This window comes from Typopeltis vanoorti, chromosome 2, assembly GCF_054136105.1.
Source record: "Typopeltis vanoorti isolate ZY-2024b chromosome 2, IOZ_Tvanoo_1.0, whole genome shotgun sequence".
Lineage (NCBI taxonomy): Eukaryota > Metazoa > Arthropoda > Arachnida > Uropygi > Thelyphonidae > Typopeltis > Typopeltis vanoorti.
Window position 1 is genome coordinate 174,157,501 of NC_143550.1, and position 218,054 is coordinate 174,375,554.

Here is a 218,054-nt window from a genome sequence, read left to right on the forward strand (position 1 = left end):
AATGGCTATATGAACAAAGAATTAACCAATATCTAGATAAAATAAAACAAAATGAAGAAATAGAAATAGAATGGCTTAATATAAAAACGATACTAAATGCAGCAGCAAATGAAAGCTTAGGAAAGACCAAAAAATTCAATGAAAGAAAAAAGCTGAAGATCTGGGATGATACAATCAAAGAAATAATCAAAAAGAAAAAAGAAGCCTATCACAAATGGTTAAGCAGTAAAAGATTAGAAGATGAAATAGAATATAAAAGAATAAGAGCCATAGCTAAAAGAGAAGTCAGAAAAAGACATAGAGAATCATGGAATAAATTTGTTTCTAATTTAGAACATGATTTATATAAAATAAGACCCAATGTATATAAGATTTTGAAACACCTAAATGCAGATACCAACGAAAACATAAAATTAAACACTGAATTGAAATTAGAAGAATTTCTAAATTACTACACAGAACTGTGGACAGACAAATATTTTAAAAAAGACAACTGGCAAACGATTAACGAAAATGAAAAGGAAATAACTGAAGAAGAATTAGAAATCAGCCTGAAAGAAACAAGAAACAGAAAATCACCTGGAGAAGATAAGCTAGGTTCAGAACTATATAAATACGCAGGAACAAGATTCAAAAAAAAAGACTCTTATTATTCTTAAATAAAATTTACTCAACTGGTATCTCCCCAATAGAATGGAAAAAAGCTATTGTGATTCCTATCTTTAAGAAAGGTAATAGAGATGACCCTAAAAACTAAAGAGGTATCAGTATACTAAATTCCAGTTACAAAATATATAGCAGAATCTTAAATAACAAACTAATGACATATTCCGAAAACTTTATTCTAGAGGTATAGAATGGATTTAGAAAAGGACGATCATATATAGACCCAGCCTTTTGCCTAAAATTAATAATAGAGAAAAGAAGATAATATAATTTAGAAACACATATTGCATTTATTGACTTTGAAAAAGCATTTGACAAAGTTAAAAGAAACATATTATTTAACATATTAAAAGAAAAACAAATACCAAATAATATCCTAAAAGCTATCACAAGTATATATGAAAATAATCAAATACAAATAAGATTAAATCACACGAGCTATCATATACAAGAGAGATAAACCGAGGGGTCCGACAGGGATGTCCCCTCTCAGCAACTCTTTTTAATATCTACTTAAATGAAATAATAATAAAATGGAGTAAAAATTTACATCAAGGAATTAAACTTTCACCTACAGTTAACTTAAACACTCTCCTCTTTGCAGACGACCAAATAATAATTACAAATTCCGAAGATAACTTACAGAAAGCTGTTTTAAATCTAAATGAGATATCCAAAGATTATGGTATGATAATATCAACGGAAAAATCAAAAACTATGGCCTTTAAAGGACAAGATCCAGCAAGAACTAAAATAGTAATAGATAACAAGATCTTAGAACAGGTGAATTCATTTAACTACCTAGGATGTATGATCACATATGAAAATGAAAAAGATATAAGCATAAAAATTGCAAAATATTTAAAAATGACAGGTGTAATTAACTCTATATTTAAACCAAACCTAGTTCAAAAACAAACCAGGCTAAAAGTACAATACTTTAGCCCTACCGGTCTTAATGTATGGAAGTGAAATGTGGACAATAAAACAAAAAGACAAACAAAGATTAACAACAGCAGAAATGAAGTTTATGAGAAAAACTGCAAAGTATACCCTATTTGATCACAATAGAAACGAAGATATTATGAAAGAATTAAACCAAGAACCAGTAATAGAAAAAATTAAAAAATATAAATATAAATGGATGGAGCACGTTCAAAGAATGAAAACAGAAAGATTACCAAAACAAGCCTTAAAGTACAAGCCATTAAGAAAAAGAAAACCCGGACGTCCTCTTAAATGATTCAACGATGACTTCTAAAGCCGGAACAGGTCATGCTAGGCCTAAATCCTTGATACGTATGATGATATATATACACAGGGCCGACGGAAGCGGGCATGCAGAGCATGCGGGCGCAGCTACGAAGGGGGCGCTGCGCCGGGGAACGGTTCATAAGTTCATTTTTAAGAGACAATATTTTTATCATAAAAAGAAAAAATTCTTAGAATGATTACAAATGAGGCTGGATACACCGAATAAAAATTTTTAAAAAATAGTGTATTGATCAGCTCTTTGTTCAGCTGGCTGTTTACAATTTTGCAACGAGAGCAGGCTAAATGCTTGCCTGCAGTATGTTGTGTCTACTGCAGTCTATTTAAAGTGAAAAGGTGAACGGTTTTTATGCACAGAAACGAATTTTCGTAGAAAACATTTGTTGCTAGTTAACCAGCCATATGGTGTGCATCGCAGTGGGCTGCTGACAGTAGCACAGTGCGGACTATTGTTTCGTCTCTGTGTCGTGTTGTGTAATAATTTCTTGTGGATACGTATAAAATAGAAATGGAATCAAAACTTTTAAACACTTTATCAGGTGCACAAAAGCGTAAGCGTCATGCTGCGAAAGAAGCAGATATTAAGAAACAAACTGGGACTCTTAATAAATTTGTTAAAATATTGAAATATTCTGATGCAGATTGTAACCAACTCGATACATCAGAAATCGGAGTTGAAGAACTGTGCACATCATCCAGTTTGCATGAAGTACTATTTCAACTATTGAACAAGATAACAAGACGCATGATTTAAGTGAAAAACAGTTAGGAAAACATTTAGTTGTAGTTGACCACGAAACTAACACATTGTTAGTCTCTGTAAATTTAGATCCAGGTGAATGGGGAAATATTGATGAAAAATTGCGAGTTGTTTTAATTGAAATGGGACCTGTTCAAAAGAAAAATATAATATATCTCAGAGATACATATAGTCGTAAATTTGGCGACATGTATTATAATTGAAAAATGGAAAATAGGGAGCTGGTGCCAAGAACATGGCTCATTTATTCCGAAACTTTAAATTCTTAAATTCTGTATTTTGCTTTTGTTGCAAACTTTTCGCACCTACCGGATCAAGTAGTCTTGTACAAGGTTATAATGATTGGAGAAATGTAAGTACAATTTGCATAGACATGAGACTAGTTTAACTCACGTGAAAAATTTCTTGGAATGGAAGGAACTTGATAAAAATTTAAAAAACAAAACTGCTATTGATTGCCAGACTCAAAGCATGTATGAAATGGAAAAGAAACATTGGAAGAGTGTTTTAGAATGCTTGATTGAAATTATAAAATTCCTTGGTAGCCAACATTTACTTTTCGCAGATCATCTGGTAAATTATATGAAAGGTATAACTGCAATTTTTTAAAATTAGTCGAACTGTTTGCGAAGTTTGATCCCGTTATACAATCATGTTGAAAGGGCCCTACAACGAAACAACAGAGTACACTATTTGAGTCAAGACAGTCAAAATGAAATATTGGAAACTTTGAGTAACAATATCAGGGATACAATTTTATTATCAATTCGAAAATCTAAATATTATTACATAATTTTAGACTGCACCTGATGCAAGTAAAACAGAACAAATGACCATTTTTATTCACTTTGATTCCTGTGACAATGAAATTGTCAAAATCAGGGAAAACTTTTCAGCTTTCCAGATATATCAGATTCCACAGGACGTGGTTTATGTGTAACAATAATAAAACATTCCCATTGAAGACATGCGAGGTCAAGGGTATGTCAATGGGGCAAATATGAAAGGGAAAAAATATGGGCTCTAAAATTTGCTTTTGAACAAAAATCCGCGAGCTTTTTACGTGCCATGTGCTGCTCATATTCTAAATTTAATCATTAACGATGCAGTCAAAGTAAATGCAGATACAATTAGTTTCTTTGCAAGTATTCAAGAAATATACAATTTCTTTTCATTCTCTTACAAACGTTGGGCAATCCTTTTAAAGTTCGTAAAAAAATTAACATTCAAACAGCCACCAGAAACGCGATGGGAAAGTAAACTTAATGCAATCCGCCCTCTACGATATCAGTTAGGATTAATTTACGATGCACTTTTTGAAATTTTAAATAATGAAAATTTTAATAAAGAAACTCAGCATGAAGCACAAACATTATGTGCTAAAATAAAGGACTACAAATTTATTTGCTCTCTTGTAACTTGGCGTGATTTACTTAACAGAATACACCCTGTGAGTAAAATATTTCAATATAAAAATATGAACATTACACTTGCTTTAGAATCTATCGAAAACTTAAAAAAATATTCTTACAAGAGTATCGATCAGATACAAATTTTAAAGAAGTTCTAAGAACGGCAAAAGAAGTGAGTGAAGTTCTTTCGCCGACGTAAGAAGACACGACAATTTAACTAGGAGCATCATGACGAACGCCACAATCGCCAGAAGATAAATTTAGAGTGAATGTATTTTATTCATTTCTAGACGTTGAATATGTTCGTTAATAGAACGTTTTGAACAACTAAAAGCAAATTATGATAATTTCAATTTCTTGTACAGATTACAACAAATTAATAACGAAGATTTACGAAAAATTGGAAGATTTAGAGATTCTCTTGAAGGACGGCGACAATAAAGACATAAATGCAATAGAAGTATATGACGAGTTATGTGCTTTCCGGGATATTTTCCGGAAGGATAATTTAAATATTCAAAACCCTTTCGATATTCTTAATTTTATTGTGTCCAATAATTTCTTTCCCTAAGTTAGATGGGGTAAACGGCCCTGCCTACTCCCTATACGGGAACAACATAGGCGTTAGCTGATTTAGCTGAAAACTTTTCAATTGCTTTAAGAATACTATTAACCTTAACTATTAGTGTTATTATTTATTAATGTAGCGAGCGGTGAACGTTCCTTTTCCAAGTTGAAATTGAGTTGTTAATTCCAAGTTGTTAGTTTTGCGTTAATAGCTATTGAAAATGATATATGTGCGGAATTAGACGTTAAGACCATTATTTCTAATTTTGTGAATATGAAATCCCAAACCCTAAAATTTTAATTAAAAAATGTTCAAGTATATTTATGTAATTTAATTTATTTTCTGTTATTATGTAAAGATTGTAGTTTTTGAATACTTATATTAAATGTTCTCATTATTTTTGAATTCTTTTCTTATTTTCTCATCTATCTTGAGTTTCTCTTATTTTCCTAAAAGATAGTTCCACTTATAAAAATTAATAAAATTTTTTTACAAGTTACTAAGATTTAGTAACTTGTAAAATGCAAGAATTTTTTAAACTTTAGTTCAAATAAATTTTAACTTTAATTAAAATTCATTTTAATTTTGTTAGCGATTCGGGTCGGTGAGAAGGCTATAATCCCTGTATCATTATATTCAACGATTAAAGTGAAGTGGCTTTATCAAAATTTGCTTTACCTTTTGAAAATTTTTTGAATATTCGGGTTTTTAACGATTATCCTGCCTAGTCAATACCCCAGGTTAGTTACATTTAGCGAACCAACGTGTGGCTGTTCTGTCAAAAAATTTATTTAAGAAATTTCAAATAATTTAAATTTTTATTATCGTAAAAGAACCACGCACGCCCGGATCGTTACAGGGGCGCTAAGATAGAAATTGCATACGGGCGGCAAAGACCTTAGCGCCGGTTCTGTATATACATACATATACAGAAAGTTTTTTACCTTGGGTACCCAAGGTGAAAAACTTTCTACATCTATCTCTCATCCTGAGATTTTTATTTAATAAGGTCAAAGCACCATATGGTAACTTGTTTTGGTAAAATACTTATAAACTCTAAATTACTTAACCTTGGTATTTCTAAGCTTGGCTCCCACTGATGAGGCCTCAATAAAGGTCGAAACCGGTCTAGGTAGTGGCTCCTTGCCTTTAATGCATAGCATCATACATCTCCTCAAGGAGATGGGCTTTGCATTAAGGGTAAATATTAAGAATAGTGATCAGAGCTAATTCCACCCTTTACCACGAGTTGCCTAGACTTGTACTACTTTATGGGTCACCTAGACTTGCAATACATGCGGGCGCAAACTTCACTTATTTGATCTGTTTGCTTACTTGGGAAATGGAGTAAAACCAGGTTTAAAATAGCCTGGCATCTTTAATATATATTATGTATATATTATATTACATATATTATTGTATATATTACATATATTATGATATTACATATATATATATATTCATTTTTCTAAATTAACTGACTTAAAACCCGAGAATTATAACACAATGACATTTATTTGAAAAAAACGCAACATGTTTCGTCAAGAATGACTTCATCAGGCAATAAGGACATAGAAAGATATTAAAAGACACGAAATTAACATTGACACACTCTAAAGCTATACAATTATAAAGCCATAATATTCGACTGTAAATTACAGTTATTATGAACTTGAACTACAGTCTGAGTTAAAGTTCTATTGTTGTACACCTGTGCGTGTGTGGAATCACGCGATCTCCAGTATCTAATAGTAGAGTTGAAAGAGTCAGCCAAATTATAGCTAAGATTGTTATTCATGTGAAAAGGGTCCAAGGTGATTTCTTTTGACTCGACAATGCGGCGCTCTACTTCATCATGGGAGATGTGTAGGTTTGAAGTTGATGGCCAGTTTATTTCATGTTGGTGGCTTTCGTTGTTCGTGTTTATTGAAAACAGGACATGGCTTGACAGAGCAGTTGCTCTGGTTCTCTTATAAGCAATGTCACGCTGGTGCTCTTCGAGACGTAGTAAGATAGATTTCTCTGTCTGCCCATAGTAAGGCTTTCCGCATTCACAAGTGACCTTGTATACACCTGGGAATTGTAGAAGGTTGTGAGGTTGTTTATAGTTGTTGAAGCGTCATCTTATTTTTGGCATAGTCGAGAAGCACGTTTTTATGTTAAACTTTAGAATTCTACTCAGCTTTTTTGATAGTGTGCTGATATATGGCAAGACGATATGACCTTTGGAGTCGTCCTGTGTCTCTACGTTGCTACGTTGACGGTGGGATAATTGGTTGTTAATATTTTTTAGAGAGTAGCCATTGTTTTTAAAGGTGTTTTTAGAAAGCCAACTCATACAGACAGATATTTGCATGCGTCATCCCATCACCATCCAGCGCAAAAGTTGGGTATTATATCAACTCTAGCGAATCGTGCAAGATCTGTACTCTCAGATGAAGAAGAACTGAAAAAGGAACTACAACATCTTAAATGGACCTTTAAAAACAATGGCTACTCTCTAAACAATACAACAATACAACAAACGAAAGAACAGCCTTTAAATACAACTACAACGTTTTAATGTCAATTATGTATAGAGACTCTCTATGATGTTCATAGTTTATTTAAGCTTCAGTGTTTTAGTGTTTTTTCTTCTTTTTTTCTTTCTTTTATAATGTCACTTGATGAAGGCTGTTACAAGCCGAAACTAGTCGTGTTTTAATATTAAAAACCTTTTTACTTAAATCTCGGTTCTAGTCATTCAATTCTTTTTAAAAAAATATGTATGTTTACCGAGTTAATGATCATTCTTTCACACACACACACACACACACACACACACACACACACACACACACACACACACACACACACACACACACACACACACACACACACACACACACACACACACACACACACACACACACATATATATATTATGGGAATTCATTTTTACTCGGTTGGAATATTATGGGAGAACTTCAATGACTGAAAAAAAAAACGAGAGATAAAAAGATGACAAGATATATTTTAAAAGATACTACTAGTTTACTAGTTTCGTTGAATAGATCAACATCTTCAGGTATCACAATCAAAAAAGTATATAAAAAATTACAGAGACTTAAAATTGTAATAACAGAACAAGTATAAAAAGATAGTAGCGTGTTTGAAAAACAAATGCGAGTATGAGTTCCAAACAAACGTATACTACGCGCTGTCGAGAGTGCGCCAGTACTGAACAGAAGCAACGTGTGAGTCAGAGAGATTGTAACTCAGGCTGTTGTTGATATGAGAGGAATCTAGAGAAATTTCCCCAGATTCAACAATCTTTCTTTCGAGTTCATCGTAGCACACATGGATGTTAGAAGTTTGAGTCCTGTTTACAATGTGTTGGCGGCCTTCGTCTGAGTTAGCTGAAAAGAGAACGTGGCTAGAGAGAGCGCTATCTCTAGTCCTGTTATAGGAGATATCTCTACGGTGTTCATCCAAACGTAAAAGGATGGATTTAGCAGTCTGGTCATAGTATCCTTTCCACAATCACACAAAATTTTGTACACTCCTGGAAACTGAGTAGGAAGATGTTTCTGTTTATGTTTGCTAAGCAATGAACGAAGTTTTGGAAGCGTAGTGAAGCAAGTTTCTTGAGAATCTTGGCCAGTTTTGGTGAAAGAGAGCTGATGTAAGGCAAAGAGATGAAGGTTCTTGGGGAAGAGGGATCTTCAGAAGTAGTTGAGTGACTGGGGAAAAGAAATTTGTCAATTTTCTTAGGAGAGAAACGATTATTAATAAAAGTTTTTTTAAGAAAAAGGAGTTCATTTTCAATTTCTGTTTCTTCTGTAAGTAATGATTTGGCTCGGTGAGCAAAGGTGGAAATAATACCACATTTTTGTGGGGGATAGTGATGGGAGGAAGCATGAAGGTATCTATCAGTATGAGTAGGCTTTCTAAAAATTGAAATTTTAATGCTCTCAGCACATCTGGTAAGTTTGAGGTCTAAAAAGGGAAGGCAGTCATCTGATTCCAGTTCGAAGGTGAAAGAGATTTTTTCATATATATATATATATATATATATATCCTTTTCGAACAAACTTCGAGCAGTATCGCTTCTTACATTGCTAAAGGTACCAAGACGATTTCTGCACAATTGGACTACTTAGAATGCGGAGTTTTGTAAAAGAGGTCGAAAGAAGCAGATAAATCCTTTACATCAGAAACAGATGTAGAGGATTTATTCCTCTACTGTCTTATATACTTCAGCTACAAAAAATAATTCCTATCTCAATAACACATACATACATGCACAGGACGTTTTTATGTAAAAGAACAGGTATCGGTACTCATTCTTTGCTAGCTGGAGAAATGGAAAATTAAAACGATATGAAACGGGGGGGGGGGGGAATGCTGATATAATAATAACAAATTAAGTAAAACCTGATCAGCACAGTTGATTAAGCATAAATTTTATACAGCAAACTTTTATATTTTGTAATTTAATTTGCGATTAGTGTTTTAACTCCAAGGTGTAATAATAATTTTATAATTTTATATAAGCAACAATTTTATTAAAGCAAATATCTTAACAGCTTTAGAAAAATGCAAATTTCATTAAATAAGTTGTTGCATGCTAGGTAAATATGTAAAAGATTACTGAATATTATCACAAATGCCTAAACGTACCGCATCCGTGTGTCATTGTTAATAAAGGTACCGGTATGCCGTATTGTATTCCCCTCCTCAACCCCCCCTCCCCCAAAGCCCTGCAAATACATATAAAATGAGCGAAGTACCTAAACTTGCTGTATTTTAGGTCTCTTGGCTGACGTTACTGCTCCCCCCCCCCCTTCATTGCAAGCGACCAAAAGTACAAGCAAATAGCATTAATAGTATCATTAATTATTAAAAATCAATGTCAGTAAAGTAACTGCCTTCTAAAATGTAGCCACCCTCCTGCTTCCTGGTTCAGTTTTTTCCCATATGAGATTTGTTTTTAATTAAATAGTGATAACCAATTAAATTAAATGAGGTTAATCCCCTTTTCTTTATTTATTTACATATTTATTATTATTATTTATTTATTTCGGCTAAGTGGTCATTTTTCTACTCCACCCGTCGGCAATGCGAGTACATAATTATAATTTTTAGAGGTCCACCAGTTAAGAAATTTTAGCTAATCTTAATTATTATTGCTTGGTGGATATGCAGATATTTAATTACATGCAATATATTTCTTAATTAAATTCGATGCTCAGAGTTTTTGCATTAGTTTTCATCCCCTCACGCCAGCTCCGTAGTCAGAGTATTGTTTTTATATTAAATGCCATATTTACAATTTAAAGCGTTATAAGAATCAGGAAAAAAAACTTGAGCTAGTTTTCATACTAGCCAGCTAAAGATTTTTCCTGATTCACTGTATTAGGTTTAATATTTTAATTTCCGACTGCATTCTGTATAATAATTTCATAGAACTATTATTATGTTTAGAAAAAAGTATATATAAATTCTATTGTGAATGATTTAATTATTTGTAGTATTTTTTTTTTTTCACCAAAGAAATGTGAAAACTGTTTTTTCTCGACACTAGTTTTCTTTTGAATATCTTCTTTAGCAGTATTTTTTTTTGACAGTTATTTTAGTTTTCTTATCAAGATCACGGATATTTTAGTAAGCTATATTAAGAAAACAGTTATACTGTCCATTGATTAAAAGTGAAGTGACAAAAAAAAAAGTCTCAAGTAAGAGCTTATCCCTTCTATAACAGCTTTAGCGCTCTAGGCTGACTAGCAGCAGGTTGTCATTGCAACGCCATCTGTTCCTAATAAACACACGCAGTCCTGCCTGTGAGTTCATTTAACTTTATGTGATATACATATATATGGTGTGGTTTTGATCTGTTTAATATTGTTTTGTGTTGGTGAGTATTTATAATTGACTAGTATAAGTATAATTTAGATTATTTGGTCTTAGAATTGTTATTTATGACATTTAATTTAGAGCTGAGCAGATACCGAAATTTCGTGAAATATTAGAATACCGGTAAAGTTTTGCGATGTCCCATTTTTCAATCAAGACATGTAGTTTCTGCATCTGCGGTGGGTTCAAATCTGGTTATTCTCATTCTCTACTATGGTTGTGTGACCGTGCATGGACACACACACACACTCATAATTCGTTCTTTCCTGCCTAGCTGTTCGACAGCTATCATTCTATATGTTTAATAACTAACGTATGCTATTTTGAAGATCTGTTTTTATAGATTATTTGTACCACAAAGCTAATCTTAAATCAGGAACTGCTTTATCCAGTATTTGTCAAAGATAGCAATGCCATCATTCCACACGTACGGTGCATATTATTGTTATCTAAATTTCAGTATAGTCGCAAGACATATCCCAGAAGACTGCTGCGAATAAATTATTTGTGAAACTTTGAGAGATGAAAGCGATTGTGAATTACTTATCAAAAGAAGCTTTTTTAAGAACTAATTTGTAAAGGTGAAATATTTTCTATTTCAGCATTGCAACATTACCACCATTTATATATTTTATTTATATAAGCGATTCTTAACAGCAGCCTTAGTGAAACATGCAAATTTCATTAAATAACTTGTTGCATGTTAGGTAAATATGTAAATGTAAAAGATTATTGAATATTATTAAGAATTTCTAAACGTACCACATTCTTATGGCATTGTTAATAAAGGCACTGGTATGCTGTATCATACCCCCCCCCAACCCTCAACATAGAATATTTGAAGAACATTGAAAAAAATGAGTTGCAGTTTTTTGTTCGTGCATCTCATTGGGGTTTGCCTTGTAATGGTTTTTTTTTTTTTTTTTTTTTTGAAGAGTTTGTGAAAGGATGTTGGGTAATAAGGGATTGAAGGAAGGTGGTTTTCAGAGGCTGATATATAAGAGGAAGATGAAATTTGACTAAACACAGTTGAGGGTGTTGACAAGTTGTTGTGTAAAGCACTAGGTGATGAAAGAAACCCTGTTACTTCAGAAGCTGTTGTAAGGAGATACAGAATATTTGTATAGGGAGTGGAATGCATTATTGGAATGCATCATAAGTGAGTAGCGAGTGTGCCATGATGAAGAATTCAAGGATGGTGGGTACTGTTGTGTGTAAAATGGAAGAAATTGAAGTATGGTAGGTAATGTTGCATGTATTAACATGGAAGAACATTTTTGTAACGAAATGCGATTCCACAAAGGCTGTGACAAATAAAATAATAGTTCAAAATTAATTCTGCAATTCCACTTTAGATCACTATCATGCACTTCAGAAATCTTAGACAGGCTACTTTTGGTCATTTAAAAGAGTGAACCTGCCACCGTGACATAAATAAATTGATAGTCTTAATTTATAGTATTATTACTTCCAGAAATAATATAAATTTAAATGTTGGCATTTTTCAGATGGACTGCATGTTAGAATGAATGCTTGTTTTATATTTGCTGTTTTATATATTATTAATCTTATGTTTAAGATTAATAACAGCTAATAGAAAAAAAAAAAACCATGAGTTCAGTATCCCAGTATCTCTGTTTTGTGGAATATACCAAGCCATTTGACTGTGTCAGTTGGGAGGTACTCTGGAAATGTCTGAACAAAATGGGAATTCCAAAATACCTAATCAACTTAATAAAACAATTATTATTATTATTTCGGGCAACTCCAAGGAGTCGACAGACTCATCGAGGGAGGCCCTAACATCCTGTCAAGAACAACTATTCGACATTCACACAGTATCTATCATACCTTGCCTTGAACTCATTCACGGTCATAGCACCTACAACAGACTCTGGCAGTTCATTCACCACTCTCCAAGTAAAAAATCTAGCTCTAACATCCCTGCTAACCATATTCTTGCCCAGCTTCCACGTATGGCCCCTAGTCTTCCCACCACCAGTCCTATTCTCAAAAATATCTTCTGGATTAATCTTATAGAAACTTCAGTAATTTGAATGTCTCAATCATATCACCCCTTTTCTGCCTATCAACCAATTTTTGCAACCCACAAATCTTCAACCTGTTCTCATAAGGTTCATTCCACAGACCTGCTATCATCTTGGTCACTCGTCTCTGGATCCTCTCCACCTCCTCCCCATCAAGAAGAAACCCTGGTGCCCATATCTGGGCACAGTAGTCTAGATGGGGTCTTATCAAGGCTCGATATAGAGGAACAATAACTTGTTTGTCTCTGCTTGTTAAAGTATTTTTCAGCAACCAAGTGATTTGATGAGCTAATTTAGCCACTTTTGCAATATGCCCCCTAAATTTCAACTCCCTATCCAAAATTATGACAGGAACGCAGCAACGGTGAAAATAGTGCAAAATATCTCAGAATGGTTTAAGATAGATAATGAAAAAGCTGTTGATGGATGGAAAGGTGGAATCCCAATTGCAGGTAAGAAGATAAACGACCTCAGGTATGCAGATGATACTGTGCTTATAGCCAGCAATGAAAGAGAACTAATGTCACTTATTGGGAAAATATAATGGGAGAGCATTAAATATGGACTTAAAATTAACAGATATAAGACCAAGTACTGTATGCCACAGATGCGAGACCCTTAGACACTTCTGCGTATGTCACAAGAAGGAGAATCAATCCGTCTTCTGGGATGAGTTTGTTTATTATTACAGGTCAGAAAATTTATCTTTTCTTTTATGAACATTGTAGTTTTTAAAGTGGTAACTATTTTGCTTGTATAACAGTTGGAAAAACATGTATGTATAGTATTAACAAAATTAAAGAAGGTATAAAATAAAAATTCATTCCTTCATTTCTTTCTCCCTTCATCATGAATTGAATATTCTTGGCAGTTTGCCAAACTAGGTTCTCAGAAGTCTGGGCATACAGTATATAGGAGGAAGAGGAGGAGATATGATAGAGACTTACAAGTTAGTAAGGGGTTGTTACAGGATCAATGTTGGAGAGGTTCTGCAGAAAACAGTGGGAGATCAGGGAAGAATCGGAGATTTTCCCTGATCTCCCACTGGAAACTGTATAAAGAGGGTGTGAGAAGCAGGTTTTTTGCATGCAGAGTTGTGAATGTAATTCTTGTTGAAAGGCTTATATGCTGGTTAAACATGATAACTAATAATTAAGGAATTGACAGCGTACACTAGAAATATAAATTAAAACAACTTTAATAAATACTTTCCGATGTTTCGGCAGTGTCACGTTGCCATCTTCTTGGGAACTTAAAATAAAGAACAGGTGCACGCAAGTACTACATAACAGCAAATGAGAAACGAAGTGAGGAAGTTACTGTTTTCCTAAAGTCCTGATGGTGTCCCCTGGCGGGCTATATTGGTAGTTATTGGCCTTTGGGCTGAAGTTCTTCTGATATATGTTTCTCAAATTTGGGGCAGTCTTATGTACCCAAATTTGTTGAGGTTTGGTATGTTCCTAAGGGCTGAGGCTGATTCCATGAATAGTCTTTCATATTTGAACTTTCTGCGGTGTATTACTGTAGCTTTCTTCCACCTTATTCTGTGGCAGGTATCCAGAGCATGGTCTACAAGCCCAGAGTGGCTGTACTGGGGAAATCGGATGTAGTCCTTGTGTTCTGAAATTCTGATATTTGCTGTCCTGCCTATTTGGCCAAAGTAGGACAATTTACAGCTGCAAGGGACCTGGTATACACCAGGTAGGTCTAGGGGAAATGGTTGGTCTTTAGTGGAGCGGATAAGGGATGCCAACTTTCTATATGGTCTGTAACAGGCTGTTAAGTCGTATTTTTTTAGGATTTAGTTGATATTTTTTCCGAGGTGCCTCAGATGTAGGGGATGGGTGGGTTGTGGATAACTGGTTTAAGTATTTTTTGGATTTTTTTCGGGGGGGGGGGGGGTAGCCATTGGCTGAGAAAGTGTTAAGGATGCGATTTAGTTTAGTGGTTAGGGCTTGATCATTTGAACAGATAAGTTTTGCCTTGTTGAATAGTGTCTTAATAACTCCTTATTGTTGTGAGGGGGGGGGGATTGTTGGTGAATGTATCTGCCTGTATGGGTGGGTTTTCTATAAACTGAGAAAACCAAGGTTCCATCAGGTTGGCTGGTGTCTAGGAAGGGGAGGCTATTGTTTTTCTCTTTTTCCAGGGTGAACTTGATTCTAGGGTGTTGGTTGTTTAAGTGTGTTAAGAAGGAGAGGAGTGTATCCAGGCCATGTGGCCAAATAGCGAACACATCATCAATGTACCGAAGCCATATGGTAGGTTTTTTGTGGGGCTGAGTTTAAGGCTTTCTCTTCAAAAGTCTCCATAAAGAAGTTGGCCAAGGGTGAGGAAAGTGGTGAACCCATGGCTGTCCCCTCTATCTGTTTGTAGAATTTTTTCTGCCAAACGAAATAGCCTGAGTTCATTGTGAACTGAAATAGGGCTGAGATATCAGGAGGAAATTTAGCTTGGATTAGCTATAAGGTTTCTTTAAGGGAGACATTTGTGAATAAGGAGGAGACGTCAAAACTGACCATTATGTCATTATGTTGGAGTATAAGGTTTTCTATACTGGCTTTGAAGTGGGCTGAGTTTTTTATGTGTGATGGTGTATTGCCAGTATAGTGTGAGAGCGCTTTGGCTAAATACTTAGCTAGTTTGTAAGTGGGGCAATCAATGCCATCCACTATGGGGCGTAATGGCACATTTTCTTTGTGTATTTTTGGGAGTCCATATATACGGGGCGGTCTAGAGTTATATGGTTTTAGTCTGTTAGTAATCTCCACAGGCCAAGAAGTAACCTTCTTAAGGAGCCTATGGAGTTTTCTAATTTTTTAGTTGGTGGGATTGTATTCAGTGGGGAGGTAAGTAGCTCGATCTAATAGTAAAGCCTTAAGCTTACCTGTGTAGTCATTATGATTGAGTACCACAGTGGCGTTCCCCTTATCCGCTTTGGTGATAACTATTTCTTTGTTTTTCTTCAATTCTTATAGTGACTTGTATTAACTAATGGATATGTTGGATTTTTGGTGGATTTGCTTTTGTGAGAATACAGGCATCGGAAGGTATTTATTCAAGTTGTTTTAATTTATATTTCTAGTGTACGCTGTCAATTCCTTAATTATTAGTTATCAGAGTTGTGAATGATTGGATGCCTTGCCTGAGAGTGGTATCTGCAGAGAATTTGAGTCTTTGACTTCTTGGGGTAATAATAATATATGAAGATAGGAAAAGAAGAAACATCTATTCATAGCATCAACTTAGAAAAAGTAGAACATCATGTTGGAGGCTTAATGGATTTTTTACAACACTCAAAAAGGATTAAAATAGAATTTAATACTTCCTATATTTCGTTGTAGTCACTAGGACATCTACGGGGATTACAAAAACTAATGTAACATGCACACAAATATCATACAATACTAAGCCCAACCACATGGGTGACACTGAAGTCCTATCTAGGTGGAGCGCCTTTTAGGGGCGGTAGTAGGTGGCCTGGAATATAAGGTGGGACTTCTGGTGATGAGTGTTTCCCAAATCTTCGGAAGCTTAATGCAACCGTATTTATTAAAATTTGGTTGGTTTCTGAGAGCTGCTGCTGCTTCTAAGAAAAGTCTCTCTTTCTTGAATTTGCTGTGGTGGAGCATGGTGGTTTTCTTCCATGATACCCTGTGGGTAGTGTCCAAAACATTGCCAGCCAAGCCTGAATGACCAGAGTTGTGTTTACAGATGTAAGACGCGTTCCTCCAGGCGGATGGATGCTGATCTCTGTCTGTCCAAAGTACGCCAGCTTACAGGAACAAGGTACTTTGTAAACTCCAGGCAGAGAGAGAGGAGGGAGCTGATCTTTCGTAGAACAGATAAGGGTAGCAAGTTTGCAGTGAGGCTTATATGCTGTGTGTAGGTTGTACTTTTTTAGAATCTTGGCTATTTTTTTTGGATGTGCCACGGATGTAAGGTATGGTGATGGCATTTTTAAAATCTTGTTGACGAGAAGGATGGGGAATAGGGGAGGAACTGATTATATGAACTTCATCTTTGATGGACAGCATGGATTTGCTAAAGGGAGGTCATGTTTTAGTAATCTACTTACTAATGTCTGTCCAAGGAAGCAGAGGAGAAGGACGCACAGTAATATACTTGGATTTTGCAAAGGCTTTTGATAGAGTACCTCATAATAAGTTGACAGTCAAACTAGAGCAGATGGGGTTGGATATTAGATTAGTGCATTGGATTGGAGACTGGCTATCTGATAGGTATCAACAAGTTGTGTATGAGGGTGTGATATCCAGGAAAAGGAAAGTCACTAATGGAGTGCCTCAGGGGTCTGTTTTAGGGCCATTACTATTTAACTTGTATATTAATGATATTGGCAAAGATTTGGATGGAGATATTCAGTTGTTTACAGATGATGCAAAGTTGAGACGAACCATAAAGAGTAGTGAAGATGTTGTGGCCTTGCAAGAAGACTTGAATAAATTGAATGATTGGGCAAGCAAATGGGGATGCGAGTTCAATGGTGCAAAATGTAAAGTTTTAAAATTTGGAAAACAAAGATTGGGATGCAGAATTTATGCTTGGTGAGAATATATTGTTGAAGGTAGAGGAAATAAGAGATCTTGGGATGATATGGATCTAAAATTTAGGGGACACATAGCCAAAATTGTGAAGACAACACAAAGACTTCTGGGAATGATGCGGAGGACACTGATGTGTAGAAGTAGGGAGATTCTTGTTCCATTGTATAAGGCTTTGATTAGGCCACACATGGACTATTGTGCCCAGATTTGGTCACTGGGTTTTCAGAAGGATGAAGAGATGTTGGAAAGGGTCCAAATGCAACTGCCTAAGGTAGTTTCTGACCTCTGGAATGTTGAGTATGAGAAAAGATTGATAAGATGTAATTTGCAGAGTATGGTGGAGAGAAGGAAGAGGGGAGATATGATAGAGACCTACAAGTTGGTAAGGGGTTTTTATAAGATCAATGGTGGAGAAGTTCTACAGAGAATAGTGGGAGATCAGGGGAGAACCAGGGCTCATCCCTGGAAACTGTATGAAGAGGGTGTGAGTAGGGGAGTGAGAGGCAGGTTTTTTCATGCAGAGTTGTGAATGATTGGAATGCCTTGCCTGAGAGTGTGGTGACTGCAAGGAGTTTGAGTGTGTTTAAGACACGGTATGATGAGATGTGTGTGTCATAAAAGAACCTCTCAGATGAGTCTTTGACTCCATGAGGTCTTGGGAAATAATAAAAAAAAAATCAAAATCAACCTAATAATAATAATAATATTTTGGACATATATCACAATGAGATATACAAGCAGTGGTAAAAAACACTGACCAGGCATGCAGTCAGGAATACATATCCATACTTGAAGTAGAAAAAGCCATCAAAGGCTTGAAATGTGGAAAGGCAGCAGGAGTAGATGATATTCGACCAGAAATGCTGAAGTATGGTGGTATAAGAGTCTTACAGTGGCTGCACTGCATAGTTCAGAAAGCCTGGACAGAGGGACAAATTCCCGATGATTGGAGTAAAGCTCTCATAGTACCCATATATAAAAAGGGAAATAAGACTGAATGTGAGAATTACAGAGGTATTTCCCTACTGAGTGTTCCCGGCAAGATCTATGCAAGTATACTTGAGAAACGGTTGAGAAGAATTGTGGAAGAAAAGCTTGGTGAAGAACAAGCTGGATTCAGGCCAAATAGAGGCTGTCAAGATCAGATCTTCACTTTACGACAAATAGTCGAGAAAGCATGGGAATATAACAAAGATCTGTATTTAAGTTTTGTCGATTTGGAAAAGGCATATGACAAGGTGCCAAGAGAGAAGCTATTCAATACGCTGCAGTTATATGGTGTCAATGGGGCATTATATCAAGCAATACTTAGTCTTTATTTGAGTTGTGAGTCAGCAGTTAGAATTGAAGGAAGTTCAGGAAGATGGTTTAATGTTAAATCTGGTGTGAGACAAGGATGTACATTATCCCCTCTGTTATTCATTATCTATATGGATCACATTATGAAGGAATGTGGTATTAAACCTGATATCAAAATTGGAGATGTTAATGTCAGCTCTTTGCTTTATGCGGATGATGTTATACTTCTAAATAAATCCGCTACAAGTCTGCAAGATTCTCTGACTAAATTGAATAGCTGTTGTAATAGATATGGTATGAAGGTCAGCAATAAAAAGACAAAGACGATGAAAATAGGCAGAATCATTGAAAATGTCAACTGTGTTGTGAATGGAGAACCTGTGGAACAAGTAAAACATTTCAGCTACTTAGGCACAATTTTTACTGAAGATGGTAAACTAAATATAGAAATAGACAACAGAATCAGCAAAGCTGGTATCGTGGGAAGTCAATTGAATAAATTCATATGGAATAAGAGAGAAATTAGTTGGAACACTAAATTAGCTGTATACAAGACTGTGTTGAAACCAATTTTAACTTATGGATCTGAGAGCTGGGTCAGAAGTAAAACACTTGACCAAAGACTAGAGACTGCAGATATGAGAGTCCTGAGAAAGATTAGAGGCGTGAACAGATGGCATCAATGGCAATATCATATTAAAAATGAGGATATTAGGAAAGAACTTGACATTGTCAGCATCCAGGAATGCATTAGCAGAGCTAATCTCAGATGGTATGGTCACTTAAATAGAATGGGAGAGGAAAGATTAGCAAAACAAGTGTTCTCTGCTAGGTTGGCAGGAAAACGACCCAGAGGAAGACCAAGATATAGGTGGATTGATACGGTACAAAGTGCCTTAAACGATAGAAATATAAGAGCTGATAATGTTGGAGTCTTGACAAGTAACAGACTGATTTGGAGGAAAATTGTAGATAGGAAGTTAGTAATGATGTAATTTTTTCATGTAGTACTGTCATATCCTGTACACCCCTTGAGGGTACATGGCAGGAATTTGATGATGATGATGATGATGATCACAATGAGATGGTGATTAATATTGAAAAGGAAATCATGCAAGGAAAAGTAGAAGAAAATCTCAGGAAAGGAAGAGCAAGATGGATAGATCAAATCCAAAGGATATCAAAAGACTTTCCTTGGAAGAATCAACTGCTATGTCAAGAGATAGAAGTAGGTGGAGAAACATTGTTGCCAAGGTCATGAGTCCTCAGGCATGATGAGATTGATGAAGAATATTATTAATCAAAAATATTTTTTTTTTTTGTATGCATTTTCTTTCCTTGTACATGGAAGTACAGGTTCTGTGCCCATTAAAGATGCTTTCCCAAGTGAAAAATTATTAGAGAAATATTATAATTTGTCATTAAAATATTTATTTTTTATATACTGTTTCCACACATGACAGCTTTTAGGATCTACATCAAATTGATGTGAGGAGAAGTTGAGAGTCTGGCAGTAAGGTTTATATGTTGGCTATTCATAACTGTATTTTTTAAAGGAAATTACAACACAGACTAATATTAACTACAATAAATGACTCACCTGCATAGTATCATTGGTAGAATGATCGAACATTGCCCTTCGATTGGAAAAGAACTAGATTTGATTTTCATCATTATGAGAGGAATCTTTATATGGGCTTTGTATTTTCAAATTGAAAATATAAAGTGAGGTAGCCAATCTCATACGGAGGTAACTATTTTTTTTTTTTACCCCAGAAACCCAGTTTCATTCCACGTACAGCCAAATTGGCCATAAGGACATGTGTAATTTACAGACAAAAAATACTGTTATTGTTGGTGGTGATGGTAGGCAGTAGCGCACTCAGGATTTAATCTTGGGGAGGGACCCGAGTTGAGTAGATGATTTGAGAATATACACTGTGCATCGCATACGACCTATGTCTGAACATCTGCAACGATCACTAATTCATAAGTAGTATAGAAATAGAAGACACGACCCAAAGATTTTTGGAAAATTTTCTAGTGTTTTTTTCCCTTTTTCTTTGGGGGATGGGCAGGGTACCTTTGCCCCCCCCCTCTGAATGTGTCACCGAGTGTAGATAGAGTTGATGGTAGTAGTATTGTTGTGTGTAGGTGAATTAAGTAATAAGGGAGACAAAGATGTGTGTAGCAGAGTGGAGTGCCCTCCTGTGATAATAATGAATTTAATTAATACTTACAGTATTTTGGGCAAAGTCAAATTACCATGACCAGGGAAAAAAATATAATAAGATACGTGCACTCATGAGGCATGTCATCTGAGAGGAGGCCTAAAGTCCTAAATAATCCCCCTTAATTGCTGAATTGGACATCCTTGGCTGTTTGGCTAAAGTATGGAGGATGAGAGCTTCCGAAATTTTGGGCATGCAATCAAATTTGTTGAGGTTAGGATAGTTTCTTAAGACAGAGCAGATTCAAGAAAAAAAATCTTTCATATTTATATTTGCTGCAATGTGGCTTGAAATGGCAATTCTGATGTTGGCCGTCTGATTCTGATGTTGGCAGGACAGCCAATTCATGTGTAGAATTTATGAACATAAGGAGGATATCGGTTTCCATCACTACAACAGTCACTCAGGACTTGCTGACTATTCTTTGGACACCTACCATAGAATACACTGGAAGAAAGCCACTTTACTCCATTGCAGCAAATATAAATACGAAATACTTCTCCTTGAATCTGCTTCTGCTCTAACCTCAACAAAATTGGTTGCTTGAAATTGTCCTAAATTTGGGAAGCTCTCATCCTTTGTACTTCACCCTGGCATCCAATTTAGCCCACTAGAGGCACTATTTAGAACTTTATGCCTATTCTCAGTTGACATGCTTCATCTTCATTACTTAGTGTAATGCTTGCGTATACATGTATCTTAGTATATTTTGTTCCCCAACAATGGCAATTTAACTCTGCCAAAATATTGGAAATATTAATTAAATTTATTTTAGTTGGTATTAGTCTGTTTTTAATTTCTTTAAAAAATTTATAGTTAGCAGTTGAGAGAATGATTTCATTGATATTCTTTTTGAACATCTGAAGATTGTGGTCTTTGAAAATACTTTGTGGAGAAGGCTCTTGAAGAGAAAACAGAAATAGATGGAATGAAAGATGAGTGGTAGTAACAGGCTTGGTGGATTAACAGTAAAATTTAAGTGAATGTTCTGCATCTGCCACTTGTTATTGCAGGTTTAGCAGAAATGGGGGTAGGGAAATAATGGATGCCAGTTCTACTGAACAGTGGCTATTGTTATTATTATTTTTTTGGACATCTCTGTGGAGTTACTCATCACAAATCCACTCTAACCATTGTTCATACAATATTTATCATAACTCTCCTTGAACTCATTCACAAACAAAGTGCTCATTACCAGCTCTGGTGATCCATTCCACCCATCTACTGTCCTCAAGCGAAAAGTCTAGTCCTAAACACTATCCTCACAAAATTTTGAAGGATGACCCCTTGTTCTTTGCCTTCGTGTATTATAAAACGTTTTCAGTATTATTCCTATAAAACCCCCTTTCCTAACTTATGTTTCTATCATGTCTCCTCTTTTTCACCTTGCTTCTTTCACTGTAACTCCACCAAGTGAGTACGAAGTATTCCCACTGGGCATCCCAAATTTCAAGACCTTACATTTAGTTGCATGAAACTGATATCCCAATTCATTTTCTCACATATCCAGCTTATTCAGATCCTCCTGAAGAGCCATAATATCAGCACTATTACTAATAATCCTCCCAAGCTTTGCATCATCTGCAAACAACTAAATATTTCCCTGTAGTCCCATGACAATATCATTGACATAAAGATTGAATAATAATGGTCCCGGTACTGAGCTCTGTGGAACTCTGCTCGTAACCTTCCTACTCCTTCTCCCATATACAAATATCTAATATCTATCAGAGCCAGATACCAGTCCAATCTACTACCTTAACATTCAGACTCTATGGTGCAGCTTAAAAACTAACTTGTCATGTGTTGGCTTTTTTTTTTTGATTTTGCAAAAAATCAAAAACAAAAATGTCTTTCCAAAAAAAATGCAATCCAAAAAATTTTTTTTGGATTGCAAAATTCCCAAAAAATGACAGTATGGACCTTACCCTCATTCACTGCTCTTTTTACCCTGTTTCAAAAGGTTACCAGCTTACTAAAACAAGAGCACCCTTTAACAAATCCTTGCTGACCCTCATAATACTGCTCTCACCTGTCAAATTTTTATACTAGTTCTTACCAGTTTCCCCAAAATCTTAACAACTACAAACAGATCTATAGTTAGAATTTCACCATGTGCTGTTTAATGGACCATGCCATTAGCTTGGCATTATCTTACCCCTCCTTTGGTTCTCCAGGAACATTTTGCTTTGCAAGACTTTCATTAAACAGCCAAGTTAATGATGTAGTCAGTTAAACAGCACATGGTGAAATTCCATCTAATTCCCCCTGCCTTATTGGCATTTAGCATACTCAGTATTCAGAATACATCCATTTCATTCACTTCTGACATTTCGCCTCCTTATCATTTTGGGAATAAAGTCTGCTAAACCAGGATGGAACAGTCTAATGAAGGGATCATTAAACAGCTGAATTGTCATCTGCATTCACTCAAGTCTAATCTCCATAGTCTGTCCACAATGGTTGTTACTCGTACTCACCATATACCAAAAAAAAAAAAAAAAAACTACTCCTTGTATTGCAGCTCTCTGCTCATATTCTGATTTTTCTTCTCCTTATAGTACTAGTCTCTTTCCTAGCCTCAGCCTTATATTCCCTCATGCAACTGTTCCCATCTCTCTTTATACAACTTCCATAATCTCTTTTTCATCTGCAATTCCTCTTCATTTTCTCTTGTCATCCATTTGACTCCAAATTGCTTATCTTCTTCACTAGAGGTATATAATCTGTCATTGCTGTCAACAATTTTTTCTTAACTGTCTCCCCGTGCATTACTAACTTTTATTCCTTCAAATCCTTTCATCCATTGTACTATTGCAACTGGTTTGTAAGTCTATGATAGTTGCCTGCCTTATAATTCCACATAAATCCTTCTGCCTTGATACTTCTACATTCCCATTTATCTTCCAAGTCAGGACTGCATGGTTACTCTAACCATCTGGGAGCAAGTATGACATCTCATTCATAATCACTCTGATGCTATGACCAAATCCAAAACCCTTGATTCTCATGTTCTCCAGCACATGATGCCTAAGACAGTTGACCCTCAAGAAATCCAAAAATTTAGTTCTCTTAGCAGTGCATGCTTCCTCCTCTGTCCAGTTTATATTGCTACAGTTGAAGTCCTCCATAATGATCACTCACTTGCACTTGCCAAACTAATTTGTGCTAAACATTTCCTGCTCATCACCATCTATATTCACTGGTCTATAGCAACATCCCACTAAATATATTGTTTTATAAATGCAATACTCCACCACGTTTACCTTCCTGCTGAAATATGCTATACTTTTTGATTTCTATCCCTGTTAGAACATCTTACTCAGTTAATCAAGTTTCACTGATACCAGCAATCTTTGGTGAGACTGAGTCAATCGATGCCAGAAACTCATTTCCTTTGCTTCTAATGCTCCTAGCATTTTGTATACAGAAAAACCATTGCCAGTAGTCTTATAGCCATTATTACTTCCCTCATACTCCATCTGGCTCTACAACATAGTGTACATGCTCTCGGTGCTCAAGCTGCTATCCCCACATGATTCCATCCCTGCTATGTTCTACCCTTGCAATTCTAGTTTCTGCCAGAAAATAGTCTCTCTGAATACCTGCATCTTTGTGCATTCAAATGTAATCCATCTTTTACATATCTTTTCTATCCTCAAATGTACTCCAAGCATCTGCATGTTCCAGACCTTTCTTCTTGCATGTTCTTATTATCATTTTGTTTGTTATCACTGCTCTTCTCCACTCTGTATTTTCTTACCAGTGCAACATGCTCACTATCTTTCCTCAGATACATTTCTGCTACACTATCCTTAACATCAACCTGAAATCTTGTGCTAAACAATTTATTCTACCCCTCAGGTCATTTGTATCAACCATTACTCTCATCACCTTGTCCCCTTTCATTGCCATACACTCTACTATCTGCCTGACAAGCACTCCTCTGGTGCTCTGTTGTACTCTGCACACCGTGAATCATCAAATCTCCAAACAGATTCATTCATTCTTCTCTCACTGGTATACCTAACTCCTCTTTTATTTCTCTCTCCCCCCCACTATATATAATAGTTTATATAGCAAATCACTGCCTCTTTGGTTGTAGACACATGTAATGGTGTTTCATATTTATAAGCAGTCATGTACGCCCAATTCTCCATTTACATGGTAGATTGATTCCAGAAAAAACCGTGTAAATGAAAACTTAAAAATAATACAATACATATGAAAAAATAGAAGAATGGTTCCAGATGTGAAAACCCAATATGAACAATATGTTATTTACAAACAAAACATATGAAAATCATTGAATAAAACAATTTAATTTTTATTATTATTATTTCACACCTTCCTCGATGAGTCTTTGGACTCATCTACAACTGTCTCCACCACTCAATCCACCAACTGACCTCAACTACACCAACACCATCTACCGCTGACCACCATCACTAGTATTTCCACAGACAATTACAAACATCCATGCCCATGCGGGATTCGAACCCGCAGCCTTTTGGCTGGAGAGTGGACACGCTAACCACTCGGCCAGCCATTTTAATGGAATATTTTTTTTTTACTTACTTTTATACTTAAGTAAAGTATATACATATGTATCTTTCTTAAAGAAAATAGTGTGTCACTAATAAAACAGAAATTTGAAAATGTCCAAATAACCCACTCATATGGTTATTAGTTAAATTTTATTCGTCATCACTTTCTGACAGTAGCTGCATTCTTTTGTGTGAGACTGGAATTAAATCACCTCCATCACTTGAAACTCTTTGGCTGTTCTATTCATACTGCAATGGCAAAACGTTTTCTTTAGTAAATAATAAATTTAGTTTAATCCTTTATCCAAGTGTGTGCAAACAAAGTTTGCACCTGAAAGTATCTTCAGGACTGGGGTAAAGTGGTACAACACCGGGCAACTCCTTGCAAAGGTGGAGCAAGCTACCAATACTCCTATCTCAGTATCTCCCATAATGCAAAACGCATCTCCTTGCGGATATGTATAATGTTATGCATTAAGGGAAGGGCCACTACCCAGACTAGTTTCGACCTTTATTGAGGTCTCTTCAGTGGGAGCTAGGCCCAAGTGGAGATACCAAGGCAGAAGCATTAGCAAGGTCCTCTCCTCCTATAGGAGCTGCCAAACAGTGTGCCACCTTTTTATTAAATTACTCTGGATTTAGAGAAAGATGTTGAAAGTTTATTTTTCACTTGGTCAGACTATAATAAATTTAGTTTAATCCTTTATCCAAGTGTGTGCAAACAAAGTTTGTGCCTGAAAGTATCTTCAGGACTGGGGTAAAGGAACTAAATTAGCATTAATTTTTTATTATTATTTTTACCACGAACTCTGTAATTAATCGTTGAAATCCTGTTTTGACTAGATCTTTATATAATTCTTCATATTGCACCATACATGACTTAAGTTCACGTTTAAACTGTTCAGTTCATTCAGTATTTGGATCACATGTAAGAAAATAAGTTTGCAATTTACTAGGCCATTTGAAGCTCCTCTTTAATCAATCCTGCAGTGAGTGGAATCTCTTTATCATCATCACTTTTTTTCTTTTTCATCGAGATTCTCAAGGACAGCTTCTATTATTTTGTCATCACTAACAGCCTTGTCAACCACCAATTCTTCAATATCTGTAGATGAAAAATCATCAAATCCTTCTACAACTGCATGTGCTAATCTGATGATATTGAAATATTCAGTTGTATGCAAAAGTATAGGATTTTTCTTTTTCACACATTCTGGCCAAGTAGCTTTCCAGCATGCATTTAAAGTTGGTGGTTTCAATTCTTATAACACTAACTTAGCAAGTTTGATGCAATCCAAAATGGAAAATTTCTTCCACACATTAAACTGTCAGTAAATTATCCTTATCTAGTTTATCTAAAATGTATTATAATGTTCTTATGTAGCAAGTTTTGAAGGTAGTGATCACACTCTGGTCTAGTGTCGTATTAAGGATATTGTATTAGGTGGCAGAAAACAAAATTCCACATTCGGATGTTCTAATACAGGATGGCCAGGCATGTTGTCTATAATCAATAAAACTAAAGTCCAGATTTTTTTCCATCAAATAGCATTTAACTTGTGGAACAAAATATTGATGGAGCCATTCATTAAAAATTTCTTTTGAAACCAAACCTTTTTTTGTTTGCCTTCTACTGCACTGGTAACATGTTAAAATTCACACCTTTCATTTGCTCTCAGTCTTAGGGATCAATGAATGAGTAATGGTTTTAATATGCGATCTGAAGCATTACTGCAAAATGAAAGTCACACGATCCTTAGTTGCTTTAAAGCCATCAACACTGTTTTGCGATTTTGTTATATAAGTTCTACGTGGCCTTTTTTTTCCAAAAAAGGCTGGTCTCATCTGTGTTCCAAACTTGATCAGGAGTGTAGCCACCATTTTCAATAATTTTGGACAGTTTTGAAAGAAATTGTCTAGCTGCCAGCTCATCTCCAGATGCAGCTTCTCCTTTTATTTTTACATTGTGAAGCATGTATCTTTTGAGAAATTTTATAAGCCAACCTGTGGTTGCAGAAAAAATCACAATATTGTTTGATGTTGTTGGCTCCTTTTCTTGAATCTGTTTGTGCAACCTTAATGATTTCTGTTTGATGACATTTCCATCTAAAGGTATTCCTTTTTGTGAGTAATCTTCTATCCACATCACTAGGGCCTTTCCATCTTAACTTTTATAATGTCTCTTGTATACGATGATGATTTGGCACCTAATTTTGTTCCATAAAGAACAAATTTTCTAATGACGTCTTCATTTTTCTTAATTGTTCTCATGGTAGCTTTGTTGAATCCAAAATATTTCCCTAAGATGTTGAACTTTCTCCAGCTGCTAAACTATCTAAAATTTGGATCTTAGTTTCTAAAGAATAGCTTTTTTTTTCTTCTTCTGTGTAACTGAATTATCTGATATTAATATTATGCGTACAAAACTTCAAAATTTCATACATACCTGTATAACTTTATTGCATGAACAAAACACAAAACGTGTAAACATTTCGAATTGTAAACAAAAAATGATATGTATATATGATTTTTTACATATAATTTTTTACATGTACATATGTAAAAAGTGCATATGTAATAATATGTCCCTTTCTAGGAAATGATAATTATAATGCAAATATCCTTTTTAACAGAACTGAATTCAAATAGAAATTTTAAAAATAAGCACCATTTGAGTCTTGTTAAATCAGAATATACCATGTAGAAATTATTATTATTATTATCCCCAAGACCTTATGCAGGGGCGTGCCAGTAGTGTCCCATGCCTGTGTGCAAAACTTTAGTTGGCTCCCGTATCCTCCCCATCCAATACAAAAATCGTACACCCTCACTTTAAGAAAAAGTTTTTTTTTAAATTATTTCCTCCTCTTTGGTGCCTGTGTGCATCGCACACATTGCACATGTGGCTGGGGTGCCCCTGACCTCATGGAGTCAAAAACTCATCTGGGAGGTACCATGAGGAATATATCATGTAGAAATTATTATTATTTCTACATGATATCAAATAGAATTGCTTTTGCTAAAATAAAGAGAAAAAAGGAAACGATGCTGGATCTGATATCCACTTAATTTTTATAAAAGAATTGTTTTTGTTTTCTAAACCACGTTATTTTGATTTTGTGTAAAAAAAAAAAAAAAGAGAGAGAGAGAATCAGCTATATATTATTACATGTTAATAATGTTATTAACAATAACATTATAGCAAATACCCATTGGATTTCTGCTCAGGACACGGACTGGTTATTACTAATACAATGTTCTAACATAAAAATGTGCACAAATTCACATGGAGAGAAGAGGCAAGGAATAAGAAAAGTCTCATTGACTATGTTATTGTTGATAGTGATGTTTTTTCCTGGTGCAGAACACCAGAGTGATCACTATTTAGTCTTGAACAGGATAAAATTGAATTTCATATTGAAAAGAAGAACATGTAAGAACGTTTTAAAGCGAATAAAAGTTGAGCAGCTCTCGGATGTGAACTGTAGACTAAGATATACAAATATTATTCAAGAAAAAATGAAAGAGTTTGAGAACAGGAACCAAACTTTGGAGATTCAGTGTTCTTATTTCCACACATAAGAAAACATTGATTGATTCAGCCAGAGAAGCATGTGGTGAGATTATCTTCAAGAATAGAAAAATCAGAACTCCATGGTGGACACAGGAAGTTAAGGAGGCAGTGAAGGAAAAGAAGAAAGCATTTCAAAAGTTCCTGGCAAATAAGTCAGCTTGTGCTAACTTATTTGTACTGTTTTTACATAAGTCAGCTTGTGCTCTTAGAAAATACAGAGACAAATATAAGAAAGCTAAACAAACTGTAAAACTAGCTAATCAAAAAGTCATGGGAAGACTTTGGCAACGACATAGAAAATAAATATTAGGAAGGTGGCAAGATTTCTGGAGGCTGTTGAAAAAGCTCAGAAATAGAGGAAAGAGTGCTGTAAAAGGAATTAGAGATGACGAAGGTGACATGAAAGCTGGAGAAAAAGATATTCTTGAAGTGGGGAGTAATTACTTCGGAAAATTGCTAAACGAAACAATTTAGTGACAGCAGAGCGGTAAAAAGCACTCAACAGGCATGCAATCAGGAATACATATCCATACTTGAGGTAGAAAAAGCCATCAAAAGATTGAAATGTGGAAAGGTAGCAGGAGTAGATGTTATTCTACCAGAAATGCCTGAATATGAGGTATAAAAATCTTATAGTGGCCGCACTGCATAGTTCAGAAGGCTTGGACAGAGGGGTACGAATTCCAGATGATTAGAGTAGAGGACTCATAGTACCCATATATATTTATTTTTATTTCCAGTTTTTATTTTTAGTTTTATTTCCCTTTTTAAAGGGAAATAAAACAATGTGAGAATTAGAGAAGTATTTCTCTACTGATTGTTCCTGGTAAGATAAATGCAAGTATTATTATTATTATTATTATTACGGGCAACTCCAAGGAGTCCTTAGGCTCATCGAGGGAGGCCCTAACATGTCAAGAACAACTATTCAACATTCATACAGTATCTATCATACTTCACCTTGAACTCATTCACAGTCATGGCACCCACAACAGACTCTGGCAGCTTATTCCACTCATTCACTACTCTCTAAGTAAAAAACCTAACTCAACACCCTTGCTAACCACACTCTTGCCCAATTTCCACACATGGCCCCTAGTCCTCCCACCACCAGTCCTGTTCTCAAAAATATCCTCTGAATTAATCTTATAGAAACCCTTCAGTAATTTGAATGTCTCAATCATATCACCCCTTTTCTGCCTATCAACCAATTTCTGCAACCCACAAATCTTCAACCTGTTCTCATAAGGTTTATTCCATAGATCTGCTATCATCTTGGTCACTCGCTGCCTGGATCCTCTCCACCTCCTCCCCATCAAGAAGAAACCCTGGCGCCCAAATCTGGACACAGTAGTCAAGATGAGGTCTTATCAAGGCTCGATACAGAGGAACAATAACTTGCATGTCTCTGCTTATCAAAGTATTCTTCAGTAACCAAATGATTTGATGAGCTGATTTAGCTACTTTTGCAATATTCCCCCTAAACTTCAACTCCCTATCCACAACACTCCCAAATCCCTGACCTCGTCAATTTCCTGGAGTACAGTTCCACCAATGTGGTATACTGCTGCTAATCTTTTCACCCCAAAATGCTTAACCTTACACTTTGCCACATTAAATTGACATCCATTCTCCTTAGCCCAGTCCTCTAAACTATCCAAATCATCCTGCAAAATTTTGACATCATGTGCATTCACTATTGCTCTACCCAACTTTGCATCATCAGCAAACAAATGAACAATTCCTCTCAGATCCTTTCCTATATCGTTAATGAACAAATTAAACAGTAGTGGTCCAAGAACAGAACCCTGCCGCGCACCAGTAGTCACAGGCCGTCTGTGACTACTGGTGCGCGGCAGTAGTCACAGGCCGTCTTTTGGACTCTACTCCTGAATAAACTACTCTCTGATATCTCTCCATCAACCACCTTCCTATCCATCTCACCAACCCTATATCCATCCCCATATGCTGCAGTTTAACTGATTAGAATTCTATGTGGTATCCTGTCAAAGGCCTTAGGAAGGTCCAGCCAAATCACTGTAAACCTGTTACCCTTATCCAGTTCAGCCGTCACTGTGTTATAAAACGTGAGCAAATTACTGAGGCATGATCTACCCTTCACAAAACCATGCTGTCCCCCATACAGTATCCCATTTTCATCTATCCAATCCTGTATTTTTCTCTTGACTATTTTCTCCAAGACCTTGACAACGACTTCTGATATGCTGATCGGTCAGTAATTTGCAACAGCAGTCTTGGAACCTCCTTTATGCAGTGAAACTATTTACCCTAGTGGAACTGTTTCTCACGTATACTTGAGAAATGGTTGTGAAGGATTGTGGAAGGGAAGTTTGAAGAACAAGCTGGATTCAGACCAAGTAGATGCTGTCATGATCAGATTTTAACTTCTCAACAAATTGTTGAGAAATCAATGGAATATAACAAAGATCTGTGTTGAATTTTTATAGATCTGGAAAAGGCATATGAAAAGGTGCCAAGAGAAAAACTATTCAAAATGCTACAGTTATATGTTGTCGTTGGAGTTATATCAAGCAATACTTAGTCATTATTAAAAGAAGTATGGTAAGATAGTTTAATGTTAAATCTGATGTCAGACAACGATGTACATGATCTATATGGATCACATTATGAAGGAAAGTGGTATTAAACCTGATATCAAAATTGGAGATGTTAATCTTGGTTCTTTACTTTATGCAGATGATGTTATATTTCTAAATAAATCCAGTACAAGTCTGCAAGATACCCTGAATAAATTGAATAACTATTTTTTACTGCCAATTGTTGTGAAATTTGGTATGAAGGTCAGCTATAACAAGACTAAGACAATGAAAATAGGCAGAAGAATTGAGAATATCAACTGTATAGTAAATGGAGACCTTATAGATCAAGTAAAACATTTCAGCTACCTAGGCACAATTTTTTGTGAAGATGGTAAATTAAATAGGGAATTAGACAACAGAATCAATAAAGCTGGTATGGTAGGAAGTCAACTAAATAAATTTATATAGAATAAGAGAGCAATTGGTCACTCCACTGGATTCATCATTGCCTGATGCATTCCTCCTTCTCCCAAGCACCTTTTCCACATATTCACACAAGAGGCCACCCCTGCTACCATCCATCCTGATAATTCTAGTTTTTCTGCATTGATATACTGACTTGTTCAGAGAACAGCATTCTCTGCAGATACCTATGCCCTTCCTCATTCAAATGCAAGCCGTCTCTTGCATACAGTTCCTTTCTGTCTTCAAATGCCCTCCAAGCATCGATATATTCCAAGCCTCTCTTTAAACACATTTTAGCTGTTATAGTATTCATTATTGATACTCTCCTCCACACATTATCATACCTGGGCAACACACACACATGCATGCGCGCATGCACACACACACACACACTTCCCTCTCTGTCTTCTTTCATACAGCCTCACGCATGAGCTTCAGATCTCTTGCTGCCCAATTCACTCTGTCTCTTAAGTCATACATGAAATAAAGCTTTTTTTTCTTTGTAAGTAAATATCCAGTTTATTAGTTATTTTTGTCTTGTAATAACTAATTTCGGTTGAACTGTCATTAACTTATTTACCTTAGTTTGGGTGTTTGATATTATTAGTCTGTTGTGTGCCCACACATTTCCATCAGTTTGATTGTGGCTGTCTACTTGCAGTGTAATCAGGCAATACACATGCCCACTTAACTATTGTCTAACTTATTTCTTTAATGCTTCATGAATGGGTATGGGTTCAGATCTTTACTCTTGATTGTTCTTTAAATTGCCTGCACCTGTGTTTGCAGATCATTCATATATATATATATATATATATATATATATCATTCTGTTGTGCTGCCATATATATATATATATGTTGGCTAAGAAGGCTTAATTTTTTTAAAATTGAATTGTCATAGACCATATTGGAAGATGGTGTGTGTTTTGCATGTCATCAGCCTATTTAAGTGCAACAATATATATATTTATTCCTCTTGGACTTGCACTAATAAAAAAAATTTTATTTATAGTTTCTGGTCATGGGGGCAGTATCCTCACGTAAGAAAGAATACAAGGTATCCGGTAAGTAAATAACCATTTCAAAGATTTTTTTTTTACTTTATAATGTATGGTAAAAAGTGGATCAGCTAGATTTTTTATGGATAATTTCAGTATTATTTTCATTATTTTATTGTAATATCTTCTAAATTTTACTCAGCAAAGGTTGTAAACCTTATAGGTGCTTGCTTCTTAAAGTTTAAGATGCAAGCACCTGCATTTGAGGGTACAGTAGTAAAGCAGTTTCTTCATGCTGTCCATTAAAAACAGTAGTATAGCATTCAGGAAAGAACCTTGTGGTAATACATTCATCTAGAGGCTTCCTGATTAGCTGGCAAATAATCTTGCAGCTGCTTACACTTCAAAGTTGTGCAGAGAATGAGCATAATATCATGCAGGGACACTGTTGAGGCCATCTATGCTGAAGCTTGGCATTTCTTGTGAGAGAGAGTTATGTATGCAAGTTCCTCACATCTGTTGCATCTGCACTGACTCAACATGAAAGATAACAAATACTAGTGTCACTGCAGATATAAAAAAAACTCCTATAAAAAGCACCAAAAATGACAAAAAATATCAAAAATACAATAAAAAAAATTGTAAAAATAACAAAATGCACCCCTTCACCTTTGAAAAAAAATCTTTTATGCAGTTAGTCAATGGCCACCATAGTGTGAGGAACAAACAGCCACGATGCCTGCCTTAAGATGTAGGACCTCTTTTTACTGCGATGACTGACTGCAGCAGTCCTGTAGGGCATACTTTCCACAAGCATATGATAACAATCAGTGGAATTTTGGACCATTACTGTAGGCATGTAAGGAGGTCCTGGACTGTTGTGGGGGATGTCCATGGACTTCTTTCCGAGCTGTGTGTGTGTGTGTGTGTGTGTGTGTGTGTGTGTGTGTGTGTGTGTGTGTGTGTTAATCTCCAAACATTGTTGGTATCAGTCAGTTACATTTTGGTTAAATGAAGAGGGTGTTCTAGCAGGATAGAAATAAAAAGGTATCGCATATTTTGGCACTATAGGGAAAATAAACATGATGGTGAAGTGTTACTCATAAAAGATGATTTTTGCCTTCTGAGGATACAGAATCATAGTAGAAATGATATTAATGACTTTGAGAATTTATGGTGTGAGGTAGAAGTTTTATAGGGCAAGATATTTATGGGTTTTTGAGCAGGAAATGTTTAGGCAAATTAGTTTGTCAGCTTCAGTCCACGTGGTTAGCCTAGTGGCTTTGCGCTTCGCAACCATATGACTGGGGAAGGAGTTTCCCAGGCTCGATTCCCGTCGAAGACGTGAGAAATTTGAGGATCTTCCTCAGCCTTAGCCAAGTTAGCCGGTCTTGGGCGCAGGCATTAGGGTTTTTCCCACCAGTTTATCTGGCGTTTTTCATCCCGTAAGCAGGCAAACCGGCCTCGTGAACATACGCTACTACAGCCAAAAATATATATCCCCCCACCAGGGGCAGGCTAGGCGACAGGTCAGTTGGGAGTGGTACTAACAAGAGGTCACATCTAAGTAATACGTGGACCCTGCATAGGAAGTGGGAATAACGCATAGTGAAAGAAGAAGTTTGTCAACTTCAAAAGGATTGTAGCAAAAACTAGGTAGAAGAAGTAGGCTGGCCTGGTTGGCTGAGTGGTTAGTGTATCTGCTCTCCAGCCAAGAGGCTGCAGATTCAAATCCTGCCACAGGCATGATGGATGTTTGTGATTGTCTTATTTACTCAGTGTGGAAAAGGGCATCTGCGAACCTTACCACTTCTTCTAGCAGAAGGCATCACTCCTAAAGCCTGGTAAGGTACTGGAGTAACCATACGTTGTCTACGGAAGTCAAATGTGAAAATTTAGAGGAAGCAGCATGTAGATAAGGAAATAAATTTGTTGACTTTTTGAGATGGCTATCCCAGGAAGCATGTGGTAGAGAGAACACAGGAATCAAGAATTTTGGATTGGTCATAACATCAAAAGATCTGATTGTGATTTCATACTCCAGTTGGTGAGAGTGATTGTGTAGTCCTGACTGGGATGATGAATAGACATGCAGAAATATTAAGGTAGAAGAAATTTATGTAGAATTATGAGGCAGGCAACTATCAAGGACTTAAAAACCAGCTTGGAGCATTATAGTGGATAAAAGAATTTGAATGAAGAGAGATCAGTAATGCATGTGAGGTAGTTAGAAAAAAAAAAGTTAAGAATGGCAGATTCTGTACCTTGTGTGAAGAAGATAAATCGATTTTGGAGTAGAGTGAATGAGTCGAGAAATTGGAAGTGCAGATGACAAAAACATTATGGAAGGTTTGTAACATGACAGCAACTGAACATTTAAAAAAATATTTAGGTTACATTTTAGAATCGATATAATGAAATTATGTTTTGATTAAATATAAAACAATCCCTAACTTTCTCATCTTCCCAGATTTTGATATCTGTTAATTATTATTAAGGTATCAATGGAGTCAAAAGACTCATCATGGGAGGTCCCTCTTAGGAAACACAAAGTCTATCATAACACTCATTGACCATTCTCGCTCTCACCACTCTATCAGTCAATGCATTCCATGGTTCAACCACCCTCCATGCAAAGAAACCACTCCACACCCTCTTGCTCACCGTTTCCTTTCGTAACTTCCAGGGATGGCCCTTGTCATACTCCTTCCTGCTATTCAACCAAGCGAAAGAACTCCCCAGTGTCAACCCTGTAACCACCTCTCAACAGTTTAAAAGTATCAATCATATCACCTCTCCTTCTTCTATCCACCAAATTCTACAGTCCACATTCCCTCAGCCGATCCTCATAACTAACATTGTACAGTCCTGAAACCATCTTTATCTGCCTTTGTACCCTTTCCACAGTTAATTTATCTCCTTCAAATCCTGGGGACCAAATCTGAGAACAATAGTCTAAATGTGGTCTGATCAGAGTCTTATACAATGGAATGATAACTCTTTTATCTCTGCTGGTCAGTGTCCTTCTCATTATTGCAGCAATCCTCTGTGGTGAAGGCATACCACCTTTGCAATATGTCCCCTAAATTTCAGGTTTCTATCAATCATCAACCCCAGATCTCTTGTCTCCCCTACTTTTTCCAGTATAGCTCCTCCAATAGAGTATGCAGCATCCCATTGATGTGTCCCAAACCTCAAAACTGTACATTTTGCTGCATTAAACCGACACCCCCATTCATTTGCCAATCTGTCTAGCTTATTCAAATCCTCTTGCAGCGCTACCACATCTGCACTATTACTAATAATCCTTCCCAGCTTCGCATCATCTGCAAACAACTGAATATCCCCTTGCAATCCACTGACAATGTCATTGATATAAAGGTTAAACAGTATAGATCCCAGTACTGGTCCCTGTGGGACCCCACATGTAACCCTCTGCCTCCTTGAAACTGCCCCACCATACACAACTCTCTGATACCTATTGGACAGCTAATACTGAATCCAGTTGACCAACCTGACATCCAGACCCACATGCTGCAACTTGAATATCTGCTTATCATGTGGCACCTTGTCAAATGCCTTTGCTAAATCCAAGAAAATGGCAGTATATGCCTTTCGCTCATCTACTGCTCTTGTAACTTCATGATAAAAGGCTAGCATGTTACTAAAACAAGAGCGCCCCTTCACAAATCCATGTTGACTCTCACAGATAACATCACCCTCATCTGCCCAGTGCTGTATATGGTCCCTCAATAATTTCTTCAAGATCTTAATAAACTGATGACACACAAACTGGTCAATAATTAGACACTTCCAGTCTGCTACCACCCTTATGCAATGGCACTATCTTACCTTCCTTCCATTCCTGGGCACCTTTCCTGTAGCCAGACTTTCATTGAATATGGAAGGTCAAAGGAGCTGTCAGTTCTTTAGCGCATTCTCTCAAAACTCGTGGTGAAATACCATCCAGTTCCATAGCTTTACTGACATCCAGAGTACTCAGCATCTTGAACTCGCTCTCCTCCTGCACCTCTAAACCTCGAACCTGCCCTATCCCTCTAGTATTAAAATTTACTCCTCCAGGATGAAATACTCCAATAAAGTGTTCATTGAACAATTCCACAATGTCCTCTGCATCAGTCACTCTATTCCCATTTTTATCCCACAATCATTTCTCCTCCTACTGGCCACATAGCTAAAAAATTGCCTAGGATTTTCTTTGGATCTTAGGGCCAATCTCTTCTCATATTCCAGTTTCAACTTCCTTACCATACTAGTCGCTCTCCTGGCCTGTGTCTTTATATTCTTCATGCATCTGCTCTTCACCTGTCTCCTTATATCTCTTCCATTGCCTCTTTTTCTCATGCAATTCCTGTTTAATATTGTTTGTCATCCACTTTACTCCAAATTGTGTCCTCTTCTTCACTCGTGGAATACAGCTTACTATTACTGCTAACAAATATTCCTTCACAATTTCCCAAGCACTAATGATATCCCTTCCCTCCAATTCCTCCCTCCATGAAACTTCCCCAAGTTGACTTCTTAGACTATTATAATCACATGCCTTATAATTCCACATATGTTCCCATCTCTTTGATACTTCTGCATGTCTATTCATCTTCCAAATCAAAACCACATGGTCACTCTCTCTCTCTCTCTCTCTCTCTAACTTGGGGGAGAGAGAGAGAGAGATGTCATCTCAGTTATTATTAGCTCTTCTGATGCTGTGACCAATTCCAAAACTCTTGAACCTCTTGTTCGATGTATTGCATGTTACTTAAAACATTTGTCCCTCAAGAATTCTAGAAATTCCATTCCCCTATTGTTACATGCATCTTCCTCTCCGCAATTTATACTGCTGTAGTTAAAATCTCCCATAACAATCATTCTTCTTGCACTTGCCAAGCTTAACTGTCTAAACATCTCCTGGTCCTCACCCTCTGTGTGCTTCTTGGGCTGTAGCAACACCCCACTAAATATCCTGTTCTGCCCACCTCAATTATGTTAATGTTCATATTCCATCATTGGGTATAAAATAAACCAATTATTACTATTATTAGGTAATTAGTTTATTTCTATTTTACATCACCATAAATAAAATCAATAATAAAAATAAAATAAATCATGTTAATGTTTATTTTATTTGAATGGCTGGTTACTTTGCATTATGCCTAAATGCTTTTATGATACCTGCATATCCTGTCCTGTTATTGATCATATTCCATTATGACAAAATCAGTCATGAGCAACTAAAGTTTGTAATGACCAACATGTTCTGTTAGGCTCAGTAAATGGGTTAAAATAGAAAATATTTGTTCTTCACTTCTGATTTATTTATTCATTAACTAAAAATTTTTACTCATCACTGAGGAGCAGATAAACACATTTTCAAGCCCTGGTTATGAGGATAGACTGAAGACATACAAACTTCAGAGTTTAGTGAATAGAAGACAAAGAGATATGATAGAGACATTTTAAGCTGTTGAATGATTACTATGAGATTGACACTTGGGAGATTTTCACGATAGAATGAAGGGAAGTTTCTTTCGAAAAGGGACTGGTTGGGGGGGGGGGACTATCCCTGGAAGTAAGAAGTATTTTTTTTTTTGCATGGAGAGTAGTAGGAGCATGGAATGCATTTGCCTGAGAGGGTAGTAAAAGTGCAAATGGTGAATGAGTTTTGTGCGATAGACTTTTTGTTGTGTAGCATTGATCTCCCCTGATTGTCGGAATTCCATAGAGGTCAGGAAATAATAAAAAGCACATCCATTTCACCAATATATGATATATTAGTATAAACATTACTGATTTAAAGCATTACTCAAACCCAATATGCTATTTCTAACCAAACGTAGTGGAAATCTTCTGTGACTCTGGTTCGTCGCGTTTATCCCAATTACATCACATATAATGCCTATGTATGATGTAATTATTCCTGAAAGGTTCATATAGTCAAATTGCCCAAACGGTGAGATTTTCATGGAAGACTTTAATGTTCATAGTTCAAATTGGTTTGCTTTTTATAACTTTGCAGTTTAAGCCTGCTAAATAATTAATTTTTTTTTTTTTTTATGTAGCACCCGCCACTGACCTTTTGTAAACTTATAGTAAATTCCCCGGGGCAGAGCTGACTACTACCGGGTGCGTCCCCAGGTGGCGGATCGGGGAACAGCCTTCAGATATGGAGGCTAGCTGCGATATAAGCAGAGCAATCTGGCGAATAAGCAGCTGTGGACCAACAGCGACTGAGCTATCAGGGTGTGGGGGAGCAGAAGTGGCAACTCTGTTTCACTTAAAACCTCACAAAGCCCAATGACAACTCGGTGACATGGCGAGTAGTGCCACCATTAAATAAGCACCTGCTGGGGTCACTGCCCCTGACATTGGGAAGCAGCATTGTCAGTACTGACACAAGGTTGAAGCCAAATGATGATGGAAAAGCTTGTGATCAGAGATTTGCAGATGGCAATATGATTATATTGTGTACGTCTGTAATACTGCAGAGCAGAAAGCAAACGGAGAAACTACTGCTCTACCTTATCTCCAGAACAACCACCATGGTGAGCAAACCCTTACAATTGGCCCCAAGTTCCCGGCGTCCCTTAAATGGGACAGGGGTGCAAAGAATCTCCGGGCTCAAAATGGTGTCCACTTTTAAAATTGCAACTTGGAATGTCAGAACTCTGTATGAAGCTGGCAAATTAAGAAATGCCACAAGAGAAATGAAGAGGCTGGGCATCCGGATTTTGGGATTTGCGAGACAAGATGGCCAGGATCTGGAAAGTGTCAACAAGATAATACGACAACGTATTACTCTGGGAATGATGAGAACAAACATCGACATGGTGTAGCTGTAATAGTAGATGAAGAAATCAATAATAAATTGGATTCCATTTTCTGAAAGGATAATGCTGTTACAACTTAAGGGAAACCCCATTAACATAAATATCATCCAAGCTTATGCACCCACAGCTGACAAAAGTGAAGAAGATGTTGAAGAGTTTTATGAACACCTAAAAGAGATTAAAAACCTAACAAAGAAACATGATATAAACATAGTGATGGGTGACTTCAATGCAAAAGTGGGAAGAGGGGGTGATGGAGAAATTGTTGGCGAACATGGCTTAGGCACCAGAAACGACAGAGGAGATCGCCTAGTCCAGTTCTGTCAGGAAGAAGATCTAACAATAGCAAATACCTGGTTTAAACTTCCACCCAGAAGACTGTACACTTGGAAATCACCTCAAGATAACCAACATAACATTGTCAGAAATCAAATTGATTATATACTGATAAATAAAAGATTCCACAGTAGCATAAAGAGTGCAAAGACTTATCCTGGAGCAGATATCTCATCAGACCACAATCCCATAGTTGCAGAAGTACGTCTTAGATTAAAATCAGCTAAAAAATCACAAAAGAAGAAAAATAAAATTGATGTAGAAAAACTGAAAGACTCGAACATAAATAAAAGTGCCAAGACACAGCTTAACCTGTGATTACAACAGATTAACATAGAAGAAAATAAAAGTGTGGAATCTCTTTGGAATAGCTTAAAGAATGCCATCGTAACAACAAGTATTGAAGAAGTAGGTTATGTGAATAATATAAAACAACAGGAATGGATGACAGATGAGATTCTTTCTCTTATTGATACAAGAAGAATGTACAAAAACAAAGACCTTGCCAGGTATACAGAAACACATAACATCATCAAGAAAAAAATAAAAGAAGCCAAGGAAAATTGGATGAAAAATTTATGTACTGAAATTGAACTGCTTCAGAAGAAACATGATAATTTCAATCTGTATAAGAAAATCAACGAAATTTCTGGAAAACTGAGGAAAAGGCAAATAGTGTCTCTAAGAGACGAAAATGGAAAAATAGTTCTAGAAGAAGAGAATAAAGCACAGATTTGGATAAAATATGTCACAGAACTTTTCAATGATACTAGACAGAAGCCTATAAATATAAAAGATAACATTCAAGGACCAGCAATCATGAAATGCGAAATAGAGAATGCTATACGAACAAGTAAAACAGGAAAAGCCAGTGGACCAGATGGTGTGCAAACAGAATTTTTAAAATTAATAGAACCAGATAACATCAAACTTCTTGAAAAACTATTTAATAAAATATATGAAAGTGATGAATTTCCATCAGATTGGCTCAAATCTACATTTATCACTGTCCCAAAGAAACCCAAAGTGAATTCCGACTTATTAGTCTAATGAGCCAAACATTAAAAATATTTTTGAAAGTAATTCAGAATCGTATTTATAGAAAAAGTGAAGAAACTCTAAGTGAAACACAATTCGGCTTTCGGAATGGTTTTGGTACTAGAGAGGCCCTTTTCTGTACCCAAATATTGATACAAAAATGCATAGAAAAACAGAAATCTGTCTTTATGTGTTTCATAGATTTTGAAAAAGCATTCGACAAAGTCAGACACACTAACTTAATAGAAGTCCTTCAACAAATAAGGTTAGACGAACAAGACATAAGACTAATAACAAATCTGTATTGGAATCAGTCAGCTACCGTTCAATTAGACAACATTACCACCAGTGATATTAACATCAAAAGAGGAGTGAGACAAGGATGTGTGCTCTCACCACTCCTGTTCAACATATATGCAGAGGTAACCATCAAAAAAGCATTGGAAGAATGTTCAGAGGGAATCACAATAAATGGAAAGATTGTTAACAACCTTCGATATGCAGATGACACTGTGCTAATTGCAGATAATATTATGGATCTCCAAAAACTCATTGACAGAGTATACATAGAAAGCCAAAGAATGGGAATAAATATAAACATCAGCAAACATCCAGCCTCATCAATGAAACTGACACTCAATGGGAAAAATATTGATCAAGTGTCAAGATATAAATATCTTGGTTGCTGGCTTAATGAACGGTGGGATCCAGAAAAAAATATAAAGACAAGGATTGAAGTTGCACGGCAGTCCTTCATGAAAATGAGAACACTATTCTGCAATAAAGACCTAAACATGGAAGTCAGATGCCGAATGCTGAAATGCTACGTGTGGTCTATTCTGCTCTATGGAGTTGAAACATGGACATTGAAGGCGACAACCATCAAGAAAATCGAAGCCTTTGAGATGTGGCTATACAGAAGAATGCTAAAGATATCATGGACAGAAAAAATTACCAATGAAGATGTCTTAAAATCCATTGGCAAAGCTAAACATCTTATACAAATAATCAAGAAACGAAAAACATCATATCTTGGCCACATCATGAGAAATGGCAAATACCAACTTCTACAAACTATTTTGATAGGAAGAATTGGTGGCAAAGGAACTAGAGGAAGAAAAAGAATATCGTGGTTTGACAACATCAAGACGTGGACAGGAAAGAGCAGTGCACAACTGCTCAGATTAGCACAAGAGCGCAGTTTGTTCGCCAAGATGGTCGCTGACCTTCGATAGAAGATAGCACAATAAGAAGAAGAATAGTAAATTCATACTGCAGGTAGGGTAAGAATTTTTTTTCTAATTTTTCATTTTACATTTTTATTTATTGTTTATATTGTTTGCTTATTTGCTTAACCAATTTGGATTTTTTTAGTGCATGTGTCCCAGATCTATTCAGCTCAGCTCCTCTGTCATAACCACTTATGTTCATACTTTCATTGAACAGCACTTACTCTAAGCACTTATCACCAAATCTATTTAGGGTAATCCATCCTGCAAGTACATATCTTTTTTTTTCACCATCAAATACATTCCATACATCAACTAACTACACATCTTTATTCCTGCATAGGTTAAGCATTGAATCATTAGCAATCACTTCTGCCAGTTCACTCATGTCATAAGTTGAGCTTACTGTGGTAACAGGCTCAAAATCTTGACTTTTTTTTTTTTTGCTTCATTTAACAACTTTTATATATTCTTTTACCATACTTACATCCTTTCAAGTTTAGACTAATACAATCGTATCGTTCTCACTTGTTCTACCTGCTTGCCTGTGGCTTCATTCATATCATGTCATGAATGGCTACTCCTGGAAAATGTACTTTTGTTGTTACTGAATGCACTTCCATGAAGTCCAAGGATTCATTGAGGATGGGCTCCATTTAGACTCATACTTCAATGCCTGTTATTTCTCCTTGAACACATTTGCCGAAGATACACTTGCAACATCTAATGGTAACCCATTCCACACAAATTGCACATGACATGAGAAGCACCTAGACCTCACTTGCTTCCTAAAAACAACCTATATCAGCTTCCCTGGGTACTACCTCCACCATCTGTAAGTTGCAAAAATCTTACTTATAGTTTGGAACAAAATCATGTCCCAACAGCTCCTTATTAATTTGTATGTTTACCTCCTCTCCTTGGTCTGTTCCTGAAACTTTGAAGAATACATTAATCTGTCTTCATATGCACAATTCCACAACCCAATTATCATTTTGGTTACTTACTCACTGATGAATTTTCTGTCCCCCCCCCCCTCACCCTTTTCCTTGGAAAATCAAGCTGACCATATCTGCATACAGTAATCTGAATGTGGTCTTATCACAGCCTTCTAAAGTGGGAGAATAACTTCCTTATTCCTACAAGTTGGTATTCTCTTTAATGCTGTTATTTGATGTGATGAATTTAACCACCTTAGTAATATGACTCTTAAACTTTAACTCGTGGTCCATTATAAACACATCTAGCTTTGATTGCTTCCATCCAATTCCCATTAGTATAATACTTTGCCAGTAATGTCTTCTATCCAAAATGCATAATTTTATGCTTGTCAACATTGAAGTGATATCCATTGTCATTTATCCATATAAACAATCTGCTCAAATCAGGCTGTGGAGATTCTGTATCAGTTACGTTCCTTATCACTTTTCCCTCCCCTTCCTCCCAACTTAACGCCATCAGTAAATGATGGTGCTAAGTTGGGAATAAATAAGAGTGGTCCATGTAGAGAACCTTGTAGTGCATCATTAGTTGTCCCCCCCCTTCATCCATACCACAATACATCGCTCTAATACCTGTAGGTCAGCTACTCTTGGATCGACATCACAGGTTTGCAAAGTAAACTTGTTATATCTACTCCTTTTGTGTTTACTTGAATATAACTTGCACTTTTCCCCCCAAAATTAAAGTTAAAAAATCATGATGCAAGTATGTGAGGATTTTTAGAAACTAAAGTTTTTCAGGAAAATACTAAATTGATGTTTATAATTAAATCCTCAGTATTCATTATAATTTATACTTGCTCACACTATTTATCAAATGAATGCATTTAAATTTTAATTATCAATGTTATTTACACGATCAGCCACTCGCCTTCATCACACGATATATTTGAAGCATTTGCAAAATCATGTCCCAAGCTCTCAAAATCCAGTTGCACAACAATTCGCCATCTATTTCTTAAAGTCTTAAACTTTTTTCATGTGCGAACTATATGTGAAACGTTTAAATTTCCTTTTTTCGTAAAGTAAAATCAGCGGTGCGAGATATACATGAGGGCAAGTTATATTCGAGTAAATATGCTATTTAACAACTTCCAGTGTGGCATCTTGTCAAATGCCTTGGCAAAATCCAGAAGTACCACGGTATATCCATTCATTTTATCTAACTCTGCTTTCATGATGTACCCATTCTAAAACAAGACCTACCTTTTATGCCATTCACTACAAGTAGATTTGCATGAACAATAAATACCAGGTTTTAACTTGCATATATATTTTTTATTTATACTAAATGTAATTTCCTCTACATGTTTTACTGTCTATATGGCTAACAGCATCATTGGGAGGTTGCTTAACATAAGTAAAATCCGAAAAACATTTTTCAACAGCAGTTAATATCTATAAGTTGAAAAAACTGGAATGATAATTTAATTAAGAGTATCATTAGGCATGTTACCTGTGGTCTCTACATTGTTATGTAAACTCTGTATGTGATTGCTGGCATATTAGAGGTCTTCAATGTTACACATATAATGACTTCCAGATGTCTCGAAGGATTGTTCCTTAATTTCTATTTAGTGTGCCTTTTGAGCGAATGACCTCAGAAGACTCCTTCTTAGAAGAGAATTACTTTGACAACCTGTCAAAGTAATTCTCTTTTAAGTAGGGCATGGAGGATACTTGCCAATTTACTGTGTGATGTTCTTTGAGGATGTGCACCGAGTCTGCTTTTTTCTTCTCTTTTGTTTTCAATCTTGCCTATATGTTCTTTGTTACAGGTATTAACTGCTGTTGGAAAGCGTTTTTTGTCTTTTTTAATTATTTATTTATTTTTTTTGTCTGTTTTTACTTATGAAGTTAAACTGTTCATATTTGGTCTAATGTGTTAAAACTAAGAACTTTTATTGTTAAAAGATCATAAGATTACTTATGTTTTTACTTAAGTTAAGCAACCTCCCAATGATGCTGTTAGCTATATAGACAGTGAAACATGTAGAGGAAATATGTCTAATATAATTTAAAAGAAAAGCACACATGTTAAAACCTGGTATTTATCGTTCAAGACCTACCTTTTTAACAAAACTGTTATACTCTAGAAGATCTTGCTGTTATCTATCCACGTTTGGATGCGATTCCTAACCAGTATCTAGAATATCTTGATGACCACACTAGAGATACTAACTAGTGTATAATTTGCTGCATCAGTCTTAGCTCTGCCTTTCTATAAAAGAATCTTTCTTTCTTTCTATTCATAATCCTAGGAATCTTGCATGCATTGAGACTCAAGTTGAACAGCTAGGTCTGGGCATCGCAGTTTTGCACATTCTTTCAGCAACTGTGTTGATATCTTATCTAATTCAACCTGTTGTGATTGAGTTAAGCTCTTATAACAGCTTTAGTACTTCTAATTCATCTTCCTCTATTCTTTCATTCCATTCTTCCCTAGCATTCTGAGAAGTAATGGATCTGTCTAAAGTGATTGCTTAAAAATTTGGCTGTTTCTTGTACCTCGAACACTTTTCTGCCATTGGTTCTCTGCATTCCTTTAAAGGCTCCATTGGAAGTATCCTCTCAGTTATACAGCTTTGTCCTTTAAGCACCCCCCTCCCCTGTGTCCTTTAGTACTACCAAGGTACCAAATGGTCAACCTCTGGTTCATTGCTTCCACTCTTCTGATCCAAATACCGTCTCTGAGCAAGTCAGAGAAATTATCCTCACTGGCATGAAGGCCTTAATTCCCCATTACATCTAAAATTCCTGCCCACTTTCTAAGCCATGGTCTTACAAAAGATGTGCTAAAGCAGTTAAAGGGGGAAAAAAATTCAGCATACTGTGAGTGGATTGCAACAAGAACTGCAGCTTTGTGCTTGGCCTATGCTGAAGCATGCAGTAAATGCACAACAGTCAAAAAAATAAATCCAATTTACTAAAAGCCTCCAATTTAGCAGAAAACTTGCCTCCTGTCCAAATGGAAATCATATCTTCTGTTCCTTTGCAAAGGCCAATAGATGTAACCTCTGTTTACTTGTGCTTTCATCTCTCTCGCTCTCTCTCTCTCTCTCTCTCTCTCTCTCTCTCTCTCCTCCCTCTCTTGCATAGATGACCAAGGCAAGTTGCCTTCCACCATACCTTAAACAAGATACCACATGTCTCTTCTGGTTTTTAGCAAAAATACATCAGAAGAAAAATAAATAACTTTGACATTAAAGTCTTCCTTCCATTCCTGTTGGCATATCTCCAATTGTACTCAATCATTGTGTTCTAGAACCAGTTTTTATACTCAGCTGACACTTATTTGAGTGCACAGAATTAAGCATATATATCGAACCTATTCCAAAAAAGAGATTCTGCTGTCCAACTACTGAGTGATTGCCATCGCCTCAGTCTTCGCGAAAATAATGGAGAAACATCAACAGTCGGCATCTCCACTGCCTTTTAGAGGCCTACAAGTCAGTCAGTGACCATAAATTATGTATCCCATCATTCTAGATCCACAGCTGACCTCTTAGCCTGCATCACCCATCACTGGATATCTGCCATGAAGATGTTTGGAGAAATATGTGTTGGCACTCTTGACATTTCCAGAACATAAAAACTTTGCTTAATCTCTCTATATTTTCATAACATTTTGATTATGTTTGGCATTGAGGTCTACTCAGGATATTGCCATTCTTTTCACTGCATATTGCAATGGGTTGCTTCTGCTGTTTTCTGCCAATTGAGGAGTGCTTCAAGGCTCTGTTATATCACCTACTCTTTCTTCTATATATAATTACCTAATGTCACTTACCTCCTATTCATAGTTTTGTTGATAATAGCACACTTTGTTTAGCATACTCATTCAACAAATCATGCAATGTTCAAGAATCCCATGTTTTGCTTAGTGTTCTAAATACTGATCTCTGTACCATTTTTCAATAGGCATTGGGAGAGGGAAGAGGCTAACCTGGTAATATTCACTGTTAATAATATGCAGTCTTTTTTTTTTCTTTTCTTTTCTTCCCACCATTTGCCTATTCTTACTCTCAGTAATACACACCTAACAGAATCAATCTTTCTACTTGGACTAACATTTATCTCTAGTCTCTCCTTACACAAACTCATCACATCACCTTCCTGAGCTTCTAAATAAGAATGCATTCTTTTCTGCTCAAGAAGATGCTACTTTTGTCCATTCAGTTCTATATAAATCCTAAGTTTGCCCATTCTCAAGAAGAATATTGTTCCTGTTTGGAGTAGTGTATCCAAAACAGCCCTAAAAATTCTTGATTTTTCTCTCTCTCTCAGAAAGATTTGTTAAGAGATGATTCCTCCCTCACTGACTCACTTCATCCACTGTCTCAGAGATGCATTGTTTCAGTTCTGTCGTAAACACACTGAACCTACTTTTCTTCTTTCTCATTTATTCCATCTACCTCTATTCTCTGGAACAGCCTTTCCCATAAAGTGTTTCCCAACCACTATAACCTCCAACCCTTCAAGATAAGTCTTACAAGATGAGTCTTATATTAAAGAATGTGTTCTTACATATAATATAATATGTGAATTCTCTTATATATAAGAACATTTATATTATAAGAATATGTTGATGATACACTTAAATATTTATAGCTGGACTGAAAGAATCACCCAGTTCTTCAGCAAGTGCTCTAGATAATGATGTAATTGAAGCAGTTGTTTGTAAAGAAGAGGAACTGAGAAATGGCAGGTATGTTATTCTGACATTTCCTTTATAATTGAAATGTAAATTATTTGAAGATTTAAATGTGGGATGACTTTCATTTCTTAATTCCAGTAGTGATCTTAATATGATGAATGAATTTTAAGTGAATATGATGTACTTTTCTCTCTTGGAGATACTAATATTCCATTTTAATAAGTTTATATGAGCATTCAGACAGTCCACAGGCTCATTATGCTGACCCATTCTGAATGTTCATATCACTTCTCACCATCTGTTCATCACTGAAGCATAGATCTTATTTGGAAGCATGGTATATACATTTAGTTATGAAGACCCATATCTTTCTCACTGAAGATCAGTTAACTAGACTTAAGGAGGTGGTAGACTTTCTCTCTCACTCATGCAAACTTGTATGTGAAATTGAATGAGCAGGACCTTCAGTTGGAAAAGAACTGAATTCAGTACTCGTCATGAGAGGAATCTTTATATGAGCTTTTTCAATTGAAGGTTAGTTAGCCAATCTTATATGGAGGCAGCAGGGTTTTTCTCCCAGAAACTTGGGAGAAATTTACAGATATTTACAATTTACAATTCATAAACAAAAAAAGAAAATTAACTTTTCTTTTATGAATGTTGTAGTTTTTAAAGTGGTAACTATTTTGCTCGTATAACCATTGGAAAATTTTGCATATGAAGCACCTGATTTCGCTTGTTGGTGACTAGTTTGTACATCCTTTATTTCTTTCTCCCCTTCAGCATGAATGACTATTCTTGACAATCTGCCAAACTGGGTTCTGTGAACTGTGGGCATACAATATCTGTGTGTGTGTGGGGGGGGGGTATTGCAAAACTGTAACTAAAGTATCCAAGAATGCAAGAGTGCCTTCTTTTTCTTCTTCCACAGTTAAGTAATAAGAGGATGGATATTATTGAGGAAATCTAAAAAGTTAGACTTGGCTTATGGGCCATGTGGCCAAATGGCAAAGACAGTCAACCATACATTGGGCTTGAGAGGGCCAAATTAAATACCAAATATTGAAATTATTCCATGTATAAGTTCACATTGGGGGGGGGGGGAGTGATGAGCCCAAAAAATACATCTGGAATGGAGAGCCAAAAAAGCAGACTATCTCAGCATGCCTTAGAGAAAGACTGCTTCATAAGATGGAAGAAAGCTAGGCTACTTTGCAAATCCTGGTTTAAATCAGAGAGACTGTTCCTGGTAGCTGCATACGTTCTACAGAATACAGTTAACTGCAACAGAATGGATGTATGATTTAAATAGATTTTGGCATACTGCCCTATCTACCCATCAGCATCAACAACAGAAATCGCCATGTAGAGTGCTGCTGTCACCCTACATGCATGCGACTGCCCTTGTTGTCCAGTTCATTTTAGTTTGTGTCTTCACTGAGTGTGTATTGTGAAATTGCCTCTGATAATGTTAAGCTAGCAAAATGGCAGCTGTGAATAATTAATTTTATTAAAAAAATTAATTGTCATTTATGTACAAATTAAACAGTAGTGATCCCAGTACTGAACCTAGCGGCATGCTACTAGTCTTGTTTTCAACCATCTCCATTTCTTCTAATTTGTGTAACAGAGTTCCATGTGGTATTCTGTCTTAGCAAAGGTTGATCGATTGGTAGAGCCTATGCTACTAATGGCTCGCAAAAAGTTAAGCAAGTTTGAGCATGGTTAGTAGTTAGAAGGGATCAGTCGTTCGACGGTGTTGGCACACTCTCCTTCGATGAGCCTTTGGACTCCCTGGAGGTGTCACATAATAATAAATGCCTTGCCAAAATCCAGCTGAATCATTGTGTAGCCATTTTCTTTATTCAACTCATCTATTATTCTATTATAAAAACTTAGTAAATTACTAAGTCATAACCTACCCTTCACAAAGCTATGTTGCCCCTCACACAGTATGATAATTTTAACCACCCATTCTTGAATTCTCTTTGACCAATTTTTCCATTTCTTTTACCACCACGCCTGATATACTAATTGGTGTATAATTTGAATCTTTATGCAAGGGAATTATTTTGCCCTCCTTCCACTCCCTTGGAACTCTACCAAAGCTGAGACTTCAGCCTACTCAGAGGCATTACCAGTTCCCTTGCACGCTCTTTCAAAATCCGAGCTGATATACCATCTAACTACACAGCTGTATTTATGTTAAGATTCTGCAATATATTAAGAATCTCCAATTCATCCATCTCTGTTCTCACATTAGTGTCTGTTACATATGTGAAAGCAGTAACCTTACTTGGATCATATACCCTTGCAAAGTGGTCACTCAGTAACTCAACTATTTGATCTGCTTCTGTCACCTCATGACTATCATCACTCATTAAGGTTAATCTTCCATAGTCATTCTTCCTCTTACTTGCCATGCAACAAAATAACTCTTTGGGATTTCCTTTGGCCTGCTTGGCTATAATCTTTGGTTGCTCGTAAGCTGATTTTATCTTCCTTGCAATGCTGGTCACCTTTCTTTCCTGAGCCTTGTACTCTTCATGAGTTTGCAGGCCACTGTTCTCCTTATAAACTCTCAACAGCATTTTTCTCTTCTACAGCTCATGCTTAATGATATTACTCATCCATTGAACTCCTACTTGATTAACTCTCCTTACCTTAGGTATACAATTTAGTATTGCTTCCTCTAGATGACCCTTAACTATATCTAATGTACTACTAACATCCTTATCCTTCAGTGTTTTATGCCATGGCACAGATGTAAACTTCCTCCTAAGCTTGTCATAGTCACCTGCCTTGTAGTTCCACATATACCCCTTCTTGACAGAATATTCCTCATATTTTACAATCTCCCAAGTCAAGACTGCATGGTCACTTTTGCCAATTGGAGGCAATGTTGTCATCTTGGATAGCTCTCCTGATCCTATGACAAGGTCCAATACTCTCACATCCTTATTCTCCTCCATCACATGCTGTTTCAAGTCCAGGAGTATAAATTCCATTTCCTTCCTGCCATGTGATCGTTCTTCCTTCTAGTTGAAGCCCCCAATAATAATCACTCGACATGTACTCATTGTACTGATTTGCCAATGCATGTCTTCCAGATCATTCATGGAACTCCCTAACCTACAGCAATAACTAACTGTATATTTTGTCTTGCTGGCCTTGATCTCACCAAACTGCTTCAAACAAACAGCCACCCTCCTGCTTGTCTCCTATTATTTTTGGTTGCAATTCATCTGCTTTCATCAGCAGTACTACTCTTAACCCATCATATCCTCTCCATGTTCCCTAAAAATATTAAACCCTGCACATTCTACTTTTGGCTAGGTTGCACTAACTAATGCCAAAAACTACTACTCTTTGTTCCTGATATGTCTGACAATTAGTATCTAGAAACTGCAGCATCCCTTTAGGGCCCCACCCACCTTTATTTCCTGAATTTGACTACCTTATTCAATATTTTTGTTTGAAAAACTAGATTCCACACTTAGTCATTCTCTTCTGCTTCCACCCTAATTGCTAGTTTCCATGAATTTGCACTTCAGCATGCTTGGGGAACAAAGCTCTCTCTCTCAACACAAAATCGATTTAGGTATAAAGCTCATCAGCATTATACAAATCCATCTTTCCGTCAAACACGGACCACAAATCCACAAAAATCCACAAATCCTACATCATTCCTTCTGCACAACCTGTGTATTGATTCATTAACTACTAACACTCTACTTAGTTCACCTCTATTATAGTGTGGCACAAGACTTAATCTTCTTCTCACTCTTCAGTTTTGCCTCTTATAACAACTCCTTTACATCCTCCCTCATAGAATACCTTTTGCCTCTCAAATCATTTGTGATAACCAAGACAATCAGTTCCTTTTGCCTTACCTTTTTGCATCCTGATGGGCATGACTAATATCATGAATTTTTGTACCAGTGAAATGCAATTTTGTCACTTTCATTAAGTATTTCCTGATCATTAAGTCTCTGTACATAATTTTCTCCTTGCCTTGTTTTTTTTGTTCACTTGGTCTTTATTATTACTTCAAACCACCTGCTTCTTTGTCTTCTCATCCCTGCTAATCTCTTGCCTCTTCAGCAGTTTTTCACTTTTGCTCTTTGTCCTGTGATGGAATTCAAGCATGTTATTTCTTTTTCATTTTGTTCTCCTCTATTTCCATCCTACCGTTGATACTGTACACTGTACTAACATTTGCTGCATTCTTGTCACCTAATAGGCAGTTGCTTTTGAAACATTTAATACACACTTTCTCCCTAGTTTCAATTTCCTTCCATATATCCTTTTTTAATTTTCACAACAAATAAATTTCTCTCTCTCTCTCTCACACACACACACACACACACACACACACACACACACACACACACACACACACACACACACATTGCACTGCATAAAATTGGCATTAGTGAGACATGGCTGACAAAGAATGATATAATTAGTGGGATAGAATGTAAAGGGTACAGGATGTTCAGGGAGAATAGAGAGAAAATAATGGGGTGGGGAGAAGTATAATTGATTATAACTGAACTGCAACAAAAGAAAGAAGTTCAACTGCAGGCCAATAAAAATAGCACATTTCAATTCATCTGGTGTCAGTTAGTGGCTAGCAGAACAAAATGTCCAGTTGAATGCATCCATAGACCAGGAAGAGGAAAGGATGATAGGGGTAATACACATCAGCAAATAAGCTCAATGAGTGGAGGGCAGGTAATTATTATGGAAGATTTCAACTATGGGAACATAGATTGGAAGGAGAAGAGGACACATGGGAGGAAGGAAATGGAATTTATGCAGTTACTAAGGAATAATTACCTCAGATAGCATGTGATGGAATATACTAGGAGTTTAAAGGGTGCTAGATATAGTAATTGCATCTGAGAATTTTGGAAGTTTATTTTTTGCTTGGTTAGACTATAATAAATTTAGTTTAATCCTTTATCTGAGAATATGTCTATGACCAATATGACCATGTTGCCACCAACTGGCAGGAGCAATCATATGATTTTGACCTGGGAGGTGGTTAAATGAGGAGAATTTTCAGTTAAGTGGAAGTATATGTGAAATTACAGGGCTGGTAAGTATGACATAGGAGATTGTGTGGATCAGTCCCATCACATGTGAAACTGTAAGAGCTGGATGTTGATAGTGCATGGGAAGTGGTAAAGAAGTGTTTCAGGTTGCATACCTAGAATCAGGAGAATAAATCAAGTAGGAGTTAAATGGATGAATACCATTATTAAGCTGGAGCTACAAAAAAGAGAAAAATTTGAGGAGGGAATTCAAGGAGAAAGGTGACCATCAGGCACACGAGCAGTACAAATAATAGGCTAGAAGGGTAACCAGTGTGGTAAGAAAGGCAAAAGCTGAGTATGAAAGGAAATGAGCAGAGAAAAAAATATTGAGGAAAAGGAGGCTCCAGGACTGCTGTAACAAATTATCCACTGTCAGCATATCTGGAGTTGTCAAGCTACTGGAGGAGTTGTTCAAGAGCAAAATACAGGAAATAGATAGACAGAAATGGGATACTCTATGGGGACAACATGGTTTTGTGAAGAATAGGTCATGCCCCAGTAACTTGCTTGCATTTTCTAATGATAAAATGTGAGCAAGTAATGTACTTTGCATAAGTACATTACTTGCTAATCCTGTAATTTGACAGGATACTGCATGCAATTCTAATCCATAATTTGCAGTATATGGGGATGGATGGAGAGAATAAAAGATGTTAACATTTTGCAGGCTAATTTGGATAGGCTGGCATTCTGGGCAGAAGAGAATGGATGTCAGTTAATGCGCCAAAGTGTAAGGTTATGCATTTTGGGTGAAATAATTACCAACTATATACCACATTGATGGAACTGTACTCCAGGAAATTGATGAAGCCCAAGATTTTGGGGTTTCAGTGGATAGGGAGTTAAAGTATACATGCACATTGTAAAATTGGCTGAAACAGCTCATCGAATTACTTGGTTACTGAAGAATACTCTGACAAGCAAGTTATTATACCTCTTTGAGCATCATCAAGATCCCACTGCTTGATCTGTTCACCAGTCTCTTGGTGATGAGGAGGTGGAGAAGATTCAGAGGTGAATGACCACAATGGTAGCAGGTCTATGGATTGAATCTTATGACAGGTTGAAGATTTGTAGGTTACAAAAGTTGGTTGAGAAGTGGAAAAGGGATGATATGATATGATCGAGACATGGAAATTACTAAAGGGTATTTACAAGATTAATACAGAGAAAATTTTTCAGAACAGGTCTGATGGTGGGAAAACTGGGAACGATCCTTTGGAAACTGAGAAAGAGTGTATTTAGCAAAGGTGTCAGAACTGGACTTTTTATCTTGGGGAGTGGTGAATAAGTGTAATAGGTTGCCAGTCTGTTGTGCGTGCCATGAGTGTGAATGAGTTCAAACCAAAATACGATAGATACTGCGTGAATGTTGGATAGTACTTGGTATGATGTTTGGGATCTTATTCTGAGTCTGACTCCATGGAGTAGCCCATAATAATAATGATAATAATACTAATAATATTGCATTGAATCTTAAAATCTTTAATAATCGCTAGATTTTGGTCCATCTCCCACAAGTCTCCATGTCAAATCACTCCTCTCATGCTTCTTTACCACAGCTTTACACCACTTCCAAGGATTGCCTCTTGTTCTCCCCCTCTTGCCTTCTACTCTTTATAATTTCCTCTGTATTATCTAATAAAATCCTCTTACTAACTTCACCGTCTCTATCATATCACCTCTTTTCCTCCTATCTACCAAACTGCAATTTTCATTCCTTTAACCCCTCTCTATAACCAATATTCCAGCATCTTGATATTACCTTAATCATTCGTTCTCTGGATCTTTAATGTTTCCACATCACAGTGAAAAACTTTATGCCTAAATATGAACACAGCTGTCAGTGTAGTCTGACCAGTACTTTATACAGTGACATAACATCACCTCTTTGACCTTACATGTTAGTGTACTCCTCATCATAGTAGCAGTGCAATGTGCATTCTTTGCAATACTTGCAGTGTGCCCTCTAAATTTCAGTCCACTCTCACTTCCAGATCTCAAAATCTCATCCATTTCCTGAAGTGCAGTTCTGTCAATACAATATAAAAACTATAACCCCATTCACTGGGTGGCTGCTACTGTACACATTTTGATGGATTTGGGAGAGTTGTTGAAATTAATTAAGACTGTATATACTCCCTTGACAATACTCCTTATACGGTATTATGTCAGGAACTGTTTTACCAGAGACCAAATATGACATTGGCCATCTTAGGATTCTAGTTGGCATGTTGGTTGACACTGAAAGTTTATCTACCACCTGATGGTCTAGTTGCATTTCATGCAACTAGGAAAGTATCTGCTTGCAACAGAAATGCTTGCTGATTTTGTCAGAACTCTTTTTTGTGGAAATAGACCACACTACAAGAAGGCAGGATTGACATTTGACTAGAAGAAGCTACATATTTATTCCATTTCACTTGTCAGTTAATGATCCCATATACTACTACTATTATTATTACTACTATTTTCTATTCCTGTTCCCTTTATGTTCCTAACTTAAATATCTAAATTATTTTTAGAAATTATGGACTTTACAACTGTGTTATAAATAACTATTTTAATTTCCTGATGTTTCGACCTTCATATTAAGGTCATCATCTGGCATATATACAAGGACAAGCTGAGTTACATTTCACACAGTAAGCTAAAGAAACAATGATTTGATTACTGGTTATTCTACAGGCATGACTTCTAGTGAAAAAAAAATTAATTAAAAAAACCATTTTTTAAAATGGTTACAGCCAAAACACTATTAACAAAATTCTCTACAAGACCTCAATAAAAATCAATATTGTCTTAAATACAACCTCAAAGCCACCTTTAAACCTCCTGCAAAATTAAAAAGTTGACTCAACTCATCCAAAGACACACTCCTTCCGCTGACCCACCTTGAAGTATACCGTATTTATTGCACCTGTAATCTACCATATATAGGGGAAACAGGATGCGCAATTTCTATCAGACAAAAGCAACATAAACGACACATTAAATATAATAACTATGGTGAAGCTGCCCTTTCTGATCATGCCCTGAAAACTTTACATAGAATTGACTGGAAAAGCACCAGTTGTTTAATCGCACCAAAACATGGTATGAATGCAAATTTAAGGAAGCCTGTGAGATTCTTATCAACCACCCCAATTTGAACAATAATGATGGTCTAAAAATCCCAAGCATATGGAAGGCACATACCCACGGAACCTTTCTCCCTAAGAGTTAACTATAAACAGGACTGGATTCTAGATAATCCAGAATCCTAAATCTAATATAACAATTGTAATGTTAAAAATAGGACTTCATTGTTACTGTAAGAAAACTATCTATAAGAAAGAATGTTTCTCTCATGTTATCTTAAATAGAATTTATCTTTGATGTAGTTTCTAAATAATTAATTTTATCTGTTTTTTTTTTTTTTCCCACTAGAAGTCATGCCAGTAGAATAACCGGTGATCAGATCATTGTTTCTTTAGCTTACTGTGTGAAATGTAACTCAGCTTGTCCTTATAAATATACTCCAGATGATGACCTTGATATAAAGTATGAAACGTCGGGAAATTAAAATAGTTATTTATAACACGGTTGTAAAGTCCATAATTTCTAAAATGAATGCTGATCACTGTGCAACACTAAAAGAAAGGATTAAAGATCTAAATTCTTAAGAGGGTGAACATTATCTGCTTTTAAAGCATATATTTTTAGAATTTCATTTACTAAAATCTATCATGGGTATATATGGATGCACCCTTGTAGAAAAATTTAGTTCTTGATGTTTCAGAGGCTTCATTGCCTGAAGAAAAAAAGTAGGCAGACTTCATATTAACACAACATAGGTACTATTTTTATTTCAAGCCATTAACTCCAAATTCACTCCATTAGCCAACAACTTCCATTCAGCACTTAAGCCTAAACATGGTCTGAAAAAAATCTATATTGCTGTATGTTTAATTAACTAAAATTAATAATTTTCTTTTTTTTTTGACCCAATTTATATTAGAAAAATTGATGTATGTATGTAATTTGTTATTTTTGTTATTTTTTCTTTACAGTATGCAGCTTGTTGATCTAGGAGATAATGGATCTGTTCTGTTGATAAAGGACAAAGGGCAGGTATCAGCCTTAGGAACAAAATGCACTCATTATGGTGCTCCTTTAATTAAAGGTTCGATCTTAATATAAATAATTAATAAATATTGTGATTTACCATGTATCATCATCATAGTCAGTTTCAAGCAAATAAAAAAAAAAAAAAGTTTAATTCATCTCATAATTTAGAAATCAAGATAATCCAAATAATGCAAATGTTTTCTTTAAAATAAAATTGTAAATAAACAAATAAAAAGTGGCATTGAAACAAACAGTTCAGTTCATTTGATAAATTTATTCATCATCATCATGTGGTACTGTTATTGTATCCTTGTACACCATTGAGGATACATAACAGGAAACTGATAGATCATTTGCCATAATGTAACCCAAGAAATAGTACCAATCCAAAATTTTATTATTATTATTATTAAACAAGACCTCATGGAGTCAAAGACTCATCTGGGAGGTCCTTTTATCACACACACATCTCATCATACCGTGTTTTAAACACACTCAAACTCCTTGCAGACACCACACTCTCAGGCAAGGCATTCCAATCATTCACAACTCTGCACAAAAAAAACCTGCCTCTCACTCCCCTACTCACACCCTCTTTATACAGTCTCCAGGGATGACCTCTGGTTCTCCCCTGATCTCCCACTATTCTCTGTAGAACTTCTCCACCATTGATCCTATTACAAAACCTCTTCCTTCTCTCCACTAGACTCTGCGAATTACATCTTCTCTGGGGATGACCTCTGGTTCTTCCCCTGATCTCCCACTATTCTCTGTAGAACTTCTCCACCATTGATCCTATAACAACCACCTTACCAATTTGTAGGTCTCTATCATATCTCCCCTTTTCCTTCTCTCCGCTAGACTCTGCAAATTACATCTTCTCAATCTTTCCTCATACTCAACATTCCAGACGTCAGAAACTACCTTAGTCAGTCGCCTTTGGACCCTTTCCAACATCTCTTCATCCTTCTGAAAACCAGGTGACCAAACCTGGGCACAATAGACCATGTGTGGCCTAATCAAAGCCTTATACAATGGAACAAGAATCTCCCTACTTCTACACGTCAGTGTCCTCCATCATTCCCAGAAGTCTTTGTGTTTTCTTCACAATTTTGGCTATATGTCCCCTAAATTTCGGATCCTTATCCACTATCACCCCCAGATCTCTTATTTCCTCCACCTCCAACAATATGTCCTCACCAAGCATAAATTCTGCATCCCATCTTTGGTTTCCAAATTTTTAAACCTTGCATTTTGCAACATTGAAATCACATCACCATTTCCATGCCCAATCACGCAATTTATTCAAGTCTTCTTGTAAGGCCACAACATCTTCTCTACTCTTCATGGTTCATCCCAACTTTGAATCATCCATAAATAACTGAATATCTCCATTCAAATCTTCACCAATATCATTTATATACAATTTAAACAGACCCCCTGAGGCACTCCACTAGTAACTTTCCTTTTCCTGGATATCGCTCCCCAATACACAACCTGTTGATACCTATTAGATAGCCAGTCTCAGTGCAATGCACTAATCTAATATCCAACCCCCATCTGCTCTAGTTCGACTGTCAACTCATCATGAGGTAATCCATCAATAGCCCCTGCAAAATCCAAGTATACCACTGTGTATCCTTCTCCTCTATTCAAGGAAGCAGTCACTTTATTGTAATAAGTAAGTAGATTACTATTGATAAGTACTTGATATTAAAAATTGGCATTGAAATACAATTCCTTGGCAACTTTAATTTATGGGATACAGAACTATAGTAATATTATTTCATGTATATGAAATAGAATACTTTAAAACTTTCCTGAAATATTAAGTTTTCCTGATTATTATGACTAAATCACATCACCACTTAACAAATTACATATTATTATTATTATTATTTGGATATCTTTATGGAGCGAGACCCTAACCTTTATACACATATACCTATCATACCTCTACTTAAACTCACTCACCGTCATGGAACTCGCAACTAATTCTGGCAATTCATTCTACTCACTAGCCATTCTCCAAGCATAAAATCTTGTTTGCGCACTCTTACATAACTTCCAAGGGTGATCTCTAGTTCCTTCTCTATTCGTCATGTATTGGAAAATTTCCTTTGTGTCAATCTTATGGAACCCCTTTAATAACTTTTCTTTCTTTTAAGTTTTTATCATGTACCTTATACTCCACCTATCAACTGAACTTTGCAACCAACACATCTTCAACCTGTCTTCATAGAGAGCATTCCACAGACCTGACACCTGCTTGGTCACTTATCTCTGAATCCTCTCTACTATCACCTCCTGATCCCCAAGAAACTCAGATGACCCAATCTGTATAGTAGCCAAGATGTCACTAAATCATAGCCTTATAAACATGTTCAGTAACTTCCTAATCTTTACATGTTAGCATGTTTTTCAACATACAAGTAATCATTTGAGCTGTTTTGCCAATTTTTTCAGTATGCCCTCTGAACTTCAAGTCTCTATTCACCATTACACCAAATCCCTAGCCTCATCAATTTCCTGCAATCCAGTACTATCAATGTAATACATAGTATTTAGTCTTTTCAGTCTGAAGGGCATAATCTTAGATTTTGTAATATTAAAGTAATAATTATTATCCTGTGCCCACAATGCCAATTTATTTAAATCATCCTGTAGGATATCTGCATCATCTTTATCAACCATTGCCCTCCTGAATTTTGCATCATTAGCAAACAATTGAATATCCTCCCCTTAAATCATTCTCTATATCTTTAATATACCTATTAAAATGTAGAGCCAATACATTTTAATAGGTATATTAATTCTACTTTCACTATCTTATAAAATGTAAGTAAATTACTAAGACAGAACCTAGTTTTTGAAAAACTATTCTGTCCACCATAGAGTATTGTATTCCTATCCACCCACTGGTGAATTTTACTTTTAACCACCACCACCATTCCTGATATATTAATTGGGCTATAATTTGCTACTTCTGTCTTGGAGCCACATTTATGCAATGGAACTATCTTGCCATCTTTCTACTCACTTAGAACCTTGTGAGCTGAGAAAACAATTTTGCCAAGGCACTGCTTGTTCACTTGCACATTTGCGTTGTGCATGAGCCGAGATGCCATCCATTCCCACTGCTCTATTCACACTGATATTTTTGAGTATGCTGAGTACCTCCTGTTCATTATCCCTCAATTCTGACATCAATCTCTGTTACATGAGCAACCAAAAGCTCATCTTCATCTGGATGATACTCCCTTGCAAATTGATCACTCAGCAACTCAGCCATTTCTTCTGCTTCTGTCACCTTCCTACCATCAGCATTGATTAAAGTCATCCTTCCATAATTATTCTTCCTCTTACTTGCTATGTAGCAAAAAACATTTTTGAAATTATTTTAGCCTGCTTAGCTAATTTTCTCTCATAATCTGATTTGGTCTTCATTATATAAGCTGTTGTTTTGTTTCTACTCATCCACTTAACCCCATCTAGAGAATCTACATAGATTCTCTAGATGGGGTTAAGTGGATGTATATCCCTTAATTTATCCTGCTCTCCTGGGTTTGCAGTCTGATATTGTTTCTTACAAACAGTTCCTGACCACTTTCCATGTACTACTGATATTCTTTCTTTGTTGCTTCTTATGCTATGCCACTGCTCCTATTTGTCATAATTATCAGTTGCTTTATAGTTCAACACAAACCCTTTCTTGACTGAGAATTCCACATTTAGCAACCACTCAGAACAAGACTGTGTGGCCACTTTCCTAGATTGGCGGCAGAGTGTCTGTCTTGGTTATGGATACATCTGATGTTATTACCAGATTTAGGACTCAAATTCCTGGTTTCTTCCTTAACATGCTGTTTCAGGTAATTATCTTTTAGAACATCTCTTCTCTCTTAGATTTATCCCTTAAATGGATTAGTCCAAATGGACAAACAAAGTAAAATAGATCATATTTTATCATATCATGTAAGAACATCATTCAAATATGCATAGGAAGTGATCGTGGAGGGAAAATAACAATAAAAGAAAAAATTTATAAGATGAAACGGAATCAAACAAAATAAGTAAATTTAAATAATGATACATTAATAGCCAATAAAAAAAATTATTGATATTTTTTTATTGTCTACTGGATATTATCCACAAATGGATAATATCCAGGAAAATCTTGATCTGATCATTATAGAAAATATGCAAAACCGCTCAGAGAAAACAAACAAAAAATCTGTTTGGTAAAAAGAAGACAACTAATTGGAAAAAGAGATATGGTAGAACTTACAGAAATAAATAAAACGGTAAGAAAAAATATTAAAGATAAAAAGAAAAGAGATGAAATGACAAGAAACAACAGATAACAAAATATGAAAGTACTATGAAATAATCTCACAATAGGAAAAAAGAAATCAAAAAGAAAATGATAAAAACAGCATAGTAGAAAGAACTTGATAGTATTTTTCAGTATTGTATAACACCACAAGCACTGTTGAAAATGCCATTACATGGAAGCCAGGAGAACAGGAAGAAGAAAGTATTCCAGAAATACAGAATTTTGAAATACAACAAGCATTGAAAGATATGAAAAATACTAGAAGATGGAACTACAATAGAAATTATGAAAGCAGCAGGAGAAATGTTAAGAGAACTAAAAAATCTATTCAATCAATATCTAAAAGATGTACAAAGATGAAATGGCACTATCACAATACTCATATTCAAAAAGGGTAATAAGGAATAAAATAGAAAATTACAGATCTAATAAGCTTGCTGTCATAACAAACAGAATCACCAGATTATGAAGCTCAGCTTAATTCAGAAAGGAGTTTAGCATAATCAACCATCTGCAAACATTGAATCAACTAAGAGAAAAATGCAGAGAATACAACTTACCAGTCATACTTAGGTTTTATAGACTATGAAAAAGTATTTGATTCAGTTGGACAACAAGCAATCCAAATAGCAATGAAGAAATATGGAATAAGCCAAAATTATATACAGCTAATAAGCAAAATATATGAAAAAGCAACTACTACTATCCTTATAAATGAACATGGCTTCTGGTTTCTTAAACAAATGAAAAAATATCTCATTACAATCTACTGATTTTATGGTGAGCTTCGATGTAGAATCTCTATTTATCAGTGTACCTCTCAAAGAGACCTTACATTTACTGGCTGACATCTTCCCACAAGAAATCGTAAAATTATTCGATTTTGTGATGCACTCTGGATATTTCTTGTGTCAAAACAAATTTTAAACCAACTGGAAGGAACGGCCATGGGAAGTCCACTTTCATCTGCTATAGCCAACTTTTATTTGGAACATCTAGAAGACATTCTTTTTTTCATCTATATACCCTCAACTATCCTTTTGGGTTAGATATATAGAAGACATTTTTTCAGTGTGGCCTCACAACAGAAATTCCTTGCCTTCCTTCAATCCTCTACACCTTCGTATTAAATTTACCGTGGAGATTGAAAAAGACAACAAGATATCCTTTTTGGACATCCTTCTCATCCACTCGCCTTCAGGTATTCTGACAACAACAACAGTTTACAGAAAAACCCACTTTTACTGAATGTTACATTCTCAAACAATCTGCCCATCATCCTTATCAAAAAAACAGGAATTATAAAATGTTTAATTCAATGAGCTAGAACTAATTGCGCAACTCCCCACGAATTACAGAAAGAACTTTCAACTATCAAACATCACATGAAATTAAATGGCTTCTCCAGAAAGACTACACAACATCTGTTAGATTCCTACAGTCCTCTCCAGAACAACAAAGAATCAATATATCGAGTTCTGATTCTATATATTTCCAAAATCTCAGAACCAATTTCAAGACTTCTGAAGATATGATTTAACAGCCACTTATATCCCTGTTAACAAAATATCCACCTATTTCCCCATTTCTAAAGATAACGCTCAACTATGGGTATCTACTTGGATACTGAACGGACGAGGATGGGCTGGCAATTTGGGATTTAGCCGACCAAATTGTATTCTTATTGGTTAAACCAAAATATAGAATGATGGTACAACATGACAAAATTTCATGCCGGCTGGGGCGTCGTCCAGTTAAACAAGGCCCCCGTTGTTTTCGCCAGGGAACCAGGGCGAACAGCGAAAAGTCAGCTACTGGAACAATTCTGAAAATAAACCCCAACTCACCATCACCAGAGTTAAAGATCGGTACTATCAACGTAAGAAGCCTGAATGGCAAAGAAATGGAGCTAGCTGAGGAATTAGATAAGTACCAGATCGACATAATAGGGGTGACTGAAACAAAAAAGACCAAAACTGGTGAGATATTTCTGAGCAATAAATACAAAATGTTATATTCAGGCAATGACAATCAAGGAAAAGAAGGAGTAGCCATAATATTCAACACAAAATACGAGGCTAATCTTCTTGAATGGCAGTCAGTCTCAAGTAGAGTAATGTAGGCAAATATGAGAATGGGGAACTGGACAATGAGACTTATTTGTGCCTATGGTCCCACAGAAGGTTCTACTAAGGTAGAAGTGGAGGAATTTTTTGAGGCTTTAGAAAAAGCAACTGACACAATGAAAAATGGAAAGTTGGTCCTTGTTAGGGATCTAAATAGCAGAGTAGGAAATGATTATGAGACATACAAAAATATTTGGGAAAATTTGGAGAAAAGAACAAAGCTAATAATAATGGCAATACCTGTTGGATTTCTGCTCAGGACATGGACAAGTTATTACTAACACCATGTTCCAACATAAAAATGTGCACAAATTCACATGGAGAGAAGAGGCTAGGAATGAGAAAAGTCTCATTGACTATGTTATTGTTGATAGTGATGTTTTCTCCCTGGTGCAGGACACCAGAGTGTACAGAGGATTTGAAATTGGAAGTGATCACTATTTAGTCTTGAGCAGGATAAAATTGAATTTCATATTGAAAAGAATAACATGTAAGAAAGTTTTAAAGCGAATAAAAGTTGAGCAGCTCTCAGATGTGAACTGTAGGCTAAAATACACAAAGATTATTGAAGAAAAAATGAAAGAGTTTGAGAACAGGAATGAAACCTTGGAGATTCAGTGGCAATCTCTGAAGGAAACATTGATTGATTCTGCCAGAGAGGCATGTGGTGGGGTTATCTGTAAGGATAAAAAAATCAGAACTCCCTGGTGGACACAGGAAGTTAAAGAGGCAGTGAAGGAAAAGAAGAAAGCATACCAAAAGTTCCTGTCAAATAAGTTGGCTTGTGCTCTTAGAGAATATAGAGACAAATGCAAGAATGCTAAACACTGTGTAAAACTAGCTAAACAAAAGTCATGGGAAGACTTTGGCAAGAATATAGAAAATAAATATCAAGAAGGTGGCAAAATATTCTGGAGGTTGTTGAAGAAGCTTAAGAATGGAGGAAAGAGTGCTGTAAAAGGAATTAGAGATGATAAAGGTGACATGAAAACAGGAGAAAAAGATATCCTTGAAGTATGGAGTAATTACTTTGAAAAACTGCTAAATGAAACAAGCAGTGATGACAGCACAGTGGTAAAAAACACTGACCAGGCATGCAGTCAGGAATACATATCCATACTAGAAGTAGAAAAAGCCATCAAAGGCTTGAAATGTGGAAAGGCAGCAGGAGTAGATGATATTTGACCAGAAATGCTGAAGTATGGTGGTATAAGAGTCTTACTGCATAGTTCAGAAAGCCTGGACAGAGGAACGAATTCCCGATGATTGGAGTAGAGCTCTCATAGTACCCATATATAAAAAGGGAAATAAAACTGAATGTGAGAATTACAGAGGTATTTCCCTACTGAGTGTTCCTGGCAAGATCTATGCAAGTATACTTGAGAAACGGTTGAGAAGAATTGTGGAAGAAAAGCTTGGTGAAGAACAAGCTGGATTCAGGCCAAATAGAGGCTGTCAGGATCAGATCTTCACTTTACGACAAATAGTCGAGAAAGCATTTAATATAACAAAGATCTGTATTTCAGTTTTGTCGATTTGGAAAAGGCATATGACAAGGTGCCAAGAGAGAAGATATTCAATACGCTGCAGTTATATGGTGTCAATGGGGCATTATATCAAGCAATACTTAGTCTTTATTTGAGTTGTGAGTCAGCAGTTAGAATTGAAGGAAGTACAGGAAGATGGTTTAATGTTAAATCTGGTGTGAGACAAGGATGTACATTATCCCCTCTGTTATTCATTATCTATATGGATCACATTATGAAGGAATGTGGTATTAAACCTGATATCAAAATTGGAGATGTTAATGTCAGCTTTTTGCTTTATGCAGATGATGTTATACTTCTAAATAAATCCGCTACAAGTCTGCAAGATTCTCTGACTAAATTGAATAGCTGTTGTAATAGATATGGTATGAAGGTCAGCAATAAAAAGACAAAGACAATGAAAATAGGCAGAATCATTGAAAATGTCAGCTGTGTTGTGAATGGAGAACCTGTGGAACAAGTAAAACAGTTCAGCTACTTAGGCACAATTTTTACTGAAGATGGTAAACTAAATATAGAAATAGACAACAGAATCAGCAAAGCTGGTATCATGGGAAGTCAATTGAATAAATTCATATGGAATAAGAAAGAAATTAGTTGGAACACTAAATTAGCTGTATACAAGACTGTGTTCAAACCAATTTTAACTTATGGATCTGAGAGCTGGGTCAGAAGTAAAACACTTGACCAAAGACTAGAGACCGCAGATATGAGAGTCCTGAGAAAGATTAGAGGCGTGAACAGATGGCATCAATGGCAATATCACATTAAAAATGAGGATATTAGGAAAGAACTTGACATTGTCAGCATCCAGGAATGCGTTAGCAGAGCTAATCTCAGATGGTATGGTCACTTAAATAGAATGGGAGAGGAAAGATTAGCAAAACAAGTGTTCTCTGCCAGGTTGGCAGGAAAACGACCCAGAGGAAGACCAAGATATAGGTGGATTGATACGGTACAAAGTGCCTTAGACGATAGAAATATAAGATCTGATAATGTTGGAGTCTTGACAAGTAACAGACTGATTTGGAGGAAAATTGTAGATAGGAAGTTAGTAATGATGTAATTTTTTCATGTAGTACTGTCATATCCTGTACACCCCTTAAGGGTACATGGCAGGAATTTGATGATGATGAATTCTTACATTAGTCTAATGTTATCTTTAATTGAATTTATAAATTAAGATTGTTAAATGAAATTGTGAATTAATACCTATAATTTATTCATCACTCTGATGAAATTTGTCCCTCTTTAGTGCTTAGCAGTGTAACATTATTAGACTCTTTCTACCTTTGAATGATCAGTTGTTTGTATTCCACCTTCTAAAAACTGTTTTCCTATCAAGCCACTGAGGATAGTCTGTTAATTTCAGACTGAAATATTTCATTTGGCAAATATTAAAATATTCTTATGCTAACGTGTTTTATATTTCTTAATTTAATGTCACAAGTATCTCCCAAGAGTAGAAAAGTGTTGGCAAACAAAGTTTGCGCCTGAAGTATCTTCAGGACTGGGGCAACTCGTGGCAAAAGTGGACTGAGTTCTCATCACTTTCCTTAGTATCCCATAATGCAAAGCACATCTTCTTGTGGACATGTATAATGCTATGCATTATGGGATACTAAGGAAAGTGATGAGAACTCAGTCCACTTTTCCCACGAGTTGCCTCAGTGGCAAAAGTGGACTTGGATAAAGGATTAAACTAAATATGTAATTTATAGTCTAACCAAGTGAGAAAAAAAAACTTCCAACCTGATTGACTCATCCTATCAACCTCCACCTCATAATATACTATTTCAAAACCACTGTCAATATTAACAACAAATTACATGATAACCACAGTAATTAACTTTAATGAAATGAAGGTACAGATATTTCTTACTAAAAATAACAGTAAGTATCAGTGCATAGAAACAAGCAAATCAAAGAAATGGGAATACAAGGTACATACAACAATCGGTTTACCAATTAAAAACTGTTGCCACTTGCTAAAAATTAATATATTAATAAATAACATTAAAACTGTTTTAAAACTATTTTCGATGGTTACGTAAAACGACAATCTCCCAAACTTTTGGGAGAGAGAGACAATCGTTCAATTCACATTTGTCCGATGTAAAAGGACTTTGCAACATTTTTTGAAAAGGCATTCATATTTAAAACTGCTTCTATGGAGAAGGCAAGCTTCATCCCACCAGATACTGTGTTTAGTTTCAGTACTATGTTGTGCTAGACCAGACTTTTGAGGTTTCACGTATTCAATATAATATTGATGTTCATTAATTCTTCTTTCCACAGAAACGGCCTGTCTGCCAAATTATCTGGTAAACGCTGCTAATGATAGAGGGGTGACAGTTTGTCTTTTATAGATGGCAACAGATAAGAAATTTTGGTGATAGGAAAATATGTGGGAATAAGATGATACTACTTCAAAATGAAATGAAAAATGAAATTCATCTTTCACCTAAAATGAGTTCCATACATTAACAAACTGTACCACCTTCTTTTCCTCGCACAGCCTTCATTCAGTATACCATTCATCTTGCCAGCTCAACATCATTGTCATACTTTGACAACCCACCAACTCCTTTTCCTACCATACTGTCATCTTTTGCTCTCCTTAGTAATCTCTCGATATTCATCCTTACATTCTCCCTTTGCCCAACCAAATCATTTGTTCCTTCCATCAATTACTCCCATACACACTTATTTCTCATATGCAGAAATCCAGTAACAGCTCTCCATTTTCATTTATATTTCCTATACCTTCTTTTCCCATTATCATTTCCCTACTGTACAATTATTTCCTATTTTAGCATTTAGGTCCTCCATTACTATAATTATATCTCTAGGATTTGTGTCAACTATTGGTTTTTGTAACATATCATAAAATTCATATTTTTCTTTTTCATCTGCATTATTAGTTGGTACATGTACATTTATAATTGTCACTTTATAGAATCTTAAATTAAATCTTGCTCTTATGCATCTGTCTGTAATTGGTTCCCATTCTTTCATTGCAGCTGTAGTTTTACTGGACATCATTATTGCCACTCCTTTTGTATGTGTACTATCCTCATCTTTGTTTCTAGCATATATTATTGTTTCTCCTGAACTCACTACTTTTGATATTTCTTATGTAGTCCTCACATTCCAACATCTAGTATGTATTGTTTTTTTGGCTCTAAATAGTTTCTCTTTTGGTTTTTGTGTCTAGTTCTAATTTTCTGTTGTATTCTTCAGTTACCTATTTTGTCCATAAGAGCTTTTGCTAGTGAATGTCATTCTCAATAGTTTGTCTTAATTTAGTATTATATTTTGGTTAGATATTTCTGGTCTGATTTCCATAGCAAAGAATTATTTTACAAGGATGGGTTGCTAGCCCTTTGCTCAACCCTCACCTTATTTACCCAGGCTTGGAACTGCATCATGTAACATAGCCACATCATGGCTGGCTTAAATTGTATTTTTTAAGAAATATTAATTTCTTAATTGTTGTATTTGGCTACCTTTTTTTAATTTTTTAAATCATAATTGAATAATGATCTCCTTCAACAGATTCCATATTAATTCAATGCCTTCTTCTCCTAATGCTTTCCAGACCTACACTGATATTTCATCAGGTTCAGCAGCCTCTCCACTCTTCATTTTGGCCATCATTCTCACCAGTTCCCCTCTGTCAATTCCTCTAGTCATTCCTTCATTTTCATTTGCCTCTGCCTTTTACTGCAGTGAATAAAATCTTTAACAGTATAGATATATTATATGCTTTGAGTATAAGTTATGTAATTGGCCAAATTATATTGGATGCGTCTGTGACCTGAGAATGTTAGCAGTATTACTAGAAAAATGATGAGTGTAAAAAAAAAAAACTAAAAATAATAAAAAAAAAAAAAATTCTATAGTTAGGTGTTAGAAAAAATCAGGTAACACTGAGTCCAGTGGGTTCTGGAAGAGATAATGATAGATATAGAAGCAGTGACATTTTTCTGCTTTATACTAATGCCAGGAGTATCTGGAATAAAAGAGATGAATTGGTGGCACTGATAACATCAGCCTGATCAAAGATTATTGGGATCTCTGAGACGTGGTTGAGGGAAGATGATATAACAGGAATAGAAGTAGCAGGGTACAGCGGGATAGGAAGGGAAAATGCATTGGTGGAGTACTGCTTATGATAAGTGATGACTTAAGTCCTCTAAGAGTAGAGACCTTGGAAGGCAGTGACACTAATGGTTTTGAAAGTATATGGTGTGAGGCAGAAGTGGGCAAGACAGGATGTTTAGTGGGGTGTTTTGCTATATTTGGTCATAACATCAGAAGAGCTGATAATAACTGAGATGACATCCCCCCCCATTTGGAGAGAGTGACCATGTGGTTTTGATTTGGAAGATGAATAGACATGCAGGATTATCAAAGAAAAAAAAGGGAATGTATCTGGAATTATAAAGCGGGTGATTATAATAGTGTTAGATATCAACTTGGGACAGTTCCATGGAGGGAGAGACTGGAAGGATGAGATATCATTAGTGCTTAGAAAATTGTGAAGGAATATTTGTTAGCAGCAATAGCTGTATTCCACGAGTGAAGAAAAGAACACAATTTGGTGTGAAGTGGATGACAAACAATATCAAACAGGAACTGCAGGTGAAAAAGAGATTATTATTATTATTATTATTATTATTTGACACCTCCAGGGAGTCCAAAGACTCATCGAGGGAGAGTGTGTGCCAACAGCATTGAACGATTGGTCCCCTTCCAACTATTAACCGCGCTCAAACTTACTTAACTGACCCATTAGTAGCAGAGGCTTTACCAATCGACCAACCTTTGCCGGCAAAGGTTGGTCGATTGGTAGAAGATTATGGAAGAGATATAAGGAGAGGGGTGGAAAGCAGATGCATGAGGAATATGACTCAGGCCAGGAGAGTGACTAGGATGGTGAGGAAGGCAAAACTGGAATATGAGAAGAGATTGGCATTAAGATCCAAAGAAAATCCTAGGGAATTTTTTCGCTATGTGGCCAGTAGGAGGAGAAATGATTGTGGAAGAATGGCATTGTGTGATAAAAATGGGAATAGAGTGACTGATGCAGAGGACATAGTGGAGTGTTTCAATGAACATTTTATTGGAATATTTCATCCTAGAGAAATAGGTTTTAATACTAGTGTTGTACCAATTTTTTATTATTATTACGTATTACATAATCTAACACATCAATACAAGTAAGACTCCTTTTCAGATATCATGTGGTACCTCTGGATAACAAAGGAATTGCCTCAAGGTCGAGCCAATACCAGTGTATCAGCATATCCAAGGTCAACCTCTTGAAAAGCTCTAAGAAATTTATATTAATATTGCTGCGCCACTTAGGGCCCTTAGATTAAACAAACTAAATTAATCAAGAAGTGATCCCAGAATGTACTCAAATGATACCTTATCTTTGCAGACGTGGCCAATATTCTTACTCCCTAATTTCCCGCTTAGGTTTTCGTGTTAATTTTATTTGCAAGCGGCGCATCGGATTCCAAATTACAGGAAATCTTGATTGGATTCAAAAGCAAAGGTTTATTGAACACACACACATACATACATACATACATACATACATACATACATATATATATATTTTTTTTTTTTATGAAAAAATTGAATAACTAGAACCGAGATTTAATTAAAAAGGTTTTAATATAAACACACTACTAGTTTCGGCCTGTAACAGCCTTCTTCAGGTGACATTATAAAAGAAAAAACACTAAGCATTGAGGGTTAAAAGACTATGAACAACATAGACAGTCTTTATACATAATTAGCATGAAAACGTTGTAGTTGTATTTGAAGCTGTTCTTTCATTTGTTGCATTGTTGGGAGAGTGCGTGCTTGCTGCATCACGTGAACGCCAGTACATGATTACAGCTGAATGACTATCTGGGAGGTTGTAGCTTAAGTTGTTATTTAGATGAACAGGGTTGAAGATGATTTCTCTCGATTCCACAATTTTTCTCTCTATTTCGTCACTGCAACGGAAGATGTTTGTAGATTTTTCCCAGCAGACTTTGTGACTTTGGTTATCATCATTAGGATTAGCCGAGAAAAGGATATGACTTGATAATGCACTTGCTCGCTGTCTCTTGTAAGTAATGTCTCTCATGTGTTCTTCCATACGCATTTCGACAGATTTGTCTGTCTGCCCGAAATAAGGAATATCGCAGTCACATAATATTTTATATACTCCAGGGTATTTGAGTTGATGATGACAAGGTTTTGGGTGGCTAATTAAGGAACGGATCTTTGGAAGTGGAGTGAACAAGGTTCTGATATTGTATTTTTTTAGAACTTTTGCTAATTTATGTGAAACAGTACTTATGTAAGGAATAGATATATTGCTTTTGAATCTATTTGTTTCTTCTGAGTGATGTCTAGGAGGATTAAGAAGGAATTTGTTAATGATTTTCTTGGAATATCCATTAACTTCGAAAGAAGTTTTCAGATGGTTTATTTCTGTAAGCAGTTCATTTGGATCATCAAGAAGAGAACGGGCTCTATGTCCCAAGGTGGAAATTATTCCAAGCTTATGAGGAGGGAAATGATGGGACTGACTGTGCAGATATCTGTTGGTATGTGTGGGTTTTCTATATATATCGATATTTTTAGTTTACCAGAAGAGCGAGTCAGTTTGATATCTGCAAAAAATATCTGATTTATCAAAAAATATTTGATATTTGAAAAATATCTGCACAGTCAGTCCCATCATTTCCCTCCTCATAAGCTTGGAATAATTTCCACCTTGGGACATAGAGCCCGTTCTCTTCTTGATGATCCAAATGAACTGCTTACAGAAATAAACCATCTGAAAACTTCTTTCGAAGTTAATGGATATTCCAAGAAAATCATTAACAAATTCCTTCTTAATCCTCCTAGACATCACTCAGAAGAAACAAATAGATTCAAAAGCAATATATCTATTCCTTACATAAGTATTGTTTCACATAAATTAGCAAAAGTTCTAAAAAAATACAATATCAGAACCTTGTTCACTCCACTTCCAAAGATCCGTTCCTTAATTAGCCACCCAAAACCTTGTCATCATCAACTCAAATACCCTGGAGTATATAAAATATTATGTGACTGCGATATTCCTTATTTCGGGCAGACAGACAAATCTGTCGAAATGCGTATGGAAGAACACATGAGAGACATTACTTACAAGAGACAGCGAGCAAGTGCATTATCAAGTCATATCCTTTTCTCGGCTAATCCTAATGATAACCAAAGTCACAAAGTCTGCTGGGAAAAATCTACAAACATCTTCCGTTGCAGTGACGAAATAGAAAGAAAAATTGTGGAATCGAGAGAAATCATCTTCAATCCTGTTCATCTAAATAACAACTTAAGCTACAACCTCCCAGTTAGTCATTCAGCTGTAATCATGTATTGGCGTTCACGTGATGCAGCAAGCACGCACTCTCCCAACAATGCAACAAATGAAAGAACAGCTTCAAATACAACTACAACGTTTTCATGCTAATTATGTATAAAGACTGTCTATGTTGTTCATAGTCTTTTAACCCTCAATGCTTAGTGTTTTTTCTTTTATAATGTCACCTGAAGAAGGCTGTTACAGGCCGAAACTAGTAGTGTGTTTATATTAAAACCTTTTTAATTAAATCTCTGTTCTAGTCATTCAATTTTTTCATAAAACTATGTATGTTAACCGAGTCAATGATCATTCTGTCATACACACACACACACACACAGAATATGATATTACAATTCTCACTCTAAGAAGGTTATTGACAATTAGGTTAAACATATGATACTCTAACTGAACACAATTACTCAAATTGATTATTCTATGTTATCAGTTCAATCAATCAATAAGTACTCTAGCTAGGTACAATACTTATAGCAATAATTACTCTAAATTAGTCACAAGCAGACCACTCCAGGTAGCAATAATGTCAATTATAATTCGTTACTAACATCAGTCTTCACTCTGAATTATCTTAACATTCTTTAAGCACATACAGTAACTCAGTACCGCAAAGCTATAATGTTATGATAATACAACTTCAGATCACTTCAGTTTAGTTTATGATACTACTATAGTTCTTTCTTCTGAATCACTACACAACACAAATTCCTTTCAACCATAGCTAGCAAAAATAGTAAATTCTACTTATCTATATTCGAGAGTCATCACACTTGCTGATCCATTTGAAATTTGCTCTCCTCATTCGAAATGTTCCTTTGATTCCCTCAACAGGCTTTAAGGCACATGGCTCTCTGAGCTATCGATGAGTCTTCACGATCTCCGCATGACGTGCGCATAACCCTTCCTTCTAGGGATGGCTGGGCCTATTCTAGCTACTCGCAACTATGGTTCTAGAATTTCTGTCGATGCATTGACCAAACGCTTTGGACTGGAGGCGCTGTCACCACTGTCACGAGGAGATCTGGAAAAGAAAAAGCCCTGTTGGGGGGGGGGTGTTCTTGACCCTTTTATTTTACTCTCCATCTTGGCGATTCCTGCACTCTACGATGTCCACCTAGTGCCTGGAACATTTTGTCACGTGGGTCAAAATCATAGCGACCACCTTCTCTGTTACACCTCTCATGCCCGAAGGTACATGAACGCCCGGGGCAAACTGCTCCGTGAACTTTGGATTTAAATTCCACTCAGAATTTTATGCAAGTCATGTAACAACTCCAAATATTTATAGCTCTAACAAATATTGAATATTTACACATCACAATGTTAATTACACAAAAAGTGAGTGATCTTTACTTGAATTATTTTATAAACTACTCCTTTCTCTAAGTTTGGAACATTTGATATAAATACAAGGTTGTATTATAATACACTTAGAGACAAACATATGTATTTATTCCCTTTTCATTGGGTCTTGTTTTTGTTAAACTATGATGAGATTGAATTCCTAAATTCTCAATCTATCACAATTTAACAAGAGGGATAGAGCAGGTTTGAGTTTAAGAGAGAGTGTGTTCCAAATACTGAGTACTCTTAGTGTCAGTAGAGCTGGGTGACTGGATGGTATTTCACCATGAAATTTGAGAGAATGTGCTAAATAACTGACAGCATCGTTGACCTGGCTTTTCAATGAAAGTCTGACTATGGGAAAGGTACCCAGGGAATGGAAGGAAGGGTAAGATAGTGCCATTTCATAAGGATGGTAGCAGACTGGAAGTGTCTAATTATAGGCCAGTTTGTGTGTCATCAGTAGTTGTTAAGGTCTTGGAGAAATTACTGAGGGATCATATACAGCGTTGGGCAGATGAGGGTAATGTTATCTGTGAGAATCGACATGGATTTGTTAATGGGCGCTCTTGCTTTAGTAATATCATTGCCTTTTATAATAAAGTGACAAGAGCAGTTGATGAGGGATATGCATGTACTGCTTTTTTTTGGATTTTGCAAAAGCACTTGATAGGGTACCACATGATAAGCTGATACTTAAGTCAGCACATGGGTTTAGATGTCGGGTTAGTCAACTGGATTCAGGATTGGCTGTTTGATAGGTATCAGAGAGTTGTGTGTGTGGTGGGGCAATATCCAGGAGGCAGAAGGTTAAAAGTGGGGTTCTACAGGGCTCAATAATGGTACCTGTATTGTTTAACCTTTATATCAATGACATTATCATTGGATCATAAGGGGATATTCAGTTGTTTGCAGATGATGTGAACCTGGGCAGGGTTATTAGTAATAGTGTAGATGTGGCATCCCATTAAGACAATTTGAATAAACTGGAAAAATGAATGGGGGTGTTGGTTTAATGTAGCAAAATGTAAGGTATTGGGGTTTGGGACACATCGATGGGACGCTGCATACTCTATTGGAGGAGCTAAACTGGAGGAAGTAGGGGAGACAAGAGATCTGGGGTTAATGATTGATAGAATCCTGAAATTTAGGGGACATATTGCAAAGGTGGTGAAGGTAACATAGAGGATTGCTGCAATTATGAGAAGGACACTGACCTGCAGAGATAAGAGTTATCGTTCTGTTGTATAAGACCCTGATCAGACAACACTTAGACTGTTGTTCACAGATTTGGTCCCAAGGATTTGAAGGGGATAAATTAACTGTGAAAGGGTACAAAGGTGGATAACAAAGATGGTTTCAGGACTGTACAATGATAATTACGAGGATTGGCTGAGGGAATGTGTACTGCATTGTTTGGTAGATAGAAGGAGAGGTGATATGGTTGAGACTTTTAAACTGTTGAGAGGCAGTAACAGCGTTGACACATGGGAGTTCTATTACTTGGTGAAACAGCAGGAAGGAGCGATGACAAGGGGCCATCCCTGGAAGTTACGAAAGGAAGCTGTGAGAAAGAGGGTGATGAGTGGTTTCTTTGCATCTTTTGACTCCATGGAGGCCTGAATAATAATAAAATCCCATGCTTATGATAGGGACTCAGGTGTAGTATAGTCAGCTTATGTTTGTTATGCTATTAGTAGATGAATTGTCCAATTCAGCTGTGTTGAGATGCTTGCCACTATTTTCAGAAGTTTTTTGTTTTTTTTTCCTTGAGTTCAGCTTATTCTACAAAGATACTCTCTGCTTTCAATTAAGGAGATAGCGATTTTTGTTTATCTTGTTTTATTTCAAAAAATATAAATAGTTTGTTAACTAGCTATGGATCTAGAATTATCTGTTATTATCTGTATATATATATATATCTATTATATATATCTGTAATTATATATATTATCTACGGATGTAGAATTATCTATTATTCCATGGAAACCTGTTCAGATTTCCATGGAATAATAAAATCGTCCTGATTAATCTTTTTAATATATATTTCTTTTATTGTAGTTGGTATAGATGAAACAAGAGGCTTTAATTAAAAACTTTGAAATAATATCAGTTACAAAACATCATTGAAAATGTTTTGTATAAAACATTACAAAATTTCAGTTATATCAGTTTTTCACTGAGGTTTTGTAACTGAATTTTTGAAAGCAGCATAGCGTCAGTATTGTTCTATATGCAGAAGTGCCTTACCTTAAAAAATATTAAAACAATATAATTTGTTTCTTGGAAGAATTGAAGTTGTTAATTTCTCAGTTGTTTCCATCCTTCTTTTATATGTATATTACAATATCTTCTAACTCATCTTTATAATGTCATAGGTCTTATTCAAAATAAATTAATCATCCAGGTGTCTTATGTGATGGCAGAATTCGTTGTCCCTGGCATGGAGCATGTTTCAATAGCATTTCTGGAGATATAGAGGATTTTCCTGGGCTTGATAGCCTTCCTGTTTATCAGGTAATCTCTCTTAACCTGCTTTGTGTGTGTGTGTGTGTGTGTGTGTGTGTGTGTGTGTGTGTGTGTGTGTGTGTGTGTGTGTGTGTGTGTGTGTGTGTGTGTGTGTGTGTGTGTGTGTGTGTGTCTTCTTGTTGATAAGCTTATATTTTGGTTATACATACTTGTTGGAGGCTTAATGGATTTTTTTCATCACTCAAAAAGAATTAAAATAGAATTTAATACTTCCTATATTTCGTCCTAGTCACTAGGACATCTACGGGGATTACAAAAACAATTAATGTAACATATACACAAATAACAAACGATACTAAGCCCAACCACGTGGGTGACACTAAAGTCCTATCTAGGTAGAGCGCCCTCTAAGGGCAGTAGTAGGTGGCCTGGAATGTAAGGTGGGAACTCTGGTGATGAGTGTTTCCCAAATCTTCGGAAGCTTAATGCAACCATATTTATTGAGATTTGGTTGGTTTTTGAGAGCTGCTGCTGCTTCCAAGAAAAGTCTCTCTTTCTTGAATTTGCTGTGGTGGAGCATGGTGGTTTTCTTCCATGATACCCTGTGGGTGGTGTCCAAAACATGGTCAGCCAAGCCTGAATGGCCATAGTTGTGTTTGAAGATGTAAGACTTGTGTTCCTCTAGATGGATGGATGCTGATCTGCCTGTCTGCCCAAAGTATGCCAGCTTACAGGAACAGGGTACTTTGTAAACTCCAGGCAGAGAGAGAGGAGGGAGCTGATCTTTCGTAGAACGGATAAGGGTAGCCAGTTTGCGGTGGGACTTATATGCTGTGTGTAGATTGTACTGTTTTAGTATCTTGGCTATTTTTTCGGATGTGCCACGGATGTAGGGGATGGTGATGGCATTTTTAAATTCTTGTTGACGAGAAGGACGGGGAATGGGGGAGGAGTTGATTATTTTTTTGATACTGTGATGATGTGTTCTCTATTTGGCCTCATGGCCAGACACGTTAGACTCCTTCCTCAGTCATCTCAATAGTCTACATCCAAGAATCCAATTCACTATGGAAAAGGAAAAGAACAATTGTTTACCCTTCCTAGACACCTTAGTCACACGCCTGCCTAATGATACACTTACCTTCACAGAAAACCCACACACACAGGCAGATACATTCACAAACTCTCTCACCACCACCCCTCTCAACAATATGGCATTATTAAAACTCTTACCAAGAGAGCCCACAATCTTTGTTCCAGTGGAACCGCCCTCACTACTGAGCTTAACCACATACACAACACTTTCCTCTCCAATGGCTACAGCGATCACAGTATCAAAAAAATAATCAACTCCTCCCCCATTCCCTGTCCTTCTCGTCAACAAGAATTTAAAAATGCCATCACCATCCCCTACATCCGTGGCACATCCGAAAAAATAGCCAAGATACTAAAACAGTACAATCTACACACAGCATATAAGCCCCACCGCAAACTGGCTACCCTTATCTGGTCTACGAAAGATCAGCTCCCTCCTCTCTCTCTGCCTGGAGTTTACAAAGTACCCGGTTCCTGTAAGCTGGCGTACTTTGGACAGACAGGCAGATCAGCATCCATCCATGTAGAGGAACAAAAGTCTTACATCTTCAAACACAACTATGGCCATTCAGGCTTGGCTGACCATGTTTTGGACACCACCCACAGGGTATCATGGAAGAAAACCACCATGCTCCACCACAGCAAATTCAAGAAAGAGAGATTTTTCTTGGAAGCAGCAGCAGCTCTCAAAAACCAACCAAATCTCAATAAATATGGTTGCATTAAGCTTCCGAAGATTTGGGAAACACTCATCACCAGAGTTCCCACTTTACATTCCAGGCCACCTACTACTGCCCTTAGAGGGCGCTCTACCTAGATAGGACTTTAGTGTCACCCACGTGGTTGGGCTTAGTATTGTTTGTTATTTGTGTATATGTTACATTAATTGTTTTTGTAATCCCCGTAGATGTCCTAGTGACTAGGACAAAATATAGGAAGTATTAAATTCTATTTTAATTCTTTTTGAGTGTTGAAAAAAATCCATTAAGCCTCCAACATGATGTCCTCACAGCACTTAAGCCTCTACACACGTATTGGTTATACATAGCTTTTAATTTTTGAAGAAATAACAATGTATATTAGAATATTAATTATAAAAACTTTAATACCTTTCTATATTTTGGCAGTGTCACATTGCCATCATCATCAGGGATCACAAACAATGATATGTGCACACAACGAAAACACAACAACGATATGTGCACACAGGCACTAACACTGAGCAAATAAGGCTGAATAAAAGCAACAGAAGTCTGGGCTAAATGGTGGGCTAAATTAGGTTGTCTTGGCCTGTTGGGCTGATCTTAAAATGTATGCTTCCAAAATGTGGGGCAGTCTCATGCACTCAAATTTGTTGAGGTTTGGAAAGTTTTTATCAGAGCTGAGGCAGACTCTAAGAATAGTTTTTCATACTTGTATTTGCTGTAGTATAAATGGCCTTCTTCCAGTGTATCCTGTGGTGGGTGAAACCAGATGTAGTCCTTGCGTTTGGATATTCTGATATTGGCTGTTCTGCCTGTTTGGCCATAGTAGGACAGTTTGCAACTGCAAGGAATCTTGTATAATCCTGGTAGATCTATGGGATGTGGCTGGTCTTTTGTGGAGCAGATAAAAGATGCCAATTTCTTATGTGGTCTGTAACTGGTTGTAAGGTCATATTTCCTTAGGATTTTTGTTAATTTTTCAGATGTGCACGCTGGATATATGGAATGGTAATAGATTTTGAGTAATCTCTGCTTTGAGGGGAGAGGGTAGGGTCCATTGTGGTTACATGGTTTTAATATTTTTTGGGAGTTGTAGCCATTGACTATGAAATTAATGATATAGTTAAGTTTCAGTAGTTAGGAAACTGTTATCTGAACTGATTAATTTTGCCCTGTTATATAGAGTTTTTATAATCCCATATTGTTGAGAGGGGGGGGGTGACTGCTGGTGAATATATCTATCTGTATGTGTAGGTTTTCTGTAAATAGAGAATGCCAGGGATCCATCAGGCAGTGTGTAATCAGAGTATCTAGGAATGAGAGACCTGTTGTTTTCCTTTTCCAAGGTAAACTGGATCCTTGGGTGTTGATTGTTTAGGTGTGTTAAGAAATTATGGAGTGTATCCAGGCCATGCGGCCAAATGGAAAACGCATCATCCACATAGTGTAGCCAGAGGGACAGAGTTTAAGGCTTTTTCTTCAGAGGTCTCTGTAAAGAAGTTGGCCAGGGGTGGAGAGACCAGAGAACCTATGACAGTCCCCTCTGTTTGTAGAATTTTTCTTGGCAAACAAATTAGCCTGAGTTCATGGTGAATTGAAATAGGGCTGAGATATCAGGAGGGAACATGGCTTGGATTAGGTCGAAGGTATCCTTCAGTGGGATATTGGTGAATAAGGAGGAGATATCAAAACTGACCATTATGGCAGTGTTGAAGTGTGAAGTTTTCTATACTGGCTTTAAAATGGGCCAAGTTTTTTTATGTGTGCAGGTGTGTTGCCAGCATATTGCAAGAGTACTTTGGCTGAATGTTTGGCTAATTTGTAAATCAATGCCATCCACAATGGGATGTAACAGCACATGCTGTTTATAGATTTTTGATAGTCCATATATCCGCGAAATCTATAGTTATAAGGTTTTAGTGTGTTTGTAACTTCCACAGGCCATGAGGTAACCCTTTTAAGGAGTCTGTGGAGTGTTCTGATTTATGTGTTGTGTGATCATAGTCTATGGGAAGGAGGCAAGCTTACCTGGGTAATCTGATTGGTTTAAAACCACAGTGGCATTTCCCTTTTCCACTTTTGATGGGTTACTTTTTTGGTGGTTTAACTTGGGTGAAAACACTGGTTACATTCAGTCTGATGTTGTTGGCAATATGGTTGTGAAGGCTGCAGATACTTTGTTCCACTTATGTCATTATTTCTCCTGTCAGAATTTTTTTAGGTGATATTGCAAAGTTACATTGCCGTAACTTTGCAATATCAATAACTGAAGCAACTAACACACCTGAGAGTGTGCTAGTTGCTTCAGGGTAATGGAAGATATGTTAATTACTGTTACGAGATAGTTGAGGTTTAGAAGTGGAGTTTTTTTTGTAGGCATTTAAATTTCTTAATCTGCCGACATTGCATCTTTGAAATTCTCTGTCTGCTGAAGGGATTGAGATGTCAGAAATTATTATCTAAAGGTAAATGTTCAGCATCGTGACAAGCTCTTCTTCTTCCAGCACACTGATAACTTTGTTGGTGTTGGCTAGAAGAACACAGGTGGCGCAATCTGTACCCATAGAGAGCAAAGCTAGTGCATCTATAAATGCACAGAGCCTTCAGTGACGTAAATTGGTGTTTTAATTTAACACAATTTGGGATCACATTGTAATCCCGGCAGCGTTTTAGAAAGGCTAATTAATTCAGTTCTCTAGAGATCTTCAGCTCCAACTTGCCATACTGATGGGCTCTGCGTGTGATGGAATCTCCATGGATGATCATAATTCTTGTAGATAGGCTTATATGTTGGTTACACATAGTTTTTAATTTTTCAGAAAATGACAGTGTATACTAGAATATTAATTATAAAATTTTTAATGCCTTCCTATATATTTCGGCAACGTTACATTTTTTTTGTTATCACAAAAAACAATGTTTCTTGTTACATTGTTTTTTTGTGATAACAAAAAACAATGTAACAATGTGAAGGCAATGATATGTGCAAGCAGGCACTAACACTGAGCAAATGAGGCTGAATAAAGACAACAGAAGTTGGGCCTAGTGGGCTAAATTAGTTTGTCTCAGCCATTTGTCTTGCTCAAAATCTATCACCATTCCATATATCCGGTGCACATCTGAAAAATTAACAAAAATCCTAAGGAAATATGACCTTACAACCAGTTGCAGACCACACAAGAAATTGGCATCTTTTATCTGCTACACCAGACCAGCCACATTCCGTAGACCTACCAGGAGTATATCAGGTCCCTTTCAGTTACAAACTGTCCTATGGCCAAACAGGCAGGACAGCCAATATAAGGATATATTGGCTCTCCTAAGGATATATATATAAGGATTGCTGACCATGCTTTGGACACCTACCACAGGATATCATACCCATATCATTGTCTTTTGTGATCACTGATGATGGCAATGTAACACTGCCAAAATATAGGAAGGTATTAAAGTTTTTATAATTAACACTCTAGTATGCATTGTCATTTCCTGAAAAATTAAAAGCTGCATCTGCCTGCCTGCCTGCGCACACTGTGTGTGTGTGTGTGTGTGTGTGTGTGTGTGTGTGTGTGTGTGTGTGTGTGTGTGTGTGTGTGTGTGTGTGTGTGTGTGTGTGTGAGAGAGAGAGAGAGAGATATTATTGGAAACTGGGAAACTACCATTTCAAAAAAGAGTTCTAAATGGAATATTTAGAAAACTATTTGAAATTAAAATAACTGAACAGTTCATTTTTTTTTTTTTTTTTGGAAAATTATGGAGACAGCTGCACTGCTTGAGTAAAACTTTTGTTTATTATAAGCCAAAATCAACACTCGATGTTTCGACCTTCATATCAAGGTCATCTTTTGGAGCATCTATATACAGAGAAACAAGCTGCACTACATTCTACATGGTTTGCTAAAGTTACTGACCAACCATTACAACAATTATTGGCCTGTTTTGGTCAGTAACTTTAGCAAACCATGTAGATTGTAGTGCAGCTTGTTTCTCTGTATATAGTGTATATGCTCCAGAAGATGACCTTGATATGAAGGTCTAAACGTCGAGTGTTGATTTTGGCTTATATTAAACTAAAGTTTTACTCAAGCAGTGCAGTATTCTGATCACTGTGTAAGCCTAAAAGAAAGGAAACTGAACAATTAAGTTATATGAACGCATTATGGAAAGTGTTCTGATTTTCAGCCTAAATTTTTTCACTTTGTAATGAATTTATTATTATTATTACATCAATCTCATCTAGTCAAAGACTTGTTGAGAGAGAGAGAGAAAAAAGTTTATACCATTTAACAGTTGTATACATCATAAAATAAGTATACATTACATTATATTACATTACAATGTGAAATAAGTATACATATTTTACAAAAGTCCTTGGACTTCAGGAAACTCTCTCTCTCTCCTGCCTGTAACATACAGTTTAATCTTCATACACTGAAGATTAAACTCATCATATTCTTAGTATTCACAGCATACTCAGGCAATTCATTCCACTCACCCACCACTACTTTAAAAAAAAAAAAAAAAAAATCTTCTTGTCCTTTTATTCATCATGTCCTTGCACAATTTCCAGGGATGTAATCTAGTTCTTGCTCCTTCCTTATATCTTATGATGTATCATGTAGAAACAACTTATTTAGTAATACTGTAGTATCCCTTTAGTTCAGTAATCTGAATAGGATATACAGTAATACCTTAGATTATTTTACAGTGCTTTGCTTTACAACGATCCACTCATACAACGCTTTTCAATTATAACCAGTGCCCATTTATATGATGCTGCATTTGCTCTTACATCAACTGATGTGCAGTTTTCGTGAACTGTTTGTTTACGATGACATTACTTGCCACATCTCTATGTTTTGCTGTGAATTATAAACTGTTGATAACTGTTTTATTTTATTGTTGTTAATAATCGCTGATAAAATTCAAAGTAATGGTGCTATTGCTTCCTTTGAAAAGAAGAAGAGTTGTAAACCTGTATTACATGAGATACTAATGTTAAAATGATTAAATTTAGTGACAGTGGTCTATATTTTGAGTAGGATAATCAATTTAGAAAGTAAAAGTGGGTGGGGGACGAAAAGAATGCTACAGTTTCTATATACTAATGCCAGAAATATCAGGAACAGGAGGAAGGAGTTTTTGGCATTGTTTAGTGCAACCTCGCCAAAAATTATAGGCACTAGTTAGACTTGGCTAACAGCAGATGATGTAGTTACAGGGATTGAATGTGAACAGTTATGTATTTTTAGGGACGATAATGAAGATAGGATGGGAGGAGGAATACTACTGATGATAGCAGATGAATTGCAACCAAAAAGAATAGGAGACAGGTGGGAAGGTGGCTGTTCATTTGAAGCAATTTGGTGTGAGATTAAGGACAGTCAGACAAAATATACAATTAGTTGTTCCTATAGGCTAGGGAGCTCCACAGATGATTTGGAAGACATGCATTTCCAAATTAGTACAATGAGTACAGGTCAAGTGATTATTACGGAGGACATTCCAACTATGGAGTTATAGACTGAAAGGAAGAAAGATCACATAGCAGGTAGGAAATATAATTTATACACCTGCTGCCAGGTGTATAAATTATATTTACTTATATAAATTACTTACAGCATGTGATGGAAGGGACTAGAAGTGGAAGAGTATTTGCCGTGATCTTAGAATCAGAAGAGCTGCCATAACCAAGGTGACATTGCCTCCAATTAGTGAAAGTGACCATATGGTCTCGACTTGGGAGATTGTAAAACATGAGGAATATTCTATCAAGAAGGGGTATTTGTGGATCTGCAAGACAGGTTATATGTAAATGCATAGGAAGCAGCTTAAATCTGTACCATGGCATAAAACACTGCAGGATAAGGATGTTAGTAGTGCATGGGATATAGTTAAGGGTCATGTAGAAGAAGCAGTATTAAATTGTATACTTAGGGCAAGGATAGTTAATTGGGTAGGAGTTAGATGGATGAGTAATATCATTAAGCACAAGCTGCAGAAGAAGAAAATGCTATGGAGGGTACATAAAGAGAAAGGTGACCAGCAAATAAATTTAGTTTAATCCTTTATCCAAGTATAAGCAAACAAAGTTTGCACCTAAAGTGTCTTCAGGACTGAGGCAACTTGTGGTAAAAGTGGACCAAGCTCTCATCACTCTTTGTATTAGTATCTCCCATAATGCAAAGCACATCTCCTTGCGGACATGTATAATGCTATGCATTAAGGGAAGGGCCACAACCCAGACCGGTTTCAACTTTTATTGAGGTCTCATCAGTGGGAGTCATACTCAGAGGTGGTGATACTAAGGTGGAAGCAATGGAGAAGTCATATTTACCTACACGAGTTGCCAAAAGGTGTCTCACCTTATTATTAAATTACTCTGGATTTAGTGAAAGATGTTGGAAGTTTTTTTCACTTGGTTAGACTATAATAAATTTAGTTTAATTCTTTATCCAAGTGTAACAAACAAAGTTTGCGCCTGAAGTATCTTCAGGACTGAAGCAACTTGTGGTAAAGGCGGACCAAGCTCTCATCACTCCTTGTCTTAGTATCTCCCATAATGCAAAGCACATATCCTTGCGGACATGTATAATGCTATGCATTAATGGAAGGGCCACTATCCAGATCGTTTTCGACCTTTATTGAGGTCTCGTCAGTAGGAGCCTCAGAGTTCCTCGTCAGAGGGACTTCTCCATTGCTTCCACCTCAGTATCACCACCTCTGGGTCTGGCTCCCAATGACGAGACCTCAATAAAGGTCGAAAACAATCTGGGTAGTGGCCCTTCCCTTAATGCATAGCATTATACATGTATGCAAGGTGATGTGCTTTGCATCATGGGAGATACTAAGACAAGGAGTGATGAGAGCTTGGTCCGCCTTTACCACGAGTTGCTTCAGTCCTGAAGATATTTCAGGCGCAAACTTTGTTTGTTACACTTGGATAAAGGATTAAACTAAATTTATTATAGTCTAACCAAAAGAAAAAAAAACTTCCAACATCTTTCTATAAATCCAGAGTAATTTAATAATAAGGTGAGACACCTTTAGGCAACTCATGTGGGTAAATATGACTTCTCCATTGCTTTCACCTTAGTATCTGGGTCTGGCTCCCACTGATGAGACCTCAATAAAGGTTGAAACTGCTGGATAGATATCAAAAAGTGGTCTATAGAGGGGCAGATTCGAATTGAAAACAGGTGACTAGTGGCATGTTGCAAGATTCAGTGCTGTTTAATTTGTACATAAATGATATAGGAAATAACATGAAAGGAAATATTCAGTTGTTTGCTGATGATGCAAAATTAGGTAGAGTAGAGTAATCAAGGTGACGTGGAGATTTTGCAGATGATTTAAATAGGCTGTTAGTATGGGCAAAAGTTAATGGGTGTCAGTTTTATGTCGAGAAATCTAAAGTTATGCATTTTGGGATAAATAGATTACAAGCAGTGTACTTCAGGAAATAGATGAAGCTAGATATTAAGGGGTGGTGGTAGACAGAAAGCTAAAGTTTAGAGGACATGTTGCTAAGGAAACCCAAAAGATTACTTGGCTGTTGAAGAACTCATTAACAAGTAGAAATAAAGAAGTTGTCATTCCACTTTATAAGGCTTTGATATGCCCACATTTGGATTGCTGTGCTCAAGTCTGGTACCCTGGATTTCTTGTTGATGAGGAAGTGGTGGAGAGGATTCAGAGTCGAGTGACCAAGATGGTGAGTGGCCTGTGAATGTTCCCTGTGAGGATAAATTGAAAGTGTGTGGATTGCAGAAGTTGGTTGATAGGAGAAAAAAGAGGGGATGTAATAGAAACATTTAAGTTGCTTAAAGTTTATAGGATTGATGCAGAGGAAATGTTTCAGCAATTGGCTAGAGGGGTTTAGAACAAGGGTTCTTCCCTGCAAGTTGAATAAAGTCATTTTTGATAGAGGTGGGAGCACTAGAATATTTGCTTGGAGAGTTGTGAATGAGTAGAATGGTTTGCCAGAGTTAGTGGTAAGGGCTTTGTCTGTTAATGGGTTCAAGGAGAGGTATGATAGATTGCGTGGATAGATTGGATCTCCTACTGTGAGTCTTCAGATTCCATGGAGGTGTCCGTATAATAATAATAATTTCCTTTCTGGTCCTCTGTCTCCTCAGAAGAAACAAGTAGTCACTTATCGTAAGTAACATTTCACCAACCAGCTTATTCTCCCTATTGGAGGAAGCATATTGAGTTAGATGTTGTAATTTTATTAGCTGAAAGATTTTCTTTTTGTGAAAGTAATTGATGATAATTGATACCATATTGGTGAAATCAATCATGTTTGGGACCCATTTATATCTGATGGCTTCCCCCTTTTAACAAAATTAACAGCTGTCTGCCTATCCAGTATTCCTCTCAGAAAAAGAAAAGAAAAAAAAAATCAAGAACATACAAAACCCATTGCCATTCCATATGTCTGGGGCACCTCAGAAAAAAAAGTGCATGCATTCTGAAAAAGTCTAACACAGTACATCCATCAGACCTTATCACAACTTTCCTTATTGGCAGTCCTAAAGATCCTCTCCGCCATGTGGAGAGGCTCTTTAACAAGATACTTGAACAAGAGGATCTTGTTAACATCCATCTGGAGGAATACAGAAAATGCACCTGTCATCTATCCTACAATTATTCCAGGTATGAAATTGAGGCCCATAGGATAAAATATAAATTTGGTTTCTGCTATAGGCCATAGGGAGCCAGGGATGAGGTCAACGATATGAATTAGCAGATAGTACAATGAGCACATGTTGAGTAATTATTATAGGGTACTAAGGGACTTCAACTTCAGAAACATAGATTAGAAGGAGGAATGATCACATGGTAGGAAGGAAATGGAATTTATTCACTAACTGATTATGATACTTGAAGCAGAATGTGACAGAGGGGATTAGGGTATGAGAGTGTTATATCTTGTTATAGGATCAGAAGACCTCTCCATAACTAAGGTTACTTGCTACTTTGCCTCCAACTGGGGAAAGTGATCATGTGATCTTGACTTGGGAAGGAGCAAAATGTGGAAATTTCAGTTAAGTAGGGGTATATAGTTATGTAGGGGTATATAGTCTCTTCTTTACCAAGACCGTACTGCATGGCGAAGAGTCACATCCTTCCAGAGGTGCCCCCATTTTCACAGAACAGTGCGGATCTAGACTGCAAAGTCGAAAAATATTCCAGAGGAAGGCAATGGCATACCACTTCCGTACCTTGCCAAGAACATTCCATGAAAATGCCAAAAATGAGAAAGTACGATATGGTGCTGGATGGTAAGACCCCCCGGGCATGCAACTGGGGAAGAACAGAGGGCTTCCACAAGTAGAACTAGTTTTTATGATGTGTCCAGGTGTCAAACCCAGAAGGAAGCTTGGTTATGGATGTTGCTGGTTGGAAAAGGGAGGCTCCCTGTTTCACAAAAAACCACAGGATTGGAACTTGGACTGTTAGAAGTATGAACCAAGGTAAGCTGGAAATCATAAAGATGGAAATGGAGCGCAAGAAGCTGGATATGTTGGGAATAAGTTAACTTAGATGGACAGGAATGGGTCATTTTCAGTCAGGGGACTATATGGTGTATTACTCAGGACATGAGACAAGTCGAAAAAATGAAGTATCTTTCTTACTCAGGAAAAAGATGGCTAGGTATGTAATGGGTTATAATCCAGTGAGTGACAGAATCATTTCTCTCAGAGTGAGTGGACATTCAGTGAACATGACCATCATTCAGATTTATGCACCTACTACAGAGGCATTAGAAGAAGACATTGAAGAATTTTATGGCAAGTTACAAGAAGTGATAGATGCAGCACCAAAGCAAGATTTATGGCTACTTATTGGAGATTGGAATGCAAAAGTGAGAGAGACTGAGGAACAAGGAATAACAGGTCATTTTGGTTTAGGTATTCGAAACACTGCAGGGAAGAGACTAGTTGAGTTTTGTGCAGAGAATTCTTTTTGTTGCTAACACCTGCTTTAAACAGCACAAAAGAAGATTGTACACATGGGTATCACCTGATGGACAACACAGAAATCAAATTGACTATATACTTGGACAAAGAAGATGCAGAAGTGCAATTCAGTCTGTCAAGGCTTTTCCAGTTGCAGATTGTGGAACAGACCATGAGTTATTAGTGGCTACGATACAAGTGAAACTACGGCAACTGAAAACATCACAAATGTCTATCAGATATGATCTTGAAAACGTACCAGCTGAATACAATATTAGCATACAGAACAGATTCAACGCACTCAATTTGTGTGAAAGAGAACCAGATGAACTAAGGGAAGAGATTAAAGATATAATTAAAACAGAAGCAAAGAAGAATATCCCAACAGTTTGTAAGAAGTCCAAATGCCTGTCAGAAGATGCCATCAAAACTGCTCAGGAAAGGAGGAAAATGAAGGCCACAGGAAGTACAGCATTTGAATGCAGTTTCAACAACAAGCCAGAAGAGACAAGGAAAAATACTTTAGCCAGGAATGCCAAGAAATAGAAGACCAGAACAAGAAAGGAAAAACAAGAGATCTTTTCAAAAAGATCAGAGAACTAACAGGAAAGTTTAGTGCCAAGGTGACAATATTGAAAAGTAAACACAAAGGATATCTTACAGAAGCTGCAGACATCAAAGAAAGATGGAAAGAATATACCAAAGACCTTTACAGAAAGGACTCCAAAATTACTGAGAAATTTGAAGAGCAGAATTATACACAGGAACCAGTACCAGTGGAGAGTGAAGTGAGGTGGGCACTGCAACAGATATCCAGTAAGAAAGCACCAGGAGGAGATGAAATACCCATTGAGCTGCTCAAAGCCCTGCGAGAAGAGGCAGTTAAAATTTTAACAGCTCTATGTCAGCAAATTTGGATCACAACTACATGGCCTAGAGAATGGAAAAAATCGGTTTATATACCTTTATTGAAGAAAGACGATGCAAGAGAGTGCAAAAATTACAGAACTATAGCATTGATTTCTCATGCAAGTAAAGTCTTAAGATCATTCAGAAAAGACTGGAACCATTCATGCAGAGAGAAATGCCAGATGAACAGGCAGAGGAACAAGAGATCAAATTGTCAATGTGAGATGGATAATAGAAAGAGCACAGGAATATCACAAAAAAATTGTTTCCTTGACTTTAGCAAGGCTTTTGACTCTGTAGATTATGTGAAACTGTGGAATGTGTTAAGAACAATGGGAGTCCCAGAGCATTTCATTATCCTTCTGAGGAATGTTTATTATGAACAAGAAGCTACTGTCTGAACAGATCTTGGAGAAACTGAGTATTTCACAATAGGTAAAGGGGTGCGACAAGGATGTATTTTATCTCCATACCTGTTTAACTTGTACAGCAAATACATTTTAAGAATGGCAGGGCTGGAGGAGTCTTCAGTTGGAATTAAAATTGGTGGAAAAAATATTAATAATTTGAGGTATGCAGATGATACCACCTTTCTAACAGAATGCAAAGAAGATTTGAAGGAACTTATTATGAAAGTTAAAGAAGAAAGTGCTAAACACTGTCTTAAACTTAATCTCAAAAAGGCAAAATTATGTCAACATGTGAACTTAATGATTTTGAGGTAGATGGGGAGAAAATGGAAGCAGTTAACAATTTTGTGTTCCTAGGATCCCGAATTGATAAAGATGGTTATTGTACCGAAGAAGCTAGAAGAAGATTATTACTCAGGAGGAAAGCAATGACAACTTTAAGCAAGATCTTTAAAGAAAAAGATATTAGCCTAGCAATAAAAATCAGAATCGTGAAAGCAATGGTATTTCCTGTGGTACTGTATGGATGTGAAAATTGGACCCCGAGAAAGAAGAAGGGAGATAGATGCATTTGAATTATGGGTTTGGAGACACTTACTAAGAATATCATGGAATGCAAAGCAAACCAATAAATCAGTAATAGACAGAATAAAGCCAGATTGCTCTCTTGAAGCTATGATCATCAAGCAAAAATTGTCATACTTCGGGCATATTATGCGGGCAGATGTCAGTCTGCAGAAGATGATGATGCTTACTAAAGTTGATGGAAGCAGGAGAAGAGGAAGACTAAGAATTAGATGGGTGGATGAAGTTAAAGAAGCAACTGGAGTGCACTTGGCAGTTCTGAAAGACATGGTCAGGGACAGATCGGAATGGAGAGTGTATGTTCGTGGAGTCGCCAGGAGTCGGAAATGAATCGATGGATCATAACACACAGGGATATATGGGGAACTACAAGGCAGGTGATTATGATAAACTTAAGAGACATCTTGAAGCAGTATTATGGCATAAACATCTGCAGGGGAAGGATGTTCAGTGCATGAGGATAGTCGAGGCACATCTGGAGGCATCATGCCAAAGATCAGAAGGTAGGTGGGAGTTATATGGATGAGTAATGTCATTAAGTAACAGCTGCAAAAATGACGTGCTGGGAAGTGTTCACGTGAGCTTAAGCTGTTAATGTTTTCATGCAGAGAATTATATCGCGACTTATCTAAAGCATCACCATAGCAAATAATAACTGAATTCATGCCTAAAACTACTGAAACAACCAGTGGTACTTTTGTTCAAGACATGCAAGAAGAATTCCACAAGTTGAGGCGGAAGTCGATGACAATAATACCATTATGACAGTCTCACAAAAACAAAAGCTTTCGTGTTTATTGTCAGAAACTGATAACGAATAACATAATTTTTTTTATAGAATCCTTTAGCAAACAACTGAAATGAATATGTTTTTTTTTAAAGTTATTAAAATTCATTATGTATGTGTGTTCTCCATGAAATGTAAATAAAAATCTTATGATTCTAAAGAATTTAATGTTTGTTTTTTTTCATTATTTTGCTTATATTTCAGGTTTGGAACCAATCTTCACTTTTTCTATGGAGTCAGTAGTTCATTTTACGCGAATTCTATTTACGCGTAATTTTTAGGAACGTATCTATTGCGTAAAAAGAGGTTTAGGTGTATATATAAATAAAAGGAAAAATATGACCAGCTAACTCATGTACAGTATAAGGATCAGGGAAGAAAGATGAGGTATGGTAAAGGTTTATGAAGTCAGATTGAGAAGAGATTAGCAAAATGGATAACAAGAAATTCCGAAGAGGTTTTTTTATATATGTGGGAATTAGGAGGAAGAAAGACTACAGGAAGATAACTTTAATGAGTGCAGATGGTAGAGAGGTAATGGAGATAGACAAAATTGTTGAGCTACTAAGTGATCATTTTGCAAGGGATTATATCCACGTGAAGATGTGGTTATGACAGAGATAACAAAACCATATCTTCACTTGGATGTAGAGATATGATTATGATGGAGATGACAAGGACTTATGTGAGAACAGAGGTTGAAGAATTGGAGGCACTTAGTATATTGCACAATGTGAATGCAAATACAGCAGTAGGATTGGATAGGATATTGACTTGTATTTTACAAGAGTTTGCAGAGGAACTGACAATGCCTTTGACTAGGCTGCTCAATTTAAGTCTTGGCTCTGGCAAAGTCATAAAAGTTGAAGGACGGCAAAATAATTCTTTTGCATAAAGAAGGATCTGAGTCTGTCGTAACCAATTATAGACCAATTAGTATCTCAGGAGTGATGGTAAAAGTGCTGTAAAAGTTGGTCATAAAGAAAATTCAGGAATAGGTAGATAGGAATATGATACTCTGAGGGGCAGCATGGTTATGTGAAGGGTTAGTCATACCTTAGTAATCTAACTTGTTATAATAGAGTGACAGCTAAGTTGGATAAAGGGAATGTCTACACTGTGATACTGCTGGATTTTGCAAAGGCATCTGACAGGATACCACGTGGAAGTCTGTTATGCAAGCTGCAACAAATGGGGATGGATATGAAACTGGTGATATGGATAAAAGGGTGGCTAATTGACAGATATTTCAAAAAGTAATATAAAGGAGCTGAATCCAGAAGGCAGGTGACTAGTGGTCCAAGTGCAAGGCCCAATGCTTGGGCCTTGCACTTGGCCCAATGCTTGGACTACTTCTGTTTAATTTGTACATAAATGATATAGGAAATAATTTGAAGGGAGATATTCAATTGTTTACTAATGCAAAATTGGGTAGAGTAATAGTTAATCTAAGTGATGTTAGAGAGCTTGCAAGATGATTTAAATAGGCTGACAATATGGGCAAAACATATTGCTAGAGTAGAGTAGAGGGCATTGTTGGATCCTACTTCTTCTCAATCTATACTTTGGATCCGACATGATTACTATTACGATGTTCTTAACTAATTGATAAGTTGATTTCTAATTCAAATATAAAGAAAATTTATATTTAAAGACTGCGCCACTTTATATCTGAATTAGTTCAAGAATTGAAGATAAACCAACTCTCAACTACCTTCCTTTATATGTTGTTATTATATATACTGGCCGAGAATATTTAACTTACTTAATTTACCCGCTTTGGTTCGAATATTTTATGAATGGTGCAGTAAAAGAGATTCAGGCAAAACACAACTTTAGATTAACAAAAACAAACATTTAATTTTAGAGTCACAAATTATACACTTAAGATCAAATCAGTAATTAAGATATCACAAACATTTTAGCTTCTCTGATAAGTTCAGTCATACACACTCTGACAAAGGTAAATCTGTTATCTCTATAATACAGTTTTCTCACAGTTCCTTAAGTTCCAAAATACAATAAAAGTTGCAGTGACACCTCTTCACAAACACTTTTAAATCTTACACTTCAGCTAATTCTCTGGAATAGTTACTGTTAGTATAGGGAAATTCTAGGATGAAACTCGCACACTTCACTGTATAGGAATATTAATGGTTGGAATAATCTTACCGATAATCTTCTTTCTTCATCAACTTACACACAACCACTTTTTATAACTGTAAACACTTTTAACAATAAACGGCACTCATTAAATAAATCTTCTAAGCATTAACCGAATTAATTCATGGGCACAATACATAAAATCAGATGTTCTTGCATGAAGCACTACTGATCACTCATGAATTAAGGCAATACTCAATAATTCTTAACTTGGGATTTTATATGCACAGTTGTTTATTCCTCCGGCATTCAATTAATTCTTTAGGCACTATAATTCTAAACATAGCTAACAGTAAACTTCAACTTTACAGCCTCTACTAATCTAGTAATTTCGTGCTTTGCTTCAAGGTTCTGTATGTCCTTGAAAGGTCGGCGCTGAAATTACATCTCAACTCAAGTATTGCTAGTCTATTTAGTAGTCACTCAGCTGTCTTCTGTAGCTAAAATTGTTATTCTACAACTTATTAGATAACCGCCTTTCGACTGGTAGACTTTATTTAGCTGCTCGAGTGACTTGCCGACTCGCTATTATCGCACTGTGATTACCGAATGCTCAGATTCTAACCTAATGCCAATCCTCTCCTTTCTCTCTCTAATAAATCTCTAATGCTCGTTTTTTTTTCCTGCCGTTTCTTGCTTATATATCCATTATTCCCACCTAAATTGTTCTCATGATCTCTTTCTGAAACTCGTTTCAATAAACCTTCTCCTCACGTTCTGTTCCAACTCTTGCAAGCTTACATCTCCATGACAACAAACAAAATATAATAAAATTGAGATATTGCATAACGTTAACTTCTACAAACAGGAACAAAATAAGAATATTTACATTTCAATTAATGCGCAGTTAAATTATCAAATACAAACTCCTATAATATTCACATAGCAATAAATAAAATAACTTAATAATATTTTAATACAGAATCTTATTACTATTAACACATATCTTTGATTAAATAATTAAATATTAGATATAATTAAGGTAGTTATATGAATATTAAATTATAAAATAAGTTATTTGCATTAGATAATGTTTACAAGTCTAGCCTTTGTGATGGAAGATCATGTTGGATTCTGAACCAAATAATAATTACTCTAATCTCTACATAATCAGAATCCAACGGCATATTGCTAAAGTAGCCAGTGTAGTTCACCAGACTACTTGGTTATTGAAGAATACAATAAGAAGCAGAGATAAGGGAGTTATCATTCCTCTTTATAAAGTCTTGATATGACCACATATGGATTACTGTGCTCAGGTCTGGCCACATGGTTTTTTGGGAATGATGAAGCAGTGGAGAGGATCTAGAGGCGAGTGACCAAGATGGTGAATGGTCACTGGAATGCTTCCCATGAGGATTGATTGAGAGTTTGTGGATTGCAAAAGTTGGTTGATAGGCAAAAAAAAAAAAAAAAAAAAAAAGAAAAAAAAAAGGTGGATATGATAGAAACATTCAAGCAACTGAAAAGATTTTATAGGATTGCAGCAGAAATGTTTCAGCACTTCGCTAGTTGGGACAGAGGTCATTCCTGGAAGTTGGGTAAGAGTCTTGTTAGCAAGGTGACTATATTTTATGCTTGGAGAATGGTGACTGAACAGAATGGGCCACCTGAGTTATTTGTGAGTGGTTTGGTTGTTAATGGTTTTAAGGCGGGTTTGATAGTTTATCTCCTATGAGGAGTGTTAGGGCTCTATGGAGGTGCCTATGCAATAATAATAATTAATAATTCACAAATGATATAAATCAAGTGGATATTAAATCCAGCATTATTTTAAAGCTGAATGCAGAAACTAAAATTTTCGTACGAAATTTGACCAGAGACCTTACAGGAATACACTCGCCAGCATTTATGAGTTGCCCTAGTGTGGACCTTATGGGAGACATGATCGCTGCCCAAGCGTTCAATATTCGCCTGGTCTCTGTGGAGAACCAGCCAGTTCGAAACAGCTGTCAGGCCAATAGATGGCAAAATATGAACGCTTGAGCAGTGATCATGTCTCCTATAAGGTCCGCGCTAGGGAAACTCATAAATGCTGGCGATGTATTTCCGTAAGCTCTCTGGTAAAATTTTTGTACGAAAGTTTTATAGTTTCTGTGTTTGGCTTTGAAATAATGCTGGATTTAACATCCATTTGATTTATATAATTTTACATCATTGAAATGAAGCCTTTTGGCTCTTTTTTTAGTAAATAATTCACAAAATCTGCATTTTGTAACTTCATATATAAGCATTGCTGATAGTGTTATTTGATTTTGTTGCCTTTCTACATTTCAAGTTTTTGATAGTTTTTTCTACTACTAGTATTGATACATATTTTCTGGTTTATCTTTTAAATATTTTCTACTCTTCTTTCATTGCCTGTTTCAATTAAGTCTTTTATAGAGCTCCTGATTCAGATAAGTTATTCTAGGAATAATTAGTTATATATGCATAATTGTTTGAGTAAGAGCGGCTGTAACCGTTGTGTGCTACCGGTATTATTAGTGTGGGGGATTTTTCTTGCCTAAACTTAATTATGAAATTGTTATTATTAGACCTAGTAACCTGCAGGGGGGAAAAAAAAAAATGGTGGCGGCATTGTCATTCTATGATTTTAATTTAGATTTCAGTCGTTTCGTTAAGTGTGAGGTTTGTTATATGTATTCCTTCGATTACATAAAAGATTTGTGGATGTTTAGCATGGATGGAAGAAGGGTGTGTGCAAAGTGTGACCTGAATGAGGAACTGATGAATGTAAATATGAAATTGATGACAGAAAGTGTTAGTAACGATTGTGTCGCGAGTGCATGTTTGAAAGAGAAGGATGGTGAGTAGGAGAGGTGAAAAAATGTTAAAAAAATCAGGAAAAAATTTGAAAACCGTAATGGATGTTAAAAGGGACGAAAGTGAGGCAAGAGCGGCAGAAAGAAACGAAATTGAGAGAACGAATGAAAGTAGAAATGGCGTTACGCAGAAATCGCAAGTGAAAAAAATCAAAAGAATAAATGATAGCGAAAAAAGAATGAATGATGACGAAAGATGGACGCATGTTGGACTGAAAGTACTGAAACAAAGAAAGATGAATGAGAGTAAAAGAGAGAAGAATGATAGCGAAATTTGGATGCATGTTAGTCCGAAAGTACGGAAACAAAGAAAGATAAATGAGAGTGAAAGTGAGAAGAATGATAGTGAAATTTGGACGTATGTTGGACTGAAAGTACGGAAACAAAGAAGGACGAATGAGAGGGAAAGTGAGAAGAGAGGGTCGAGTGTTAGGAAGTTAGAAAGATTTAATGATAGAGAGAATGCATCGCGAGATTCGGAAGGTGAATTGGATTGGATGAGGCAAGAAATGAAATGGATGCAGAATGAAATTAAGAGAATTCAGGTCAAAACTATTAAAATAAATCATAATGGCATGAAAGAGTTAACGAAAGATGAGCGAGTGGCGTTGTATGGCGACTCCATTATTAAAGGTGTGCTAGAGGATAAAATGCACAAGGTATGTTTTCCAGGCGGTAAAATGAGTAGAGTAATTGAGGCATTGGATATGAGGCGGGAGTGAGCAAAAGAGTTAATTGTATTAATAGGTACAAATGATTTGAGAGAGAACAAAGAGCATGTAAAATGAATGTCAGGAGACTGCTTGGAAAGATAAAAGAGAATAGTGTGACAGGAAGGGTAGTCAGTGTGTTGCCTAGGTATGATTGTGGTGAAATGAGGCGGAGAGCAAGGATTATGAATGATATTCTGGCTGAAATGTGTGAGGAGATGGGAGTACAGTTTGTTAATGTGTGGAATGAGTTTGAGGGACGAAGTGAGCTGTATGGGAGTGATGGACTGCATTTCAGTGGTTATGGTGTGAGTCGCTTGGAGAGACTGCTGCTGGAAGGTAGAGAAGTGAATAGAGAGAATGAATCAGATCGAGAGGGGAGTTATGTGGAAGAGCAGAAGAGGAAGACGGGAGAGATTGAAGAAGTGGTATGAGTGGTATGAGTATAGAAAATAAGAGAATGGGTGTGCAAGAGGAGCAGGGAAATGGGGAGGCTCAGGGTGGATAGGGGTACATAGCGTGAGAAAGGTGGATGCTCCAACAGGAGGTGAGAGCATGTGTAGGCAGGAAAGAAATGGGATGACCAGGGATTAAGAGGAAACAGATGAAATTGAAAAGGGTTCTAAAATGAAGAAGCAGAAAGGGAAATGGCCCCATTCCAGCATGGAGAGATCACATCGAGTGACTGGTATCAGTGGAATTAGCTGTAGATCCAGAAATGAGCTGTCGTGTTTGTATACCAATGCGAGAAGTATAAGAAACAAGGCGGATGAAATGGTTGCACTAATTGCGTCTGTTCACCCAAAGATTGTCAGAATAAGTGAGACATGGTTAGATGAGGACGACATCCTGACAGGAATAGAGATGGAAGGGTATGATATGTTTCGTGAGAATAGAAGGGGTAAAAAGGGAGGGGGAGTGCTATTGATGATAGAGAAAGAGTTATGTCCATACAAGGTAGAAATGCAAAAGAGAAATAGGGCCAGTGGTTTTGAGGCAGTATGGTGCGAGATAGAGGTGAATAGAATCAAATCCTTGGTGGGATGTTGTTATAGACCTGGTAATGTGGATGGTGGTGATAGTAAAATGTATAGTCAAATAAGCCAAGCAAATAAGAAAAGGGTGATCATTATGGGTGATTTTAATTATGGCAATATAGACTGGAATGAAGAGATAATGGAAGTAAAGAAAACGAGTTTTCGAGGGATAACTACCTCAGACAGTATGTAACAGAGGGCACACGAGGATTAAGGGGTGGTCTTGGATTTGGTCATCTCATCAGAGGATGTAATTATAAATGAGGTGTCAAATCATCCACCAATTGGTGAAAGTGACCATGAGGTGATTACCTGGGTAGTTTGCTAGCATTGCAAGGACACCTTTGAAAAAAGGTATATGTGGAACTACAAGAGGGTGATTATGAAGAGCTCAGGAGACAGCTTGCGTGTGTAGCATGGAATGAGGAGTTAGCCGGAAAAGAGATCATTGCAGCTTTGGGGATTTTCAAAAACTGTTTAGTAGATGTAATGTCTAAATGTATTCTAAGGGTGAGAAGGTTAAATAAGGTAGGTGTGAGATGGATGAATAAAGAGATTAAGCATGCGATACAGAGAAAAAGGGCATTGTGGAGGCAGCATAAGAGAAGTGGAAGTAACCAATTTCATGAGGCCTACAAAGACTAAGCAAGGAGGGTGAAGAGTAGCTAAAGGGAGGTATAAACAGCAGTTAGCTAATGAAGCCAAAAAGATTCCTAGGGAGTTCTTTCGATACGTAGCCAGCAAAAGAAAGAATGATTATTGAAGGATGACGTTGATTGGAGGAAATGGTATAAAGACAGCTGTTGCAGAATGTGTGGTGGAGATACTTAATGAGAAGTTCATAAAGATCTTTCAATCTTGTGAATGTGACTTCATGGAGAGATTGAGAGCATTTGATGAGAGGAGGAGAGACTGACTGTAAGTGAGCAAGAGGTGTTTGGGGAGTTGATTAAACTAGATGTAAATAAGGCCGTGGGACTTGATAATATATCACTGCATATTCTGAAGGAATGTGCCAGAGACTTGACACTTGCCTTGACATATTTTTTTAATACGAGTCTTGCACTTGGTCAAGTTCCTAAAGAGTGGAATGAGGGCAAGATTGTGCTACTTCATAAAGGAGGTGATCGAACTCAAGCATCAAACTATAGGCCTATCTCTGTGTCAGGTGTTCTGGTTAAGTTGTTGGAGAAGCTTGTGAGAACTAGGATCCAGATTTGGGTTCACAACAATGGTATAATCTTTGATGGACAGCATGGATTTGCTAAAGGGTGGTCATGTTTTAGTAATCTACTTTCTTATTACAATAAAGTGACTGTGTCCTTGGACAGAGGAGAAGGATACACAGTAATATACTTGGAGTTTGCCAAGGCTTTTGATAGAGTACCTCATTATAAGTTGACTGTCAAACTAGAGCAGATGGGGTTGGATATTAGATTAGTGCATTGGATTGTAGACTGGCTATCTGATAGGTATCAACAAGTTGTGTATGGGGGTGCAATATCCAGAAAAAGGAAAGTCACTAGTGGAGTGCCTCAGGGATCTGTTTTAGGGCCATTACTATTTAACTTGTATATTAATGATATTGGCGAAGATTTGGATGGAGATATTCAGTTGTTTGCAGATGATGCAAATTTGGGACGAACCATAAAGAGTAGTGAAGATGTTGTGGCCTTGCAAGAAGACTTGAATAAATTGAGTGATTGGGCAAGCAAATGGGGATGTGAGTTCAATATTGCAAAATGTAAGGTTTTAAAATTTTTGATAGTAAGGTTTTAATGTAAGGTTTTGAAAATGTAAGGTTTTAAAATTTGGAAAACAAAGATGGGATGCTGAATTTATGCTTGGTGAGAATATATTGTTGGAGGTAGAGGAAATAAGAGATCTGGGGGTTATAGTGGATAAGGATCTAAAATTTAGGGGACACATTACCAAAATTGTGATGACAACACAAAGACTTCTGGGAATGATGCGGAGGACACTGACGTGTAGAAGTAGGGAGATTCTTGTTCCATTGTATAAGGCTTTGATTAGGCTATACATGGACTATTGTGCCCAGATTTGGTCACCGGGTTTTCAGAAGGATGAAGAAATATTGGAAAGGGTCCAAAGGCGACTGACTAAGGTAGTTTCTGACCTCTGGAATGTTGAGTATGAGGAAAGATTGAGAAGATGTAATTTGCAGAGTCTGGTCGAGAGAAGGAAGAGGGGAGATATGATAGAGACCTACAAGTTGGTAAGGGGTTGTTATAAGATGAATGGTGAAGTTTTACAGAGAATAGTGGGAGATCAGGGAAGAACCAGAGGTCATCCCTGGAAACTGTATAAAAAGGGTGTGTGTAGGGGAGTGAGAGGCAGGTTTTTTTCGTGCAGAGTTATGAATGATTGGAATGCCTTGCCTGAGAGTGTGGTGTCTGCAAGGAGTTTGAGTGTGTTTAAGACACGATATGATGAGATGTGTGTGTGATAAAAGGACCTCCTAGATGAGTCTTTGACTCCATAAGGTTTTGGGAAATAATAATAATAATTAACAATTACTTCATATATATATATATATATATACAAAATGGTTTTCAAACCTGGACAATAAGCACCAAAAAACTACAGATCTAATTAACTCCTTTGGATCTGCATGTCTTAGATTGATCCTTGGATAACAATTGGATGGGGCCGTATCACTAACTCTGCTGTGCTAAATCTGGCTAAGGAAGAACCACTTGTCAATGTAGTCAAAAAAACTACAACTCAGATGGTTTGGACATCAACTCTGACATCCTGAAGTCTCACTCTTTTTGGAATCTCTCATCCTGTGTAAACCATAAGATGGCAATCGCAGTAGAGGTAGACCATGCAAACAATTTTGGCAATGCATATGTGAAACCATCAATAGGCTGAACTGTAAAACTCCATCTGACATCTACCAGTTAGCTCAAGGTAGCGAGACTTGGAAGACCATAATTTGTGATCATTAATTTTTAAAGTACAGAAAAAACCCCGAAGTTATGCAGTAGGTGGGACCAACAAAAATCACGTAAGTCGAATTTGTGTAACTCGGGGTATAATTTTGCATGTAATTTATATATAAAAACATACAAAATATTAGTTAATTGGGACCAAAATTTTACAAAAATACCTATATTTTTTAAGAAATACTGTATAATCATAATTGTAGTTTTTCATACATAAAAAAAAAAAGTTATTTCGATGTCGATGGTTTCATAAAATCTAATAGATTCGTCTGACAGCATAATGTCTTTTTTTTTTGTCACGCAAAATTTCTTCATAGCAAGCCACTGATTTTTTTTATTCCTTGCCTTTTAGTTACAATTCGTTCCTTGTTAGAATCTATGTCCTCCAAAATCTGTAAACCTTTCTTAATTAAGCTGAGACCTGTTAATTTTGCAATTGTCATGTGCTTTTCTGGTAGAACTGGATCTGAGGTTTCGGTCTCTTCAGTAGTGCTTTGCTCGCACATCTCTATGAGCTCGTCCATTGTAAGCTCCTTGTTATGTGAGTCTAACAACTCGCTGACATCTTCACTGTCGACTTCTAAATCTAATTGCCTGGCAAGGTTGACAACTTTTGACAAATTATAACCGCAACCATTATACGAGGATAAATTGGTTGCTCCTATGTCTCGCAGTATATCTTATGTCTGTAGAAGCGTTATGTTCTCAGGGCTGGTTTGATCGCTTGCAAGAGGAAAAACCCCACATAAACTGCGGAGAAAAACCCTGCAATCCTCTCCCAAGAGGATTGCAGGGTTTTTGTCTGAGAAAAAAACTTGGGCTATGTCTGAGAAAGATCCTACGCTCCTCATTTCAGTGACGGGAATTGAACCCAGGACACTCCTTTCCCAGGCATATGGTTGTGAAGCAACCAGCCACTTGGCTAACTGTGCAGACTAATACATAGATAATAATAAAATTATATTTTGCAAAATTTATCTTGCACTGCATTTACTTTTTTATACATCAGTATCAATGCAATTCATTTCAGTTTTCTAGCGAATAATATTTTCAGCGATCAATAGTTTGGTGATGAATTTTTCTGTGATGAATTTTCCCCGTGATAAACTGTCCCTGTGATGAATGTTGATGGAATATTAATATTTACAAAATTATAACCACAACCGTTAGAAGAGGATAAGGTGGTTGGTCCTATGTCTGTAGAAGCATTATGTTCTCAGGGCTGGTTTGATTGCTTGCAGGAGGAAAAACCCCGCATAAACTGTGGAGAAAAACCGTGCAATCCTCTCCCAAGACCTAACTTGGCTATGTCCAAGTTAGGATCTCGGGAGAGGATTGCAGGGTTTCCCGCGATGATTTGTCCATTCGATGAATTTTCCGTGATGAATTGTCCATGAACCCAGCTAGCCCATGATGTTTTGAGTCACAACCTGAGTAAATAACTAGCTTACCATCCTGTATTTTGAAGTGACCTTCTCCATTCCATCTGGTTTCTGTAATTCCCAGGATGTCAATTTTATACCTATCCATCTCTTTACAGACAATCTCAAGAGTAGCAATCTGTAGACCCTGAACATTCCATGTGCCTATGTAAAATTCCCTTCTAAGATTAATCTTATACCTTCTGTGTTGCTCATTCACAGTATCACTGACTTTTGATGGAGACTGTAATATACTTCTCGAACAGGACCCTCTGCCTAAGCCCTGAACGTGGCTCTGATTATTCTGCACGACAGCCGATGCAGCATGAGATGCGTTATAAGGCACAACCATATTAGCATTTTAGAGTGAAGAAAGTGGTAAGGTTGCAGAGGCCCTTTCCACATAAGATGAAATTGCAAAATAGGAAAGATCACCTCTAGCCCTCAATACTCTAATAGCATTGGCATAATAATAATAATTACTTATTTGGGTCCTACAGTTCACCTCTAAAACCCACTGAACTTTAATTCCCTTTAAAACTTTCACAACATATTTTATTTTCAGTATAGTATTCCTTTTTATCCTGCTTAAAATAAAGCATTGATTACTTTCAGTTTGACATTCCATATATATACCTTTTTGTATCCAGAACTAGTGTGAAGATATAATCAATCTGGCCTCAAACACACAGATTGTTAGGTTTGTACACAAATGTAAGAAGTATTCGAAACAAGAGAGCCGAGTTTGTTGCAAGAGAGCTGAGTTAGTATAGCAAATGATCAGTCTACTTTTGAAACAGGATAGCACAGTTAAAAGGGATTGTACGACAGGAGAAAGATGGATACGAAGTTGAAGATGTGATTGCAGCAGCTCAATGTGATGGAATGCGTAAAGGTGAAAATAAGACTGGTATGAATGGAAATCAGAATCATAATCGGAAAGGGGAGTGATCAGACCAAAGAGAGAGGTATAGTATAGCAGCTAGAATATAGAATGTTGGAGCTGGTAGAATGGCCTCAAACACACAGATTGTTAAGTTTGTACACAAATGTAAGAAGTATTCAAAACAAGAGAGCTGGGTTTGTTGCATTGATTGAGTCGGTATGCTCAAAGATAATTGGAATAAGTGAAACTTGGTTGTCTGAGAAGGATGTGATGTCAGGAATAGAAATAGAAAGATATATATATATATATATAATTTTTTGAAAGGATAGGACTGTGAAAAAGGAAGGGGAGTTCTGTAAATGAATGCAGAAGAATTGTGTCCATGAAGTGTGGAAGTTGATAGTGCAAGCACAGATTTTGAATCTGTATGGTGTGAAGTTGAAATAAACAGGTTAGTATATCTGATAGGATGCTGTTATAAGTCAGGCAATGCAGAGAATACCGATTGTGAAATGTGTAGGCAAATTAGTTATTATTGGGCATGTGAAAAGAAGGTGATCCTGATGGGAGACTATAATTACAGGAATATAGAATGGGAGGAGGAGATAGTGTATGGGAACAAGAAGAGTGAGTTTGTAAAATTTCTGAGAGATAAGTATCTTAAGCAGCATGTGACTGAAACAACTAGAGGCTTTAATGTTTTGGATTTGTGATAACTTCACAAGATGAAGTTGTTAATGAGATGTTGACACTGCCGTCGGTTGGTGAGAATGATCATGAGGTGCTTGTTTGGGAAGTGATGAAACAAGAAAGGTTACTAGAAAATGGAAACTCACAATGTAGTATCTGACAAAAGCAATGTATAACTGCATACCAAGAGTTAAGTGAGTGAATAGAGTAGGAGTGAAATGGATGAACATTAAAATCAGGCAAGCTGTGCTGGAAAATAAAATGCTATGTAGGAGGGAAAACAAACCCCAACTCAACATCACCAGAGTTAAAGATCGGTACTATCAACGTAAGAAGCCTGAATGGCAAAGAAATGGAGCTAGCTGAGGAATTAGATAAGTACCAGATCGACATAATAGGGGTGACTGAAACAAAAAAGACCAAAACTGGTGAGATCTTTCTGAGCAATAAATACAAAATGTTATATTCAGGCAATGACAATCAAGGAAAAGAAGGAGTAGCCATAGTATTCAACACAAAATATGAGGCTAATCTTCTTGAATGGCAGTCAGTCTCAAGTAGAGTAATGTGGGACAATGAGACTTCTTTGTGCCTATGGTCCCACAGAAGGTTCTACTAAGGTAGAAGTGGAGGAATTTTTTGACGCTTTAGAAAAAGCAACTGACACAATGAAAAAGGAAAAGTTGGTCCTTGTTGGGATCTAAATAGCAGAGTAGGAAATGATTTTGAGACATTTAAAAATATTTTGGGAAAATTTGGAGACAAGAGCAAAGCTAATAATAATGGCAAATATCTGTTGGATTTCTGCTCAAGACATGGATTGGTTATTACTAACACCATGTTCCAACATAAAAATGTGCACAAATTCACATGGAGAGAAGAGGCTAGGAATAAGAAAAGTCTCATTGACTATGTTATTGTTGATAGTGATGTTTTCTCCCTGGTGCAGGACACCAGAGTGTACAGAAGATTCGAAATTGGAAGCGATCACTATTTAGTCTTGAGCAGGATAAGATTGAATTTCATATTGAAAAGAATAGCATGTAAGAAAGTTTTAAAGCGAATAAAAGTTGAGCATCTCTCAGATGTGAACTGTAGATTAAAATACAGAAAGATTATTGAAAAGAAAATGAAAGAGTTTGAGAACAGGAATCAAACCTTGGAGATTCAGTGGCAAACTCTGAAGAAAACATTGATTGATTCTGCCAGAGAGGCATGTGGTGAGGTTGTGTGCAAGGATAAAAAAATCAGAACTCCCTGGTGGACACAGGAAGTTAAAGAGGCAGTGAAGGAATAGAAGAAAGCATATCAAAAGTTCCTGGCAAATAAGTCAGCTTTTACTCTTACAGAATACAGAGACAAATGTAAGAAAGCTAAACAGGGTGTAAAACTAGCTAAACAAAAGTCATGGGAGGACTTTGGCAAGAATATAGAAAATAAATATCAAGAAGGTGGCAAAATATTCTGGAGGTTGTTGAAGAAGCTTAGGAATGGAGGAAAGAGTGCTGTAAAAGGAGTTAGAGATGATAAAGGTGGCATAAAACAGGAGAAAAAGATATCCTTGAAGTATGGAGTAATTACTTTGAAAAACTGCTAAATGAAACAAGCAGTGATGACAGCACAGTGATAAAAAAACACTGACCAGGCATGCAGTCAGGAATACATATCCATACTTGAAGTAGAAAAAGCCATCAAAGGCTTGAAATGTGGAAAGGCAGCAGGAGTAGATGATATTCGACCAGAAATGCTGAAGTATGGTGGTATAAAAGTCTTACAGTGGCTGCACTGCATAGTTCAGAAAGCCTGGACTGAGGGATGAATTCCCAATGATTGGAGTAGAGCTCTCATAGTACCCATATATAAAAAGGGAAATAAAACTGAATGTGAGAATTACAGAGGTATTTCCCTACTGAGTGTTCCTGGCAAGATCTATGCAAGTATACTTGAGAAATGGTTGAGAAGAATTGTGGAAGAAAAGCTTGGTGAAGAACAAGCTGGATTCAGTCCAAATAGAGGCTGTCAGGATCAGATCTTCACTTTACGACAAATAGTCGAGAAAGTATGGGAATATAATAAAGATCTTTATTTAAGTTTTGTCGATTTGGAAAAGGCATATGACAAGGTGCCAAGAGAGAAGCTATTCAATACGCTGCAGTTATATGGTGTCAATGGGGCATTATATCAAGCAATACTTAGTCTTTATTTGAGTTGTAAGTCAGCAGTTAGAATTGAAGGAAGTAGAGGAAGATGGTTTAATGTTAAATCTGGTGTGAGACAAGGATGTACATTATCCCCTCTGTTATTCATTATCTATATGGATCACATTATAAAGGAAAGTGGTATTAAACCTGATATCAAAATTGGAGATGTTAATGTCAGCTCTTTGCTTTATGCGGATGATGTTATACTTCTAAATAAATCCGCTACAAGTCTGCAAGATTTTTTGACTAAATTCAATTGCTGTTGTAATAGATATGGTATGAAGGTCAGCAATAAAAAGACAAAGACAATGAAAATAGGCAGAATCATTGAAAATGTCAACTGCATTGTGAATGGAGAACCTGTGGAAGAAGTAAAACATTTCAGTTACTTAGGCACGATTTTTACTGAAGATGGTAAATTAAATATAGAAATAGACAACAGAATCAGCAAAGCTGGTATGGTGGGAAGTCAATTGAATAAATTCATATGGAATAAGAGAGAAATTAGTCGGAACGCTAAATTAGCTGTATACAAGACAGTGCTCAAACCAGTTTTAACTTATGGATCTGAGAGCTGGGTCAGAAGCAAAACACTTGACCAAAGACTAGAGACCGCAGATATGAGAGTCCTGAGAAAGATTAGAGGTGTGAACAGATGGTATCAATGGCAATATCATATTAATAATGAGGATATTAGGAAAGAACTTGACACTGTCAGCATCCAGGAATGCGTTAGCAGAGCTAATCTCGGGTGGTATGGTCACTTAAATAGAATGGGAGAGGAAAGATTAGCAAAACAAGTGTTCTCTGCCAGGTTGGCAGGAAAACGACCCAGAGGAAGACCAAGATATAGGTGGATTGATACGGTACAAAGTGCCTTAGATGATAGAAATATAAGATCTGATAATGTTGGAGTCTTAACAAGTAACAGACTGATTTGGAGGAAAATTGTAGATAGGAAGTTAGTAATGATGTAAATTTTTCATGTATTACTGTCATATCCTGTACACCCCTTGAGGGTACATGGCAGGGATTTGATGATGATGATGTAGGAGGGACAAGACAGTTGGTAGTGATCAGATTCATGAAGAGTATAAAGTACAGGCTAGAAAGGTGATGAGCATATAAAGCAAGAAAAGTTGCAGTATGAGAGGAGATTAGCTTGTCGGGCCAAGGTTAACTCAAGGGTAATTTTCTGCTACATGGCAAGAGAAAGAATAATTATGGCATGCCGACACTGATGGATCGTCATGGCAGCAGAATAACAGTTGCAAAGGATAGTGGTATTGAACAAGCACTTATCAGTGCATATCATACTGGTGCAAATGATCCGGTGGAATGTATAGAAGGGAGACAAGTATTAGGAGAATCGGAAGTGAAAGAATCAGAAGTGTATCAGGTGTTGTTTGGGTTATATGTTAATAAGGCTGTGGGAATGTATGATATATAACCATGTATTCTTAAGGAATGTGCTCCACAGTTGGCTATGCCATTGACATGGTTATTTAATGAAAGTCTTATTGTGTAGGGTTCCTAAGGAGTGAAAAGAAGGCAAAATATTATCACTCCACAAGCATTGTTCTAGGACAGAAGTCTCCAACTATAGACCACTGTATAACTGCAGTTGTGGTCAAGGTGTTGGTGAGATTAGGTATACGAATAAAATACAGGATTGGGTTGATGGACATAGCATTCTTTATCATGGTCAGTATGAGTTTATGAAAGTTAGGTCCTATTTAAGGAATTCACTTACATTTTATGACAAGGGAACAAGTGTGTTACATAAGGGTAATATCACTGTATAAGAATCATATACGGTGATATTCTTGGACTTTGCAAAAGCATTGGATAGATTACCACATAAGTTGGTGTACAAGCTGCTGAGGATGAGAATAGACTATAGAATATACTGACTATACACTAGAATATATTGGTTAGATGGATCAGAAATTGGTTCTCTGAACAATATCAGCAAGTTGTGTATGATGGAGCAGTGTCTCAAAAAAAGGAGGATAACCAGTGGCGTGCCCCAGGGTTCTGTTCTTGGGCTCCTGCTGTTTAACTTGTTTGTAAACAATATATCATGTGGACTGACTTGGGATCTTCAGTTATTTGCTGATGATTCAAAGTTGAGAAGAATTATAAGTAGCACTGCTGATGCTGAATCCCTTCAAAAAGAATTGAATAGACTTTTTGCTTGGACAAAAGAGTCGGGTTGCAGTTTTAATATCAATAAGTGCAAGGTTTTTGCATTTTGGAGTGCAGAAATATAAGGCTGTGTACTATATTGATGGTGCCATACTACAGGAAGTGAATGAGATGAGAGATTTTTGGAGTGATGGTTGACACTAGACTGATATTTAGAGGGCATATCGCTAGGGTTGCAAATGCTGATTATTGTAGTGCTGCTATGATAAGAGGTACTTAAAAACATGTAGAGATAAGGAAGTGGGTGTGCCACTGTATAAAGCACTAGTCAGACCACACTTGGACTATTGTGCTCAAATCTGGTCAACTGGTTTCAGTGTGATGTGGAGACGTTGGAGAGGGTTCAGAGGCAAGTAACTAAAACAATATATCAGTACTTTATACTGCTGGCTATGGAGAGAGGTTGAAAAAATGTGGATTGCAGAGTTTGGTGGATAGGGGGTAAAAGAGGTAATATGATAGAGGCATTTAAGTTAGTGAGAAGATTTTATTGGATTAATCCAGATGAGATTGTAAAAAGAGAAGGCAAAAGGGGATAAACCAGCAGTCATTCCTGAAAGTTATGTAAGTGGTGAAGATGGGTGTGAGGAGTAGATTTTTTACTTGGAGAATTGTCAGTGAATGGAATGCATTATCGGAATGTGTTGTTAATGCAAGAACTGCTAAGGATTTTAAAGATTCAGTATGATAAATATTTTGTCAGTTGAATGAACCTCTCACGATGAGTCAGGATGCAACAACAATAATAATAATAAATGCTATACTTATATGGTGTCAGTGGGACATTATATTAAGCAATACTTGGTCTATATTTGAGTTGTAAGTTAGTAATTAGAATCGAAGGAGGTACAGTAAGATGGTTTAATGCTAAATCAGATGTCAGACATGGATGTACATTATCCCCTCTGCTATTCATAATCTAAATGGATCAAATTATGAAAGAAAGTGGTATTAAACCTGATGTGAAAATTGGAGATACCAGACTTGGCTCTTTGCTCTATGCAGATGATATTGTACTCATAAACACATCCAGTGCAACTCTACAGGATTTGCTAACTAAATTGAATAATAGATTTGGAATGAAAATCATCAATAAAAAGACAGCCAGTGAAATCAGGCAGAAACATTGAAAATATCAGTTGCCTGAATTTAGAAATTATAGAACAAATAACACATTTCAGCTACTTAGGCACAATTTTTAGTGAAGATGGCAAATTAAATATGTAAGTAGACAACAGAATTAGCAAACAATGTGGTCTTATTGGAGTAAAGATTGGCTCTATTGATTTGTTTTTATACCATACTGTTGAGAAGGGTTGGGGTGGATGTTGGGAAAGTTTGATTACATCTGTCTGTGCAAGTGAGTTTTCTATATGCTGTGAAAGAAAAGTTATTTTCTTTGTTATTACATTGCACATATGGTGTCTAGAAAAGCTAGTCTATTATTAGTTTTCTTTTTCATAGTTAAATTGATTCTTAGATGTTAACTATCAAGGTGAAAGAGGATAGAGCAATGTGTCTGGGCTACAAGGTCAAATGAAAAACACTTGCATATTTTAACCAGATAGAAGACTTAAGAGGGACTGAATTGCATGTGCATTTCAAAATTTTCTGTCAAAAAATTGGCAAGTAGTGATGGGGAGGACAAATTGCTATACACTTTGATGGCAGATGAAGAGAGATCTGTGATATCAGGAGGAGAAACATTCAAGGAATAATGGTAAACAGTTAGGTGACATTAATTATCGACATTAAACTTTCAGTGGAAATTTTAAAATGGGTCTAGTATGCTTTGAAAAAGCCATATTCCATTTCAGCAAGGGTGGAAATGAAAGACTTAGAATCTGCAACTGTTCCTTAAAAACCACTAAATCGATATGGACCAAAAGTCTCAGAGAATTTTTCCCAAAATATGAGAAAAATTATTTCTTGGAGACCTTGGTTGTAAAATGGGAGCTGATGATCACAGTGCCTTACCTAATTGGGATTCTAAACGTTTGTCTACTGAGTTTCGCTTAGCTTTGTGGTTACAATTTTGTGTGATACATCCCCCCCCCCTCCCCCATTAAAGCTGTCTTTGCAACCAGTATGAAATATTAAATGAATTAAACATTGATTTCAATCCTTTCCCAGTGCGGTTTTTTTTACTCTATTAAGCCTCTAAAAAGTACAATACATAGTCTATACTTGAGGTGTGAGTAAGCAGGTAGAAATTACATGAGAACTATGCACATTAGCTCTGCTGTTATTCATCATCTGTGTAGAACCCATTATGAAAGGGAGTAGCATTAAATCTGATATCAAAATTGGAATAAACTCAGATTGTTACTTTATGCATATGATGATAATATTATACTAAATAAATAAGGTCTTCAGGACTCCAACTAATTGAATAACCTATAGCAAATTTGGTATCTGATTTGCTGCAACAGTTATTCAATCAGCAACGAAAGACAGACTATAAAATAGGCAGAAACATTGCCGTTCATCTAGAGGAGTAACTAAGACTAATTATATTGGGGCTGTGGAGAAAGATTAAAGGAACATGGATCACAGGGCTTCACAGATAGGAGGAAAAGGTGTGATATGATAGAGATGGTTAGTTGGTGAGGGGATTTTAGCAGATTATTACAGAGAGGATTATAAAAAGACTAGTAGGCAAGATGGGAAAAGCCAGAAGCCATTCCTGGATTTTGTATAAAAATGAAGAATGGTGTGAGGATTAGATTTTTTTTAAATGGAGAATTGTGGATGAATGGAACATCTTATTGGAATGTTGTATATGCAGGCTGTGTTTATCATAATCATCAAATTCCTGACCTGTACCCTCAAGGGATGTACAGGATATTATGATAGTACTACATGAAGAACTTAGATCATTACTAACTTCTTATCAACAATGTTTCTCCAAATCAATCTGTTACCTGTCAAGACTCCAACATTATCAGACCTTATATTTCTATCTTCTAAGGCACTTTTTTTCTGCATCAATCTGCCTATATCTTGGTCTTCCTCTGGGTCTTTTTCCTGCCAACTTGGCAGAAAACACTTGTTTTGCTAATCTTTCCTGTCCTTCTGTTTAAGTGACCATACCACCTGAGATTAGTTCTGCTAACACATTCCTTAACAATGTCAAGTTCTTTTCTAATATCCTCGCTTTTAATATGATATTGTCATTGATGCCATCTGTTCATGACCCTAATCTTCTTCAGGACTCTCATATCTGTGGTCTCTAATCTTTGGTCAAGTGTTTTATTTCTAACCTTGTTCTCAGATCAGTTAAAATTGGTTTGAACACTGTCTTGTATATAGCTAAGCTAATGTTTTGACTAATTTCTCTCTTATTCCATATCAATTTATTCACTTCCTATCATACCAATCTTTGTTGATTATGTTGTCTATTTCTATATTTAATATACCATCTTCACTAAAAATTGTGCCTAAGTAGCTGAAATGTTTTACTTGTTCTATAGGTTCTCCGATCACGAAGCAGTTGATATTTTCAATGTTTCTCCCTATTTTCATTGACCTTGTCTTGCTGATTTTGATAGCAAATTCATTACAACACTTATTCAATTTAGTCAGGGAATCTTGCAGACCTGTACTAGATGTATTTAAAAGTATAACATCATCTGCATAAAGTGAAGAGCTGAGATTAATATCTCCAATTTTGATATCAGGTTTAATACCACTTTCCTTCATAATATGATCCATATAGATAATGAATAACAGAGGGGATAATATACATCCATCCTTATCTGATACCAGATTTAAAATCAAACCATCTTCCTGTGTTTCATTCAATTCTAATTGCTGACTTATTACTCAAATAAAGACTAAGCATTGCTGGATATAATGCCCCATCAACACCAAATAACTGTAGTGTTTTGAATAGCTCTTCTTTTGGCACCTTGTCACATGCCTTTTGCAGGTGTATAAAACTTAAATATAGATCTTTTGTTATATTCCCACGATTTCTTAACTATTTGTTGTAAAGTGAAAATCTGATCCTCTGTTTGGCCTGAATCCAGTTCTTCACCAAACTTCCCTTCCACAATCCTTCTCAACCATTTCTCAAGTATACTTGCATAAATTTTACCAGGAACACTCAGTGGGGAAATACCTCTGTAATTCCCACATGCAGTTTTATTTTCCCTTTTTTATATATGGGTACTATGAGAGCTGTAATCCAATTATCTAGAATTCGTCCCTCAGTCTCCAGGCCTTCTAAACTATGCAGTGCAGCCACTACAAGACTTTTATACCTCCATACTTGAGCATTACTGCTCAAATATCACTACCCCTTCTGCCTTTCCATATTTCAAATTTTTTTTAAAAAAAGGCGTTGATGGCTTTTTCTACTTCAAATATGGATATGTATTCCTGATTGCATGCCTGTCCAGTGTTATTTTTTTTTACCATTGTGCTGTCACTGCTTGTTTCATTTAGCAATTTTTCGAAGTAATTACTGCATACATCAAGGATATCTTTTTCTTGAGTTTTCTTGTCACCTTTGTCATCTCTAATTCCTTTTACCACACTCTTCCCCCCATTTCTGAGTGTTTTTTTAACTGCCTCCAGAATATTTTGCCACCTTACTTCCCGTGACTTTTGTTTAGCTAGTTTTACACACTGTTTAGCTTTTTTTACATTTGTCTCTGTATTCTTTAAGAGCACAAGCTGACTTATTTGCCAGGATCTTTTGATATGCTTTCTTTTTGTCCTTCACTGCCTCTTTAGCTTCCTTTTTACACTATGAGTTCTGATTTTTTCTATCTTGCAGAAAACCTCATCACATGCGTCTGGCTGGATCAATCAATGTTTTCTTTAAGGATTTGGCACTGAATCTCCAAGGTATGGTTCCTGTTCTCTTTAATTGTTTTTTGAATAATGTTGGTGTATTTTAGTCTACCGTTCACATCTGAGAGCTGCTCAACTTTTATTTGCTGCATGCAGTGTTAAAGATTATAAAATTCAGTATGATAAATACATTGTCAGTTGAATGAACTTCCTGCGATGAGTCCACTGATTCCATGGAGGATGGAATAATAATAATAATGATGAAAATGTCACCTCTGTTCTCAATGTAAAACCTATTGGATAAGAACAATGTAAGAAGAGAGGGAGGGACCTAAGCTGAAGACCAGTCTATAATTGGAATGGAGTTAAGTCTCAAAATATATCTGAGGATTGCAGACCTAAAAATTACAGATTCATTTGTAAGAAAAGTTCTTGATAGGAAACTAGTAATGATGTAAAATTAATTTTGTTGTAACATCATATCTGCCACCCCTTAAGGTTGCGTATGAGGAAATTATGATTATGATGTTTGTGTGTGTGTATGTATATATGTACACACATACATACACAGTGGAACCTCGGTTGTCGAAAGCCTCTGTTCTCGAACAGTTTGGCTCCCGAACAGGCAAACGGTAACCACGTGCTGAGCTGTAAGGCGAGAAAGCATCAGTTACATGGCAGCCTTCGTTCAGTGCAGACACCTGCTCGAATTTGCAGTGAGTTTTCTTGATTTTCTTTGTGTTTTTTTTTTTTTTCATAAATTATTATTAAGCCACCATAGGGCTGCAGAAGAATAGTGATGATAGCAGCAAAGTGAAAAGAAAAGTTGTTAGAACCACGATAGAGATGAAAAAAGAAATCGTATCCAAACATGAAAATGGTGTTCGTGTCTCGAATCTTTCTATGCAGTTCCGTATGGCGAAATCAACGATATATACATTACTCAAAAATAAAGAGGCGATCAAGAGAGCTGATGTTGCAAGAGGAGTGAAAGTTCTTACTGAACAAAGATCGCATACGATTGAAAAAGTGGAAAAATTGTTGCTGATTTGAATAAACAAGAAACAGTTAGCTGGTGATGGTGTTTCTGAGGCTATAATTTGTGAAAATGCAAGGCGATTACATTATGACCTGTTAAAGAAATTCCCTGGTACGAGTGCTGATACTGATGTGTTCAAAGCTAGTAGAGCGTGGTTCGAGAAATTTAAGAGGAGAAGCGCCATACATAGTGTGGTTAGGCATGGGGAGGCTACGAGTTCGAACCGAGAAGCTGCTGAGAAATATGTGCAAAAATTTAGTGACTATGTAAAGGCTGAGGGTTTTCTTACTCATCAAGTGTTAAACTGTGGCGAAACCCGCCTATTTTGGAAAAAATTGCCAAAGAGGACCTATATCACTCAGGAGGAAAAAGCATTGCCAGGACACAAGCCAATGAAGGATAGACTGAGGCTTTTGCTATGTGGAAATGCAAGTGGGGACTTCAAGGTCAAGCCATTGCGTGGTACACTCGGATTCTCAAAGTGTACCACTCTGAGAATCCGAGGGTGTTTAAGAAAAATAACGTGATGAAAAGTAAATTGCCTGTTATGTGGAAAGCTAATAGTAGGGCTTGGGTAGCCAGGCAATTGTTTATTGAGTGGATCCATGAAGTCTTTGCCCCAAGTGTGAGAAAATACCTTCAAGAAAAAAATTTGCCAATTAGATGCCTTCCTGTGATGGACAATGTTCCTGTTCACCCTCCGGGCTTGGAGGACGAGTTAGTGGACGAGTCTGATTTTATCACAGTGACATTCCTGCCCCCTAACATAACTTCTCTAATTCAACCCATGAACCAGCAGTTCATTTCGAACTTTAAGAAACTCTACCAAAGCACTGTTTCAAAGATGTTTTGAAGTGACCTCTGACACAGAATTAACACTCAAAGAATTCTGGAAAAATCACTTCAGAATCCTCCATTGCTTAAGTATCCTTGACAAAGCCTGGGTACAAGTGACTTCCAGGATGAAGAACTCAGCCTGGAGGAAATTGTGGTCAGACTGTGTAGCAGACGGAGGCATTGAGGCCGAGCATATTGCTCTTGTCGATGATATTGTCTCTCTGGGCAAAAGATCGATGTATTGTGTCATGGGCTTCGAAGTTGACAATGCTGATGTGGGGATCACAGGAATGAGCTCACCATGGAAGAACTGAAACACCTTCAGAAGGAGCAGCAAAAGATGGAGGTGGCAGAAATGTTTTCAGACATAGAGGAAGGGATTGAGGATGTTCCTAGTTCTTTGATCAAAGAAATGCGTGTGAAATGGGGTGAGGTGTGGCAAGATATCACCCTCACAAAGCTGTAGCAAACCACATCATAAACCATTTCAATGACAGTGTCATGTCTCACTTCAGAAACATTTTAAAATGCAGGCAAAAACAAATGTCATTGGATGGGTTTTTAGTGAGATAGAGGCCCAGTGTGTCTCAAACAGAGTCGAGTGGTGCCAAGAGACAGAAAAGAGAAAGAGAAAAAAAAACCAGAAGGAAGAAGGTTCCACTGTGTGTGTGTGTGTGTGTGTGTGTGTGTGTGTGTGTGTGTGTGTGTGTGTGTGTGTGTGTGTGTATCATAATCATTTTATTTATATAAATTAAGTATGTATGTATATATATATATATATATATATATATATATATATAGTAGACATCGTTGCTATTTTATACTTATGTAAAATTTCTCTATATGTACAGTTTTGTCATGTCAATTTTTGAACTTTTTCTTTGCTTTTTATAAAAGATATGATCTAAGCTCTGTTGGAGTAAATAGGTTTTGTTTACTATTTCCCTCTATTTTTATTTTTTTCCATGTATACATTTTTGTGTTTATTTTAATTAAATTAACAGTGATTCTTATCTCTTTTAGGTCTCTATTGAGAATGGAGAAGTGAAAGTAAGGGCATCAAAAACTGAGTTAAAAAACAACAAAAGAATAAAAGATGCTTGTGATAGAATACTAGATGACAAGAGGGTATTTGTTATTGTTGGTGGTGGTAAGATATTTTGAAATCATCAGTTTACAGTAGAAGTAACATGTAAATTGGATCCAGAACTATCTGTTGTATAATTTCAAGTATTTTTTTTAGATATTTTCTTAAGAATTACTGATCAGTACTAGTTGAATGAGTTTGTTAAAATGTAATTCCTATGGGTAACCGTAGTGTTTGGACTAATCTTGAAGATTTCTATTGCCTGAGATGTTAGACTATCAAATTTCTGGCATAACTTTATTTTACAAGATAGCTCGAGATTCAGATAAGTTATTCTTGAAATATTGTATAAGAGTGATTGTTTGAGTAAGAGCTGCTATAAAACTTGTGCGCTACTAGTATTATTTGTGTGTGGGATATTTTGCTTAAACTTAATTACAAATTCGTTGTTTTTGGCCCTTAAGAGTAGTAACCGGCAGAGGAAAGATGGGCACGACTTGTCGGTGCATGACTTTAACTTAGACTTCAGTCGTTTCGTGAAGTGTGAAGTGTGCTACATGTATTCTTTTGATTATATAGATGATTTGTGGACATTTAGGGCTGAAGGAAGGAGACTATGTGCGAAGTGTAAGCTAAACGAGGATTTGATGAGTGCCAATATGAATTTGATGACAGAAAGTGTTAGTAGTGAGAATGTCACAGGAAGAATGAGTGCCCATTCGAAAGAGAAGCATGGTGTGAAAGAAAGGCGAAAAATTGTTAAAAAGCATTGAAAAAGAAAACCAATGATTTGAAACCGTAATGGATGGTAAAAAGAACAAAAGCCAGGCGAATGTGGTGGAAGAAAACATAATTGAGAGAATGAAAGAAACCAGAAATAGCTGACGAAAGGATCAAAAATGTGAAAAATGGAAAGAATGAATGAAAGCGAAAGTTGGACACATGGACTGAAAGTACAGAAACTGAAAAGGTTGAGTGAAAGTGTGAAGCGGGAGCCAGGAGTTCGATTTAGAAAGATTGAATAATAGAGAGAATGTGACACGAGATTCAAAAGTTGAATTGGGTTGGATGAGGCAAAAGATGAAATCTATGTGGATTGAAATTAAGAAAATTCAGGTGAAAATGATTAAAACAAATCAAGTAGATACGAAAGACGAGCGAGTGGCATTGTATGGTGACTCCATTATTAAATGTGTGCTGGATGAGAGGATGCACCAGGTATGTTTTCCAGGCGATAAAATGAGCAGAGTGATTGAGGCATTGGATATAAGGAGGGAGCGAGCGAAGGAGTTGATGGTTTTAATAGGTACGAATGACTTGACAGAGGAAAAAGAGCACGTCAGAATGGATATCAGGAGGCTACTTAGATGGATTAAAGAGAATAGTGTGACAGGAAGGGTAGTAAGTGTGTTGCCTAGGTATGACTGTGGTGAGATGAGGTGGAAAGCAAGGATTATGAATGGTATGTTGGCTGAAATGTGTGAGGAGAAGGGAGTACAATTTGTTAATGTGTGGAAGGAGTTTGAAGGACAAAGTAAACTGTATGGGAGCGATCGACTGCATTTAAGTGGTTATGGTGTGAGAGACTTGCTGGAAGGTAGAGAAGTGAGTATAGAGAATGAATCAAATCAAGTGGGAAGTGATGTGGAAGAGCAGGAGAGTACGACAGGAGAGATTGAAGAGGTGGTTATGAATGAGGAAGTAAGTGGCATGAGTATGGAAAATGAGAGAATGGATGTGCAAGATGAACAGGGAAATGGGGAGGGACAGGGACACAGCATGAGAAAGGTGGATGCTTCAAGAGCATGTGTAGACAGGAAAGGAATGGGATGACCTGGGATCAAGAGGAAACAGTTGGAATTGAAGAGGGTTCTAAAATGAATAAACAGAAAGAGAGAAATGGTCCCTGTCGAGCATGGAGAGATCACATCGAATGAGTTATCAGTGGAACAGCTGTAGATCCAGGAATGAGCCGTTGTGTTTTTATATATATATATATATATATATATATATATATATACACCCTCTGTCCAAAAAGAAACCGAACTTTTGATAGAAAATAAAACACAGGCCAATTATAATTATTCAAATCATTTATTTCAATCAGTATACTCTCCCTCATCTTCAATATAGCGTTTGTCACGGTTAATTAATTCGTTAAATGAGTTTTTTATATTGGTTTTTGGGATAATGTTGAGGGTCGTGGTTACTGCTGTGTGAACATTTTCAGTGGTGTTGTATCACTTTCCTTACATCGGCAAACAAAGTCTGGGGAAACGAAAGAAGTCACAGGGTGCTAAATCAGGTGAATACGGTGAGTGATCCAACACAGAAACTTAGTTTTTGTTCAAAAACTGTCTCACAATGTTCGAACGATGAGATGGTGCATTATCGTGCAAAAGTGACAAGCTGCCTGCATCACGATATTCATGCTGTATGTGACGAATTCTCACTATCAATCACTTCAAAACTTCGAGATAAAACACATTGACCGTTTGGCCATGCGGAACGAATTCTTTGTGGATAATGCCCTTGGAATCATAGAAATGAATCGGCATCTTTTGACTTCTTCAAGCGACTTTTTTTCGGATGCCCCTCTCTTCTGGTGGTCTCTACTCAGCACTCTGTTTCGGGCTTGTACTCAAAACACCATGTTTCGTCACCAGTAATGATCATTTCAAGGAAGTTTGAGTCCTTACGAGCGGTTTAATTATGTCCTTGCAGTGTTCAATTCGATACATTTTTTTTTTTGGTCATTGATCAACTTGTTGGGAACAAATCGCGAACTTAATTTACTAAGGCACAAACTCTCGGTCAAAATGTTGTGCACAGTTGATTTTGAAATCCCCCAATTCATCTTCAATCAATCTCACGAATGATTTCAGGTTTTCTTTGATGAAATCACGCACTTTTTGGATGTTAACTTCACTCAGTCCAGTTTTTGGATGGCCCGGCTTTTTGTCGTCCTCAAGCGTCTCACGACCACTTTGAAATTGCTTAAACCACTTGTAAACTTGAGTACTGGATAAGCATTCATCACCATATGCTTTTTGAAACATTTGATGCGTTTCGGTAAAACTTTTACCAAGTTTAACAAAAAAAAGTCAATCGCAGCTATCTGTTTGAAACTCGTTTTCTGACCGTTTGTCAAAACACACTGTCACTCTTGGAACTATAACTCGGCTTCTAATGAAACAAATGTCATAAACATTTGACACAACACTAACGAAGGTTGCCACTTTCGATAACAAGATACAACAGGTGACGCCACTAATTTCTTCTATTTTCAAAAAGTTCGGTTTATTTTTGGAAGGGTGTACAAATGCTAGAAGTGTAAGAAACAAGGCAGATGAAATGGTTGCACTAATTGAGTCAGTTCACCCAAAAATTGTTGGAATAACTAAGACATGCTTAGATGAGGATGATATCCTGACAGGAATAGAGATGGAAGGATATGATGTCTTTTGTGAGGATAAAAGGGGTAAAAAGGGAGGGGGAGAGTGCTATTGATGATAGAGGAAAGTGTTATGTCCATACAAAGTAGAGATGCAAGAAGGAAATAGTGCCAGTGGTTTTGAGGCAGTATGGTATGAGATAGAGTTGAATGGAATGAAATACTTGGTTGGATGTTGTTATAGATCAGGAAATGTGAATGGTAGTGACTATGAAATGTATAATCAAATTATCTAAGCAAATAAGAAAAGAGTGATCATTATGGGCGATTTTAATTATGGCAATATAGACTGGAATGATGAGTAGCAACTGGAAGTAAAGAAGACAGCTTGCAGGTGTAGCATGGAATGAGGAGTTAGCTGGAAAAGAGATCAGTGTAGCTTGGGAGATTTTCAAAAACTATCTAGTAGATGCAATGTCTAAATGTATTCCAAGGGTGAGAAGGTTAAATAAGGTAGGTGTGAAATGGATGAATAAAGAGATTAAGCATGCAATACAGAGAAAAAGGGCATTATGGAGGCAGTATAAGAGAAGTGGAAATAACCAATTCCATGAGGACTAGAAAGACCAGGCATGGTGGGTGACTTGGTTGGTGAGGGTAGCTAAAGAGAGGTATGAACAGCAGTTAGCTAGGGCTGGATGTTGATAGTGCATGGGAAGTGGTAAAGGAGTGTTTGAGGGAAGTCTGGGTCTCCAAAGGGAAACCATTGGCAGATTGCATACCTAGAATTGAGAGAATAAATTAAGTGGGAGTTAAATGGCTGAGTATCACCATTAAACTAGAGCAACAAAAAAAAGAAAAACATTGTGGAGGGAATTCAAGGAGAAAGGTGACTAGCAGGCACATAAATAGTACAAAGGATAAACCAGAAGGGTAACCAGTGTGGTAAGAAAGGCAAAAGCGGAGTTTGAAAGGAAATGAGCAATGCAGATCAAAGATAATCCCAAAGAGTTTTCATTATGTTGCAAGTAAAACAAAGAAAGTTTATGGCAGAATGATTTTAATGAATGCTAATTGTAGCAAGGCAAATTAATCAGTTGAAATAGTAGAATTACTAAGTGAACACTTTGCAAGAGTATATCATCCAGGTGGTGATATTTCAGGAATGAGAGAGCCAAAGACTTATACCGGAACTGAGATAAATGAAATGGAGGTTGTATAATATATTACAGAACCTTGATATGAATACAGCAATGGGATTAGATGGTATACCAGCTCAAGTTTTACGAGAAGGTGGCTAGGGAATTGTTGATGCAAGACTGATGTAGTAAATTACCGATCTTTCAGCATATCAGGAATTGTTGTCAGGGTACTGGAGAAGTTGATCAAGAGCAAAATACTGCCTAGATAGATGGAAATGGAATACTGTATGGGGGCAACATGGTTTTGTAAAAGGATAGGTCATGTCTCAGTAACTTGCTCACATTTTATAATACATTGACAGCTGAGCTGGATAAAGGTAATGGGTTTACTGTGACTTCTGGACTTGTCAAAAACATTTGACAGGATACAACATGGAATTCTAATCAAACTACAGCACATGAGGATTGATATAGGGTTGATGGAAAGATGACAGAGTGTAGTTTATTCAGGATTAGAGTCCAGGAGATGGCCTGCAGCTAGTGCTGCACCACAGGGCTCTGTTCTTGGGCCACTACTGTTTAATTTCTACATTAATGATATAGAAAGGATCTGAGAGGAACTGTTCAGTTGTTTGCCAGTGACACAAAGTTGGATAGGGCAATGGTTACTGATGATGTTAAACTTTTGCAGGATGATTTGGATAGACTGGCAATTTGGGCAAATGAGCATGAATGCCAGTTTAATGTGCCAAAGTGTAGGGTTATACATTTTTGGGTGAAAAGATTACCAGCTGTATACCACATTGAGGAAACTATACTTCAGTAAATTAACAAAGCCAGAGATTCGGGGGTGTTGGTGGATCGGGAGTTGAAGTTTAGAGGGCCCATAGCAAAAGTTGCTACAGCTGCTCATTGGATTACTTGGTTACTGAAGAATACTTTGAGCACAGACAAGCAGTTTATTATTTCTCTTTATCATGCCTTGATAAGACTCCATATTGGCTACTTCATCAAGATTTGGTTACCTGGATTTCTTGGCAATGAGGAGGAGGTGGCAAGGATTCAGAGGAGGGTGACCAAGATGTTAGTAAGTCTATGGAATGAACCTTACAAGAACAGGTTGAAGATTTGTGGGTTAAAGAAATTGGTTGATAGGCAGAATAGGGGTAATATGATTGAGACTTGCAAATTGCTGAAGGGTTTTTGCAACATTAATATAGAGGAAATATTTCAGAACAGGTCTGGTGGCAGGAGAACTAGGGACTATCCTTGGAAACTGAGCATGAGGTAGTTAACAAGGGTGTTAGAACTAGATTTTTTTGCTTGGAGAGTGGTATCTTGCTGTGTGCAGATTCAAGACAAGAAGTGGGAACTAAACTGGAAAGATAGAGAAAAGTACTGGAAGAGAGAGTTATGAAACTGAGCAGAAGTGAGACAGAGTATATGTGTTGCACAGTGGGCGGTGGCCAGGAGACAAATCTGGAGCTGGAAGGAAATGTCATCAGGAAGGTGAGGGACTTTAGATACTTAGGTTCAACGGTGAAAGAAGATGGAGGAGCTGAGAAGGAAGAGGGATGCAGGATACAAGCAAGTTGGAGGAACTGGAGGGAGATGGCTGGAGTGTTATGTGATAAGAGGGTGCCGATCAATCTGAAAGGCAAAATCTATAAGACAGTAGTGAGGCCAGCTATGACATATGCTATAGAAACTGTGGCCCTGATAAAAAATAACATCAGCAGGATGGAAGTAGCAGAGATGAGAATGCTTAGGTGGATGTGCGGTGTGACCAGAAAGGATCGTCTGAGAAATGACTATGTGAGGGGAACAGTGAAAGTTACGAACTTAGGAGCGAAGATACAGGAGGCAAGGTTGAGATGGTTTGGTCATGTGATGAGGAGGGAGGATGAATATGTGGGAAGAAGGGTCATGCAGATGGATGTGCAAGGAAGGAAGGAAGGAGGAAGCATGGGCGGCTAAAGAAGAGATGGAGGGAGCTGGTAGAAGAGAACTTGAGGATGAAGAACTTGGATGTGGTGACAGCCCAAGACAGGAGGATGTGGAGGAGACTCATCATCAACAGTGACCCCACTTAAGTGGGAGAAGCTGCAGAAGAAGTAGTAGTAGTAGTAAATGAGTGGAATAGGTTGCCAGAGTTTGTTGTGGGTGCCATGACTGTGAATGAGTTCTGAGCAAAGTATGATAGATGCTGTGCAAATTTATTAATGTTGGATAGTGCGTAGCATGATGTTTGGGGCCTCCTTCACTGAGTAAAGACTTCATGGAGTAGTCTGTAATAATAATCAAAGTGGATGACTAATGATATCAAACTGGAACTGCAGGCATAAGGAATATAAGACTTTAGAAGAGGTTAGAAGAAGAGATTAGCTCTGAGATGCAAGGAAAATCCAAAGGAATATTTCCATTATGTAGCCGTTAGGAAGAGAAAGGATGTGGAATAATGACATTATGATAAAGAGCCTAGAGGCTATTTTTTTCCAGTGGCGTAAATTAAGTTAAGAGGATAATAAATCCCTCTTTATTTTAAAGCCGGATACGAAACTCGGAGATCGAAATCTAAGAGTCTCATGCTGAAGAACTATCGGCGAGTCCAAGTGTAAGTCAACACCTAGGTAGTACAACACTAGGGCAAAGGTGGAGCAAGATCCATCACTATTCTTAATATTTTCTCATAATGTAAAATACAGCTCCTAGGAGATGTATTACTGTTTTACATTATGAGGAGAGGTCACTATCCAGACTGGTTTCGACCTTTATTGAGATCTCATCAGTGAGTAGGTAGGCCTGGATAATACCAAGGTTTAAGTGAACCGAACTGACATATGCCCTTACTGATAGTGATGGAGCTTGCTCTGAGTTGCCCTAGTGTTGTACTACCCAGGTGTTGACTTACGCTTGGACTTGCCGATAGTTCTTTGGCATGAAACTCTTAGATTTCGATCTCCGAGTTTCGTATCCGGCTTTAAAATAATGAGGGATTTATTATCCCCTTAACTTAATTTACGTCGCTGGAAAAAAATAGCCTCTAGACTCTTTATCGTAGTAATAATAATATATGGGTACACCTAGCTGTCAATTCGTATAGTAAGGGTATATGTAAGTTCGGTTCACTTAAACCTTGGTATTATCCAGGTCTACCTACTCACTGATGAGATCTCAATAAAGGTCGAAACCAGTCTGGGTAGTGACCTCTCCTCATAATGTAAAACAGTAATACATCTCCTAGGAGCTGCGTTTTACATTATGAGAAAATATTAAGGATAGTGATGGAGCTTGCTCCACCTTTGCTCCGAGTTGCCCTAGTGTTGTACTACTCAGGTGTTGACTTACGCTTGGACTCGTCGATAGTTCTTCGGCATGAAACTCTTAGATTTTGATCTCTGAGTTTCGTATCTAGCTTTAAAATAATGGGGGATTTATTATCCTCTTAACTTAATAATGACATTGTTAGACAAAAAGGGGAATAGAGTGACTGATGCTAAAGACATAGTGGAATGGGGTATTTCATCCTTGAAAAAAGATTTGATTTCTATTACTAGATGGATGGAGAGGGTGCAAGAGGAGAGCATGTTACAAATGCTAAGTTCTCTGGATATCATTAAAATGGGATTTCACCATAATCGAAGAGAATTAAGAGAATCTGCTAAGGAACTGTCTGCACAATTACCTTGGCTTTTCAACGAGAGTCTGGATATGGGAAAGGTGTTTAATCGATGGAAGGAGGGGTAAGATTGTTTCATTGCAAAGAGCAGTGGTAGAATGGAAATGTCAAATAGGCCACTTTGTATTTCTTCTTTTAGTTAAGATTTGGAGAAATTAGTGCAAGATCATGTACAGCATTTGGCAGATGAGGGTAATATTATCTGTGAGGGTCAGTATGGATTTGTTAAGAGGCACTCTTGTTTTAGTAATCTAATTTCTTTTTACAATAAAATAAAAGCTGTTGATAAGGGAAAGGCATGTACTGCCATTTTTTGGATTTTATAAAGGCATTTGTCACATAATAATATGATAATTAAGTTACAGCATATGGATTTGGATATCAGGTTAGTAAATCGGATTGGGAATTCTTTGTCTAATATCAGTCATGTATGAGGAAGCAGTATTGAGCAAACAGAAGGTTACATGTGAAGTCCCCCCATGGCTCAGTATTGGGACTCACATTGTTTAACCTTTATGTCAGTGAATTGCAGGGAGATATTCAGTTGTTTTTAGGTGATGTGCCAGGAAAGGTTTAGTAAAAGTGCCAATATAGTAGCCCTTTAGGGAGAATATGAATAGCTAAATAGATGGACAAATGACTTGGGTTGTCAGTTTAATGCAACTAAATACAAAGTCATGAAGTTTGGACTTCCTGAGTAGGAAGCTGCAAACTCTATTGGAGTTTCCATCCTAGAACTTGAAATTTAGGGAACATATTTTAAAGGTCATGAAGGTGACCCAGAGGATTGCTGTAATATTGAGCAGGATACTGACCATCAGTGATAGTTGTGGCTGCATTGTATAAAGCTATAACTTGGCTAACTTCTGCATGATCAGACAACACATGAATTATTGTGATATGATTGAGACATTTAAACTGTTGAGTAGTACTTACACAGTTGACAATGGAGAGTTCTTTCATTCATAAATTAAGAGGAAGGACAAAGGAAGAGGGGCCATCAATATGTACTTGGTATGTATTGATGCACTTTATATACTAAGTACATATTGATGAAAAATTTACATCATTACTAACTTTCAATCCGCAATTTTCCTCCAAATCAATCTGTTACCTGTCAAGACTACAACATTATCTGATCTTATATTTCTATCTTATAAGGCACTTTTTATTGTATCAATCCACCTACATCTTGGTCTTCCTCTGGATCTTTTTCCTGCCAACCTGGCAGAAAACACTTGTTTTGCTAATCTTTCCTCTCCCATTCTGTGTAAGTGACCATACCACCTGAGATTAGCTCTACTAACACATTCCTGGATGCTAACAATGTCAAGTTCTTTCCTAATATCTTCATTTATAATATGATATTGCCAGTGATGCAATCTGTTCATGCCTCTAATCTTTCTCAGGACTCTCATATCTGCGGTCTCTAGTCTTTGGTCAAGTGTTATACTTCTAACCCGTTAGAATACTTCTAAGATCCATAAGTTAAAATTGGTTTGAACACTGTCTTGTATACAGCTAATTTAGTGTTTTGACTAATTTCTCTCTTATTCCTTATAAATTTATTCAATTGACTTCCTACCATACCAGCTTTGTGATTGTGTTGTCTATTTCCATATTTAATTTACCTTCTTCTTCAAGTGTCATTTCATAGAAGGAGGTTGGCAACCATGTCACAAAACGTTTCTTTCTTTTGCTGCTCTGGAACATTTATGGTAATTCAAGCCTTTTTTGATTTCAAAGTTGTCAGAATATGCATTTTTATATCTTATTGAGAATATTTGATTCCAGTATATATTTGTAATTATACGTAGATCTTTTCCTTTTAACTCATTATTCTGTAGGATATGTATTAATTTCTTGTGATCTATTGAATCAAATGCTTAGGTGTAATCAATAAAACAAAGATATATGCTTTTCTGGTTAGCAAGGCTTCTTTCACATAATGTTTTCAAATTGAAAATTCCTTCTCTTGTACCTTTTGTCTTTTTTGAAATCCTGATCGAGTGTCTTCTATTTCTATTGACAAAGTGCTTTTTATTCTTTCTAGGATTATTCTCAGTAGCAATTTTTGTAACATGGCTTGTTAAACTTATTAGTCTATATTCTGAGCATTCAAAATTTCTTAGAATTTTGGGAATAGTGACAAAGATGGAGTTCCCTAAATCTTCAGGAATGTATCCTGTATCATAGATGTTATTAAAAATAACCTTTAGATCAATAATTGTGTTTTCGTTTAATTAACAGTTCGATAGGGAATTGATCAGGACCTGGTGTTTTACCTGTTTTCATTTGACTTAGAGTGTATTCTATTTCTTCATATGTAATTGGTTCACCATCCATACTTTGTATATCTGGTAATCCAGCTTGTTCTTCACCAAGCTTCTCTTCCACAATCCTTCTCAAGTATACTTGCATATATCTTACCAGGAACACTCAATAGAGAAATACATCTGTAATTCTCACATTTAGTTTTATTTCCTTTTTTTATATATGGTTACTATGAGAGCTGTACTCCAATCATCTGTAATTCATCCCTCTGTCCAGGCCTTCTGAACTATGCAGTGCAGCCACTGTAAGACTTTTTTACCTCCATACTTTAGCATTTCTGGTCGAATATCGTCTACTCCAGCTGCATTTCCTCATTTCAAGCTTTTGATGGCAGCTTGTACTTCAAGTATGGATATATATCTCTGATATGGATATGTATTCTTTTTAGTGAAGATGGTAAATTAAATATGGAAATAGACAACGGAATCAATAAAGCTGGTATAGTAGGAAGTCAATTGAATAAATTCATATGGAATAAGAGAGAAATTAGTCGGAACACTAAATTAGCTGTATACAAGACAGTGTTCAAGCCAGTTTTAACTTATGGATCTGAGAGCTGGGTCAGAAGTAAAACACTTGACCAAAGACTAGAGGCCGCAGATATGAGAGTCCTGAGAAAGATTAGAGGCGTGAACAGATGGCATCAATGGTAATATCATATTAAAAATGAGGATATTAGGAAAGAACTTGACATTGTTAGCATCCAGGAATGCATTAGCAGAGCTAATCTCAGGTGGTATGGTTATTTAAAGAGAATGGGCGAGGAAAGATTGGCAAAACAAGTGTTCTCTGCCAAGTTGACAGGAAAATGACCCAGAGGAAGACCAAGATATTGGTGGTTTGATAGGGTACAAAGTGCCTTAGATGACAGAAATATAAGATCTGATAATATTGGAGTCTTGACAAATAACAGACTGATCTGGAGGAAAATTGTAGATAGGAAGTTAGTAATGATGTAAATTTTTCATGTAGTGCTATCATATTCTGTACACCCCTTGAGGGTACATGGCAGGAATTTGATGATGATGATGTATTCCTGATTGCATGCCTGTTGAGCGTTTTACCACTGCTATCACTGCTTGTTTCATTTAGCAACTTTTCAAAGTAATTACTCTATACTTACTTCAAGGATCTTTTTTTTCCAGTTTTCATATCACCTTTATCATCTCTAATTCCTTTTACAACACTCTTTCCTCCATTTCAGAATTTTTTTTTTTTTTTTTTTTGACATTTGTCTCTCTATTCCCTAAGAGCACAAGCCGACTTATTTGCCAGGAACTTTCGATTTGCTTTATTCTTTTCTATCACTGCCTTTTTATTTTCCTGTGTCTACCATGGAGTTCTGATTTTTCTATCCTTGCAGACAACTTCACCGCATGTATCTTGGGCTGAATTAATCAATATTTTCTTCAGAGTTTTCCACTGAATCTCCAAGGTTTGGATTCTGTTCTCAAACTCTTTCATTTTTTCTTCAATAATGTTTGTGCATTTTAGTTTACAGTTCACATCTGAGAGCTGCTCAGATTTTATTCCTTTAAACCTTTTTTACATGTTCTTCTTTTCGATATGAAATTCAATTTTATCCTGCTCAAGACTAAATAGTGATCGCTTCCAATTTCAAATCCTCTGTACACTCTGGTGTCCTCCTGCATTAGGGAGAAGACATCACTATCAACAATAACATAGTCAATGAGACTTTTCTTATTCCTTGCCTCTTCTCTCCTTGTGAATTTGTGCACATTTTGAACATGGTGTTAGTAATAACTAGTCCATGTCCTGAGCAGAAATCCAACAGGTATTTGCCATTATTATTAGCTTTGCTCTTTTCTCCAAATTTTCCCAAAATATTTTTGTATGTCTGACAATCATATCCTACTCTGCTATTTAGATCCCCAACAAGGACCAACTTTTCCTTTTTCATTATGTCAGTTGCTTTTTCTAAAGCCTCAAAAAATTCCTCCACTTCTACCTTAGTAGAACCTTGGGACCATAGGCACAAATAAGTCTCATTGTCCAATTCCCCATTCTGATATTTGCCCACATCACTCTACTTGAGACTGCCTGCCATTCAAGAAGATTAGCCTCGTATTTTGTGTTGAATACTATGGCTACACCTTCTTTTCCTTGATTGTCATTGCCTGAATATAACATTTTGTATTTATTGCTCAGGAAAATCTCACCAGGTTTTGTCTTTTTTGTTTCAGTCACCCCTATTATGTCGATCTGGTACTTATCTAATTCCTCAGCTAGCTCCATTTCTTTGACATTCAGGCTTCTTATGTTGATAGTACCGATCTTAAACTGGTGATGTTGAGTTGGGGAGTGTTTTATGATTTGTTCCAGTAGCTGACTTTTCACTGTTCACCCTGATTCTCTGGTGAAAACAACTGGGACCTTTTTGTAACCCATTGACATCCCAACCGGCATGAAATTCTGTCATGTTGTACCATCATTTAATATTGTGGTTTAACCAATAGGAATACAATTTGGTCGGTTAAATCTCAAATTGCCAGCCGATCCTTGTTCGTTCATTATCCAGTAGATACCTAACAGGGTGCACCATGAGAAGGTGAGGATTGGACATTAGGTCATAAGTCCTGGTCAGTTCTCATTCCTTTAAAGGCTATGTGGAGGTCTCCTCTCTATTATACAGCTTTGACCTTTAAGCACCCTCACAAAATACTTAAACATGATAAAAAACAGTTATAAAGAAGACATTCGGGAATAGACTCTGTCTGTCTAGATTGCTTATCCAATCATCTGCACTTGGTGTAGCATGGATGAATTCAAACAGGTTTTCCAATTCATTTTAAGCATATTCTGCTGTGATATTACTAATTAATAAAAATAATAATTTACGTTAACCAAGTAATTAGCATTAATGAAATGAAAGTACAGATATTTCATACTGAAAATAACAGTACATCATCAGTGCGTAGAAACACAAATCAAAGAAACGGGAATACAAGGTACATACTGCGGTCGGTTGTTGTTGTTGTCGTCTTGTCCTTTGAAGAGTCTTAGATGTTTCCTTTTACTGCTTTGGCTATGTCGATGATTTTGTTTGTATAGAGCTGTTGTTCAGGATTAGGATCTATTTCTTGCAAGGCTGCTGTAATTGTTGGACAGGTAAAGATGTGAGTGGGTGTCAGTTCAGTATTGGGGCAGTTGTTGCAGTTTCTATATGTTCTCGTATCATCTGTATTGATCTTCATTCCTTTATAATGTCCTGTTCGTAGTCTTGCTATCGTGGTGGAGGCCTTTCTGTCAGCACTGATTTCAGGAATTTGATGTTGTATCACCACTGATTTCAGTGGAATTAGTTTAGCTTTTGCTAGTGCATCGGCAAGAGTTATCATGTGAGTTTCTTGGTTGAGTTCTCTGGCCTCGTTTGCTAATTTATCAGCTGCTTCATTGTAATTAATGCCTACATGAGCAGGAATCCATTGTAAAATGCAACTTTTTCCTAAACACTTTAGTTGATTTAAGAGTTTATGGATGTCTTGTGTGAGCTTGGTATTGCCATTTTTGATTACCTCCATAGCTGATCTTGAGTCACTGTAAATTATGATTCCTTCAGATTGTTGAGATGATGATAGTTTTAAGTAGGCTTGTAGTGCTTTATTTATTGCATCAAGTTCGCTGGTAAAATTGGAAGCGATTGTCCCAGATCCAACTTTTATTGAAAGTTTTTCACCTTTCGGGAGTAGAAGGAGAACACCAGCGCCTCCATTAATGATATTGGTGTCTGACAATCCATCGGTATAACAAATAACCTGTTTGGAGGATGAAAGAAGGTTGATAGTATTTAGGCCTTTTTCTTTGAGCATTTGTTTTGGTTCTTTTTTTTTGTACAGAGTTTGGTAAGGTTTAGATTTATGGAAGTATTTGAAGGTAGACTGGAAAATAGAGGTTCTTTGTTTATGTGGGCATTTTGCCGATCAAGACCTATTTCTTTCCTGATAGTGTCATCATATTGTAAAGTTGATGATCTGTGTTGGAACCAAAAATGAAGTCTGCATTTTTGGTTCCAATGTTCATACATTTTTAGGGAGGTATGATCACTTTGGTAGCTTCCGATATTATTTACGAATTTTATGGTGGCAAATTTTCGTCTGTCCTCCAGCAGGTCAAGCCCACATTCCTGTTGGGCTCTGATGTTGTTAGTGGATGAGACTGCACCAATGATAATCTTGGATGCTTTTGCTTGTATTTTGTCTAATTTTTTCTTTACTGATGAAGCCGAAGGTGACCAGATAGGTGCTGCATTTTCCATTATTGGCCTTATTAGTGTAGTGTAAATAGTTTTGAGGATTTTTGGCTTTGCACCCCAATTTGTTCTACAAAGCCTTTTCAGTATATTTACTTTTTTTAGAGCTCTGTTGAAAGTGTTAGAGATGTGTTGTGCAAAACGTAATTCCTGATCAAGCCTAATACCAAGGTATTTTGGATTTGTGACTTTTTCAATTAGCTTATTGTTGATCATGACTTTGGGATTGTAGGAATGTCTATTTTTCCTGTCTGTACTAAAGGTGCTTAGTTTTGTTTTGTCTGGGTTGATTTTGAGTTTAAGTTCATCTTTAAGTCCATTTTTCTAATCCTCTCACGGATTTGTTTAGAATCTCCTCTGATTCTTTGATTTTAGCATACTAGTGTACCAGATGGCTATATCATCTGCATAGCAAGTTATTTTTGTGCCTTCCATAAGGTAGGGATGAAATGGTATTGACATATAAAAGGAATAGTAAGGGACTGAGCCCTGGGGAACACCAGCCCAGGTTCTCTGCTCTTTTGATATTGCTGCATTGCAGTCAGTGGTTTACCAATTTAAAACTGTTGCCGTGTGCTAGAAATTAATATTAATAAAAAATATTATTGAAAACTATTTTCGATGGTTACGTAAAATAAGATTCTCTCAAACTTTTTTTTGGGGGGGGGGGAGAATCATTCTGATTCAGGTTTGGCCGATGTAAAAGGACTTCCCAACTTTCTTTGAAAAGCCGTTCATATTTAAACCTGCTTCTATGGAGAAGACAAGCTTGATCCTACTGGATCCTGTATTTAGTGTCAATACTATGTTGTGCCAGACCAGACTTTGGAGGTTTCATGTATTCGATATAATGCTGATGTTCATTAATTCTTTTTGTCACAGAATGGCCTGTCTGCCCAAAGTACATTAGATTACATGGAATATTATCAGCACTGAGAAAAGATTAAAACTAATTTTAATGTTTCCAATATTTCGTCTGTCACAGAGACATCTTCAGTGATTACAAAAAACTTTTTGTAACAACACACACACAAATACAATACAATGATAAGTGAAACTAAAGTCCTATCTAGGTGGTGCACCCTCTCTGGGCATTTGTAGATGGCCTAGGATGTAAAGAGGGAAGTTTTATGCAACTGTATTTGTTTAAATTAGGTTGATTCCTGAGTGCAGATGCAGATTCAAAAAACAGTCTTTCTTTTTTGAATTTACTATAGTGGAGCATGGTGGCTTTTTTCCAGGAGATCCTGTTGTTTATATCAAAACGTGGTCTGCAAGGCCAGATAGACCATAATCGTGATTGCAGATGTATGACTTGTGTTCTTCTAGCCAGATGGTTGCTGATCTGTCTGTCTGAAGTAAGCCAGCTTACAGGAACAAGGTACTCTATATACTCCAGGCACTGAGAGAGGAGGGAGTTGATCTTTTGTGGAATGGATAAGGATAGTAAGTTTAAGGGGGCTTAAAAGCTCTATGGAGATTGTAGTTTTTTTTTAAAGACCTGGATATTTTTTCTGATATGCCATGGATGTAAGGTATTGTGATGGCATTTCTGCAGTCCTTCTGAAGAGATCCAGAAATGGGGAAGGACTTGATTATCAGACTTGACATAGCTAACATCCTCTCCCAGTCTTAATCTCCATAAAGTAATTTATATTCTAGACAATGCTCTGCCCTCAGAAAATTACGGAAAGAAAAAAGTATCATCATCACAAGAGCTGATAAGGGTAATGCTACAGTTGTCCTTAATGCCTCAGAATATAATCAGAAAATGGATATTATTCTCCGGGATTGCTCTACCTACATACCACTTGAACACAATCCCACAAAAACTCAAGTTAAAAATTAAAAAATCGACTTAAAAAAGTGTATTCCTGGCCTCTTGACATTACAAAAAAAACTCAAACCTTTCGGTCCCTCCCCCCGGATGTACAGTTTACCTAAAATCCATAAACCTAATTCTCCCCCAAGACCTATAGTAGATGCCAGTAATGCACCTTGCTACAAATTGTCAAATCAGCTAGCTAACTCTCTGACCCCCCCACTGGTCTTACCAACATCTTATGTAAAAAACTCTATCCACTTTAAAAACCTAATTGAAAATCTTACTTTAAATAATATAGCTTTCCAGCTGAAATATCCTCTGATTCTATAACAAATTCAAAAATCTTTTCAATATTAGGAGGATAATCATGATCATATAGTAAATTAACAGTGTCAGATAATGGAATGTTGGTAAAGAGGGAAATAATGTCAAAGCTAGCTAACAAATCTGACTCTTGTATTTGAATATCTTTTGATTTTCTCCAGAAAATGTGGAATTTTTTGATGAATGATCTGGATTGTCCAGTATTGACAGTTAATAAATGTGACAGAAATTTGGCAATTCTATAGGTAAGAGAGTCAGTACAATTTACTGGACTATTAAATGGTTCTATTCACTGATTTATTAACTGCCCATACTAGACAATCCAGATCATTCATCAGCATAATGGCTACAGTGATTACAGAATTAAAAAAATAATCAAGTCCTTCCGACTTGATTATTTTCCCCATTCCCTGACCATCTCTTCAGAAGGACTTCAGAAATGCCATCACAATACCTTACATCCGTGGCATATCAGAAAAAATATCCCGGTCTTTAAAAACATTCCATTATCTGACATTGTTAATTTACTATATGATGATTACCCTCCTGATATTGCAAAGATTTTTGCATTTGTTATAGAATCAAGATATTTCAGCTGGAAAAACAAGATCTATAGACAAGTTGAAGGCACTGTCATGGGTAGCCCTCTGTCTCCACCTTTGGCAAACTATTTTTTTGAACCATCTGGAAGATACCTTGTTCTCATCCATTCATCCCCAACCCTCTCATTGGTTTTGTTATGTTGATGATGTCTTTGCTGTTTGGCCTCATTCTGAAAATGAACTTACACTTTCCTACAACAGATTAATAGACTTCACCCACACATTCAATTCACCATGTAAAAAGAAAAGGCTGGTAGTTTACCATTCTTGGACATCCTTCTTATGTGCACGGTCCCTGGCAATTTATCAACCAGCATTTATCAAAAATCTACATTTAGTGGCAGATACATTCATCAAAAGTCTGCTCATCACACCTCTCAAAAAATTGGTGTTATCAAGTCTTTAATTAATAGAGGAGCACACAATGCTGTGCTCCTCTTCCTCAAGCTTACAACAAGAACTTCTCACTATCAAAATGTTAATGGAATTTAATGATTACAACCCTAATCAAATCTAGCAGATAATTGATTCCTATGTTCCAACATCTCAGGATTCTTCAACAGACTGCAGGGTTCCAATCCCTTATATTTCTGGCATTTCTGAACGAATTGGTAGAATTAATTTTGAAGAAGTATCATCTCATTCCCACATGTTTTCCTTTCAACAAAATTTCTCATCTGTTGCCATCTACAAAAGACAACCTGTCACTTCTATCATTAGCTGGTGTTTACCAGATACCTTGTGAATGTAATCTAACATACTTTGGGCAGACAGGCCATTTCTGTGGAAAAAATAATTAATGAACATCATTATTATATCGAATACATGAAACCTCAAAAGTCTGGTCTTGCATAACATAGTATTGACGCTAGACACAGGATCACGCTCATCTTCTCCATAGAAGCAGGTTTAAATATATATGCCTTTTCAAAAAAGTTGCAAAGCCCTTTTACATTGGCCAAATCTGAATCAGAATGATTTTCTCTCGCTCCCAAAAATTTGGGAGATTCTTATTTATTTCACTATCAAAAATAGTTTTTAATAATGTTATTTATTAATATTAATTTCTAGCATGCAGCAACAGTTTTTAATTGGTAAACCACCGACAGCAGTATGTGCTTTGTACTCCCATTTCTTTGATTTGCTTGTTTCTGTGCACTGATGATGATGATGCACTGTTATTTTCAGTATGAAATATCTGTACTTTCATTTCATTAAAGATAATTACCATGGTTATCGTGCAATTTATTGTTTATAGTCATGCCACAGGTAACTTTTTTAAAAATTAGAATTACTAATTGTCTGGTGGGATGATCCACGTTTGCACCTGGGTGAGGCAATCATGCCCCATTTGTAAAGGTGGTCTGCACATCTGGCCTGATTGGTGCAAATTCTGTTAAGGGCAGACCAAGTTTTCTGTGGTAGGTCAAAACCCAAAGGCATCTGGATTGAGTCCACTAATTCATGGACCCCCCCACCCCCATGGATTTGGGAGATCTTGGATTTTCATGATTTTGCTGTATTAAGTGTAGAATAATGTTGGAGATGTGGAGGTGGGATGTAACAGCACTGGGAGCCAGTAGGTTGGAGTTTATTTTACAGTTCTAAAAATGAGGGGCATAGTAGTGCTAAGCTGAGTATCAACCAAGTACACAAGGGTGCTGTTCAGCCATACAGGTGAGCAGTATTCAGCCGCAGAGTAAATGAGACCAAGAGCAGTGCAGTGAAGTGTTGCTGCTGAGGCACCCCAAGTTATTCCTCAGAGTTTTTGCAGTATGTTGTTTTGTGTTTTTAACTTGGATGATATATTAATGAGATGTTTTAAACAGGGTTGCCAGATTTTGGAAAGCCAAATACATGACATGGGTGACCAAAGAATGATGATGCTTTATGCCATTAAATGTCATATATTTTGGCAGCAATAACTTTTCTTTCATTGTTGGTATTGTATGCCCACAGATGTGAGACCCTTTGACACTTGTGCGCATGTCAGAAGAAGGAGAATCCATTCTGATAGTAGGGTAATCTATCCATCTTATGGGATGAATTGTTTATTATTACACATCGGAAAATTAAATTTTCTTTTATGAACATTGTAGTTTTTAAAGTGGTAACTATTTTGCTGTTATGCAAATAACAGTTTTGGAAAATTTTACATATAAAGCATATGATTTCGTGTGTTGGTGACAAATTCGTACATCCTTTATTTCTTTCTTTCCTTCAGCATAAATTGACTATTCTTGGCAATCTGCCAGACCCAGTTCAATGAACTGTAAGCATACAATATTTGGTTTTACAAAATAAGTATCAATACTTTTGGAACTGGAACTTGAAATGCTCAATTTGTGTTTCTGAGTGTTATTGTATTGTGTAATATCTGATCGTTCTCCCCATGTGATACTAAGTCAGTGACAAAACCTGATTACAGTAGCTTCGTTTATGTTTAAATCCAGCCTGTTCCACTGGGACTTGTTCCATTATTTTGGGGACAATTCTATTAAGATTAAGCCTTTGTAGGAGCTTATAATAGATGCTGAGAAGGGCGATTGGTTGGTAATTTTCTGGTTTGTTGTTAGTTTTCCCCACTTTTAAAATAGGGATAATTTTTGTTCTCTTTAACTCTTTTGGAATCTGCTAGTCTGAAAGATATCAGAGAAGAAACAAGCCAACCACTGTCAAGTTTTTTTGTCCTGACGTCAGTAGGAAATCGGGATGAATATTGTGGAGCCTTGTCTGGTTTCATGTCCGTTAAAGCAATGTTAATATCTTTAGAAGTGAAGGGTCATGAATATAAAAGGATTCATGATCTACTATTCTTCAAATGTGTAAGTTCTGTTGAATAGTGTGCTGTTTGACCTTGATAGTATATCTTGATATATTGACTATATGTGATGTGTATTGGTTAGGAGAAATAGCTGGTTGTTTTGAACAGTCGGAGTGCTAGTATCTAGTTTTCTTAGAAGGTGCCATGCCTTCCTACTGGAGTGCTGAAAATCAAGTCTTTCTTCTGTCAGTTGGTGTCAAGGCTGTGAATGAATTCATCTGCAATATCAGGGTCACCACATTCTAGTTATTCTTGATACAGGTTTTTGCTATCATCATCCCATCCAGGGATATATTCCTTGCGGAAGCCTATTGGTATGGTCTTCTTACCTACAGCCAACACAGCTCCCACGAATCTCTTCTAATTATTGCTTGTTGGATATATTTGTCTAGATTGGCAGCAAATGTGTCCTAATCAGCTTTCTGGAAGTTTCAGTGTGGATGTTGGATGGATCTCACAAGGGGAACTTGCAGACCTACTTCTAATATAATTGGTCTATGTTGGCTTTGTGGAAAGTTGGAGAGAACTCTTCTCAATTTAGGTAATGGTCATCCATTGTTGTCTTGAGTGACAAAGCAGAGGTCGGGTTGTACTCCTTGTTCCAAGCTGCTGACCTGAAGGAAGATCTATCTTTTGCACCGAAGATTAGGTACATATTTTAAATTTCTGCCCATTCAGTCAGTCTCTGCATTTATTGTTGGAAGCATATTTCCATTGCTTGTAGTGGCTGTTGAAGTCATCTATATGCATCGCAAGGTGGTTATGCATTGGTGGGACTTGCAGAGGCCACAAGAGTGCTGGAGGTTTATTCACGTTAGTAATGGTAATGTTCCCTATCTTAGTTGTTATCAGATGCATGCCATCAGCAATGTTGGTTGTAATGAGGTGGAAATCTTCTAGGATATCACATACACAGGTGACAAAGCTATATGTATGATGGTAAATAGCTCCAATGATCCTGTATCCAGGAATTTGTTCCCTGTGGCAGAGTTGATCCTCATTCGTACAGTGAGTCTCTAGGACAAGAACAACATTGAAATTGTCATGTAAAATCTTTGAGAGACATTAATATTTTGCTCTACATATTCCCTCTGTGTTAATTTGACAAATACAGACAACTGGTCCAATATTTCTAGTCATCTTGCTCTTAGGAGAGCTAATTCGTGCACTTGAGATCATGTGTGTGTGTGTGTGCAGTAACCAGGAGATTGAGAAGATAGTCTGGTTGCCAGATCGCTCTAGCTCTTTAGTGTTATCCAAGGTGTACCACAATGAGGTGAGCTAAAATTCCACCGCTTGGTACATAAAGTGCATCAATATGTACAATATGTATTTGCTACATATAAAGTACTCTATCTGTATGTGATAAAGATGTTGTATGGGGTTTCATTTGATTAAAATTGTGTAAACTTTAATTCCTCTGAGTTTCTTTGGTTAATTTAATTATATTGTAATTAATTAAATAGTATAACATCTCACATAACAATTATCATGTTAAATTAGGACATCATTTTTACCCTAACAAAAACTATCTATGTGAAAGAAGGTTTCTCTGATGTTGTCTTAAATAGAATATAGCTTTGATGTAGTTAATTTATTTTATTTCATTTATTATTATTATGTGACACCTCCAGGGAGTCCAAAGACTCATCGAGGGAGAATGAGCCAACACATTCGAACGATTGGTTCACTACTAACCACTCAAACCTGCTTAACTTTTTGCCAGCCATTAGTAGCATAGGCTCTACCAATCGAGCAACATTTATTGTAATTTTATTTTATTTTCACTAGAGGTCAGGGCAGTAGAATAACCGTTGATCAAATCGTTGTCTCTTCAGCATACTGTGTGAAATGTGTAATTTAGCCTCTCTCTCTCTCTCTCTCTCTCTCTCTCTCTCTCTCTCTCTCTCTCTCTCTCTCTCTCTCTCTCTCTCTGTGTGTGTGTACTCCAGATGATGACCTTAATATGAAGGTCGAAACATTGGGAAATTAAAATAATTATTTATAACATGGTTGTCATCATTAAATTCTTGCCATGTACAGAATATGATAGTACTACATGAAAAATTTACATCATTACTAACTTCCTATCTACAATTTTCCTCCAAATCAATCTGTTACTTGTCAAGACTCCAACATTATCAGATCTTATATTTCTATCGTCTAAGGCAATTTGTACCGTATCAATCCATCTATATCTTGGTCTTCCTCTGGGTCGTTTTGTTGCCAACCTGGCAGAGAACACTTGTTTTGCTAATCTTTCCTTGCCCATTCTGTTTAAGTGACCATACCACCTGAGATTAGCTCAGCTAATGCATTCCTGGATGCTAACAATGTCAAGTTCTTTCCTAATGTCATCGTTTTTAATGTGATATTGCCATTGATGCCATCTGTTCACCCCTCTAATCTTTCTCAGGACTCTCATATCTGCGGTCTCTAGTCTTCGGTCAAGTGCTTTACTTCTGACCCAGCTCTCAGATCCATAAATTAAAACTGGTTTCAACACTGTCTTGTATACAGCTAATTTAGTGTTCTGACTAATTTCTCTCTTATTCCATATGAATTTATTCAGTTGACTTCCCACCATACCAGCTTTGTTGATTCTGTTGTCTATTTCCATATTGAATTTACCATCGTCACTAAAATCGTTCCTAAGTAACTGAAATGTTTTACTTGTTCTACAGGTTCTCCATTCACAGTGCAGTTGACATTTTCAACGATTCTGCCTATTTTCATTGTCTTTGCCTTTTTATTGCTGACCTTCATACCAATCTATTAAAACAGTTATTCAATTTAGTCAGGGAATCTTGCAGACTTTTAGCAGATTTATTTAGAAGTATAACATTGTCTGCATAAAGCAAAGAGCTGACATTAACATCTCCAATTTTGATATCAGGTTTAATACCAGTTTCCTTCATAATATGATCCATATAGATAATGAATAACAGAGGGGATAATGTACATCCTTGTCTCACACCAGATTTAACATTAAACCATCTTCCTGTACTTCCTTCAATCCTAACTGCTGATTTACAACTCAAATAAAGAGTAAGTATTGCTTGATATAATGCCCCATTGACACCATATAACTGCAGCGTATTGAATAGCTTCTCTCTTGGCACCTTGTCATATGCCTTTTCTAGATCGACAAAACAACTTAAATACAGATCTTTGTTATATTCCCAAGATTTCTCCACTATTTGTTGTAAAGTGAAGATCTGATCCCTACAGCCTCTATTTGGCCTGAATCCAGCTTGTTCTTCACCAGTCTTTTCTTCCACAATTCCTCTCAACTGTTTCTAAAGTATACTGGCATAAATCTTGCCCAGAACACTCAATAGGGAAATACCTCTGTAATTCTCACATTCAGTTTTATTTCCCTTTTTATAAATGGGTACTATGAGAGCTCTACTCCAATCATCGGGAATTCATCCCTCTGTCCATGCCTTCTGAACTATGCAGTGTAGCCACTGTAAGACTTTTATACATCCATATTTAAGCATTTCTGGTCGAATATCATCTACTCCTGCTGCCTTTCCACATTTCAAGCCTTTGATAGCTTTTTCTACTTCAAGTATGGATATGTATGCCTGACTCTATGCCTGTTGAGTGTTTTTTACCACTGTGCTATCGTGTGCTATCGCATGGTTGTAGAGTCCATAATTTGTGTAAAATGGGGGGGGGGGGAATCGTAACAAATGTTCCTATAACAGCCTCAAGTAAGTCAGCAGGTGCCCTAAAAGAAGATAGAGAAAAATGCAGGAGAGCCAAGCTACGTGTAAAAGTAGCTAAACAAAAATCATGGGAAGAATTTGGTAAGAGTACGGAAGATATCTGGAGTGTATATAGATTATATCAGGACGGTGGCAAAAAATATATTAAGGCTATATGAAAAGCTTAGAAATGGAGAAAAGAGTACTGTAAAGAGTTCAAACAAATATCTGTAGAAATTACTTTAAAAAACTATTAAACAAAACAAGCAGTAACAGAACAGTAATAGAAAATTTTCAAGACATCGATAAGTACATATCAATACTTGAGGTACAAAAGCCACCAAAAACTTCAAATGTGGAAAGGCAGCTGGAGTAGATGACCAGAAATGCTCATATACAGAGATATAAAAGTCTTGCAGTGGCTACACTGCATAGTTCAGAGGGCCAGGTCAGAAGGTCGAATTCCAAATGATTGGAGTAGAGCTCTGAGTTCTTATGTATGAAAATAGCAATAAACCTGAATATGATAATTAGAGGAATTTCTCAACAAAGTGTTCCAAGTAAGACTTATGTGAGGATACTTAAAAAGAGGCTGAGAAAAATTTGGAAGAGAAATTTGGAACAGAATAAGATAGATTCAGGGCAAATAAAGGTTGTCAAGATCAGATTTTCAGTTTATGACAAATAGTAGAGAAATTATGATAACATAACAAAGATCTGTACTTAAGTTTTGTATATCTGGAAGAGGCATACTACATGGTGTCCAGAGAAAAGCTTTTCAAAATACTGCAGTTATGTGGATTAAATGGAATGTTATAGCAGTGCAATATGTTGTCTATATTTAAATTGTAAGTCAGCAATTAAAATTGAAGAAAATACTGGCAGATGGTTTGATGTAAAATCAGGTGTAATCTCCACTCTTTCATAGTATGATTCATGTAAATGAATCGCATTATGAATGAGTGGAGATTACACGTGATATTAGAATTGGAAGTATCAAACTTAGCTCTTTGTTTTAGGCAGATAATGTACTCCTCAACACATCCAGTATAAGTCTACGTGGATTCTTTAATTAAATTGAATAACAGCTATAATAAATTTAGCATGAAAATCGGCAATAAAAAGACCAGGAAATAGGCATACATCCTTGACACACCTGATATAACATCGCACCTCCTTCAATTCTAACTGCTGACTTACAACTAAAATAAAGACTAAGTATTGCTTGATATAATGTCCCACTGAAACTATATAATTGTAGCGTTTTGAATAGCTTTCCTCTTGGCAACTTGTCATATTCTTGTGATTTTTCAGTTATTTGTCTTAAAGGAAAATCTGATCCTAACAACCTCTCTTTGCCTGAATCCAGCTTATTCTTCTGCAAGCTTCCCTTCCACAGTCCTTCTTAGCTTTTTTTCAAGTATACTTACATAAATCTTGCCAGGAACACTCATTAGGGAAATACCTATGTAACCAGGTCTTCTGAATTATGCAGTGCTACTGTAAAACTTTTTATACCTCCATATTTAACATTTCTGGTCGAATATCGTATATTCCAGCTGCCTTTTCACATTTCAATTGATGGCCTTTTCTACTTCAGGTATTGATATGTATTCCTGATTGCATGCCTGCTAAGTATTTTCTACTACCATGCTGTCACTGCTTGTTTCATGTAGTAATCTTTCATTGCTCCATACATTAATGATATCTCTATCTGCAGTTTTCATGTCATCTTTATCATCTCTGATTCCTTTTGCAGTACTCTTTTCTCCATTTCTCAGTTTTTACAACAGCCTCCAGAATATTTTGCTACTTTCCTGATATTTATTTTCTATGCTCTAAGGATGCCAGTGGCATTTTGCTGGCAGGTTTGTGTATAAGAAGGCTTCCATTTCAGATTATTATTATTTTTTTTTATTTGACTAATTAATTGTAAATAAGTGTGTTTATGAGTAAGAGTAGCAGTAGAAGTTGTCGCTTTCAGTGTTTTTAGTGTGTGGACTTTTTGTTTAATGATGGCCGACGGCTTTGTCTTTACAGGAGTCTAATTATGGATATTTAAGGCAGATGGAAAGAGGGTGAGTGTGAAGTGTGATATGAATTAGAATTTGGTGAGTGGTAATGTATTGGTAATGAAGGTGTTAGTAGCAAGAATGCCATGAGAAGGATGAATGCTCATCTAAGAGCAGAGGTACGTTGCAAAAGAGCAACAAAAAATTGGTACAAAGTTTTGGAAAAAGCAGATGAAACTTAACAATCGATGGTAGTAAAAATGATGAAAGTGATACTAATGTCATGGAAGTTGAAAAACAGAGTGCATTTAATGGTAAGTGGTGAGTGGTGTTGATTGTATGGCTGGCAGTAAAATTCAGAGAGTGAATGAGAGTGAAAAAATCATGCAAAACTTGAAAGCTGAGTTGGTTAAGATGAGGCAAGAGATGAAATGGATACGGAGTGAAATGAAGAGAATTGTCGATGTGTATGGAAGAGTGAAGACAAAAACAAATGATGTCATTCTGAAAGAAGTAACCAAAGACCCGCGAGTGGCATTGTGTTGGAATTTGATTATTAGAGCTGGTAATTAGTTTACGGAATTAACAACGCATATAAAGTATATTAATTAAAGGTAACTTTAATAAATAACTTCTATATTTCTGCATCGTCACATTGCCATCTTCAGGAACATAAAAATATGGTATGTGCATGCAGGCACTAACAATAGCAAATGAGGAAGAAACCAAGAAACTAACATTGTTCCTAAAGCCCTAATGGTGCCCTCTGGCAGGCTGATTTGGTTGTCTTGGCCGTTGGGCTGAAGATCTCAAAATGTAAGTCTCCCAAATTTGGGGTAGTTTCATGCACCCAAATTTGTTGTGGTTAGGAACGTTTTTTTTAGGGCTGATGATGATTCCTTGAATAATCTTTCGTATTTAAACTTGCTGTGGTGTATTATTTTTGTTTTCTTCCAACGAATTCTATGGTGGGTATCTAAGGCATGGTCTGCCAGCCCAGAGCGGCTGTACTGGTGAAACCGGATGTAGTCTTTGTGTTCTGAAATCCTGATATTTGTTGTTTTGCCTGTTTGGCCAAAGTAGGACAGTTTGCAGATGCAAGGGACCTGGTATACACCAGGTAGGTCTAGGGGAAGTGGTTGGTCTTTGGTAGAGCGGATAAGGAATGCCAACTTTTTATATGGTCTGTAACAAGAAGTAAGGTCATATTTTCTGAGGATATTGGTTATTTTCTCAGAGGTGCCCTGGATGTAGGGGATAGTGATAGATTTGGTGTAATCTTTATTGTGGAGGGGGAGGGGGGTTGTGGTTTAATGGTTTTAGTATTTTTTGGATTTTTTTGGGGTTATAGCCATTTGCTAAGAAAGTGTTGTGGATGTGGTTTAGTTCAGTAGTTAGGGCCTTGTCATCTGAGCAGATTAATTTTGCCCTGTTATAGTGTTTTTATAACCCCATATTGTTGTGAGGGGGGGGGGGAATTGCTGGTGAATGTATCTGCCAGTATGGGTGGGTTTTCTATAAACAGAGAAAACCAAAGATCCATCAAGTTGGCAGGTGATTAAAGTGTCTAGGAAGGGGAGGGTGTTGTTTTCCTCTTTTTCTAAGATGAACTGGACTCTGGGGTGTTTGTTGTTTAAGTGTGTTAGGAAGGAGTGGAGCGAGTCTGAGCCATGTGGCCAAATAGCGAATACATCAACCACGTAACGAAGCCAAATAGTGGGGTTTTGTGGGGTGGAGTTTAAGGCTTTCTTTTCAAAGGTCTCAATAAAGAAATTGGCCAAGGGTGGGGAAAGTGGTGAACCCATGGCTGTCCCCTCTATCTGTTTGTAGAACTTTCCTTGCCAAACGAAATAGCCTGAGTTCATTATGAACTGAAATAGGGCTGAGATATCGGGAGGAAACTTGGCTTGGATTAGCTCTAGGGTTTCTTTGAGTGGGACATTAGTGAATAGGGAGGAGACATCAAAACTGACCATTATGTCAGTGTGTTGGAGTGAGAGGTTTTCTATACTGGCTTTAAAGTGGGCTGAGTTTTTTTATGTGTGATGGTGTGTTGCCAGTATAGTGTGTGAGCGTTTTGGCTAAATGTTTGGCTAATTTATATGTGGGGGAATCAATGCCCTCCACTATGGGACGTAATGGCACATTTTGTTTGTGTATTTTTGGGAGTCCATATAAACGGGGGGGGGGGGGGGGGGTCTAGAGTTATACGGTTTTAGTTTGTTAGTGACTTCCACAGGCCAAGAAGTGACTTTCTTAAGGAGTCTGTGGAGAGTTCTAATCTGAGAGCTGGTAGGATTATATTGAATAGAGAGGTAAGTAGTACGGTCTAGTACTAAAGCTTTAAGCTTACTTTTGTAGTCCTTTTGATTTAGCAACACAGTGGCATTTCCCTTATCCGTTTTGGTGATTACTATTTTTTTGTTATTCTTCATTTCTTGTAGGGCTTTGGATACGTTGGTTTTTGGAGGTTTGGCTTTACTGAGAACACCGACTACATCCAGTCTGACGTTGTTGGTGATATGGTTAGGAAGGTTGCGAATCCCACGTTCAATTTGGATCATGATTTCTTCGGCAGTTATTCTTTTCGGAGCTAGGGCGAGATTGTGACCACGTGCAAGTGTAGTGAGTGCTTCAGGCTTTAAAACTACCGATGAGAGGTTGACTACAGTGTTGAGTGGTGGCTATAGTAAGGAAGTAGAGTTCTTTATCAGGTTTTCGTATTTTTTCGAATTCTTTTCTTGCCGATGTGCATGAGACATCATAAAGTATCGTCTAAAGATCATGGCCGAGTGTATTTGAAAGCTCTTCCTCTAGCGCCCGTATGGTTTTGATTACGTCGGCAAGGAGAACACGTGTCGCGGTAATTTGTTCTCTTAACAGGGAGAAGCTAGTGCGATTATAAATGCGCAGAGCTTTCTGTGAAGTAAAATGGTGCTTCAATTTGACACAATTAGGGATTACCTTGTTATCCTGGCAGCGTTTTAGGAAAGCCAGACGATTTAATTGTCTGGATATCTTCAACCTCATTTTGCCGTATTCACGGGCCTTTCGTGCGATGGAATCTCCGTGGATGATCATAATTCTAGTAGCAAGGCTTATACGGTGGTTATACATAACTGGTAATTAGTTTACGGAATTAACAACGCATATAAAGTATATTAATTAAAGGTAACTTTAATAAATAACTTCTATATTTCGGCAACGTCACATTGCCATCTTCAGGAACATAAAGATATGGTATGTGCACGCAGGCACTAACAATAGCAAATGAGGAACAAAGCAAGAAATTAACATCCTACCAGCTCTCAGATTAGTACTCTCCACAGACTCCTTAAGAAAGTCACTTCTTGGCCTGTGGAAGTCACTAACAAACTAAAACCTTATGACTCTAGACCCCCCCCTTTATATGGACTCCCAAAAATACACAAACAAAATGTGCCATTACGTCCCATAGTGGATGGCATTGATTCCCCCACATATAAATTAGCCAAAGATTTAGCTAAAACGCTCACACACTATACTGGCAACACACCATCACACACAAAAAATCAGCCCACTTTAAAGCCAGTATAGAAAACCTCTCACTCCAACACACTGACATAATGGTCAGGTTTGACGTCTCCTCCCTATTCACTAATGTCCCACTCAAAGAAACCCTAGAGCTAATCCAAGCCAAGTTTCCTCCCGATATCTCAGCCCTATTTCAGTTCATAATGAACTCAGGCTATTTCGTTTGGCAAGGAAAGTTCTACAAACAGAGGGAGACAGCCATGGGTTCGCCACTTTCCCCACCCTTGGCCAATTTTTTTATGGAGACCTTTGAAGAGAAAGCCTTAAACTCCGCCCCACAAAAACCCACTATTTGGCTTCGTTACATGGATGATGTATTCGCTATTTGGCCACATGGCTCAGACTCGCTCCACTCCTTCCTAACACACTTAAACAACCAACACCCCAGAGTCCAGTTCACCTTAGAAAAAGAGGAAAACAACACCCTCCCCTTCCTAGACACTTTAATCACCCACCAGCTTGATGGATCTTTGGTTTTCTCTGTTTATAGAAAACCCACCCATACTGGCAGATACATTCACCAGCAATTCCCCCCCCCTCACAACAATATGGGGTTATAAAAACACTATATAACAGGGCAAAATTAATCTGCTCAGATGACAAGGCCCTAACTACTGAACTAAACAACATCCACAATGCTTTCTTAGCCAATGGCTATAACCCCCAAAAAATACTAAAACCATTAAACCATAACCCCCCCCCCTCCACAATAAAGATTACACCAAATCTATCACTATCCCCTACATCCAGGGCACCTCTGAGAAAATAACCAATATCCTCAGAAAATATGATCTTACTTCTTGTTACAGAACATATAAAAAGTTGGCATCCCTTATCCGCTCTACCAAAGACCAACCACTTCCCCTAGACCTACCTGGTGTATACTAGGTCCCTTGCAGCTGCAAATTGTCCTACTTTGGCCAAACAGGCAGAACAACAAATATCAAGATTTCAGAACACAAAGACTACATCCGGTTTCACTAGTACAGCCGCTCTGGGCTGGCAGACCATGCCTTAGATACCCACCATAGAATTCGTTGGAAGAAAACAAAAATAATACACCACAGCAAGTTTAAATACGAAAGATTATTCAAGGAGTCATCATCAGCCCTAAAAAAAATGTTCCTAACCACAGCAATCTGGGTGCATGAAACTACCCCAAATTTGGGATACTTACATTTTGAGATCTTCAGCCCAACGGCCAAGACAACCAAATCAGCCCGCCAGAGGGCACCATTAGGGCTTTAGGAACAATGTTAGTTTCTTGGTTTCTTCCTCATTTGCTATTGTTAGTGCCTGCATGCACATACCATATTTTTATGTTCCTGAAGATGGCAATGTGACGTTGCCGAAATATAGAAGTTATTTATTAAACTTACCTTTAATTAATGGGCATGACAGTGATGAAATGAGGTGGAGAGTGAAGATTGTAAATGATATTTTAATGGAAATGTGTGAAGAGAAAGAAGTCCACTTTGTTAATGTATGAAATGAGCTTGAAGGACGAATTGTACTATATAAAAGTGATGGATTGCATTTGAATGGTTTTGGTGTAAGTCATTTGGAGAGACCTGCTGGAAGGTAGAGAAATGAGTTCAGAGAATGAATCTCATAAAGTGGGAAGCAATGTGAAAGAGTGGGAGAGTTAGGAAGGAGAGATTGAAGTGGTGGTTACGAATGAAGAACTGGATAGCTTGAGTATAGAGAATGAGAGAACGAATGTGCAGTACATATGGAAACCGGTGGACTTGGGTAGACAGCGGAACACAGCGTGAGAAATGTTGATGCTTCAAGAGAATTACTATTATTATTATTCAGGCATCCATGGAGTCAAAAGACTCATCGTGGGAGGTCCTTCTTAAGAAACATAACGTCTGTCAAGACTCATTGAAGGGAGGTACCCCCTTAGAAACACAAAGTCTAGCATACCACTTCTTAAACTAATTGACTGTTCTTGCTCTCACCACTCCATCAGGCAATGCATTCCATGGTTCAACCATCCTCCATGCAAAGAAACGACTCCTCACCCTCTTGCAAACAGTTTCCTTTCGTAACTTCCAGGGATGGCCTCTTGTCATCACTCGTTTCCTCATTTCAACCAAGCGAAAGAACTCCCCAATGTCAACCTCTCAACAGTTTAAAAGTGTCAATCATATCACCTCTCTTTCCTCTATCCACCAAACTCTGCAGTCCACATTCCCTCAGCCGATCCTCATAATCAAAATTGTACAGTCCTGAAACCATCTTTGTTATCTGCCTTTGTACCTTTCCACAGTTAATTTATTCCCTTCAAATTCTGGGGACCAAATCTCAGAACAATAGTCTCTAAGTGTTGTCTGATCAGCGACTTACAGAATGGAATGATTACCCTTTTATCCCTACAGGTCAGTGTCCTTCTCATTATTGCAGCAATCCTCTGTGTTACCTTCACCGCCTTTGCAATATGTGCCCTAAATTTCAGGTTTCTATCAATCATCATCCCCAGATCTCTTGTCTACCCTACTTCCTCCAGTATGACTCCTCCCATAGAGTATGGCGTCCTATCAATGTTTCCTAAACCTCAAGACCTAACATTTTTCTGCATTAAATGAGACCCCCATTCATTTGCCCATCTATCTAGCTTATCCAAATCCTCTTGCAGGGCTACCACATCTGCACTATTACTAATAATCCTTCCCAGCTTGACATAATTTGCAAACAACTGAATATCCCCTTGCAATCCACTGACAATGTCATTGATATAAAGGTTAAACAATATAGGTCCCAGTACTGAGCCCTGTGGGACCCCACTTGTAACCCTCTGCTTCCTTGAAACTGTCCCACCATACACCAATCTCTGATACCTATCGGACAGCCAATCCTGAATCCAGTTGACCAATCTGACATCCAGACCCATGTGCTGCAACTTAAATATCAGCTTATAATGTGGCACCCTGTCATATGCTTTCTCTAAGTCTAAGAAAATGGCAGTATATGCCTTTCCCTCATCTAATGCTCTTGTAACTTTATGATAAAAGGCTAGCATATTGCTAAAACAGGAGCGTCCCTTCACAAATCCATTTGGACTCTCACGGATAACACCACCCTCATCTGCCCAATGCTGTATACTGTCCCTCACTACTTTCTCTAAGATCTCAACAGTTACTGATGACATGCAAACTGGCCTATAATTAGACACTTCCAGTCTGCTACCACCCTTATGCAATGGCACTATCTTACCTTCCTTCAATTCAATGGGGCACCTTTTCTGCAGCCAGACTTTAATTGAAAAGCTAGGTCAAAGGCACTGTCAGTTCCCTAGCACATTCTCTCAAAACTCATGAAATGCCATCCAGTCCCACAGTTTTACCGACATCCAGAGTACTCAGTATTTGAAAATACACTCTCCTCCTGCACCTCTAAACCTCAAACCTGCCCTATCCCTCTAATATTAAAATTTATTCCTCGAGGATGAAATACTCCAATAAAGTGTTCATTGAACAATTCCACTATGTCCTCTACATCAGTCACTCTATTCCCATTTATATCCCACAATGTCATTCTTCCACAATCATTTCTCCTCCTCCTGGCCACATATCTAAAAAATTCCCTAGGATTTTTTTTGGATCTTAGGGCCAATCTCCTCTCATATTCCAGTTTCACCTTCCTTACCATACTAATCACTTTCCTGGCCTGTGTCTTATATTCTTCATGCATCTGCTCTTCACCTGCCTCCTTATATCTCTTCCATTGCCTCTTTTTCACATGCAGTTCCTGTTTAATATTGTTTGTCTTCTACTTTGCACCAAATTGTGTACTCTTCTTCACTTGTGTAGTACAGCTCATTATTGCTGATAACAAATATTCCTTCACAATTTCCCAAACACTAATGATATCCCAGCTTTCCAATTCTGCCCTCCATGAAACTTCTCCAAGTTGATGTCTAAGCTATTATAATCATCTGCCTTATAATTCCACATATATTTGGAAAACAAAGATGGGATGCAGAATTTATGCTTGGTGAGAATATATTGTTGGAAGTAGAGGAAATAAGAGATCTGGGGGTGATAGTGGATAAGGATCTAAAATTTGGGGGACACATCGCCAAAATTGTGAAGACGACACAAAGACTTCTGGGAATGATGCAGAGGACACTGACATGTAGAAGTAGGGAGATTCTTGTTCCATTGTATAAGGCTTTGATTAGGCCACACATGGACTATTGTGCCCAGATTTGGTCACCGGGTTTTCAGAAGGATGAAGAGATGTTGGAAAGGATCCAAAGGCGACTGACTAAGGTAGTTTCTGACCTCTGGAATGTCGAGTATGAGGAAAGATTGAAAAGATGTAATTTGCAGAGTCTAGTGGAGAGAAGGAAGAGGGGAGATATGATAGAGACCTACAAGTTGGTAAGGGGTTGTTTTAGGATCAATGGTGGAGAAGTTCTACAGAGAATAGTGGGAGATCAGGGGAGAACCAGAGGTCATCCCTGGAAACTGTATAAAGAGGGTGTGAGTAGGGGAGTGAGAGGCAGGTTTTTTCGTGCAGAGTTGTGAGTGATTTGGAATGCCTTGCCTGAGAGTGTGGTGTCTGCAAGGAGTTTGAATGTGTTTAAGATGTGGTATGATGAGATGTGTGTGAGATAAAAGGACCTCCTAGATGAGTCTTTGAGTCCATGAGGTCTTGTTTAATAATAATAATAATGTTCCAGTCTCTTTGATACTTCTGTATGTCTTTGCATCTTCCAACTCAAAACCACATGGTCACTCTCTCCAACTGGTGAGAGAGATGTCATCTCAGTTATTATCAACTCTTTTGATGCTATAACCAAATCAGAAACTCTTGAGCCTCTTATTCATTCACTCTATTACATGTTGCCTAAGACATTTGTCCCTCAAGAATTGTAGAAATTCCATTCCATTATTGCTATATGCATCTTCCTCTCCTCAGTTTATACTGCTGTAGTTCTCTCCTCCTACCTCGAACCTGCCCTATCTTCTAGTATTAAAACTGACTCCTCCAGGATGAAATACTCCAATGAAGTGTTCATTGAACAATTCCGCTATGTCCTCTGCATCAGTCACTGTGTTCCCATTTTTATCCCGCAATATCATTCTTCCACAGTCATTTATCCTCCTACTGGCCACATAGCTAAAATAATTCCCTAGGATTTTCTTTGGATCTTAGGGCTGATCTTTTCTCATATTCCAGTTTTGCCTTCCTTACCATATTAGTCACTCTCCTGGCCTGTATCTTATATTCTTCATTCATCTTCTCCTTATATCTCTTCCATAGCCTCTTTTTCGCATGCTATTCCTGCTTAATATTGTTTGTCATCCACTTCACTCCAAATTGTGTACTCTTCTTCACTCGTGGTATACAACTTACTATTGCTGCTAACAAATATTCTTTCACAATTTCCTAAGCACTAATAATATCTCATCCTTCCAGTCTCTCCCTCCATGAAACTTCCCCAAGTTGACGTCTTAGACTATTATAATCACCTGTCTTATAATTCCAGATATGTTCCCAATTCTTTGATACTCCTGCATGTCTGTTCATTTTCCAAGTGAAAACCATATGGTCACTCTCTCCAACTGGTGGGAGAGATGTCATCTCAGTTATTATTAACTCTTCTGATGCTATAAGCAAATCCAAAACTCTTGAACCTCTTGTTTCCTCTATTACATGTTGCCTGAGACATTTGTCCCTCAAGAATTCTAGAAATTCCATTCCCTTATTGCTACATGCATCTTCCTCTCTCTCCAATTTACACTATTGTAGTTAAAATCTCCCATAACAATCATTCTTCTTACACTTGCCAAACTCAACTGTCTAAACATCTCCTGGTGAATGTGAATACGTGTGTAGGCAAGAAGGGAACAGGATGACTTGGGATGTAGGGAAAGCAAAGTTAGATTCGAAGAAGGTTTTTAGATAAATAAGGAGAAAAAGAAATGACTCAAGTTAATTATGGAGAAGTTGCATGTAATAAGTGGAATCAATGAAACTTATTAAAATATCCAGGAATGAGCTGTTGTGTTTGTATACAAATGCTAGAAGTATAAGAAACAGAGCAAATGAAATGGTTGCATTGATTGAGTTTGTTCACTCATATTTGTTTAATGTGTGTGTTGCATTTGGTCAAGTTCCAAAGGAGTGGAAGGAAGGTAAGATTGTACTGCTTCATAAGGAAGATGACAGAACTCAAGGGTCAAATTATGGTCCTATCTGTGTCATTTGTTGCATTTGAAGTACTGGGGAGTCTGTTAAGAACCAGGATCCAGAATTGGGTTGACAACAGTGGTATTATCTTTAATGGACACCATGGATTTGCTAAAGGGAGGTCATATTTTAGTCATTGACTTACTTATTACAATACGGATGGTTACACTGGACAAAGGAAATGGTAACACAGTGAGACTCTTAGTTTTTCAAATGCTTTTGATAGATTACTGCATGATAATTTGATAGTCAAACTAGAGTGGATGGGATTGGATAATAGACTATTGCACTGGATTGGACATTGGATATCAGATGGGTATCAGCAAATTGTGTATGGAGGATCAGTATTCCTGAAGAGGAAAGTCAGTAGTGGTGTGCCTCAGTAGTCTGTTTTAAGACCATTGCTGTTTTACCTGTATGTTAATAATATTGGGGAAGAATTGGATGGGGATATTCAGCCATTGTTTGCACAGTCTGCAAAGTTGGGATGAACTATGAGGAGTAGAGTAGATGTTCTGACCTTTCAAGAAAGCTTGAATAGATTGGGTGAATGGGCACAGGATTAGGGATGGCAGTTGAATGTTACAAAATGTAAGGTTTTAAAATTTGACTAACAAAGATGGGATGTAGAATTTATACTTGATATATATTGTTGGAGGTGGGGGAAATAAAAGATCTTGGGGTGATGATGGATAAGGATCTAAAATTTAGAACACATTGCCAAAATTGTGAGAACAGTACAATGAATTCTGGAAATTATGTGGATGACACTGACTTTTAGAAGTAAGGAGATTCTTATTCCATTGTATAAGTCCTTGTGTAGGCCACATGTGACTACTGTGCGAGATTTGGTCACCTGGTTTTCAGTAGATGATAGAAAGGGTCTAGAGGTGATTGAGTAAGGTAGTTTCTGATCGTTGGATTGTTGAATATGAATAAGGATTTTTAATGTGCAATTTACAGAGTCTAGTGGATAGGAGGAAGAGGGGCGATATGTTAGAGACATAAAAGTTATAATGGGTTGTTATAGATCAATGTTGAAGAGGTTTTTCATAAAATGGTGGGAGATTGCATGCATAGTAGTAATTGATTGGAATGCCTTGACTGAGTGTGTGTGTGGTGTCTGCAGAGAATTTGAATGTGTTTTAAGGCAAAAATATGATGAGTTGTGTGTATGATAAAGGAACCTCCTTGAGTCTTTGACCCCATGGGGTCTTAGGATAATAATAATAATGTCTTAGCAAAGTCTTCCCATGACTTTTGTATATCTGATTTTTATACACTGCCTCACTTTCCTACATTTGTCTGCATATTGCTTGAGATCTGCTCTAAGATCTCAAGCTGATTATTTGTTAGGAACTTTCAGTATGATTTTTTTTCTTTTCCCTCACTGCCTCTTTAACTTCCTGCATCCACAGTGGAATTCTGATTTTTTTATTCTTGCAGGCAACTTCATTGCATGCCTCTGTGGCTGAATCAGTCAATATTTTCTTCAGCATTTGCCTCTGAATCTCCAAGGTTACGCTTTCATTTTCAAATTCTTTCATTTTATATTGAACTATTATTATTATTACGGGCAACTCCAAGGAGTTCTTAGACTCATCGAGGGAGGCCCTAACATCATGTCAAGAACAACTATTCGACATTCACACAGTATCTATCATACCTCGCCTTGAACTCATTCACAGTCATGGCACCCACAACAGACTCTGGCAGCTTATTCCACTCATTTACCACTCTAAAAGTAAAGAACCCAGCTCTAACACCCTTGCTAACCACACTCTTGCCCAGCTTCCGTAGATGTCTCCTAGTTCTCCCACCACCAGTCCTGATCTCAAAAATATCCTCTGAATTAATCCTATAGAAACCCTTCAGCAATTTGAATGTCTCAATCATATTTCCCCTTTTTCACCTATCAACCAATTTCTGCAACCCACAAATCTTCAACCTGTTCTCATAAGGTTCATTCCATAGACATGCTATCATCATGGTCGCTCGTCTCTAGATTCTCTCCCCCTCCTTCCCATCAAGAAGAAACCCTGGCACCTAAATCTGGGCACAGTAGTCTAGGTGGGGGTCTTATCAAGGCTCGATACAGAGGAACATTAACCTGTTTGTCTGTGCTTGTTAAGTATTTTTCAGCAACCAAGTGATTTGATGAGCTGATTTAGCCACTTTTGCAATGTGACCACTAAACTTCAACTCCCTATCCACCAAAATTATGAAAAGAACGCAGCAACGGTGAATAATAATGGTTTATACTCCTGAATAAACCACTCTCTGATATCTCTCCATCAACCACCCTCCTATCCATCTCACCAACCCTATATGTTGTAGTTTACGGATTAGAATTCCATGTGGTATCCTGTCAAAGGCCTTAGCAATGTCCAGTAGAATCACTGTAAACCCATTACCCTTATCCAGTTCAGCCGTCACTGTGTTATAAAACTTGAGCAAGTTACTGAGGCATGATCTACCCTTCACAAAATCATGCCGTCCCCCATACAGTATCCCATTTTCATCTATCCAATCCTGTATTTTTCTCTTGACTATTTTCTCCAAGACCTTGACAATGATTTCTGATATGCTGATCAGTCGGTAATTTACAACAGCAGTCTTGGAACCTCCTTTATGCAGTGGAACTATTTTCCCCTCTTTCCGCACCCCTCAGGTCTAACCCAAACCCAAGACTCAAATTAAACAAAATGGTCAGGGGCACTGACAATTCTTTAGCCGCTTCACGTACAACACACGAGCCGGTATACCATCCAATCCCACAGATGTATTGATATCGAGGTTTTTGTAATAGACTATTCACCTCCACTTCGTTCACCACAATTCTCGTATAAGCTTTTGGTTCATTCATTCCCGCAATGTCGCCACCTGTATGATATATACTCTTGCAAATTGCTCACTCAGTAATTCAACTATATCAACTGATTCGGTTACCTCCTTACCATCAGCATTCTTTAAAATCATTCTGCCATATACATTTTTTATTTTACTTGCAACATATCGAAAAAACTGTTTGGGATTCTCTTTAGCCTGCATTGCCAATGTTCTTTCATAATCCTTTTTTGCTTTTCTTACCACGCTCGTTACCCTTCTGGCCTGCACTTTATACCGTTCATGTGCCTGCCGGTCACCTTTCTCCTTAAATTCGCTCCACAGTTGTTTCTTTTTTTTTTTTGCAGGTCAAGCTTAATGGTGTTATTTAACCCCTACTTGATTTATTATTCGGACTCTAGGTATACAGTCAGCCATTGCCTCCCATGCACTAACAACATCCAGCCCTTGCAGTTTTACATGCCCTACGGCACTGAACTAATCAAACTTCTAAGATTGTCATACTTACCAGCCCGATAATTCCACATGTACCCTGTCTTAATTGTAAATTCCACACCTTTAGCCACCTCCCAAGTCAAGACCCTATGATCTTGACTTGGAAGGTGGCTAAAGTGGCTACTCTCACCAATGTGGTCATATTTGTTACAGCCAAATTCTCAGATGCAATTACTAGGTCAGGCAATATATTCGTGAATTTAAGTTTACACTTCATATCTGAAAGCTGTTCAATTTTCATTTGTTTTAAAACTTTCATATCGAAATGAAGAGTTGGAAGTGTTTGTTTTTTTTTCTCACTTGGTTAGACTATAAATTATATCATCATCATGCATATCAAGGACTTGGACCTAGCGTGGCCTGTTCCGGCCTTAGAAGTCATCGTTGAATCGTTTAAGAGGACATCCTGGTTTTCTTTTTCCTGATGGCTTGTATTTTAAGGCTTGTTTTGGTAATCTTTCTATTTTCATTCTTTGAAGGTATTCCATCCATTTATGTTTATATTTTTTAATTTTTTCTATTACTGATTCTTTCATAATTTCTTCCTTTCTTTTGTGATCAAATAGAGTATACTTTGCAGTTCTTCTCATAAACTTCATTTCTGCTGTTATTAATATTTGTTTGTCTTTTTGTTTTATTGTCCAGATTTCACTTCCATACAATAAGACTGGTAGGGCTAATGTATTGTATACTTTTAGTCTGGTTTGTTTTTGAACTAGGTTTGGTTTAAATATAGAGTTAATTACGCCTGTTATTTTTAAATATTTTGCAATTTTTACATTTTTATCTTTTTCTTTTTCATATGTGATCATACATCCTAGGTAGTTAAATGAACTCACCTGTTCTACGTTCTTGTTATCTGTTACTGTCTTAGTTCTTGCTGGATCTTGTCCTTTAAAGGCCATAGTTTTTGATTTTTCTGTTGATATCATCATACATAATCTTCGGCTATCTCATTTAGATCTAAAATAGCTTTCTGTAAGTTATCTTCAGAATTTGTAATTATTATTTGGTCATCGGAAAAAAGGAGAGTGTTTAAGTTCGCACTAGGAGAAAGTTTAATACCTTGATGGAAATTTTTATTCCATTTTATTATTATTTCATTTAGGTAAATATTAAAAAGAGTTGTGAGAGGAGACATCCCTGTCGGACCACTTGGTTTATCTCTCTCGTATATGATAGCTCATGATTTAATCTTATTTGTATTTGATTATTTTCATATATACTTATGATAGCTTTTAGGATATTATTTGGTATTGTTTTTCTTTTAATATGTTAAATAAAATGCTTCTTTAAACTTTGTCAAATGCTTTTTCAGAGTCAATGAATGCAATATGTGTTTCGAAATTGTATTATTATTATTAATTTTATGCAAAAGGTCTGGTCTATACATAATCGTCCTTTTCTAAATCCATTCTGTACTTCTAAAATAAAGTTTTCGGAATATTTGATTAGTTTGCTATTTAAAATTCTGCTATATATTTTGTAACAGGAATTTAGTATACTTAATACCTCTATTGTTTTTAGGGTTATCTCTACTACCTTTTTTAAAGATAGGAATCACAATTGCTTTTTTCCATTCTGTTGCTGGGATTACCAGTTGAATAAATTTTATTTTAAAATAATAGGAGTCTTTCTTTGAATCTTGTTCCTACATATTTATATAGTTATGAACCTAGCTTATCTTCTCCAGGTGATTTTCCTTTTCTTGTTTCTTTCAGGCTGATTTCTAATTCTTCTTTAGTTAATTCCTTTTCATTTTCATTAAATGTTTGCCAGTTGTCTTTTTTAAGATATTTATCTGTCCACAATTCTGTTAGAAATTTAGAAAGTCTTCTAATTTCAATTCGTTGTTTAATTGTATGTTTTCTTTAGTATCTGCATTTAAGTGTTTCAAAATCTTATATACATTGGATCTTATTTTATATAAATCATGTTCTAAATTAGAAGCAAATTTGTTCCATGATTCTCTGTCTTTTTCTAACTTTTCTTCTAGCTGTGGCTCTTATTCTTTTATATTCTACTAGGGGGCTCATCCCCCCCCCCCCCCCCGTGTTCCGGACTGGTAGGCCGGTTCTCCTTGAATTCTGATGACTCAAATTTTGAAGACTCGACACTCTGGGTAGCCCCTAAGTTTCAAAATGTTTCAAATAACTTGACAAAAAATGTGAGACAAAAACGTTACAAAAAAAGCTTATCATTTTATTATTATTATTATTTTGACACCTCCAGGGAGTCCAAAGAATCATCGAGGGAGAGTGTGCTGACAGCATCGAATGATTAGCTCCTTCTAACTACTAACCACACTCAAACTTACTTAACTGAGCCATTAGTAGCAGAGGCTCTACCAATCGACCAACCTTTGCCGGCTTTATATTATAGGGTAGATTTCATCTTCTAATCTTTTTACTGCTTAATCATTTATGATAGCCTTCATTTTTTCATTTTGATTATTTCTTTGATTGTATCATCCCATATCTTCAGTTTTTTCCTTGTATTGAAGTTTTTGATCTTTCCTAAGCTTTCATTTGCTGCTGCAATTAGTATCATTTTTATATTTAGCCATTCTATTTCTATTTCTTCATTTTGTTTTATTTTATCTAGATATTGGTTAATTCTTTGTTCATATAGCCATTGTATATTTGTGTTATTTAATAGTCTAGTTTTATAAACAAACATTTAAAATTTTCTTTCTGTTCTTGTTACTTGTAGCCATTTAGGTGGTAATCTTAAGTTTTTTTAACGAGGAAGTGGTCACCTCTTATTTCATATCCTCTGTGAACTGGAACATCTAACGAAAACATTGATGTCTTTTCATTTAAGATAAAATAATCTAATATTGATTTCCATCCTCTTGCTGCTCAAGTATATTTATTTATGCCTTTATGTTTATAGAAAGAATTCATTATTTTTAGGTTATTATAAGCGACAAAGTCAATCAATTTTTTACCATTCCTGTTTAGAGTATGTTCTCCATATATTCCTATATTATTATTCATTTTTGTGTTTCTTATTCTTGCATTTAAGTTTCCTGCTAAAATTACATAATCATTTTTATTTATTTTATTATATATATTTTGTAGCTGATTATAAAATTCAATATTATCTTGTTCTCTTCCTTCTTTTGGGACATATAAACCAATTATTGTTAAATAACCTCTATCTATCTATAAATTATATATTTTGTTTAATCGATTATCCAGGTGTAAGCAAACAAAGTTTGCACCTGAAGTATTTTCAGGACTTGAGCAACTCTCAGCAAAGGTGAACTGAGTTCTCATCACTTTTCTTAGTATCCTATAATGTAAAGCACATCTCCTTGCAGACATGTATAATGCTATGCATTATGGGAAGGGTTACTACCCAGACCAGTTTCCCTGTATAAATGCGGGGTTACCTCTCCAAAAACATGTGCGATCCCTGGATCACCCAACAACGAGTGACCCTAAGGTTCAAAAACTCAGTGTTGTTCCCCTCAGTAACAGGCTCACCCTGTCACTGAGAACTCTCATCGTTGGACTCTACCCAGTGGCGGGCTCATCCCACCACCGAGCAGAGCCGCTTATATTTCATCTGAGGGATAACAGCAACAGTCATTCCTCAATTAACTTCATGGGTTACAGCATTGCCATCTATTGCCCCTCTACCTGGGTAACAGCAACAGCTGAGCCTCAGTTAGAACTTATTGGCTACATTTGCTATATATCACCCAATCTTCTAATCAGTTTTGACCCTTAGGGGTTTCGTCAGTAGGAGCAGACCCAGAGGTGATAAAAAGGTTTGACTCCCACATAAAGGTTGAAACCGGTCTGGGTAGATCCTTCCCATAATGCATAGCATTATACATCTCTGCAAGAAGATGTGCTTTGCATTATGGGATACTGAGGAAAGTGGAGAACTCAGTCCACCTTTGCCGCGAGTTGCCCCAGTCCTGAAGATACTTTAGGTGCAAACTTTGTTTGCTTACACTTGGATAAAGGATTAAACTAAATATATAATTAAATAGTCTAACCAAGTTAAAAAAAAACTTCCACCATCTTTCTTTAATCCAGAGTAATATAATAATAAGGTGTGACACCTTTTGGCAATTGGCATATGGAAATGACTTCTGCATTGCTTCAAATTTGGTATGACCTCTGGGTCTGGCTCCCACTGACAAGATCCATAAGGGTTGAAACCGGTTGGAAGCTCAGGTGATGGATAGCAATGCTGTAGCCAATGAAGTTCTAACTGAGGCTCAGCTGTTGCTATTGCCCCTCAGATGAGATATGAGCAATTCTGCTCGGTGGTGAGGTGAGCTTGCCACTCGGTAGAGCCAATGTTGAGAGTTCTTCTCAGTGATAGAGTGAGCCTGTTACTGAGGGGAACAACGCTGAGTTTTTGATCCTTTTGGGTCGCTCATTTTTGGGTGATCCCGAGGATCTCAAGAGTTTTTGGAGAGGTGCACCTGCACTTATTACTGGGAAACTCGTAGCAAAGGTGGAGCAAGCTACCAACATAGTTTGCTATGTTGGTAGCTTGCTCCACAACAAACGTAGCTTGCTCCACCTTTGCTACGAGTTGCCCTGGTGTTGCACTACTTACCCAGGTAAGATAGTACAACACTATATTCAGTCCTGAAGATATTTTCAGGCGCAAACTTTGTTTGCTCTCACTGGGATAAAGGATTAAACTAAATTTATTATTGTAGCCAAGGTGTTGGAGAGATTGGTAAGGAATAGAATACAGAATTGGGTTGATGGACATAGCATTAATTATTTCTGGTCAGCATGGATTTGTAAAGAGCAGGTCCTATTTCAGTAATTTACTTGCATTTTATGATAAGGCGATGAGTATGTAAGAGAAGGGAGAATCATATACAGTAATATTCTTAGACTTTGCAAAAGCATTTGGTAGATTACCATATGATAAGTTAGTGTACAAGTTGCAGAGGATGGGAATAGACAGTATATAGATGAGAGATTGGCTCTCTGAATGATACTAGCAGGTTGTGTATGATGGAGCAGGGTCTCAAAAAAGGAGATTAACCAATGGCATGCCCCAGGGTTCTGTTCTTGGGCCCCTGCTGTTTAACTTGTTTGTAAACAATATATCATGTGGACTGACTGGGGATCTTCAGTTATTTGCTGATGATATAAAGTGTGGAAGAATTAGAAGTAGCACTGCTGATGCTGAATCTCTTCAGGAAGGTTTGAATAGACTTTTTACTTGGACAAAAGAGTGGGGTCGTAGTTTTAATATCAGTAAGTGCAAGGTGTTGCATTTTGGAGTGCAGAAATATAAGGCTGTGTAGTATGTCGATGGTGCCATACTGCAGAAACTGAATGAGATTTGGGAGTGATGGTTGACAGTAGACTGAAGTTTAGAGGGCATGTCACTAGTGTTGCAAAGGTTGTACATCGTGGTGCTGCTATGATAAGAAGTACTCTAACATGGAAGGATAAGGAAGTGGTTGTGCCACTTTTTAAAGTCAGATTGCTCTTGAACTATTGTGCTCAGATCTGGTGACCTGGTTTTTAATGTGATGTGGAGACATTGGAGAGGGTCCAGAGATGGGTGACTAAGGCAATATCAGGAGTTTGGAATGTTGGCTATGGAGAGAGGTTGAAGAAATGTGGATTGCAGAGTTTGGTGGATAGGAGGAAGAGAGGTGATATGATAGAGATGTTTAAGTCAGTGAGAGGATTTTATCAGATTAATCCTGAGGGGATTATAAAAAGAGTAGAAGGTGAGAGAGGGAAGAACCAGAGGTCCTTCTTGGAAGTTATGTAAAAGTGTGGTGAAGAAAGGTGTGAGGAGTAGATTTTTTACGTGGAGAATTGTCAGCGAATGGAACACATTTCCAGAATGTGTTGTTAATGCAAGGAGTGATAATGACTTTAAGATTCTATATGATAAGTATGTTGTCAGTTGAATGAACCTCCCATGATGAGTCTGTCGACTACATGGAGGGTTTAGTAATAATAATAATAATAATTAAAATCATTCTTTCATTATAATTGTGATTTCTGAGTCTAAATCTTTTTAAAAAAAGTGCATGTTAATAGTAATTGCAAGCTTTCCTTGTGTTTAAAACACTGAATATTTTTATCCTTAAGGTGGTGCAGCTGAAGCATGTGCTGAAACACTGAGACAAGAAGGCTTCACAGGAAAGTTAGTTTTAATATCCAAGGAGAAGTATCGTCCTTATGATAGATCAAAACTAAGCAAAGTAATATTTTTTATAAAAAGCATCTTGTTGGATATAGTTATATTCAGTTGCATTTCTGTGATTATAATAAAAATAATTACTTTATAAAAAAAAAAGTTGCATATGTTTTGAATTCATGTCATTTTTGATAAATATGATATAAGAATTGCTGGAAACTTGGTACACTGTATTTAAAATCCTCTATCTTCATAATATGGTTGAATTATAGTTAATTAGCACAGCTTATTCCTAATTTAGATGTTGGATAAAATCCATTTTCTGATTGAAACAGTGTGTATAAGTTAGTTAGTAGAAAGTTTTTCCCTTGGTTATAAAGTAAATTAAGAAGCAGGAGGAGGGAGGGGTGTTTGGAAAGTTTTTGATAAATACGTAGAAATAAAGCAATTGATATAACCACTAAGAAAGAACATATGGGGATATCAGAACATAAGTTACCTTCATAACTCTGCTACTAGTATGTTCTTTCTTGTGGTTATATCATTTGCTTTAATATCATTTTGTTCTAGGTGCTTCTCAGAACTTTCCAGACCTCCCTCATATATTTGCCAAGAAATTATAATCTTGTTTAATCATCATCATCATCATCATCATCAAATTCCTGCTATGTACCCTCAAGGGGTGTACAGGATATGATAGTACTACATGAAAAATTTACATCATTACTAACTTCCTATCTACTATTTTCCTCCAAATCAGTCTGTTACTTGTCAAGACTCCAACATTATCAGATCTTATATTTCTATCATCTAAGACACTTTGTACCGTATCAATCCACCTATATCTTGGTCTTCCTCTGGGTCGTTTTGCTGCCAACCTGGCAGAGAACACTTGTTTTGCTAATCTTTCCTCGCCCATTTTGTTTAAGTGACCATACCACCTGAGATTAGCTGTGCTAATGCATTCCTGGATGCTGACAATGTCAAGTTCTTTCCTAATATCCTCGTTTTTAATATGATATTGCCATTGATGCCATCTGTTGACGCCTATAATCTTTCTCAGGACTCTCATATCGGTGGTCTCTAGTCTTTGGTCAAGTGTTTTACTTCTCACCCAGCTCTCAGATCCATAAGTTAAAACTGGTTTGAACACTGTCTTGTATACAGCTAATTTAGTGTTCCGACTAATTTCTCTCTTATTCCATATGAATTTATTCAATTGACTTCCCACCATACCAGCTTTGCTGATTCTGTTGTCTATTTCTATATTTAATTTACCATCTTCAGTAAAAATCGTGCCTAAATAGCTGAAATGTTTTACTTGTTCCACAAGTTCTCCATTCACAACACAGTTGACATTTTCAATGATTTTGCCTATTTTCATTGTCTTTGTCTTTTTATTGCTGACCTTCATATCATATCTATTAGAACAGCTATTCAATTTAGTCAGAGAATCTTGCAGGCTTGTAGCGGATTTATTTAGAAGTTAACATCATCCGCATAAAGCAAAGAGCTGACATTAACATCTCCAATTTTGATATCATGTTTAATACCACTTTCCTTCATAATGTGATCCATATAGATAATGAATAACAGAGGGGATAATGTACATCCTTGTCTCACACCAGATTTAACATTAAACCATCTTCCTATACTTCCTTCAATTCTAACTGCTGACTTACAACTCAAATAAAGACTAAGTATTGCTTGATATAATGCCCCATTGACACCATATAACTGCAGCGTATTGAATAGCTTCTCTCTTGGCACCTTGTCATATGCCTTTTCCAAATCGACAAAACTTAAATGCAGATCTTTGTTATATTCCCATGCTTTCTCGACTATTTGTCGTAAAGTGAAGATCTGATCCTGACAGCCTCTATTTGGCCTGAATCCAGCTTGTTCTTCACCAAGCTTTTCTTCCACAATTCTTCTCAACCGTTTCTCAAGTATACTTGCATAGATCTTGCCAGGAACACTCAGTAGGGAAATACCTCTGTAATTCTCACATGCAGTTTTATTTCCCTTTTTATATATGGGTACTATGAGAGCTCTACTCCAATCATCGGGAATTCGTCCCTCTGTCCAGGCCTTCTGAACTATGCAGTGGAGCCACTGTAAGACTCTTATACCACCATACTTCAGCATTTCTGGTCGAATATCATCTACTCCTGCTGCCTTTCCACATTTCAAGCCTTTGATGGCTTTTCTACTTCAAGTATGGATATGTATTCCTGACTGCATGCCTGGTCAGTGTTTTTTACCACTGTGCTGTCATCATTGCTTGTTTCATTTAGAAGTTTTTCAAAGTAATTACTCCATACTTCAAGGATATCTTTTTCTCTTGTTTTCATGTCACCTTTATCATCTCTAACTCCTTTTACAGCACTCTTTCCTCCATTCCTAAGCTTCTTCAACAACCTCCAGAATATTTTGCCACCTTCTTGATATTTATTTTCTATATTCTTGCCAAAGTCCTTCCATGACTTTTGTTTAGCTAGTTTTACACAGTGTTTAGCATTCTTGCATTTGTCTCTATATTCTCTAAGAGCACAAGCTGACTTATTTGACAGGAACTTTTGATATGCTTTCTTCTTTTCCTTCACTGCCTCTTTAACTTCCTGTGTCCACCAGGGAGTTCTGATTTTTTTATCCTTACAGACAACCTCACCACATGCCTCTCTGGCAGAATCAATCAATGTTTTCTTCAGAGTTTGCCACTGAATCTCCAAGGTTTGATTCCTGTTCTCAAACTCTTTCATTTTTTCTTCAATAATCTTTGTGTATTTTAGTCTACAGTTCACATCTGAGAGATGCTCAACTTTTATTCGCTTTAAAACTTTCTTACATCTTATTGTTTTCAATATGAAATTCAATTTTATCTTGCTCAAGACTAGATAGTGATCACTTCCAATTTCAAATCCTCTGTACACTCTGGTGTCCTCCTGCACCAGTGAGAAAATATCACTATCAACAATAACATAGTCAATGAGACTTTTCTCATTCCTAGCCTCTTCTCTCCATGTGAATTTGTGCACATTTTTATGTTGGAACATGGTGTTAGTAATAACCAATCCATGTCCTGAGCAGAAATCCAACAGATATTTGCCATTATTATTAGCTTTGCTCTTTTCTCCAAATTTTCCCAAAATATTTTTGTATGTCTCATAATCATTTCCTACTCTGCTATTTAGATCCCCAACAAGGACCAACTTTTCATTTTTCATCGTGTCAGTGGCTTTTTCTAAAGCCTCAAAAAATTCCTCCACATCTATCTTAGTAGAACCTTCTGTGGGACCATAGGCACAAATAAGTCTCATTGTCCAGTTCCCCATTCTCATATTTGCCCACATTACTCTACTTGAGACTGACTGTCATTCAAGAAGATTAGCCTCGTATTTTGTGTTGAATACTATGGCTACTCCTTCTTTTCCTTGATTGTCATTGCCTGAATATAACATTTTGTATTTATGGCTCAGAAAGACCTCACCAGTTTTGGTCTTTTTTTGTTTCAGTCACCCCGATTATGTCGATCTGGTACTTATCTAATTCCTCAGCTAGCTCCATTTCTTTGCCATTCAGGCTTGTTACATTGATAGTACTGATCTTTAACTCTGGTGATGTTTAGTTGGGGTTTGTTTTCAGATTCGTGTTTAATTCTTATTTATTTAGTGTCTGACTCACTCATGATAATAATAGACATATGTACAATATTCTATCCTAATGGCTTTAACAGGCCTTTAAGGCCCACAACCTTCCAAGCATGCTTGGATTTCGTAACCGACATACGAGGTTAAGATGGTCAGCCCTATGCCTTTAAGTATTCTTAACACACACTGTATCCCTGTGTGTTCGTGGGACTGGTTTGCCTGCTTGCGTGATGAAAAACCTCAGATAAACTGTTGGAAAAAATCCCTGCTGTCCATGCCCAAGACTGGCTAACTTGGCTATGGCTGAGGAAGATCCTTAAGCTCCTCACATCGTCGACGGGGATCGAACCTAGGACACTCCTTCCCCAGGCATATGGTTGTGAAGCGCACAGCCGCTAGGCTAACCGCATGGACACATGTGTATAGTAATAAGGCATAATACAGTCATAAAAGACAGACACTCAAGAATAGGCTACAACTGAATGTCTAGGTTGATTATCCAGTCGACTGCACTTGATGTAGCATGGATGAAGTCCGACAGGTTTTGGTTGTATGCATATTGGACACGTTCTGCTGTAATATAGTTAATTGTCTGGTAGGGTGATCCACAGTCGTACCTGGGTGAGGCAATCATGCCCCATTTGTAAAGGTGGTCTGCACATCTGCCATAATTGGTGCGGATTTGGTTGAGGGTAGACCAAGTTTTCCGATGTAGGTCAAAACTTGAAGGCATCTGTGTTGGGTCCACTAATTCACCGAAGTGTCCTGTTGAAGTGTTACACCAAGACTCTTTCCACTTCTCCTTCATGTTGAAACTTGTCTCTGCAAGATTTTTTGCTGTTAAGATTGAAGGGTGCCTTGACTTTAGCCTGTTTATTTCTAGGGGTGGGATGTCTTCATGTCCTCGTGGATTGAAAGATGTTGGATTTCCATGATTTTGCTGTATTCATGTAGAAGAAAGTTGGATCTATGGATGTGTGGAGGTGGGATGTTGCTTAGCACTGGGAGCCAGTAGGTTGATTTCACTGTTCCAGAAATAAGGCTCATAGTGGTGTTAAGCTGAGCATCAGCCAAGTGCACATGGGCGCTGTTCATCCTTACGGGTGAGCAGTATTCAGCTGCAGAGTAAATGAGACCAAGAGCAGTGCAGTGAAGCATTGTTGCTGAGGTACCCCCAAGTTGTTCTGCATAGTTTTTGCAGTATATTGTTTCGTGTTTTCAGCTTGGATGCTGTGTTAATGAGATGTGGTTTAAAAGAGTTCTATCCGAAGTGACGCCCAGGTATTTTGGGAATCTGTTGTAGCGTAGCAGTTTGTGGTTGAAGTAGACCATTAGTTCTTTGTCAGCCTGGTTATTGTTTAGGTGGAAGCATGGAATTTCTGTTTTGCTAGGATTTGGACATAATCTCCATTTGTGAAGTATTCATCTAGGACTGCAAGGTCATTTGTTAGTGTATCTTCCATTGTATTAAAATTGGTGTGTCTGGTGGCTAGAGCAATATCATTAGCATAGCAAAACATCTTGGAGCTTGTATTAGGCAAATCTGCAATGTATAAGTTAAAAAGGAAGGACGGAGCCAGAACTGACCCTTGTGGTAATCCATTATCCAGTGTTCTTTGTTTACTTTTGTTCTCGTCCATACACACTTGGAACAGGCGGTTGCTTATCATGTTATCAATTAATTTTGCTATTGTTCTGCATGGGACTGCACAGAGCAACTTTCAGATTGTACCACATGCCTCCAGACTATATCATAAGCTGCAGTAAGATCTACAAAAGCTACTGCTGTTTTCAGGCATTGTTGGTAAGCTGCCTCTATATGTGTGGTGAGTGACCAAACCTAATTACAGCAGCTTCGCTTATGTCTGAATTTGGCCTGTTCTGCTGCGACTTTTTCTATTATCTTAGGGGCAATTCTATTAAGGATGAGCCTTTCTAGGAGCTTATAACAGGCACTAAGCAGGAAAATTTGTTGGTCATTTTCTGGTTTGTTGCTGGTTTTTCCTGGTTTTAAGATGGGGATAATTTTTGTCCTCTTAAACTCTTTCGGAAGTCTACCAGTCTGGAGGATGCCAGAAAAAGCAAGCAAACCTGTTTTATTGTCCAGATTTCACTTCCATACAATAAGACTGGTAGGGATAATGTATTGTATACTTTTAGTCTGGTTTGTTTTTGAACTAGGTTTGGTTTAAGTATAGAGTTAATTATGCCTGTTATTTTTTCAAATATGTAAGTTCTCTTTTTATTTGAAGAGTGTGTTGTTTGTCCTTGGCAGTATATCTTGATATGTTGACTATATGTAATGCATATTGGTTAGGAGAAATAGCTGATTGTTCCCAGACAATCAGGGTGTCACTGCCTAGTTTCTTAGAAGGCTTCATGCTTTTCTATTGGAATGCCGAAAATAGAGTCTTTCTACTGTCTCAGTCCATTTCTTCTATCGGTTGGTGTCAAGGCTGTGAATGAATTCATATGCAATGTCAGGATCATCACACTCTAGGTATTCTTGATACAGGTTATTACTGTCATCATCCCATCCATGGATATACTCCTTGACATTCTTTCATGTCAAGGCATGACTTTCTTACCTACAGCTAATACAGCTCCCACGAATCTCTTGTAATTATTGCTTGTTGGAGGGATCCAACGGACATATTTGTCAAGACAGGCAGCAAATGTATCCCAGTCAGCTTTCTGGAAGTTCCAGCGGAGGGCATTGGATGGATCTGACAAGGGGTACCAGCAGGCCTACCTCTAATATAATTGGTCTATGTTGGCTTCGCAGAAAGTTGGAGAGAACTCTTCTCGAAGTAGGTAACTGTCGTTCATTATTGACTTCAGTGACAAAGCAGAGTTCGAGGTTATACTTCCTGTTTTTAGTGCTGTCCTGAAGGAAGATCTATCTTTTGCATCGAAATTTAGGTGCATGTTGTGAATTTCTGCCCATTCAGTCAAAGTCTCTGCACATTCATTGTTGGAATCCTATTTCCAACAATGAATTTCTGCCCATTCAGTCAGTCTCTCCACATTCATTGTTGGAAGTATATTTCCATAGCATGTTGTGGCTGTTAAAGTCACCTATATATGCATCGCAGGGTGGTTGTACACTGGTAGGACTTGTGGATGCCACAAGAAGGCAGGGAGTTTATTCACATTGGTAATGGTTATGTTCCCTATCATAGTTGTTATCAGATGCATGCCACCGACAATGTTGGTTGTAATGAGGTGGGAATCTTCTAGCGTACATAGGTGACAAGGCCATATGCATTATATGGTAAGTGGTTCCACTGATAATGTAACCAGGAATTCGACCCCTGCGGTGGAGCTAATCCTCATCCTTACAGTGAGTCTCTTGATCAAGAACAAAGTCGACATTGTAGTCATATAAAATCTTTTGAGAGGTATTCACATTTTGCTCTACATATACCCTCAATGTTAATTTGGCAAATTCGGACATCAGATCCAATATTTCTAGTCAACTTGCCCTTAAGAGAGCTAATCGTGTGTTTGAGTTCATGTGTGTTGTGACCAGGAGATCGAGAAGATAGTCTGGTTGCCAAGTTGCTCTAGCTCTTTAGTATTATCCAGGGTGCATCACAAGGAGGTGAGCTAGAATTGCACCCCTGTTTAATCCTTTATCTAAGTGTAAGCAAATAGGGTTTGCATGTGAAACTAGCCACTTATATGTTGAGGCTAATAATTTCATATCAGTTGCTTTAATATTCTATGATGCAAAATCACTTCCTTTTTTGGTGTGCATAATGTTATGCACTACAGGAGGGTCACTGTCCAGTCTGGTTTCGACTGTCGTGACGTTCTATTTTCATGTGATGTTCTAAATCCGTCATCTTGGTTCAAGTCACTCTTATCAATATAATAACTAATTGCGAATTGATCACCGATCCAAAAGTAGGGATATTTATAATTATACTGTGCCACCCTATTTTTAGATTAGCCTATATAAAATAGTAGGATCAATTCTTAATTAAGTTAGCAGTCTTCTCATTAGGCCGAATCATTTATTATTATTCTACTTGGGGCACCCGCAAGATTCGAATTTTTTATGAACGGTGCAATAAAAGGGAGTTCAGGCAAACACAATATTTAGATTAACAAAATAAAACATTTAATATACGATATATAGCAAATGCATGAATTCTACTTTTAAATGAAACAATACAAATAACTTAATACATCTTGCTAAGTCACTCATTCCAATTCAATGTTCTAAACTTTAACATACAATTCACTGCTTCAAAATTATAAATTTTCTTAATTCAAGTTAATAAAACAAAACTTCTCATTTGATCAGTCTGCACACATCTATCAGTTGTACTTAATGTTTAAATTCACAGCAGGCACTAATCAAGGTAGACATTATTCCAAGCAATCTTATTTCGGACCTTGAACTTCGAAGATACGCTATAGTTAATGTTAGAATAAACAAACATGTATGACTACTCTTACCAGATACAATCTTCAATACATCAATTTATTGCGAGCACACTTATGAATTAACTTATTAGAGCTAGCGGAACACATTAAATAAAATTCTCACGCTTTAACTGAACTACTGTTAATCGCGCTTCACTACTCTAAAAAAAACAGCAATAAGGTACTGATATCCTTCCTTGTTTACTTTCCTGCAACTAGTTAAATTCATTATAATTCTTCTCAGGACAACATAGAATTAAGATGTAATCCTAAATTAACTGGAACTAATCAGAACTTCCCATTGAATGTCCAGTTCTTTATTTATCCGATTACGACATCAGTTTTCCTCTATAACAACAGCTGATTTCACTTGCAGCTGAGTATAAGATTCACTACGTTTCTTGCTACTTCTAAACACTATGCTCTTGAATTTCTGCCCTAAAGAATTTACAATTTTCTTTCACTTCCTTGCTTATATCCTACTTTCCTTCAGGCTCCGCAAAACTCTTTCCTTTTCTCCCATTAAAATTCTTATTGCCCCTTCTTTCTCCTTTCTGGTTCCAAGGTCACGCACTCTTCGACTCGTGCTTGTTTATTTCATGCGTCTCCATGACAACGCATGAACGCAAACATTTCGCTAATGTAATACAACGCTCTACTACTACATAAGTGATTACATAATGTTAAATTTTCACAAATAAGAATAAACAGAATATTTGAGTTACTTAATCAGCTCTTTCATTACGTATACAATAATTTATAATAACACTTTTCGTTACTTTACATATATATTTCAGTTATCATAAATTTCTACACATATTATTTAATAAATTAATAGTAGGTTAAGTTTAGAATAAATATTTAAATAGTAATCCTTAATTAAGGAACAATAAATAATCTTTATACAAATTATGATTAATACATAATAAGCAATGTTAAATGTGAATGAAAAAAAATAAATTACACAACATAGTTTCATTCACAATTTAACATAGGCTCACCCTTCCTTTTAAAAAAAAAATTTTTGTTATAAGAAAAATTTTTTTTTTTTTTATACTAGGCTCCTTCACGGATGGACTGGGTTACATATTTCCTTTCCGATTCCTGAAGTAGTACCTAGTTTGACTGAAACTTGGTTCCTTATTATGTTTAATGTATTTATTCTCTTTTACATTCTCATTAAATTTCTCATTACTATCATTATCAATTTTTTTGTGTCTTCTATGTCTGTAGTATGGGATTTTCTCTTCTGAATTAAATTCACGTTTTCTATCACCAGAATCAAGTTTTAGCTGTTTCACAACTTGGTGATTTGTTCCATTATACAGATTGTTTATTTTACCAAAATTAACTTCAACTGTTATCTCACTATTAGTGGTAATTTCTGCTTTAGGCTTTGTCACTACCACTTGTTGTTCATCCATGACAAGTGGTGTGTCAGACTGAACGTGCACATGTGAGTTATCATCACTATCTCTTTTAGATGATTTATTCACAGTCGACCTTTCCTTAGTAGATGGTCCTGATTCAAGTGGCAATCTAAACTGTTTTGTTTGATACTTAGTCTTATCACAATCATGAATTTCATTTCTTCTGGTATATCTCCTCTTGTTCATCAGGGATATTTCCTTTTTAGAAAAGTTACAAGAGAAGTGATATTTTGCTAAGAAGTTTGTTCCCAAAATAATGTGAGAACTTAGATTGGAAGTAGTGGGGACAACAAGTAAGTCTTGCCATACGTACAGTCCAAATTCTGGTAGGTATATCCTTGCTCGAAGTTTTTCATATGCCACAGAGTTTGAGTCTGAGAGAGAAGTAATCCTTACAGGTTGTCTCAGCTTGGCAGTGCTCTTCCACAGTTTGTTCTTTAAGGTTAGGAAATAATCCATCTTGATGGTAGAGGCATTGCATCCTGTATCTAATAAGATGTCACATTTAGAGCCCAGGATATCACCTCTAATTCTCATCATCCTCTCATTAGATGCTAGATATTTTTGAATTCTGTTATTTCTCCTGTGGGTCACATATCCAAATTTTGAGTTCCATCTGTTGTTATAGTAGTTTTCCTTGTTATGGAAACAGTTCCTGGCATAATGTCCAAGTTTGTTGCAATTATAACATTTAACAGGATTTCTTTGTTTTATATCTGTCTTGGTTTGAGGAATAACAGACATTTGCTGTCTAACATTATCTAATCCTCGGATTACTTTATCTAGACTAGTTAAAATAGGTTGACTTTGTTTTTCAACTTCATGTTTGATCATCTCATTAATTTTATTTGTAGTGAGGTTTTGATTTTCTTGAGACCTCAAGGTAATAGTCGACAATTGCTTTACAACTTCATCAAGACTATCCATTATTGGCTGATTCAATTTATTCACTTTCTGGTGAATTAAAGTTTTTACTTCCGCCATCAGTTTCTTGTCCAATTGCTCTTTATTTTCAGTCATGCAGTTCACACTACTTAAATTTTCTCCAATATTCTTTGCTTTTCCTTTTTCAACTTTACTTCTCTTTTCTATTTCTGATTGGTTGAAGGAAGTGTCAGTCTTATTCACAACATTCACAAGACTTACATTGGTTGAAGGATAAAGGTCTCCTAATATTTGTTCTCTTTCCTTGACAGTTTTGACACACTCTTCTAAGGTGGAAATTTTCTTCTTATAGGCTGTTTCTCGCAATTCTTGCCTAAGACCTTGCCTAAATTGTTGGAATACTGCCCAATCTAAGTGAGGTTTATCTTCACCAGTAACATTCAAACTGTTGGCCAATGTTAATAAACGATTGTGGAAATCAGTAACAGTCTCCTTATCCTTTTGAATAATTTTCTGTAACTTCCATAAATTAGGACCTACACTTCTAAGTTTACAAAATTGGGACAATAAAGTTTCCTTAAACTTAGAATACTCAAAGGTTTCCCGAAGTATTGGAGAAGAATATAAAAATGTTTTTGCTTTACCTATTAGTTTACTTCTAATCAAACCTAGCAATTGAAATTCAGTCCAACCTGCAATCTCTCTAAGTTTTTCAACATAGGTAAAGAAAAATAGTACATCATCTGATTCTTCACCTGAAAATTGGGGAAAAACTTGTTGCGGATTTACCGTACGAAAGAATTCACTATCATTCATTTCAGAGCTTGATGTAACAGCCATAGTGATTAATAAATTACTAATTCTATTAATACAATCTTTCTACTTTAAAATAAACTTTTATCCTTGCCTGACTCCAGATTATAACCAGTTCACTGTGATTTATTTATCTCAATTTTTTTTTTTTTAATTTTCAGGGAGCACTTCTATGATTGTTATCACTAAAACTAAACTCAATTTCTTAACTTATAGTTGTTAAATTCAATTCCTATCGATTAAATCGCATCCTGTCGACTGCGCCATTTGTCATGACGTTCTATTTTCATGTTATGTTCTAAATCCGCCATCTTTGTTCAAGTCACTCTTATCAATATAATAACTAATTGCGAATTGATCACCGATCCAAAAGTAGGGAAATTTATAATTATACTGCGCCACCCTATTTTTAGATTAGTCTATATAAAATAGTAGGATCAATTCTTAATTAAGTTAGCAGTCTTCTCATTAGGCCGAATCATTTATTATTATTCTACTTGGGGCACCCGCAAGATTCGAATTTTTTATGAACGGTGCAATAAAAGGGAGTTCAGGCAAACACAATATTTAGATTAACAAAATAAAACATTTAATATACGATATATAGCAAATGCATGAATTCTACTTTTAAATGAAACAGTACAAATAACTTAATACATCTTGCTAAGTCACTCATTCCAATTCAATGTTCTAAACTTTAACATACAATTCACTGCTTCAAAATTATAAATTTTCTTAATTCAAGTTAATAAAACAAAACTTCTCATTTGATCAGTCTGCACACATCTATCAGTTGTACTTAATGTTTAAATTCACAGCAGGCACTAATCAAGGTAGACATTATTCCAAGCAATCTTATTTCGGACCTTGAACTTCGAAGATACGCTATAGTTAATGTTAGAATAAACAAACATGTTTGACTACTCTTACCAGATACAATCTTCAATACATCAATTTATTGCGAGCACACTTATGAATTAACTTATTAGAGCTAGCGGAACACATTAAATAAAATTCTCCAACGCTTTAACTGAACTACTGTTAATCGCACTTCACTACTCTAAAAAAAACAGCAATAAGGTACTGATATCCTTCCTTGTTTACTTTCCTGCAACTAGTTAAATTCATTATAATTCTTCTCAGGGCAACATAGAATTAAGACGTAATCCTAAATTAACTGGAACTAATCAGAATTTCCCATTGAATGTCCAGTTCTTTATTTATCCGATTACGACATCAGTTTTCCTCTATAACAACAGCTGATTTCACTTGCAGCTGAGTATAAGATTCACTACGTTTCTTGCTACTTCTAAACACTATGCTCTTGAATTTCTGCCCTAAAGAATTTACAATTTTCTTTCACTTCCTTGCTTATATCCTACTTTCCTTCAGGCTCCGCAAAACTCTTTCCTTTACTCCCATTAAAATTCTTATTGCCCCTTCTTTCTCCTTTCTGGTTCCAAGGTCACGCACTCTTCGACTCGTGCTTGTTTATTTCATGCGTCTCCATGACAACGCATGAACGCAAACATTTCGCTAATGTAATACAACGCTCTACTACTACATAAGTGATTACATAACGTTAAATTTTCACAAATAAGAATAAACAGAATATTTGAGTTACTTAATCAGCTCTTTCATTACGTATACAATTATTTATAATAACTTTTCGTTACTTTACATATATATTTCAGTTATCATAAATTTCTACACATATTATTTAATAAATTAATAGTAGGTTAAGTTTAGAATAAATATTTAAATAGTAATCCTTAATTAAGGAACAATAAATAATCTTTATACAAATTATGATTAATACATAATAAGCAATGTTAAATGTGAATGAAAAAAAATAAATTACACAACATAGTTTCATTCACAATTTAACAGTCTCATGAGTGGGAGCCAGACCCAGAAAGATAGAAAGGTTGAATTCAGGCATAAGTCATATATTTTTTCATATGCAAGTAGTAAAAAAGTGTATCATTTTATTATTAAAATACTCTGGATTAGAGATGTTGGAAGTTTTTTTCCCACTTGGTTAAAGGATTAAACAAGAATATAATTTCTTTTAAAGTATAGTCTTTATATGACTTATGCCCACGAAAGGATTTTGTAAATCTATAGTACATTCATACTGTAGGTGGGCTAAGAATTTTTTTTCCTATTATTATTTTGTTTTTGGAGTTGGGGTCTATTAAGAGTCAAAGCCAAATAACTGGGAGGAGACCTCCACATCGTAACTTTCAGATATGTGGAGAACCAGCTGGAGCTTCTGACCTAATGTCCAATCCTCACCTTGATATGATGCACCCTATTAGTAAATATATATACTGGGTACTGAACGAACAGGATGGTCTGGCAATTTGGGACTTACCTAGACCTTACCTAGAAATTGTACTCTATTGGCTTAAACTACAAATGCATAAAATAGTTCAGCATAATGAGATTTCATGCTTAACTGTTAAACAAGGCCCTTGCTGTATTTGTCAGGGAATCAGGGTGAACAGTTAAAAGTCGGCTACTGGAACAAGTTCCAATTCAACATCTAGAAGAAGAAGAATAAACCTAACATAGAAGAACTAAAGATAGGAATCATCAATATAAGGAGTGTTAATGGAAAGGAAATAGAGCTTGCAGAAGAACTGGAAAAGTACCAGATGGACACAATTGACTTTACTGAGACATAGAAGACAAAAACAGGGGAGATGTTATTAAATAAGTATAGGATGTTATGTTCAGACAATAATGATCAAGGAAAGGAATAGCAACAGCATTCAGACCATAGGTTCCCAAAGTGGGCGGTACCGCCCCCCCAGTGGGCACTGAAGCCTTCTAGGAGGATATAGTGGGATCAGAAGCATTTGGGGGCGTTCAGGCGGCCTAGGGGTCGGTGGCTCTTTATAGAAGAAATTAATAATATATATTTAAAAATTAATTATTTTTGTGATTTTGCGATTAGATAATCATTTAAAATTTAAATATTGCATTTTAATTCATCTTATGCCCGTCTTACACGATCAATTTTTTTTATCAATTTTCTATTTCAATTATTTAATTATTTAAAAATTTACCATGTCAGATAGAAATAGAGGTTAATTTTCTATGTCAATGAGAAAATTGAACGTATCATACAGGATATTTTAACTTCTATTTTTTATATACTTAATTTATTCATTTTTTGCTATTGTAAAAATTGATCATGCCATACAGGCTTTAGTCTATTCACGCAGCAGACGTGTCTTAACTAGTAGTATGTCGGTCAACTATTACGTAGATAATTCACTCAATTCAGCATGTTTTGACAGGAATATGGGTGCTTGCAGTGACTTGTTCAAAGCACGAGTACGATTGTATCGCAAACAAGTCAATGCATGCAAGTCGACTCGGACTAGGTTTCAAATCTATAAATACCAGGGGTTTAGGAATAAGTTTCATTATTTTTTGTGTGCTTTGCCAACAATCATCAGTCGAAAGTGTGATAGATAAGTGGAGTCATACAAAGTGTAAATGAAATCTTTTATTTTGTGAATATTTTTTGCAAATTTTATTACTTCATTATGTCTGAATATAAGAAGAAATGTTGACAGTACAGTTTTGAGTATTTGAAATATGGTTTTATTCAGTCTCAAATATTTGAAATATGGTTTTATTCAAACTGTTATAATGGGGGGGGGGCATTACGAAATTTATGTCTTGCAAAGTGGGTGGTGGCCCGAAAAAGTTTGGCAACCTATGATTCAGACCAAACATGAAGATATACTTCTTGTTTAGAAGGTTATTCAAGTACATTTCTGTGGACAAATACACTTCAAAATGGACAATAAAACTTATTTGTGCCTTTTGTCCCACAGAAGGTTCTTCCAAGGAAGCAGTGAAGGAATTTTTTGTCATTAGAACAGGCAGCTGACATAAAGAAAATGGAAAAAGTAGTCCCTGTTGGAGATTTGAACAACAGAGTAGGAAATGAATCCCACCATGTGTATAGAACCGTTTGGGGGAAATTTGGAGAAAAAGGCAAAGCTAATAATAATGGTATTTACTGAACTTCTGCTCAAGACATGGACTAGTCATTACTAACACCATCTTTCAACATAAAGATGTACACAAGTTCACATGAAGGGAAGACACAAGAAATAAGAAAAGCCTCATTGATTATATCATTATATTGAATCAACCATTACTCAGTACTAAGTAGGATAAAAATGGATACCACATTGAAAAGAACAGTATGTAAGAAAGACTTCAATAGATTCCTTAAATGGGCAGGTTACTGGAACTGTTGGATCAATGTTGAAAAGTGTAAGGTTTTGAAATTTGGTAAGAAACAATGGGATGCACTTTGCATTTCGTGGAGAAATTTTAAAGGAGTTAGAGGGGATGAGAGATATGTGGTGGACAAGGATGTGAAATTCAGGGGCCACATTGCATAACTTGTGAAGACATCACATTCCATAAAGATGTAACCACTCGGCCTGGTTGGCCGAGTGGTTAGCATATCTGCTCTCCAGCCAAAAGGCTGCGGGTTCGAATCCCGCTGTGGGCATGGATGTTTGTGATTGTCTGTGAAAGCACTAGTGGTGGTAGTCGGTGGTAGATGGCATTGGTGTTAGATCATGAAGGTTGGTGGAGTAGTGAGGCGTGGAGTTGTAGAGTTGATGCCCTCCCTCGATGAATCTTTGGACTCCCTGGAGGTGTGATATAATAATAATCTCCATTCAAATCTTTCCCAATATCATTAACCTAAAGTTAAAACAGATCCCTGAGGCATACCTCTAGTGACTTTCCTCTTTTGGGATATTGTTCCCTCATACAAAACTTGTTACCTATCAGACTGCCAGTCTCCAATCCAATGCACCAGTCTATTATCCCACCCATCCACTCTAGTATGACTATAAACTTATCATGCAGTAATCTTTCAAAACATTTGCAAAGGCTAAGTATACTACTTTGTATCCATCTCCCACATCCAATGCTGCTGTCATCTTATAAGTGACTGTCTATAGCTATCACTGAGTTCTTTTTTGCATGTGACATCATTATATTTTAAATATTATGTTATTGACCTTCCTTTAGCAATCCCTACTGCCCATGAAAGATAATACTATTGTTGTAAACTCAATTCTGCATCATGATTCTCACCAACCTTTCCAACCCTTTGACCACATTACCTGGCAAACAGATTGGTCCATAATTTAATTCTTGAATTCTGTCACCTCCTTTAATAAGCAATACAATCTTGCCTTCCTTCCACTCCTTTGTAACTTGACACATGTAAGACTCATATTAAAGAAATATGTCAAGGCAGATGTCAACTCCCTGGCACATTCCTTCAGAATACGTGGTGATGTATCATCATGTTCCACAGTCTTATTAATATCAAGTTTGCTTAATTCACTATATACCTGTTCCTCATTCACATTGTCTCTCCTCGTCATCATCATCCACTGCTCTCAAACTCTCCATGATATCACATTCCCAAGGATGAAAGACCCTTATGAACTGCTCATTAAATATCTGAAATTAGTGATAGTCTTGGGCCAGATATCTTTGATTGGCTACTGGTGGAAATTGCACTGCTCACTCACTCTCCAAAAGTTTAGGACTAAAACGGTCTTGCCTGCTCCCTGTAAGGGAATAAAATGCATTAGCAGAATTTTGGCTAATTTTATTGAAGTAGAGCCAATATAAAGAAGATGTTGGATCCTATTTCGTCTTAACCCATACCTTGGATCCTACATGTTTGTCACTACAATGTTATTAAAAAAAATAAGTTGCTAGTTGATTTCTAATCCAAATATAGAGAAAATTTGTATTTATTGACTGCGCCACTCTATATCTAAATTAGTCCAAGAATTGAAGTAAAACCAACTCTCGACTATTTCCCCTTAATATGTTATTATTATGTATACAGGCCAAGTTTATTTAACTTATATAATTCACCCGCTTTGGTTCGAATATTTTATGAATGGTACAGTAAAAGAGATTCAGGCAAAATACAACTTTAGATCAACAAAACAAATATTTAATTTAGACTTACAATTTATACACTTTAGTTTAAATCACTGACGAAGGTATTATAAACATTTTAGCTCATCTGGTAATACAGTCATACTGTCTCAGGCAATGGTTAATCTGTTGTCTGAAATACAGCCTTCACAAAGTTCATTTAATTATTTAATAAAGGTCAATGTCATAAAGTTCCTTAGTGATCAATTACATTAATATCTCATAGTTACTTAAGTTCCAAATACAATAAAAGGGCAGTAACACTTCTTCACAAGTATACACTCTTAAATCCATACTCCAGCTAATCTCCGCAATAGTTACTGTTAATATAGGGATATTCTAGGAAGAAACACACACCTATCTCAGCATAGGAATATCAATAATTGGATGATTCTTACCGGTAATCTTCCTTGTTCATCTACTTATATATACAAACATTTCTTATAACTGTATCCACTTAAAACGATTAACAACACTCATTAAAACAAATATTCTTAGTAATAACTGAATAAATTAATGGTTCGCAATTCACATTGTTAAACGTTCTTGCTCAGATCATAAGGCTTGTACTATCTTTGACATCACTTGACCAATTTAGTATTCTACTAATAACTCTTGAACTAAGGTAACACACAGTAATTCTTTAACTTGAAGTTTTTACGCACAATTGTCTATACTTCCGGCATTTAATTAATCTTTTAGGCACTACATCTCTTAACACAGCTATCGTTTAAATTCACCCTTGCTGCCTCTACTTATTCTCTTAGTTACTCCGTGCTAAGCTTCAAGTTTCCGCATGTCCCTGAAAAGTCGGTCCTGAATTTAAATGCCAACTAAAGTAAAGCTAGTCATCCAGTTGTCACCGTGCTATCTTCCATTCCTTTATTTGTTGTTCTACAACTTACTAGCTAACTCGCTCCTCGACTAGTAAACTTTAATTAGCTACTTGAGCGACTCGCTGTTATCGCACTCTGATTCCCCAAATCAATCTCCTCCGATTCCATCCGAATGAATCGTTTTCTCCGTTCTTAGCTTATATATCCCTTCTTCCCACCGAAATTGTTCTCTCTTCAACTAAAATTCAGCTCTCTTCAACTAAAATCCTTTCCAGCCCTTCAATACTAATCTGTCATGCACTGTTCTAAACTCGTGCTAGCTATCTTGCATACGTCTCCATGACAACCAAAACAAAATATAATAAAACTGAGCTATTGCACAACGTTATACCTCTACATACAGGAACAAATAAAGAATATTTACACTTCAATTAATACGCAGTTAAAATGTTGGATACAAATTCTTACAATATTAACATAGCAATAAATAAAATAAACTTAATAATATTTTAATACAGAGTCTTTTCACTATTAATACATATCCTTGATTAAATAATTAAATATTAATAGAACTTAAAGGTAGTTATATGAATATTAATTTATAAACAAGTGATTTACATTAAATAATAATTACAAGTTTAGCTTATGTAATGGAAGATCACGTTGGATTCTGAAGCAAATATTAATTACTCAAATCTTTATATATTCAGAATCCAACAAAGAGAAATAAAACTTCCTCATCAAATCAGTTTGTTGTCTTACAGTTCTTGGAAGTGTAACCTTTGGATAACTTTAACCGAAGTTCTTTGGTTAACTCCCTCTCATAGATATGATAGTGAACACTCGTTCCCAGTTTTGAGATAATGCATGATTTTTGAAATTTAATGGTTTGAAAAGGAATGATGATATCTACGAGGGTGGTCTGAAAAGTTCTCGGCCTTGACCATAGATGGCAACACTATCGGCAAGATTTTTTTTTCTAAGTTGGTACATCTCTTATAAGCATCCATGTGAAATTGCAAGTTATTCTATCAAGTAGTTTGTTTTATACAGCTGTTTGAAGCATAAGTGTTGTCTGTATTCCTTGAAGTGGATAAAATTGAGTGTCGTGCAGTCATAAAATTCTTTGTAAAAGAAGGTTTAACGGCAAAAGAAATTCATTCGAAGTTCATAGACGTTTATGGGCACTCTTCTCCTTCGTTTTCGACAATTAAGAAATGGGCTGCCGAGTTTAAACATGGCCGTACCAGCCTTGAAGATGATCCATGTGAAGGATGTCCAAAAAGTGTAACAACCAGATCAAATCATTGATCAAGTGCATGATATGGTATTGGATGACCGGCAAGTTACCAGCCTTGAAGATGATCCATGTGAAGGATGTCCAAAAAGTGTAACAACCAGATCAAATCCTTGATCAAGTGCATGATATGGTATTGGATGACCGGCAAGTCAAAGTGCATGAAATTGCTGAGACTCTAGGCTTTTTAAAGAACGTGTAAGATATATTTTGCATGAAGAATTGCAAATGAAAAAGCTTTGCGCAAGATGAGTGCTGTGTTGCTCACCACAGATCAAAAACACACTTGCATGAAAATCTCTGAACAATGCTTGGAGCGTTTTAACAAGAATAAAACTGATTTTGTGCATCGATTTATTACTGTGGGTGAGACTTGGATTCACCATTACACACCAGAATCCAAACAGCAGTCAAAACGATGTACAGAAGCCGGTTGTTCAGCTCCAAAGAAGATAAAATCGGTTCCATTAGCAGGAAAGGTCATGGCATCGGTGTTTTTGGGATGCTAAAGGCATTTTGTTTATTAATTATTTTGAAAAGGGTAAAATAATACCAGGGAATATTATTCTGATCTTTTAACTAGACTAGGCGAAAAAATTCATGAGGAAAGGCCCGGTTTGCAGAAGAAAAAAAAATCATCTTTCATCAGGACAATGCACCTCCTGCCCACAAAGGTGTTTTGGCAATGGGAAAATTAAGGGATCTATACTATGAATTGTTGGAACATCCACCCTATTCCCCAGATTTGGCTCCCTCTGACTGCTGTCTCTTCTCAAAACTAAAACTCTTCCTTGCTGGTCAGTGATTTTCTTTGAATCAAGAGGTGATTGCAGCTGTAGAGGGGGTATTTTGCAGATCTTACTGAGAACCACTACAGGGATTGGATAATGGTGCTGGAGCATTGCTGGAATAAATGTATTAATCTTAAAGATGATTATGTTGAAAAATAAAAGTTTGAAATTCTAAATTCGTTTTTTCATTGTTAGCCGAGAACTTTTCAGACCACCCTCGTATTATTATGGATTGTTTTCCTGTAAATGGAGTTTTAATTTTCCAGATACATTTGTTAATTTGGAATCCAAGAAAGGAAGTGTATCATTAGAGGCTAGTTTAGAAGTGAATCTTATGTTAAGATGCAGGTTGTTGAGATGGTCTAAAAATTAATAAGTGAGTGTTAGTCATGGTTCCAAATGTATCAACATCTCTCTTAGGTTTGAGAGGGCATTCTACTAAGGCCCTTTTTGCTAGAACTGGAGAAAAATGACTGTCTATAGCTATCACTGAGTTCTCTTTGCATATGGTATCATTATATTTTAAATTTTATGTTATTGAATGTTTAAAGCATACAGTACTTTCCTTGTAATAACTTGGTAAAAGTGAAAAATGTCATTGCTTCCCTTGATATTATTATTATTATTACCGAAGACCCCATAGAGTCGAAGACTCATCTAGGAGGTCCTTTTATCAAACACACAGCTCATCATACGGTGCTTTAAACACACCCCTTTTTTTTCTGCTGTTAGTTAGACCTCTTGAAGTAAGCCTATTACTAAAATGCCACAGAATCTTTGGATTCTGTGGCATTTTAGTTTGAGAGGCCTTGTCAAAGGCCACTCCACCAACCCTGATGGCATTGCTGCTGTTGGCCCAGGACTGCTTATTTGTCAGGTTATCCTGCTTATCTAGTAGCAGGATATCTTGGGGTGTTCCACTATCTGCCACCTGTAGATCCATTCAGTTGCAGTCAGCTCTTTGACCAGATGTTGATGGGTGATTTGCAAGTTGGATTGTCCATCCATTCATCCCAGCAGTGCTGCCTCAGTACGTGATGCAATGGTTGTCTGTGAGTTTCTGCCTAGAAAATCAATCGCAAAATTGGATCATCCTTATATTATTCACTAGTCTTAACTCCTTGCAAGTTTTGGTTGTTACCAGAACTGAAGAATGCCTTGTAGGATGCTGATTTTCTGACATTTCTGGAACTAGTCTGAGTTCCAGAAATGTTTTGACAATGGCAGCATTGCCATTGAAATTGAAATTCATCTAATATAGGTTAAACCTGTATCAGTAGAGCAGATGTTGTGGCCTTACAAGACGACTTGAATAGACTGAATGAATGGGCATGGGAATGGAGTTGCCAGTTCAATGTTGCAAAATGTAAGGTTTTAAATAATTACTAATACAAAGAGCCATAAGGCTTTATTTTGATGTAAAATTACATAGGCAAAGTGGATATTAGATCCAGCATTATTTCACTGCCGAATGTTTGGAGAAATTATGAAAGTTTTGTAAGTTGACCTAAGAGCTTATGAGAATACAGCCTCTCACCACCTTAGCTTACTCTGCTTAAAAGACATGAGTGCTGCCCAATTGTTAATATATTTGCTTTTTATTAGTGCATTTGATAAAGGTATCATTGGCCTGACAAAACTTGTTCAGTGCTAAGGAAATTGAAAGGTCAGAGAAATGTATTTTTCATAAGTGAACTCTTGGTCGGTGCATAAAACTAAGTTGTAATGATTCATTTCAAGGATATATTGTTGTTGGAGGAAATAAGAGATCTTGGGGTAATGGTGTAGAGGACAAAACCAAAAATCTGGCAGTGATGCAGAGGACACTGATTTCTAGAAGTGAAGAGATTCTAGTTCCATTGTATAAGGCTCTGATTAGGTCACATATGGACTACTCTGCACAGATTTGGTTACTTGGTTTTTCAAAAGGAGGAGATGTTTGAGAGGGTTCAGAGGCTATTGACCTAAATAGTTTCTGATCTCTACAATGTTGAATATGAAGACAATGCAATTTGTAGAGTGTACTAGATAGGAGGAAGAGGGTTGATATGATAGAGATGTACAAGTTAGGGGTTGTTACAGGATTGATGTTGAAGCTGATGTTAAAATGGTTGGAGATTGGGGAAGAACACGAGGTAATCCCTGGAAGCCGTATGAGGAGGGTGTGAGCAAAGGAGTGAGAAGAAGGGTTTTTTTTTTCAGGGAGAGTTGCGAACGATTTGAATACATTGTCTGAGAGTGTGCTGTCTGCAGAGAATTTGAGTGTGTTTAAGGTGCAGTATGATGAGCTGTGTGTAATAACAACAGGAACCTCCTAGATGAATCTGTGACTCCATAGGGTCTTAGGATGATAATAATAATAATTATTATTATGTGACAACTCCAGGTAGTCCAAGTATTCATCGAGGGAGGGCACCTGTTCTATGAATTCTCGAAACTAAGCATTATAAACATGAGGCTTAGTACAGTGGGTGTCAAGTTATAATATTGCTTACTGTGATAACTGCATTCATGATTTTTCTTTTGGAATGCATCGAAAAGAGTCCAGCTAAATCTTCTTGACTTATTTTCCAAGCTCCCCCCCCCCCCCCCCCCCCAAATACCAGTTGAAATTAGTGAAATTTGGTATTGTCTATTAGTGAGAAGTGTGTGCTTGGAAGTAAAGCACTGAATCCTTGAGATCTCATTCCTTGAAATAAATATTAAACAGAAATGTACACTCGTATTTTTTAAGCATACCAAATTTTGATCCACTTTTTACATAAACTTTTCATCTTATGCAGGACAGAAAGGTATATTCTGTTGGCTCACATGATGAATGTACTCAATTGTGAAGTTGCACTTAGAGTACATTATAAATGTGCTCTAAGTGCAACTTTCTTCTAAGTGCAACTTTGGAACGTTTGAACAATTTTTATTCAAAGCAAATTTTAGTGGGTGTCAGTATAAGGTTTGAATTAGTGAATTAATTTACCTAGTTATGTGTGTGTATACACACACAGACATGCATAAAGTGTGTGTGTGTGTACACATTGTGAATATATATGTATATATTCACTGATGCTAGTGAATCTGTTTCAGAAAAAGGAAAACTATTAAACATACAAAGTTTTCATATTTTAATATGAAACTTTGAAATATTTCAGCTTGATCAGGGATGCAATTTACCATATGTTATTTGAAATTTTTATAATTTTATTTTTTTAAAAAATTAAAATGCAATGGCTAGTTGTGTTATAAGCATTTAATTATCTTTTGTGTTTGAGCAGGCTTCCAAAAATGATATTTAAATTTTGTTAAATTTTTTAAATCAAGTACAATTTATAATGGCATTTTTATATTGTAAATATTTATCTTGAAAAAGGAAAATTGCAAACTTTTTTATGTATTTTATATTAAAACACCATCTATATATCTTTATTAAGGAAATAATTAGATAATTTCATTAAAAAACAAATACTGCTTATTGCTAGCTGATCACGAAATTCTCTTAATGTAATTTTTTTTGTCCTAATTAATTGCAGTAAATGGATACCCCATGTACTCATAATTTATATAATCTGTTCCTTGCAAAAAAAATAAAAAAATAAAGGATACTATTACTATTTATAACAAGCTATTAATATTGTAAGAAGTGGATTTATTAATATCCTTGGACATAAAATATTAGTGAAAATGAATACAGTTGACAGATTAGTTTCATTAGTCTATAGCTGATAGTTTCTTCATGGGTCTAACTATGTACATTATATAATTGTTGGACGCATGGACCGAAAGTACAGAAATTCAAAAAGTATGAATGAGAGTGAAAGTTTGAAGTGGGAGTTGAGAGTTCAGAAAATTAGATAGTATGAATGATAGAGAGAGAATGTGAGATTCAAAAGTTGAATTGGGTGTTGAATGAGGCAATAGATGAAATGGATGTAGAATTAAGAAAATTTCAGGTGAAAACGATTAAAACAAATCAAGTAGGTACAAAAGAGTTAACAAAAGATGAGTGAGTGGCGTTATATGGCGACTCTATTAAAGATGTGCTGGATGAGAGGATGCACAAGGTATGTTTTTCAGGTGGTAAAATGAGTAGAGTGATGAGGCATTAGATATGAGGAGGGAGCGAGCAAAGAAGTTGATGGTTTTAATAGGTACGAATGACTTGAGAGAGGACAAAGAGCACGTCAGAATGGATATTAGGAGGCTGCTTAGATGGATAAAAGAGAATAGTGTGACAGGAAGGGTAGTAAATGTGTTGCCTAGGTATGATTGTGGTGAGATGAGGCAGAGAGCAAGGATTATGAATGATATGTTGGCTGAAATGTGTGAGGAGAGCGGAGTACAATTTGCTAATGTGTGGAATGAGTTTGAAGGATGAAGTGAACTGTATGTGAGCGATGGACTGCATTTGAGCAGTTATGGTGCGAGTCACTTGGAGAGACTGTTGATAGAAGGTATGGAAAAGAGTACAGAGAATGAATCAGATTAAGTGGGAAGTGATGCAGAAGAGCAGGAGAGTACGACAGGAGAGATTGAAGAGGTGGTTATGAATGAAGAAGTAAGTGACATGAGTATGGAAAATGAGAAATTGGGTGTGCAAGATGAACAGGAAAACGGCGAGGCTGAAGAGGGAAATGCAGGATGGACAGTGGTACACAGTGTGAGAAAGGTGGATGCTCCATGAGGATGTGTAGACAAGAAAGGAATGGGATGACCTGGTATCAAGAGGAAACAGTTGGAATTGAAGAGGGTTCTAAAATGCATAAGCAGAAAGGGAAATGGCCCCAGTTGAGCATGGAGAGATCGCATTGAATGAGTGGTATCAGTGGAACTAGCTGTAGATCCAGTAATGAGCTGTTGTGTTTATATACAAATGCTAGAAGTATAAGAAACAAGGCAGATGAAATGGTTGCACTAATTGAGTCTGTTCACCCAAGAATTCTTGGAATAAGTGAGACATGGTTAAATGAGGACGACATCCTGATAGGAATAGAGATGGAAGGATATGTGTTTCGTGAGGATAGAAGGGGGTAAAAAAGGGAGGGGGAGTGCTATTGATGATAAGAGAAAGAGTTACCGCATATAAAAAATCGCATAAAAAAGACCCAACTTAAGCTGAAAAATTAGGGATACGTTCCATAATTTTCTGAAACCGCATAAAACCAATCCTTTCTTTTAGAGTTACATGGTGATCAGCATTCATTTTAAAAATTTATGGAATATACAACCGCGTTAAAAACCTTTTTTATTATCCCGACGTTTCAATCTTCACATCAAGATCATCTGGAGCATACATCAATATACAAGACAAGCTGAGTTACATTATTAACTGTAAGCTAAAGAAACAATGATTTGATCACGTTATTCTACTGGCATGACCTCTAGTGAAAAAAAAAAAAAAAATTATAAATTACATCAAGCTAATTTCTATTTACGATGACAGAAATAAACATTCTTTCAGATGGTTTTCTTTCAGAAACAATGATGTCCTATTTTTAGTATCACAATTCTTATTTTTGCTTTTAAGATACTGGATTTTCTACAGTCCTGTTTATATTCGTTCTTAGTGAGGAACATTCCGTGGGTCAATTATATACCTTCCATGACTAAGTTTAACACACGTAAACCACAGTAGTAGGTTTTTTTATTACGTAAATATTTCGTCCTAAGGTAACTTAGGACATCATCAGTACAGTAAGGCAATACTAGGAATGACAAAAGAAAGGGTGCGCATGTAAAAGGAATCCAAATTGCGTGCTGTGGCCTGAACTTAAATTAAATTAAATTGAAATAAATTAATTAAATTAAAATTAATTACAGTTAAGTTATTATTTTACACAATTTTGTATGACAATTTCCCATACTTTAGGGATGGCAAGAACATCGTTGTGGTTTAGATTTGGTTTGTGGAGTAGGGCTTCAGCACTTTCTTTATATAAACGTTCATATTTATATGAAGATCTGTGTAGAAGTTTTGTATTTTTCCAATGGATCTTGTGGTTTGGGTTTTCAACTCCGTGTTGAGCAAGGCCTGATTTATGTGGTTTGATGAGGCGGATATGGTCTTGATGTTCCGAAATGTTTTTAAAAACTGATCTGCCTGTCTGTCCAAAATAAGAGAGTTTACAGGAGCATGGAACCTCGTATACACCAGGTAGTAGCATAGGTGAAAGTTTGTCTTTAGGCGAGGGTAACAAGTTTTGGATCTGGTTGATGGTAGGTGGCAACAAGATTGTATTTCTTCATAATTTTCGAGAGCTATTCAGAGATGCCTTTGATATAAGGTATGGGAATCCTATGGGATTGTTCTTGTCTAGGTTGAAGTGCGGAGAAATTGCTGATGATTTTTTTGAGTTGATTTGAGATTGTAACCATTTAGAGTGGCTGTGTTTTTGATTATTTCCAATTCTTGTTTTAGAGAATCCTCGGAGGAGCATAATCTGTGTGCTCTGGTTACCAATGATTTAATGATGCCAAATTTTTGAGAGGGATGATGAGCTGAAGTATTGTGAATGTAGCACCCTGAAAATGTTGGTTTGCGATAGACAGAGGTGGAGATGGAGCCGTCTTCTTTTCTTTGGATATGTAAATCCAGATAGGGGATGCCTTGTGGGGATTCTCTTTCTAATGTAAATCGGATGCGTGGATGAAGAAAGTTGATTTTTTCTAAAAACTGAAGTAGCTCTTGTTCGGAATGTCTCCAGACTGTGAAGATATCGACATATCGAAGTCAGAGTTTTGGTTTTTGAATGCGAGGATTTTTTCTTCTAGATGTTCTATAAACAGATCTGCCAAGTTGGGTGACAAGGAGACCCCATTGCTGTTACCTCCTATTGCTTGTGGGTCACTTCACATGGAAAGTAACCAGAAGTGATAACAAATTTGAATAGTTCAACAATGTCCGATGGAAATTTTTGATTTAATAGGTCTACAGTTTCTTTATGGGGGATATTGGTGAAGAGAGAGACGATGTCGAAACTAATTAACATGTCTGTTGTCAGCAGTTTAATGTCTTTTATTTTGGTGTGAAAATCTGTGGAATTTTTTATTGAAGAGGTTGAATGGCCTATGGGGAAGGAGCAGGTTTGATAAAAAAAAAAAAAAAGTTTGATAACTTGTAAGTCGGGCTGCTAATTGAATCAAGGACAGGTCTGAGTGGGATGTTGTTTTTGTGAAGCTTGGGTGAACCGTATATTCTCAGAGGTCTAGCATGGTATGTTTTGAGTTTTTTTGACTTTCTTTATCTAACGACGTTGTTTCATCGAACAGCTTGTTCAGTTTCTTCAGCTGTCTTTTTGTGGGATCATAGTCCAGTTTTGCATAAGTATTTCGGTCTCGGAGTAGTACATTCATTTTTCAGTCATATGAAACAGTATCAAGAACCACTGTAGTATTTCCTTTGTCTGCTCTGGTGATGATTGTTTTTATTATTTTTTAAGGAGGTAAGAGCTTTCAATTCTGATGGGGAAATGTTTAAAGCTGAAGTTTGGCATCAAAAATTGTTTTTGCTATTTCAAAACGAAATTTGTTGGCTTCAATACTGGGGAGGTGCTTGATGTTTCTTTCAATGTTGTGTATGAAATCTAGATATGGGAGTCGTTTAGGGGGAATGGCAAACTTATGGCCTCTTGCTAGAACATTTAATTCATCTTCTGTTAGTGGGTGGTTGGATAAGTTTACCACCCATTTTTCGGTCAGTAATTTATTGATATTTTTCTTAGATCAATTTAACTGGTTCAAGTATTCTTTCTGTAGGTTAATAATGCTTTTATCAAAAAAAGCTTTGATCCCTGAGTTTTTTTGAGACACTAATAATCACTTGTAGCAATTCTTGATTTAGTGTGTTTGACAAATCTGCTTCTAGTTCTATAATTTTTAAATTATTTGTTGCCATTTTATGTTTGGCATCTCGTAACTGATTGAAAAGTAGTCAATAGCTTGCTTTTTGATAGATTTTATGGGCTCTTGGTGATTTAATAATTTCCTTTAGCTTAGCAAACATTGGAATAAGTTTATCATGTCTGCACTTTTTTAAAAAAGAGATACGGGCACGTGGCTTACCCTGTTTCAGTTGAAGTTTGCATAGTAAGTCCGTCTTCTGTGCTGTCATTTCCCTGTGTAGGAATAAGACTTGATTATACAGCGAAACCTGTGGAGAATTCATGACTAAGTTTAAATACACATGTAAACCACAGTAGTTGGTTTTTTTATTACATAAATATTTAGGACATCATCAGTACAGTAAGGCAATACTAGGAATGAAATGACAAAAGAAAGGGCACGTACGTACAAAGGAATCCAAATTGCGTGCAGTGGCGTATTGCGGCCTGAACTTAAATTAAATTAAATTGAACTATTTTGGACAGACAGGCAGATCATTTCGGAACATCAAGAATATATCCACTGCATCAAACCGCATAAATCGGGCCTTGCTCAACACGGAGTTGAAAACCCAAACCACAAGATTCATTGGAAAAAGACAAAACTTCTACACAGATCTTCATATAAATATGAACGTTTATATAAAGAAAGTGCTGAAGCCCTACTCCACAGACCAAAACTAAACCGCAATGATGTTCTTGCCATCCCTGAAGTATGGGAAATTGTCATAAAAAATTGTGTAAAATTTTTACAGAATTTTTTTTGACATCATCAGTACATTGTAATACTAAAATGGTTATAGTTTTATTGTAGTCAGTACTGTAGTTTTACTGTAGATTATAGTAAAACTATAACCATTCCCTACATTAAAGGAACATCAGACAAAATAAACAGAGTACTACAAAAAATACAACCTCAAAGCCATCTTTAAACCTCCTGCAAAATTAAAAAGCTTACTCAACTCATCCAAAGACCCACTCCTTCCACTAGCCCACCCTGGAGTATACCGGATTTATTGTACTTGCAACATACCATATATAGGAGAAACAGGTCACACAATTCCTATCAGACAAAAAGAACATAAACGACACATTAAATATAATAATTATGAAGAAGCAGGCCTTTCTGATCATGCCTTATCTTACACAGAATTGACTGGAAAAGCACTAGCTGTCTACATCGTATGGTATGAACAGAAATTTAAGGAAGCATGTGAGATTATCATCAACCATTCCAATCTGAACAATAATTATGGTCTAAAAATCCCAAACATATGGAAAGTATATATTCGACCCACGGAACGTTCCTCACTAAGAACAACTATAAACAGGACTGTAGAAAATCCAGTATCTTAAAAGCAAAAATAAGAATTTTAATACTAAAAATAGGACATCATTGTTTTTGAAAGAAATCATCTGAAAGAATGTTTATTTCTGTCATCGTAAATAGAATTTAGCTTGATGTAATTTATAATTTTTTTTTTTTTTCACTAGAGGTCATGCCAGTAGAATAACATGTGATCAAATCATTGTTTCTTTAGCTTACAGTTAATAATGTAACTCAGCTTGTCTTAACAAGCTGAGTTACAGCTTGTTAAGACAAGCTGAGTTATTGTATATTGATGTATGCTCCAGATGATGATCTTGATGTGAAGATCGAAATGTCGGGATAATAAAAAAGGTTTTTAACACGGTTGTAAATTCCATAAATTTTTTAAATGAATGCATAAAACCAAAGCAATGAATTAAAATAAACCTAAAATCGCACAAAAAAGTTTATAAAAATTCAGAAAAATAAGAATGCCTAAGTTTATTTTAAAGCTTTATTCATTTAATTTTATTGAAAAGTAACAATTTTTTCATCAGAATTATTGTCGCTATTAGACAATATTCGGCAACATTTGTGAACTGGTGCGAAATCACTTTCATCACCAGAAGAGAAGTCAGCACATCCAGGTCTGTATGGTAAAAGCAATGATTCTTCACAAACAGAATTAACTTCACCCTTGTTCTGTGCTGATTTTTTTTTTCTGACAACGTAATTAGTGATTAAACTTTGCGATGATGATTTCACTAATTTTTTATACAGCTCTCGATATCCAGAAATACAGTTACTCAGCTCATGTTGGAATTTAAAGACTCGTTCAGAATTTGTGTCCTTAACAAGAAAATGATTTTCCAATTTATTGCACAGTTCAAGACCTTCTTGAATTATATTTGCAGTGAGGGGGACAGGTTTTTCTTCCACTTCACTATCGTTTTCTGGATCTTCAACGATATCTGAAGTTAATCGATATCCAATAATATCATCGTCACTTAAGGCATTATCCAGAAGCAATTCATCTACATCATTCTGGCTAATTGTATCAAAACCTTCTCTGCCGGTTTCATGTGCCAAAGTAATGATTTCAGTTGATAATGTAGATGTTTGAATGGTTGCACTTTTGCAACACATCCAGGCCAAGCTGCTTTCAAGCAGGCATTTAAAGTTTATGGTTCTTCTTTCAGCAATAGCAGATGCAACTTGATTAAAGCAGTCCATAATAGAAAATTTTTCCAAACGTCAGTTACTGTTAATGATTCCTTTTCTAGTTTATCCAATATAAATTGAAAAGTTTGCTTAACAATATTTTTTAAAAGCAGCAATTATTCCTTGATCTAATGGCTGAATAATGCTTGTTGTATTGGGTGGAAAAAAACACTACCTGCACATTTGGATGTTCTAATGCAGATGACTTGGTGCATTGTCAACAATTACATTGTCAACAATGAACACTTTATAGGAGTATTTCATCCTAGAGGAGTCAGTTTTAATGCTAGAGTGATTAAACTGAGTACTCTAGATGTCAGTAAAGCTTTGGGACTGGATGATATTTCACCACGAGTTTTTAGAGAATGTGCTAGGGAACTGACAGTGCCTTTAACCTGGCTTTTCAATGAAAGTCTGGCTGCGGGAAATGTGCCCAGGGAATGGAAGGAAGGTAAGATAATGCCATTGCATAAGGGTGATAACAGACTGAAAGTGTCTAATTATAGGCCAGTTTGTGTGTCATCAGTAGTTGTTAAGATCTTGGAGAAAGTAGTGAGGGACCATATACACCATTGGGCAGATGAGGGTAATGTTATCTGTGAGAGTCAACATGGATTTGTGAAAGGGCACTCTTGTTTTAGCAATATGCTAGCCTTTTATGATAAAGTTACAAGAACATTACATGAGGGAAAGGCATATACTGCAATTTTCTTAGACTTAGCGAAGGCATTTGACAGGGTGCCACATAAGCTGATATTTAAGTTGCAGCACATGGGTCTGGATGTCAGATTGGTCAACTGGATTCAGGATTGGCTATCTGATAGGTATCAGAGAGTTGTGTATGGTGGAGCAGTTTCAAGGAGGCAGAGGGTTACAAGTGGGGGTCCCATAGGGCTCAGTACCAGGACCTATATTGTTTAACCTCTATATCAGTGAAATTGCCAGTGGATTGCAAGGGGATATTCAGTTGTTTGCGGATGATGTGAAGCAGGGAAGGATTACTAGTAATAGTGCAGATGTGGTAGCCCTGCAAGAGGATTTGAATAAGCTAGATAGATGGGCAAATGAATGGGGGTGTCAGTTTAATGCAGCAAAATGTAATTTTTGAGGTTTGGGAAACATTGATGGAATGCTGCATACTCTATGGGAGGAGTTATATTGAAGGAAGTAGGGGAGACAAGAGATCTGGGGTTGATGATTGATAGAAACCTGAAGTTTAGGGGACATATTGCAAAGGTGGTGAAGGTAACACAGAGGATTGCTGCAATTATGAGAAGGACACTGACCTGCAGAGATAAGAGGGTTATCATTTCGTTGTATAAGTCTGTGATCAGACCACACTTGGACTATTGTTCTCAGATTTGGTCTCGAGGATTTGAAGGGGATAAATTAACTGTGGAAAGGATACAAAGACTAATGACAAAGATGGTTTCAGGACTGTATGATTTTGGTTATGAGGATCGGCTGAGGGAATGTGGACTGCAGAGTTTGGTGGATAGAAGAAGGAGAGGTGATATGATTGAGACTTTTAAACTGTTGAGAGGTGGTTACAGGGTTGACACTGGGGATTTCTTTCGCTTGGTTGAACAGCGGGAAGGAGTGATGACAAGAGGCCATCCCTGGAAGTTACGAAAGGAAACTGTGAGCAAGAGGGGTGAGGAGTGGTTTCTTTGCATGGAGGGTGGTTGAATCGTGGAATGCATTGAATGATGGAGTGGTGAGAGTGAGAACGGTCAGTGAGTCTTTTTAGGAATGGTATGATAGACTTTGTGTTTCTTAGGTGGGGGACCTCCCCTCAATGAGTCTTGGCAGACTTTATGTTCTTAGGAAGGACCTCCCAATGAGTCTTTTGACTCCATGGAGGCCTGAGTAATAATAATAAAACTTTAAAGTTGAGAGTTTTTGTTTCATATATGTTTCCACTTCTGGTACATAGCAATTATTGACCCATTCAGTAAATAAAGCGGTTGTTACTCAGGCCTTTGTATTAGCCATCCAATGTACCAGTAGCTGTTTTAGATCTTTGCCTTTTAGAGCTTGTGATGTTAGAGATCAGTTTACTAGGAAGGGTTTCAACATTTTATTCCCTGATGCATTGCTAGAATGTAACAATGTTACTCGACTTTGCTTGCTTTTTTCTCAGACTTGGGATGCAAGTTCAACTAGGCATTTTATTCCAAAACATTCCTGTTTCATCAGTGTTAAACTTGATTAGGACAATATCCACCATCTTCAATAATTTTGGCTAACTTCTCTTGAAAAACTTTGGCTGCTTCTTCATCTGCTGCAACCTCGCCTGTAATCTTCACGTTATGAAGTGCATTCCTTTTTAAAAACCCGGTTAGCCATCCTTTACTATCCGAAAAGTCTTTATCGGCCTGGGAAGTGGAAGTAGATGGCTCGAATTGCTTCATCCATTCATAAAACCGAAGAGCTTTTTGTTTAATTAAATAACTACTTATAGGAATTCTTCTTTGAGTTAATTCTTCAATCCAAATTACGAGCACTTGTTTCATTTTTTCTAAGAAAGCATCTCTTTTGTATGATGATAATTTGGCACTTAGTTTTGTGCCAGAAATGACAGATTTTCTTCTTGCAACTTTATTATTTTTAATTGCCCTTATATTAGATTTGCCTAAATTAAAATGTTTACCAATCACCATAGATCCTTTTGCTAAGTGAACTAAAATCTCAATTTTCATGTCCAAAGAAATTGTTTTTCTTTGGTGCTTTTTTCCCTCCATTGGGCCAAATTAAATCTTTAAAATAAAAATTAGAAAAATTTAGACTTACGATAATGAAAAGACAAACACTTACTCGCATGTAAAATTAAACTTCACACACATTAATAATAGAAAAAACTCGCGTACAAAGATTATTTAATAGTATAATTTTTTTCTGTGTGTCACAGGCATCTTCAGTACATATTAAGCTCAAATTAAACAATAACTGACAATTATAAAAAAAAAACACCACCTAATTAGCTGGTGTAAGATAACTAAAGAGGTCAATAAATTTCCTTTAAAAAAAAAAAAAATAAATAAATAAATAAAAATACAATAAAAAGTTAGGAAAGATTAGCTGATTTGGAAAGTACTATCTCCCATAAAGGGGATAGACGTAAGCCATCGGATCTGTTTAAATTAGGAGAATGAAGTAGAGTTTCACATGTTTCTTTATAAAGGCGTTCCATGAGGAACTGACTTTTGTAAAGAACTCTTGTCTTTCTCCATTGAACTCTATGTCTAGTGAAGATGGCATGTTCTGCATGTCCAGACTTTTCAGGTTTAAAGTATTCAATATAAGATTGGTGTCGAATTACTTCTGATACCACGATAAATTCCAAATGGTTAGTGGAAGAATAGTGCAGAACTGAAGTTAATACATATTTTATATGTATTAACTTTCTATAACCCGTGAAGCAACATCAGTTAACTCCGTCGGATATATTTTGACCTTAGCTGAGGTGTTATGTCAATTAATGGTCGGATGTTAGATGTACTGAAGTACTTTCCCCTCAAATTAATAAGTGTTATGTTGTTCTATTAAGTGTTAGCTGACTGAGAGTGTAGTCTGTCATAGGATTAGTTATTGTAACATTAAGAAAGTTTAACTTTTAAGAACCATTCTCAACTTGATTGACTGAGCATAAAGAACTGAAAAATGAATGTTTGATAGTTAATGGATTGTAATTATTCTGAATACTTCAGACTGGGCTAATATATTTATGATTTGATTCATCAATTGGGTAGAGAGAACTATGTGAAAGAAATACTAATGCTTTAAGAATTAAGAAATGTCAACATTAGTCATAATCCACAAACCTAATTAAGAAGTTACTAATATCTGAATATGAATTTTTGTAATTTTTCAATTGGATAACCTTTTGCAGATAGTTATACTTGAATGTATAAGTTGTACTATTCCACATTAAATGTTTTCTTTTGTCGAGTTAAACTTTGTGTTTGCCTGATTTTCTTTCATTACACTGCTCATAAATTTAATCGGACCTTTGCTGAAGCCTTAATTGCTATTAATAACCTCGGCCTGAAGATAAAGTAATAATATAAGTATAGTTGATGGTTGATTCCTCTATATTATTTAGACTAATCTGAATTTAGGGTGGCACCGTATAATACAAATTTCTTTATATTCAGATTAGCATCAATCGACAACTAATGAACTAAAATGGAATTTTAAGAGGTAAAGATAAGATTATCAAACCAACAAAAATGGAACAGTCAGTTAGGTAGGATGTACCAACGCTTGGTTGGTGAGGGTAGCTAAAGAGAGGTATGAATAGTAATTAGCTAACGAAGCCAAAAAGAATCCTAAGGAGTTCTTTCAATATGTAGCCAGCAAAAGAAAGAATGATCATGGAAGGATGACATTGATTGGAGAAAATGGTATAATAACAACTGTTGCAGAAGGTGTGGTGGAGATACTTAATGAGCAGTTCATAAAGGTCTTTCAATCTTGTGAATGTGACTTCATGGAGAGATTGAGAATAGTTGATGATGGGGAAGAGAGACTGACTGTAAGTGAGCAAGAGGTGTATGGGGTGTTGAGTAAACTAGATGTAAATGAGGCTGTGGAACTTGATAATATATCACCACGTATTCTGAAGGAATGTGCCAGGAAGTTGATGCCGGCCTTGACATATTTTTTAATACGAGTCTTGCACTCGATCAAGTTCCTAAGGAGTGGAAGGAGGGCAAGATTGTGCCACTTCATTAAAGAGGTGATAGAACTCAAGCATCAAACTATAGGCCTATCTGTGTATCTAGTGTTGTAGTTAAGTTTTTGGAGAAGCTTGTGAGAACTAGGCCCTAAACTTGGGTTGACAACAATGGTATTATCTTTCATGGACAGCATGGATTTACTAAAGGGGGGTCATGTTTTAGTAATCTACTTATTTATTACAATAAGGTGACTGCTTCCATGGACAGAGGAGAAGGATACACAGTAATAAAGACTTTTGATAGATTACCACATGATAAGTTGATAGTCAGATTAGAGTGGATGGGGTTGGATATTAGATTGATGCATTCGATAGGCGACTGGCCATCTGATGGGTATCAACAAGTTTGTTTGGGGGAGCAGTATCCAGGAAAAGGAAAATTACTATTGGTGTGCCTCAGGGGGCTGTTTTATGGCATTGCTGTTTAACTTGTATATTAATGATATTGGTGAAGATTTGAATGGAGATATTCAGTTGTTTGTAGATGATGCAAAGTTCGGATGAACCATGAAGAGTGGAGAGGATGTTGTGGCCTTATAAGACTTGAATAAATTAAGTGATTGGGCATGGGAATGGGGATGTGAGTTCAATGTTGCAAAATGTAAGGTTTTAAAATTTGGAAAACAAAAATGGGATGCAAAATTTATGCTTGGTGAGGATATATTGTTGGAGGTGGAGTAAATAAGAGTCTGGGGATGGTAGTGGATAAGGATCTGAAATTATTTTTTATTATTTATTTATTATTTGTGACATCTCTAAGGAATCTTCAATCCAAGGATTGAAGAATTATCTCCAAGAAATATAGGGGGACACATATAGCCAAAATTGTGAAGACAACACAAAGGCTTTGTGGAATGATGTGGAGGACACTGACTTGTAGGGAGATTCTTGTTCCATTTATAAAGCTTTGATTAAGCCACACATGGACTATTGTGCCCAGATTTGGTCACCTAGTTTTTAGAAGGATGAAGAGATGTTGGAGAGGGTCCAGAGGCGACTGACATAGGTAATTTCTGACCTCTGAAATGTCAAGTATGAGGAAAGATTGAGAAGATGCAACTTGCAGAGCCTGGTGGACAGGATTAGGAAGGGAGATATGATAGAGACCTACAAGTTATTAAGGGGTTGTTATAGGATCAATGCTGGAGAGGTTTTACAGAAAATAGTGGGAGATCAGGGGAGAGCCAGAGGTAATCCCTGGAAGCTGTATAAGGAGTGTGTGAGTAGAGGAGTGAGAAGCAGTTTTTTTCATTCAGAGTTGTCAATGATTGGAATGTCTTGCCTGAGAGTGTGGTGTCTACAGAGAATTTGAGTGTGTTTAAAGCATGGTGGGATGACCTGTGTGTATGATAAAAGGACCTCCAAGATTAGTCTTTGACTTCATGAGGTCTTGGGTAATAATAATAATAATAATAATAAAATGCAAGGCATATAGCTTAAAGTAAAACAAAACAATTAACACTGTAAACATACATAAAGTGAGACAGGTCATAAGCATAGTGTGTATCCTCTCTCTCTCGTAGCATTTTCAGATGATTGTACGCAATTTATAACAACTAAGCATCTGCTATTCTGGATCTAGCCAACCCAGACATTATTAACATCTGAAGTCCATAGAGTCAGAGACTTGTTGTAGGAGTTGCACACTATTGCACACAATGCTCATCCAACCATACCTTAAACTGATTGAATGTGTTCACATTTACAACACACTCAGGAAATGCATTCCACTTACCAAGCATTCTCCATGTAAAGAACCTGCTCCTCACTCCTTTGCTCACACCCTCCTTATACAATTTCTAGTGATGGCCTCTTCTACTCCAGTTCTCTTAAAAATTTTTTCGATGTTAACCTGATAACAACCAGTGACTAGCATATATCTTAATTATATCTCCCCTCCTCCTTCTCCTATTCATGAGGCATTGCAGTTTACATTCTCTGAATCTGTCCTCATACTTCATATTCCAAAGACCACTGACCATTTATTATTAGTTATTATCAGGATCTTTCTTTTATTTTTTATTTGGCATGAATGTTTAGCTTAACCATCACATAAGAGTTAAGGTTATATTAAATAAACTTTTTTTCTTTTAGTCACTAAATGCCAAAGGTGAAGAACTTGCACTGAGAAATGATGATTTTTATAACTCCCGTTCTATTGAACTTATGCTACATACAGAGGCAAGTTTTTTTTTTTTTTTTGTTAATAATGCTTATAATACTTTATTCTTTAAATTGCTAAATAAATATTGCTAATATGATGTAAAACACCATATAATCTTTAGAATAATTCAAGTATAATTTTGTCAAATTGTCTTACTTTTTTGAGAAAACTCATTTACTCTTGGGATCTTCCTAATCACTGATGTATCTGAGTAAGACAAATTGAAGATTTCTTGTATATCTTCTTCATGCATATCAAGAATTTAGGCCTAGCGTGGCCTGTTCCGGCCTTAGAAGTCATCGTTGAATCGTTTAAGAGGATGTCCTGGTTTTCTTTTTCCTAATGGCTTGTTTTGGTAATCTTTCTGTTTTCATTCTTTGAACGTATTCCATCCATTTATGTTTATATTTTTTAATTTTTTCTGTTACTGATTGTTGGTTTAATTCTTTCATAATTTCTTCATTTCTTTTGTGATCAAATAGGGTATACTTTGCAGTTTTTCTCATAAACTTCAAATAAACTGCTGTTATTAATCTTTGTTTGTCTTTTTTTTATTGTCCAGATTTCACTTCCATACAATAAGACTGGTAGGGCTAATGTATTGTGTACTTTTAGTCTGGTTTGTTTTTGAACTAGGTTTGGCTTAAATATAGAGTTAATTACACCTGTTATTTTTAAATATTTTGCAATTTTTACGTTTATATCTTTTTCATTTTCATATGTGATCATTCATCCTAGGTAGTTAAGTGAATTCACCTGTTCTAAGATCTTGTTATCTGTTACTATCTTAGTTCTTGCTGGATCTTGTCCTTTAAAGGCCATAGTTTTTGATTTTTCTGTTGTTATTATCATACATAATCTTTGGCTATCTCATTTAAATCTAAAATAGCTTTCTGTAAGTTATCTTCAGAATTTGTAATTATTATTTGGTCGTCGGAAAAAAGGAGAGTGTTTAAGTTCACAGTAGAAGAAAGTTTAATTCCTTGATGGAAATTTTTATTCCATTTTATTATTATTTCATTTAGGTATATATTAAAAAGAGTTGCTGAGAGGAGACATCCGTGTCCGACCCCTTGGTTTATCTCTTCTCGTATATGATAGCTCATGATTTAATCTTATTTGTATTTGATTATTTTCATATATACTTATGTTAGCTTTTGGGATATTATTTGGTATTTGTCTTTCTTTTAATATGTTAAATGAAATGTTTCTTTTAACTTTGTCAAATGCTTTTTCAAAGTCAATAAATGCAATATGTGTTTCTCAGTTGTATTCTTTTCTCTATTATTAATTTTAGGCAAAAGGCCGGGTCTATACATGATCGTCCTTTTCTAAACCCATTCTGTACTTCTAAAAATAAAGTGTTTGGAATATTTCATTAGTTTGCTATTTAAAATTCTGCTATACATTTTGTAATAGTAATTTAGTATGCTTATACCTCTATAGTTTTTAGTGTCATCTCAATTACCTTTTTTAAAGATAGGAATCACAATTGCTTTTTTCCATTGTATTGGGGGGTTATCAGTTGTATAAATTGTTATACAGTTCTTAACCTAGCCTATCTTCTCTAGGTGATTTTCCATTTCTTGTTTCTTTCAGGCTGAGTTCTAATTCTTCTTTGGTTATTTCCTTTTCATTTTCATTAAGTGTTTGCCAGTTGTCTTTTTTAAAATATTTATCTCTCCACAATTCTGTGTAGAAATTTAGAAATTCTTCTAATTTCAGTTTGGTGTTTAATTTTATGTTTTCTTTAGTATCTGCATTTAGGTGTTTCAAAATCTTATATACATTGGGTCTTATTTTATATAAATCATGTTCTAAATTAGAAATGAATTTGTTCCATGATTCTCAATGTCTTTTTCTGACTTCTCTTTTAGATATGCTATTTCTCGTATATGCTACATTGAAACCAACATATTTCCAGAATATTTCAAAACAGTGCATTTCCATAATTATAACCAGACTTATAACCTCTAGCGGTGTAGTGTGGAATTCATGGACATGTGGAATGAGTTTGATGGACGAAAGGATTTATACAAGATGGATGGCCTGCATTTGAATGGATTTGGTGTGTGGAGACTGGAAAAAGTGTTGCTGAATGAAGTGAAAATGGATGTGCAGAACCAGGGAAACTAGAGCTACCAAGGGGCGGGGAGATATGTGGATATCAATGAGACAGTTGAGTGTAAGAATGTATATAATGTACCCGAGCCAGTACTAAGGACAAAAAATCGGAATGGGATAGTTAGAATATTGCATCAAGATAGGGATGGGACAAACGGATCACTGCATTTCATGTATACTAATGCCAGGAGTATTAGGAACAAGAAGGAAGAATTTTTGGCCTTGGTTGGCTCTTCCTGGCCACAGGTTATTGGCATTAGTGAAACATCACTGACAGAAGATGATATAGTTAGTGGGATAGAATGTGTAGGTTATAGTGTGTTTAGGAGGGACAGAGAGAATAAAATGGTGGGAGGGGTGTTATTGATGATAGCTGATGAACTGCAGCCAAACAGAATTGAAGTTGTATCACAGGATAGTGAAAAGAGCTTGTTTGAGGCTATTTGGTGTGAGATTGAGACTGGCAGACTAAAATATACAGTTGGGTGCTGCTATAGACCAGGTGATAGAATAGATGGTGGAAATAGTATGCATAAACAAATTGATGAAATGAGTGGAAGGAGGGTAATTATTATGGGAGATTTCAACTATGGTAACATTGCTTGGAAGGAGGAGAGGACACATGTGAGGAAGGAAATGGATTTTATTCAATTATTAAGGGATAACTATCTGAGACAGCATGTAATTGAAAATACTAGGGGTGTGAGAGTGCTTGACCTGGTAATAGCATCTGAGAATATGACTGTAATGAATATGACCATGTTGCCACCTATTGGTGAGAGTGATCATAAGGTCTTGACCTGGGAGGTGACTAAAGGTGTGGAATTTTCGATTAAGACAGGGTATATGTGGAATTACCGTGCTGGCAAGTATGACAAGCTTAGGAGATTGCTTGGATCAGTGCCATGGCATGTACAACTGCAAGGGCTGGATGTCGATAGAGCATGGGAAGTGGTCAAGGAGCATTTACTGGAGGTTATGGCTGATTGTATACCTAGGGTCCGAATAGTAAAATAAGTAGGGGTTAAATGGATGAATAACACCATTAAGCTTGAGCTGCAAAAAAAGAAACAACTGTGGAGGGAATTTAAAGAAAGAGGTGACCTGCAGGCACACGAACGGTATAAAGTGCAGGCCAGAATGGTAAAAGAGTGTGGTAATAAAAGCAAAAGCGGATTATGAAAGGAAACTAGCTATGCAAGCTAAAGAGAATCCCAAACAGCTCTTTCAATATGCTGCAAGCAAGGAAAAAAACTGTACATGGCAAAATGATTTTAAGGAATGACAATGGTAAGGAGGTCACTGAATCAGTCAATATAGTGGAGTTACTGAGCGAGCACTTTGCAAATGTATATCATCCAGGTGGTGACATTGAAAAAATGAAGGAACCATTAGTTTATATGGGAATTGTGATGAATGAAGTGGAGGTGAATAGTCTATTACAGAACCTTAATGTGAATACATCTGTGGGATTGGATGGTATACTGGCGCGGGTCTTGCGTGAAGCAGCTAAAGAATTATCAGTGCCCTTGACCATGTTGTTTAATCTGAGTCTCGGGTCTGGTTTAGTCCCGAAGGTGTGGAAAGAGGGGAAAATAGTTCCACTGCATAAAGGAGGTTCCAAGACTACTGTTGTAAATTACCGACCGATTAGCATATCAGGAATCATTGTCAAGGTCGTAGAGAAATTAGTCAAGAAAAGAATACAGGATTGGATTGATGAAAATGAGATACTGTACGGGGAACAGCATGGCTTTGTAAAGGTAGATCATGCCTCAATAACTTGCTCAAGTTTTATAACATGGTGACGGCTGAACTGGATAAGGGTAATGGGTTTACAGTGATACTGCTGGACCTTGCAAAGGCATTTGACAGGATACCACATGGAATTCTAATCCGTAAACTACAACATATGGGAATGGATATAGGGTTGGTGAGGTGGATAGGTTGATGGAGAGATATCAAAGAGTAGGTTATTCAGGAGTAGAGTCCAAAAGATGGCTTGTGACTAGTGGTGTGCCGCAGGGTTCTGTTCTTGGACCACTGCTGTTTAATTTGTTCATTAACGATATAGGGAAGGATCTAAGAGGACCAGTTCATTTGTTCACTGATGATGCAAAGTTGGGTAGGGCAATAGCGAATGCAGAATATGTCAAAATCTTGCAGGACGACTTGAATAGATTGGAGTTCTGGGGTAAGAAGAATGGATGTCAATTTAATGTGACAAAATGTAGGGTTATACATTTTGGGGTGAAAAGATTAGCAGCGATATCGATTTGGAATATCGATAGAGATATCGATTTGGATAAGGCATATGACAAGGTGCTAAGAGAGAAGCTATTCAATACGCTGCAGTTATATGGTGTCAATGGGGTATTATATCAAGCAATACTTAGTCTTTATTTGAGTTGTAAGTCAGCAGTTAGGATTGAAGGAAGTACAGAAAGATGGTTTAATGTTAAATCTGGTGTGAGACAAGGATGTACATTATCCCCTCTGTTATTCATTATCTATATGGATCACATTATGAAGGAAAGTGGTATTAAACCTGATATCAAAATTGGAGATGTTAATGTCAGCTCTTTGCTTTATGCGGATGATGTTATACTTCTAAATAAATCCGCTACAAGTCTGCAAGATTCTCTGACTAAATTGAATAGCTGTTGTAATAGATATGGTATGAAGGTTAGCAATAAAAAGACAAAGACAATGAAAATAGGCAGAATCATTGAAAATGTCAACTGTGTTGTGATTGGTGAATCTGTGGAACAAGTAAAACATTTCAGCTACTTAGGCACAATTTTTACTGAAGATGGTAAATTAAATATAGAAATAGAGAACAGAATCAGCAAAGCTGGTATAGTGGGAAGTCAATTGAATAAATTCATATGGAATAAGAGAGAAATTAGTCGGAACACTAAATTAGCTGTATACAAGACAGTGTTCAAACCAGTTTTAACTTAGGGATCTGAGAGCTTAGTCAGAAGTAAAACACTTGACCAAAGACTAGAGATCGCAGATATGAGAGTCCTGAGAAAGATTAGAGACGTGAACAGATGGCATCAATGGCAATATCATATTAAAAATGAGGATATTAGGAAAGAACTTGACATTGTCAGCATCCAGGAATGCATTAGCAGAGCTAATCTCAGGTGGTATGGTCACTTAAATAGAATGGGAGAGGAAAGATTAGCAAAACAAGTGTTCTCTGCCAGGGCGGCAGGAAAACGACCCTGAGGAAGACCATGATATAGGTGGATTGATACGGTACAAAGTGCCTTAGACTATAGAAATATAAGATCTGATAATGTTGGAGTCTTGACAAGTAACAGACTAATTTGGAGGAAAATTGTAGATAGGAAGTTAGTAATGATGTAATTTTTTCATGTAGTACTGTCATATCCTGTACACGTTTAGGGTACATGGCAGGAATTTGATGATGATGACGATGATGAAGATTAGTAGCCCGTATACCACATTGGTGGAACTGTATTCCAGGAGATTGATGAGGCCAGGGACTTGGGAGTCCCTGGCCTCATCAATTGTGCCCCTTAAATCTCCATATCCACCAAGATTAGAGACACCATTAAGCTTGAGCTGCAAAAAAAGAAACAACTGTGGAGGGAATTTAAAGAAAGAGGTGACCTGCAGGTATACGAACGGTATAAAGTGCAGGCCACGAACGGTATAAAGACACGAACAGTATAAAGTGCAGGCCAGAATGGTAAAAGATCTCCCTATCCACCAAGTCCCTACCAGGGACTTGGTGGATAGGGAGATGAAGTTTAGGGGGCACATTGCAAAAGTAGTGAAATCAGCTCATCAATTTACTTGGTTGTAGAAAAATAAATACCTTGACGAGCAGAGACAAGCAAGTTATTGTACCTCTGTACCGAGCCTTAATAAGACCTCATCTCGACTACTGTGCCCAGATTTGGTCACCTAGGTTCCTTCTTGATGGGGAGGAGGTTGAGATCCAGAGGCGAGTGACTAAGATGATAGCTGGTCTATGGAATGAACCATATGAGAACAGGTTGAAGATTTGTGGGTTCCAGAAACTAGTTGATAGGCAGAAAAGGGGAGATATGATTGAGACATTCAAATTGCTAAAGGGGATTCTGTAGGATTAATTCAGAGGATATTTTTGAGATCAGGACTGGTGGTGGGAGAACTAGGGGACACCTATGGAAGCTGGGCAAGAGTATGGTTAGCAGGGTGTTAGAGCTGGGTTCTTTACTTTTAGAGTGGTAAATGAGTGGAATAAGCTGCCAGAGTCTGTTGTGGGTGCTATGATGGTGAGTGAGTTCAAGGCAAGGTATGATACATTCTGTAAGAATGTCTTATAGTTGTGTGGACTTGATGTTTAGGGCCTCCCTCGATGAGTCTAAGGACTCCTTGGTGTCGCCCGTAATAATAATAATAATACATTTCTGGAAATGCATCGTATTGACTGTAAGACTGAATTGCAAAGTAAGAATTGGAAATGCTATCTTATATTTTCAGCATTCAGAAATTTCAGATAGTAAACCTCTTTGCAAGGTAAGTTTGTATCATATTTTGATATATTGAAGGACTGATTACATTTTAATAACGGAGTCAAAAAACACTAGGAAAAAGGATTTTATATATCTCTATTAAAAACACTAAGGACCTAATTAAATCAGAGCTATCAAGATAAAAACCTAATTTGATTATTTTATCTTTCATAATTATTATCAGTTTTATCTTAATTTTTATCTTAAATTTGATTTTAACAGCAAAACAAGTTCAAATGTTGTAAGCGTAAAACTGAATTCTAATCTTACATTATTATAAGATTTGAATTACTTTCAAATCCTATACTGATGAGGATAAAAGAACGTGTTTGACTTTTCATGTTTCCACAACTAAAAAATCACTCAAGGACAGATTTTCCATCCTAAACATCTTATTTTCTCAAAAATGAAATCATAAATTCTGAAATTGGAATTTTTGATGTTTCTGAGATTTCCACTTCTTATAAGTTTTGAGCTAGCTGTCAGGTTAAGACGTATCCTTTTGTCATCTGTCATTTTGTGAATAGGTTTAAGTTCTTATATCTTACAGAATTGTTTCTAGGTAACTGGTTTTAAACATTTTCTGAAAATGGGATATTTATGAGTGGTTCAGATACTACTAATAGTTTTTATAGCAATGTAGAAGACTATACATCTTTATAACATTATGATTGTAACAAACCAGAATTAGGGCATGAATTGTATGTAACAGCAGTTTTGTGTTGCTACCTTATAGGTTGAGTATTGTTATAACGTTTCTTGTCTTTTATTGTACAACTTTGTATATTTTTTTTTTCAGTCTTTTCTACCTAAACCTCCTTCAATAATAACCTTATTCTATCAATATCCTGCGGCCATTTATGTTGTTACCTTTTCTTCCTTATTATAACTATCCTACTGCTGCGCCATTTATGTTGTCACATCTTCTTATTCACACTTGTTTTAAACCTTTGTTGCTTTATCTCCGTAATACACTATCGGGAAGCACGTGGTACCTCTGAGGGACAATGGAATTTCCTCGAGATCGAGGCAGTATCAGAGTGTCTAAGATTTACCTCTCGTAAAACACCAAGAAATTTATTTGTTTCGCTGCGCCACTTAGCGCTATTAGATTATTAAACATTAACAACCAAGAGGTAATCTCAGGACAGTACTTAATGATACCTATTAACTCTGCAGACGTGGCCAAAATATGCTCTTTTAATATCTGTTTTAATATCCCGCATAGGTTCGCATTAATATTTTATAAGCGGTGCATCGGATTCCAGAAATTACAGAAACTCTTTGTTAGAATCAAAAGCAAGGTTTATTATACTCAAAAGTTGATACACATAATAACACTAAATCAAATCCCATTTTAAGGGAGTTTCAGACAAGGTATATAAAATTCAAACACTACTATTACACTTATAAAATATTATACAGTAGCTTCCTAAATTAAGAATTATATTAACCTTCGCTAATGCATTAATCATGTACGATTATCACAATCAATCTAAGACTCCGTAGCTCTGTCAGACTACACAAGATAACATTCATATCTTTCACAATCTCTTAATATTATGCCAATTCTTTACTCTAAACATATCCTTGATTTCATTCAATATAATGGCGAACTTCAACACAACGACAGATAATAAACATAAATACAATATCCTTCTAAAGTCCTAGCAATACAACCTTATCCTATATCATTAATGTTCCCTTGTATAACATATTAACGTGGCACAAATCTTTCATTCATATTCAGTGAAACACAAAGTCTACTTATCTTCCTTTATGGCTCTTTATGGCATCACAAGTTCACAGGAAACTGGCCTTCTGTGGACAGCCTGACTTTTCCGCGGAGATACTGTCGCCGAAACCTGCGACTGCCGGTACCGGGCACTGGCACCCTTCCTCGCCACGAGGGGAGAACCACAGCAGAGATCCAGGAGAAAAAAAGCCCTGCTACAGGATCGCATGACCCTTATATTACCCTCCTTTTTCTCGGCGCTTCTTGCCCCTTTCGATGTCCAGCGAACTACTACGTCATGGCGTCCATTGTCTCCGCCGCTAATCGCACATACTCTGACGTCATTGTTTACTTGGGTGATCCGCTCTCTCACGTTACAACTCCATAACCTTTGGACTTTACTTCCCCCCCAACTGTTGAATATGTGCTTACATTCATAATCTTTTACACAGGTTAATTTCTAAAGCTCTGGTAATGTTTTACATTTTCAATACTAAATTAACCACGTTCGCGAATGGCACACAATACATACTTATTTAACCTTTCATTACAGAACATGCTTGATATATATATATATATATATACATATTACTTATTTTAAACTTAGAGGCAATTTATTGTATTTATCTCATTCTTTTGTTTGGAAAAGCATGTTAGACTGTAATAAGATAGGAGTTCATAAAATTCCACTCTATCACAATCTAACAGTATCACTCATATTGGTCTTTATATAAAGATGAGAACGCAAATAATATAATTAAAATAATTTCTTACTACTTACTGTGTAGCAAGAAAAAGGAAGAATGCATTGAAGAGAATAACCATAGTGAATGCAGATATTAAAAAATTATCAGATGCACTAGAAATAGCTGGTTAATACATAATATTGGATTTATTGGACCATGGTTTTGATAAACATTTATACATAATCGTCGACTAGTTTAGCCAGCTGTGTCTGTCTGGCTTTATCAAGACGAGAAAGGTTATACTAATATTAAATGCAAACACAAAAGAATGCAGTAACGACTTAAAAGACAGTTAAACAAATTGGAGAGTACATGTAACATCAAACGCATATGAAGGCTTAGTCATTGTTATTAAGTCGTGTTTTATAATTTTTTGAGTAATTTAATTCTGCTAAACTTAATGAATTTAATAGGTATTTCCAATGTCTATAGAAACAACCTCACAACAGCCTCTGATGACACAGTATGTATCATCCATCATAATACCCTATGCAGGCTCAGTCTTCACCAAAATAGCAAGAATTATGAAGCCTTTTAACATCAGAGTTGTTTTTAAACCTACCATAACTAACTACAAGACAGTGATTAAGATCCCCTAAGGATAGCGTCGCTTTCTACAAATATGCAGGTGTTTACAGCATACCATGTACATGTGGACTGAACTTACATCGGCCAAACTTCACGAAGCCTAGAAATCCGAAAGAAGGAACGTGTCGGAGATGTCAATAATAATAGAGCAGACACCTCAGGATTAGCACATTATTTCCCAACTTCAAACCATTCAATAGATTGGGACAATAGCTCCATGCCTTATATCGAAGAGGATTACAGATGTAGAACCTTTAAAGAAGCTGCAGTAGTCCTATGGACAGGAAATGACCTCAATGGAAACCAGGGAATAATTTCAAAAGACATTTGGAAATACCTATTGAATTCATTAAGTTTAGCAGAATTAAATTGCACAACAAATTATAAAACACAACTTAATAACAATGACTAAGCCTTCATGCTTTATGCATTTGATGTTACACGTGCTCTCCAATTTGTTTAACTGTCTTAAGTCATTACTGCATTCTTTTGTTTTTGCATTTAATATTAGTATAACCTTTCTCATCTTGATAAAACCAGACAGACACAGCTGGCGAAACTAGTTGACAATTATGTATTAATTTCAGTGAAAAAGGACCGAATAATAAATATCGTTATGAAATAGCTGATTGTTGAATTTTCAATTTAGTAAGGTATGCATTCCAGACAAACCCATTAACTCTGGATATTGAAGAGGAACAGGATGAAAGAATAGAGATAGATGAATTAGAAGTATTAAATTTATTGAAAGAGCTTGATTATAACACAGAGGGATTATTTAAGATATTGATATGGGTAATGTTGGTTTCTGAGTTGTTGAGACATTTCAAAGATCTGGCAGCAGGTAATCAAAATGAAAACCAGCCCACGGAATTAAACATATGAGGCCAGATTGAGGGAAATGTGGTCTTCAAAGTTTCAAGTGAGATTTTGCATCTTAAAGAAAGTGGAGGATAAAACTTAGATTGGAACATAGGAATCAGTGTGGTTAGGAAGCATTTCAGGTGCAGGTTCTTGTATGATACATATATGGAATTGGCTACAATTAGGTGTTGAGTGTCTTCAATGAATGTATTCAAGGGAGAGATAGGTAGGTATTTGGGGATTGAATGACTAAACGGGCCCTCCCCTCAGATAATATTCTGCCGAAGTGAAATTGAAATGTTCAGGTAACAGTACTTAGCTATACATGTGCCTGAGTGTGCAGAGAGAGAGAGAGAAAGACAGAAGCATGAGAGAGAAAGAAAGTATAGTCATAAAGGAAGCAACTTAGTGGACAGGAGTGGCCATTCTTGGCTATTGGCAGATTTCAAAGGATGAGTTTCCTAGATGTACATCAGTTTTGTGCAGCAAAATTTATTCAGTTTGAGGTAATTCTTGAAAGCAGAGGCATATTCAAGGAATTATTATTAATATTAAGAGAGACTCATCGAGAAGAGGCCGTATACTACAATCACCAGCTATCATACTCATTCTTGAATTCATTCACACTGTCTGCATACACAACATCCAGTGGCAATTCATTCTAGTTATGCACCACCCTGTGAGAGAGAAATCTAGCCTTCATCCCATTCTTAAAGGCATTCATTCTTGGCTTCCAAGGAAGCTGAAAATGAATGCCTCTCTTCTCTTGTCCTTTCCCACCCTCCATAAAATGAAAATTTCCATAAACTAAAATCCTGAATGACCCTTTCAAAATTTGTAAGTTTCAATCATATTACCCCTCTTTCTCCTGTTTGCTAGTGTCTGCAGTCTACAAATTCTCAATGTCTTCATAATCAGTATTCCACAATTCTGATATCATTTTTAACATTCTCTTTTGCACTCTCTCTACTGTATCAGAATTACAATGAAACCAGTAGACCAGACCTGAGTGCAATAGTTCAAGTGAGGTTTCATTGAGGCCTTATAAAGAGGCAATTCTGCAGTCTACAAATTCTCAATGTCTTCATAATCAGTATTCCACAATCCTGATATCATTTTTAACATTCTCTTTTGCGCTCTCTCTACTGTATCAGAATTACAATGAAACCAGTAGACCAGACCTGAGCACAATAGTTCAAGTGAGGTTTCATTGAGGCCTTGTAAAGAGGCAAAATGGCCTCTTTATAAGAGGCCTTCAACTTGCTATCTACTTACACTCCAAGATCCCTAGCCTGATCAGCTTCTTATAGCAAACTCTCACCAATATAATACAACATTGGATATCTAATCAGGCCAAAGTGCTTGACTTTGCATTTACTGACATTGAACTGACATCCATTTTTCCATGCCCAAAATTCCAGCCTCTTCAAATCATTCTGCAAGTACCGCATGTCAGCAGCATTCCTGATTACCCTACCTATTTTTCCATCATCAGCTAATAACTGTATGTTGCCTGTCAAATCCTTCCCAGTATCATTAATGTACAGATTGAATAACAGTGGACCAAGAACCGATCCTTGTGATACACCACTAGTTCCTTAAATCTTGCAGACTCACATCCCCTGTATTCCACTTTTTGATATCTGTCAGTTAGCCATCCTCTTATCTACACTAATATTTTATAATCCAAACTCATATTCTCCAATTTATGCAGTCTTCCATGTTGTATTCTGTTAAAAGCCTTATCAAAATCCAAAAGTATCATAGTGTATCCATTTCACTTGTCTAGCTCAATGGTAACATTATTATAGAATCTGAGCAAGTTTCTAAAACATGACCTTCCTTTAGTAAACAGACTCTATTCACTGCAAAGTAGAGATTCACTGTCAACCCATTTCTGAATGTGAGCCTTAACCAACTTTTCCAAAATCTTCACCACCACTCCTGAGATACTGATTGGTCTATAGTTGAATATACTTGTCTCTGCACCACCCTTGTGCAATGGGATTACCATACATTCTTTCCATTCCTGCAGAATCTTCCCTGTTCTGAGACTGAAATATGTTGGCTGGTCAAAGGAATAGCCAGTTCAGTTGAGCTCTTTTAGCACCTGTGCTGATATCCCATCAGTCTCTACTGCTGAATTGTTATTCAGTTTGTACAACAGCTCTAATACCTCCTCTTCATACACTTGAGTTTCTTCATTCACTGAAGAGGTAGGGTAGCAGTGAACTCAATGTTGCATATACCAGGTTCATAGCTTTTAGCAAAATGGGCACTCATTAGTTGAACTACCTCTTCTGCATCTGTCACCCTCACTATCTGCATTCAGAAGGGTTATTCTTTAATATTCATTCTTTACTTGCAGCATATTGATAGATTCTTGTGGGTTGTCTTTTGCTTGCAGAGCAGTTTCTTTTCATACTAAGACTTAGCTTTCCGTACGACAGTTGTGACTATTCTAGCCTGCTGCTTATAATTTTCATAATGGACATCATTCTTATGCACACTGTATTCCTTCCACATTATTTGCTTCTTAGTAATCTCTTGCTTAATAAGATTACACATCCATTGACTCCTACCTTATTTATTCTTCCAACTTTCAGGACACAATTCTGATATTGTATCATGTAAGTATTTTTTTAAATGCTTCCCATGCGCTGTGGATATTCTTCCCATTCAGCAACTAAAACCATTCTGCTGAACTCAATATACACTTCAGTTGATCATAATTTCCTGCTTTATAGTTCAGAATGTAACCTTTTCTGAATGGAACATTCATAAACTTAGTCACTTCTCTAGTGAGTATCGCATGATCACTGTCATCAACCGCAGGCAGAATAGGTATGTCTTTAACTGAAACACTCTCTAACTCTATAATCAAATCTAACGCTCTGACTTCAAGTTCCTTCTGTCACATGCTGCTTGAAGAAGTTGTCCCGCAACAGTTAATCAATTCAGTTTCTTTCTCTTCATGAAATTTTACTGCTACCCAATCAATATTTAGATAATTGAAGTCCCTATTATGGTTACTCTTTTTGTTGTCTCATGTTGTCTATTTGGTGACACATTTCTTCATCACCAGCAACTGATCCACCAGGTCTGTAACAACATCCCACTATGTAATTGATCTAGTTAGATTTCACCTCACACCAGATGGCTTCAAATTCACTGCCACATGAAATATTTTTACTAGTACTACAATCATAAGTCCTGACACTAATTGGATTCAAGTCATTAGACATCGTTAGCAGCACACTCCCTCCTTTCCTATGCTCTCTATCCTTCCTAAAAATACTGTATCCTTTACATTCAATAGCATTTAGTATGCCTGATTCTGACAGGTCTCACTAATGCCTACAACCTGAAGTCCCAACGTATTGCCTAAGTCATCAACAAAGGGGTAGAGTTTGTTGCTCATGTCTGTACATGAATTCATGTACAGACATGAGCTTCCTGAATGTTTTTTTGTATACTCTCGTCTGTAGTCTGCATGACACAGTTCAACAATTTGCAGATCTCTGTTCTTCTCTAGTGCCATATATATCCAGATATCTTTGCATGTTTGATGAGTCTGAATCAGATGAACACAAAGTTGACATTGTTGTCTCGTTATCATTTCCATGATAATGCCCATTCCCATCATTAGCACAACATATATAACATTGTCGCTCTTACACTCATATTCTTACTATTCTTCCCATTATAATTTAGTTTCCCCTTACTCTTGGTGTTAGGTCTCATACCAGTTATTAGTTTTTCAAGACTCCTGATGCCAAACGCATTCAGGTGTAGGCCATCCCTCTTATACAAATCTAATCTTCCCACAAACTCGCTCCACACATCCAAAAACTTGCATCCATTCCTTCTATAAATTAAAAGATGCCAAGAAATTATATTCTTGGTTTAATCCTTTATCCAAGTGTAAGCGAACAAAGTTTGTACATAAAGTAACTTTGTGACTGGGCAACTCGTGTATAGAGGCTAATGACTTCACATCACTTGACTTAGTATCCCATAAATCAAAGCACATATCCTTACAGACATGTAAAATGCTATGAATTATGGGAAGGGTCACTATTCCTTCTACACAGCCTATCCATCGAATCATTTGTCATCATAGCCCTACTTCTTAATTCATTTGTATCATATCGAGGTAATATACTTACTATTTTCACTTCCTCACTCTTCACTTCTTCCTCTTTCAAAAACCCTTTCATTCTTCTCTCATACTGAACTTATCACTAGTTAAGTCATTAAAGCCTACTACAATTATAATGTTTACTTTTCTGTTTTTGAATTCATCATCACAAACCATGGGTTAACTGCCCATTGGTGTCTGATGCCTCCTTTACTATCTTCTTCTACCTTTCTTTGTCCAGTGCACAGTGTTGCAGTTTCTGTAAAGCCATCCCACACCAGTCCTTTATGTCATCTATCCATTCTATGTATGGTGTACCTCTTCTGTTTACACCATCCATAATACCAAACGTGAATGTCTTTATCTTCTGGTCCTCACTCATTCTGTAGATGTGTCCAAATAATTGCATCTTCTGTTGTATATAATCTTCTACATTAGATTCTCCTTTCGTTGTATCTTCCGATAGAGCTCTTCATTTGTGATTTTCTCTACCCATCCTATTCTTAGAATCTTCCTGTAACAAGTTCTTACAAATGCCAAAATTCTTTTTCTTGATTCCTTATTTATTACCCACGTTTCAGATCCAGACAGTACACTGCTGAAGATGCATGTTTCCAGTTCTCTTAGTTTTGTTTGCAGGCTGATCACTTTACTTTTCCAGATGTTATCCATGGCCTTCAGATTTGTTCTTCCCTTTGCAATCCTGATCTTTATTTCTTTTTTGCAGTCCAAATCATATGTCATTTTACTCCCCAAATATGTGAACTGTTCTACATTTTTATATCAATTCCATCCACTTATATCTTTTGTTTCATGTTCTTCTCACCAAATACCATTGTCTTTGTTTTTCCAAGACCAAATCTCTTTCCTTCCTCATTTAACAGTTTTAATGTTGTTTGTAGTTCTCTTTTGTCTTTTTTAGTAATAACAATGTCATCTGCAAATCTCAGATTTTTAATTCTCATCCTGTGTAGGGATATTCCTTTTGCATCTTCCTTCATTTCATCCATTGCTCTTTCTAAATGTGCGATGAAAATGCTTGGTGATATTGAATCCCCCTGTGTAGTACCTCTGCTTGTTCTAAACCATTTCCCAAAATTATCACCTATTCTAACAGCTGCTACTGCATTCTTATAAACATCTTTTAATATAGCTATTAGTTTTCTGTGAATTCCATAGCATTTTAGTACCTAATGTCACTTTCTGGGCGATACTGACACATGCCTTCTGAAAAGCAACAAAGGAAGTATATATGTTTTTGTTTTTTCTCCTAGCTTTCTCTGCTATTAATTGCATTGTCAAAATTTGTTCATTTGTACTTCTTATCATTATCAAATTCTTGATATGTACCCTCAATGGGTGTACAGAATGTGACAGTATTACAAGAAGAACTTACATCACTACTAACTTCTTATCTACAATTATTTTTTACGGCTATTATAGCCTATTTTTGTCTAGGAATGTCCCTTATTTTAAATACATTGGCTTTTTTTACTCAAGAAATATTTAGGACATTATAAGTGTATTTTAAAGGAAAATATAGCAGAATAATTGAGGAAGAAAAATGTGTACATACCTTGTTTAGATGCTAGGATGTCTTCATTCTCCATACTTGTGCAGTTAAAAAGGAGGGAAATGTGGGTGGGTGGGGAGTGTTTGACGTAAGGTGGAAAGAATAATTTGAAAACCCGGGTTTTTTTAAAATAATATATATACATATGTATATTATTATACTTAAGGGCGCTTCTTTGGGGAAGGGTTTTTATTGGGAAACTGGGGTGGGGGAGAGCGTTAACGAAAACCAGCTGTTAGAAGTTGATCGTGTTACCGTCATAGGAACATTTTCGGGATGAGTGTAGGGCAGATAATATGTGTCATGACCACATATTATCTGCCAAAAAAGGGCATTTGTTGTCACTTATTGGGCAGAGACGTGACCTGATTTGTAAGTTGTGGAGCTTCCAACATTTGGAAATTAGGTAGGGTCGGTGGACGTTGATTGAGATTTCGTCACATTTTATGGCTATTGTTTCGGATACTCTGAGAATTGTTTCGTTGTCTTGTTTGTTTATTATTATGGCCTTGTCGATTTGCAGGATATGTCCTGCAAATCGACTTTGCGTATTTCAACTTTGGAAAAAGGTAAAAGTCACATGGAGCTAAGTCCAGCAAGTAAGATGGATGGTCCAACACTGGGATTTTCTTATCAGCCAGGTATTGCTTTACAGACAATGCACTGTGGAGTGGAGCATTGTCCTGATGGAGAATCCAAGCATTCTTCTTCCTCAATCGTTCTCTCAGCTTAGCCAGAACCTCAAGGTAATAATATTGGTTAACTGTCTGACCCTCTGGTACCCATTCAACCATTACCACGCCATTGATATATAAATAGCATTGCCTTCAGTTTTGACTTGCTCATTCTTGCTTTTTTCATTCTCGGTGACGTGGGAGTTTTCCAGTGCATCGATTGTCTCTTTGTTTCTGGATCGTACTGGAAAATCCACGTCTCATCACATGTGATGATCTCGTGCAAGTCTCTGCATTGAAGGTCACCCATTTTCAGTCAGTGGATGAGGTAAAGGAGAAAACAGTCGTGCTACTTAAGCAGTTACCACCTGATGACTTGCAGCACCGCTTCCAACGATGGAAAATTCGTATGCAGTGGTGTATGGATAGAGGAGGGGAGTATGTTGAAGTGGATAACAATTGTAATAATAAACCACATTTTTGCAACCGGTCTTGTTATTTAATAGCCACACCTCGTATAGATGAAAAATATAGCTGAAAAATTTTACCAACTAATATCCTATAATTCCCTCTCAAAACTTTATTGACCTCTATCATATCACCCCTTTCTTCTGTCTCAGTGTCTGCTGTCCACATGCTTTCAGTCTATTCTCATAATCTACATTCCATAATCTCGATATCATCTTTGTAACTCTTCTTTGCAACCTCTTCACGGCTTCTTTATCCCCTTTGAAATCCATGAGACCAAATCTGCACATAGTACTCCAGGTGCAGCCATATCAAGGCCTTGTAAAGAGACAAAATGACTTCATATCCTCACATGTCAATGTTCATTTCAACATCGCATTTATCCACTGAGTTATATTTGCAATTTTTGTTATATGACCTTTGAACTTCAAATTTCTATTCACTATAACTCTAGATTTCTAGCTTCATCATTTACTCCAAAAAGAACCCCACCAATATAATATGTTCTTGGATATTGCCACGTACCAAAGTCCATAGCTTGACACTTTCTAACATGGAATTGACAAGCATTATTGTTTTCCCATGCTTCCAGTCTCTTCAAATCAGCTGCATATTAGTATATTAGTAGCATCTCTGATTACCCTGCCTATTTTTACATCATCAGCAAACAGCTGAAGATATCCTTAGATTAAAAATGCCAAGAAATTATGTTCGTGTTTGATCCTTTGTTCTAGTTTAAACAAAGTGCGTGTGAAGTATTGTTGCGACTAGACTACTTGTATATAGCGGTTGATGATTTTACACTAATTGCCTTAATATTCCATAATGCGGAGCACACATCCTTTCAGGTATGTATAATGCTATACATTATACATACATGATGCATCAGTGGGAGCTAGACCACTGATACAACTTGTATATGGTAAATATGACTTCTGAATTACTTCAATCACAGTATCTCTTCTGGAATTGTCTCCCACTGATAAGACCTCAATAAAAATTGAAACTAGTTTGGGTAGCCTTTCCCATAATGCACAGCATTATACACACCCAAAAGGATGTGCTTTGCATTATGGAATACTAAGGCAATTAACATGAGGTCATCAGCCTAGTCGTGATGATTCTTCACAGAATTTGTTTGCTTGCACTTGGATGAAGGATCAAACAAGAATATAATTTCATGGCATCTTTAATTTAATTTATAGCCAACTGTAAAAACTTTCAACAACTAGCTCTAATCCTGAAGATCTCCCTTTCAAATATTATTAATGTATACATTAAACAACAATGGTCCAAGGACTGATCCCTGGGGCACAATACTAGTCACCTAGAAGATTCAGATCCTCCATACACCACATTCTGATCATGTTAGAGGCTTAATGGATTTTTTACAACACTCAAAAAGAATTAAAATAGAATTTAATACTTCCTATATTTCGTCCTAGTCACTAGGACATCTACGGGGATTACAAAAACAATTAATGTAACATATACACAAATAACAAACAATACTAAGCCCAACCAAGTGGGTGACACTAAAGTCCTATCTAGGTAGAGCGCCCTCTAAGGGCAGTAGTAGGTGGCCTGGAATGTAAGGTGGGAACTCTGGTGATGAGTGATTCCCAAATCTTCAGAAGCTTAATGCAACCGTATTTATTGAGATTTGGTTGGTTTTTGAGAGCTGCTGCTGCTTCTAAGAAAAGTCTCTCTTTCTTGAATTTGGTGTGGTGGAGCATGGTGGTTTTCTTCCATGATACCCTGTGGGTGGTGTCCAAAACATGGTCAGCCAAGCCTGAATGGCCATAGTTGTGTTTGAAGATGTAAGACTTGTGTTCCTCTAGACAGATGGATGCTGATCTGCCTGTCTGTCCAAAGTACGCCAGCTTACAGGAACAGGGTACTTTGTAAACTCCAGGTAGAGAGAGAGGAGGGAGCTGATCTTTCGTAGAACGGATAAGGGTAGCAAGTTTACGGTGGGGCTTATATGTTGTGTGTAGGTTGTAC

At 36.6% G+C, this 218,054-nt stretch overlaps 1 protein-coding gene across 1 annotated transcript; it reads left to right on the forward strand.

Moving 5' to 3' along the window:
* The first annotated feature begins 10,457 nt into the window (after positions 1–10,457).
* On the forward strand, positions 10,458–208,341 carry LOC150109677 (apoptosis-inducing factor 3-like). Its single transcript, XM_090402950.1, has 9 exons — positions 10,458–10,574; positions 32,878–32,929; positions 47,924–48,020; positions 57,124–57,236; positions 76,377–76,486; positions 115,703–115,829; positions 161,103–161,215; positions 198,533–198,619; positions 208,156–208,341. The coding sequence occupies exons 2-9, from the start codon at positions 32,887–32,889 to the stop codon at positions 208,339–208,341; spliced, it is 876 nt and encodes a 291-aa protein (XP_090259076.1). The 5' UTR covers positions 10,458–10,574; positions 32,878–32,886.
* The last annotated feature ends 9,713 nt before the right edge of the window (positions 208,342–218,054 follow it).

Excerpts from the sequence above, each read along its gene's own strand:
- LOC150109677 (XM_090402950.1), top strand. The coding sequence starts at position 32,887 with ATGGGGGCAGTATCCTCACGTAAGAAAGAATACAAGGTATCCG. Across the intron at positions 32,930-47,923 it reads GAAAGAATACAAGGTATCCG|CTGGACTGAAAGAATCACCC; the intron begins GTAAGTAAATAA and ends AAATATTTATAG. Across the intron at positions 57,237-76,376 it reads TGGTGCTCCTTTAATTAAAG|GTGTCTTATGTGATGGCAGA; the intron begins GTTCGATCTTAA and ends TTAATCATCCAG.